The 237,551-nt window shown below is 41.2% G+C and overlaps 19 protein-coding genes and 1 long non-coding RNA gene across 36 annotated transcripts; 11 read left to right on the forward strand and 9 right to left on the reverse strand.

The window, feature by feature from the left end:
• Positions 1–5,066: 5,066 nt before the first annotated feature.
• Positions 5,067–19,449, reverse strand: clic4 (chloride intracellular channel 4). The gene is made up of 6 exons (XM_058090467.1): positions 19,081–19,449; positions 10,664–10,773; positions 9,061–9,186; positions 8,835–8,941; positions 7,730–7,911; positions 5,067–6,438 (listed from the first exon to the last, which is right to left on the reverse strand). The coding sequence occupies exons 1-6, from the start codon at positions 19,147–19,149 to the stop codon at positions 6,274–6,276; spliced, it is 759 nt and encodes a 252-aa protein (XP_057946450.1). The 5' UTR covers positions 19,150–19,449; the 3' UTR covers positions 5,067–6,273.
• A 791-nt stretch (positions 19,450–20,240) lies between these two features.
• On the reverse strand, positions 20,241–30,929 carry srrm1 (serine/arginine repetitive matrix 1). 6 transcript variants are annotated; one of them, XM_058090458.1, is made up of 17 exons: positions 30,782–30,929; positions 29,918–30,007; positions 29,179–29,301; positions 26,710–26,880; positions 26,440–26,528; positions 25,274–25,519; positions 24,976–25,152; positions 24,774–24,893; positions 24,404–24,612; positions 24,198–24,275; positions 23,992–24,078; positions 23,731–23,866; positions 23,140–23,226; positions 22,303–22,770; positions 22,013–22,199; positions 21,110–21,283; positions 20,241–20,970 (listed from the first exon to the last, which is right to left on the reverse strand). In XM_058090458.1, exons 1-17 carry the CDS (start codon positions 30,800–30,802, stop codon positions 20,860–20,862), a joined length of 2,574 nt encoding a protein of 857 aa, XP_057946441.1. In that variant the 5' UTR covers positions 30,803–30,929; the 3' UTR covers positions 20,241–20,859. The 6 variants fall into 6 exon arrangements, with proteins under 6 accessions (XP_057946441.1, XP_057946447.1, XP_057946445.1 ...); XM_058090461.1 differs by having other exon boundaries at positions 20,848–20,970; positions 21,139–21,283; XM_058090459.1 differs by having other exon boundaries at positions 20,853–20,970; positions 21,124–21,283.
• A 1,096-nt stretch (positions 30,930–32,025) lies between these two features.
• tdh2 (L-threonine dehydrogenase 2) lies at positions 32,026–34,904 on the reverse strand. 2 transcript variants are annotated; one of them, XM_058090465.1, is made up of 8 exons: positions 34,423–34,904; positions 34,148–34,190; positions 34,000–34,070; positions 33,752–33,901; positions 33,262–33,434; positions 33,089–33,179; positions 32,741–33,010; positions 32,026–32,666 (listed from the first exon to the last, which is right to left on the reverse strand). In XM_058090465.1, the coding sequence occupies exons 1-8, from the start codon at positions 34,607–34,609 to the stop codon at positions 32,533–32,535; spliced, it is 1,119 nt and encodes a 372-aa protein (XP_057946448.1). In that variant the 5' UTR covers positions 34,610–34,904; the 3' UTR covers positions 32,026–32,532. The 2 variants fall into 2 exon arrangements, with proteins under 2 accessions (XP_057946448.1, XP_057946449.1); XM_058090466.1 differs by lacking the exons at positions 34,000–34,070; positions 34,148–34,190.
• Positions 34,905–35,632: 728 nt separating this feature from the next.
• Positions 35,633–41,769, reverse strand: zgc:154055 (uncharacterized protein LOC556036 homolog). 2 transcript variants are annotated; one of them, XM_058090478.1, is made up of 11 exons: positions 41,503–41,769; positions 41,306–41,362; positions 40,917–41,025; positions 40,721–40,846; positions 40,059–40,232; positions 39,758–39,975; positions 38,964–39,125; positions 38,717–38,858; positions 37,246–37,466; positions 36,539–36,690; positions 35,633–35,862 (listed from the first exon to the last, which is right to left on the reverse strand). In XM_058090478.1, the coding sequence occupies exons 1-11, from the start codon at positions 41,685–41,687 to the stop codon at positions 35,762–35,764; spliced, it is 1,647 nt and encodes a 548-aa protein (XP_057946461.1). In that variant the 5' UTR covers positions 41,688–41,769; the 3' UTR covers positions 35,633–35,761. The 2 variants fall into 2 exon arrangements, with proteins under 2 accessions (XP_057946461.1, XP_057946462.1); XM_058090479.1 differs by lacking the exon at positions 41,306–41,362.
• On the forward strand, positions 35,641–41,700 carry LOC131140735 (uncharacterized). Its single transcript, XR_009132455.1, has 3 exons — positions 35,641–36,160; positions 39,778–39,851; positions 41,516–41,700. It is a non-coding gene; the product is annotated as an uncharacterized LOC131140735 (long non-coding RNA).
• Positions 41,770–43,181: 1,412 nt separating the features above from the next.
• On the forward strand, positions 43,182–46,444 carry fam167b (family with sequence similarity 167 member B). Its single transcript, XM_058090581.1, has 2 exons — positions 43,182–43,720; positions 44,620–46,444. Exons 1-2 carry the CDS (start codon positions 43,457–43,459, stop codon positions 44,881–44,883), a joined length of 528 nt encoding a protein of 175 aa, XP_057946564.1. The 5' UTR covers positions 43,182–43,456; the 3' UTR covers positions 44,884–46,444.
• Positions 46,445–48,539: 2,095 nt separating this feature from the next.
• lck (LCK proto-oncogene, Src family tyrosine kinase) lies at positions 48,540–59,569 on the forward strand. The gene is made up of 13 exons (XM_058090242.1): positions 48,540–48,685; positions 49,507–49,619; positions 49,773–49,821; positions 50,401–50,491; positions 50,920–51,018; positions 51,115–51,218; positions 51,824–51,973; positions 52,049–52,201; positions 54,339–54,518; positions 57,177–57,253; positions 58,731–58,884; positions 58,958–59,089; positions 59,217–59,569. Exons 2-13 carry the CDS (start codon positions 49,512–49,514, stop codon positions 59,411–59,413), a joined length of 1,494 nt encoding a protein of 497 aa, XP_057946225.1. The 5' UTR covers positions 48,540–48,685; positions 49,507–49,511; the 3' UTR covers positions 59,414–59,569.
• A 426-nt stretch (positions 59,570–59,995) lies between these two features.
• Positions 59,996–65,029, forward strand: LOC131140172 (histone deacetylase 1). Of its 2 annotated transcripts, none has more exons than XM_058090352.1 (14): positions 59,996–60,162; positions 60,805–60,917; positions 60,997–61,114; positions 61,188–61,262; positions 61,350–61,488; positions 61,755–61,896; positions 61,970–62,062; positions 62,132–62,240; positions 62,314–62,454; positions 62,770–62,878; positions 63,035–63,165; positions 63,286–63,456; positions 64,425–64,476; positions 64,547–65,029. In XM_058090352.1, the coding sequence occupies exons 1-14, from the start codon at positions 60,114–60,116 to the stop codon at positions 64,572–64,574; spliced, it is 1,470 nt and encodes a 489-aa protein (XP_057946335.1). In that variant the 5' UTR covers positions 59,996–60,113; the 3' UTR covers positions 64,575–65,029. The 2 variants fall into 2 exon arrangements, with proteins under 2 accessions (XP_057946335.1, XP_057946336.1); XM_058090353.1 differs by having other exon boundaries at positions 63,286–63,438.
• On the reverse strand, positions 64,168–68,466 carry tmem54a (transmembrane protein 54a). Its single transcript, XM_058090355.1, has 6 exons — positions 68,270–68,466; positions 66,754–66,950; positions 66,577–66,636; positions 66,095–66,289; positions 65,882–66,019; positions 64,168–65,585 (listed from the first exon to the last, which is right to left on the reverse strand). Exons 1-6 carry the CDS (start codon positions 68,283–68,285, stop codon positions 65,451–65,453), a joined length of 741 nt encoding a protein of 246 aa, XP_057946338.1. The 5' UTR covers positions 68,286–68,466; the 3' UTR covers positions 64,168–65,450.
• A 1,057-nt stretch (positions 68,467–69,523) lies between these two features.
• On the forward strand, positions 69,524–72,130 carry LOC131140173 (tubulin beta-4B chain-like). Its single transcript, XM_058090354.1, has 5 exons — positions 69,524–69,680; positions 70,578–70,686; positions 70,779–70,889; positions 70,954–71,198; positions 71,264–72,130. The coding sequence occupies exons 1-5, from the start codon at positions 69,624–69,626 to the stop codon at positions 72,071–72,073; spliced, it is 1,332 nt and encodes a 443-aa protein (XP_057946337.1). The 5' UTR covers positions 69,524–69,623; the 3' UTR covers positions 72,074–72,130.
• Positions 72,131–73,333: 1,203 nt separating this feature from the next.
• Positions 73,334–75,960, forward strand: zpcx (zona pellucida protein C). The gene is made up of 9 exons (XM_058091133.1): positions 73,334–73,782; positions 73,861–73,973; positions 74,053–74,129; positions 74,198–74,369; positions 74,429–74,534; positions 74,609–74,694; positions 74,793–74,878; positions 74,949–75,528; positions 75,896–75,960. Exons 1-9 carry the CDS (start codon positions 73,381–73,383, stop codon positions 75,915–75,917), a joined length of 1,644 nt encoding a protein of 547 aa, XP_057947116.1. The 5' UTR covers positions 73,334–73,380; the 3' UTR covers positions 75,918–75,960.
• Positions 75,961–76,149: 189 nt separating this feature from the next.
• pabpc4 (poly(A) binding protein, cytoplasmic 4 (inducible form)) lies at positions 76,150–86,204 on the forward strand. Its single transcript, XM_058091131.1, has 16 exons — positions 76,150–76,458; positions 76,531–76,738; positions 80,404–80,597; positions 81,217–81,332; positions 82,106–82,245; positions 82,779–82,873; positions 82,955–83,092; positions 83,206–83,301; positions 83,375–83,644; positions 84,700–84,790; positions 84,869–84,961; positions 85,080–85,210; positions 85,287–85,377; positions 85,462–85,592; positions 85,683–85,801; positions 85,891–86,204. The coding sequence occupies exons 2-15, from the start codon at positions 76,546–76,548 to the stop codon at positions 85,782–85,784; spliced, it is 1,881 nt and encodes a 626-aa protein (XP_057947114.1). The 5' UTR covers positions 76,150–76,458; positions 76,531–76,545; the 3' UTR covers positions 85,785–85,801; positions 85,891–86,204.
• Positions 86,205–86,792: 588 nt separating this feature from the next.
• ppie (peptidylprolyl isomerase E (cyclophilin E)) lies at positions 86,793–89,941 on the forward strand. The gene is made up of 10 exons (XM_058090337.1): positions 86,793–86,847; positions 87,106–87,204; positions 87,288–87,331; positions 87,657–87,683; positions 87,777–87,858; positions 87,956–88,056; positions 88,713–88,836; positions 89,197–89,382; positions 89,473–89,615; positions 89,731–89,941. Exons 1-10 carry the CDS (start codon positions 86,817–86,819, stop codon positions 89,797–89,799), a joined length of 906 nt encoding a protein of 301 aa, XP_057946320.1. The 5' UTR covers positions 86,793–86,816; the 3' UTR covers positions 89,800–89,941.
• A 2,696-nt stretch (positions 89,942–92,637) lies between these two features.
• On the forward strand, positions 92,638–95,307 carry gjb10 (gap junction protein beta 10). Of its 2 annotated transcripts, none has more exons than XM_058090370.1 (2): positions 92,638–92,874; positions 93,289–95,307. In XM_058090370.1, the coding sequence occupies exon 2, from the start codon at positions 93,321–93,323 to the stop codon at positions 94,104–94,106; it is 786 nt and encodes a 261-aa protein (XP_057946353.1). In that variant the 5' UTR covers positions 92,638–92,874; positions 93,289–93,320; the 3' UTR covers positions 94,107–95,307. The 2 variants fall into 2 exon arrangements, with proteins under 2 accessions (XP_057946353.1, XP_057946352.1); XM_058090369.1 differs by having other exon boundaries at positions 92,644–92,874; positions 93,274–95,305.
• A 3,489-nt stretch (positions 95,308–98,796) lies between these two features.
• gjb3 (gap junction protein beta 3) lies at positions 98,797–102,520 on the forward strand. The gene is made up of 3 exons (XM_058090387.1): positions 98,797–98,860; positions 99,969–100,066; positions 100,805–102,520. Exon 3 carries the CDS (start codon positions 100,843–100,845, stop codon positions 101,707–101,709), a length of 867 nt encoding a protein of 288 aa, XP_057946370.1. The 5' UTR covers positions 98,797–98,860; positions 99,969–100,066; positions 100,805–100,842; the 3' UTR covers positions 101,710–102,520.
• A 1,090-nt stretch (positions 102,521–103,610) lies between these two features.
• hmgcl (3-hydroxy-3-methylglutaryl-CoA lyase) lies at positions 103,611–107,063 on the reverse strand. The gene is made up of 9 exons (XM_058090536.1): positions 106,917–107,063; positions 106,723–106,806; positions 106,516–106,623; positions 106,310–106,405; positions 106,087–106,235; positions 105,956–106,019; positions 105,637–105,825; positions 104,958–105,083; positions 103,611–104,203 (listed from the first exon to the last, which is right to left on the reverse strand). Exons 1-9 carry the CDS (start codon positions 107,004–107,006, stop codon positions 104,102–104,104), a joined length of 1,008 nt encoding a protein of 335 aa, XP_057946519.1. The 5' UTR covers positions 107,007–107,063; the 3' UTR covers positions 103,611–104,101.
• Positions 107,064–107,268: 205 nt separating this feature from the next.
• On the reverse strand, positions 107,269–112,925 carry zbtb8a (zinc finger and BTB domain containing 8A). Of its 2 annotated transcripts, none has more exons than XM_058091258.1 (4): positions 112,668–112,925; positions 110,312–111,180; positions 110,069–110,238; positions 107,269–108,877 (listed from the first exon to the last, which is right to left on the reverse strand). In XM_058091258.1, the coding sequence occupies exons 1-4, from the start codon at positions 112,730–112,732 to the stop codon at positions 108,563–108,565; spliced, it is 1,419 nt and encodes a 472-aa protein (XP_057947241.1). In that variant the 5' UTR covers positions 112,733–112,925; the 3' UTR covers positions 107,269–108,562. The 2 variants fall into 2 exon arrangements, with proteins under 2 accessions (XP_057947241.1, XP_057947242.1); XM_058091259.1 differs by lacking the exon at positions 112,668–112,925 and adding an exon at positions 112,449–112,650.
• An 831-nt stretch (positions 112,926–113,756) lies between these two features.
• gale (UDP-galactose-4-epimerase) lies at positions 113,757–119,563 on the reverse strand. Its single transcript, XM_058091260.1, has 11 exons — positions 119,404–119,563; positions 118,219–118,343; positions 118,018–118,133; positions 116,802–116,915; positions 116,482–116,658; positions 116,285–116,398; positions 115,110–115,176; positions 114,957–115,042; positions 114,420–114,497; positions 114,197–114,311; positions 113,757–114,108 (listed from the first exon to the last, which is right to left on the reverse strand). Exons 2-11 carry the CDS (start codon positions 118,337–118,339, stop codon positions 114,047–114,049), a joined length of 1,050 nt encoding a protein of 349 aa, XP_057947243.1. The 5' UTR covers positions 118,340–118,343; positions 119,404–119,563; the 3' UTR covers positions 113,757–114,046.
• A 13,638-nt stretch (positions 119,564–133,201) lies between these two features.
• On the forward strand, positions 133,202–135,762 carry insm1b (insulinoma-associated 1b). Its single transcript, XM_058089894.1, has one exon. It carries the CDS (start codon positions 133,488–133,490, stop codon positions 134,907–134,909), a length of 1,422 nt encoding a protein of 473 aa, XP_057945877.1. The 5' UTR covers positions 133,202–133,487; the 3' UTR covers positions 134,910–135,762.
• Positions 135,763–136,467: 705 nt separating this feature from the next.
• ralgapa2 (Ral GTPase activating protein catalytic subunit alpha 2) lies at positions 136,468–224,315 on the reverse strand. 7 transcript variants are annotated; one of them, XM_058089886.1, is made up of 43 exons: positions 223,780–224,315; positions 212,560–212,670; positions 212,350–212,399; positions 207,240–207,297; positions 205,974–206,017; positions 205,637–205,817; positions 205,434–205,549; positions 204,986–205,124; positions 203,941–204,149; positions 203,556–203,801; positions 203,205–203,387; positions 202,927–203,061; positions 202,692–202,840; positions 202,497–202,608; positions 201,428–201,665; positions 200,355–200,534; positions 196,644–196,790; positions 196,199–196,315; positions 195,608–195,693; positions 195,339–195,429; positions 194,842–195,015; positions 194,362–194,538; positions 193,601–193,794; positions 193,412–193,510; positions 192,644–192,799; positions 188,643–188,771; positions 188,204–188,332; positions 187,969–188,027; positions 187,725–187,833; positions 185,458–185,568; positions 185,246–185,314; positions 184,851–184,988; positions 182,382–182,559; positions 179,886–180,714; positions 179,220–179,291; positions 177,580–177,703; positions 177,068–177,223; positions 173,307–173,465; positions 170,920–171,047; positions 146,394–146,515; positions 143,741–143,800; positions 136,623–139,277; positions 136,468–136,542 (listed from the first exon to the last, which is right to left on the reverse strand). In XM_058089886.1, exons 1-42 carry the CDS (start codon positions 223,883–223,885, stop codon positions 139,102–139,104), a joined length of 6,246 nt encoding a protein of 2,081 aa, XP_057945869.1. In that variant the 5' UTR covers positions 223,886–224,315; the 3' UTR covers positions 136,468–136,542; positions 136,623–139,101. The 7 variants fall into 7 exon arrangements, with proteins under 7 accessions (XP_057945869.1, XP_057945874.1, XP_057945870.1 ...); XM_058089890.1 differs by lacking the exon at positions 136,468–136,542 and adding an exon at positions 142,940–142,981 and having other exon boundaries at positions 139,130–139,277; XM_058089889.1 differs by lacking the exon at positions 136,468–136,542 and having other exon boundaries at positions 139,127–142,981.
• Between the last annotated feature and the right edge of the window lie 13,236 nt (positions 224,316–237,551).

The raw sequence follows: 237,551 nt of genomic DNA on the forward strand, positions 1-237,551 counted from the left end.
TTATAAGGGTGAAGTTTCATAACCTTACCACATGCAATTACATGAACCATTGCCGGAAAGATTGTTTGATCAAATGAATAATAGCAATACAGAGATAAAATAACACATTTATAGTGAAATTCTGTACACATTTAACGCCATTGCTTCCAAATTTTTTACATCAAGGGCTGCATATTGAAAAATCTCACTTAATATTACACACTTTATATTATAATTTTGTTATAAGCCTAAAAAAAAAATATTTTATTTGTACAATGTACAATAAAATATGAGCAATAAAAAATTAACATACTTTGGTTGAACAGAATATAATTTTACAGTAATCAAAGTATTTCTTATTGCTCATAAATCCTACCCATTGCCAGAAAGATTGTTTGATCAAATGAATAATGGCAATACAGAGATAAAATAACACATTTAGCGTCAAATTCTGTACACATTTAACGCCATTGCTTCCAAACTTTTTACGTCAAGGGCTGCATATTGAAAAATCTCACTTAATATTACATACTTTATATTATAATTTTGCTATAAGCCTAAAAAAAATTAATTTTATTTGTACAATGTACAATAAAATATGAGCAAAAAAATTTAACATACTTTGGTTGAACAGAATATAATCACAGTATTTCTTATTGCACATAAATCCTACATGACACTTACAAAAGGAAAACTGCACTTTTGGGATGGCCGTGTCTTCCAGCACGATACATGTGCTCCAGTTGTCGGGTAAAAAAAAAAAAACACTGACAGCAAACAAGCATCTTGTTGAGTCTCTGTATCGAAATTGAGAGCAAGGTATCCACTCTTCCTTCCGTGACTGCACACAAGCGGCTAGCGAGGCGTTGCGTTAATCCGCCAGATAAATACAATTTTTCATGTTGGCTGCGACAATAAGAATATTGCTGTTTGTTTGTTTCTTTCAAGTTTTTCCAGATTACGGAGTTACCACAGCACATCTTTTTGAATCGTATACTGATTTTCAGCTTGAGCCCTTCCTGACGAATACCGATGATGCTTACTAGTAAAGATTTGAACCCGAGGCATCCACTCCAAAATCCAGAATGCTAACCACCACACCATGGCAAGCTCAATAAAAATATTGCTGTAGCTTGGTTAATATACAAGTCCGTTATTTAAATAGGACACTGTTAGCATTTTTTAAATTTTGCATCAAAATGGGTATCTCCCATGGTGTCCGTTGTTAGCTAGCTCAAACTAAGTATTTTTCTCCCGTTGCACAAACAAGGGATTGTGAATGATGGGCAAAATTAAAAAAAAAATGCAGTTTTCCTTTAACAAACAAACTCACAGAGGGTATTTGTGAGTACTAAAATTGCTTGCATTTGCCAATAATATTTGACATCTTATATTCTGGACAGTATCCTTTTACAAGGTTCTCCATTAGTGCCTCACATAAATGTGTGTATTATATCTAATAACTATAATAATGAGCTTTTTTTCAATGAACTGAACCTATAAAAGCACACAAGGCATATACCAGCCTTGACACCAGATGCTCAAATACTGACATTAACTGCATTTGAAACCCATTTTGAAAAACCCAAATATATAAGAATATTCTCCAGTTTCATGCTTTCCACCAATGTGCCACTGTCAATTACTCTAAGCATCCTGATATGTCATGCCGAACTATCAAAGGCTTATTTATGACTTATATATGCCCACCAGACAAAACCCCTCTGTGGCAGCCAGAAAAGACATTAAGATTGATGGGTCAATGACAGCTTGTATGATTTTAAAGCATTTGGCAAGAAAAACACACCTTTGCTGCAGGATCAACATGGCCTAAGCACCCTTCTAAGCAGTTACAGATGAAGGGTTGTGGAAGCCGATGCCAATATAGCTTCTGACAGAAAGCCAACGTTTCTGTAGGGCCAAATAAAGGACACGGTGTATATTATATTGTGTGTGGCACCTGAATTATAAAAGGTATCGACCAACAACACACAACAAGGTTCTGTGTGTGTCTGACTGGCATCCCCTGTCACAATAATTTATATTATCCATCTATTTTCGATACTGCTTGTCTTTTGTTTTTAATGTGAGGACCTGGAAAAAATGGCTCCGAACACTGGGAGAATATTGAACAATTTACACTACAAAAATATTTACAAAAATCTACAAAAATATCAGTACATTGCAAACGGTGATACCATATAGATCCACAAATGCACATCGTTGAACTTTTTTCACACATTGCAGATCCAGTACCCACCTGGGATATCAGTGTGTACCCTTGAGCAAGCTACTTCACCAGTGTAAATATTTAGCCAGCTGTATAAATGGGTGTTGTGTAAAACGGGCAAAGTGAGAAAACCAGTAAAGAAATAGTTAATGAACAGAAAATACTCCAATTCGAATTGTCTTGGGGATTTAAACATCTTTGTTATGTACACTTTATATACATCATGTGTATATTATCATCTTAACAAGGGAAATGTGACAATATACAGTAATTGTACATAAAATCTGTTTTATCTTATTTCTGGTATGTCTAAACTTTTTATATTGTTACTTTTGTAACATTTATTTAAAGGGGACTGACCTAGTATGCTTATTTTTCAGCCCTTTGTATTGATCTGTGGACTCCTATAGAGCAGCTATACATAAAAAATCACACAGAAAGCTTTCTAGATCTTACAGAATGTGCACCCATTCCAGCTGTATTTCCTTGGATTTCCTTGTTTTAATTCATTCCATCCACTGCCCGCCTCCAGGCACACCCACTATGCTGTGATTGGTCATACTGCCAAGAGTTCTGGAATACTGCTCAACCCCACTGTCTAATTTTGTTACCAGTTACTGGTAGCTCATGAGATACTGGAGAAACCTGACTTACTGGGGTTGAACTCAGAGTGGTAACGTAGGTCTGTGTTTATGAAGTGCAGACAATCTTGGCACAACATCAGTAGTGGAAATGAACACGTTTTTGCAGGCCTACCCATGTTTTAAGAAATTTGGGTGGTGAAGGCTATTGGGCAATTCGCAACTGCAGACATCCATGAACTTGTATGCACGTATGCACACTCTATAATGCTACTACACAAACAACCGCTTTCTTACATATAATAAACAGTGTTAGGACACTGATTGTAATGCCACACAGACAATCTCTTCCTTACACAAAATAAACAGGAGACTGATAAATTGTTGCTTACAGCCTGCCTAAAGTTGGAAAGGCAGCAACAGTTTGATGGTAGATCAGCTTTGCCAAAACATGTCCAATATTTTTCTCTTCACCTGGAATCTGCAACTCCAACCGCTTCTATAGGTAAGTTAAGATATCCTTCAAACAGGAACAAATATTTCCTGGAAGCTCCGAGCTAACAGTGTAAAATCAGGGCAGTGAAACAGTGCAGCAGAGTGGGAGAGGGTAAACATACAGCTTGTATCCAGGAACGCCCATATAAGGAAGTCCGGTTCACTGTGAAGTCACAGGGAGCCAGTGTTAGAAAAAATGACTCAGAGCCATCCCAAACTTCTTTCAAGGCTCACTTCCAAATGCGCAAACCTCATTATCTTAAACTTTGGGATAGTTTTACACAATAATAGAACACTCAGAAAAGTGGAAAAGGCATAATAAACAAGTCAAAGCTTTTTTAAAATCAATTATTAGTATCAACATGTCAGCCCTTTCTCTTTTCTCTGTGCTGTGTTTTCCCAATTTTTGCAGGGTTTTGTTTCTGTCTCTACAATCTAATAAAAAATAAAAAACAGCAGGCCACAAATGGCCCTCGCTTTGTCGCCCTCTCATGGTGGGTGATGATGGAGCATTCCACATGTACGCGCAAGCTTTCTTTACACAAGTACTCCTAAGCATTGACACTGACCCTGCTTGTATTGAGTGTGTGATCTGAATGACAGACAACCTTGTTGTGTCTCCTCCTTGCACACCCCCAGACACGAAGGCCCAGTTTTGTCTGGGTGAAGTTCCTCCATTTGAATTAGAGGTAGGGCCTGTCTTCTGTAAAGAGGGGGAGGTTGGAACATGAAACGTGAATCATCTGGAGAGCATCCAACAACTACACGCCCCCACATTCAAGCTACAAAAAAAAAGACTTGTTTGGTCTCCACAACTGTCTGAATGTTGGTGGAACACATGGTGGAAAGTGTTTCTTCAGGGGGAGCTCACAGTCCTCAACATATGATGTGACGTCAGAAATACAAATACATGCAGGCCGCACAGCTTGGAGACCTGGGTTCGATTCCCTGCTCAGGCATCTCTGTGTGGAGTTTGCATGTTCTCCCTATGTGTGCCACTACATATTCCAAAATCAAGTTAATTGGCGACTCCAAATTGTCCATAGGTATGAATGTGAGCGTGGTGTGAATGGTAAGACAGCTGGGATAGGCTTCAGCATGCCTGCGACCCTCGTGAGGATAAGCAATGTGACCATTATTCCTATTAACATTATGCCGAAGAACTACTTTATTGGTGTAGTGACACCTCGCCACACAAGACCGACAGGAAGTTCTGGTCATGCACACATTGACCAAAGTACAGCAAAACACCTTATCATGAATGTACCTGTACTACATGGTCACAACATGTATGTAAAACCATAAAAACTGATGTAGCAGACCTTGTAAGCACAATAAGTATGTCCCTTTACATGCTTTGGTTGGCAGATCTCCTGACTGTATGGCCTTGGTATAACATTCATTTTCTACCGCTTATCCTCAAGAGGGTCGCTGGGATGCTGGAGCCTATCCCAGCTATCTTCAGGCGAGAGGCGGGGTACACCCTGGACTGGTCGCCAGCCAATCACAGGGCACATATAGACAAACAACCATTCACACTCCATTCATACCTATGGACAATTTGGAGTCACCAATTAACCTAGCATGTTTTTGGAATGTGGGAGGAAACCGGAGTACCCGGAGAAAACCCACGCATGCACAGGGAGAACATGCAAATTCCACACAGAGATGGCAGAGGTTGGAATCGAACTCAGGTCTCCTCGCTGTGTGGCCTGCACGCTAACCACTCGAACACCGTGCAGCCTGGTATAACATTGAAAACAAATTAAAACACATGAGAATTCCAGTAAGAAGTTTATTTCAATTTGGTTTTTGAAAACAATAAAAATAACAGCAGACCTTGAATATTATCTTAGGTAACAATGGCAAACGGATGCATTGAAACAATCCTGTAAAGACAAGTAAGGCAAAGAGGAGAAAAGCTCATGGAAAATTTTCAACTGAGCGGCCAAGAAATGACCCCATGTCCTCAAACCGTGACCATGAAATGTATAAAATTTGCACAATCAAATCAGAGCAATCAACACATATTTACAATTCCTTTTATCAATTGTGTCTGATAACAAAAACTGTGAATGCTAAAGCACTTTTTGAGCTACTGTAATCAAGAACATACATTAACTACTCTAAGAATAATCAGTCAACTGGTGATTTGTTTTCATACTATTCTGCTTGATCCCATTTGCGTCTTAAATATTTTCAGTGTCACCTGTATTAGCACATAATTGCAGCTTGTCTTTCCATTCATTTTTTTATTTTTTATTTTTACATCAGGAGTCATGTTTCCACAGTGAGACCAGAATAAATGTGCCTCTTTGCTACTCCAGCTGGACACTTTAGCTTCAAGAAGCTAAAAAGTGTTCTGTTTGGTGGACATATTCTTTCTATGGCAATATGGTGAAATCATACAAGGCAACAGTGGACAACCATTTGTAAGCTACATTTGATGAACATGTGAGGGAACTCAGGTTCTGCAGTACCTACACATCTGAGCTACAATAACTTTTCCCCTTTTCGAATACCAGGTAGCTTTACCTGGAATTACAGATTTAGATCAGTTAGATCACAGATTTGGATGAGTTTTTGTTAAAAAAAAAAAAAAAGACACTTCACAAGCCAAAAGAGCAGAAACTGCTTCTCAGCATTCATTTTTATAACCATTTTACAATCAAAGAGCAGTTCATGGCCTTGTCCCTCCTGACACAGGAAAGGACACGTATCAGGGAAAGAAAGAAATACCGATTTGGATACAAAGGGTCTGGCTGCTTTCACTGTGCCTCGCAATTCATCAGCAATCCAAAATGAAAGCTATTAATGTTGAATAAAATGTTGCTGAATGCACTGGACATGTTTATGTAATCAAATATGAGTTAGGAAAGTAAGAAAAATATGCACTTTGTCTTTCTCATGTGTAAGCACTTCAAGTCCATGTGCTGCAGAGTAGGTGTGTAGCGGTACCAGTGGTCAGGGAGTTCAGGACAGGTTATCTTATTTGACGAGCCTCTTAGCTACATCCGCGTATGCGATCTCGATCTCCCTGTCGCCGGGACAGGTGTTGGTGAACTCTTCCCGTGTGTAGGCATTGTTCAGGTACTTCCAGATAGCGGTCATCTCCTTGGGGATGTCAAAGCCTCTGTACTTCTTTGCCACCACCTAAAAGGTACAGTGTCATGTAAATTATAGTAAAAAAAAATACAAGTGGTCTCAAGCACTATAATGTTTTTGATGTCTCCTACAATCAAAAACATGGAATAAATTAAGTGTCAAGGTGTTATGGGCATATTCTATTCCACATTCATTGCTATTGGTTTTAGCTAAATTCAACCAATATTACAGTGGAACCTCTTTTCATCATGTATCTGGTCCAAAACGTCTGACGAAAAGTTCTGGCACTTTGGGTTACAGATTCCTGTAACACCCAGAAATACACAGTGCCCTTGAATGCCTCATCAGTATGCAATGTTAAATTGTTACTTAACAGTCGTTGATTGTTCTGTGTTTGTTCTATGAACAAATGACACACATACAAAGCTGATGAAAGGATTCCCTAGCTGAAATATGTCCTCTAAGAGAACCTTTACCACTATCCATTCTTCACAGGACAGTCAAATTTATAGATGCTTTGTTTAAATAATAATAATAATAATAATAATACATTTTATTAGTATAGCGCTTTTCAAAATACTCAAAGACACTTCACAGAAGAATGGAGTTGAATAAAAGCAAGTAAACAGAGTAGAAGACCACCAAAATACAACATTCATTCGTTAATACACAGTTAAACCATGAGAAAAAGCGGGGCGGGGCACAGCAGTCAGATATAAAAAGGCACTCACTTCCGCGTACTAATAATTTGTTAGGTGCACTGTGTGCGAAAACAGACATATTTAGCAATGTTTTTCTTCAAAACTAAATTGAAAACAGAGGTTCCTCTGTACAACACAGATCTGTTGAGGTTATGATTTCATTCGTAGTAGGTAGTAATCCAAATATTCTAAATTAGTTACAGCATCAGTTACAGACTCAAGAATGTTTTATATTAAAAAAATAGTCATCAATAGTATTTAGTGCAATGTTTTCAAAGTTTACCGCAAACATTTTACATATACAAGTATGTTATGTTTTACAGTAATCATATCAGGGTCACTAAAAAGTGTGTGCACCCTAAATGTACAATGTACATACATAAATATAGAAAATATTTATAAAAGGAAGTAGAGACCTTTGAGCTTTGTCATTTTAAAAGCAAATAAAACCCCATAAAGGCTCCTTTAGATCCAACAGTGCAAAATGTAAATACTTGCAACTTTTCAACTGGTCTTAAATGTTGAATGTTGATCAAGCGTGTATACAGCAATATCACATGCAATAACAGAAATCAGGTAAAGGCAGCCAACTTGGCTAAATTCAACTACCAACTATTTCATGCTGCTGGTACACTTACTTTGACGATATGCAGCTTGGGAAGCAAATTGCAGTCGGCCAGGGTCATTTCCTCCCCATCCAAGAACTTGCGAGTGGAAACCTTGACATCCTCAATGCTGTTATGATCGATCTCGTCTGGCAAAGGTGAGCGGAGATACTCATCCAGTTTCTGCAGAGTCTTCAGCAAACCTCTCTCCAGAGCTAAACAAAACCACAAATACTTCATGCTTCAGCAGGGCCTCCACAGTGTAAATACCATGTCCCAACACATGGGGGCAGTATTTCATCAACATGCATTGTGGAATTTTTTTTTTTTTTTTAAATGGAGATAGATGATTTTTTTTGTACTGTGTGCCTCTTTAATGTTTGATAGCAGTAACACTTTTTTCTTCGGTTCAGACATAGTTCTGGGTATATGTTTAACAGTGAGGTTTTGTCCTCAGTCTGTATATATTCATTCATCTTGGGGTTGGTTATTAACAAGTCATGGTATTGTTGAAAAATATGTCATGAATGTCTGTGTTCCAACTGTTTCACAGGGCACTTATCAACGCTGCATAGCATACAGCCCCATGCTATTTACACAGTCCTGCCTTTCAAATTGCTCAATATTTTCCCAGGGCGGCGAATAGCCAACTAATGTCACAAGATCATGCCATTCTGTGATTACGGTTAACATCCGTTACAGCACGTGAACGCAAATATTATTGAAAATACAGCTCCTGTGGGGGTGAACTGGTAGATAAGCCCGAAGGATGCAACTATCATCATTAGTTCATGCCTAGTAGAGCTGCTCTTTTGTTTGTTCCACAGTGCCCTAGCAGGTGAGGAGCCTAAGGACACTGGGAGGCAGCAGAACAAAAGCTCTGTGTTTTTGATTCATGCCTGAAAGCAACCAATCAGGACTGGGCAAGCAACGTTGCTAGGTAACCTGAAGAATCTCTAAGATTGGTGGATGGGTTTCTGGCAATCTGTACATCACATTATGTGTATGTACATGTAGAGCCGCCATTGTGATATGCTGCATAGTACCCAAGTTAGTTACCCAACCCATTAGTCAGTATTACACAGTGTTAATCAGTAATTCCTGGTACACGTTTGGATGTATCAGAGGGGATGCCTACCTTCATTTGCATCTGGTTTTGAGTTCTTAATGAAGGCTGAAAACTTAGCAAAGATGTCCATACCAGCTGTGTTTGACTCAGGGTGTCTCGCACCAAGTTTAATGTACCTGCAGGAGAAATTATACAAAAAGAAATTCATATTTACAATGTGTTTTGCAACAGTTTGCATTGTGAGCACATACAAGATCATGGCACACTGCTATTACAAAGGTGAGAGAATGCTCACTTGGGCGGGCAGAGGACATCCTCAAGAAACTCCTCAATCTTGTTGACATCTGTTTTCACCTCGCCATTGAAGGTGACGAAGGGAGGGTGTGTGCCTGGGGCGAGGTCCTGCAGATCCGCGGGCTTCCTGCAGGACACAGAGGGAAGATTTTCAGTGAGGTGAAGATTACAAGGCCAAGTTTGCCATACCACACTGAGCACTGCTGTGCTATAAAATTGTTGCATCCTCAGCAAGTGTGTCTTATCTGTGGAATTTAAGCCTGCATTTGCATTTCAAACCAGATGCCTCTTTTGGCAAAAGACAGACACAAACAGTCATGAACATGTGTGGAGTAATTAGTGTGTACACAGACGCTTTATTTCTCTTTTGTATTTGACTATTGAAAGGGCCAAGAGCTGGAGAAGAGCTGTGTTTTGTGACTTTATGAAGCATGCAGAGTCTGCCAAGTTTTGGGACAAGGCATCCAAGGGCGCAAAAACAGGAAATAACATAAATCCTTAGGCATGCAAAAAGGAAGTGGCACCCTCGGCCAATGATATCACTGAGCAGTGGTAAGAACTGAAGCAGCCACTGAATCGCAGGATCTCATTACTGTAATGAAACATTTGACCCGGAAAAGGAGGTCAACTCATGAGGGTCAATGGTTTCGACTTGTACCTGTGACATTTCCTCCTTCGGACGCAACAATGTGATGCTCTTTAAAATGAATGCAGTGGCAAGAACAATTACATATGCTGCTGAGTAGGCGGACATCCTCCATCGCCTTTTAGAGGATTTTCTTCAGCTGTTTTAGGTCACACACCCTTTGGCACTGTATGTTAGGCAAGCTATTTGAAGGTATGGCAAAGTCAATGCAAATTGCTAGGCAAATATTCTACCTTTTATTACAAGACAATTTATCATGTGTATTTGGCCAGGAAGCTGTGGCATAGAGGGGGTGAGCAGCTGCCACAAGCTTTGATATTAAATGGAGGGAATCCTGAATGAGAGTCAAATCGACACATTCAGGGACATCGGTAGAGAACAGATGTCAAAAAGACCATGGCTGTAAATAGTCTGGCGCTTGGATGCCCTGGCTTGGCAAGTAGGAATGAATTCCAACAACATTTTAGATGTATCACACTGAGGAAGATGGTGTGGGTTTAGTAAAGATTATCTGGAGCTGGAATCTTGTTTTCTTGCAACTGGGAGGAAATGCAGTGAAAATTGCAGAGCATCAACCATATTTGGATCTCTGTGATGATAAATGACATGTTGTCCAGCAAAGCAGGCAGGATGTGTGTGGAGTCTGTAGCCTCTGAAGAGCCTAGTTGTTTGGTTTACTCAAATTTTGTTCAGCCTGGGAAAGGGTCATGGGAAAACCAAATAACAGTGGGAGGCAGTGAGCATGTCAGGGGTGTGGTATATCAAAGTGTTACAGGAAAAGCTATATGTGACCAAATAATAAATCAAAACCCTTGATATTATAATAACCAATGCTTTTTTTTTAAAGTACACCCTTAACAGGGAAGCCTACTAAATGTGACATTTGCAAGTGTAGGGCAACCTCACTACCAAAACAAGTCAGTTGAGATATCTGAGGAGCAGAGTAGGACAAGTATACCTCTTGAGGTCTACTGTGGTAACGTTGAAAACGACGCCTTTAAGCCACAGGATCATGAAGAGCCTCTGGGAGAAAGGACAGTTCCCGATGCTCTCGCCATCGCTTCCTGCCTATAATAGATACAAGCACAAATTTAAGAACAGGAATGTTGTATCACATCGTCAGAATAAAAGCGATACATTAAGCGATATATACAGATGACACCATTTGCAACCATGTACTGTAATTCTAATAATTCTCAAATGTCTCAAAAAATGCACCGTGAAACATCACCATGTGTTCATATCTGTGTTGCACAAACATTATGGTCCATTTGTTGGCATTGTACATGGTCAGGGAGCCCTTTACTAACAAAGACTTTAACACACATGACTGGCTGCACTAAAAAGACTGGGGGGCCGATGGCCTTCTCTAATGCTCCAGCACACTATCTCTCCATTTATCTGTAGAACAACTTTGCAGAGTAATAGGAAACCTCTGAAGTGACTTAGCCATGCTGTCTTCTTCTTTCCTCTAATTTGAGACTGCACAAACACAAGAACGTACAGTGGTGGTGGGAATGAGATTAATTCAAGTGGTGTGGACCCGCTTAATAATGACAAAGCTGACTGTTCGGTGGTAGACCAAAAACAACACAATTTTGTCAACACGTGTTTTCTGGAATAACATCTCAACATTTTTTTCCACTACATATAGCTTCAAGACCAGTACCAGTAACTTTTTTTTATCTTGAATACACCTGGAGGTAAGAACTCCAAGTTGGATTTGACAAACTGTCCTTGTAGATTTGTCCTTACCAAATATCATGACATCACGACTATTAACAAAAATAAATAAAATGGAGGTACCTCAGTACAAGTACAAATAGTGGACCCAAGGGGTTTAAACTTGCCAACAAAATCTGGTATCTTCAGCAATGGTAGAGGTCTGGTCATCGTTTCTTAATAATAATCGCAATAATTCGCGTGCACTTCTTGTAATCACCTCAGATGTGCAGAGACAATGCATAAAAGTAAGGTTGATTTCTACTTGAGAACAACAACAACTGTATGAATTTTAAAAGTGGATTGTCATGAGCGTTCTTCAATGGAAGACTTTGTTTTGGTGTTCTGGATCAGTACAGCAGCTCCTTGCTGTTGTGCACAGGCCGGCTGCTGTTGTCCTCTGTGTAACACCCTGTGGGATGACTCTCTTTCATCTGCTGGCCTCTATTGTACGCCGCCTGTCCCTCTGCATCTACCCACCCACAATCACTTTTGAATTCAATATAAAAGACGTGCATCAGTGCCTCTGTTCGGCAAACTGATGAATGAAATCATAGATGCACCTTGTTTTATACAAGTGGACTTTCATTACCCGGACCCGAGTCCATTTCAGTCACAGCACCACAAATATACAGATTCAGGTCAAGAACAAGGGTGGCAATGCGGTAGAATAACTGTTACCATGACAATGGCCAAGCACATGAGTGGCAGGGAGAGATCCAGTGTGATGGACCAACTCACAGGCAACGATTACTTCATTCTTCAAATGAAAACACACAATGTGATTTACAAATCAGGACAAGAATGTATTACATCCAAGACAAAGACACTGGCCATTGTCCACATCTCTAGAACCCTGTTATCATAGCCGCGGCAGTGCTTTCCTCTTATAAAGACTCCAGAGTAGAGTGCAGTGTTCTGCCAAAGACAATGATAGCAGGGATTTGATACAGAGTGAGAGACACAAATTGTAGGAAATGAGGACACCATTAGGGATGGTAGGTAGTGTTATTTGACAGGAGGGAGAACCAGCAGTAATAAATGCTTGAAATGGGAGGGAGAAGGGGAAAAAAAGACGTTTGCCATGCTGCTCAGTTTTTCCTCCTCCTCTTCCTCCATTCCATCCCTATCCTTATCCTTATCCTGGGCCCCTCTGAGTCAGAGGGCGGGGCGTGTTGGACACTGGAGGAGTGGAGGGAGAAACTATTCCAGAAATGTCACTTCGTCCCGCCAGAAAGTGTGCTTTGTTTACTTGAAATTATGTGACGATGCTAGTGGTCGAGTTAAACTTGACAAGCTGTGCTTCTGTTAAGAATAATCTGACGATTTACTGTATAGACCACCTTCAACGTCATTTAACTAACAGTAGAATTAATTCTAGAAGATTTTTGTAAATATGTTAAATAGTATAAAAAAAATAAAACATCTTTGTTCATCTTTCCCAGCGAGAGCACCACTATAAATAGTACGGTAGTCAGCAAAGGGCTCCTACCGAACATTCTACACAGAAACAACACAAAGCAGTTTTTGTGTGTACTTTTAGGTACATCACCAGTTCACAACTAACAGGAATGGGCTTGGGGGTTGCGGGGTAGTTGACGCCCCAATAAAACACGGGGGGGGGGTAAGGCAAAAAAGTTACATGGAACAAGTTAAACACTTGTACAGAATGACGCACATTTTTCCAAGTAAAATCAACATCCACAGAAACAGTTAGTAGTGGCCACGCTGTTGCCTGATATGTCACAGACAATGACTCGCATATTGCAGACGGTTACATCATCTTTGACAGAGTTGACCCCCTGATGTGAATATGAAACTTCCAGGCAACAGGACAGCTGACTAGAACAAGCTCAAAAGGATAGCCCTTAAGTCAACATGGTTTGTTTGTTTAATGTCAAATGACATATAACTAACTGCACAGTGGAGGGTGTGACTCATGCTGAGGTTGACGTTAGCTTGGCGCTACCAGTACAATGATATTACATTGGGAAAACAGTCTTGTGTGTCTGATATCATCTCTTATTTCTATCATCAGATACATTTCATATTAAAGTGGCCATTTCAAAGATAAACAATAATGCAAACGCTCTATCTAAGCACTGATGATGATGATGATGATGTTTGGCTTTGCAGAACATGACCTACCACTGGAGATGATGTGCATGTTTAAGAGAACAAAAGGCATCTGTCTTCTTCACAAGTACAGACCTATAACATTTTTCGAGGTGGCACTTAAAATGCTGTCTTGCTCCACCTGCTTCCTCAGCTGTTGGGTTATTTATGGACACAACAAATATAGAAGTGCAACATTATGTTTTATAGGTTAAATTTTAAAATAATAATACAACTTGAAGCTATATTTTTTTCCAGACTGGTGATGGTAGGAGGCAGCAGGGAGGGGATAAATGAATCCTGCTCAGCCCAAGCAAGGTCCACTCAGTCAGAGCTCACAGCCTAATTTTAGTAACTTGGCGGCCCGTGCGCACCTCTCCCCAACTCACTTTATATTCTAAAATTGGGTGGGCTCCTCTGCAAGTTCAGGCCACATTTTGACCGAATAAGGAGCTGAGGACGAATGAGCTCAACAGCTTTCCCCTCTAGGCCCTGACACACAGCAGGGATTTTCATTTGGGACGAGTGCAGCTATGGCAACCACATGGCCCAACTTGCTGCACAGGCATGCAGACTGGTATAGTATTAGGCCTTTGACAGTAGCCGGACACAGAAAGTGAATGTTTATATGGGTGAATGAACTAGGCAGTTATTTTTAAATGGAAATAACTTTTATAACTTAATAAATAACTTAATATTTTTAAGTATACAGATAAAATCAAGACATACTTGTTTAATAAGTAGATAATGTTCTAGAAGAAGCCATATTTAATGCATGACATGATGCCTGAGCACATTTCATTGGGTAGAAATGTATGAAAACAGACATATTTCAATACCAAACTTCATTTTTGCATTCAGAATTTTATTAAAATGTCTGTATTCAATAATCTGTGATAAGTAGACAACTACAATAACAGTGTTCAATGTCGGAAAAGTATTCAAACTAATTACAGATTATTAGTGGTTAAGGAGGCCGATAACCAATATCTGGAGCAGATATTCATTTGCAGTGAAAATGTAAAAATGTGGAAAAATACAAATTAAACTTGGTTTTAACTGCCTAAGGCATATTTCAAAAGCATCTCTTAGAAGTTGATAAAAAGCTCCCTGATATGTTTCCACAGTAAATATTTACATAGAACATTTATAGTTTTCAGTTCAAACACAACAAAAAGTACATGGCGTTATTAACAAGCTCAGCAGCCACTCTTGTAAAGTTATCTTAAATCTTCTACAATAGCTTCCAGAATTTTTTTTTTTAGCCTTCATCTTATCGTACTTCCTTGCAACAAAACAAGACTGAAGGGGGAGGGAGAGAAAGACAGAGGCGTGGCTGTTTCCAAGCCAAAATAACCCAGTTTTAAAAGTGATTTCCTCATATCGGCCAGTCAGATTTAATAAATATCAGCTCAGCCATTAAATTAATAAGCCCCTGTGGAGTACCATAACTACAAAAGCTAAAGAAGATGTCATTTAAACACACATTAAATGTTACTGACCACATATAAGAGCCATGCAAAGTTACAAAAAAAGAGAGTTGCACTTTTTCCAAACTTAACTACTGTAATTAATTATTGAATTCATTGAAATGTGCCTGTATTATCTATGAGTAACCAGCAGTGGATGGAATGGGTGATGACTATACTTGGTCTCTAAGCCCTACTATGGCCAGAGAGGAGTACAAATACAATTCAGATCATTCCAGATTGCGGCAGGCCCATCATATCCCATAACAAGGCTCTGACTCAGCATGACCTCACTCAGTGGAAACCTCTAGACATCCACTCAGACACAGGACTACGGTGCTAGTGCACATAAACAAAAGGAAACTATCGACTTGGAGTGGAAAACTGAGAATGGATTCTAAGTCATTTAAGATCAGTATAAAAATTATGACAAGAAATGATCACGTTCACACTTTAGAGCTGTTGCCAGTATCTTATGTTACACACTCATTAACTTCAAAGCCAGATAAGTATGGCAGCCACAACACACAGGTTGCACAGGATATGCAGTACCATCATAGACCATTACTGGCGTATAAACATTTGACAGCGCTGTTTTTTTATAACGTGCCAGGGTTTCAGAGACAACAAAGGCCATGATAAAGTATATTGACCATTGAGGTTTAGTGAACAGGAATTAGAAGTCATCTTATCCTCACTGTTCTGGTAAAACACTTTTCTTTACATTCTGTTTGCATTAAGGCTCCTCTAAGATGAATAACAAAGCTGAAATACAAGCAGACTGGATTGTGTTGCAAATGATTGAGTTACAGGTACTGTATTATGCTCATGCGTGGGGTCATACATACACAGCAATGTTGATGGGGACTCACTACACTGAAAACCTAAGACCAACAAGTGCTAAATAGAGTGGGTCCCTGGGAAATTCAATGGGTCACTAATGGGAGAAACATTTATTTGTATTTCTTATATTATTTTTAGATTGTAGTGTCCTTTGATGATGGTATGGCATGGTATATTTTTCTAATAAACAGATGTATCAATGTCAAAAATTTACAGATACAATACCAAACACAGGCAATGTTGACGTACTGTCGCTAGGATGAGCAGTAGTACTGTAGCAGACAATACACCACTTCCCGTGCGAGCTCACCGCACAATGACACAGCAGTCCAGGCACAGTGAGGGGGAACTACCACTGTAGCTACAGAACCAAATATCCAACGTCAAACGTGAAACTAATTTTATCACGGTACACTGCGGATACGTCTGTATGGTGGTGTTGCGTTTTCTTCTTCCTGAGAGTTGCTGGAGTCGAGTGTCCACCAGCTTTGAGCCGCATTATCACACCGACTATGAGTGTGTGGTCCAGAGTTACAAACGTTATACCGCACCCGGATCAGCCCAATCTCGCGGGGAAAGACGATTTTATCCCATCAGACATTGCCCATCCTGATCATCCTCTTGGTGACCAGGTACTGCATAATTTCTTTCAGGTATATTCCAAGCTTTCATCTCCATGGTACCCATGAGACATACACAACCACGAAGAGGCATTATGCCATTAGACATAAAGGCACCTCAAAGATGTTTCGTGGCTTTCACTATTCACTTGGATTAGTGACATTGTAACATGGCCAAAACATGAAAGCAATCAGAGAAGAAACTATTCTTCATAAAGACCGACCAAGGATGTAGTGTTTTCATAAGTCCAAAGGATTTCTCCTTACCACCCCATGACATGGCCTCATTGAGTGTAAAGCGGAAGTGTATAAAAATAGGCTGCCACCAATATCTAATCCGCTATGCTTGGATGAGGCCAAGGGTCGATCCTCAGTCTTTCTTAAATAACTCACACAGTATTTTACAACCAGACACAATAAACACCAACATCTTAGGAGTACCAACACTTAGGAGTTCCCATAGCAACTTTTGACAATCATTGCAACAAACACTGCAGGGAGCGACTTTTAATTTTTAAGTTAAGCTCTCTCTAAAGCAACTTGTGTTTGACTTGCAGTATTTGTGTGCTTTGATTTGTGGCAGTACACAGGCCGATATAGCAGTGTTGTATGAAGAGTACGGTTGGTTATCAGCTCCAAGCATGCCACACTGCCCCCATGGCAACCTGCATGACTACAATCATCACTGTGTCTAACACAGCACATTAAGACCAGCGGCGTCAATAATAGATGTGGACATGCCAGACACTCGTGCAAAATACAAAGAATAAAAAAAACACATGAGACTATCAAACTTATGCAATATGTGCAATTACAAGCCACTTTTTCCAAACCAATCCAATTTGATATTTGGTGCTTATAACAGCTACAGATCCTATCAAATACACCATAGACTCACAAGCATTACATTTATATGTAATTTAACATTAATACTTGTAGGACAGATTAAGCCATTCGATTTTCACCTACACACATTTGAGTTCAGAAAAAATGTCTTCGATGTTGTGTCAATTATCTAGTCAAAACATTGAGTTTATTATCCAAGGCTGTCATCCTATTAACAACCAAGTAGGATCTGCTTTTGTTTCCACCTCCTTTGTTGTGTCTTCAAAACAGAGTCTATGAAGGACGCAGTTCTTGAAAATACCCAATCGGGCTGGGCATCGAGTCTCAAGCATCAAGGGGAACCTGGACTTATATCTCCCTACTCCCGGGATCATTCAGTATTTCCATTGCAAGATTCTATGCACACTTCGCCAACCAGAATAAATAGCCGCAAACACCAACCAACAAGAAGCAGCTAAAAATGTGGCTCAATTTCATAAAAAGGAACAGTCGGTTCAGTACATTATCATGCAAAGGAGGGTGCAACCTGATTAAATGTTGGAAGTCAAACAATAAAGTACGTCTGTCTAATGCCAGTGTAAACCAGGGTTTATCCTACTGATGAGGAAGGACGAGAGATACTGCTTGGCACATTTTTTTCCATTGGCAATACATTGATAAGCATTGCAATTAAACGTACTGGTTACACTAAATGGTGCTCCGTTTGCACCACATAGGAGGAAAAAGAAACTTGTTCGTAGTCCAAAGAAGGAGTGGCAGAAGGAAGGGGTTGGCCGTTGACGCAACCTCTCATAAACGGTCATAGAAATGTTCTGGACTCTAGAAAAAGGGGCCCCTACACACTCATCCCAAACAAAAAACTGCACTGCACGTCAGCAGCAGTTGGAAGGAGAATGTTCCTATTTGAATCAGCGGTGTACTGCCCCTCTCGCTCAAAAGACAGCTGGGATAGGCTCCAGCACCCAAGTGAGAATATGCGGCATAGAAAATAAATGGATGGATGAATGAATCCAGGAAAAATGGTAAACTCACAGAGACCAGCTAATGTAAATAAGGTATCATTGTATATAGCACTACAGCACTCCTGCCTCTGGTGTGCCAAACACCCCCCCCACTCCCCCTTTCCCGCCCTGCTTAAGAAAGAGTCAAAGGCCTTGGGGTTTGAGTCTGCCTTTAACAATGCCAATCAAAAGTCCACATTAAAGAGACGATGTTCCTCATATAGAGAAATTATCATACAAGTTGTTCTTGGCAACAGAACAATACACAATGCAGATATTCTCTATGCAAAAGCACTGTCATGTCAATGACATTCAGACCACGGTTTATTTTTCACATACACAGTACAATGAAATTCTTTGCGTTCCACAATGAATGTCAGTAACACATAAAGGAATAAAGAGAGGGGGCAACTATGTACCGTGCTTTCAAAATAACCCTCAAAATTTTACATATATAATGGTACACACAGTATAACTAAAAGAAGTGACTGCCCCTTTCCTACAAGGCGATGGGAGAGGTGCATCCGCCCTGCCTGTGTCATGCAGAGGTAATGTACGGAGCTCCAACTGCTAGGAGGCTCCGCTATGTAGACAATAGCACATGAACTCAAAGGCTAAAAGGGACATGTTCGCTATGCTTAATGGTCTTAGCCCAACACGTGGCAAAAGCTAACGTTCCCTTCATCCTCAAAGCAAAACGAAGCATACAGTTCCGCGGTTATTTCATTATCAGTCTAATAAAAATATAATAAAACTTACCTTCACAAACAGCTCAATAACAGGCTCCTTATCCGCCTTTACGCCGTTCTGCGGTACCGACAGTGACATGGCGACCGCTACTTTCTTGTAACTTTAGCTAGCAAATACTACTTTTCGTCTTGGACTACCACACCCGACTCAGCTCGGTCCTCTTCTCCACCAACACCCCTCTTTTTTCCCCCCGCACTGAGGTCCACGTTACGCTTTGTCTGCCCTGAAAGAGTCCGGACTGGCCGCTGGAGGTACAATGCCAACAAGGAGATAGTCCCAACGTCGCCGTAACTTAAAGCGATGATGTCACAGGCGCGCAAGTCTTGCTCATTAAGCAAAGACAAGCTGAGAAGTGGATTTTTTTATGTAGTGACGTCGTCAGCAGCGCTAAAATACAAAAAAATGTAGTGGGAGGGTTTGAGGAGTCTCCTTGATGGGAGGGACATAATATGGGAGGAGGAAAGGATACCCACCGAGAAACACTGGAAAAATGTACTGCACTCAGTGACGTGCATTCAGAGGAGGTAATTGAGGCAGAGCCACAATCATGATGAAATAAAATACAAAACAAATAACTATCGTTAAGATGTGTCAATTTAACTGTTTAAAATCGCCCGTGTAATGTCTTTAATGTATTTATCAGGACATTCAATCGGTACCGCAGTACCGGTCAGCATTGAGCATATTTTTATGCCCTGCTGAATAAATGAATTTGTCTTATCATATAGTCACTCACCAGGTGGTCACACTTCTGCAGAACTTCTCATGTAAAAGGCAGCATGTACGTCATATACAAATAAAAGGTAACAACACGCCCTCCAGTTACTAAAAGAAGACTGAGAAATATTTGATGACTTTTAAACAAAAGTGAGTACTTTTATCCTTTTAACAAAAAAAAAACACGACTTATCACGTCACTGTTATTGTCCTCATCCCGCCCCCCAACTTTTCAGGAGGTAGTTTTAGTAACCATTAATACCAGTAATATTTCCATTATTTAATGAAATTCCTGTTTCGGTGTTCTTTTATTCAATTATTGCATTTGTGCTGGCTTGATCGAATGTCCTATTAGTATTTACAAGTGTCTCTTGTTACCCATTAAACGCTTTTGAGTGTTACCCCTCGTACAAATGGAAATGGTATTTGATAGAGCATTAAAAGAACAGAAATCCTATAAAAGGTTTTAATTCTGAAAGGATGACAACACAACTCAGGGTACTAAATACAAAACAAATCATTCTCACATGAATTAGCTTGGCTCAAGGACGTGAAAAATGTATCAGTTGAGATGGCTAAATTCAAGGATCCTCTTTAAAACAAACCAAAAAACAGCTGGTTAAACCATTGTGCACTGCTATAACAACCAGACTGTGACTGCTCAGGATGTACGTGTAACTGTGTATATTGTGAGTGTAGTTTTCCTCTATATGCCATAGCCAGTGGTTCATGCACATCAGAAACAGTCACTGCACATGCAATCACTTCAGGAGAATCTACTTTGGGTTCTGGGGAGGGGAGGAAATGATACCTGTGCATCTCTGCCATCAGTATACATCATTCCCATGCTAATCAATGTAGTAGTTATAGACAACACACTTTTTACAGTTTAGATAACAGGCTGACAAATCACGCTCAAAAGGAACACCTCAAAATGTACCAAATCTGTATAAAGAAAACAAATGACTGCAGAACTGACAGTTTGTACATTCTAAAGCTGAATCAGGTTGATCACAAACATGAAGGTTACACAGAAACTTTTTTTCGGGGGGGGGGGGGGGGGGGGGGGTATTAGGACATTTGTGATGGAGACACCTGGGCCTTTCGCATAGAACGCAGCGCTTTCTCTCGCAGGTGTTTCTCAAGGTCATCCAAGCTGTCATCTACTTCACTCTCTGATTCCTGAAAAAGGACACCATTTCATTTTTACTAAAGACATAATCTTGTTTTCAAACAATACACCCATTACTGTCATATTACACAGTATACTGAACAGGAATTAGAAACCCTAGGGCGCTTAGGAGAACATAACAGACATAACCTTTCGTGATTCACCATCTTCATCCCCACCCTGGTTCTGCTGGCTGTCTCCAGTCCCTGCGTTGCCGCTCTTCTCCTTCTTATGCTTCTTGTGCTTCTTATGCTTCTTGTCTTTTTTATGCTTCTTCTCCTTCTTCTTCTTCTTTTTCTTTGCGCTGCCATCAACATCTGAATTCTGCAAAACATTTTAAAATGTAATTAAAACAAACTCCAAAAATTAAGACAGTATGGTCTGAAGGAAGAGAGTAGTAATAAAACAACAACATCTAACAATTACCTGCATTGCCTAAATATTTAAGTTATATTGGAAAACATCACACAATGACATTCTCGACTTGTTCAGTTATGTGTATGTAGATAAACTGGAGAATTTTAGGCTATGTCCATGAGAATCTTAGGCCATGTTCACATGAATATGGATCGAAAAAACACACACATCGGTTTTTGTCTTTATTTGATGATTCAGCTCAAGTCCCACAGATTGCAGTCATCCCATTACAACCACTCGTCTACTGTTCGGCTACAAAGATTCTAATGAAACAATGAAAGCAGCTTCTCTATGTTCTCTCTATGCTTCTAAATATGTCGTAAGTACATTCTAATGAAATATTTTCAGCTATCACTGTGGTCCACGTACTGAAAGACATGATAGAGCAACTCATTAAGCAAATGTGAACTACAGTGGACAGACGTTTTTTCCCCCCACACTAGAATGGTGTAATCATGTGTTTTTAAATATCTGTATTAGTGTAGACATGGCCTAATAGTGATGTGAGGGGTGAAAGCATGGAGTAGGAAATTCAGCGTGTGTAAAAATGTTAAAACTGATTTTCCTGCATAGTATTCAGAAAAAGCAATGGTAAGTTAAAATAATTAAATGAATAACCATTAACATAAAGCCAACCTTGCTAGGTGACCGGCTGCCAGAACCACTGCTGGCCTTCTTGGCTGGTGGCGGGGACACACTGGCAGAGCGAGATGGTGACGGGGAGGCGGACGCAAGTGCTGGGCGTTTCACAGCTGCTGGCTGAGGGGAAAGGGATCGAGACCTGGAGGAAACCCTTCTCAAAGGCTGGGCACTCGGTGAAGGTCTGTGGTAGAGCAAAGGTGGTGATAATGGGCCATTTATAAAGACACAAGTACAATCAAATCATGTTCCTGTACCAAAAAAATGCCACAAGCCACGTGACGTACCTCTGGTTGTTGCGTGGCTCTGGGGTACGTGAAACTCGTCTGATAGGCTTTTCATTGTGTGATGGTGAGTGTCTTCGCTGGTTGGAGGTTTCAAAACGTCGCACAGGACTGTTGGAACCTCTGATAGCACGGCTGCGGCTTGCAGGGGAAGTGGAGCGATGGCTTGAAGCTGCTGCTGGAGGCGATCGTGCGTCCCTACTTGGCCGACCGGAAGCTGCCATGGGGCTTCTTCTCTGTCTAGGGGGGGAAGAAGAGGAGGGAGGTGTGCGCCTCCGCTGAGCAGGAGAGCCTCTACGTTTTGGGGATCTAGAAGTGCGCCGTTTCCCTCCCGGTGAAGCACGCCTTGTGGGAGAGCTAGATAATTTCCTCTTCTGAGTCGGAACAGGTGAAGAGCTGTAACGACGCTGGATTGGAGGTGAATAACGTCTGTTGGAAGGAGATCGTCTACGGGGAGGTGGGGAAGGAGACCTGTAAAGCACCACAAGTCATTTAGGCTTTAAAAATGTGCTGAAAACGATGGGACTCGCAATGTCCAGTGAAGTTGTGAAGTCACAATTTTTTAACACAAGCACTTGCACAAATGTACAAAGAAGTTAGACATGTGCTAATAAGGCTGATGCAGTTGACACATCGGTATACCTGCCACAAAATAAGGATACACTTGTGTGTTCTAAAAATACTACTGTTTAGTTTTATAAATATATAAATATTTATAAATTATTTTTTAAATTAATTTATGTATATATTAAAAAAACACACCACTTGACATTTGGCTTTTGTTTTTGGTCCATATCGCCCAGCCCTAACTCAGATACTATACTAAGAACACTTCAATACCTTCGTCTCGGAGAAGGCGATCTGCGACGCCTTGGGGGAGTTGGAGAACGGCGTCTGCGTGCACCAGGAGATGGTGATCGCCTTTTCCTGAAAGAGATCATCATAATCATGACCACCAAGCAGTCAATGTAATTTTCTGCAATGGTTGTCCAACTTTTTACAGTCATATACCCCTTCACACATTTGACCTGAAGCTCTATACTATATATACACTCTTTAAAATATCAAAATTAAAATAGAAAGTTTGCCAATAATGACAAAGCATCTAAATTATGAAAATACATACGATAAATGCCTGATTTTCAGTAGGTATCCTCCAATCATAGTGACAGGTTTCACTGCTGCGCCGTGCAGGGATTGAAACACGTATATAAAATGAAATCCTCAAGATTTAAAACACTCTTAATGCAAAAAATAATCAAACTGTGCAACTTTGCCTATATGACGCACACAGAGCAATGACCAACTTAATGGTCAATTTCCTTTCTGCTACGTTCTCCTTGCACCGTGAGGCATTCAGACCTCCTTGGGGGTTTGCGTACCATATTTTGGGAACCTAAGATTTTCTGCATATAATAATATTATACTGACCTAGGAGAGGCATCTCTGGGTCGCCTACGCATGGAAGGTGTGTGGCTACGTCTCTTCCGAACATCCCCATTTCTTGCACCTGGTCCTGCCTTTGGCCTCTTAGATATTTCATCTTCTGAGGAGGAGGATCCTGAATCTGAAACCAACACAATTTATTTTAGAGCAGCACTTAAAGCCTTCATAAAGCAATCGGTGAATGTCTTGGAAAGACTTGTTACGCTATGTGAAGGGGAAAAGATCACAGATAAAAATGCATACAACCTGAAGATGACTCCCGATTTTGTCTGCGATATTGTCGTCTCTGTTGCACTGAATCTGCTGCTGTGCCTTTCTCAAGTTTATCCTCATCTGAAATATTTCATTTTGAAAGGGCCAATATCAGCTACAATGGAACTTAGTTTGCAGAAAACCAGCTTAATGAGAACATACTGGGTCATTGTGTTTTATTTTTTTCTAAAAGCACCTACCTGATTCGGACCCAGAGTGCCTGGTTTTAATGTTATCCGAAGGTGAATCACCCCTTGCACCAGCTTTTCTCTTAAAACCTAAAAAGCAAAATTAGATAATGGATTAGGCGATGCAAAGTCATGGCTGTATGTACCTTAAAATTATGCAACGGTAAATAAATCATCCCATTTAGGACAAAAACAGACACAAATGTAGAGGCCTTTACCAGATGATCTGGGAGGAGATGCTGAACCTCTTCCCCTTCTCGCCCGTGGTGATGGCGATCGCCTGTCTTTCCTGGGGGGGCTAATGGAGGCATCAATAATGTGGGGGGGTTTTCGCAGGGGTGAGTTGGATATTCTTTTCATTAGTTTTTTGGGTGAGTGAGAGCGTGAGGAGCTACTGCCATATGATGAAGCAGAGCGAGAGCGCCTCCTGTGGGACACAAATGAAAAAACATTCATTTAAATTAAAAATTACAAAGTACAAGTACAGGTATGGTGGAAACAATCGTGGCCCAGTAGAAACATAAAAGTTTTGGCAATGAATTAGAAAGGCATACCCAAACCCCAAATAAAGTCTGAGAAAGCACCAACCTGCGGACAGGAGAACGCCTGTGTCTGTTTCTGGAGCTGGTAGGGCCCCTTCTGGGTGGGCTTCTTCGACGTGGAGACAATCTCCTTCTGGGACTCTGCCTTCTACGTGGAGAGTAGGATCTTAAAAAAAAAACAGGAATATTAGGAACCTTTAAAGCAAGTATTGAATGAACTCAAACCAGCAACAAATGTGAGAAATAACCTTGAACGAGAGCGTCGTTTGCGATAGTGGGAATGAGAACGGGAGCGGCGGTGAGGTCTTTCCTTTCTACTGTCTTTCTCCCTATCCCTGGACCTTTCCTCTTTCTTATTTATCTCATGTGACGACTCTTTGTCTTCAGTCACAGAGTCTGCTTTCACAACCTCCATAACAGTTTCACTGGAGGTCAAGAAAAGGAATATTAGCTTTAAAGGAACCTTGAATTAGTTCAAATGTAGATGATACAAAGTGTACTCAACTATACTAACTTCGACTAACTTCTAACAAGTAAAACAGAGACCTTGTGGAAGATGCCTCTTGGATGACTGGTTCTGGCATGGATCTTCCTGATGTATCAGGCTCCATAGACTTCTCTACAGGTTTTGTGGGCAGCTGCATCAAGGGTGGAGGAGGTGAGTTTCCACCAGCTGGACTAGCTTTGCGCCTTGGGGACCGTGAAGGACTACGCTTCCTTTCCCGCCTCACTGGTGACCTGCGCCGCGGAGATGGTGACCTTCGTCGTGGCGATGGTGATCTCGTCTTCCGTCTGGACAGAAAAAAGGAGAAAGCTGTGATTCCTGCACATATCCAAGCTTCAGTCAGAGATCATCCCCAATATGAACTGCAGTGTTTCCCACAAATCAGCTGGTTAATTGTAGCAGTGTGTTCTGGGGTTGGGGGTGTGTGTTAAGCTGGCATCTTTTGCATAATTGACCATTTGTGTACTCATTATGTTATGTTTTCAAAACCTTTTAAACAACAAAACATGAAGTGCTTAAAAAGGCATACATTTAACTACAAAGGCTAAAGAGAGGAAATGGCCCATAGGAAATGACAGGAGATGTCAAAAGTTTGGGATCATTTGAAACTACCTAGTGTAATGTTTCACTGTCAAATGCAGCTGGCATTAACAGTTGCATAACAGAACTAAACTGATGCTTCAGCACATTACCAAAAGCACCCTGCATGTCTACACACCAGAACTAAAAACAGAGTAAAAGTAACTCAGAAATGTTTCTTACATTTCCTATTATTGGTGCTCTCACATCACAAGTAGGGTTTCAGTGTTGATGTGTATTTATAAAGAACAAAGAATTAAAGTTATGGCAAGCAGAAAAAAAACTATTTCCTTTAACTATGCAATGAGGTTAAAAAGCAGTGGTCCTCAAAAGATGGCCAGGAGGCCACATCCGGCCTGTCAAAGCTTTTCATGTGGCCCGCTAATGACCCAAATAATGTAAACCCTTCAGTCTAACCAGAGAGGTGCTCCTTCATGCAGTACTCAGTGTTGACAATTAATTTGTTGACTACAGCTGAAGCATTTGTAATTATGCAGTTATGATGCCATCTAATGGATGGTGGTCTAACTACATTCCATTCAGTTTATAAGTATGTGTGGCAGCTTTTATTTGTGAAAAGGGTCCACCACAAATAATGGAATGAATGGGAAAACCTGGACTGCATTACCTTCTTGGGCTCTTTGACTGAGCCCTCTCTCGTGAATCCTTTTTGTCGTCCTCCAGTTTCTTCAAAGATGCAAGCTTCTCCTGTTCAATCTGTAGGAAGAGCCCAACACAAGCCTCACTAACAATACAGCATCTTTCGCAAATTACTAAAATTAATAACAAGATGGTTACTGACTGTGCACTGCCTAAGTGAGGTTATTTACTCATAAATTATACTGTATATGTCAATTAACATAAAATAAAAAGGTTCATAATTGGGAGTACATCCCACCTGTCGCTGTTTGATTTCCTCTTTCTTCTGTTCCAAAAATGGAGTTGGGATGCCAGCAATGTTCTCCTGGGCACTCAGCAACAGGGGCCAGAGGTCTTTCATAAACTCTCTGGCATTTTTCCCATTCAGGAAACCCGTCAAGTTAATCTGCATCATCTTGCTATCCGGGTGCTGCAAAACACACCAAGTACGGAAGAGAAGAAAAAGCATTTTGCTTTTGAAATAATGGAACAAATAACATCACAAAGAGGTAGAATCCATCTTTCTACCTTCTATTTCTCAAAAATATACCTGAGATTTTCATTAACTGTACAAAAAAATAATTTGCTAATACTTAAAGTATCTTAATCCCAGGGTACACTGGGGGAAAATGTGATTCTATCTGAAATCCAACTCTTAAATTTGATAATGTGAGATAACTCAAGAGAGAGAGTTCTAACAGATCAAAACTTGCATGCACTATTGCTGTCAATGCAAATTTTAGTTGTTGCTCCTCAAATATATACACTATTAGTTACTATGAATCAGATCTTGTGTTTAAAATGTCCTCAACGATATCCCCTCGACTTAAATCTGTATCCCTTCCCATCCCATATTCCCTTGTACAGTCTCCCCATAGTCTACCTCAGGAGTTTAATAAATATCCACAATACAGAGTGCATTAAAACCCAACACTTTAAGCACAGTTCCGGTGTCTTCAGTGAGTCCCGTGGGATCAGTGGGCATGGAGCTCCCTTGGCTTGCTTCCGCCTCACTACAGCTTGAGACTCAACCACCTTGAGCTTAATGTTATATCATTTATCTAAATTGCAAGAGACGAACAAGCAATAATGAGTACAGAGTAACACAAAAAGGTGTTATTCAACACATGAATGTCAATTCAATAATCAGTCTTACTATTATCAGAAGTGCTATTTAACTTAGCTTAAACAATCATACCTACCCATGAAATATGTAAACAGATGCACATGTGGTTATTTGTTTTATAGAAAATTCAAGACTAACTAGAAGGCCTCTGACAATACTGACTTCCACCAAGATTAATTACATGTTAATGCGGCTTGCCTATCAACACTGATGCTTATTACCATTTCAAAAGGGAATTCATTGTATATTATAGTATTCTGAGATTACAGTGGAACCTTGGTTAGCATCATGAATTCATTCCAAGGGCCAAAACAAAAGGATGTTGACGGAAACAAATTTTCCTATAAGAAATTATGTCAATCCCACTATGCCATTCCAAAAAAAAAAAATCAGAGTCAACCCCTGACAACAAAGGATGTTTTGTCGTAAAATAAAAAAAACAGTGTGAGTCACACAGCATATTAATATGACGAGACACGTACTACATTATAAGCTAACTGGAGAATGCATGCAAACAGAGGCAAAATCTTGGTGTAACCGAAAAACATGCTAACTGAGGTTCCACTGTACATTAAAAAAAATTGTACTTGGGGGAAAAAAATTCTCAGACAAGTCAAAATTAAAAAAAAAAAAAAAAAGGAGATTGATTATTTATGAGGATTTGTGAACATTACTAAGCTATGGGATGTTTAATGTCTTAATATCCACTAGGCATGTTCATTATATACGAGGGTGTGGTCACAAACCCATTTGTATCACAACCAGGTGAAAAACACCCGATATTACAAAAAATTTGAAATTAGTTGAAAAGCTTCTGTGTTAATGCAATTATTTAAAAAAATGTTACTATTAAAGTAGATCTACTGCAGTCACAATGTACAAATGAAGAACTCAGACACTGGGTGCCGTATTATTATACTGTACATTCTATGCTTAGTTATCAGCCATTTGTAAATGATTACTAACTAAGGGTATATCAGATGGGTTTTCTGGAAAAAAACTGCCTCTTTTGAAGACAAAAAGCACACAGGATTGAGTTTTACAAAGTAAAAAAAAAGGATTTTAAAAATCTGCAAACTTGCAGGGTTGTGAATGCTGAATTGTAAATATGCGGGGATCTACTGTACTTTAAAGAAATATGCAAATTCCCCCCTATATACCTACATCTTCAGCCGCATTTAAAGGGATCTGGACATTTTAATGATGCCCTGTAAATATCTCAAAAGGACATTATTATAGCATTTTTTAGGTGTGTCTATCACTGGCATGATATTAATGATCCCTACATATAACTCACCTCAAAACACACACTGCATCATGAAGGGAGAGTTGGGCTCAGTGACTTTGGGCTCAGGAGAGAGCTAATTAGGTGTTGGTGCTATACTTCTGATGCAAGGTATAACATCCATATTGGTTCAGGCCTTTTAAATCATAAATCACATCATCATTAGAAGTATGCTGAATAAAGGCACTTTTTCACATAACAGCAAAACATTGTTGTTATCATCACACCAATGGCTATTTTAACCACTCATTTTGATTAAGGTGAGCACTTCCCTCAGTTGACAAAAAGTGACAAGTAACCACAATTAAAAGCAATACCTTATCTTCAAGCTGGTTAAATATGAACTCTATGACGACATCATCCTCGAACCCCAAAATCTCCGTCACTCGTTGGGTAATCCAGGGCTTTATGACTTCCAGGTTCACTTTGGTCATATCCACCTATGAATCGGTTAAGATAAGCAAATTAAAAACTGAAGTACAAAACAATATTGAAGTACAACAAAATGTATTCTTGTAGAATTACAGCTGTTTTTCCATTTCTGATGGGATTTTTTTCCACCAACTATTTCAACTTTCTTCTTGTGCATTCTCTTTTCTTAATTATGGCTTTATTCCCATAATATTTAGACTTTATTCTTGTTACATTACAACTTTTGACACAACCTAATTTTGCCCAAATGTTATTCTGTTCATTCTTCACAACATTTACATAAACAATGTCTTTTCCGTTAATATTTCAAATTATGCTACTAAAATTAAATTTTTCCCCAATATTATATTGTTCTCATAAATTTAAAAAATGTTTCTTTTAATATTGTGATTTTATGTGTGGAAATCATTTCCATTTTTTTTCCTTGTAAAATTTACAATCAGTTATCCTTACAATGTACTGTAATCCAATAAATAAAAACAGCCCGCCCATAAATGGCTCCTTTGCTGCACTTTTGACACCCTGCTCTAATACTGTAGCATTAAAAAAACACACACACACACAATGCTATACCACAAAACATACACTTGGGCTAAATGTTGATCAAACGTGGATTTTGTGTACCTTTTTGTCGAGACATTCTGCAAATTTCAGCTGCTTCAGTAGCTTCTTGTGCTTGTTGCTAAACCGGTTGTCTTGCTCCGCGCTAGTGCCCTGTAGAAATACATGAATGAACACATGTCATCTGATCTAAAAGCATGGCAATATGACAACACATGCAAAGGCCGTATATGTCGCCCATCAGACTGTTTCTGTTTGGGTGAAAATAACTATTCTGGGAAAATACCATTACTGCAATTGTATATTTAATGTATTGCTTAATGACTGAGCAGAGCGGCTCGAGGAATCGGGTTATTTCAAGCAATAAATGTAACATATGACATTGATAGCGTCAAGCTAACTTTGGCTAAATAAACAGCTTGTGTAATCCTGTACAGACAAAATCAACAATATAGCAATTGGCATTAAAATATGTTCAATAACAGATTTTACATGTTTTACGATGGACATTAATACTACTTGTATGTGACCCAACATTAGCAATGGAAGCAAGGCGCTCACGAAGGAGGAAACGACGAACCAGCCGGTCGCCATCTTTATTAGCAAAGGCTAGCCGTTTACGTTAGCCAGTTAGCAAAGTTGGACGTCACTTTCAATTCAATTGTCAGGCGAGACTAACTTTAAACTGAATTCACGGTCATAATACGACCTTACAAGTTGTGCTATAGTGGTTAACCTCCGGTCAAAAGACAATTTGTGGCCAAGGCAATGTTGCCTCTCACCAGTTGATAGTCGGAGCCCTACACCGCAACGTTTGTGAGTCGTTCGCGACCAACACGATATGCAGATACCGAATGAACGCACAGAGCAAAATATAGATCTACAGCAACATAGTTCTTAAAACAACGAAAATGTAAAACAACTTACGCGGAAGAAACCCGCGTCCATCTTTGATGAATATGAGAGGATCGAAGGCCGCTGCTGAGTGAGACGTCTTCGGTGCTGTGGCAGCCTCGTGAAGAATGCGCCTCTATCGGAAGCACCGGGAACTACAACCACTGGAGCAGCTTAACTTTGGAAAGCCCACAGTTTACCCTTTCATGCCTTTGCCCTAAACACGACGTGTATTCTTCTTCTTTTTGTTTTATGGCAGGTGGCACCCAACGTAAAAGGTGGACGTGTGTCCTTTCAACAACAAACAACATATGTTTGCCTTCAGTCAAATTGACATTTGATCCTTGTTTATGATAATAATCATAACAATACATTTACATTACACTTAAACACAGGAAATAAACTTAAATGGCAAAATGTGAACACATAAAATCTTCAGCATCAACATGGAGAAGGACAGTAATGTTCATTAAGGTGGAGCAAGGTGTTGCTAACCAATATTGATAAAATAAAATAAATAATATTTGTGAATCAGCTAGGAGACCCGGGTTCAATTCCACCCTCGGCCATCTCTGTGTGCATGTTCTTCCCGTGCATGCGTGGGTTTTCTCCGGGTACTCCGGTTTCCTCCCACATTCCAAAAACATGCTAGGTTAATTGGCGACTCCAAATTGTCCATAGGTATGAATGTGAGTGTGAATGGTTGTTTGTCTATATGTGCCCTGTGATTGGCTGGCGACCAGTCCAGGGTGTACCCCGCCTCTCGCCCGAAGACAGCTGGGATAGGCTCCAGCACCCCCGCAACCCTTGTGAGGAAAAAGCGGTAGAAAATGAATGATTGAATGAAAAAGAATTAAAGTAAGAATTGCAAAATTTTCAAATTTCCCAGTAAAATAAAGAATAAAACCTAGATGGGGCTGCCGTAAATGTCTGCTTGTGCAAGTACAAATACACAAAGTCATAATACAACAGTAAAATCATACATAGCAATACGGAGTACATTTATTTTTTATATGAAGTTTTTATATGAAGGTCTGATTTAAAGCACACAGCATTTAATATATATTTTTCAAAGTAATTACAGAAGGTTTTAATTGTCAACTGGTTTTCACTCATTACCAAAACCACACTATTGGCAAAGAGATTGGGAAAAAAATCTCTGTTAGATGTTATGGTATAGGTAGAGAAGTGTGAACAATATTTAATGTTCGTTTTATTGTGTGAATGCTGAGAGTCAACCATTCACAATTTTATTCTATGACAAAAAACACAAAATGTTATAATGGGCAAAAAAGCATTGTTTATGGTATTGTATGCTTAATCACAGACAAGATGATAGAAAATGAATGATCTGGCAATGGCGGAATCTTGTGTTCACGTTCTCCATTAACTTCTTACTTCAGCTTGGTGACAGCACCTCTCAGCATGCAGACAATATTTTGCGAGAAATTGCAATTACTAGTTTATAAAAAGGTCAGAACACGTCATCACAATCGTCAATGAATGTTACATTTTAACAGCCTGAGCTTCTCGAGTTAAAAATAATGTTGTTTTTTTTAATCCATACCAATTTTCAGTTACAACGACAAATAAAACAACACAGATGAGTATGTAACAGGACAGTATGTACTTCCTGAAAAACAGTCCTAATGTGCCCGTGTGTGTGCAAATGTATCATATTGTCCATTTTACAGAGTTCTGCATGATAATTCAGGATGAAACCAACAGTAGTGTAATGGCAGAAGGTTGAGAAAAAATTTAGTTAGTCCATAGAGCAGATATTGCTAGCTGACTGGTGAACACTTTTCTGGAATGGAGTGCAGCATATCTGAAACCAGCTCCTCAAGCCCAAACGCTGGCGCCCAGCCCCAATCTCTCCTGGCGTTGGTGTCATCAAACCTCACTGGCCAGCTGTCTGCTGCAGAGATGCAAACATAATGACAGAGTCAATGATGTTCAACCTTATATATATACAATATAACAGAGTCATACCAATGGTCTGACGAACAGCGTCTGGGTTGTAGGTGACCTTGAGATGAGGGAGATGCTTGCGGATTTCTTGGGCCACTTCCTCTGGAGTGAAGCTCATGGCAGCGATGTTGTAAGTGCGCAGGGACAGCTGACACTCGGGAGCCTGCATAAACTCTATAGTGGCACGGTGGCAGTCAGAAATGTGCATCATGGGAAGACGAGTGTCGGGGCGCAGGTAGCACTCATGGTGACCCTTGCTGAGGGCATCATGGAAGATCTGAACAGCATAGTCTGTGAATAAAGAGGTTCCGAATGCTTACTCCTTAACACCTGACATGATAGGACAGTATACAGTAAATTCAGATATACCTGTTGTACCTCCCCCAGGATGTGTGTTGAAAGATATCACTCCTGGGTAACGCAAGCAGCGGAAGTCCAGTCCATATTTATGATGGAGGTACTAAAAGAAGTGTATTGATGTGTTATTCTGTGTCAAACGTTGATGTGGATGTTGAATTAAAGGGTCTTTGAAATTGATCCACCTCCCCCATTAGTTCGCCATGAACTTTAGACACCCCGTAGATGGTTCGTGGTCTTTGGACGCACAGGTCAGGCACAGGGTCACGAGGAGAAGAAGGACCAAATGCTCCAATGGTGCTGGGCACAAAGAGTCGCAGACAGTTCTCCAGAGCCAAGTCCAGCACATTATGAAGACCTTGGTAGACAACAGAAAATCAGAGCTACATGGTGGCATTTCCTTGTTCCTCAGTGCCATGCCATGTCTCCCTACTGTGTGTGATTGTGTGATTGTGTGTGTGGGTCTAGTATGGAGGGTGGGAAGGAGGGGCTTTCTTTTGTTTCTTTGTTTTTTCCTTTTAATTGTGGAAATTGTTTTAATTCTGTAAAGCACTTTGTGTTGCATGTCTTTGCAGGAAAAGTGCTATACAAATAAAGTTGATTTGATTTGATTTTGATTTGAAAATAAAAAGCATTCGAAGTGTGACTGATGTAAGCGTGTCTTTTACAGCTGACCTGTAATGTTGATTTTGCGTGCCAAAGCCACATTAGCCTCCCCGACAGCACTCAGCAGGGCACTGTAGTGGACCAGCCAAGTGATGTGGTTATTTACAATTAGTTCTCTGAGATGTTTGTAGTCCAACACATCAGCATATACAAATGGACCTGATGGAGAAAGAAAACAAGGAGGCCTGTCATAATTTATGATTAAATGTGCTAGCAAGAATACTGAATAGAAGTTGTGCAAGTTAAACAGAATATACCACTCTTAAAAACATGGGGTGGGGGCTTCTTTATATCTGACAGGATTACGTTCTCTGTTCCATACTGTTTCCTGGCCAACAATTAAAGCATAGAGTCATCAGATTTTCAGGCATTTTACATAGTAAATTAATTATGAATATAGCTCACCTGAGTAACTGTGCTAGCCCCACACCTAACTGTCCGAGCCCACCTGTATGAAATGTATAACATGTAAATTATAAAATTGCATGGAGTTTTACATAGAAGACAAAATTAGTGTTGTTGTTGTTGATACTTTGTATTCTTACTACACAGGAAAATTATTGTTCCAAATTGTAATCCACAATTACAACAGTTAATAGAAGAAGAGCCAATCTAAGCAAACTTTTTATTGTAAAATATCTATCCCTAATTATTGGCTGCAAGAGAAAGAGATGTCTCACCAGTAATGAGGACACGGGGGTTTTCCTGGGCTTGTGTTGGATTACAAGTCTCATTCCTATTCCACCTGCTTGTGTTTCCATGTATGAAGCCAAAGCTGCGACAGGACAAATTCTGAACCCAGTTGAGAAAACCTCGGCAAGACATACCCAGACCAGCCAAAGCACAGGCTCGTACACCAGATTGCATAGCCGGTAGCTGTCCTTAAAAAATAAACTGAACTTGGAGCATGCTGACAGCACGAAAACTGTATCGGTCGTGTTCAGAAGGAACACTGTATAAAAGTTGTGTTGAATTTCATTAAGCGCACACCCAAACTGAGCTAAAACAGTTGGTACATCCACAAAAAAGATTGAGTAAAGTTTAAACAAGTATTCTAAAATGCAAAGTAGCCCACCCGGCCGGTCACCCGTAAAGCAGCGCCAGTTGTAGAAAGAAGCTTTGTGGTTCTTGTCTACATTTCACATTCACTTGCACTTGTGCCCCTTGCCTAAACAGGATAATGCTGACATGCTGTGTACAGGGATTTGTATTGTGAACAGTGTTTAGCTGAGCTTAACAGGACTGGGGGGTGTGTCCATGATGCTGCCTTTACTGATAATGTGCTGTATATTCAACAGCAGGGAAGTTTACAAAGGTAAGCAACCGATTTGGAAGGATAATAACCATGAAAAAAAATCTACTAACATTATGCACATGGGGATTTACATTGTGAAACCGATTTCTTCTGCTCACTTTTTCCTCAAATGCATACCAACATATGACAGATTGAAGAATCGTGGTGTTCGTGAATGATTTTTATTATTAGTTATTTTCTCCCTTGGCCACAAATCCCAAATCCATCATTAGTTTTTTAAATAATTGTAGACTTTATACTCAAAAAAGTGTACATTTGTACCTGTCACTGAGATGATGTTGACTATATTGTGTACTACTTTTAGTATATACATTTTATATTAATATTATTAATTATAATATATATATATATCAATAGTATATATATAATTTAATATTATATAATAATGTATATAATATAATAATTATATTAATTAGCTTCAGTCATTAAATAAGCTTCAGTCTTATAATTATTAAATTATAATATTAATTAATAATATTTATAAATGTTAATTTTACTCCAGATGTAACAACACAGTTATGAACAAAAATATTATTTTTTATTTCAGTGTCAACAGTAACTGAGTCTTACATTTACACTAAAAAACACTGTCCAGCCAATGTTAATGAGGACTGATGTAGGAATCAAAATTGGAACGTCAAGGTATACATTGTATCATTCCTTCTTATAAATACATCTGTTGTGTCTTTGTTGATGAACGGTCATTAGCTGAGTGGTGTCTTCCCCCACTCATTGACCATGTTCCTTATTTCCTCCTGGACATCTTCTAAGTGACGGGTCTGTTGGGTCCACCTCAGAAAAAAGCCTGTAAAAAGCCACAAACTCAAGGGGATATAGAATAATTTAAAAAGAAACATAGGGTATGAACTAGTACTGAACTACTGAAATGCAAAACTTTGTTTTTCACCCGATGTTAGCAGGGAACTTCATGGTTCATGGAGGATGATGTAAGACATTATGATGGATGGATGAAATTGTACAATTATTGATTTGTGGAAACAATGGCTTGTTTTGTTTTCAGAGAGCTACTTGCTAGTTTCCCTCACCAGACCTGACAACACTGATGCATCATCATCATCAAACAAGTTGCGGTATTTTCACAGGTTAGTGTGTAATTATGTACAATTACGTAATTATTATTACCATACAAGCATAAGCATATCAAATAAAACAAAACGTAGGTTAGTGATATGTGTATATGAGTCTATGTTACGTTTCATCAATGTATTTTCAGTCTGATTTTCTCTTATTATGTCTACTCCGCTTGGTAATGTGAGTGTAAGAGCCACTATAAGCGTGTTATTTCATTTCTAAAGAGCTTACAAAACGTATAATTACAGTAATAATGCAGAATAGAATTGATGGGGCAAGCAAATATGCAAATACACAGATGCTCAGTGGGGCCAAGAAAGGGAGGGAAAACTGGGCCCAGCACGGCAGAAATAGCGCAGTCATAAATTCATGTGTGAACCAAAGCTCACCTCTCCATAGCTGTAAGGACTGTGGGTGAATTGAGGGCCAAATAGCCAACTTGGTGTGCTCATACAGTGGGTTGGTGTACTGCTCTCTCTCCTTTGGCTTCAACAGGGCCCGAAACAAACAGTGAGTTTTGTTCTTCACTTCTAGTGCACAGCTGAGCAGACAGGACAAATGTCATAGAATTAGATGTCAGGTTTCATTCTGAACAACACAGGGAAAATTAAGACACTTACAGCATCCTGGGATGAGATACAGCATGTTGCTAAAATGTCAGTGTCCTAAATGTGTTTAGCCAAAACAGTGTTTTTCAATGTATGGCTCCAAGAACTGCAGTTCCCATGATGCTTAGAGTAGTCAAACAGACAGTATCACACATGTCCGCAATATCACAATTCTTATGCAGCAATCGTGTTTGATCTGACAAATCTTAAGTAAGTTTGATCAAGTGTAGAATTACTACAACTTCTGCTTGAAGTTGATTTTGAATTTCGGTGAAAAAAACGTCTCACAGTAGCTAACGAGTGATGCAAGGTTTAAAGTGTCTCTCTGTATTTTTCTCCTTAAATTTGGTGGGTGCGACTTCTATTAAGGTATGTTCAATAGTTTCGAATACAGTAGTTTTTATATGACATCCCATCCTAATTTCTTTCCATGACTGTAAGTACAACATGATGTTTACCATCAATTCAAGAATCAAGGCAAGACTGACCGTTCCGTATCACTGTTACAGAGGAAGGTGCCGTAATTAGAGGCATAAGCTTCAGTCGCCAGCCTCAGTAGCAGCGCCTCCGAAAAGCCGAGTGCAAGGGGAAACTGGCACCATAGCTGCCACACACAGTCCAAGAGCAAAAGGAAGATTGGGGACTCTTGTTGGAGACGAGCATGGGAAAAGGCTGAGTGGGCGCATCGCTGTTGAAATGGGTGTCCTGCCTAAAGGGAATACATACAGTATATATTCATATGCAAAATATACAATACATATACTGTATCCATTCATCTCTTCCCATTGTCCATTGCAGGGTCATATATGCAAAGACAACCAGGACACCTATTAACATATTATTAACATACACTTGTCGTACCCACAAATTATTTACATGAGCAAAGGCAAAATACATAAATTACACACTCAATTACCTATGCACTCGTTGCTCACATACTGCTTACAGTCGTCCCTCGCTATACCGCGGTTAGAATCTCTCCCATTCACACTACATGGAGACTGGCTATCAAGCCGATATGCTACAGCTGAGAAGGACATGCCATCCACTCCCTCTGTGTGGAAGTGGTAAGTTTTTGGCTTCTTTTTTCCCCCACTCCCAATAAGTATATTGCAGAGGCAAACTAATTTGGTAGCTTGCTCTGCTAGATGTGGCTGTCTGTTATGTCAGTGTAAAAGTGGTTACTGGGTTGTTATTATATGTCTACAGGGCCCTTATAATATTTAAACCCATATTTAAATAGTCATAAATATGTTTTCTGTGCTCTTTTGTTTATTAATATTGAATCCTACTTTGCGGAAATTCACATATTGAGGTCTGGAACCAATTGACCGTGATGAACGAGGCAGGACTGTATAATATTAAACACTCCTGATGAAAATATTAAGACCAGTTGAAAGATTGTAAGAATATACATTTTCACAGTTGGATCTTAAGAAGAAAAAATGTAACCTTGACTGTACTGGTGACTTCTAACGTTACTGACATGACGAGGAGATCCCAACTGAGATGTTTTCCCACACAGCACAGAGGAGGGGGCGCCAACATGATCTGGGGAGGTTTTTTCTTCAATGGAACAATGGCGATTCAGGTTGTGCAGGAGCACAATAAGTGACTTAAGTTTGTTAAGATCCAAGAGTACAAAATATAAATTCTTGCAATTTTTCAGCAATCTTGATCAGGAATATATACATGTGGTAAAAGAGTGTAAGTATAAATACTGTTGAATCAATGTATTATATGTTTCCTATTAGTTTCCTCTGTGGCCGATCACTGGGAGGTAATCTTTAATTGCTTTATCAACATGCAGACAGAAAGGTGTAATTCCTAATCAGTGCTTTAGTAATGTAACACAAATTGTTGTTCAATAAAACTAGGCTTCAGTGTCTACCATGACCCTGAACACAACATGTAGTACAGAACATGAATGGTTGATTTCTGACCAATCCTTGCATGCACCTGTACAAACTCCCTCTCTAGAAGACCCAGGAAGCCCTCAAGTGTACGACAACTTGGGTCCATGATGATTTGTGCAAGAGTGCTGATAAGAAGAGTGCAGTCTATCCCGTCAGAGCCGTGAACCAGAACAGAGTGACCATCCCTGGGCCAAACACAAAAACAGAAAACAGTAGGCCATACTATACTAGTGAGGATACACGTGGACTGTATATGCATGTGGTAAACACCGCATGGAACAAATGCCTACCTCTCCACACACTCTGCCAGCAGGCCAGCAGTTGACAGAGCAGTCTGGACGTGAGACAACCACTTGGAATTTTCTAGCTTACTGAGCCAGCGGTCCATATTATGGGACTTGTCAGCACAGGCCTCCACCAGCTTGATTAGACTCTCTTGGAGTGTTTTCCCCCTATACAAACACAATTAGTTACATGTGTATATTCAGATGGTTCAAGGAAGCTTGGAAATCATGACACTGTGAAGATACTTCTTTCTCTTCGGGCTTTTCCCTTCAGGGGTCACCACAGCAAATCAATCTCCTCCATCCAACCCTGTCTTCTGCATCTGTCTCTCTCACACCAACTACCCTCATGTCTTCCTTCACTACATCCATTAACCTCCTCTTTGGTCTTCCTCTACGCTTCCTACCTGGCAGCTCTAAACGCAGCATCCTTCTACCAATATATTCACTATCTCGCCTCTGGACATGTCTGAACCATCTCAGTCTGGCCTCTCTGACTTTATCTCCAAGGCCTCTAACATGTAATGTCACTCTGATGTACTCGTTCCTGATCTTATCTATCCTGGTCACTCCCAATGAGAACCTCAGCATCCTCATCTCTGCTACCTCCAGTTCTGCTTCCTGTATTTTCCTCAGTGGCACTGTCTCTAGGCCAAACCATATGGCTGGTCTCACAACAGTTTTGTATACCTTTCATTTCATTTTATCTGAAGCTCTTCTGTCTGAAACTTTTCTATTAAATATGCAACTCAAACTCATGACACTGTGAAGACAGGCATCTGTTTTTTTCTTATACACACCTTTCCATTTGTCTGTGCAGTCTCTTCCAGCTGCTGTAACATGATTTGGATTCAAACCCGCCACCCATCATGCGGGCCTGCTGTGCCTGCTGAGGTGAGCGTGTGTCAATAATGTAACCTTTGTCTGAGCCCTCAATCACACACCGCAGGAGCAGTTCATCTTCCTTGCAACGCTTCCGATTGGCTCCCGCCAGCGGCTGCCCACTGCGCAGGATTACCTGAGAAGAGATTTTTGTTTTTATTCAAACACAATAAAGCTAAAAAAAGTGTAGAGAATTAAGGGAGGACCCCAAGGCCTCACCATGCCATTTTTCCTGTGGTAGTAGCAGAGGACAGGGAAGCGTCCACCCTGCCTGAATTTGGCCACCTTTTTTAGCGTGTCATCACTGATTGCCGTAGGCACAATGACAGCGGGGGGGTAAGATGGACATATGGAGTAGTCTTGGTTCACAGTGCTCAGTCTCCACCTCTCATGCTGCAAATGGGACAGGGTGCCATCAAAGCATATCAACTCAAATAACAGCGGGAAATGTTTACAAATAGAGCATAGTGACATTACATAGCATCTAATCAGTTTGCTGTGATGTCATATTAGTACTACATACCACCTCTAGGCTTCAGCTTCTGTGATATGCTGTCACACATACAACATATTACTTTTCTTTTTTTTTAATATGCTATTGTTGTATAGCTGAAGAGAGGAAATAAGCTGTACATGTGTGGTGTTTACATGCAGTAAGAGTCAATGCATCTTTGCAGATTTAGACCAAATTATGATGCACAGTACATTGGGATGTTGACTTTTAACACTGTCAGGATTGCACAACTGTAATCTTTGGAACAAGGGATATCCTGAATCTTGACCCACCACACAGCACTTTTTCCCTGGCACATTCCTGTCATGTGATTGTTGGCACACAATTGGGAAAAAAGTTGTGTTGTGTTGTGTATTTTCTATCTTACAAGCTCCTTTGTTTCTGTGTAATGCTTCTCAGGGTTTGAGAGGCCCCACTGGTCCCATGGGATGGCATTGGATGGTCTATAAAAGAAAGGGTACATCTCCACCACACAGTCCAGACAGGACAGGGTCTGGAGAAAGCAAAAATGAAAGTTATGAAAGCTGCTTGGATAGTCGTTTCATGTCAGTGATGTATCATACCTCGATAGATTGTGCGATGTTGAGACACTGTTCCATGCCTGGGATGTCAAACTGGAGCACACACAGATCTTTACACTTGATGACGATGGTCCCTGAAGATCCAGAAACCCTTAAAAACACAGCAAACAATTGCAACAATACTCCTTTTAGATGGCCCATGCTTTGGCCTGGGCAGTGCAGAAACGTGGGCTTGCACAATGTTGTTAAATGGGACTTCCTTTTTGTTGTAAAAACTGTAAGTTTTTAAGCTGCAGATGACATGAAAAAGCTGTTAGTAGTAGCGAGCCACACACACAACTGTGAGGGAGAACAGCAGCAACAACAACATATTTCCTGTCGGCTGTAGGTGCAACACTTTGCTGACATTGCAACACAAATGATCCTCCAACCTTTCGCTGCGGCCCGTGTTAGAAAAGAGGCCGAAGTAGCTCAAAAGGTTTTCCACACTGCTTAAAAGACATTTGAGGTGTTATTAGATATCAAACAGTTGTGAGTGACACATAAGTAGATCATGCTCTACCATGCTGGGGGGATAAATGTCATGCTTGTCTATTACATGCTTACATACTCACTCAAATGTCCTCACCTTTTTTCAATAGCATCAATGTTTCTGAGGAGCACCAGAAGTTGCCGAGGGCTGTCCTCCTGCCGGTCCGAGAAGAGCAGGTGGTGGCCGGTGACACACAGGGTGCCTCTGCTAGGTGGGTGCAGAGGCTGCTGGAGCACAACATCTTCTACATTGGCAGTCTTGATATGCTCAGAAAACTCCATTCACCCCAAATCAAGCACTAGCAAGCTTTGCTAGTGACTTGCAATCACTTCCTTGCCTGCATGAAAATGAAAGCAAACTCCCTCACTGTTACTCCTCCTCTCCTTCCTTCTACTGGCCCGGCTTCAGCTGCATGAAAAGAAGTGGGTGCTTCCCTCCGCTTCCCCCCGAGCATAGGCCCTAACATGCATTACATGTTCTTAATACTGTTGCAAGCCGTTGCTTGCTCAGGCGGCAACAATTATAAGTGCACATCTTCTTTTCTTTCTCTTTCGTTCTTTCTGTTTTCTTGTCTGAAGAGCTTGATGTTCAGATCTGTTAGACACGAGTCACTTGTCTTGTGCAAGTGTAACCATATCATGTTCCTTATTGTAATTTTGTTAAGTATGTTCAAAATGAACTAAACCATTAGCACTTATTCACATCTATTTATGAATGCAAGTGCTGGTACTATATATCTACTTTTTGTACTGTAAAGGAACATCACAATACATTTGAATATTGTGCAAAAGGTTCATTTCAGAATCTAAGTTGTGAATGTGAGGGTCAATGGTTGTTGTTGTCTATATGTGTCCTGCGATTTGCTACCGGCCAGTCCAGTAACCCGCCTTTTGCCTGAAGTCAGTTGGGATAGGCTCCAGCATACCCACGCCCCCTGTGCAGACAAAAGGATGGATGGAGTTCAGACTAACAGATGGATGTGAAGCTACTTTTACATTTCTTCTTAATTTATATATATTTTTTTAGTATTTAACTTTACTTTCTGTCTACATTTTTTTTCAGAATATTTTGAATTTATTGTTGTCATATTGTAACTTTTACCGAACCTGTTTTTTCATTTTATTTTAAATTGCATTTTTGTTTGAGTTGTTTCTCATAATATTATGATGTTTTAAATGATTTTTTCCAAACAGTATTTTAGTCTTTAATATTTCAACTTTCTGCTATTTTTTGCCTGAATGCTATGATTTTAATATTCAAATATTTGGTGTTATTTTTGTAAAATTATTGCTCTTTTTTTTCAATTTTTGCAGTATTTTTCGTTTTCTTGTTTAATTGCATTTTTTTACAATGGTGAGAGACGATTAAAAAAAACAGGCCATAAGTGGCATCATGGCCGCACTTTGGACACCATAGAATTAAAGGCTTAGGAAGTTTGCTCACCAGTAGTTTACAATATGTTTAAACATTTTGATACTGAATTTTATTAGCTGTAATCAATGTACACTGTAAGCATCAAAAATATTTTAAAAAAAAATACGTTTTTGAAATACTTGCGTAATGAATCTATGAATTACTAAATGAACTTTTCAAAGATATTTTAATTCATTAACATGTACTTGTACACAAGAAAATGAAGTTATGACTGAATCATGCGAGGACAAGGTGTAATGTAACAAATAACCACGAGATGGCGGCATGGTAAAATTAAGTTGAAAAGCTATCTCCGGCTGAGTCTAATTTTAACAACATAGTATCCATTTCTTTTCTGTTCATTCGTTATGACAACTGATGAAAGAAAACACAGTGGAACATCACAAAGCATGTGAGCTGAAATAAATGTAGTGTGTGCGGCAGTACAACGTAATAGTTTATGGAGGAGTGGTAATATATGTTCCTGTTTGTTAAACTTCCACACACAAGGATCCTTATGGCAAGTGGGATGGGCGGCCATTGCTTCTAACCGCCTATAAAAAGGAGTTTCGGACCTGTGGCGCTTAAAAAGGCAGGTCCACGGCAACAATTTTACACTGAGATCATCTCTGCTCATATGGAGTTACAACATTCAGGAGGCGAGGGAGACACGGGAGGTCTGGACAAGGTGAAGGCGCTGACGGAGAAGCTGAAGTTAGAGACTCGCAGACCATCCTATCTGGAGTGGCAGGAGCGGCTCCAGAGTGGACCGTGGAAGGGCAAACACCCACCCGAGTCTGACAACCAAACTGCGTTAAAACACAGCAATCCACAAGTGATCCCAAACATCTGTGGCTTTGACACTCTTGATGACGCCTTGCAGTTTCTCAGGAAAGAATTGGTGAGTCCGACAGAACTTTAGCTAATTAAGCTAGGTGGTGTGTGATACTGCAAACGTTGGTATTGATTTGATATAAATGACACATATGACACATATTTTGGGTAAATTTAAAAAAACGATTAATTATTTTTATTACATACACTTGTGATGTCTTTCAAATGCTGCCTTCAAAGCCCTCCTGTGTTCTATAGCTGTAGTTCCAATGTAACAATACGAAAAACAACACAAAAACACAGATATTCATGAAAATAAACATAGAAGAGAACCGTCAAATATCATATACTGATACTGAAATCCAATCTCTTTTAGCTCTAGCTGGCAGTGGAGAATGACTTTATAACAGCTTCCTTTTCAAGATATGTGTGTTTTAATATAGCCATTGTCTGTTTACTGTTTGATTCTTGATCATGCACTTCCTTATTTGTATATCATTAGGGTACATTTGCTTTACTTTCCCCCTCAATAAAGTATCAAAGTATTCTGATCCTTATTTTCATCTTCAAATACAGTATTTCTGATTCAGTGGATCTCTTGAGATTGTGCAAGTGTACATAATGAAGTGTATCCTAAGTGTAAATAATGTAACATGGTCGAGTGTGTTTGGGTTCTGTTTACTTTACTTCTGTCTACCACTTTTTCTATGAAAAAGCCTATCTGGCTAGGGTAACAAGCGGATGCTGGAGCCTATCCCAGCTGACTTAGGGCGAGAGGCGTGGTACCCCCTGGACGATCATTCACACGCCATACCTATGGACAATTTAGAGTCGTCAATTAATCCATGACTGACATCATGTTGTCCAGCTACACTCAAGTGTTTTCTCTCAGCCTGAAACCTTGATGCTCTACATACTTTGGTGAAAGTTGATACTGTAACGGCTCACTTTTTCTCTCTCCTTAAGAGGGAAATGCAAGTTCAGGACAACCATCTGGCTCGTCAGCTGATCCGCCTTCGTGGGGAGATCCACAAGCTGAAAGTGGAGCAGGTGTGTGAGCGCCACAAGGAGATGCTAGACAATGCAACATACGAGCTGGAGGAGTGTGACGAGGAGTCCGATTTGCTGTGTGACATCCCCATGAAGGCCACCTTCGCTCTGTCCACACCACTGAAACACCTGGGCCTCACCAAGATGAACATCAACTCCAGACGTTTCTCACTATGTTAAAGTTTTTTGTTCCATTTCATACCACCAAATGTTGAGTCCATATTTACTCTTTGGGAGGTCTAAACTGTGTCAACAAAGGGAAGCATGGGTGCAAGCTATTTGCAAAATACACAATGGCGTGTCATCCATGGAAAGTACACACCAGCATGCAAAAGCTAGCACAGATGCACCACTACATGAGGTACATTTGCAAAGCAAGGGATGTATCAGACATTATATTCCTCATGCTGTGACCAGCGAATGAATACATGTACTCTTTTGTCTAGTTGAATTTAAAATGGAGGTGCTAGTACGATCATTTTGAGTACCATTTATTTGCTCATAAATTACACTAAATGTTTTATGTGAGCTTTTGGCCACATTCCCACATTAATGTGTTTCACTCATGTCACTTAGCAGCATTTTGACACCTCTTTACCAACCCAAAGCAACCATGTCCTCCCCACCACAGTGATCACAGACAGGAGGCGGGTCTTATTGTGTTTTTTCCATGACAACACACACACACACACACATACACACTGCTAAGTGCCTATTTTAAGCTTTGTGTCTGCAAAGAGAACAAAATATGTTCCTTATCTTTGCCACAAATGACCAATAGCTTTAATGAAGTGAAGAGTTACATATTTTCTTGTGAGGCAATGCATGGTTGTTCATACAAAAGGATCTAAATTGCAAATAAGGATGTACATTTTAATTGCAAGTCAATATTAAAGACACCAAAACAGATTTTAAAAGTCTGCATGTTTTATTATGCTCTCATTTGACCTTTTGATACAATAGAGATCACTATGAATGTGGTTAAAATTTTATCAGGCGTAAAATAATGGCAATACTGGTATTTTACTATTTGTTTGGCATTGTTGCCAGGCAACCACTTTGAACTAAAGCACTTATCCGGTTAGCTTGGCTTGCTGGCTGCTGTCAGTACTTGCCACTCGTTTATTTGAAAGAATCTGTCAAGTTCAAGTCTGTTCTGATCATCTGTTTCTGAAATGTAGACAGGAAAAGCACCAAAATAGTTTAAAACTCAAAAGTATCAACAGCAGACCGAACTAAAACAAACATTGTGGTTGTGCCCTTTTCTCGGGACAAATATTCCCACAGACACACGCCAACATCTTGTAGAAAATCATCCCAGTGGAGTGGAAGCTTATCTGGTCTGAAAGGGGAACTGTGACCTACTACTTTTGTCCATACACTGTATCATGTACCCATGCTTTTGAAGTCACTCGACACCATCCCAGTGTAACATCCCAACATGTGAAGAGTAGAAGTACAGATATTGCTACACACAATTATTGGTACAAGAAATCTTGGCAGAGTGTAGTCTCTGTGTGAAAGAGAGCACGACTCTAGGACTGTTGCCAACGTGGCATACATCAGGACATGGATGACCTCGTGTGTGCCTTGGAACCTCTACAGTGGAAATGAATATCATATAGAAAATGGATAGAGGTCGCGGTATTGTACCCTGTGGCTTTGTTTGTCATTGAGTTTCTTTACAATAAAGTGCTGCTTACTTAGGTTTCTCTCGCCACTCTGCTCTGCCCTGCAGCTTGTTTCCCTTGACATTTTCCCCACATCTTTTCCACATTGTTATTATAAGAGCGGAGGCTGACACTGGACTGGAAATAAAGCATGTCACAGATAAACATATCAGGACACTTGATTTAATCTAGAAACACATTTCAAAGACGTCACTGAAGTAAACGCTGCTTTAAAAGGTTTATACAAGCGTCAGTGTGTCATATGAACGTGTCTGCACCTGCTTAGTCAACATGGGAGGTGAAAAAGACAGGAAACATTACGCATAATGATATAATCATAGTGTCTTACTTTAACTGGAGAATAGAATGATTTCCTGTAATATTTCCAAGCATCAGTGCTGATGAGGAAAATGGGAATACCCTTCAAGTGGGATGTTTTTCATTCGATGTACCAGATGACCAACTCATCTCATACGTACACCACACACTTCATTTGGAACGCCTGTAAAAAGGTCAAGAAATCCCATAACACAGCATTGCTCTGTTTTTAGTGGTATTGTGGTGTATAATGTAATATACAAAAGAAATTATTACTTACTTTCAGTATGTAAAATCTGTAGTACCTTTGACACTGCAAGTTGGAGTGGTATTTTTATGTCGCTGTTCTGTATAAATGGGTGGATCGACCCAAATACAGCGGAACCTTGGTTAGCGTTCACCCTGGTTAGCGTGTTTTCGGTTAACATATAAAAATTACAGCACAACTTTGCATCACTTTACATTCTCCAGTTAGTGTATAATAATCTGCGCATTTTGTTGTGTTGTTAATACACTGCATGAGTTCAGCTGTGTTCTTAATGTTTTTTTTTAAATCACAAAGCGTTCTTGACAGCATCCTTGTTGTTTACATGCATTTATTGTTAGCATGGAAACAGGAACTGGAAGTCAGCTACGTTGCCCTTTTATGACATAATCAGCGGCTGACTCTCAAGCGCATTATTTTATAGTGCATAAAACTATTCCCAATGCAAAAGATGACAAATGAAAGGGATACATTAACATTTAAGCTTTAAAAATATTTTTAATAATTAATTAAAAAATTAAAATATTTTTTTAATTTTAATTTTAATTTTAATTTTAATTTTAATTTTAATTTTAATTTTAATTTTAATTTTAATTTTAATTTTAATTTTAATTTTAATTTTAATTTTAATTTTAATTTTAATTTTAATTTTAATTTTAATTGCCTATGCCTATGCCTATGCCTATGCCTATGCCTATGCCTATGCCTATGCCTATGCCTATGCCTATGCCTATGCCTATGCCTATGCCTATGCCTAAGCATATATACTTATGCTTTTGTGCTTAATTTAGGTTTAAAAATGCAGAATTTGCCACAATATGCATATTTTTCTATTGACAATAGCAGTACTCAACAAGAAAACAGCATGATTTAAGTTTAAATCTCTAAAAGGAGCCAGTTCACCACTATTTTGGGTCCATTTGTTCTTTGTGTGGTGTAATACGTGCAAACAAGCAATATTCAGACATTAGGATAATTCAGTAAATAAAATACACATTCTACACTGTCTGTTCTAAGGCAGTCCTTCATGCACACACTTCAGAAGACTTCCTGTCATGTTTGGACTCACTTCCTATCTGTGCATGCAGTGTTCAGCATCTCACCACAAGAATAAAGATGTGGTCCACAGTGGAAAGGTTTTTCGAAAGATACCTCACCTCTTCAACCTGACACCATAGTTTGCATTTTGTGACAGATGAGTAGTGTCTGGTAAATTATATCAATGGAAGAAAAATGTAAACTAATAGACCACATGACAGTCAGTGAAAGACAATTCTAAAGCTCTCTGCATGTAAGTCAACGGTTGGTGCCAAGACTGTTATGTATAGAATAAAAACTGGAACTGGATTGTGTACTGGAACAATCATGTCTTAGGAAAAGTGTTGTCCTAACCCCTTCACCACGAGCCAAACGCTTCTCCAGCTACAATGCTTGCACACTAAGCACCTGTTAAATGCTTGCAGAGCAACCCTCATCCTCTCAACGACAGGAAGCTCTCCTCCGCTTCTTCAAAGTGTGTTCCTTTGTGTGCGTGTCTGTGTGTGTGTACAGACACACACCGACACTCAAGAAATGAGTTAGTTCAAACAAGACAGGCGGATGATGATATCTTTACTGCACAAGTGATGAAAAGTGATTACTAGATAGCTGCTTTTATTGAAAATACCTATGGCGGAACCTAAATTCTGATACTGTTGGGTCTGTGAAGTCAAGTTTTATAGCAAAAGAGGTGAGTAGAGCATTGTGATCATCAATATAAAAAACATTACACATAAACGTATGTTTGGATATGATTTTAATTACAAATGATATTTGGATTGATAATTTCATAATAGACAAATTCTATATACAATGTATGAGAGAGCTACATATGTATATACAGCCTATTTTGAGAATTTTACAGAAAGAAACTAATATTTACAGGTGGAGATATGATCTTTGTGAAAAAAGCCAACAATGTTTATCATATAGAATTATAATAATTCAGAATCATTGTTTTATTTATCATCAACAATGATTACACAGTTTTCAGCATCTTTCTGGGTACTGAACGAATCTGTCAGTTGTTGAAAAATAGACATAAAAATACAAATCCTTCTTTGGTCAGTACTGTCTATGCATGAAAAATATCAAAGAATAACAATTTGTGGGGTTTATTTTGGAAAAGCTTAATCTGCAGGTCATAAGAAGAGGAGTCCCTCAGTGGAAAATGCTGACTTTGTTTGCAAAAGCAACATTTTCCACTGAGAGCATAAGGAAGAAAGTCAAGAATTTTGTGTTCCTTGGAGTCTTGGTCCGCATGATTTTTTTTCCCATGACTCTGAGACTTTGGGGGAGATAGATTCTACATTTATCCCACTGACCTGGTTCTTTTCCAATGTGAACCATGTGATGTTGAAAGAACATTTTGGTTTCATCTGTGGTAGTTTTGTGTTTCTTGTGTCCTCAATGCAAATCTCTGAAATTCAATGTTTAGAATTTTATATAATCATTCATACTAACCATTATGAATTGTTATATATAGCATGACAAAGTGAAGTTATCTTGCAGAAAAGATGGGATGCAACTGCAGTTCAGATTACTCGGACACTGAATGGATCGAGAATTTGGATGTCATTTGTGAGCACTGTAACTGTCCCATACCTCCACGATCGTGCAACCCAGTAAGTGCAAGTTTACACTACAGCATTAACTTCCTGTACTATAGTTGTTACATCAATGTGTATTATAGGGAACTACAAAATGTTGCTGTATGATACAAAGTAAAATTCCCACAATTTATTTCATGTTACCTTTATCCTGTCATCTATAAACAGGATATAGATCAACTGATTCCCACTTCACCACCTTCATCTCCTCTACAAGGTACAGTAGTTTTCTTCTGTTTGTGTAACAGTACACTACAGTTCAGTATGTGCCTTGGTCTTTCAGGTCACAGGTCAGTTCATTTTTAGTCCAGTAAAAAATAAAAATGCAAATCAAACTGCCTAGCATTGATCATGTTTTCACACGTTGTATGACGTGTGAAAACATGAATGCACCATAGTCGTCCTGAGATGCAAAGGTGTGTTGCAGTAGCTAGCACTAACCTGACAACTGGGTTGATCATCTTAGATTATCATTCACTAGTGGTGTGTACCCATACATTTGGTACTTGAAATACGTAGAAGCATAACCTAAACCTGCATTGTGAACTAGTTGAACAATGGCAATTGTCACTTTTATTGTAAATGTTGATCCAAAATTGGAGAAGAACATCACTTTTAGGCATTTGCTGGTTGTCCCGGCAAAGGTCTAACACAAAATGAATTATTTGTGTAGAATAATCATGAAAAGACGAATTATATGAATTAAAGATCAGTCTACTCAGAATTGTCGTTTGACATTCATCAGCAAAAATATAAACTTCATTGTCAAAAACCTCTGCCGGCCATCCATTTGCAGAGAACCTGGCGGTGGCCTGCTACAGCTATGAACCCACACATGATGGTGACCTGGGGTTTGAGAAGGGAGAAAAACTCAAGATAATTAACAGGTGAGCTTTGACCTCAACATTTTGTTTTATTTACCTGGGTTCACGGGGTACACCCTGGACTGGTTGCCAGCCAATCACAGGGCACATATAGACAAACAACCATTCACACTCACATTCATACCTATGGACAATTTGGAGTCGCAAATTAACCTAGCATGTTTTTGGAATATGGGAGGAAACCGGAGTATCCGGACAAAACCCATGCATGCACGGGGAGAACATGCAAACTCCACTCAGGTCTCAGGAATTGAACTCAGGTCTCCTAGCTGTGTGGCCTGCGCGCTAACCATTCGTTAATTGGATTTACATTATTTCCTATGGTCATTTTTTGGAACAAATTGATAACAAAAAACAATGTACCTTGTAGCATGCACAGTACATTACCAAGGGTAACTATTTCATGGTATAACTTTGTTTTTGACATCCAGGGATGATCCAGAGTGGTATATGGCAGAATCTCTTACCACAGGACAGCGGGGCTTCATCCCACACAACTTTGTTGCAATGAACACAGTGGAGACTGAACCGTACGTCACACATGGCGATAAAGTGATACCACAGTACCGGTTCACCAGCCTGAAAGCATCGTTAAGCACCGTTCAGCTGCTTTTTGCATATTGCAGGTGGTTCTTTAAGAACATTTCTCGAAACGACGCCATGAGACTCCTGCTTGCTCCCGGGAACACAAAAGGCTCTTTCCTTATTCGTGACAGTGAAACAACCCCAGGTGACAGATGCATGCCATCACTACACAACAGTAATATGTACTGTACTCTGCAAAAACCATAGCCACCTTGGTTTATTTTTTAATGACTGAATGACATCTTAACAAGCTATTACATTTTGGTTGATAAGGGTGTGTGTGTGTTCGATATTTCCAATCATGGTTATCATTACCATGATTTTTTACCATGATTTTTCAGAATAATGGACATTAATTATACAATAATTCATACAGTGGATATGTAGTGCAGCAGCACAAAAAGCATATTTTATTGCCTTAGCCCAGGCTCAATTCCTGGAGTTCTCCTTTTGCAGCAGCAGGAGTAGACCAAACACTTATAGAGCAAAACCTATGGAAATTGTAAAATCCAATTTACCAAAATGAACTCGAATGGCACACAGCACCGTACAGTACAGATATAAGCTATGGTTGAACTGTTGAAAAAAGTGAAAAAAGAACGGTGGTGTGTTTGTGTTTGGCTTTCCAACCACATTGCAACAGGTGTCAGTTTCTGCAGTGAGCAGCGTGTGTTTTGACAAGAACGAGGCAAAAGATGGAGATCTAAACCATCCAAACTACACTATTTTTGCACTTTTTTGTTGTTTCAGGGTCATACTCCTTATCAGTCAGGGACTTGGACCAAAGCACCGGTGATGGAGTGAAGCACTACAGGATCCGAAACCTAGATCGTGGTGGCTTCTACATCACCACCAAGTTATCTTTTAATTCACTGAAGGAGCTTGTCCAGCACCATTCACGTATGTTTATCCAGCACCCATTGACACATGCCGTGTATATCTTCGGGTTCTTCTAATTCACTTTTCATCACCCAGGTGATGCGGATGGTTTGTGTACCAAGTTGGTGAAGCCTTGCCAGTCAAGAGCACCTCAGAAACCTTGGTGGCAAGATGAGTGGGAGATCCCTCGAGAGTCCTTGAAATTGGTGAAAAAGCTTGGTGCAGGCCAATTTGGAGACGTCTGGATGGGTAAGAGAGACCTTTATGTCTGGACGTATTGCTGTTTATGTGGAAAACACATCAATGCCAGCACTCCAACTTGTATTTTGTAATATACCGATTATTATTATCCTTCTTCTATACGCAGTGGCCACTTTGATACATTTCTTACATTGAATATTCTAAAAGCAATCCAATGTGGGTCAGTTTATGATGTTATTTATTCATTCATTTTCTACCGCTTTTTCCTGGAGCCTATCCCAGCTGTCTTGGGGTGAGAGGCGGGGTACACCCTGGACTGGTCGCCAGCCAATCACAGGGCACATATAGACAAACAACCATTCACACTCACATTCATACCTATGGACAATTTGGAGTGGCCAATTAACCTAGCATGTTTTTGGAATGTGGGAGGAAACCGGAGTACCCGGAGAAAACCCATGCATGCACGGGGAGAACATGCACACAGAGATGGCCGAGGGTGGAATTGATGATTTTATTTGAACAAAATTTAGCTTTGTGTTTCAGATGGCCAAACAAATTAGTCTAAGATTTAATAACACAGTACAGACCAAAAGCAACCCCATGCTCCCAACCCCATTCATAAGGCAAGAAACTCCACTAGGCAACATCTATGAAGTGAAAACAATCAAGATATTCTTAAGTGTGGGCAAGCTTGACCCTGAGGATCAGGCAAGGGATTCCCCTGTCATGCAGCATAACTAAAACTCTATGAATCTACCTTTCCATGGAACTTCTGCAGTTGAGGAATTCTTAGTTAACAGTAGATGCATTGTTCAAGTTCACCCAGAGGCCAAGTAGTTGTTTAAATGGGTAAAAGTTATATAATCTGAGTCACGACCCCTGTATCATTAATTGGAGGCATAGTTCCTTTCTTTTTAAAAACGCCCTCATACCAGCTGTGATGAACTATTGCCACAGTGTGTGTGGAAAACATGACCAACACTTGAACTTGTCCGCATATCGCAGTCACTTCATACTACAGTGGAATCCTTAAGATTCAACACAAGCTGATCAATTTTATTACATATAATATTTCTCTCCCGAACAAGAAATTGAACTGGTAACATAATAGCTTCTTCATATATGTCATTGGTTACCCCGGAAAGTAAATATTGCGTAACCTTTTTTCAAAAACAATTAAATAAGAATTTGGGTTTAGCTTTGTAGTTTCTCAGAGAGATGTTTTATGAGAATAGAGGCTGAGGGCTGAGCTCGTGACTAGCAATTCTCTAGCAAACCACTAGGGGACAGTGTTTTCCCGAGAGTCAGCATGCACTATTTAGCTTTCAGTGCAGCTACTGGTCATTTTGGCTTTGTGGCTCCCCCGGTACCCATCTATCCTTTTGGGGAGTGGTGTCTCGCTGTTTTTGGGGGCTGGGTCTTGGAGGGTCTTGGTTGTGACCACCCTTGTGGGGCCGGTGGTTCTCTGGTGGTGGAGGCCTTGCTGCCTGTTACATGTACACACATACACATACATATATGCATGTATACAGTATATACATGCAGACATGCAGCAGCCTCAGTAGGGAAGCCCAGACTTCCCGGGCCCCGGCCACCTCCTCCATCTCCACTGGTAGGACACCAAGGCATTCCCAGGCCAGCTGTGAGACATAATCCCTCCAGCGTGTCCTAGGTCTGCCCCAGGGCCTTTTCCAGGCTGGGCATGCCCAGAAAACCTCACCAGGGAGGCGTCCAGGAGGGGTCCGGACTAGATGCCCGAGCCACCTCAACTGGCTGCTCTCAATGTGAAGGAGAGGAGGCTTTACTCTGAATCCCTCCCGGATGACTGAGCTCCTCACCCTATCTCTTAGGGTGAGTCCAGCTACCCTGCGGAAGAAACTAATATCAGCCGCTTGTATCTGCGATCTCGTTCTTTCGGTCACGACTCAAAGCTCATGACCATAAGTGAGTGTGGGAACATAAATTGATTGAGAGATTTGGCTTCCAGATCAGCTCTGTTTTCACCATAATGGTCCAGTACAGCAATCCCGATCCAATATGTTTTCTCAATTTTGAACACCTGAGTGCACCACAACTTTAAATCTTGACTTGCTTGTCAGGTTTTTAGACAACAGGTTCAGCGAGAGTGTCATGTACAATAATGTAAATGTAGTATATCTTCCTGTTGTTTCTCCATTTTCAGGTGTCTACAATAATGACAGAAATGTTGCCGTTAAGGTTCTGAAGATCGGCACAATGTCAGCAGAAGCTTTTCTGGCAGAAGCCAACATGATGAAAAACCTACTACATCCTCGCCTTGTGCGCCTCTTTGCTGTGGTTAGCCAGGAGCCCATCTTTATTGTCACAGAGTACATGGAAAACGGTACGTATGAGACTTATGTATGAGACTTTATGAGACATCTGCCAGTAAGAGGCCTCAACAGATAAAATGAATCAGAATTTAGTCGATGGTTAAATCCAGAAAACGACATTGGCGCAAGCACAAAGACAGTGTTATGTCAGCCATGTTCAGGATCAAACATGTCAGTTTGGTTTCAGTCTCTGGTTTGGAGGACACATGCTTGAACAACACCCGGACTGCCCCTGGTGTTTTATCTTTTTCATGAGTCATATTGTAGAGTACATTTCATGTGTTCTCCTCTAAAGTGAGTCAGTGAATTTTGTAGACCTTTTCAACAGCCAACCACAACTACCCACCATGTTACCGTATACAGCACATGGTGGAGCACAGTCAGCCAAATACAGACAAACTACCGTAAACAAGAAAGCACTCAGTAAATCACACCTCCTCCAAGGCCAAACAGTCTTATTCATATTTTTCAGACTTGCTTGGCTGACAAATCATGTCAGCAAGTGTAGCTTGCTGAATCTGGTTGGTTACTCAATGCAAGTGAAGTGTAACAGCAAAAAGTGAAAACACAGTTTTGTGCCAGCAACTTTATTTGGATCATCACCAAAATTAATTTCCTGGCATGTGTACCTTCAGAACGCTTCATGAAAAACGGGTGGGTGAAGTTTGACTGATTTTGCATGCTCCTGCAGATGTTGTAACATTACTGGTGTTTACTAATCAAAGGGAAGTCCCTCTGGTCTAACTGGGGGGGTGGGTGGATAGTGGTGGGTGTTAGAGATGGAGAAGGTGATTCAGCAAGTTATTGTTCTCTTGATGATGATGATGATGATGATGATGATGGCTGGCTCCTCTCCAGAAACAGTAGCGCTCACATGCATCCGCAGGGACTAACACGCATTTAAGAGCACATGCACTGACACATGTCGTCCAATTCTGGCCAGCCCAGTTACTGGAGTAAACAACAATGGCAGTTTGTACCGTATCTTGCCACTTGATCTTCCTTTCATTTTCTTTTTAACAATAACAATAGGGATGTGAACAATGAGTAAACACACAAGTGATAAAAACATTGGCTAAGTAAGGTTTAAGGTCAATCTCCAGAGGTTGAATATTTCTTGTCACACACAAAACAATGCCAAAATTAACCGTGGTGTTGTCATAAACCACCTCAGTTTTACATCTCGACTGAATGGAGTTCCTTTGTAAAAGTCCAGTATAAGTGGCCTGTAAAAACCACCAGCAGCGGCTCTACATGAGCGTCTCTCTTTGTCTGCCATCCACGTGAAGACAGGAAACAATTGCTGCCTCTGTTGTCAAGAGAAAGGATGGCTCGGAGTTCCCGTCTTTTCAGTTTGTGCCTTTCTTTCCCATCGACGACAACAAAGATGGAAAAATAACAAGCGTGTCGTCAGAGCCTCCTTGTGTGACCTTGACAAAGAGCATTCATTTGGGCTCTGCGACTTCAAAAGCAATCGAGGCAAAGGGCAGCAGAGCCTCTTCTTTCCTGGCGGAGACATTCCTTTTTTTAACTGCTTCCTTTTGGGTTGATGTGGCTAGCTGGCATGCAGAGGTATTGTTCTGCTCTAATCATACCACCCCCAAAAAAATCTCAGGAAGTGCAGTCGACTGTCAGACTTAGCATCAACTTGACTGATGCTACATGTACTTCCTGCCACTGTTATGTTCCCAGATATGAACTGCTATTGTGGTCCAAGTACATCTGCTTACGTACGTATATGCCTGCATGCTATTGCATTATGAGGAAATTGTCAGCATTGTTTTTAACAAACTAATATTATTAACCTGACATTAACACATTTTATACACACATCATTGCAAAGTAAAATTAGTAAAAGTAAACACCTCAGTCAAAGCCACTTACAGTGTTGTGAAAAAGTGTTACATTGTTTAGATCATCAAACAAATTTAAATGCTAGCCAATGCACACAAAATAATCCAGAAAAGGTCACAAAGCAATTTCTAAAGCTTTGGGACTTCAGCTAACCATAGTGAGAGGCATTATGACCCCAACATCTTGATGATCCCCAAGACCTTTGGAAAAATAGTGTGTGGTTGACGAGACAAAAGTTGAACTTTTTGGAAGGTGTGTGTCCCATTACATCTGGTGTAAAAAAATAACGCATTATAAGTGCATTATAATATTGGTAAAATATAGTGGTGATAGTGTGATGGTCTGGAGCTGTTTTGCTGCTTCAGGACCTGGAAGACTTGCTGTGAGAAAGGAAACAATGAATTCATCTGTATGTGACCTCAAGCTGAGACTAACTTGGGTTCTGCATCAGGACAATGATCCAAAACATGTCTACCTCTGAATGGCTGAAGAAAAACAAAAGGAGGACTAGTGGCCTAGTCAAATGTACAGTCTTTGAGATGCTGTGACACCTTAAAAATGCGGTTCATGCTGGAAAACCCCCTAATGTGGCTGAATGACAACAATTCTGCAAAGATGAGTGGGCCAAAATTCCTCCACAGCGCTGTAAGAGTCTCATTGGAAGTTGTTGCTGCTCAGGGCGGCCCAACAAAAGTCATTATAGTTTATACTGACTGTATATATAATCCGCATCATTACCTCCATTTAATGAAAACAAAATAGATTATGTTCTAAGAGCAGTCTTAATGACTCTATTTACTGTATGTTGTTGACAGGAAGCCTGCTGGATTACCTAAAAACAACACCGGGGAGTCACTTGTCAGTGAAAGCATTGATAGACATGGCATCTCAGGTAAGGCAGCTCAGGGTCACTATTTTATTTATTCTTTCACTTTCTGTCAGCAAGAACCTAACAGAGGTCAGCCACTATAGCAACGAGGCATAAACTACTGATGGGAAACCTGATTAATCTTACTTAGGGACTCAACTCAAGTTCTTTTGAGTCACCCAGAAGAGCGAATCAAGTAGTGTTCCCTCGCTACTTCACAGTTCACCTTTCATGAATTTGCATGGATTGTGATCTGCGTCCTTGTGGTGTATTAGAGTGATCTATCGGTGTTCTGTTGTATGTCTCTTGTTATTGCAATTTTACGGGGTGTGGACACAGAGGCCCTCAGTTTCCTAACTACGGTGCCAACCACTGAAGTCTTCAAACAGACTGGTGCACATGTCAAGTTTCTGACAAGTCCTGCTGGGCCAATGGCACCTATGACATACATTCTTTACAGGTCTGAAATGTGCACCTCAGACCAAGTCAACAAAATTCTTGAAATCCCATCATTGTTTATTTTCCAGGAAGCTCATACCTCAATTTTATCAAAAAAAAGGGGTCAGTTATATAAAAAAGCAGTTGTGACAAGAATTAGGCTATATCGCTGGTATGCTTTGGTAACTGGGTAAAGGTTAAAGGGAGGGCTAAACTAGGAAAAGGCAAAGGTGGTGTTCATCGGCCACATTTGTGTACCTGGGTGGAGAACATGGGTGGAGATGAGAGATGCTGTCAAGTCTGGATGAAAAATTGCCCGAAGGAAGTGTTACCTCCCTGACTTAGGAGATTTCTGTTCAGGCGTCCAAAACATACACTGCACAAATAGTTCTACACACACACACACACAAACATTCATGCTGAATAAATGCCGCAAAAAGCTAAACCTGCAAAAATATATTGTGTAATGAGCTCCAATATAATGACTGTAAACAAGCACACTATTACTTTCTGTAAATAATTATTAAATTGATATAAATGATGGTACTTTCAACAATAAACGTTGGCTTAGTATTTTGCACAAAAAAAACTTTCTTCCACGTATTATAGTCTACATCCTGCAGATGCTGACCTTAATGCAAATTGTATTAGCATCGTTTATTACTATTTGACAAGCATGCAGGTCACTCCGTTTTTCTTATCAAATGATTTATAGCAGCAGATCAAAGTTTATACAGTCTTAAATTAATTCAATGAATTGCTTATTAACTATTTCAATGGAACCACAAATTATACGATTAGAGAAGTATTTAATTTACAACATATTTATCACAGTTGTAGTTTTCAGTGGTGTAAAGTTGCACAGCGCTGTAAAATATATATAATGTATATTTCATGTAGCTATAACTAAAACAACTTGAAATTATTAGAAATGATTAGAAATCCATCTCAGTATGACACTTTCATAAGGTGTGCAGCTGTACCTAATGAGAAGTCCATTGGGCTTATACAGTATATACATAGTCGATCCCGGTAGACACTGGTGGTTTGTCTCCCCCTGCAGGTGGCAGACGGCATGGCGTACATTGAGCAGAAAAATTACATTCACAGAGACCTGCGTGCTGCCAACATCTTGGTGTCCCATGAACTCATATGCAAGGTGGCAGACTTTGGACTTGCGAGAATCATTGAGGACAACGAATATACAGCCAGAGAGGGTAACAACAAACCCTTATTCACCAAGATGCTATTTATGAGTGTTTATGAGTTATATTGTTCATATGTGAATAGGTGCAAAGTTTCCCATCAAGTGGACGGCCCCAGAAGCTATTAATTATGGGAAATTTTCCATAAAGTCTGATGTGTGGTCATTTGGGATCCTTCTGACAGAAATAGTGACATATGGACGTATACCATACCCTGGTAAGCATTCATAACATTTGCATCTTACATTTTTATTGGGGTGGCCAAGGTGAGACCACCATTGGCCACTGATGATCATGAAAATGATGTAACTTTAATACTTAAGACCACTTCTGTCCTTGTTCAGGTATGTCCAACCCTGAGGTGATCCTGAACCTGGAGCAGGGCTACAGAATGCCAAAGCCAGAAAAATGTTCAGATGGACTTTATAATATCATGTGCCTCTGCTGGAGGGAAAACCCAGAAAATAGGCCCACATTTGAGTACCTGAGGAGTGTTCTGGAGGACTTCTTCATTGCCACAGAGCATCAGTACCAAGCATAGCCTTGACTGCTCAGAAGGACTTAGTGGATGTGGTTGCAGGGTGGGCTCTTGTCATGAGTCAGCTGTGTTTCATCAGTGTTCTTTCATGCTTTACTTTTTTATTATTAAAATGTGTTACCTTGTTTGTACAGTAAAAAAACTATACCTTTCAAAGATAACCACCATTATGTATCAAAATAATGTGTCTAGTCATATACTGAAATATACTGATTGTATTCACCCTGACTGTTTTTTTTTGTTTGTTTATTTTAAAACTAATTTTTACTGTACTATTTGACTATTTCAAGTAATACAAATACATGGCATACAAATTGTTCATTTATTTTAGTGCAAAATATTCTGTCACCATTACACCACATTAGAGCAAACATCAGTCTAACATTTACAGTCTATACTGTAAATTGTGTTTTTAAAAAAACTCTCTTGCAAAAAGTATTGTTCTTTTATTTTAATAGTGTATGTTTGGGGTTTATGTTTAATATATATTACACTGTTGCAGACATTGCACATTTTCCTGGGTGATTTCCTTTGTGCAAAAATCAGCGACGAAGAAGAAAGTGGCAACTGAAATCGCTGCCCCCTGGTGGAGGCTGTCAGGGTTGCAGCCAGTCCATTTGAACGCCATACAAAATTGCGGTCCGCCTCTCGTCACTGTAGTCTCCCGCGGGTGAGCAGTGAAAACCAACCAAAAAGGACTAAAATGGCGCTTAGTCAAGGAACAAAGAAAAAAGTTTGCTACTACTATGACGGTGAGTTCCATGGTGTGCGTGTATTTTGAGCAATAGTTGCAGCAATTTACCAAATCCGCCGTATGTCGCCAACAAAGGTTTCATTAATTTCTCCAGTCGCTAATCACGCACGCTAGCTAGCGTAGCTAGCTTAAAGCTACAGCTGCTACTATTGTGCCTGGATGCACAACACAACACTTACCCTAGTGGTAGTAATGTAGCCTTTATAAATATAATGGCACTGTATGCATCATAGGCGTCTGTCGAGTATATTTTATCTTTTCTACCAATGAACTTTACTGCTTGCGCGCTAACAACGACGATATGGGTCATTGTCAACACAATTAACCTGTAGCTAGCATTAAAATCGCACATCATTGCACCTCGAGCTAGCAAGCAGTGAACCACATTTCTAATCTAAATGAAAGGCTACTTGCACAAATTTGATTCTCTCTTCAGCACTATTATACGGAATATTGTTCCATAATCGACGAGATTCGTTCTTATGAAGTATTTTTAAATGTGAAACTACAGAAGCGAGTTGCGTGGATTTCCTCATTTTCGTCGACACGCGTCACTGCTGTGCACGGGAATGTGATTGTTTGCCGTGTCTACTTTACGATGATGTTTTAATCGAGATTATTTTGACTGTTCTCATTTCAGGCGATGTTGGAAATTATTACTATGGCCAGGGTCATCCCATGAAGCCCCACCGCATTCGCATGACTCACAACTTGTTGCTCAACTATGGCCTCTACAGAAAGATGGAGATATATGTATGTTGTTTGCGGTAACTATGTTGCAATTTTTTTGGACTTGCAAGGGTTGAGAGCTAATCGTATTCTTACATTGCAGCGTCCACACAAAGCCAGTGGTGAGGAGATGACCAAGTACCACAGTGATGACTACATCAAATTTCTGCGCTCCATCCGTCCAGACAACATGTCAGAGTACAGCAAACAAATGCAGCGCTGTAAGTTGAGTCGCACATTCTATGTAGATATATCAAGTTTCTGAGTGATTGCTCATTCGTTGCCTTTTTTCAGTCAATGTAGGAGAAGATTGTCCGGTGTTTGACGGTTTATTTGAGTTCTGCCAGCTCTCAGGGGGAGGCTCTGTCGGTAAGATGTAATGCCCCACTGGACGGCAACAGTTATTAACCTTGGTGGAACCAGGTTGCAAATTTTCATCTTCTGCCTCTGCTTCAGCCGGAGCCGTGAAGCTGAACAAACAGCAGACGGACATAGCAATCAACTGGGCAGGGGGCCTGCATCACGCCAAAAAGTCTGAGGCCTCCGGATTTTGCTACGTCAATGACATTGTGCTGGCCATACTGGAATTACTGAAGTGAGCACACAGGTTTACATACTTACAGCAATCCCTCGTTTATCACGGTTAATTCACAATAAGCAAATTTACACAAAGTAGGATTCAGTATTAATAAACACAATATTTGTGTAGTCAGAGCATAGAAAACCTGTTTATGACTGTCTCAATATGATTTTTGCTGCACATTTAGTCCCCCCATTTAAGTGTGTTTGCCAACCACACATGTAAGTTAATAGCTTCATACCGTATGTCCATCTGAAGTAAAACCTGCTGTATTTCATCAGGTACCACCAGAGAGTACTATACATAGACATTGACATCCATCATGGAGATGGTGTGGAGGAAGCATTCTACACCACGGACCGTGTCATGACTGTGTCTTTCCACAAGTATGGAGAGTACTTCCCTGGCACTGGAGACCTGAGAGTATGTGCCGGACAAGTACAATTCACTAGTGTCTAAATTGCCGTGTAGTGACCCTTTCACCCCCTTTCTGCAGGACATTGGGGCTGGGAAGGGCAAATATTATGCTGTGAATTACCCACTGCGAGACGGAATTGATGATGAGTCTTATGAAGCCATATTCAAGCCTGTGAGTAAATTTAAAACAGATATTTGATTGAAAGAAGCCTTTTTGAGCAAGGGGTATTGTCACATGCAGATCATGGCTAAGGTGATGGAGATGTATCAGCCCAGTGCGGTGGTTCTGCAGTGTGGAGCGGACTCTCTGTCGGGGGATAGACTGGGCTGCTTCAACCTCACTATTAAAGGTACCTGAAACATTTATCTTATGCGAGGCTTTAATGATCAGTTTTATCTAACAGCCCTGTGATGTTTGCTCAGGCCATGCCAAGTGTGTGGAGTACATGAAAAGCTTCAACCTGCCCCTGCTGATGCTGGGAGGAGGCGGCTACACTATCCGAAATGTAGCACGCTGCTGGACGTACGAGACTGCCGTCGCACTCGATACATCCATCCCTAATGGTGAATCTTTTGTTTAGGTGTTGTTTTCTTGTTATGTATGATTTTAAATGTCAAGCACAGAGCCACTGATCACCAGTTAAGTTTATTAGGTGTATAGGTGGTTCTCAGGTTACAAACAAGTTACATTCGAGACTGATGCCGGTCGAGTGTACCTAAATTAACTCCTAAGTCACTCACACTGTACACAAAATACATGAATACTTTATAAAACAGTAATTAGAAGTATTAAAAATCATGAACAAAAGTATTTTTTACTGCCTCATACATAAAATGCATATGCTGATAAGTATTTTGTGTGGTTTTGCATCCATTTAGAACTCCCATACAATGACTACTTCGAGTACTTTGGACCAGACTTCAAGCTGCACATCAGCCCATCCAATATGACCAACCAGAACACCAATGACTACCTGGAGAAGATTAAGTATGTTTGCATCCTTTCTTAGTAAAAATAGCTATTTTTGTTTGTTGTGTAACATTTTTATTTCATGTTTCTCTTTTTTTTTTTATATATGAAAAACTACAGTGAGAGCGAGGTTGTACAAAATGTTGAACTTGTGATGCGTGTTGTACTTTTTAGGCAGCGTTTGTTTGAGAACCTGCGCATGCTGCCCCATGCTCCAGGGGTACAGATGCAGGCCATTCCAGAAGATGCCGTACAGGAGGACAGTGGAGATGAGGAGGAGGAGGACGCCAACAAACGCATCTCCAGTAAGAACCTTTCAGTCTTGATTGACATAACCAAAACTGAACATGAATCCATTCAGCTATTTATCATTTGTTAGATATGTCAAGATTTTTTTTAAAAAGCACCGCCTTGTTCATATTCAGTTCGTGCTCATGACAAGAGGATAGCTTGTGAGGAGGAGTTCTCCGACTCCGAGGACGAAGGTGAAGGAGGCCGCCGAAACACAGCCAACTTCAAGAAGGCCAAGCGAGCTAAGACTGAGGGAGAGAAAGAGGCTGAAGAAAAGGAGAAGAAAGGTGAGGAGGAAACAAAAGGTATTTATTCATTTTTTTGTTTTCGTTCTCATCTCACTCATTCAGCTGGCTTGTGTTTTGTCTCATTTGATGCTTCAGTTCAAACTCTCACTGGTCACTCACCTCTTCTCACGTTAAACGCTGCTGCAACTGCTGTTTTCTTACTTTCTGCTAAACACTTTGATGCTGCTCAGTAGCTGTTACATCCAACTTATAAGGCATTGTGTGATTTCCAAATGTCTTTGAACATGGCTTGTGTCCTGACCGTGGGTGTGGATGTGGGAGGAGGAAGGTGGTTCCTTGCAGAGAGGACAACTCAGTTTGCTGGTGGTGTTTTGCCGTGGTTTGGTCAACAGCAGCCTATTTTTGCAATAGCGTGTCCACATAAAACAGACAAGACACAACCAACGTAATGCAAAATATTAAGCAACTATTATGTGTATGTGAGCTCTAACCATGTGCTTCCCAGCCATTTGCAAAAACATAACTTCTCAGACACCGAAATTGAAGTAGAGAAGTATAAACAATCAACTGACAAACATCACAAACGCTCTACTGCAAATTGAGCCACTAACTCATCTGCTCTGAGGGAAGGGGTGGCGTCTTGTTTGATGGCCAAGTTGTGAAGCACGTAGCAAGAGGATATGGCCTGCGCTGGACAGGCCAAAATAGTTGTCAATTGGATAACCAATTAATCTTTGCAACTCTGCAGCCATTATTCATCTTTGAAATAACATCACGTCTTATCATATTTTACTTATTTTATTCATGTTTTGCTTACAATGAGTGAAATACAGTTTGGTGCTTGTGTTACCTTAGAGTGTCCACATGTACAGTCGATGAAATCCGTATTTTAAAACACTTTCAGAGCTGAAGTGCACCTGTACAGTCACATCAGTAAATACGTTCCCTTTGGAAAATGTCTCAAGTATGAGCACAGCATTTGTTGTCACTGCTTTAAATGGCTTAGTTGCAAATCTGGTTCACAGAAGTGAAAGAAGAAGAGAAGGCCCCAGAGGAGGAGAAAATGGACACATCAAAGTGAGAAAAACACACTTGACATCCATGTTGTTCAAGCAATAGTTAATCATGCCACATACTGCTCCTTTAGGCCGAAAGAGGAGTCGAAGACACCTTAAGGTCGTCTGCACCTAATGATGCCAATGCTGGGCAGAAACGATCTTAAAGCAAGATTCTTTTATTTTGCGAATTTGGGGGGGGGCTCTATGGTATAGGATATGAAATGGGACAGGAAACATTTCTTTCTTAGGACACCTTTCCAATATTACTGTTTATGGACTGAAGTCAGAATAAATGTTTTGAGTATTGTTTTTTTTTCTTCTTTTTTTTTGTAAACTGCTCATCCTCACCCAAATTTTTTATGCTTCACTGTTTGCATTTCCTATGTCAGGCAACTGTTAAAATGGCTTAGCACATGTATGGTTTTATATCTGACAGATTTAATTTATTTAAATCAGATTCTTTTGGCTACCCCTTTGTTTTGTTTTTTTTATATATATCATTTTCTTTCAGTCCCACTGTCCCGTGCCTCTGCGTTCATGCATGTTTGTATAATAGATACTTTTCTATAATACTTCTGTGTCAGTGGTCTTCTCTGCTTGAGTGTCCTTGAGTAGTTTTTAGTAGTTTCAGATGTTAGCACTATTTAGTTATTCTAAATAGCAGATTTTAGCTATAATTCCATGGACTTCAAATACTTTCACTTGTAAGGAGAACCTTTCTAAATAAATATGCTTTAAATTTCATTTAAATCACAAACCTTTAATACCAATAAAATACCTACAAAGGTAATATAGCATTGTTCTGTAAGTGGAAAATGTGACTGCTGTATTAACAATTTTAATACACAATCTGATCAGTATATAAAATGGCAATGCTTAAACAAGTCTTTTTTTTTTTTTGCATATGTAGGAAAATAAGACTTTGCATTTGGTGGCTCAAGTCCTAGATTTAAAAAGTCCAGTTTCCAACCTATCTCATTAGGTTTAACATGCTCATAGCCAGTGGCTCTGCTCCGGTACAGCGCTGCTGTCCAGTAGCTCATCCTGCTCTGCGGCTTCAGTGTCGAGTTCGGTCAGCTGCTCTGATGGAGGCGATTTGGGAATTTCAACAGCCCTCTGGATGCGGACCTGAAACACGATAAAAGTCATAAACACACTTTTAGACAATTTAACAAAATGACAACCTAAGTTTGAGGTGACACAAACTAAAAACCCAATTATTTGTGAACTATTGTTCCTGAAATCATGAAACATATTTAGTATATTAATATTGCGTCAAGTGACATTTGTGTTACAACATGCAAAGTCATTTATCAGAGCCTGCATTGGCACCTAAAGATTTTGGAAAAACTACACTATTATAGGTTATGGCAGGTACGTAAATAGTGCAGTTCTGTGGTGATGGCGGTGAGCAAGAAGCTTACCCTCTTTGCCAGAGTGGGCCTTCGCCTGCATGGACAAAGATAGAGGAACGATGTACAGGCAGCGAAGCAGCGGAATGAAAACACCATTTCCACCACGGACATCAAGATGAGTGGCACCCACAGAATAATTGTGGTGCTCTGATAGGGGAAAATAAGATTATGTATAATTGATCAACCAACATTTTTTTTTTTTAGACCTACTGATGTACTCACATAGATGCGGGTGGGGTCAAAGGGGCATTCATAGGTTATACTGGAAGATCCAAGATCACCCTTGAGAAGAGTGCAATGTGTCAGCAGGATCCGTCCTTTATGAATAATAGCGGTGACCACGGAAGCCAGCAGCCCCAAGGTGGAGGCGACAGCCAAGAGCCCTGCCACGAAGCTGAACACCAGCAGGACCCACTTCTGCAGCCACAGCACAACAGTGTAATCAATATCAGGCAGAATTTTGCATGTTTTAAAGTGGCTTGACTGTAGGAGGCAGACTATTAATTATTAAATATAATATGCATAATGTATTTTACACAAATCCTTTTTTAAATGGAAAAAATTAAGAGATTGACCATCCCCAATGACGTTGGAGGTTGTTCTGTATGATCCGCTCTATTTTGTTACACACAAGGCAAGTTCAGATAGGAGCATGCAAATAACAGATATAAAGGCTTTTCAAATGTGAGATAAACATGGCTCACCAGGATCCTGTTTTTCTTGTTTTTGGAAAGGACAATGGCAATTATTCCACCTATAATTCCCTGAGGAACAGAAGGCACACTTACAGTATTTACTTTTAACCATTCAGGAATAACAGTTGCTTATTAAAAGATGAACTAGCACATAATTAATACATGAATGAAGCCATGGTATCTTACCATTAGTCCGGCCACAATGGCAATGACATTAGAGATGGCATACACCATGATGCGGGCCTCGGTGTGCACGTTAATGTGCCTGAGCACAGCACCGTGCACCAGCGCCCCGAGGAGGAAATTGACATGGCCCACCAGCACCAGCCCCAAGCCCATCTTCATCAGGGTTTTGTTGTCTTTGAGGCTGGCGCAGCACACTCCTGCAGAAACAATAGAAACTATTAAGTAAGGGTGTCACAAGAAAACTTTGGTGGTACCAGGCCTGGGGTGATAAATAAATTAATCACACAATAAATGTTGTGGTTCATGGTTTCAACAGTTCTACCAGAAAGGGGCTACATCCATTAAAACGCAACACCTCTGAGCATATGTTTATAAAATGATGGAGCATCTATAATCTGCAAAATATTACATTTTTTTCCATTTCCTACCACAGATGACATGTAACCCCCACCCCCCCACCCCCCTCTTTCAACAAAGCGAACAAAAGGTTTGGGTGTGGTGTTCTACTCTACATCTTCACTGAGGGGTCAGGTTGTGCTTTTTACCTGCTGCTTGTTCAACTATGCCGACATACTGACAGTGTTTGGGGTCATAACATTATTAGTGTATTGTTTGTGGCTATTTACATTTACATGTAAAAAAAAAAAACAAAAACTGCAAGCCAGAACATTAGGTACACCTGTGTCATCTAAAGAGATCTAATCCAAGAGCTGTACTTAAAATTGCAGTTGTGGTAAAATGATTTTTGTAGAAAAAAATATGTATAACACATATATACACACGGTATATGTATTTTCTAAATATAATACTAAATGAAGCATTTTTCATCATAAAATGGCAAAATTAATTAAATTACAAATTGGGACATACAGTACTGTACACCGACCACTAGGTGTCAGTCGGTGAAACACACAAGCACCAGACTTGATCAGCGGACAAATAAGCTTTTATTGCAGGTTAGAATTATCTCAAAACAGATACATTAGTAATAGCATAATAATTATCACAATAATAACAGCCTACGGTTGCAGTCGTAATCCAGCGACAGATCAAGTCTGACGTCACTTCCTGTCCACGCCTGTCCACCTGGCTTTGGAAGGTCGTGAACATTGTTTTGTATGCTCTAACTAAGAAAATATAATCCTACTTTACCGGAATTCACTTATCACGCCTGGGTCTGGAACCAACGAACCATAAATGTCAAATATTCCAGTACCTTCTCATACTACTTTGAGAAGCAGTGCTCTAGTTACTACATTCACATTTGACTGTTTAGAGTTATGTGACCAACCTTATACTTTATCATACGCTTTTGGGAGAGCGTGCTTCCCTTATAATTTCATTGAAAACTGAATTAATTCTATAAAAAAACATGATGATGTACAACACATCAGTTAATATATGTGCCTCTTAGTAAACAACCCAGATGTCTCATGGTCTAGCACCGTACGTGGAGACCACGCCTAAAGTTTACGAGCACGTCGCTGCCATTTCAAGTGAAACAAAGCAAACATACCCATGTTCACCATCATTGACGTCCTCTTCTCTTATGTCATTTCACACTACAAGTCTCTCTGCTAGCATTTATGAGAACATTTAAACAACAATTCGCATATGCGGGCGACGAGTTCCCTTCAACTGTCGCTCACCTGTGGCGCTTCAACCACAGACACCCCCTACTTCCGTACCTGAACGGAAGACCCGCCCCTTTGCACGTTCACATGACAATTACTACACTTTGGGGGGCAAAATATCAGCTTTAGTAACACCTAAAACCGAACAGTGAATAGTTTATAACGTATTCTATAGTGAGTGGCATTTATTTTATTTGAGGGACACGTGCACGCGCACGTGCTTTAGAGGTATGGCAAGTCTGGAGGGACAAAACAGTTAATTTTGACACAGTGACGATATAAACTGATAAAACAAAAAAATATTTGACTTGTTTTGCAGTCTTTGTTACATAATATTTAAAGCTGTACACATAAGATACTTATATGCACATAAGATACTTATATTGTACTGTTTTTTCTTGAATAAAAACATTGAGTGCACTTCAATACCACGGCAAAATACAACCACAATAAATAACATATACACCTCTCTGACCAGAAATATATTATTTGACTATTTGCTCATTTATTTGTTATATTTAGGGATATGTTGTGTCTTATTTGTAACATTGTTCTGTCAGTTGTTGCATCCTTGTCCCCTCTGTGTGTTGCACCGCCCTCCAGAACAAATTCCTTGTATCGTTTGAACTATATCTGGTAATAAACCAGATTTTCTGATTCTCACTCATTCTTTTATTTGTACAATGTATTGCAGCATCATGCTGCAACTAATGGGAATCCAAATAAACTGTAAGCAGTATGTAAAAGCATTTAGTATGCTTGTAGTAAAAAAAAAAAAAAACATTAATGCAGGTGATTCAATAGTTTCACATTGTTTTTTTAATCATCTAAAAATCGAAAACAATATAAATGAGGTACGTATATGTAACAAGTATTATGTAATGACGTTATTACATCATATATAATGATCTAACTGATGTTACGTGAAAAACACGTCTAATAGCATGATCTAATGTTTATGTTTTCATGTATGAAAAAACCTATTGGTTTTGTAAAGCTTTAATTTGCAAGAATGTCCTCTGACAGACGCTGGTAAGAAGGTTGACGTGCAGGCGTCACCAGCGTACACGTGCCGACGTACTGTGACCGTGCAACTCTGTGACAGAGAAGAGGAGCCCTGTGGTGCGCCACCACTCGCCTCGAGGTACTAGACAGCTCTAGTACCGTCAAATACCTCAAGTAGAAAGAAGACTTCAAAAGTTCCCTAGTATCTTCTATTGTTCCATCCTATCCACGATGAGGGAAATCGTTCACATCCAGGCTGGCCAGTGTGGAAACCAGATTGGTGCCAAGGTAAGTCAGTTCATAATTTATGTATTTGCAATTGCAACTACTCAAACATACATCGATTTTAATCACATACTGTTAAATATTAAGGCATGAAGAAAGATCCCATGGACAAAATTGAGATGTAATCAGCCCTATTTATTATCAAGTCATTTTGGACAATTCTATGTTTTCAACTTGGAGAAAACATTTAGTGGAATATTTTTTGTTCCAGTGTCTAAAGGCATGGTTCAACATCAGTGCCTATCAATTAATTTGTTTCCCTTGTTTATTTTCTATTTATTCACTATACACCAGGGGTCTCAAACTCAATTTGCTTGGGGGCCACTGGAGCTCGGGTCTAGGTGAGACTGGGCCCATCAGGTTTTCAAAAAAAAAAAAAACCCAAAGCATTTGTTAAAAACAAAAAAATAAAAAAAAACTTTGCTTTGGTTCCAATTTTCTACAAGAAAAGCTCTGATAAAACATTCCACTCTTTTCAAATATCTTACTTTTTTTTTTCTACACAAAATAAGATGAAAAATAAATCAATCAAACAAATCAAGAATAAAGAAAATCGATCAATCAGTAATAAATATAATAATAATAATAAATAATAATAAAATAATAAAATAATAAAAACTTAAGAAACCACATAGTTGGTGGGTAGACAAATTATTTTTTTCAGATTAAAATGAACAAAGCATTATTAGAGCCCTGTAGACATGACAAAACACGACTATAGTCACATTTATACTCTTTTTATTTACAACATATTGCGCAACTGCAGGGTCTTGAGACACATGCTAACTCGCAAGCTAGAGAGCTAGCGACCTAAACGGTAGCCTTCAAGTTATTTCCTGGGTTCTGCTAACCTGTACCTAAAAAAGTACTCTGGTAACAGCTTCCTTTTGAATTTTGCAGTTCTGGGAAGTGATCAGTGACGAGCACGGTATTGACCCTACTGGGACCTACCATGGAGACAGTGACCTACAGCTGGACAGGATCAACGTTTACTATAATGAAGCCACAGGTTCATGCTTAGGACACATTCATGCCTATTGATCAAGTTCATCAATTCCTGTCTATTTCTGACTTGGATCGTTGTCAATCTTCTGCTTGAAGGAGGTAAATATGTGCCCCGAGCTGTTCTTGTGGACTTGGAACCAGGCACAATGGACTCTGTGAGATCCGGGCCTTTTGGGCAGATATTTCGGCCTGACAATTTTGTGTTTGGTGAGTAAAGTGTGCTAAAGTTTGTCAGACTTGATTAAAATAAGTATCGCTTCTTCCTGTGTAGGTCAGAGCGGTGCTGGTAACAACTGGGCCAAGGGTCATTACACTGAGGGAGCTGAGGTGGTCGACTCGGTCCTGGATGTTGTTCGCAAAGAATCTGAAAACTGTGACTGTCTGCAAGGCTACCAGCTTACTCATGCTCTAGGTGGAGGAACCGGATCGGGCATGGGAACGCTGCTCATCAGCAAGATTCGCGAGGAGTATCCCGATCGTATCATGAATACGTTCAGCGTGGTGCCTTCACCCAAGGTGAGCATTTTTGTAGTACGGCACGTGTGTGAAGATGAGAGGCTGAGTATGTTGTGTTTCTTCAGGTATCTGACACAGTTGTAGAGCCCTACAACGCCACTCTGTCCATCCACCAGCTTGTTGAGAACACAGATGAAACCTACTGCATCGATAACGAGGCTCTCTATGACATATGTTTCCGCACACTGAAACTGACCACGCCCACCTACGGAGACCTCAACCACCTTGTGTCCTCCACCATGAGTGGTGTCACGACCTGTCTGCGCTTCCCCGGCCAGCTCAACGCTGACCTCCGTAAACTGGCAGTCAACATGGTGCCTTTCCCTCGTTTGCACTTCTTCATGCCGGGCTTTGCCCCCTTAACCAGCAGGGGGAGCCAGCAATACAGAGCCCTAACCGTTCCTGAACTCACCCAGCAAGCTTTCGACGCAAAAAACATGATGGCGGCGTGTGACCCGCGTCAAGGCCGCTACCTGACCGTGGCCACTGTGTTCCGTGGGCGTATGTCCATGAAAGAGGTGGACGAGCAGATGCTCAATGTCCAGAACAAGAACAGCAGCTACTTTGTTGAATGGATCCCCAACAACGTGAAGACCGCCGTTTGTGATATTCCACCCCGTGGACTGAAAATGGCAGTCACCTTCATCGGCAACACCACGGCCATCCAGGACATGTTCAAGCGTATCTCCGAGCAGTTCACAGCCATGCTGCGTCGTAAGGCCTTCCTGCACTGGTACACAGGTGAAGGTATGGATGAGATGGAGTTCACTGAAGCTGAGAGCAACATGAATGATCTAGTGTCCGAGTACCAGCAGTACCAGGATGCCACCGCTGAGGATGAAGGGGAAGGCGAGGAGGAGCCTGAAGAAGATTAAAGCTTACAGATCATTTTTATTTTTTAAAAAAAGATTTTATATGTAGAGCTTTCAATAAATGGGAATCCTGTTCACATATTGTCATCAGTGTCTTCATGCAGCACTTTTCAAAATTTGGCAGGGAAGTTCCAAGCCATTCATTTAAATTCTGTTGCAACATACTCCACAAACATGGTGGGGATGCTGAATTGCCATGGCTGTGTTGGTAGTTGGAAACTTTAGAACGAGGGGGGCAAATCCGGCCTGCAAGATGTGTCCATTAAACAGTTTTAATGAGACAAACTTATGGTTTAAGTGGCTTTAGACAGGAAAATTTGCATCTCCACTGCTCCATGTATAGCACTGTTTAGAGTAAAATAAAAGATCAAATATAAAAACTCAAAAAGATATGTATATATATTTTTGAGTTTTTATATTTTCTATAAAATTACATAATATACACATTTTCTACCGCTTTTTCCTCAAGGGTCGCGAGGGGTGCTGGAGCCTATCCCAGCTGTCTTCGGTACACCCTGGACTGGTCGCCAGCCAATCACAGGGCACATATAGACAAACAACCATTCACACTCACATTCATACCTATGGACAATTTGGAGTCGCCAATTAACCTAGCATGTTTTTGGAATGTGGGAGGAAACCAGAGTACTCGACGAAAACCCACGCATGCACAGGGAGAACATGCAAACTCCACACAGAGATGGCCGAGGGTGGAATTGAGCCCTGGTCTCCTAGCTGTGAGGTCTGCGCGCTAACCACTAGATGGCCGTGCCGCCGTATTGAATATATAAATATATAATATATATATATCATTTATATATATTATATTTGTATTTTATATATATATATCTTTTTGAGTTTTATCTTATATAAGAAAGTTATATGTTTTTGAGTTTTTATATTTTATCTTATATATATATATATATATATTCATAGATGCCATATATACTATTATTATATATATAGTCAGACGCCATATATACTATATATATATGTGTGTGTGTGTGTGTGTGTGTGGTTATATAATGTTGGCCATATATATATATGTTGGCTATATATATATATATATATATATATATATATGGTTCATGTGGTGAGCCAAACAACTTCCTCATCCCTAATGCCAAATGAAACACAAGCACAAGAACAAGTCCACATATACTGTATAAATTGTTAACGTTCATGAATTGTCATCTTGAACGCCACGCTTCTGCTTGCCATGAGTTGATTGGCAGCACCTGTTGCAGCTTATTAATGACACATGGCTTTCACACAATCTTTAGAGTGGTGGATCCATTTTGAGCTTTGCAATGGAGGTTCTGAAGTTACTTTTGTGTGTATTAGTTAGTCATCTCTTTTGGATTCATTCGACTGAAGCTGTATTTTCACAGCATGTGCCTGGATTTTTTCAAAACATACTGCCTTCTCCGTTTAAAATAAGCAATAATTTTAACCCGTTTGATACCATCTTCAGCTCCTTGAGGGCCCCGGAATTTGACGTATTTGCTGAGTTGTCTTCTATGATGGAGGTTCCTGATGTGCAAGTTTATTGTGATGAAAGTGAACTAATACTGCTGGTGGACAAAAGAATGGGTGATGTCACTCTCAAAAGAGAAGAGATCCAGTTGGGTGATGGCTGCTACAGCAATAGCGAGCTACCAAACCAAATGATGTTCACTTACAGCTTTGATCAATGTGGAACAAGTCATGAAGTGTGTTAACCAAATTCTCATTGTCTTTGCTGATTTATATGATATGAATGTGTTTTCTGAATCTATATTGTCTGACAGATTCGAAATGGCTTGGATGTGCTCTCCAATGCTCTCCACTTTAGTCGTAGAGAGCCAGTCTTGAACAAGAAGCTGACACCTTCTACTGTGCATGTCTCCTGCATTCCAAATGGGTATGTGTATATCATATTCCAAAACAATGTTCCAATACCCTTGGGGTCACTGCAAAGCCTTGGGTAACTGACTTTTTAGGTTAAAAGATCCAAACCTGCCAACCTCTGCAGTACGCCCTGATTACGGAAGACGTTTCAGTATACGGGCTATGACTTGTAAGTATAGGAAAACTGAATACGTTATTAGTGTGAATGCCGCAGCACTCTCAATGTTGATCTTACAGCCTCGTGGACAAGACCAATGGAATCCAGCGTCTACACTCGGGGCGACATAATCAATATGGAGGTGTCTGCTAAAATCAGTCCTCACCAACGTCTCTTCATCCAGTCATGCTTTGCCTCCTCTTCTCCGGAGCCTCACACTAAACCTCGCTATGCTTTTGTAATGAATAAAGGGTAAGTAGCCATTAAATGGTATAGTATATGTGGATGTAAACTTATATGAATCCTTGCAGGTGCACGGCCCTTCTTGCTTCATCTTATCCTGCTGTAAAATTTATTGACTCTCAGTATTCAGATGTGGTGAAGTTTGCACTGAACACTACTTATCTCATTTCAGAGGTGAGTTTGCTCCAAATTTTTTCACTGTTTATCACTCAACGATGTAACACGGCCCCCGTCTTCTCGCTTTGAAGATGTACATCCACTGCACTGTGATCATCTCAAACCAGGAGATAACCAGTGGCTCTAAGTCCTGCAACTTTGACTTGGTCAACTCCAGGTATTTTGTAAATTGCCACATGCGGTGCAGAGCCCTATACCCAAAGTGTCGTTCTTGGTGAGATTTTATCATTTAAATACAATTTGTATTCATTTCAGGTGGGAGGAACTGAGTGGAAATGTGGATGTGTGCAATTGCTGTAGTTCAAAGTGTAAAGGCCTGTCAGTCAAGCACCTTCCTCAAGGTCTGTTATGTCTAAAAAACACAACTGAACTGCATCAATAGTCATAAATCAATCAAACTTGTCCCAACAGATGCAAAGGCTGTTGTCACAACTGGTCCATTCTACATTGTGGAGATGAACCAAAGACTGGAACCCGAATGGAACTCCATGCAGTCAGATTCTGCAGCACCGGAAAAAATAAACTCTGAATCCCAGTGGTCCTCTCCATCACAGAGCGTCGTGGTTGTGAAGCAGGACCCAATCGGCAGTCTGACACTTGTTTTACCTGCACAGATGGAGGACACCGAGCATGGTGACTATGCCGCTTCACTGAATGAACTCCAGTCTTCCAGCCAGAAGCAAGAGACTAACCCGAGCAATGTGAAAGGTCAAAGTGCAAACTGGCCCTCACACAGACCTCTGCTGCCTGAGAGGACAAAAGACTGGAATCATCACAACCATACTGTGAAACGCCATAAGAGAACCAACCACGTGCTGCCAATAATCCACTCAAAAATCCAACTGTCCAAAAGCCCAGATGGCTCCCACACTCTGAGTTATGAAGAAGAGGTGGCAGCACAAGATGGAGGTGAAACCAAAAGACCTGCAGAAGCTGAGAGTAAATGGAGGCCACGACGCAAGGGACTGTCCATTTTTCTGGATTTGTTGAGGTAACTACACGGTGCACACTGCATGTGCTTGTTCCTATTTCTTTTTTTTTTTACTGTATATAATGTCCACATTAGGTAGACTTCTGATGGCGAAGGCAAGCCAACATTATGTGAAAGTACAACTATTGTAGCTACTGTAAAACTGTAATTTCCAATAAACTGGGGGGTGGAGCAAAATGTTGAAATGTTGAAAAAAGCTGAAATGTTGATACTAGCCTCTTTGATACTATCAAAGTGGCCCCTGCATCCTTTGATATTTCAGTATGTCCCCTACTGTATGTTTTGAGCATTGAAGTCTAATTCAGTTTGCGGTGTACCTAATAATTTGGCTGCTAAGTGATTTCCTTTTTTTTTCTTCCATTCTCAGGAGGATGAATGACGTGGAGTAACTTCAAAGAGAATATATTACAATAAACTTTACTCTATACCATGTACCTTATCTTTTTTTTTGAATACACTGTATTTGTCTGTTCCTACTTCATTCCTGAATGTTAAAAAGCACTTGTCAGTGCGCCACATTGACCTCTAGATGTCGCTGTCGTAAGCCGAACCGTTTGGTTGGGACGCTGTTTCTTTTAGAATGCGCATGCGCAGAGGCATGTTTCTCCTAAGTTTGACCCTGTCACATTTCCTCCACGCGCAGCAGAGGGTGTATAAAGTGGCCACGCTTACCCAATGCAGTCTCTTTCTACAGCCATCAAACCACCGTGAGTGTTCAACTCACTGTTCTCGAAAAACTTAAAAATACATAAAAAATATAAAACATTAGAAAACCTTCATAAAAAGAAACGAAGTGTTACAATTAAGCCGATATAAGCGAAAAAAAAATAGCAAAATTGTAAGGAAAAAGAGACCGACAGTCTTTGGAAAAAAAAGAAGAAATACTTTTTTTCTGGTTGACATTTTTTTTGTGGCAGCACGTCTTCGTAGGTGAGTGGACACGGCGAGTTTTGGATCAGAACCGCTTCTCCATTTCAACCTATTGATAGAAAATTCGCTTAGTTTGCCGCCTGAGATATGAACACTGCAGCGGGGAGTTATCCCATGGCTTCTCTCTACGTTGGCGACCTGCACCCAGACATCACGGAGGCCATGTTGTATGAGAAATTCAGCCCAGCTGGACCGGTGTTGTCCATTCGGGTCTGCCGGGACATGATCACCCGTCGGTCCTTGGGATACGCTTATGTCAACTTCTCACAGCCAGCGGACGGTAAGAAGGATTTATTTGCATCATTCATGCCGTCAAGGTTTTAATACCTATCTATAACTATATGTACATATAGATATCTTATTTTAGCTGATGACGGAATCAATCAAAGCAGGGTCTCCAAATTGACCTTATGTATTCTCATTAAATATGATTTAACATTAAAATGACAATTTGCCTTGTTAGCTATAACACAAAACTTGGTTAAATATGGTTACATACATAGTATATTTGACCTACATTGCATTTGTGTGTAAAGTGCAATTTCAAGACTATCAAAGAAAGGGGGGCTTTTTTTTGTATGTGGCCCCAGTTGGACACCCCCTAAAAGACAAGTTTACCAAGACTTTGATCCTTTGGTCTTGTTCTATATTGGCTCATTTTTGACCCATACATGGGAACAACACATGTTCCCATTCCTGTGCAGCGTAATCTATGGGACGCTTCCAGCTGTTGAGAAACTATGACTCCTATGAAACTATAGAGATATGTCTAATATATTTTAGAAAAGTTTGACAGTTATGGCTATATGCAAGAAACATTGAGTGTTTACATTGTGTGTATGGCCTTTTCACCCTCTTTGTATCAGGCTTGCACCTGTCCCAACAGGTGGACAAGAGGGACCAAAAGTCAGTGAGTGACGTGATGGCTTCCAGAAGTTTTGGTGTCGCTGGTTTAAGTGTAAGAAGACACATGGATGAGATGACACAATTTGTTGTTAGAAGTGGTGGTGGGGGGTGCTTAAGGGAGTGAATGACACTGCTGTGTTTAAAGTACAACTTGGCTTACAACCACTACTTTTAACATGACTTGTCAAGTGGCTTTAGTGGAAGGTTTTGGTGTTGTGTAAGGAGTGGGTTTGATTTTTTTTTTTGGAGGGGGGGGATCAAGGCTGGAAGTGCTCACGAGACCTGGTGTTGCTCATCCGAGCATTCTTGTTGACTGTGTCTCTCTCCATCAATGGTAGAGAATTCTCCACTCACACTCCATGCCAGCACATACCTCTCAGGACCCCTCTCTAAATATAGAACATCTCTCTGAGCTGCCGAAAACCTGCCTGCGCTTTAACGACTTCTTGGAAATGACAAGACAGAAACGGGACAGAGGTTGATATTTCTGTTAGATTTTTAGTTTATTTGGCCAGTTTTTAATTGCATGGGCTTTTTAAAAGCTTTTATCTCTAAGTACTCCAGGTTACACACACTATTTTCCCTTTTAAAGCCAAGATCGAAGCATCAGAGGTCGCGTCTGACTGTGATCACAAACCTCTGAGCACACTGCTTGTGAAGTACAATTGCGAGCCAAACTGCTGATGCCAGCAGACGCAAGGCAGCTCTGTTTTGTTTACCAGACACTTTTTTTTTTGCAGGGGAGCCTGGCCTCCGAAAGTGTGTGTGTGAGACCAAACAAAAGCATGTTAGGCCCATACAACCACATAGACATTGGAACCTCTCCTATCTATCTTTGGCCTCACATACTGAGTAGAACCTCAGTGAATTGTTGCAGTTTAAGATGGGTGTTGAACGTAAGCAGATGTCTTCACACCACAGTTATCAGGGGGCCCTGTGTACTGTGCCACTGTGGGATGTGTCCAACAGCATGTGTTGAGGCAGGGAGGAGGCCCGTGTGTTCCCTGCTTGCCCACAACAGCTGCCACCCCCCCACACACTTGTCACAGCTGCTCGTGTCTACCACGTGGTCCACTACTGTTTCCTCTGTGTTGGTTATTATAGACGATATTAACAGCGGTCGAGCGTTAAAGGAAAACTTGACTTTTTTAAATAAAATTTTGCCCATCATCCACATTATCTGACCCATGAGCACACATCTTTCACTTTTCCGTGCATTAAAAGAGAGAAAAACAATCAGCACGAGGGAGCTAACGTTGCATGTCATGGTACACAAAATTTGACTATAAAGCCCTCCCTAAATTTTGTTTTACATACATGCTATGCAGTACATGTGATACCTACAGTCATTTTTAACATTACCGTAACTTATTTCCTGGGCACATTGATTTCACATCTAGTGCTACGCCCGTCAACAACAGCAATGCCGTGGACTACTTTTGGAGAAATGAGGATCCAGAGCCTTACCTTTTTGCCCTTGAATATAGGGAAGACGAACTACTGCCAGTAACAAAAGAAAGTCATCACACCGGTATGACTTGGTGGCTTCCCAAGGCATGCCAACAGAAATCTGCTGCAAAAGTTGCATACAGTGTTACCACGGATAGAAAGTCTTTGTGTGCCTGGCGAGGAGGACACTGCTCCAAAAGAGATTGCATCATAACGAACGAAGAATTGTTAGCGCTAACAAACCCTGCAGTGATTGAAGCTTTTTTCCACATACCCACAATTAACTGTAAAAGACGACCTTTCGGTAGTGGCATGAGGAACTACATCACTATGCCAGAAAAATAGTTCTTTGTGTTAGCTGCTACAATAGCAATGTCGCTGTAATTTGGTTTATGTACAGGGTATTTAAGTAAATAGAACATTGCTGGCGTTTTTTTAGGGCTTTAAAGTCAAAATAGGTGTGTCCTGTTAAACATGCATTAGTCCCCACATGCTAGCTGAGTAGAGTAGATTGACTTGAAACAGCACCCTCTGCTGGATTTAGTCACGTCACTGCAGCTCTTTTCCTCCTGCAGATAGCACCGTCAAGCCACTTTTTTCATTCATTCATTCATTTTCTACCGCTTTTCCTCACGAGGGTCGCGGGGGGTGCTGGAGCCTATCCCAGCTGTCTTCGGGCGTGAGGCGGGGTACACCCTGGACTGGTCGCCAGCCAATCACAGGGCACATATAGACAAACAACCATTCACACTCACATTCATACCTATGGACAATTTGGAGTCGCCAATTAACCTAGCGTGTTTTTGGAATGTGGGAGGAAACCGGAGTACCCGGAGAAAACCCACGCATGCACAGGGAGAACATGCAAACTCCACACAGGAGTGGCGGAGGGTGGAATTGAACCCTGGTCTCCTAGCTGTGGTCTCCTAACCACTAGACCACCGTGCCGCCCCAGCCACTTTTTTATTTAACTTAAAATGCTAATTTATGCTGAATGGTCAATGCCAAAGTGCCAATAGGTGGTGATTTCCTGTCTGTTTGCAACTAGTATACCCCTCAGCTTTATTTGCAATGGAACGTCTTCACAATCAATGGAACGCCTTCACAATAATCTACATGCCATATAAAATAAAATGCATACAGTACAAACTTTCAGTCCAGACCCTGAAAAATGGGTTTAAAAAATCTATTAATGTCTAATTAAGTGTTGCAGTTGATGGAGAAGTTCTGAACTTCTGTTTCAATGCTTTTGTTGCTCCCAAGGGGAGAAAAAGTGCAACAAGGATACCTTGCAAAAACACGTCTTTAGCCAGCAAACTAGTTGAAACTGACTCCACTATGCTGGTCTGTCGACTCCATTGCTTGAGGTGTACCAGACCACATAAAAATTCCACATGAGCGACAGTAGTCTTAAGAAACAGGAGGTTGGCTAATCTCTTTATGTCCAACCCTTCTTGACATAGTATTTTCTCTGTAGTAGTATTTGGTCTGATGTGAACGTGTTAACACACAATATTAAATGCACCAACATGTGACCTCCTATAAACAAGCCTTCTTATCTCACCTGTGTGCCTCTCTTTCCCCAACTAGCTGAGCGAGCCTTGGACACCATGAACTTTGACGTAGTGAAAGGAAAGCCAATCAGAATCATGTGGTCCCAAAGAGATCCCTCCCTCAGGAAGTCCGGAGTGGGCAACGTCTTCATCAAGAACCTTGACAAGTCCATTGATAACAAAGCCCTATATGACACATTCTCTGCCTTTGGAAACATCCTCTCCTGCAAGGTATTGTTACCACAAATAAATACATAGACAGATACCGACTGAATCAACAAGTGTGTAGATACACATCAAATGTGTAAAGTTGAATTATGTTGAGTTGAAGTGTACTTATGTAAAAATAAGTAAAAATACATTGCAATAGATTATCCATCCATCCATTTTCTATGCTGCTTATCCTCATTAAGGTCACAGAGGTATGCTGGAGGATATCCCAGCTGACTTTCAAGTGGTCGCCAGCCAATTGCGGGGCACATATTGACTGTGGGAGGAAACCGGAGTACCGGGATAAATGCACACACAGAGAGAACATGCAAACTCCACACAGAGATGCCCAAGCCGAGATTCGAAACCAGTCCTTCCTGATCTCCTGACTGTGTGTCCAACATGCTAACCACTTGCCCACTGTGTGGCCCTACAGTAGATTAGTTTTGAATAGATGCTACCTGTTGTGATTGGTTATGATGGTTTTATGCGACAACTATTAAGTAATCAAATGTGGAATTACTACAGTTTGCTTGGACACAGAGGCAGCTGTTCAGCACGTATTCTCAGTCATAGCACCCAACCTGACTCTACTTGTATAAACTACACTATACTATGTGATAATCCTTTTATCCTCCAGGTTGTGTGTGATGAAAATGGCTCCAAGGGCTACGCCTTTGTCCACTTTGAGACCCAGGATGCCGCTGACCGAGCCATTGAGAAGATGAACGGCATGCTACTGAATGACCGCAAGGTGTGAGTGTCTCATCATTGTATTACCTTTCATTTGGTCTGCTACATAAGAAAATGTTGTGTCAGGCATCAGAGTGTTACTTGCCAATCTCAACTTTCCTGTTGTTCACCTGTTGAGTGAATTGATATTTTTTCAGTTGGTGAATAATACAACTAATAAGCCCTTCTTCCGCTTTTGTCAGTGTGAAGATAACCCCTGAAGTGATGAAATAACCAATTAAAACGCTTGTCTATTTCCCAGAAACATTTCCTGCAGCCTCATTCGTGCAATCTCTGGTCACCCGTCTAAGCGTGTTTGTGTGTATGACCGGGCTTGTGTGTGTTAGTGATGGATCGAATGCAGGAATGCCATACTGGATGGCACAATGGGAAAGGTCATCATAGCAAGGTATATATAAGATCATTTGGTCCTCCTCAGCTTTCCTTTGTATTGTGCGACACCGTTCCTCCACCCTTCTCCATCCACTTCCTTATCATCCTCCTCATTTCAGACCAAGGTGGTGCTAATGGTTATCACTGTGGCGTGTCAAGCATGTGAGCATACCTGCCTGCCTGTGGTGATCTTAACATCATATTTAATGTATATTTCTTCATTGTTTGCCCCAGCAGCGTTGACGAAATATAACTGTGTTTTGTGAATAGCAAATCCTCTCTAGCTAGTGTGGACAATGTGGATCTTCAACAGAGATAAAGTGTTATATTCTGGTTGGATTTCCCAGATCAAACAGGGCTGTTTTAAAAGAGTGTGTGTGTTGTCGCTCTTTCTCCATTTTCAGGTTTGTGGGTCGCTTCAAATCTCGCAAGGAACGGGAGGCTGAGCTTGGTGCCAAAGCTAAGGAGTTCACCAATGTCTACATCAAGAACTTTGGGGATGATATGGATGATGAGCGTCTTAAGGAGCTTTTTGACAAATACGGTAAGTTGTATTTACTTGGCCAAAAAATCATCCAGACTCAACTAGTTTGCTGGCATGGGAACGCCTCAGCGTCCTCCAGGTGGAACTGGAAGGACCAGGAAATCTGGACTTCCCTACTGAGACTGCTGCCACCTGCAACCCGCATGCGGAAGAAAATGAATGAATGGATGGAAGTTGTGCATTAATGTGGCATTTTGTGCCAATGCACAACATTTTCAGTCACAAACTGTGTGGCAAGTGCGTAACTTATGTGTAAACAGTATGCAAATTTGCCATCAGACTTCTAAATTGAGGCAGACAACGGGACACTAAAAGTTGTTCACTAAACACTTCCAATTATGTTTTTATTTTATGGACTTTGCTTTAACAGTCATGCTGGATCTAAAAAAGGGCCTTCCTCAAACATTGCCCTGATTGCTTTACTTAATGTTATATTTATGTAGAAAACATTAGAACCTTTTTTAGCTATTAAATCTTATTTATTCATTCATTTATTCATTCACTGTACCCTCCTACTTTTCATTTGTCTCTAGGCAAAACACTTAGTGTGAAGGTGATGATGGACCCCACAGGCAAATCCAGAGGCTTTGGATTTGTCAGTTATGAGAAGCATGAGGACGCTAACAAGGTATTTTTATAGGTATCATGCAAATGTGTCAAACATCTGTCATGGTCCTGTTCCCGCTGATGATAATACCTTAATCTTCAGGCTGTAGAGGACATGAATGGCACAGAACTCAACGGCAAGACTGTGTTTGTGGGACGCGCTCAGAAAAAAATGGAACGGCAGGCAGAGCTGAAGCGCAAGTTTGAGCTGCTAAAACAGGAAAGGATCAGCCGCTATCAGGTCTGCAGGAATCATTAATACAGTGTTTTTTTAGTTTGGGAACCACTGCATTAATACAACAAGCTTGAGTCTGTTCATAAACCAGTCTGCTTGAGATCATGTATTCTTTTTAGGGTGTTAATCTTTACATCAAGAATCTCGATGACACCATCGATGATGAAAAACTGCGCAAAGAATTCACTCCATTTGGGTCCATTACAAGTGCCAAGGTGATTTTAAATATGACAAGGAAACATCACTGCTCTGGAGTTGTTGTAAAAGTTAACCCCACTGTCTTGTCAGGTGATGCTGGAGGAGGGTCGCTCCAAGGGCTTTGGCTTTGTTTGCTTTTCTTCCCCGGAGGAGGCCACCAAAGCCGTGACTGAGATGAACGGACGCATTGTTGGTTCCAAACCACTCTATGTGGCCCTCGCTCAGCGCAAAGAGGAGCGCAAAGCCCATCTCACCAACCAGTACATGCAACGCATCGCTGGAATGAGGGCCATGCCAGCCAACGCCATCATTAACCAGTTCCAGCCCACGAGTGGCTACTTCATGCCAGCTGTGCCGCAGGTATGAGCACTGAAGCCAAAATATGGATGTTTTTGTTTACATGTATCCCTCTCAAAGACGCATGGGTTTAAAGTTGTTCATCTACAGCAGAGTTCACCTACCCGTCAGTCGCGACTCACTAGTCAATCTTTGGGACATTGTCGGTCGACACTGTAATCAACTGCAATCAAAAAAGCATGTTTTTGTCAGTGTGAGAGGTCTCACTTCCTCACATTTTGTATTTGTTGAACCTTTGAGGTTGTAATTGCGGATCGAATCATTTACTACAGAGATTTACCCTACTCTTTATAGATAAAAGCTTATTTCTGTCTGTGACTAATGTGATTAATTCTGAGTTAACTGTGGACAAAAGGTGAATAATCACAACAAAATATATTAATCGATTGACAGCCCATATTATATTACATTACATTCATTACGTTACATTATAATATGTTATATATATTGTGGTTAGCACGCAGACCTCACAGCTAGGAGACCCTGGTTCAATTCCACCCTCGGGCATGTCTGTGTGGAGTTTGCATGTTCTCCCTGTGCATGCGTGGGTTTTCTCTGGGTACTCTGGTTTCCTCCCACATTCCAAAAACATACTAGGTTAATTGGCGACTCCAAATTGTCCATAGGTATGAATGTGAGTGTGAATGGTTGTTTGTCTATATGTGCCCTGTGACTGGCTGGCGACCAGTCCAGGGTGTACCCTGCCTCTTGCCCGAAGACAGCTGGGATAGGCTCCAGCACCCCCTGTGACCTGAGGATAAGTGGTGGACAATGAATTAATATTATATTTATATGATATTTTTGTATTAGAATTCAAACAGTATATTCTGTTTCTTTGGTTTCCTGACTTGGTTTTCCTGTCACCAGTGTTGCAGTTATTTTCAGCAGTGTGACTTTGATTCCCTGCCCCCAATTTAAACTGCAGACTGACACACTTAGCAACATGATGAGCAAATGGGACATAAAAAGGGTTGTGTCATTAATGGACTTAATTAATGAAATTATCATCTTTTACAGTTGTCATTCTACTGCAAGCTTTTCTTTCTTTTGCTCCTCAGGCCCAGAATAGAACAACGTACTATGCACCCAATCAACTGGCCCAAATGCGACCCAACCCTAGGTGGCAACAACAAGGTGGTAGAGGTCAAGGTGTGCATGCAGTACCAGAGTTTTAGCAATTTAAGTGTGCTGTACACAACATTTTAGATACGCTTCTGTCATTTCTAGGTGGTTTCCAGGGGATGCCCAGCTCGCTCCGTCAACCGGGTCCTCGTGCCAACCTGAGGCACATGTCTCCAAGCAGCACACAGGGCCCACGAGGTGGGTTCTCTCTGATCCTGGAATTATCATAGGAGTACATGTATGAACTTAATCGCGGCTGATGAAGGTGAGCAAGATATTTGTTATTGAACTTTTTTCTCTATCTGTGGTGGGGAAGGTGCAGGCCAGGGCATTGCTCCTCGCCCGTCAATGGGGGTACCAGGCCCCCGTGCCATGCCGCCTTACAAATATGCCACCGGTGTGCGCAACCCTAATCCTCCAGTGGTGCAGCCTATTGCCTTACAGCAGGTATAATCAGAAGTACAAAAAAAATAAAATATCATTGTTTATTGTCATTTTATGTCACTTCCATGTTTCCTTGTAGACTCAGCCAGCTGTGCATGTTCAGGGCCAAGAGCCACTCACAGCTTCCATGTTGGCTTCTGCACCACCACAGGAGCAGAAGCAGATGCTGGGTACAAACTAGCCTCAATGAAACAACTATGGTTTCCATATTCAGTCTAGATTTTTCTCCTTTATCATTTCATTGTTCTGTACAGGGGAACGTCTATTCCCGCTGATCCAGGCCATGCATGCCAACCTTGCAGGAAAGATCACCGGCATGCTGCTCGAGATCGACAACTCAGAACTGTTGCATATGCTGGAGTCTCATGAATCATTGCGTTCAAAGGTACGTCATTTCCTGTATCTTCGCCGTTGTTTTTTTTTTTCTTTTCTTTTGTTGTTAGAAGGCAGTGGTCTATCGTTTTGTCCTGTGCAGGTGGAAGAAGCTGTTGCAGTGCTGCAAGCCCACCAAGCAAAAAAGGATGCAACTCAGAAAGTGGGCAGCATGGTTAATACTGGTGCTGCTGCCACTTCCTGAATACTGAATTCAAACTGGTATGATAGAACACGATATGTACTCACCAACACGACTATATACAGTACATCACAAAATATCAAAAGAATTGTGTTCCTGTGTATTCCAGGCTGGACGACCCAGCCAAGATCTGGAAAGACATGCTACACTGACACCAAGAAAGTTCTGCACAGTTGTGCAAAAAAATAAATGGATAAAAAGAGGAAAAAATATATTTGAAAACATACTTGAATATTTCAGGAGAAAGTGAAAGGTAATTATTTTCTAACTAATAAACTGCATATCAAACACAATGCAGACCTCAAGGAAAATGACTCTCTTTTATTTCTTTGCTTGAAAGTGTATTGTTTAATTTTAACTGACAAATTCCTGTAGGCCTTTGGCTTTGTAGCATTCTCAATAAAGAAATGATATCAACGAAAAGCATCCTGCATTGTTTGTGTTCATTGTCCCTCAGATCTACTTTGTAAGCTTATGAATGTTAAAATCTATTTCTGTAATGTGACGTCATAGAACGTTATTTGTGTTATGTCCAGACATTTCTAGGATGGCATATTGATTTGCAAGACGTATTCACCCGATTTCTATTTTCAAAACTGATTAATTGTAGTACATTTATTGTCCTACCACGACATTTACTGTCCATTGACCCATTCCACAGTTAGAAGCAGTTATTTTATCACTGTGCATGTGATATTAGTACAAAAGCATCTAACATAACTACAATATCTTCGTATGGAGAGAATAGATAAATGGAAGAACACATGATTCCTTCATGTATTCTTCGTCTTCTGGCTTACTAAAGCTATTGGCAACAATTGAAGCATGTATTTAATAGAAGCCTATTCTTGATTTAACCGATTGATGGGTGGCGACTGTGTAACTGATTTTTCCAGCCGACATCTACATTTGGCGTAGGTGAAATATTCCATTTTAATCGATAGATGGCGCTCGAGAGCAAGCAGAAGCAAGAGGCGGGCTTTGGTTCCGCTGTACCAATCAGAGCGCGGGTTAAAGTTGAAAGGTCATTTAATCATGGCGGCAAGCAAGCGAGTGTTGTATGTTGGTGAGTTTTTTTTTTTTGCTAGATACATAGCTACAAATATAAAGTCGGCGTTTGTATCGTTTATCGAATATACAAAAAAATCTAGTCGATTTAAATTAGCCGGTTGAACACGAAGTGTTGCGAACTTCGTGCAGTTAAAATGCGTCTGAGGTTGTGTGATAAATGTAGTCATTGAAAGCGATAATCAGTCTCATACACCAAAAAGCCTGTCTTGAATGCTTGTGTGCTGTACTACGTCGTTAATTATTTTGATTCTAGGTGGGTTGGCAGAGGAAGTGGACGAGAAAGTGTTGCATGCTGCTTTTATCCCGTTTGGAGATATCACAGACATTCAAATACCACTCGACTATGAGACAGGTACAGTCGACAGTCTCTGTGCGTTCGTTGACATTACAATTGCAAGTTATATGTTAAAGTTGTGGCATTTGCTCAATTTTCAGAAAAGCACAGAGGATTTGCATTTGTTGAATTTGAGTTGGCAGAGGTAAGTTGGATTGTACAGGCTGCTCTATATTTGATGTTTTTCAAATATCACTGACCTCATTTTAAGTGCTTAATGTAGCTCAAACATATGAAGTTATATAATGTTTGACATGAAGGTCTCCACCATGAAAGGGACCTATTATGCTAATAATAATAGGTCCCCTTCCACTGACACTGGCAATGTTATGCCATGGTGACCCACAGGGGCAATGTCCAAATGTGCCAAACAAAGAAATGATCCAAAAACACACAAATGTCATAAAACAAACTGCAACACAAAAATGCTGCAAATAAACAAATTGAAAATCTTTTTTGTACTTTTGTAGGATGCTGCAGCGGCTATTGATAACATGGTATGTTGGGCTGTATATATGTGTGAAGAAAGACCAGGTCAGCATGTGCTGCTTCTGTGTTGATGTTCTGTTGTTGTTCCTCACCTGTATCAGAATGAATCTGAGCTTTTTGGAAGGACTGTCCGTGTCAACATTGCCAAGCCAATGAGAATCAAAGAAGGATCCTCTCGACCAGGTGACTGAGTAAAGCCCAATTTAAAAGCCCAAATTTTTTGTGGCATGAGATTGAGGTTCTTCCATTCAGATTTTTAATCTTTTTTTTCCCTTCTCAGTGTGGTCGGATGATGACTGGTTGAAGAAGTTCTCAGGGAAAACTGCAGAAGAAGTCGAGGGGGAGGCTACAGGAGCAACAGCTAAAACTGTTGCACAAGAGGTGATTATAGCTTTTATTTTTTAATTGTGCCACTAATTGTCCAATCAGGTTAGATTTAAGGATTCTCCGATCTGGATTTTATGCGCATATTTCGATACTAATCATCTATGAGTGAGATCAGCCGATGCCGGTACCGATCACATGGATTAACTATAGATTCTTTAATTTATTTATGATGAGGGGATTGAAAAGTTATAAAGCTGACCCCGATCATAGTATCACCATCATAAAGCTGGACACACTGTTTATGTTCATTCAACGATGACGCACAAATAGTGTTTTGACGATGAGACATAATTAGCATAATAACAAGAGAGGAAAATTGTTCAGCACACTTCAAAAAGTTAATTGTACCCGTGATAGAACGTGATATCCACTTCCCCGTGGGACAAAACCAATCTCCAAACTATCTGCATTTCTTGTTTGTTTTAAAAACATAATGTTACTGTACTAGTCACATGCGGAAGTTAGCAGCCTTACATGACCCAGCACACATGTAGTGTTTGTTGCCACACGCCGATCGTTTTTTGTGATTGGTTCTGAAAGGCATTTATCAGCATAAGTTGTTCCTTGTTTTTTAAGGATTTAGGTCGATACTAATCAGTGGCCGATCAATTGAAGCATCCCACTTGGGTACAATTTTCTTGTTTCTGCAGGCTGAGCCTCCTGCGAAAAAGGGCAGAGTCAATCCACAGGTCTACATGGACATCAAGATTGGCAACAAGCCTGCGGGGAGACTTCGCTTCCTCCTTCGGGCTGACATCGTTCCCATGACAGCAGGTCTGTAGACTGCTCTGATGATGTACATGTAATACTGAACCTCTAAAGTTGAGCACCCTGGAAGTTTTCAGAAACACTCACCTTAGGGAACATTTCAAGAATTAACTCAAAGTGTGCTTTGCCTTTTTTGCGGTGTTTGGATATCAATTATGGCAGAGGATGAAACCAAAGAGGTACACGTCTCTGTCCTGGATGCTTAGTACAATACGATTACACCAATAACATTGACCCCATCCCTTCACTGCTTCCCCTTTCCCTAAAAATAAGCAATACATCCACCACATTGGCTTGTCTTTGGCAGGTGGTTTGACAGTTGGTTTGAGTCACAAGTTAGTTTGAGTTGGTTGTTTTATTTTGCAGAAAACTTCCGCTGCTTATGCACCCATGAAAAAGGATTTGGCTACAAAGGGAGTAGCTTTCATCGCATCATCCCACAGTTCATGTGCCAAGGCGGTGACTTCACCAACCACAACGGCACTGGTGGCAAGTCCATTTACGGTCGGAAGTTTGATGATGAAAACTTTATCCTCAAACACACTGCTCCAGGTGAAGAGCTCTCCTTACATTGTGGAGTCTAGAAGTCGTCTGGTTTGTATTTACTGGCACCATGCTAAACTTTGCCTCTGGTGATCTTAGGGCAACTCTCCATGGCCAACTCGGGGTCAAACACCAACGGTTCCCAGTTCTTCATCACCAATGACAAAACAGACTGGCTGGACGGCAAACACGTGGTGTTTGGAGAACTGGTGGAGGGGATGGATGTGCTTCGAGCGATGGAGGTGAAGATTGCATTACTTTTTTGGGGGGGGCAGCAAAGAATGCAACATCAATCTGAATTTGTTTTTTTTTTTTCTCCTGCTGATATATATATTTCCTGTCATTTTTATTGCACAGGCTCAAGGATCAAAAGATGGGAAGACAAAGCAGAAAGTGATGATCTCTGACTGTGGAGAACTTGTTTAAATGCTATACATTTGAATGAATTTTGTGTCCGTATGTCTTGAGAGAATATTCATCCTTTTACTTCACTTTCACTTTGAAACAAAATCATTTGCAATGTAAATAACTTTCTTTCTTTTTTAATAAACTACAACAGTTGGACAGACAGTGTCTAGATTTAAGTAGTTAGAGAGGCACAAACCACTTACATTAGCAACATCCTAAGGCAAATACAGATTATTTTATCTGTCATTGGTACTAAACACATGTTATTGTATGTTATGTTATGTTGTTAATGTTGTATGTTTTGTTATTTTAGATTATTTTATCTGTCTAAATTGGGGAGTCCCTAAAACGAATGACGAATGACGGCGAAGGACAGACGGTGTCATTCCTGCATGCCACCACAAGGGGGAGTCCCTAAAACGAATGAGGAAGGACGGAGAATGACGAATGACAGGAGGGCGAAGGACAGACGGTGTCATTCCTGCATGCCACCCACAAGGATGGCGAATGACACACTTCTGATACGGAATGAAACACGTTTAAACAGAACAAAGCACTCATCCAGTATCATTCCTTGATCTAAATGACAACTATGGTGATCGGCACATTTTTAATACGGAATAATACAAATTTACAGAGATACAATTCTCTCTCATTCCTGAATCACAGTGAAACACTAGATCGTTATCCTGCTTCCCACCTACAAATATGGGGAATGACACACTTGTAATCTGGAATGACACATCTACAAAAAATAAAGCCTGCGTTCAGTGTCATTCCTTAATCTAATTGAAAAGTATGGGGAATGACAGATTTCTGATATAGAATGACACACATTTACAAAGAACAAAGGCCGCAAACCGTGTCATTCCTTGACCTAATAAGTATGGCGACTGAAAGGCTTTAATGTACACTTACACATATTTACATAGAAGTCAGTTACCATTCCTTCTCAAAACTATATTACAGTACATTAAAGGCCTGTCATTCGCCGTCTTTCACGGATTGAGGAATGAGAAGGAATGGTAATCGGATTACTTTTGTAATTTTTTTTGTAATTTTTTTCAATTTTTCTTGTTTTTCATTTTTTCTTGTTTTTCAGGAAAAATGAGAAAAAAAGAGAAAAAATGAAAAACAAGATTTTTTTTTTAAAAATACAAAAACAATTACAAAAGTAATCTGATTACAAAAGTAATCTGATTACTATTGTAATCTCATTACAAGTATTCAGATTGCTTTTGTAATCTGATTTTGAAATTTTTTTTGTAATTTTTTTCAATTTTTCTTGTTTTTCATTTTTTCTCTTTTTCTCATTTTTCCCATTTTTGTCTCATTTTTGTGAAATTTGAAAAATGACATGACTGAAAAAAATGAGAAAAAAGACAAAAAGGGGAAAAATAAGAAAAAGAGAAAAAATGAAAAACAAGAAAAATTGAAAAAAATTGAAAAAAATTAAAAAAAATTAAAAAAAAATTAAAAAAAAATTAAAAAAAAATTAAAAAAAATTACAAAAGTAATCCGATTACAAAAGTTATCCGATTACTTTTGTAATCAGATTACTTTTGTAATCCTTAATTACGAAAGCAATCCGATTACAAAAGTAATCCAATTACTATTGTAATCGGATTACTTTTGTAATCAAATTACTTTTGTAATTTTTTTGTAATTTTTTGTAATTTTTTTGTAATTTTTTGTAATTTTTTAAAATGTTTCTTGTTTTTCATTTTTTGTCTTTTTTTCTCGTTTTTCCTGAAAAACAAGAAAAAATGAAAAACAAGAAAAATTGAAAAAAATTACAAAAAAAATTACAAAAGTAATCCGTTTACAAAAGTAATCCGATTACAAAAGTAATCCGATTACCATTCTTTCTCATTCCTCAATCCGTGAAAGACGGTGAATGACAGGCCTTTAATGTACTGTAATATAGTTTTGAGTCATTCTATATCAAAAATCTGTCATTCCCCATACTTTTCAATTAGATTAAGGAATGACACTGAACACAGGCTTTATTTTTTGTAGATGTGTCATTCCAGATTACAAGTGTGTCATTCCCCATATTTGTAGGTGGGAAGCAGGATAACGATCTTGTGTTTCACTGTGATTCAGGAATGAGAGAGAATTGTATCTCTGTAAATTTGTATTATTCCGTATTAAAAATGTGCCGATCACCATAGTTGTCATTTAGATCAAGGAATGACACTGGATGAGTGCTTTGTTCTGTTTAAACGTGTTTCATTCCGTATCAGAAGTGTGTCATTCGCCATCCTTGTGGGTGGCATGCAGGAATGACACCGTCTGTCCTTCGCCCTCCTGTCATTCGTCATTCTCCGTCCTTCCTCATTCGTTTTAGGGACTCCCCCTTGTGGTGGCATGCAGGAATGACACCGTCTGTCCTTCGCCCTCCTGTCATTCGCTGTCATTCGTTATTCGTTTTAGGGACTCCCTCTAAATTGGTACTAAACACATGTACAGACTACACAGTGGGGATCACCTGAAAGCTTTAGCTTGCTAGCAGGCACACCTTCAACACAATCACTCGGATTCTCTTCATTTTATGAAAAATATGTGAGGCACAAGCTATGCACTTGTCAAAATTTCAACATTAGCCATAAAAAGTTCTTCATATTGAACAAATTGATAAGCGTTAATAAGCGTTTATATACCAAAGTCCGCCACTAGGTGGAGCAACTGCACTATACTAGTCCCATCATCAGCTTGTGTATTGGAATGTTACGTGTTACAATATGTGAGATATAGTCTGTAGCCGTCCATTTTGTAGTTCTTTTATTCCCGTACTGTATGTTTTGTTTGCAGCGTAGACACGTCTGTGAGGGATATTTAAAAAAAACAAAAAAATCGAGCCATACCATTGAGAACTTTCTGGTAAAACATAAAAAAACGTACTCGTTTAGAATACGCTATATCTCGCGGCATGATTGCACGAGGACACCTGTGCGGGTCGCTTGTTGCAAAGACATGGCAGACTCCGACAGCTCCACCCTCCACTCGTCTGTCCTGTTGACAAACCCACTCACATTCTCATCGGTGAGCTTCATCGGAGTGCCGAACCTCCGCAACTACACCTACAACACTGTAAGTACTATAAACGTCTTTTAATGCTACATTGTGTTGTGTTTTTTGACGATTTTTAAAAACTTTCTACTCGTCATGTTAAGCGCTCATGTTGAAAAGATAGTTGACGAGTTAACTATGGTTCCCTGAACGCAACACAAATGACATAGAAATACAAGATACGTATTTCCATTGGGATATTCAAACAGATCCGTTTTTTTAAATTGGTTGTTTTGAACTGCTTTACACAAGACTCGGGTTTTATTTCACTTTACATTTGTCTAGAAACGTATACAAAATAACTGTACTGCATTGCCAAAACACAGATACAGTAGCCACTATTTGCATCAGTAAAGTGGTTTATGTTACTGTGAGCTGAATAAAAAACTTCCTCTATGCTCTTTTTATTTCAATATTTAGAATTTTCACCAACAGGAAGCCACAGAAGCAAGCGATAGTGGTTCGACATGAACTGGGCTTTCCTCCAGGGCCTCCTCAGCGGGGTGAACAAGTACTCCACCGCCTTTGGGCGAGTTTGGCTCTCCATTGTCTTCGTCTTCAGGGTGCTGGTGTTCGTGGTGGCGGCTGAGAAAGTGTGGGGCGACGAACAGAGGGACTTCAAATGCAACACGGCTCAACCGGGTTGTCACAACGTATGCTACGACCACTTCTTCCCCGTGTCCCATGTGAGGCTGTGGGCCCTGCAGCTCATTTTCGTCACCTGCCCTTCCTTCCTGGTGGTGATGCACGTGGCCTACAGGGAGGACCGGGAGCGAAAAAACCGCCTCAAGTTCGGCGAGAACTGCCACCGCCTCTATGAGAACACCGGCAAGAAGCGCGGTGGCCTGTGGTGGACGTACGTCCTCACTTTGGTCTTTAAAGTCAGCGTGGACACCACCTTTGTTTACCTTCTGTACCACATCTACGAGGGCTACGACTTCCCCTTACTCATCAAGTGCGAACAGAAGCCGTGTCCTAACAAGGTGGACTGCTTCATCGCCAGGCCCACCGAGAAGAAAATCTTCACCATCTTCATGGTGGTCACCAGCTTGTTGTGTATCTTCCTTTCCATTTTGGAGATCATCTACCTGGTGGGTAAACGCTGCCGTGAGGTGTTCAAGCCCAACCATCACTCCCACCACATTGTCACCGCCAGTGGAGGCAACTTCATGGACTCCAACGCTCTTAACGCTCTCGCAGAAAAGAACACCCCCCGAACGCCTGCCCCTGCGTACAGCGTAGCTGTATCTTGAGATGTTTTTTTTGAGACTTTTCTTATAGACGTCAGGGAATGATCTGCAATGAATTACTGTCTTACAAATGGAGGTTCTGCATGACAAGACGCCTCCATCTTGTCCTGCTATGGCGCATGGCGAGGACACAAAGAAAAGGGCAAGTTAGTGCAGCGTTGAGATCATTACATGAGTCAGCCCGTGGTTTGGATACACTCTCCAACACACACACACACATATGTACATTCTAAAACGCTCAAAAGTTTTGGGACACTACTCTTAAGACCCCCCAACACCAGATAAATGCAAGGACATTTGGCGTCAAAACAAAGTTATGGCGAGTGAGGCTGTGAATGTTCTGAACTCCTATTTCCATGCCGAGTTGTGCCACAGCGAGCGACCAAAGAATGTGACGTAGTGACTCCAACTCCATCAAACCATTTTGGGATTATAGTTTATACACAAGTATTCCCAGAATAATGTGTGCTTTTTTCCATCCCCCCCCCCCTTTTTATGTCATGGCCATGTGTTTCCAATACTAGTGTTTTTTTTGTTGTAATTTATCACCATTTTGCTATGAAAGATACCATGTTTACATTGTTAAGATGTATATATTTTCATTAAATACACTTGTTTTCCACTTCTTGAGCTGTGGAGACTTCCGTCTTTCCACGCTGCCATGTTGCTAGGAGCGACGCCGTGGTTGTTTGTGTTGTTTGGTACTTCGGGGAGGAAAAGAAGGAGGAGCCACCTCCTCGCTCTTCGTTTTTTTTTCATCCCCAGTGACGTGCAGGGCCCACCCTGGGCAGGAATCCATTGGTCGTGCGGCCTCTGTATAGATGATTCTTTTATTTGCACTGGAAAGTTTGTTCAGGCTGAGAATAAAAGTAGAGGTTAGATGACCAGAATGCCTTGCTGATAGGAGGGTGTTTCTCAGGAGAAGCGTGACTCGGAACTTCATAAGTTCTACTTCTGGAAGTACTTTTCCCTGCGTACAAAGGTCCAATAGCCACATTTTCACATAAAATGTCTTGTTACCTTATGGGCTAACGCTGAATCATGAAAGGGCGATACTGCAAAGATCTGATACCACAAGTCAATACAGTACTGCAGATACTGATACTATTCAAGACTATTGAATGATTTAGTGAACTTTATTTCCATTTTTTTATCATGCAAATAAAAAATATGTATAGCAACGGAATATTTGGGCTTGTCCAGTAAGCAGAGGGATCACGGTTCGAATCCCACGTCACTGCTGTTGTGTCCTTGGGCAAAAAACACTTGATCCACATTACTGACCAACATGATGGCGGCCCACTGCTTACTAAATTTCACCATATTTGTTTTTTTTCTTTATGAGTCAATCATTTAACGGTACAAAGATGAAACTGGTGAGTTTTCAACACATCCAAAATAAGGGTACATTTCCTTCCTCTGACAACACCAACCGTGTGTTGTGACGCAGTGGCGCATGTCGGATCCTGTGGAAACTCGCTGGAAGAAGCTGAGCAAAGGTGGTACATTCCTCCAGGTGTGTCCCAACAGGACTGACTGGACCAGTTTGTTGTTTTTTTTTATCTGGAGCCAAAAAGTGACTGTTTCACCCCTCCCCCTCTCTATATTGTCTAATCCTCCATTTAGAATGAATAAATTCACGTGCTCGAGCATGTCTGTGGATTTCTGACGATATTGTGTGAGTTTTTGCTGACTGCTGCAAGACTTTGAGAGGGGGCGTTTGACTGCGCTACTCCTAACCGAGGGCCATACACCGGAAAATGAAAGGGTGCAAGGGAGGGGTGCAATTATTTTGGAAAGCAACACAAGACAAAAATGTTTTGTGGTTAAGATGGAAAAGTAATATATCTTTTCACCCAAGCCAAAATTAAAAAATAAAAAAAATATATATAATATATACATAATATAATATATGATTTTATATATATATTAATAAAAACTTTGGACTTTATTCTCATAAAATTATGGGTGTTATTTTTTTACATCTTATCATTTGCATCATCATCTTATCATTCTTCTTTTAACATTATGACTTTATTTTTTATTTTATTTCCATAATATGATAACTTTTTCCCAAATCTAATTTTCCAGTAATTATAACTTTCTTAAAATATTATGACTTCTAAAAAATATATTTTTTTCCTAAATATCTCAACTTTATCCTATCAATATGACCTTATTTTTCCTCATAATGTTCCATCCATTTTCTGTACCGTTCATCCTCATTCGGGTCGTGGGGGTATGCTGGAGCCTATCCCAGAAGACTTCGGGCGATTCCCTGGACTGGTCGCTGGCCAATTATCCTCATAATGTTACAACGTTATTCTCATACCACATTTTATTTTAATATTGTGACTTTATTCTTGTAAAATGACTTGTAAAATGCCACACAACCATTGAAGATAGTTTATTTTTTCACCAGGAAGTTGTGTGCCACACTTGAGAAGGACGAGACAAGGATGTAAAAAGATTTTCAGTGCTATCTTCATCATCAGGTTTCCTGTTTTTAAAAACAATGGGATGAAAAAGAGGCATTGTTACAGTTCACACATTCTATGAAAAGTCTTTCCTCATCTTGCTTTGAATTTGTGGGCTTGTTTGAGAGCGTTGTTGGCTGAGATAATCTTTTGATGTGCTTGACTGGACTTGACGCTCCAAATAAAAAAAATACCATGGTAATCACATCTGAAAACAAGCTCCAGGATGCAAGTGTCGGCATGCTGGCTTCATCAAGCTGCTACAGTATTGGACTTTTTTGCCTCTCAGCATGTGCAGTCTCAACCTTGTCTGTAAACACCATTGGTTCATGTCTTGTCAGGGGCCAGCGTTATTTGCAAAATATGACTCGTTTTTGTTCAAAAAATTATTTTTACTTATCTGAAAATAGACATCCTCATTCACCCTAAATTTGTAACAAGGTATAAATATGTGATAATACAGATAAAATATACAGCATACATGTACTGTACTTTATGTTGTAATGATTGACAGCTAGGCTACACGGTGGTCAAGTGGTTAGCACACAGACCTCACAGGTAGGAGACCCGAGTTCAATTCCACCCTCGGCCATCTCTAGGTTAATTGGCAACTCCAAATTGTTCATAGGTATGAATGTGAGTGTGAATGGTTGTTTGTCTATATGTGCCCTGTGATTGGCTGGCGACCAGTCCAGGGTGTACTCCGCCTCTCACCCCCAAAGACAGCTGGGATAGGTTCCAGCACCCCCCTCCCACCCCGCGACCCTCATGAGGATACGTGGTGAATGAATGAATGATTGAGAGCTAATGTTTTTTTGTCGAGTGATGAGCTGTCACACTTTGTTCGACAGTCCTTGAACGCACCGTAGTTGCTGTGAGATGCAACACCATTTTCGAGATCTAATAATTACAAGAATCAGTGTTATAGGAAATGTTGATCTGAAATGAAAGGAGAGCGAGCAGGAGGGTTTAATCCTTGATTGTTTTTTTTTTTTTACCATTGATCTACTGTAGGATGTATATAAAAGAGGTGTGTTCAAACTTTTGATTGTTTCTTATTTTGCCTGAAAAACACCACCACAATGGATATAAAATAAATCAGTCAACATATGACTCTCAGCTTTATTAAAATATGTTTTTTTCACAAACATATGAAATGTATCATTTAATAATGACCTTTTAACACCCTGTAGTCGGTTGAATGAGAAAACCTTGCAATAGGACTTCCTCTCTGTGCCTCAAGCTACTCTCTAAACTTGTACAACTCCCAGGAGTATTTACTTTATTCCAAAGTAACGTTGTACCTTTCCCAAAGGTGAAAATGTACAGGCATGTTCCCACAATGAGTGAAGATTCAATAATGATCCCAGTCATATTAAATGGCAATTTACAGCAAAATATAATAATGATAATAGTGATGGGTGTACGTCATTCTTACAACTTCCCCAGTTCAACTGTCCAATGAGTGCTCACAACTCACGTGCGCACACTGATTTCAGCAGTAGTGCCAAGCTGACGGACGAGTTCTGGCATTTTGTTTCCTCTCCGGGATGCCGAGGGCATAGAAGAGTGAGTCGGCTGCATCTGCTGTTCAGAAGGCAGCGGATGCGGCTGGAGGGGCCCAGCAGAGACGGCCAAACCTGCTTTTCATTCAGGTTTTCAATCAATAATGTGAGAAGATTAGAAACATGCATTGTGAAATATTATTAATACATTCAGTTGAAGTAACATCACATGATTACAGTATCACACTTCAAGTATCCGGAACCAAAACAACAGATTACTAATGATACTAATGTTCATAATTGACCTTTAACATCGGGTTATTCATGACCGACATACACTGAAGTGACCAATTAGGACCAATCAGCATTAATAACCAGTTTTGGGGGCTCCTTGAAATCTCTGGGTGCTAAAGGTAAGCCCGCCCCTGCTTGCAGTAATACATTTTGTGTCCAATGGGTGTATATTGATCACCATACAATGGCTGTTTTGCAATACAAATAAAATAGCGTGATGATATGGTATCATCATGAGTTTTTCGGCTGAAATGACGCACGCCCAGACATTCACCAGGAACACAATATGTTGAAATGTTGGTTCATGCATGTATTGAGTGGAGGGTGTGTCTGTCTCACCATCTATGAGGCATGTGGAAACAAGTTGGAACAAAAGAACACTTTGGTTCCTGGTAACAGGGAGCACAAAACATTACTTACAAAGCATAGTCACTGGGCAAACGCGCTAGGCGTACCTTGAAAAGACACGCAAGAAGGAAAGGTGAGTTTAGGTACTGACTTGGAATAGTTTTACACAGTTTTGATTCTTTTCAAGCATTGGAAGTGTGACTTGTCATGTAAAAAAGGTTTGTGTGAGACGGTTGGAGTGGGCGGTCGATACGGACATCGATAGTATTGATACCAACGACAGATCGCTCCAACCGTGGTATCCATATTTTCTATTGACAAAAAGTGTTGACATTCTTTTGCAGCGACAATTGTACATAATAAAAGGGAATAATGAATTAGTTAGATGATTTTGTTTTATATTTATATATTGTTAAATAAAAATACAGTCTTCCTTTGCCACTTTGTGGTTCAAGGCTTCACTTTACCATGATTTTTCTATAACATTTAATGATCACTGTTTTATGATTGGCTATGGCTTATTGTTTGTGAAATAATATGCACTTTTTTATTTTTAGATATTATTGCTCTAAATTAATCATTTGGTAAAAATTGATAAATTAAAAAAAATATATAAATCCATTATAAGGCATTCAGAAGCCTTCACAAACTGGCCACTAGGTGTCAGTAATGTTCCTCTGGGTGCTAGGTGCTAGCATGCTAATTGCTAGCACATGTTAGAATTTTGGCTATTTTACTCCTGTTTAAAGGCCTGATAGTCGTCATGACGTAGGAATGCTGTCTCTGCACTTTTGCTAACAGTTAGCATGCTAACATTTTAGCTGTATTCCTCACGTCTAAAGACTAATACATACATGGCATGATGCAGGGATAATGTAGGACCACCTTGACGCTTTCGCTATAGAGCGCCATCTCGCTAGATGCTAGCATGCTAACAGTTAGCATGTTAGGTTTTTTTTGCTAAATTCCTCATGAAATGTACGCAAGGCATTGCTCGGCGGCCTGAGGTTCAGCAGGAATTTTGTAGTTCTTATTATAATCATGACAAAATAATCATGGCAAAAAAAATGGTATTAGTATTTACTTGGTATCGGTTCGATACCACAATTACCAGTATCGACCACTCCTGGCATGAGACATGCAAAGAAGGGAGGAACGTCTGCTCTTTTTCTTGTTGGATTCTAACCACACCCCCCCCCCCCCCCCCAACACACACATCCACATTTCTCAAGCCTTTTTAGCGGCTCCGAAGGATTTCCAAAAAGAATGACGGGATGATCGGACCCCGGTCGTCATCTTGAGTTAAAATGGACCAACACTTTTAGTTTCCTTTTTCTTGGTAAGATGAGAACCTCAATCTCCTCTGGTGCGTTTGGGTGCAGTTTGTAAATTCAACTTTCGGCTAAGTGGAAACCTTCTCAAACGTAATATGTCACTTTCAGTCATGTTTATACTTATTTATATGATTGAAGTCGTGAAGTGGAATCGAACACGTCAAGAACGGTGATAGATAAGCTTGTGTGTAAATGGGGTGTTTTCTATGGCGTCCTCTTCTTTTTAGTCGAATCTACTGTTTGGTGGCAAAATATGACGAAATGTACTTACTGTATACAATTATTGGTTACATATGAACTATGAGTGTAAGTTCATATTTTTCAGCATGAAAAGTATCAATTATACAAAATAGTGTATATCTATAAACAAATAACATAGATGAGCATGAAATTAATTATGTACATAAATAGTATGGAGTAAACCCTGATAGTTTTACATATATGAATCAAATCTACCATTAAATGTACCTTATGTTATGCTAACAAGAACTCTTTGTTATGCAAAAGTAGATGTTTTACTAGTTTTACTAGTGGAAAATCACAGACAAATGGCAAAATGTACTTTATGTAGTATGGTGTACTTTAATGTGGCAACAAAAGACAATCCATGGGGTCAAATGATAGAATATCATCAGTCTGGGTTCTACTAGTCTGGCCTTGTTGTGTTGATGTATGGTAAATGTGAGAATTATGACAACATCTGGATCAAATTTGAAAAACATGTCCTCTCCTTTCATTTTAAGCCTTAAAAGAAGCCATCTGACCTCCGCCAGTCACAGACATGGACTGGAAGACCTTCCAAGCCCTCCTAAGCGGGGTCAACAAGTACTCCACAGCCTTTGGCCGAGTATGGCTCTCTGTGGTGTTCGTCTTCAGGGTGATGGTGTACGTGGTTGCGGCGGAGCGTGTGTGGGGCGACGAGCAGAAGGACTTTGACTGCAACACCAAGCAGCCCGGCTGCGCCAACGTCTGCTACGACCATTTCTTCCCCATCTCGCACATTCGTCTGTGGGCCCTTCAGCTCATCTTCATCACCTGCCCGTCCTTCATGGTGGTGATGCACGTTGCCTACCGTGAAGACCGTGAACGCAAACACCAAGCGAAGCACGGCGAGAGCGCTAAGCTATATAACAACACGGGAAAGAAGCACGGCGGCTTGTGGTGGACGTACCTCATCAGTCTTTTTGTCAAGACGGGTATCGAAGCCACCTTCCTCTACATCCTCCACTACATCTACGATAGCTTTTACCTCCCCAGGCTGGTTAAGTGCAAGGTGTTTCCTTGCCCCAACATAGTGGACTGCTACATCGGCCACCCCACTGAGAAGAAAGTCTTCACCTACTTCATGGTGGGGGCCTCTGCACTCTGCATCGTGCTCAACATCTGCGAGATCATTTACCTCATCGCTAAGCGAATTGTAAGAAGTGCAAACAAACACATCCGTCGCAGCCAGAGGAACCTTGCGCCGCCAGATGACAGACACAAGGACAAAACCTTCAACAACTGCGTCCAGCCTCCTTCCAAGATGGACCTCAAGGATAAGCCTCCGTCGTTCAAATCGGCAAACAAACCAGACTACAGGCTTTCCAAGCTGAAGCTCGAGGAGAAGATTCGGGCCTCAGCTCCAGATTTGACTCTTCCTTACTGAGCCAAACCAAAGGAGATCTGAAGATGAAAAACCATGAGCAGTGCTTTGGACTATGACTCATTCGGTACACACATTCACAACTACGAGCCAATCCGTAGTGCGTGTGGAAAGTTGAGTCACTGAGTGCCACCGTGTCCACACCTCAAGACTCGTGAACTTTGCAAGTCATCATCTTCAATACACATCGGCTACAGCAAGTTGATATCTTCTACTGTAACGTGGGATTCTTCTGGAACACAATGGTCTCCGTGGCTTTTCAGTGCCGCTCACTCACACATTCTTGCATTGTTCTTGCTGTTTATTGTGAGGCGACACATTGTGATAAGACAGGGAGGTATGACAGGTGTATTCAGCTGTACATTTCATCAAGCTTTTCTACTTCATTTTGAAACATTCCCATGTTGATGTGACGATGACGCCTTCAAGCAGGGCCCAGCTTACTGAAGAGTGGTAATGATTCTGGAATGTGGACACACAACTATGGCGATGAACTGTCCTTAAAAGTATGCCAACTGGCCCCAAACTTGTTTTTCAGTGTTTTTTTTTTTTACCATGACTGGACCTATACAGGTGACAAAGTACATCGCCTGCCTCTTATTGTGCATAAGTTGTCATTAGTGTTTCAGCTTTTTTGTACACAACCTCGACTCCTTCCGAGACCGCTGTTGATTTAAAATCAGGAAAACGGAGTGCTGCTGTTCAGTGCTGAGTGGGATAACGCTGCAGGGATAATGGACTGATATCAGTGTCCCCTTAGAATTGTACTATATGTATTTTGTCACTTGTTTATTTTTTATACATATTAAATTTATTGAACTAATGTCTCTGGTCTAGTTACAGACATCACATTATGACACTTCACACTCCTCCCGCAACCTGATGAATTATTTTGGACATTTTTAGCAGTACATATGTCCCAGTTCCACAGTAAGAATCTCAGTCTGCCTGTCAGACAGGTTCCTATGAGGCGTGGCAGGAAAAAGGAAAACTGTTTACTCACAATCACTTCCTTAACAAACTGTAGAAATCAATTGGAATTGCAAACAGGAAAGAAGCCATTGAAATTGTGAACTATGGCGAGGCTAATATGAATGTGAATTTAGTAACATGGAAGTGGTAGTGTGTATGGCTTGAAACTGCACATTAAGTGTTTAACGCACACTATAGACCTTGCAATCCAACATACCTCGGAGTTCCCAGCGTCAGTGAATGACGTGTTTTTTCTGTCGTCAAATGTTCCAGTGGGGACAGCTGTCAACAAGCAGAAGCTGTAGTAATTCTATGTTTGATCAAAGTTGCTTAAGATTTGTCTGATCAAAACATGTACATGTTTGGATTGAGTGCCAACTTGACAATCACTAATTAACTTCATAAATTTAGACACTGTTGCTTTATTTAGCGAGGAGAGGAACGAATCAAAAGTGAAAGTCTGGAAGTGTTTCTTGCTTGGAATATCCGTGACCGCATTTCTGATTATACGCAAGTATCGTCCTTCCTGGCAAAACCAAGACAGACTGGCTTGCAGATGCGTGGGTGTCCAAAAAGTAGCACACGGGCCATTTGTGGAACATGGCTCACTGAAGGAATAAAATAAACAAAGAACCCAGAAAAAGTATAAAAACAGACGGAAAAGCCATAATGTAACTAGAAATAGAACCAGAAAGCTAAACTGCTTATAGTAATAACTAATATAACAGCATGAGAAAATGTCATAAATACCAATTCCACAACTTTATAGAGTGAAAGATGATATATTAAAGAAAATCTTGCATTATTATATTTATTGTTAGAATATAATATTTATGTGGTCTGAAAAATGTTGACAATAATGTTGTTTAGCTTAAAAAAATTTCAAAAAACACCTACATTGTTTTGTGACTTGGTTAAATAAATAACCCATTCATATTTTGTCGTAATTTTCCTAAAATTAATCTTAAAATCTCTTCTTGTCTCATTCTTGTGGACCTAATCACATGCACCATCTGGTCTTGTCTTGTGACACCCTTATTAAAGTCTTTATTTCAATTATGTACAACATTATATACAGTATATGGATGGCGTTTAAAAAAAGAAATATACAGAGCGCTTTAAAACTAACTAGCCAGCTGAACTAACAGAAAATATCGTAATTACTGCACACAAAAGGATCATCAAACAACACTTGTGTCTTTTCACATTTAGCTGGCGTGCCTATAAAGTCACGTTAGTAGCAAGACGACCACAGAAGAAAGCCTGTACTCTCTTTAAGGCACTGTTCCATCTACACCATCATACAGTACACTGGCAACTTGGAAGTAGTAACCGATGTGTGTGACCAGGAAGAAAAGAACATCTGATGGTTTCTGGTTGGACTGTGCTCATTAGGTGCCTCACGGTTTGGTTCGGTTCTTTCCTACAGTTTGCAGGTGGCCTGTGCCACTTTAGAACCGGTCTTCCTGTTGAGGCTTCGACAGATGAAAGTTCCTGCATCCATTAATTTGGAGAGGTCCACTCCCTTGGAAGAAGCACATACTTTAAAGTTAAAATAATACAATTATCGAATCAAATGTGTTTTATACAATTCAATCATGATATCTGTCCATCTGTTTTCTATACCGTGAATCCTCATTAGAGTCATAGGTGAGCTGGAGTCTATCCAAACAGGGATTCAAACCCTCCCACATTCCAAAAATAACCATGTTAGGTTAATTGGAGACTCTAAATTAGGTCATGCTTCTTTTGCCTGCCACCTACTTTTAAAATAAGTCCCAAAGATCTACCTCCTACTATACACATTGAAATATATATATATATAGTAGTTTATGTATACATGTATTTATGTATGCTGTACATGAAACTCAGGGGTGCTTTTTCAGCATCCTTATACTAAATACTATACTTTACTACACAGCGAATCAGGAGGGACGTCTGAATGATGTCATAATGACATTTATGCAATTGACGTAATGGTCACCGCTGCTCCAAATTGTCCATAGGTATGAATATGAGTGTAAATGGTTGTTTGTCTATATGTGCCCTGTGATTGGCTGACCAACAGTCCAGAGTCTCTCATTCAAGGTCAGCTGAGATAGGTTCCAGCATACCCCTGTGAGCCCAGTGAGCATAAGCGGCATATAAAATGAATGAATGTAAAATGATTGCTGACTTTTCCAAAGACCCACAAAGCACATTAGGACGTGCCTGGCTTTCTGAGTCAACAACCAGAGGAAACTGCTGCACTATGATATCAACAAAGTGGGCCTGCTTACAGTTTGAATTCCAAGTCCATGAAGCATGTAGACAACATCCTCAGTTGCAACATTCCCCGAAGCTCCTTGTGCATACGGGCAACCTCCCAGTCCAGCTATTGAAGAGTCCACCACACTGACTCCCATCTGTAAACAAAATGAAACTAAATAATAAAGATAATCATATTACTAATACATGCATTTTTATATTTGCAAAGGCTGCATTTTGAAAGAGCTCATTTGGAATGTACAGGTGTACCCATGTTCGTTCATTCATTCATTCATTCATTCATTTTCTACCGCTTTTTCCTCACGAGGGTCGCGGGGGGTGCTGGAGCCTATCCCAGCTGTCTTCGGGCGAGAGGCGGGGTACACCCTGGACTGGTCGCCAGCCAATCACAGGGCACATATAGGCAAACAACCATTCACACTCAACCCACATTCATACCTATGGACAATTTGGAGCCGCCAATTAAACTAGCATGTTTTTGGAATGTGGGAGGAAACCGGAGTACCCGGAGAAAACCCACGCATGCACGGGGAGAACAAACTCCACACAGAGGGTGGCCGAGGGTGGAATTGAACCCTGGTCTCCTAGCTGTGAGGTCTGCGCGCTAACCACTCGACCGCCGTGTCACCTGTATCCATGTTATATGAACATATATTGAGATGTTCCATTTCCAGTGTAAGTAACACAGACCTGCAAGGCTATAAGGATATTAGCCAGGGCCTGGCCGTACGTGTCATGGCAGTGCACCGCCAGGGCATCAACTGGCACTTCTCGGCTCACCGCCTCCAGCATTTCCTGCATGCTACCTGGATTGCCAACACCGATCGTGTCGCCGAGGGAAATCTCATAGCAGCCCATGGAGTACAAACACTTGGCCACCTGAACAGAGAATATGGCTGGATGTAATAATGTAATGTGGCATCACATCTAATACTATATAAATATGCAATTTAAAAGAAAACATGAATATTTTAATTAAATGTTGGCAGGTCTGCCTGAAAGTACTCACATGTGCAACTTTGGCTGGTGCGACCTTGCCTTCATACGGGCAGCCAAGAACGCAGGACACGTAGCTATAGGGTGAAAAAAAAGCATGTGTGTTCATAAAGAAAATATGTCAATATCACAAAATCATCTTACCCTCTTACTGGCACTCCTGCCTCTTTAGCAGCTTCCATGACTTCACCAAAGCGCTGCAAACTCTCATCCACTGAGCAGTTGATGTTCTTTTTACTGAACAGCTCCGATGCAGCACCAAATATGGCGACCTCCGAGGCTCCTGCCTTCACCTGCATGACGCCAGAACGTGGAAAGATCATTATAACATAAAAGGAGGTGATCTGGACTAAAGTTTGATACCCACAGCAGCCTGGAAACCCTTGAGGTTGGGGGTGAGGACGGGGTAAGACACGCCAGGTTTCCTACAAATCCCCTTCATTACCTCCACCTGGTCTGCCATCTTGAATGGAGAAAACATCAACACAGAAACCAATTATGCTCACTTTCATGGGTGGGATTATTGCAGTGGTACTATTTTGCATGTCAATCACAGAGCGAGAAGATACTCACCTGTGGAACCCACTTGGGTGATACAAAGCTGGTGGCTTCTACAACTGACAGCCCAGACTCTGACAACAAATCTATCAAATGGATTTTTGTCTCTGTTGGGACGATAGTCTAACAAGGATAATGTGAAATAAGATTGAAGTGGATGAAAACCCCTTACAAGAACATTACACCCACTTTGAAACATGACAAAAATGCATTATAAGGTACCTTTTCATTCTGAAGACCATCTCTGGGTCCAACCTCCACAATTTTCACTTTCTGCGGGAGCGTCTGACCTGCTCTGGCACCAGCCTACACACACAATACTTTAGGTTAAGGCTAGCAACGATTGACTTTGCTCACTGAACGTGATTTATTTAACTTGGCGGAAGTTAAGTAATGCCAAAAAGTCAATTTCAAACCTTTGCTGCACAGCTCAATGACAAGTATTGCTGTCCCATTGCTGCCGAGCCAAAAGCATTTTTGTTGACAAATCGTAACACGGCCGCCATGTTGGCTCAGGGTCGTGTCTGACGTCACTACCTCTTCGTCTCCGGTTCCGATCAACGAAATGAGTGGCGAACGACGCCATCTAGCGGTCAATACATTGACATTGTCTACACTTCCGCACTCTATCACAATGTGTAGATTACTACGTATGCTATCGCGTTAACTCTGTAATAATTTTGTTTAGAATAGGCCAATAAAAACACAATTATTCAGGATGACACTGCTACTCATTGAAGTCTAAAAAAATAGCTTTAATGTGTTCAAAGGTAAAAAAAAAGATAAATAAATTATAATTGGCTGTACATCATAGTGCATATTTAAGTGAACAAAATGAGCAAGACATGGGTAGAAAATGAAAATCATTGAGTCCTCCATTATTCATTCCTTCTTATTTTGTCTTGCTCAAGTGCCAACCTTTACCAAAGCTGACTGTGTTGAAAAGTCATTATATAAACTCATGTCATATTATAACACTTATACAAAGCAAAGAAAACACTTAGGATGCATGCTTTGGATACTGCATATGCGTGATAAGACTTAACAAAGGAGCTTGTCACAAAAGTACAAAACAATCTCTTTTAAATAGTGATCAGCCAGTTATTAAGCTTACAGGGTAATAAGATAGTAAATCCATACTGTATAATAAAGGTATATACACTGACAGTCAATAGAAACTTTGAAACTTCTCAAGGTTCCTTGTTTTCCCCCAAATAGGGTTTTGAGATTTTCCCTGCCCGGATGGGGGTTCAGATCCGGGGATGGCGTCGATTGTTGTCAGCCTTTAAAGCCCTTTGAGACTCTTTTGTGATAAATAAACCTAACTTGAGTCATTTTTTTTTTGAGTCATATTGGCATCGAGAAACAAAAATCTAATGTTTCAAGAATGATTTCAATACAAAAAATTGAAAAGAAAATGGCAGCTGCCAAACAAAAAGTCAGAACAGTCAATACAGCGTTGGCCGTTGATCCGGTTGTTGTTCCTGCCGGGTGTTTTCCCGTGCAGGAACAACCTGTCCCGCAGCCATCCTTGTCGGGAATTGTCACTCTCTCTCACCATGGACGCGGTCTAGCGTCAACAGAACCTGTCGTGTTATGGCGTTCGTGCCAGGTTTTGTTCGTGGGTTGGGAACAGCCCGTATGCCGGGCTATGTCACTGTAGCTCAAACTGTCCTCCATTGTAGCAGTTCACGGAGACATTCATGTGATAGCTGTTCACTGCACTAACAATACTGGCCTTTATATAGGCCTCCAAAACCAATCCTCAAATAATGCAGACTTAATGTGTATTTTGGTGCAGTTCTGCAATATTAAATCGACTACCCGAGCACTAAGTCAAGAATAAATCCACAAAGTAGTATTACAACCCTCCTACAAGTAGAAATATGCATACATTTCTACCTCAACGCTTCTATTGACTGTCAGTATATTTAAGGGATGACATATTTAACGCATACATTCTCAGGTATGGCTTGAACATGCTCACCCACAGTCAATATTTGCACATGCCTCTGCGCACACACACTCCAAAGCAAACACACACACACACTTTGGTCCAATATCACTGCAGCTCCTCATCGCTGTCATCCACTTGTTGAATGATGAGGTCAGCCCCCGAGTCCTCTGCCAGGTCGTCGTCATCTGTAGCCATCCAGGCCCTGTTACTCTCCTCCTCCTCACCGTCCACGCCCAACAACAGAGCCGGCTCCTCGTTGGTTCCTTCCAGAGTGTCCATGGGCATACTGTCGCAGCCTACTTCCTGGATGCATGTGGAGCACATGCGGAAGCGTCTTGTACCCTCACACACCACGTGCCCCGTCTCTTCCGTCACCGGACACTTACACTTTCTGCACACCAGCTTCCTGGCTTGATGAATCTGGTAATAAGATGTGAGGAATCAGATCTATTGATCATGAATGTATATATACAGTACATGTTGAGGAAGCTGAGTTCCTTTGGAGTGAACCTTCTGACCTTCTATTATGCTTTTATTGAGAACATTTTGACCTTTTCATTCATTTCATGGTTTAATTCACTGCATCTACAAGACCGGACTCGTTTAACCAGTATTTCAAAAGTTTGTTCCAAAATCATTGGCCATCCTGTGAAGAGCTCTTTCTATTACACTGTGATCAACAAATAACCCGGACTGCATACAGGATTCTACAGGACCCATCCCACGCGCTACACCCCGTGTTTGAGTGGCTTCCATCGGGTCGGAGACTAAGATGCCCACGATGTAGAACACAAAGGAGGAGGGCTTCCTTTGTCTCTACAGCCGTCCGGCTTCTGAACTTGGACCCCCTCCCTATCCAGATTTCGCACAACCTCCCTTTAGCTTGCTATACTTTTTTAAAGTTATTTAATTACGGGCGGCACGGCGGTCTAGTGGTTTGCACGCAGACCTCACAGCTAGGAGACCAGGGCTCAATTCCACCCTCGGCTATCTCTGTGTGGAGTTTGCATGTTCTCCTCGTGCATGCGTGGGTTTTCTCCGGGTACTCCGGTTTCCTCCCACATTCCAAAAACATGCTAGGTTAATTGGCGACTCCATAGGTATGAATGTGAGTATGAATGGTTGCTTGTCTATATGTGCCTTGTGATTGGCTGGCGACTAGTCCAGGGTGTACCCCGCCTCACGCCCGAAGATAGCTGGGATAGGCTCCGTGACCCTCGTGAGGAAAAGCGGTAGAAAATGAATGAATGAAATTATTTAATTACTATTTATTCTCTTAGGTACATGTGTGTTCAGTATAGTCTGCTCTTGTCTGCTTTCTACATTTTTATTCCATATGCTGCTCTCTGTGTCCTTTAAATTGCCACTCGGGGATAAATAAAGTGTTTTTGAACTTTGAACTTGAATACAAACATATGGACAAATGTGATGACTAGGTTTACCTTAGGCACCCAAATGACTAAATATGCCCCTTTAGTCCATTATTAATGACGTCTTATGCTTCTTATAAAGGGACCAATTCCAAATTGTGATGCATTTTTGCTACTGTAGCTGCTCCAATTCCTTTGTCCATATCGTGTACATACAAACATTATAACAATTCATACATACTGTCTCAAAGTGGCTGCGTAGGTGCTCCAGGCGTGTGAAGCGCTTATTGCAGGCCTGGCAGGGATACGGCCTCTCGCCCGTGTGACAGCGCAAGTGACGCTTCAGGTCCGCCTTCCTCTTCACCGTGTGTGTGCAGAAGGGGCATTTGAAGCGCATGATGGGGTTGGACTCTGTAAAGAAAAAGGAAGTGGAAGTGTTAGTCAGTCCCTGGTATGGTTTGTTTATTTCTATGTATCTGCTCACCTTTGTTAAAGTGTCCAATAACACCCACAATCGGTGGTAAATTGTTATAAAGCTCCTCTGCCTTCTCTGCCTTTTGTGTTCTCGCCTCCTGGATGTCCAGGTCTTCATTCTGGTTGGAGCGGTTGCTGTTGGCCGCCTTTCTTTTACTCGCACCTCTGGAACGCCGCCGCTCAGACACTGGCAATGTGTACAACGGGTCCTGTGGGTCCTCTATGTCTGTGTTGAGCTCATTGGCAGGACTGCTGGGGTTAGTCTTCAATGCTGAAATGTCTTGCTCCAAGTCCTTCCCCATGTAGCTAGACTGGGATCTGGAGCTATCCCTGGTCCAAAGTGCTGGCGGTGGACTGACAGAACGTGAGTCTGCATGCTGCTGCTGTTGCTGCTCTCCGGTCTCCTCTCCAGCTCCGCTGGTAAAGCTGCAGGTCTCCGACAAGCTGTGGCAGCGATCGCTGTCCTCATCTTTTGCACTGATGTCTAGAGAGGATTTTATGAAATTCTTGCAGTAGTTGATGACATTGTTCATCTGCAGGTAACTGGCTGCGGACATCACCTCAATCACGTTGTGACTGGAGAGGTCCAGCTGGCCTGAGTAAATGAAATCCAGGATGACAGTGAACGTCTCAGGGCTGAAGACGTCAAACGTGGCGTTCACAGAGTCCGACATGCCGTCGGAGCCCTGGGAGAGCAGCATACGGAAGTAGCCGCTGCTGGCGAACAGGACGTTGCGGTGGGCCCTGAAGAGGTGGCCCTCCACCAGCACATTGCAGTCACAGAAGAGCTCCTGACGCCTCTGTTGGTTGAGCTGCTTCAGTAGGCTGGTCTGGTGAGCCACTGTGATGTCGGCCGTGTTGAACCATCTCTGAGGCTGCCTGCAGGACACAAAAAAATGCATAACAATTTCAGCCTCATTAATTCTCCGTCTCATTAATCATTCAACAAGCCAATGACTTCATGTGTATGCATCTTGTACACTTTTATGGCGCCAGAGCCTTCTTTTTCCACATAATCTGGGAAAACTCTGCTGAAACAGTAGAACTCGTTCTACTCCAAAAAAATAAAATAAAATAATTCAAAGTCAAAAACAGGAATTTGCATTCAAAAACAAGGATGCTGAAAATATAGTACAACTATCACCTTTTCAGTGTCAATGCCAAATTATGAATTTGTGTACTACATTGACTGGATGGATAGTGCTATTGTGACGGTCATTGGTAAGTTCCTGGTAATGGACTGTTGCTCTTTCAAGGTGTGAACCAGCCACTTGCCCCACATCAGCTGGAATAGGCTCCAGCTGGATGGTGCGTGCAATTTGTACTGATACTTATAGACATGAGAGGGGCAAAATATCAGAAATACAACTCAGTATGTCATCAAGATTTATATTTATATTATATATCGCCTCATAGGTTGAATATTTAAATGTATATGTGAACGCTAAACGTTTTAATTCAAGTATGCCACTAAAAAAATAAGTATAATTTTACCTTACTGTTGTCCACACTCACAAAGCTGCCCAAGCTCCGCCTACTATAGCTAATCCTCCACTACTATTGGCTCCAATGGCCGTCAATCACAAGCCGTCATCAACAGGGCTACACCCGACACACCAGGCAAGGAGCTTCGGGTGACAAATCCGTGTATTCACCCTTATTGGAGATGCGAAACACATTGAAAATCCAATGCTTCAAACACACAAGACTCTAATATGATAGAATGAAATATTATGACCAGTCATCTTAAAATAAACCACATTCATATATATATATATATATACTGTATGTATATATATTATTTTACAGTAACCTATTTTCCCATCCTCATGTCGACTTCGACGCGCATTCATTTATAATGATGCGATAAAGTCTGACAGACCGGTATAACCACCCGCCCGCATAGCACCACGGCGTCCCGAATAGCTAAATAAATGTAAAATGTATATTTCTAATCCCGGTTCAACGGCAGAGCGCCGTAGGAGCACGGCAGTCCTGTGAGGGTAAAGCGGGCAGCGGCGTACCAGAGCAGCCCTGTGTCCTGGAGCGACGCCCACTTCAGGCTCCGGCCAGCACACAATGGAAAAAAGACATTTCCGAACACATTCTAGTGATACCTAATGGAGAAATATTCGCCGTACACGCACCTAAAGGTTAGACGTGGCGAAACACCCGTTTTTTTATCCAAGTGGATCCCCCCTCCCCTCCACAGTCACACTTCTCGCTGGAGGTCCGGAGCACAACGAGCAGCGGGGAGGATTTTCTTCTCTTGCCCGAACGCATCGACTCTCTCCCGGCACGAGGAATCGCCAGGACCCGCTTACGCCCCTCGCCTAATCCCCGCGACAAAACCCATCCATACTCACTGGTGGTTGGATTCACCCGACGCCCGATAGAGCCGATTCGTCCCCACATCCGTCACCATGTCCATTTTTTAATTTCCTGTTTTTTTTCTTGCCTTTTCCTCTCGTCCAGGGTCCACAGTCAGCCACTTCCTGCTCAGCCCTAAAGACCGAAACCCGGCGAGAGAGACGGAGTGCTGTGCTGACGTGGGTGTTTTATTAACTGGGTGCCCGAGGGTGCAAACAGCCATTTAAAGCCCCAGCGCCCCGCTTAGGTTCTTGCAGATGAATGCTTTTTAATAATGTCTTCAAACTTTTGTTTATGTCTTGAATGACTTTTAACATAATTGCGATAGTCATTAAAACCATAGATTTCTTAAATCTGCTGTAGTGATCCTCAACAGAAAAAACTCCAACTACAAAACACATTCATTTTAACCAAAGTGATGATTTTTCTTTATAGTGGCCTTTAAATACAACTCAATCATACCAAATATTTGAAATAAAAAAAATCATGAAAAAAACCCTGCCGCTAATATTAACTTGACATAATATTCACTCACATAATCTCTCAAAAACAGTTGAGTTTTGTTCTTAGAATATGTTGCAAATTGATTTTTATCAGTGGAAATTGGACCTTATATCCACAGTAACATACAGTAATAAAGATGACATATATTAATTGAATGAAACAGTAATAAAAAATAATGAATGTTATTGTTGATTTCACACACAGATCCTTTAACATGTTCAAGGATACCATCTTCAAGCAGCTTGGACATGCCTTGCGGCCATTTTCCCCCCTTTCAGAGCATGTTTATGATGTGTGGTTTCACTTCCACGGTGGTGGCTTTCCTTTTCTTTGGCACACTACCCTCAGGAGACTGACTTGTGCTTGGGAGACATGATAAAGGGTGGGAGGTGGGCGGCTGAGAGTGTGGTTAATGTCATTCCTTAGTGTGCATGCAACTAGCTCTCGGATGACTCTTGTATTTACAAACCAAGCTGCTTGCACGGAAACTAAGTTTTAAGGTAATTTGCGTCATAACGACAAAAGTTGTAAACCCAGGACTGCATTCCTGGACAGAGTAAATCAGAATATAAACCATTTCAAAAGTTTATAGTCATTTAATTATTAATCATAATCATAATCATAGAGATGTGTCAGTGTAGTATATTTTTATATTTTGCTATTAACATAATTTTTGTTGATTTAGTTAAAATAAATGTTTCTGTTCTACTACCTCATGCAAGGTATTTCAGACAAATTTCAGACACCCACTGATAACACCCGCTAGTAAACAAATATGGATCATTGCCCCATAAAGTATTTAAAAAGTCAAGTATAAAGCATTTCCCTTAATGATTTTTTTCATGTTCCAATGAATGCTTTGACCGTGGTGTCAGGAAGCCCCCTTGGAAAATCCGTTAGGATTCATCGACTGCCAGCGCCACAGATCCTCACCTACATGCAAACAGGTACAAAATAATATCAATAAGTGTTCTACTTTTGAAAATCTACCTTTTTGCAGTAAGAGGGTATGATCAATTACACATTCTTTCCAGTTCAAAGTTAGCCTTCCAACCAAGCTCCTTCTCAGCCAGGCGAGGGTCAGCGTAGCACGATGCTACGTCTCCTTCTCTACGTTCTACAATCTTGTAGGGAACCTACGGAGAGACCAGATGTCACCTTCAACTCACGGAACCCCCATGGAGTGTAGTATCCGCTGGAGGTCAATTAATCAATCAGGTAGTCAATCAAATGTGGTGACTTACTTCCTTCCCTGATGCCTTCTTCATAGCATTTACCATCTGGAGGACGGAGTAGCCTACTCCTGTTCCTAGGTTGTAAACCTGTACATACAAAAATAGCCATGAATACACATTCACCAGCATGCCTGCACAATCCAATCAAATCCGAGTATAGACGGTGTGCCCTATCAAAGACAATGGTCATTTGATGTACAATATCTAATGTAACATGTTTTTATTTCCCATAAAGCGCTACAGAATTTGTCAACCCTTGAAATGACAAAGTTATCTATAAATCTATTTAGAACTGTGCATTACTGCCATCTATAGGATAAAAGTGGAACAAGCAGTTAAAATGTACACCTGATCAAATTAATATCCCTCAGCGTCAGTTATTTACATTAGATACAAATACACAATGTACCCCACCTCTCGCCCGAGGTCAGCTGGGATAGACTCCAGCATACCCCCGCTACCACAGTGAGGATAAAGGGTATAGATGGATAAATGGATGGATGGACAATATTTCATCTCATTTAATACTAATTTTCATTGTGTTACCTTGCACCCACAGTTGTCTTTCAGCTTCTTCAATGCTGCAATGTGTCCCTTTGCCAAATCGACAACATGAGTGTAATCTCGCACACCTTGCAGAAAAAGATTTATTAGAGATAAAAAATATTTCTAGCAAAACCTACACCCCCCCTCCATTACCTGTCCCATCCAGTGTGTCGTAGTCATTCCCAAATACACTGAGGTACTGCCTTCTCCCAACAGCAACCTACAAGAAAGACATTTAGCAATGAGAAACCATGCATCCTTTTCTGCAACGACCATAAATGCTTGAGAAAGTGGAAAGAAAGAAAAACATTGCTCTCTTTAGTCACAGTCATTTATTAAACAGGACTTATTATGCTATTTTTTCAGGCCTTTGTATTGAGTTGTGGACTTGTATGGAACAGCTACACACAATAACCCGCAATGAAACATTTGTAGATCTTCCATAATCTGCACCTATTCCAGCTGTTTTAAATTTATTCCAACCATGGTCCAGGCACATCCACGCCATTGTGATTGGTCACACTTCCAAGCGTTTCTGAGGACTTCTGGACTACTGCCGAACCCCAATTTCTAATTTTGTCGGAATAGAAGTTGATAACAAAATGAATAAACCCTTTGGAGAGCTAATTAAAAAGTGGTTAGACGCTACTGGCTGGAGACCCCTGACTTACCGTGTATAAATGTGGGTCCATGGGTTAATAAGTTAATAAGTTTCAGAGAACTCTGAAACTGAGCCTTCAGAGCCATTCCTCACTTCTTTCACAGCTCACTTTCAAATGCTAACCTCATTATCAGAAACTTTGGCATCGACTAACACGGGAATACAACATTTTAACATTTTTAGGTCCGAAGAAAAAAGCATAATCTGTCCCTTTTAAGTATAATGCACAACACACAGAAACCCCAGAACCAATGTTGTAATAGCAGTAAGGTGTAAACTGCTGAGCCAGCATTAATAGCGCTGATAGGTTCATTGTAAATAACAGTGCAGCAAGTGTAAAAAGCATGAGTTTCACAGCTGAATCATGTACATGCAGGAGGTACAGTCATAGAAAAACAATTTGACCAGCCTTGTTTCTCCAGTTTTTCCTTCATTTAAATGCCTGGTAAGACTAAAGGTACATTTTTTTAGTCTTATGAGCTATTTTTTGTTATCATGATTATACGTGTCCAAAAATGTACCTTTAGTTGTATCAGGCATTAAAATGAACGGTAGGTTAATGCCACCATTTTTTGACCAGATGCTAATGAGTGACCACAGCAGTTTATTTCCTTTTCTACACCAAAGTTAAGCAGACAACAGAGGCTAAATAATTGTGTTCATGCACCTGAGCGACATATGGCAATAGGTTGTTGGGAATACCCTGAGGATCTTCTCCAATGAGACCAGAGGAATGAGCACCGATGGGGTTGAAATATCGCAGCAACACGGAATTCCAGTCCTGCTCACATAGCAAACAGTAAAACACACTCTATAGGGTATTGGTATGTAAATCAGAGTGCCTCTCCTCAGACACGTCAGTACCTTCTCAGCCTTGCAATGGTCCTTGATTATCTCCTCTATGAAGTACTTGGTCTTTCCATAGGGGTTGGTGCAGCCCCCTACAGGGTGCTGCTCATCGATGGGCAGACGCTCGGGGTCGCCGTAAACTGTGGCCGAGCTGCTGAAAACCAGATTGCGCACCCCGTGAGCCTGCATCACCTGCGGCACATGAAGTTGCATACAATCATTGCACACAGAAAGTACTGCTAGAGCTGATTTGAACACAACATGAACAGACATGAGCAAACATAAATACAGATTGGTAGAAACTGGAATCACAATTTAGTTGGGTTGTAACTGACCTCCAGCAGATTCATAGTGGTGGTGAGGTTGACCCTGTAGTAGCGTAATGGCTGCTTCACAGATTCTCCAACAGCCTTGAGGCCAGCAAAATGCATCACGGCACTGAAAGAATGCTGCAAGTCACATGAGATTGAGATGGTAAAATGATAAATGAAATGTTGATCAGTCCAGATATGTGTGTGTGTATTATGTGCATAGACACACATAAATTCTTCTTTTTTTTTTACTGACAAAATGTTTTTTTATGTGAGACCAAGTTTAATTACTGTGCATTAAAACCACAGATAATACATCTTGAAGGAAAACTGTACTTTCTTGGAATTTTGCCCATCATTACACACACATTTATTTCCCTTTCCATTGTGTGTTCCACCGAGAGAAAAGGAGTTAGTATGAGCTGGCTAACAATGCACATCATGAGAGCTACTATCCCTATTTTGACGCTAAAGCCCTAACAAAAGACACCAACAGTGCCCATTTACATAGTTACAGCGATATCGTTATTGTAGCAGCTAACACGAAAAACAACATACCTGGCGGAGTAACATGATACTTCACTAGCCGCTTGTCTTAGCGTCAAAGAGTAAATATCTAGCTCTCAATTTTGCAACCAAGACCCAACAAGATGCTCGTTTGCCGTCAGCATTTCCTACCTGAGGACTGGAGCACACGTCATGTGCTGGAAGACACAGCCATGCCAATGAGAGCGGTCATTTTAAGTGTTATTGTTGTTTCTATGCTGCTGTGGTGGACGGAAGTAGCGTAAGCTCCTGATCTAGTATGTGAAATCAATTTGCCAAGGAAAGAAGTTTCGGTGAGGTTTGAAAACATCAAAACACAACAAGATACTGTAAGTATTACATGTTTTCAATGATAACAGCATGTAGTATATCAAACGATACAATGTTGTTAGAGTTTTTTTTTTTGAGAGGGCGTGCGTCATAGTTATATTGGTGCCTCCCAATGATGTGCATTGCTAGCTAGCTCATACTAACTCGTTTTCTTTTGTTAGAATGCACAGAAAAGGGAAAGATACATGCGTTCATGTGGATGAAGTGCAGTTTTCCTTTAAAATTAGCAAATTAATTTTCCAATCTGAAAGTTTGACTTGCTAAAATGCTTGAAACAAGAAAAATAATTCTTTTTGCAAATGTAATTTTCTTCTGCATTACAAGTTACGGAATAATTAGACAAATAGTACATGAACAGGCAGACCTTTTTAAAAATCGCATCCAAGGCGGCCCTGTCCAGTAGGTCAAGTTCATGGAACTCAATGTTGGTATCCAGAATTTTTTCAATCCTGCGTATACTCTCTGGCACACCCCCTTGTCCTTCATCCAAAAACACACACACACACAGATTGTTAAAGGATATGAGCATGTTGGCTGTAAACGAAACACATCTTAAGCATCTTACCTCTGATAGCATTGCTGAAGTTATCAACCACAATGGGTTTGTAGCCTGCTTCAATCAGTTCCAGCACACAATGACTACCAACGTAGCCTCCTCCACCTGTGACCAGCACCTTGTCTGCCATTTTTCTGCACATGTAAAATGCAACATAAACATCTACAATGCTCCACTAGATGTTTGCACAAGTGATCTCAGGGTGTACTCTGAAGCAGCTCCGGGAAACCAGGACATGTGTTCAAGCACAAGGTGTCTGTATGATCTTTAGGAGTGATGCAACATGTCCATTGTAAAAGATAAAGTTGATGGTTACAGCCACAAGGGCCATAAGCATAATTAGGGCATAATACAGTAAACCTGCCTGACAACTGTACAAATCAGATCATGAAAATACGCGGAAGGAGGAAGTGATGCAAATCTCGGGTATTTTCCATTTTACCAGAAAGTGTTCTTTATCGGAATGGCAGAAATGTGGGCTGAACTTCTTGCCACTGAAGTCACAGAAGAAGAAAACTCAAAGAGCAGCGCAAGGGAGGAGCAGAAAGATGCACCACCACAGTAAAAATCAAGTGTGGACCCACTTTTGCTACTATATTGTTAGGTGAGACAAAGCTGGGTAAGGACTTTGTAGTATGTAAGATGTGTCTCACAAATATATGGCATATGACCGGGACAACAAAAAGTTAAATAAATGCATTCTGAAATACAGGACAACATTTTGTTTTACTTGAAATAATCTATGAAAATAAATGATACAAAGGAGTACTTTCTCATTTTGTAAAAGTAGCTCTCATCCTGAGATTTAGTTTTTATTTCTTAGACATGTTTAGGTCTACCTGATTTTTCTATTTAAATGCTAAGTAGTTCTTCTTCTGTTTCTACTTAATACATTTGACACTATTTACAGTTATGTTGCACTAAAATAGTATTGCTGTTTTTGCATGGTAGCTGTTTGTACCCAGGAAAATATAAATTCTGATTTATTTTTTTTATCCGTTTGTTTTTGTTTCACCCTTTCGCTTCCTCGAGATCGTATTACTATTACTATTATCTCAAGCCATGTATCGCAAATCTTATAGTATCGTGAGGTACCTTCAGATTCCCAGCCCTGATACCATTCAAACTTCCTAAACAAATTGTCAATGACACAATGTCCTCCTATTTAATGGGGCATATGCGAAAAACACTTACCAAATTTCGTGGCGAGTCTCTAAGTGATGTGAAGATCGAGTGAGGCAGAAATGAAGGTTTAGTGACCTGTTCATCCAGTATAAGACAGTAGGTCCCTTTTATCAGAGCATGACTTTACTTCCTGTTCGACGTTGACCGGTCCTTCGACCGGAGTTATGATACAATTTTAATCCGGTTTCCTGTTAATGTAATTTCAAAATAATATAACGCATTATTTAGAATTCAAACGAGATAGTGTAAAGATGGTTTAACATTGCTATGCGATATAAATAGAATGTTTACTTTTGTTTTATTATATTTTTTGAATGACTTAAACAATTGTTCAACTCTCAATTGCGTCAGGGTATTTGAAAACATATTATTTTGAAAGCAAATGGAAAAAACGGAAGTACTAAGCGGTCCTTTCCCAAGAGGGCGTGCACCACATGCCTGTGACGTACGACACGTTGGCAAATGAAGTCACGCCCCCGGCCCTTCACACAGTGAGGTGCTTGTTCAACAGGCTTACCTTAGGGTGTGGAAGCCTCCATAGATGTGATTGAGGAGATGAAAAAGTGCCACGTTTTCACGTACGGGGAAAAAGGTGAGACATGCAAAACTAGTTCTGGCAGTAAAGCTACTAAAGCACACACATATATACTATATATATATATATATATATATATATATATATATATATATATAAATTTCCCCACTGAGGGACGAATAAAGGCATATCTTATTCTTAATATATACATATATTTACACACATACACACACACACACACACACATATATATATATATATATATATATATATATATATATTCATATATATGCACACACACACACACACATACATATATATATCGAGTGGTTAGCGTGCTGACCTCACAGCTAGGAGACCCGAGTTCAATTCCACCCTTGGTCATCTCTGTGTGGAGTTTGCATGTTCTTCCCGTGCATGCATGGGTTTTCTCCCCCCACATTCCAAAAACATGCTAGGTTAATTGCCGACTCCAAATTGTCCATAGGTATGAATGTGAGTGTGAATGGTTGTTTGCCTATATGTGCCCTGTGATTGGCTGGCGACCAGTCCAGGGTGTGCCCCGCCTCTCGCCCGAAGACAGCTGGGATGGGGTCCGGCACCCCCTGCGACCCTTGTGAGGATAAGCGGTAGAAAATGAATGAATGAATGAATTTTTCCTCATAAGTGTACGACTTTCTCTCTGAGATTAATTAAGTATCTATCTATCTTATTATTACATGCTTTCCCCGTAAAATGTCATATATTTTAATACTCCGTCGTGACAGGCATGACCTGAGATACCTATGAAAAGGGGGTACTTATATGACCTACTCGGTTAGCCTATGGTACATTGTGGCCTTTAAATCCATGAGCATGATGTTCACTGCATCTTGCCTCTTGATTGTTGTTGTCATGTGTCTCCACCCTTAATGGCAACATGTAATAATTTGATGGAGTCACCATTAAAAGCATAAGGTGCTTTGATTCACTGATGAAAAAAAAACCAAACAAAGGTAATGGATGGAGTGAGAAAGGGTGTGACCATCAGCGGGGTCCCCATCTGATTCTCTTCATCTCTCTCCACCAGAGTGCCAGTTAATCCTCCCCTCATCCACCCTGACTCCCAGCAGGACGCGGCGGCCCCTACTGAATGGTGAGCTGCATTAACGCCAAGAACTTTCCCCTCGTGTTGGTCTGTTAGTCAAAGCTGATTGGAGATTACAAGCCTGCGGTGACAACACAGCCCCTCCATCTTATCTCACATCACTTTCAAACACTGTCTCCACTTTTCCTCTTCATCACTCTTAATCCCCACTCCACGGCCTTTTCAATGTCATCAACTTTCACTTGGTGCTACACTTCTGCCCTTTTCGCCCTTCTTGGGAGACTGAATGACATGAAAGAAGAATCAGAGATGGAGAAGATGGGGGGGGGGGGGGGCACCCGCCCCAATGATGTCATGGGGGCATTTGTCCTCCTGATGTGGAGGCTTCCCTTCCTCTGCTAATTACCTTGTACAAACTCCAATCTGATACAGCGGATATGAGGCCCCAAACACAATTATTGTGGGCTAACAAAGAGATATTGAGATTCAGGGAAGGGGAGCGAGGCTGCAACTAAGAAGGTATGGTCAGCATGCACCTTTGTACAGTACATACACACATACATGGCATGCACACACACACAAACACACCCACACATGCATCAATACAACCACTTGTCCTTCTCCTCCATTCCCTCAGATAGGCTAATGTTATTACTGTGGTAATTATGCTCATTAGTGCCAGCAGCTGTAGCAAGCCCTCTGCTTGCTGTTCACAGTCCACCCCTACCCTATCTGCCCTGTTTCTGCCCCCCCTTTTGTCTTACTCACATCTCATTTTTAGACGCGCTAGATTGCAGCAGAAACAAAAAAAGACGTCATTAATTAGCTTCATAGTAATGTTAGCTGATATGCTAGATAGCCTTTCATTGACTATATGGCTGATGATATTTAAGCAGGAAATTAGTTTAAATATTAAAACACGCCATAGAATCTAACAATTAAAGACATTTGTTGTGTATGAACGTTTCTTATACTTCACTTCAATACTGTATTGCAGTTTGTATTATTCGATTTAGTGCTATCAGAGGTGGTGAACACCAGGTGGCACTGTTGTGTCAAACAACTGCCACTGTCACAGTCATTTTACCTTGGCGAGTTTATAACCTTTAAAGCTATTCTCTCCTATTTCATTTCAAGCACCCCCCCCCCCCGTCCCTAGATGCGGATTCACAATGTAATTAAACTATCAAGGCTAAAATGATAAATAAAGATATATGTCTGTTTGTTTTATTGATTACAGCTTAGAGTGCCACATGAAATGTCCCCCTTCATGCATATTAGCAGAGAAAGTAGGAGACCAACAAGGCGTTTTTACACGATGCGTGTGGCTAGATTGCTTTTTGTTTTATTGCCAGGGGCTGTTGCAGCCAGTAGGTAACCCTGTGCAAAGCAAAGCCCGGCATCAGGCGCTAAATGTCATGCATAGTCTGCTTTTATTGGCTGATATGGCCTGTTGTACCCTTCTTCTTTTCCTGGAAGCTATTGTTAAAGAGGTGGTTGTTAATGCGGCTGACCAGATGGGCTCCTTCTCCCCTGCAGGTCTGACTGAGGGTGTTTACCATCCACTGGGCTGTGGATAACAGGTGAGACCGCTGCAGGCCGCTCAACCAATCAGAGCACAGCAGATATCTGCGCTCTGCCTGTAAACCTTTATTTGGCATTTAGGGGCCGTGAGGGAGCGGGTTGGATAATAACAGTGAATCAAAGTGAATGTGCTTTTATAGGCTGGTGATGTGGTTATCTGAGATGGACACGCCAGCTACGTCACTAAGCGCCCTGGAACACCACTCACCAGCATCCATCACTAATTTCCAGCTAACTTTAGTTACATTAAGCTGAATTAGGTTTCCGTGGGCGAGATTTGACATTTTCCAGACATGCACGCCAATCTTCTGTGTAACAAAATGTTTCCAGCATCATCTACGCAAACACTGAACATTCCTTTCCTTTTCCAGTGCAGGCCATGTGGAATTACTGCAATTTGGTATCATGGCAACTGTAAAGGTAAAGACCTGGGATGGTCGGAGAGTGGTCTTTTAAAGCTCGGAATCAATCTACCTTAATGGATGACCTGAGTCCAACATGTGTGTATGGATTAGTTGGACTGGGGCACCTGTCCCTGTTATGTCAACAGCAGATCAGGTTTCTGACCACACATTCACCTGGCTGACACAACTTCCTGTCACCGACAATGTGCTGGCCTGCATGAATACACAACATGAATGCTGCTTTCATAACTTATTTGTGACAACTGGAGCGTTCCCTTACAGGTATTTATATAAAAGGCGCAGCTCCGAATCAATTTTTTTTGTAAATAATGCATAATTTCAAGACAACTGTGAAAACAGTTTTTGGTTCTAGCATGTGTCCAGTGCACAAAACAGCTCCGATGAACTTGGTGTGAAAAAGAACTTGATCCACTAGAATGGAATTGTGAGATCAGCCCAGTGGTACGCCACTGACCTCTGACCCCGATCCATTTTCTATAGGGTCACAAATATACTGGAGCCTATCCCAGCTGTCTTTAGGCGTCCTGGACCGGTCGCCAGCCAATCACAGGGCACATATAGACAACCACTCACATTCATACATGGACAATTTGGAGTCACTAATTAACCATAGCATTCATTTTTTGGAGAAAACATCCAGATCTTCCCGCTCTCCTGACATGCTACCCACTCATCCACCGTGCAGCCCCTGCCACAAACACGCAGTAATTCATGTGACCCAATACTTTTGGCCATACATAATGTTTGAGGCAATACACAGTAAAAAAAAAACAAAAAAAACAACAACACTCTCTGGGGCATTCTAGTTATGTTTGCAGAACAGCACAATGATAAGGAGATGAAACTATGTCGAGAATCACTCCAAGCGGTGCAATGATGACATCTGGAAGCCATTTTAGCTCCTGCAGATAAGCAATTTTTCTCTGGTATTAACACAAATGAATTGTAAGGTTGCACATTTTGGTGGGTTATTATATTTGGGTTATGGGAACAGCTGACGGGATCATCATATCAACACGATATTCTTATGAGGGATTTAGTCACCTCTGTAGCGATGGAAAAATACCATTAGAACAGGTTGAAAATTAAACACACTAATTATTTCATGGAATTCAAGCGGTTCCACCATACGCTCGGGTTTAACCATTAACTGATGTTCAAACAAACACATCAGGCCTGCATGTCGGTGCTGTGTTTTTATTCATGTGGAAATGAATAAAAGTATGCATATTCAACGGTATGAATATTGTACCATTTGGATGCACAACTTTGAGATGATATTCCATGATCTGCTCAGGTTTGGATCAACTTCTAATTACAGCAAATTCAGGCATGCACATTTCATCGACTCTAACCCCGCCCTCTCTCTGCTCTTCTGTATATATGTTTATGTATATATATGTTGCCATTCTGCCGCCTTATATTCACTGTCAACTCCTTTTTCTCTGTGATAATAAAACGATTAGCTAGCAGCGGTTATGCTAACCACAAAGGTGGCCGGGTGATGGATGGGTAAAGAGATAGACTCAGGCTGTCGGTTGGGGGAGCTTTGACACTTTGTCTTGTGATCTAAGCACCCCACCATGTCCAGCCCCCCACTTTCCAGCACCAGCTGCCTCTGACCCCTCATCATAGTCTTGCCTCTGCGTGCCATGTGCTGGGAGTCAAAGGGGTCCCACCTATTGCTCATCAGAATAGAAGTCCACCATCTCTTGGTGCTCGTGCACTAAATCACAATCAGTCATTGGGCAGACAGAGATGGATTGGGACGGCCACGACCCTGTACCTTTGCAGGGAGGCCCCTGCCATCTAGGGGGGTGCTGTCATGGACAAATAATAGAAGTGGATTTAAAGGGAGTGGGCAGGTCAAGTCTGCTGCCCCTGGAAGGAAGTTATGACAAAGCAATGGAGGGAAATTCTTTTCTCTTTAGGAACAACGCTCACAAAGCATGTGACAGACGGACGTGTGTTAGAGTTTGCTTTAATGCCCAAGGGACAAGCACCTAATAAAATAATATCATTTTGATCAAATATAAATATCATAAGATGAAATACTTTGAGTGACCTTAACTTTATATGCTAGGACTACGCTAAAAAGCCATAGCATTTCAGTATGTGGAATCAAACTATGGAATGGATTGAGTAAGACAATGCACAAAAAAACCAATGCACAATGATGAGCCAATTCAAGAAACAATACAAGTTGTACATGTACAAGTACATGTTCGCTAAGTACAAAAATGAAGAGTCTTGAACCAGTCATGATGTGCTATAAATATAACTATATTGACACTTACTATGGTACCCATTATGTCATTGTATGGTCATATCACCTTGTACTTCAGTACCTGACAAAAAAACAAAAAAAAAGTTAAACTATATTTGGAAAGCAGGAAGTGAACAAATGTAACAAACAGTTACTGATTGTAAAAGTACCAGATGGAGGGGTAGGATTTAAAGTGTTGCTTCTTCCCACTCCTTTTGGACATGTGGAACTATGAACTGATTATGTGATGCACTCAATTGTAATCTGATGCATGTTAAATTAAAATTAAAATTAAAATTAAAATTAAAATTAAAATTAAAATTAAAATTAAAATTAAAATTAAAATTAAAATTAAAATTAAAATTAAAATTAAAATTAAAATTAAAATTAAAATTAAAATTAAAATTAAAATTTTTAAAATTAAACCATTACCATTACCAAATTAACCAAATATTACCAGGCATCTTCCGCAACAGGAAGGTAAGCAGCAAGTGAGATTAGAATGTCTATTCTATACCACCTTTGACAACGATGACAATTTAAACCTGTGACCTTCTTCTCAAGTGCGTTTGATTTATTTCTGCCCAAAACCAAAAAAGCTTCCATCCTTTCCCAACCAACAAGTCTACCTTTTACTCCTTTATACTCCATAATAACACCATCTTGACATTCTGCCTCACACAATCAACAGAACAGTTGGATTATTCTGTCTTTTCCCACCACAGACCAAGTGATTGCATCCATCGCATGGTGACCATGATGATCCAGACATTCAAAAGTCTCCACGATGCCACAACATGATGATGATGATGATTGGTGAGAGATCTTATTTTGCATTCATCACCAAGGGCTGAGGAAGTATCATTCACATGTAGATGTGTCCTTGTGGAAGTGCCTCGACTATACAATTTCCATTTAGATCAGGTGTAAACACAAATAAAGAAAGGACATTGGGTTCTTCATTTGATTAACTAATCATAGTCTTTGTAATTCCCCTCTGAGACCTTGAAGGGCAGCAGTGGGCTGCACACCTTGATTAGCTTATGCATGATTGCTGCTGCTACGGTGCAAATCAGTTCAAGTAACTCAACTCCATGCACTACACTGCACACAGCGGCTGTGATTAAACAGGCGATTAAGACGGAGAGAGAGAGACTGAAGATTTCTTTCCCTTTAATCCCTTTTCCCGCATTGTGTGCATGGACAGTCACGGTGCACTCCCTGATCAGCAATAAGGCAACAATTGGAGTGGGAGGTGACTCGGGTCTTTAAGGCTCCCTGGAGAAGTCAATGGAGGTTATTTGTGATTAGCTCAAATTTAAAGGTGCATTCTGTTCTTATTGCCTCTTGCTGGACCAGGGAATTCATCATTGGATGCTTAGAGGAAAAAAACAAAAAAAACCACACACACATCATCAGATTTGTAGTATAGTTAGAAGCAAAGCAATAAGAAGAGGCCTTCCCATGTGTCCAAAACCCAAAACACTCCTGACTCACTACTGCAGCTTGAGAAGTGCTTTAACCCTGTGGCCACTCCTTTGCTGCCCCTCTTCATGTCGTCTAACGGTGTGCGTATCATCTGAAGGCTGCATTGAAACTCAACACAGACCCTCTCCATGACTGATCTCTTTTGATAGAGCTCATTATGCAAACTGCTCCCAACTCCTGCCGCATAATTAGTGCTTAATTAATTTGAGTGAAATCTTTCATCTGTCTGTGTCCGGCCAGCTCCTTCCTTCCATTTACAACATGATATTAATTTCAGAGGGGGGGGGGGGGGGGACTGCAGCCAAGTTGATGAAAAGGCTGATATAATTAATCAAGTGCTGTATCTTTTCCTTTCATTTTTGAAGGAATAGTAATAAGTGCGATGAGCAGAGGCTGATTAACCTTATTATGCTCCTCTAATTAGGGTGATCATTTAATAATCAAGGAAACAGCACAATTATATGGGAAAGCAAATTATGCTGTCTAATGAGGAGTGTTCCCTTTCGGGGAGGGCCTTGTTTGGAAAAAGGGGCATCCTTAAAAAAATAAATAAAGGTCATATAAAAGATTGGCTTAATGTGTTTAAAATTATGTTAATGTTTAATGTTATGTTTAATGTTTAAGGATATTCAAATGCTTGAGCTCCAAAGAGAGGTTTACCTGTCCCATAGCTATTTTCTTAACACAAAAACCAAAGTCATACCATTGGAAAAGGAACAAAATACTACTTAATCTGACATACTTACTTACAGTTTGAGAGTTGGATTCGCAGGTTGGATCCTTTCAGGCTGTCAAGGTCCTATGTGTTTCAAAGTCTGCGGGCGCTGCAGGTTCAGGACCATGGACAGCAGTCTGACATGCTAGAAAACAGGAAGCACATTTGACCAACAGTTTATCTTACATCTTATCTTATCTTACAATATCTTACAGTATCCAATGCAGGACAGCGAAGCTTTCTCAGAAGCACCGACCTACTTTTACACCTTAATTTGTAGTATTTGTTCCATGAAAGTGTATTAAAACATCTATTACTGTATCTTATTGTGTAGTATATCTCTTGGCTGCACTGCTTTAAGTAGTGAATGTTTGATTTTTGTTTTGGTCCAATCAGATTTAGTCTTCTGTTTGTTGTCATACCAACATAATCTGCCAAGTGCCTTCAGAGTAAAAAGTCACGACATGATGTCACTTCAATTATTAGCAATGGGGGTGTTTCTTGAACCAATCAGATTTCAGATTTGTCTCACAGGGCCAGCCTTTGGGCATACAGTAATGTCAGACATTTTGTCCTGTGATTGATTGATCAGTGCCAAACAAAGCGATGTTCGACAAGGAGAGGGTGGTGGTAATGGACACCAAACGTTGCTTCCCAACCGCCACTAAACAATAGAATACAAAGAGTCTGTAGAGATATGCAGACATTAACGCTCACAATGGCTGACAAAGGAGGAGATGACTTGACTTGGTGTAGCACATTCTTCCATTTATCCATTTTCTATGCTGCTTATGGAGCCTATCCCAGCTGACTTCGGGCGAGAGGCGGGGTACACCCTGGACTGGTCGAAACTAGCAAGCTTGTCTCAGTCAGGGAAAGGGTTTGTTTGTCCAACTATAGCTTTACAGCCTAATACATTTCCTTGTCATGTTATTAGATAAATATTGGTTATAATGTAGAGTTGTTTTGAGACAACGTATTGTAAGGGTTAAGTGGGTTTCTTGCTTTAGTAATAATGTTATGCATCCCCAGTTTTGTAATGCCACGGATTAATATAGTAATATTTTTCTCTTTTTGTCCTGGAAGAAAAAAACAGCTAGTGTGTAATTGAAAAAGCCAATAAGTAAAAGGCATGGTCCATTTAGTGGGGCGCAGTCCATCCTTCATGCTTCTGGATGATACATCTGCTGTCCGAACTTTCATCAAGATAATGGTGACCTTATATTTGGAGTCTCTGAACATTGGTCCTTATGTCATTTTTCTTATGCACAAACCATTATCAATATCATCGTTCCATTAAATGTATGCCAAATATCTCCAGTACATACCGTGCCTTTTCTTTGTATCTGATGGGGACGTGTATGTGTGTGTGTGTGTGTGTGTGTGTGTGTGTGTGTGTGTGTGCATGAGTGTCTACATGCATGTACCTCAATTTACTGCTCTTCACCCCCATAGTGCACCTGCGCCTCCAAGAACTCTTATGAAGTAATTGAATGAGCTGGACCGGGGGGGAACCTGTGGCAGCGAATGCAGCGCCTGCTGGCCTTATTATCTATAATACGGCCTCCGAGCGCCCCGTGCCTCCTCATCTGCTCATGAATACAGAAATGAATGTGATGGACGTCAGAGGTGAACACAGGAGGGAGGGAAAAAGAGGGCAGAGTGGTTTTAATCAGCTCCCAGATAGAACAATCACTTTATCCACCTCGGCAGCTCAGAGGTGAATTAGTGTTTAACATTCCATGGCATGCTTTCTAGCAGGGGACCCCGCCCCAAACAACCAATGGACTGTGAAGATTATCAAGAGACACTCTGATGTTTTTGATGAGGATATTAGAGCTAAATGTGCCCCTGGGACTCCAGTTACTGATATGTAGGAAGACTTTTTGTTTAATAATAGGGTCTCCGGAAGAGAAGCAAATGTGACATTTAGATGCATTAGTTGTCCCTTTAAAGCTTTTGCTCATACGGTGTTCTATCCATGCTAAAATCATTGTCAGCAATGCTTAGCTATATTTGTCACGGATCTGAGGGCACAATCCCTTACTAAACCTCTGACATCTTTTGAGAACTGCCAAAGACTTTACACTTATATAGGTCACAACATTATAGGTATACTGGAAAACTGTATCAAAAATTGTGCTTTTCCATGATAATAATGCTTCTTAATTGACTCAATCTTAATCTAACAATATGTTTATTATTGTAGTTGTAGTGTATAGCTAGGACTTTTTTTTTTATACTTCCAGCAGTTTCCAATACTTTGACTCATTCTTATTGTAAACATCTGTGAGATTAGACAAAATTGAGCAGATTTTATAACAATAATCATGAGATTGTATAAGACATACTATATTATATAATAATATAAACAATATTTTCCAAAACGACTTGTGGATCATCAAAATGTTTCCTGGCAAAATTGAGACAAGCCTTATTGTTGTTTTTGTTCAGCAGTCTTTTGTGACCTCTTTGATGACTTGTCGCTGCACACTGGTTGGCCACTCTTGAGAAACACTGTTCCATGTTTTTGCCATTTGTGGATAAAGGCTCTCACTGTGGTTTGCTGGTGTCCCAAAGATATAGAAATGTTTTTTTAACCTTTACCAGACTGACAGAGGGGGCAATCACTTTTTCACACATAGGGCCATGTAGGTTAGGATTTTTTTTCCCAATTCTTTTAAAAACCACAGGCTGGTGGTTAGCACGCAGGCCACAAAGCGAGTTTGATTCCACCCTTGGGCATCTCTGTGTGGAGTTTGCATGTTCTCCCCGTGCATGTGTGGGTTTTCTACGGGTACTCCGGTTTCCTCCCACATTCCAAAAACATGCTAGGTTAATTGGCGACTCCAAATTGTCCATAGGTATGAATGTGAGTGTGAATGGTTGTTTGTCTATATGTGCCCTGTGATTGGCTGGCGACCAGTCCAGGGTGAACCCCGCCTCTTGCCCCAAACTATTGAGAATCACTAGTGGGTGATCAAAGGACAGAGATCATCTTGCAATCTTTTGGCTTTTGTCAGGAACAAATGTTTTCACAGGTGAACATGCGTCCCAATACAACATGTTCATAAAATAACTATAAAACACAGAAATATTAAGCCAGCCCTATCTGCCAGTCTGAACTAAAGGAGCAAAATAAAAGAAAAGACATTAAGAGTACCATCAAGCCTTGCTAAACCAATCAGTTGGTTACTTTTTGTCACTTTTGTTGATGCCTCACACTCTCAGCCTGAGGACAGAGGCTGAAAGTGAAGCTGTGCCGTGTCCACAGCCCGCGTGATTAAATCTGGGTCCCTCGCTGGCTCTCTCCATGAAAAGGAGCAGCAAGAACAAGACCTCTGCTAATCCATTACAGTAATTGATTGACAATGCATTGAAGACTGCCATGTAGGGAGCACCAGTTAGAGCCCTGTCCTATTGCACTTTCAATTTGACTTGGCCCATCATTCATTTGGAGGCATCTGCGGTGGGAATAAAAGCTAAAAAAAAAAAATCTCTCCAGGAAACAAACTGTAAGTAAATTAGATTTAAGTAGCCACAACATTATGACCACTTGCACAATCGAATGAGACCCAGTACAAGAGCTGTATCAAACACTCATCCTTTCTGATGAATCTGTGATTGTATGCAGTAGTGTCGAAATGCATATACAGAGAGCTATCTGCTGTAGATAAATGCATATAGTAGATAGGCCTCTTGTTATTATGTAGTATAGTTCTACAACATAAGTAAATCAGGTTGAATTTTGTATGTCAGGTCATCCAAACTTTGTCCAACGAGGACTACATACAGAAAAACTGAAGAATATAGCCACCTCATACAAACATGCATGCCAAAACCAATCCAATACACTTCTAAACAAAACTTTGATATCTTAAATTTGTGTTGTATGTGACAAACCCAAAGTGTGTCCTATTTCATAATGTATTGCAATCATAACACAATTTAAATTTGACCAAAGGGGGCAAACACTCCAAACACAGAAATGATCCAAAATCAAAAACACGCAAACACCGTAAAACAGATTCAACTGGATCATTTTTGTGTTTGGAGCGTTTAAATATTGCTTCGTGTTTGCCAGGTCACAGCTATGTGATCCAAATGGCCCTCGGGCTGCACTTTGGTCACCAGTGGTATAAAGTTATTGGTTCATGTATTTTGTTGATTCAGCTTCTACAAGGTGTAACAATCTGACTCCATTTACTAACCTTTTACAAATGTTTACTCAGCGCACATTAAAACGTTGCTTTAAAAATTTAAAAGGTGTACCTTGCTTAATCCAAAAATTAAAGTGAACTCAGCCGAGAGGCAAAAAAAAAAGGAGGAAAATGACAACAGGCTTGTGAGAGGGCTGCTAGCCGGCAGCTGTATGCTAATTAGGCGCCTATGCTTACTAGCAGGGCAGCACGCGCCACTGAGCAAACACATGGCATGCGCACTACGAGCTGAGGCCTCACGAGCATGGCGAAAGAGGAACTCGTTAAAATACCATCAAAGTCTCAACAATGCAATAAAACAATGACTCTATCTGAAATAAAAGCTTATGAATGAAAATGGGACCAAATTACATGAAATAATAGTGGTCAAGACGTAAAATATTAGCAGTGAAAAGAAAGAAAAGGGTTTAAAAATGAAATAAATTTAATTTGATTAAAAGACTGTCAAATCTAAACCATGTCAATAAAGTAAGTCTAAGTGTAAGTTAACAGCAATCGAAGCAAAATAACAGTGTGTGCCACAGGCAGGTGTCTCACACACACACACACACACACACACACACACAAGCACACACGCATAGGGGCCCATTGAGAGGAAGGCGCACAGGCCCCAGGCTCAGCTCCGATTGTGTAATTATTTGACTTGGTCATACTGCAGCTTTATGCAAATGAGGGGAACAATGTACGACGATGGAGATTAATTCCTCCCCGGTCTGCCGACTGAAAGGGAAAAAGAAAGCATTCTGCCAAGTGGCGTACTGCAGCCTACATTTAGCATTTATGTGGAAAAAATAAAAAATAAAATCGAGATTTTTTTTTTGCGATGTCAGACATCATGCATTTAAAATTAGATTCAACTAATAGTGTCACGTTTAGAAAACCGATGACTTAACTCTAATTTAACTTCTATTTTCTTCTTCTCATGTCCATCTTTGTGTGGAACTGTCACACCGTGGACCAGATTGCAAAGTGCACTCCAAAAAAAAAGTCAAGGATATCTAAAGATGGGCAGACGTCACTATTGTGCACAAAGACCAGAGGGTCTTCTTATTACTTATGTATGCAGCGAGATGTCTGATTTATAGGTGGGGTTAAACTACCGAGAAAGACACGTGTCCTAAAAAAAAAGAGCACCCCGACAACAACAAAAAAAGGCCTATAAAAGTAGTCAGTGATGCTGGCGTGCACTGTGCGTAAAGGTCGTGCGTAACTGGACGGATGCAATAATGTAGCAAGTGTGTTTTTTACGTGCATATGGATAGTCTCAACCTATGTTGTAATGTTGGAGATCCCCCCCCCTCCTCTCCACAGCCAAAATGAGAGCCACAAAGCCACGGCACGTGTGCATTTGTATAGGGAGCTATCAGACCGTAAAAAGAGGAGGGGTCCCGGCGTGTGCCTGTGTGTCTGGGAGGGGCAGGGCGCACACATTAATGCAATAAACCGCCATTGCATCTGCTGAGCTATCTGCACATCCTCCAACGAAATCCACCAAAGCAGGCTGGGGGCCCTCCCACACGCCACTCCACTGGGATGATGGCGGCATCTGATTGGCCGGGGATGCTGCAACTGGGGGGGCGAGAACAATGGCATTATTCCGGCATAAAAAGAGTGGAGCTATGCCTTGGAGACGAAAACAGCATCAGAAGGGTCCATATAGTGGGGAGGTAAAGTCCCACCAGCGTCAGGTGTTGCCATATTTCCAACCACCCTGGATACTCGAGTCTCCATCCTCATCCTCCTCCAAGTGCCTTCCCGCCGCTCCCAGCCAAGATGCCCAAAGGGTTCCTGGTAAAAAGAAACAAAAAGTGCGCACATGTTTCCTACAGGACTCGGCCGGACGAGGATGACCTCCAGGAGCCCACCCCCACCCAAGCTGCCTTCCCGGGTCAGACCCAGCCCTCCCTGCCGATGTGCGCGTCATCCAGCCCGCATCTCCCCGCAGCATCCCCGGATCTCACAGCTGCCGACGCACCGGTGCCAAAAATGGAGAAGCCGGCCCAGTTCGGCAACCCCGAGACGACGTGCCAAGCTCTGTACAGCCCGACCCGGCCCATCAGCAAGGAGCACGACAGGGGATATTTCGAGCGAAGTTTCAATCTGGGCTCGCCCATTTCTGCTGAGTCATTCCCTACACCTGCTTCTCTGTCCGGCCTGGACCACCTCCTCTACGCCCCGGTCGACTTGAAGATCGGCACCAGCAACAGCAGCCGTAGCGGAACCACCAGTAGCACTAGCACCAGCAGCAGTAGCAGCGCTCTACCGGCCCCGAGCAACCGTGCCGCCGGCACCAAAAGACCCGCAGCGGACGGCACGGAGCGCAAACCCAAAGTCGCCACCAAGAAACCCAAAGCCATTAGGAAACTCAACTTTGAAGACGAAGTGACCACCTCTCCGGTGCTGGGGCTCAAAATCAAAGAGGGTCCGGTGGAGGTGAAGCCCAGGCCCCAAACCTCTGGAGCCAACAAACCTTTGGGGGAGTTCGTGTGTCAGCTCTGCAAGGAGGCGTACGCGGATCCCTTCTCCCTGGCCCAGCACAAGTGCTCCCGCATCGTCCGGGTCGAGTACCGGTGCCCCGAGTGTGACAAGATGTTCAGCTGCCCCGCCAACCTCGCCTCGCACCGCCGCTGGCACAAGCCCAGGAGCAGCGTTGCCCAAGCGGTGCCGTCCGCCTCGGCGCAGGGCATCAAACCCATGGGGGTCAAATCAGCCTCAGAAGAAGCCAAAGACGCCAGTGACAGAGACACCCCCAGCCCAGGTCTGTCCGAGTCCGGTTCCGATGACGGCTCGTATGACTGCCACTTCTGCGGGAAGAGGTTTAAGCGCCAGGCATACCTAAGAAAACACATCATGGGACACCAGGTCCTGCAAAAGAAAGTTCTGGAGGAGAACCGCGCAGTCGAGCAGGTTCCGCTACCTTCATCCTCCTCCGCAGAGGACGCCTCAAACCAAAGCCCCCTCAATCTGAGCCCCGTGGACCGCCTGCTCTGTCCCGTCTGCGGGGAGAGTTTCACCAGCAGGGCCGGTCAGGAGCGACACCTCCGGCTCATGCATTCGTCCCAAACGTACCCCTGCAAGTACTGCCCCGCCACGCTGTACAGCTCACCGGGACTGACCAGACACATAAACAAGTGCCACCCCTCGGAGAACCGCCAGGTGATCCTGCTCCAAATGCCGGTGAGGCCCGCCTGCTGAACACAGAACTTGTGCCTTTGACTGGGAGGAAGAAACAGAAACAAAAACAAAAAAAAAAGAAAACATTTTTGGGTTTTAACAAAAAGTTTGTAAGTTGTGAGTGGTGTTTTCCCCCCTTCATGCCAATCAGTGATTGTTAAGTGCTTCTCTTACTATTTAAACTAAACATCTCAGACTATTTTGAGATGTTCTTTTGTCAAAATGAGTTGATGGAGAAGCTTAGTTTGACTGTTATAAAGGGTATTTTTCTAGGACAGCACATGTACTCAATGATAGCTTCTAGACCTAAGAAATGTTCAGAAATCTTGTTTTTTTTATTTAAAAAAATATCACTGTAGCTTTTGTTTGAGAAAGACGAACGGATTTGTCTCAAGTGTGACTGAAGGATTGTCTGTTAAGTAGAACCACAAATGCCTTTAGTGTAGTCCGAAATAGCCTCCATAATCATCCAAATCCTGCTGTACACCTGCCTTAAAGAGTCAACATAGTTTTCTTTTCAATGCTGGCACATATTATTATTATTATTATTACAATTGAAGATTGTTGCAATATTTTTTTTGTCATCATATGTTTATTTATTTATTTATTCTAATTATTTTATGTAACTTATTGTGTTTGTTGTGATTTTTTGTCGTATAGCCAAATTTCTTCTTCTTTTTTTTTGCTTTTTGTTTTGAAATTGTCCAATTTATGAGTTGTGATAAGTGTCGTGGTCGGGTTTTAATCATCAATCTCCACAGCTCTTGTAAAAAAAAATTAAAAAAAAGAAGAAACGCAAAGCTCTTAACTTAGATGCAATCTTTTTTAAGGACGTTATTTTTCCTAAATGTTGGCTTTTATAGCGCTTTGATTGTATGTGTATATTGTTGTTGTCTATTGAAAAAAATAATAATAAAAATATTTTCAAAATGAAACCCCCCCCTCTCTCTCAAGGTGTTTTCACTTTTAAGCAATATTAACAAAAAACAACCAAACCCATTCATATTTGGGGTGACATAATACTGCAAGTGCATCCCAATAAATGTGAATATCTTTAAGTTCATTTACTTCATTCAGAAAGTGAAACTTCTACAGTATTCTATAGAGTTTGGAGTATTTCCAGAATGGATTTCAAAATAATTTTGCTTATATCTCACAGGTATTAAAACCCAAATTAATTATCTCATAAAACTAAAAAACACACACTCACACTCTAATCAGCAATGAACTGTACAAACTTCCTGACCATTTAATTAGTCTCTTAGTCTGTACAATACAACAGTAAAACAGGAAGTGTAATTATAATCAAGCAAGTCACTTAAAAAAAATACTGTAATAATGTAATGACACAAAAGTGAATAGAAATTATGGAGCCCCCCCCTCTCCCCCTATACACACAAAAAAATCACTGATTCCCTCACTGGGACCCCTGGCACTAAATTGCAGCTGTAGTGGCCCAATATGTGCTGCAGCACTTAGGGGCTCATCATAAATATCCCCCTTAATACAATGTCAGGACAGGACATGACAGGAGGACAGAGAGTTGTTGCATTCAAACTCACCTCTAGAGCAGTAAAACATCTGTCTGCTTTGGAAACGTCATGCAGCTCACTTTCTGGCAGCTAATTTGAGGAGGGTTGGGGGGTCAAGTGACCTGTAAGTAAGTAGAGTAAGTAGACTTGCGAGTGAGATACTGTGGATTCTAACATTTGCTCCTATAGTTGTGATTAATACCTGTTCATTGCCTCGGGAGGGTGATGCTGTGTCCCATCTAAAATGACTCTTTAGGATAAACACCAATGCATCAAGTAGGGGGAGATGGTGTGAAAATAGACCTCATCCAGAATATAATGATGGAGAAAGACTCACAGGGTCCAGGACATGGAGCCCTACAGCTCTTATCAAGGAGTGAAAATGAGGTAACATTAGGGTGCTTTCTCACACTCAGTTTTAGGGCTCAAATTACGGTCAAGTGCCTTTCTGGCGTCTTATGTGGAAAAAGGCAAGGCACTGCACCCGAAGGTGCTACAGCCACTGCACCTGCACCTCCCAGTCAGGCTCCATTATGCAGGACCTCCTCTAAACGGGGCTGAGCAGCAGGGGAGACAGATGGGAGGAGGGTCAGGTTACCCCTGCTGCTCGTTGCAAGGCCTGGTCCGGGTCAGAAAGCTCACGGTGACAGCTTACAACACATAGGCACACAAAATCAGAGGTTACACAAAATGTCATACTGCCAGACATCAAATTTTCAAATTGAATTTAATGAAATGTTCCAATGTTCACATTTCTAATAAAGATAGCAGGGCATTAAAAACAATCTGATATGTTGACGCGATGCTGAAATCATCAACTTTTTTTTTTTTTAAAAACCCCAATGTGCTCTTATATAAAAAGATATTACAGGCATTCATATATATTAAAGTTCAAATTTGACACCATGTACAAGGAATGCTAAAAAGAGAACCAGGAGGAGGAGAAAAGGAGAAAAACTAAGTCACTTTCATCACAAAAGACAACCGTTTCCATCTTGGTCCACCCGCCATGACTAGTGCACAAACATCATCACTGAACTGCAATCTTTAGATGGTTATTTCAAGTGGAATAAAAACCTTTAATGTGACCGAGATCCATCGCATTGATTGATACATTCTTCCAAACAGAACAAGCACAAACATCTCTCCAGCTTTGTGTTTGTATCCCACATGAGCAAACATAACAGCTGAGATGTGCAAGGAGGAGGAGTGGAAAAGTAAGGCATATTAATGTGACCAGGTGGGGATAAGGTTGCAAGTCCTTAGAGGGTACCTGTGTATGTGGGGAAACACCTGGCTGCCATGGCAACCTGAGCAGCTTGGAAGAGGTGAGAGTGCCAGCCGGGGGCCCGTTGCTAGGAGGGCTGGGAGTGTTCACCTCAGGCATGCCAAGCCAAACTCAACCTGGCGAAGACATAGGGGGCAAAGGCGATCATGGGAAGGAGGAGGAGGAGACGCACTTGATTCCATTCATAGGTAAAGACAAGAGGGGAGAGCACCTATAATTAAGAGAAGCCGCCATTGGAAATCCATCTGCTGTTGTTTTTGTTGGGGGTCACAGGGGAAGGAATCACACTCATGACAAAAGGGCGTCCGTGTTTTGTCTCACACGGAGGACAGACATTACACAGGCACTGGGAGAAAATGAGAGAGAAAAAAATCACACACACACACGCGCACACACACACAAAGACAAACAATCATCAGTGCATGGCGTAAAGATTCACCTGAGGCTCTTGCGGTAGTTTTACAATACACAGGATCACATTAGACAACACAACAACAAAATAATTCATCAAATAGGACTCTCTATTTACAATAAAGAAACAACAGTGAAAATACATTTTAACGCAATATGCATACAACATTCATTGCTAGTTGATCAAAAGGGACATAAAATGTTCGAAGAAAGAAACAAACAAAAAAAAAAAATCAATGGCCGGAATGTTGGAATGTCGATGTCAGAGGACAGGGAAACTAATCGAGGAGGAAAGAGACAGGAGGGACTTATTCAATTACCGGACACGAGCCTATGTTAACAACATCACAATGCAATTACAAACGCAGTCTTTTCTCATTCCAGCAGAGATGCATAAATCAAATCACGACACAATCTATTTGAATCCGTTTAAAAAAGGAAAATTACAGTGATTAAAAAAAAAAAAACGGAATCCCAACAACTTTCAGTTCCGCTCAAGTTAGAAAGATGTCAGTGATTGTCCACTCTGTACTTGTTGGCAGATGGTGCTGAGGGGCCCACTTTGCTCAAGTGGCACCTTCAACACAAATGCAAAAATAAAAGTGGGGGTAGGAGAAAAAAAAAAAAAAGGCCTGATCTATGGCATCAGTGCTGTGTTACATTAAGAGTCGCAATAAAGGAATGAAAGGAAAAGCAGTCTCCCATTTCCAAAGAAAGTGTTCTTCCTCTAACGCATTAGAGGAGACAAGTAAAAAAAATGACACTTCTCACATTTCTTAGAGACACCACAGTCAAAGTGGCTGAACACATGGCTCATGTTCATCTTAAGGAGGAAATGTCCCAACCAACTGACTGATTGCCACTTAAATTAAAGATTGCATTGCCCTCCAGTTTTGCATGACACGAGACAAAAAAACCCAAAACAAGCTACTACGGTTCTTGCAGTCGTGGCTCTTGAAGAATGACATTTCTGCATATGAAATTAGTTGGACGACTTGCTTATCGCGCTCGCTGATCGCCGGAGCTTTCCAGAAACTCTGTTCTTTGCAGCACGAGGCATGGTGGGAGAAACCTGGTCAACAGGGTCTGTCAACGCTGCAGCAGTGGTGGACGAGGAGGAGGCGGAGACTTCAGTGTTTGTGCTGCTGGAGAGGGAACCTGCAGATGACATGTTTGTAAAGTAGAGAGACAATTAAAAGTAAGTTGATGATTGGAGAAAGAGTGGGGTCAAACAGGGCACCGGGCGTGTGATTGGTCAACTGATCTCTGAGGACTTTTTTCATGCATGCAGCTGCTCCCCCAAACCAAGATGTCCCACTTGAGCCACCATTCACTGCTAAAACCTTTGTTTCCTGTCATTAGGATGAAGCAAATATAGTGGAACCTCTGAGGTCAGACAGTCTCTTCCAGGACACTGGAAACCTTGTTTGTTTTCATGTTACAATAATAACGTAAATAAAAAATAATCTGTGACTGGATTAAACCCTCATCATTATAAAACCAATATTCACTGTGTAGACCAATGCTACTCAAATAGTGAGAAGCAATGTGAACCACTGGTTTAAATCATTTAAGTGGAATCTGAAATTAATAAAACACGATAATTTCATGTTACTTTCACTTTTTTAGTCTTCATCCCCTCTCTTAATCCTGAGACTGGTCCTCTTGGAATGAAAAACGTGCAAGGGATTAATCCTTTGATGCTCACAGAATTGGACTCTTAAGGCTAGGTCACAAACGATCGTACGGGTTCCTACAGCCGGTCTATGTGCAAAAGAATGCATGGATGGCGCACGCGTGACGTGCTGATTTTTGAGTACTTCAATACAAAGGGCCGAAAAGGAAGCAGCGGATCGTGCAGGGCATTATATCCCTACTCTTCCTGCTTTGTGTACATAAACACATGCACTAGTTGTTTGTTCTTGCCTAATAATAGTGATGTGGCTAAGTTTAGTTACTAATATTAGCTCACTGAATACATCGCCTTTCATAAGCACACAACAATTGCTTTTATGTATGCACATGCGCTATGGACTTGTGCGTGTACTGATGGGTTGCAACCACGTGATGGGTTGAAATAATTTCAACTTGACCACTGGTCAGCTACACCAGCTGCGCGGACGTTGGACTTTAGATGATATTAATGTTAAGGCCAAATCCAAATGTACTAGCCAAAGGTGATGTAGTGGGTGCATACCCCAAAGGGGACCAAATACACATTGTGGGTGTCTGCATAATTTCAAGATTTTTTTTTTTTTTTTTTTTTTTAAAGGCCAGCATTGTTAGTCCAGTGAACGGCATCCTGCCACATTTATGATATGAGCAACAGTGATATAGCCAGGCGTATGGGCTTTTACCAACCCACAATCAGAAACCAGCATGAACTCCATAACACGACAGGCTTAGCTGACGACAGACCGCGCCCAGGGCGAGAAAGAGTGGCAACTCCCGACCAGGATCGCTACATCCGGTTGCAACATCTGCGGGTCCGGTTTAGCCGAACTCAATGGAGGCACATCATTTCATTATATCTTGTTTTAAGGCTATGAAAAACAATGTTGGACTTACTCATGCATGGGTAAGATGTTGATGCATGTGTGAGACGATTGTTTGCGGGAGTTGGTTTCTGTGTTGTCAAGCCAAATATAAGTAAATCTATGCTGTCGGCATCTGCGGTTTTGCTCGATGTTTAGTCTGATTTTTCAGTTCCTTATTGCCCAGCACTATTTTCCATAGGTTTTACATTTTGCAGATGGCAAGGAAATGTTTGGCCTCCATGTCTAAGATCAATGTTCACTTGCTTCATTGCTAGCTTTTTTTCTGCCATCATGTAAACCGGGTTTATTGTTGTTTGTTGTGACGCAATATTCAAACTTTGTTTTTTTTTGGTTGTTTCAAGAATTTTTTCCCATCATGATGGACTATGTTAGACTATCCGTATTTGGATGCATGAAATGCCGGATTTTCTCTACGGTTTTATTGTCTATGACTATGTTTGTTTGACCCCCATTTTCATGCAGTTTAACCTTCAATTGTGAAAAATATATAATTTTTTTTCAAATTTTCAACCAAATGTAATCTGGAGAGAGTTAGTTGCAGTCCCTTTAAACATTTGATGCTTTGTGATTTTTTTGTGAAATGTATTCGGTTAAATGAAATTAAATTGGTTAAATTGTAGCACCTCAGGAGACATTGGACTTTAGAGGTTCCACTGTAAAACATTGTCAAAATGTCATGCTGTTTTCATATGCTGATTAAAGGCAATGCTTGTTAAAGAAGAAAGGGAATAAACCTTTGTTGCACCAGATAAAGAAAAAAAAAAAGCTTGTAATGCTTTGAATGGAAATAAAATGATATATTAAGCTCTTGTTGTGAACCTTGGGTGCTCTTCTTTTGTCAAATATTGTTTTGTTTCCAAAAGGCTGCACATTTACAATTATGGAATAGGCAGGGAGGTGGGCATGAAATGTGGGCGAGGACAATCAAATGTTGTGAGCGCCGCCATGACTTCCTTAGTTGGTCTGCGGCCCCCACCCTTGCCCGCCTCTGCCCCATGATGTCAGTTTAAACAACTTCTCGGCTTTGTCGGGATAGCATCTGGTCGCCTATTTTCTTTCCCTATCCTTTTATTTGCTGCCATTTTTCGCAAGGCATCTCGAGTTGCAGCGGTTAAAAAGGAACGGCAGATGGCTGGAGTAACAGACACTCAGCAGCACAGTGGACACCGGTAGCATCCAGGGGCCGGGCTTTGGATGAAACCCTGGGTGTGGGCATTGTAAACGACCAAAAGGGGAGGAGTGTGTAAAAGAAAAGGGGGGGGTCTAAACATTCCCAAATCTGCATATGAATATGAAAAACAGGGACGGGTTGGGCTAAAATTGGGAGATGGTCTTATGTACAGCTCATATCCTGCATTCCTGTATTCTTCTTCTACTAATTCCAACAGTAAACACTCATTACATGGTAAAATTGAATCTGCCACCAAGGCAAATGATAGACAGGAAGAAGCCTCATTTGTTCGTGATTGCGGTGCAGTTCACCCACTCAGGCTTCCCTATCCATTTAGCGGCCCATTAAAACATGCTGCTTCAACCAGTCAGCACTCACAATGTGCTGCTTAATGACTGTGGTTGCTTGTGTAATCTTCTGCAAGCATGAATTTTCACGGTGAAAAATTTTCCAATGAGTCACTATTATCGTCATTTAGATGCAGCATTTCCACCTCGAGTTCTGCCCCTGCCCTGACTGTTTGTTTCAGGTGGAAACAGCGAAGAGATGGCACAGAGGGGATGCAGCCAAAACAAAAGAGTCTTGAAGTGTCCCCGCTGTCCCACTGGTACCCTCCGTGGCAGTTCAAACAAGGCTTCACATGACAAAAATGTCTTCCAGTGCGGCAGGTGTTGGTCTCAGAATCTGCCTCAGGCAAACAGGCACACACTCCAACAGGAGGAAAAAGCAGGGGGGGAGGGTAGGCGAGTTGAAAAGAAAAGAGGAAAGTGTTTGTTAGGGAAAGAGATAAAAGGTGCTCCGCATGCAGAAGCAAGGGCCAGAAGTGTAGCCGTATTGTACATGCTGCTACTTAGTCAGGTGCTAATTGTCGCCACCGCTCTCAATTACCAGCCTGGCCTCGACAGGAGGACACCCACTGAATAAACAGCCTGGTTTCGCTGTACCCCCGTCCCCTTGTCAGTGTGATCAGTAAATAAAGATTGGTTAGTAGTGAATGGAAAAAAAAAGGGAGCGGGAGGGTGTAACAGCCAGGATGCATGGCGGATGTAGGGTAGTTGGGCCACTGGACCTGTTCTGACCCAGGTGCTTACCTTCATCATATACAGTATTTTGGACCGTTAAGATATTTTAATCTAAAAGGGAAAAAGAGTAGAGGATCATGTGAGACAGTAGTGGACAGACACACAACACCACACTGCAGTGAACACAACACAGCGCTTGCTGAAGTTACGTCCGGGTTAGTTGTCACTGGAAGGTTTCAGCTTCGTCACAGATACTTTCAATTCCATTAAGGTCTGATGTCAACCTGATGAATTGTGCCTTTTACAGAACCTCAAATGTGAGGCAATTTTGAAACCCAAAACATTAATGGTGGGAAGTTTACATGGCAATAACAGGCTGAGAAACTCTTAGCAGCAGTGCTACATTTTAGGATGGTTTAAGTGTCAGGGCACATAAGGCCCAGCTGCTCTTCACCTGGAGATTATTTAACTGGTGAATGGAAAACAACACAATGAGGTTTAATACACGGGAGTGTTGATGGATCAACTCATGCAGGAGGACATGATGCTGCTTTGAAGTTCCAAAGTGAGGACAAGGAGGAGCGTGGAGGTTAATGACTGATGGAAAAGGAGTCAGGAGTGTGGAAGGAGAGTTGAAACTCCCTGCAGTAAAACAGGGAATCACTGCAGGGCCACTTAGCACATAGCATGCAGCATATGTACGTCCTTAGGTGGAACCCTGGTAGGGTCTGACGCTAAAGCATGCTGTGCCCCCAGGTAGCTATTAATGGTGGTGGTAGGGCTTGTGGGCGACCTAAATGAACAAACAAATGCTGTGGGCTGCGGCCGGGCGTCATGCCGAGTGAGGAGGAAGCAAAGCAAGTGTCTTACAGTCCATTTTGGCCCAGGGGTATTCCATGTCCCAAACCATCCCCGGCCAACGCCTGCACGCTGTCATGAAGCATGGATGACATGTTAGTGGCAGCAATGGGAAGCAGAGCAGCACGCAGGGACACACACACACACACACACACACACACACACACACACAAATAAGACTGTCAGACACACACAGGACAATTTTTAGACATTTGATACATTTGATGGGCAGCATCAGCCAGCCGTCACTGCCACATTGAAGCAACATGCTTGGTGAGACGTGAAGTATAAAAGATTATACAGTATATTATGAAACATTTTACTGGCCACTGTATGCAGCAGGGTCCCCGAGCTGCTGACGGGGTGCCAACATTTGAATGTACTGCAAGTATTATTATATCCTGCCGCTTCTTGCAGGTATAAAACACACACTTGGACGAGTTATGGTTGTTGTCAGCTAAAGAGAGAGATTTGGCATAGTCTAGATCAGGGGTCTCAAATACACGGCCCGCGGGCCAAATGTGGCCCGCAGGACACTAGTTTCAGGCCCCCGCCTTGATATGAAAGTTTAATGTTAGTGCGGCCCGCGCAAGTTTGATATGGATGCTGTATGGTATCATGTAGCCAGAAAAAATTATTACGTTTGATTAATGTTCATGTTAAAGGTTAAATAACTGTTAATAGTTATCCTCCCTATCCGTGTGGAAGTGGTAAGTTTTTGGCTATTTAAGTTTAAAGGAAATAACTTGAAGGCTACCGTTTAGGTCGCTAGCTCTCTAGTTTGCGAGTTAGCATGTGTCTCAAGAACCAGAAAAATAAAAATTAAGATATTTGAGAACAGTGGAATGTTTTATCAGAGCTTTTATTGTTGAAAATCGGAACCAAAGCACTGAAAAAGTTTGTATATTTTTCTGTTTTTAATAAATGCGGCCCAGCCTTGCCCAGACCCTAGCTCCAGTGGCCCCCAGGTAAATTGAGTTTGAGACCCCTGGTCTAGATACTAACATTAGCTATCATTGAGTGTATAATCCATTATTTATTATTATTTTTTCACTTTTGAACCAGGAGTGAATTGAATACAGTCCCTTCAAATGCACCAAAAAATAATCCAATTTATCCTAATTAATGACATCTTCATTTCTTGATATAAGCATGAAAATTGTAATTCCTTCAAAGGGACAAAAGCTAGAGGGAATCATTACAAGTTCCTAGATTCCTCAAAACGTTAGGAGTCATTTTCAAGGTTTCTGTCTGTCATGGTTAGGTACTGCAATTGTGGCGCTAGTACTTCTTCCAGCTCAGCCAATAGCTCATCTGTGCCTGTGCATGAGCTGCGAGTGACCGACAGCCATTAATGTCATTCCCCCTTTTCAGGCTGAACGACATCTCATTCAGTTTAACTCATTATTGCAAAGTACATTGATATTTTATGTACAATCTGTTCTCTGAAACCATTATTATCAAGATACGCAACAACCGGTGGTGGTGTTCTTTTATTTTTGAGTGTGAAAAATGGTAATTTAGAGCCAAGGGGGGATAGCACCTTTAAGTCAAACAATGTAAGGATCAATTTCCCGAAATCATTATCTTGATTAGTTTAGTTGGAGGAGAAATTACAAAGTCGTTCCCTGCCATTTGTGGAAAATGGGACATATTGTTGGTGTTATTGTCTATAGTCATGTGAAATATAAATTACTGTCCTGAACAAGTTTCTGCAGCACTGAAGGTGACACAGCAACCTTCATTATGTATTGGCCTCTCACATTAGATACAGCATCAGCCCCCTACTGTTAATCATGTTAACCCCCCCAAAGCAATAGTTAAAACTGTCCACAACTTCTATTACGAGACATCTGCATCTCCCTGTCTCCCTCTATTACAGTTCTTTAATCAAGTTAGGTGAGGACAATGAACGAAACGACTCGAGGCAAAGCTTGAGGAGATTTTCTATGCAGTGTTGTGACACATTTGACCACTTCTCTCCTGGTTACATTTGTTTTAAATACCACAGCCGCTGTATCTCAATTTTTAGTTTTATTTACAGATTTGAAAATAATAGTGTCAATACCGCGCTATTGTACACTTCTCTCCATCCAGAAAGTGCATTGAGAACCAGTGAAGGAGAAAAGTGCAATCCTGTATTGATTTTGGTGAGGCTGTGGATCGATCAGCACCGGTACAAGTAGGAAGAACAAGATAAGGCACGCTTTGGATTCTATTCATCATGGAGTGATAAGAGTCCTGTGCTGACATCTGCGAGCTGCTGTTTGCTGGATGGAACTCGTAAGTGGCGGTGAATGATCTCATGGTGATGCGCGCGCGCACACACACACACACACACACACACGTGCACTCACACATACAGAAACATACTGAGAGCCATTTAACAAGGCTGCCTATATTCATGGGAAAGACACAAAGTGGCCTCAGGAGGGTGTTCGAAGTCAGTAGAGAGCGAAGCCTTTTGTTTGACATTCAACAGTAAAAGTGGAAGAAGAAAAGCAAATGCAGAGAGAAGATGCGGATAAGTGTGATGCACCTGGTGTGATCGATTAAGACGAGGGATAAGAAATGACGACAAAAAAATGACCAAAAAGACAAAAAGCTATTGATGGGGGGGGGGGGGGGGGATATCATGAGGTGTGCATTGCAGGTCATTTCTCACCTGTCCCACTCGTTGGATAGCCAGGCGAGGGAGAGAACACCTGTGAGGCAAAATCTTCAAATGTCATGACCTCTCTGTGATTCTGGACAATGGCTTCCAAGTAGAGCGCCCTTTCTTCATAGCTGGTTAATGCGCGTTAAGGGATATAACAATATAGAGCACACAAACAGCAACATTGTCAAAGTCAAGCCAAAGGTTCAATTCCTCTTATCAAAATGCTAAAGAATATTAAACTAAAAAATAAATACATTCCAGAACTTTAGGGCTATCCGTAAAATGCCTAGCATAGCTTGAAAACCTTTTTATGACTTTCTAAATACCGTTAACATTATTTTAGCCCTCTAGGCATGAAGTAAAACCCCTATAATCACCATTACACTCCTATTTTTTTTTACGCCACATTGTGCAGGCTATAGGATCGCTTGAGGGACATAGAGACGGCCGTTGCTAGCATAACGAGCTACCAAGCTAGGAGGACAAAGCAAGAAGCCAAAAACTTACCACTTCCACACGGAATGAGAGGATAGCTTTTTTCCTCTCTATCATGTCATGGCCGACTACATGCAGTGAAAAGGTAATGCAATATAACTCATCAATGTAACATAATCCTGACACCGAGTGACCAGAATACTCGATATAACTTGTATTTCAATATTTTTTGACTAATAACTCATAGTCAACCACAAAACAGTAATCATTCAGTAATTATTAAAAACTGCGAAGCAGCGAGGGATGACTGTAGGTATATTTTGATATATATTGTATATTTTAAGGACCAGTGAAGAAATGTAGAAAAGTGCAATTTATAATCCGGCAAATATGATCGTACTCACGTTGCTATAGTGTATATAATAGTGTAATTTGATGAAACTAGCAGCAATATTGGTGTTAGCTTAGTACAATTTCTTTCAAAATTCTCATGAGTAAATGATTCAGTTGTAGCTTCATCAGGCAGAGTAAAGTCACACACCAGAATCAAATATGGACCCATGCCTTATTGCCACAAAATGCGAGGACTGCCTCTAAAATTGTAGTCAAAAAAGAAAAAGAAAAAAGAAAGAGTAGATCACAGTTAGGCGTGATGCCCTAAACAATCTCCTCTCCCCCTCTCTAATAGAACTCCTGCTGTAGGCAACATGTCTACAACCACAGTCCCCGATACGCTGCCCGCCACTTCTGTCGCATCAGGGGGAAAATTGAAGCCATTTGAAATTCAGAGTGACAAGCAGCAACTGGAGCCCGGGCAGCCGGCATGCAGGATGGATGGCTGGAATGGAAATGGGAGAGGAAGGTCCAAATAAATAAATAGGGCTGCGAAATGACTGCGGGTGACGGTGGAAAACATTCTGACAGCCATTATCATGTCATTATGGAAGATGTAGCGTGCCAAGTCTGTTGTGGAATGGAGGCAGGAGCTAGCGGAAGGAAACTATTGAAGTAAAAAGGTCTCTGTGATGGCACGATGATAGCGAAGCGAACACATTCAGGATGTAACCATGCGCGTGGAACAAAAACTCTTGATTATCGTCACTGCAGTCTGTCTGTCCCCATTGACGACCCATTACAATCACATTCTTTGTGGAAAAACACACAAACATTTCAACAACCCTCCCCCTCATCCCATTATACCAGCCCAGCGTGGAGCAGTGCAGGGCAGCAACTAACGCCAAGGACGGACCAGGTTGAGCTGAGATAGGTTGGACTGGGCTAAGAAGATTCGGCCTGGGTTAGATAGATAGGACGAGACAGTGGCTGGGCAGGAGGCCTGCTGCGGGCACATGCCGCCACAGCGGGGGCCAAGGTAGCCATGACCAATGGCTTTGAGGGAACCATGGTGAAGTGGGGTTGACGGGCAGCTGAGCCGGGACACTCCAACGGGTATCATGGCCAAGCTGCTCACAGGGACGGACAGAGAGTAGAGGAAGACAAAGGCATGGGTAAAAGAAAGTTAGTTTCTAGATCTAGCTGCTGCTGAGTAAAAAAATAATTTATAATCCAGAATATTTATAAATTGTATAATTATATGTGCATTCAAGCCATGAATAACATAATTAACACTCTTTCAGTCATAGCCAAACATGTCACTGATTTCTGTCACTAGCTGGAAACAGTGTTGGACAAAGAGTGGGCATCCCAGGCTCTGCTGCCATGGTAACCTGGGTCACAGCTCTGTGTGGCGGGTCATTTGGAGGGCTTTACTGATGATTTAAAGAAAGAAATTATGTTTGTAAAAGTGTGCACAATGTGTCCAGTTAGGCGATAAGTGGAAGACAAATACGCATGAAGGAAGGAGTAAATGAAAAGAAATGAGACAAGTTTGAATGAAGCGAACGAATGAAGGGGAAGAAAGATGAGGAGCAAGACAGAGAACCTCAGCACAGCGTGGGTCAACAGAGCCATATGGCCGTCCATTATCAGAGATGCAGATGACTGCAGGCCTGTTATTGAGATTCCTAAAGCAAATATTGACTCCAGCTGGAGCAGACGCTTTTTTCTGACTCTGACACACGCCTCTTTTGCAATACTTCCTTCCGCTGCCCTCTATGAAAGTTAAGACAAATGGATTGGATTAGATGAGAAAAACTTCTACGTATAAAATGAGACGAGATTGTCGAGAATTATCAGACAGGCGAGGGAGAGAAACACATAGCGAGGGAGAGTGACAAATAAAAGCTGCTTTTATTGAACATGAGAGCCATAATCAGCTCACTTAAGTAAATGTACAACGCTATCTGTGAAAAAAAAAATTGCAGCACAGACATCAGATCTGATGCATAGTAGGAGGTAATCTTGCCTTCGTGTGCTGCCTGATCTTTCTGTTTGTCTGTAATTACTAAGCCAGGAGTACAGCTTGTTCCCCTGCATATGCACAGCCACTGCTGTGTCCATGCAGTAACTTCATCAAGGCGCACATCCAGAACAACAATATAACAATTCCATCCATATAATAATCCCACCAAAGTCAGTCAATTATTCCATTGGGGGGAAAAAAAGCTGACCTCTTACTGCAACTGTAGTGTCATACAAAATATAACATACAGTAGCAACTTGGTTAGAGTACGCCCTGGTTAACATTGCCTTGGTTTGTGTACATTTTGCAGTTAGCATATAATATTGCATGTGTCTTGTCATGCTACAGTAAACCTCGGATATATCGGACTCGGATATATCGGAAATTCGCTCACAACGGACAGATAAAAAAGAACCAATTTTTCTGTAATGCATTTCCAATAAAAATTCATTGCATATATCGGATTTTTTTATAACGGATTTCGCCTATTTCAGACAAAATCTCCAGTCCCGTTCCAACGCATTTCCATTAAATTTCCCTCGCATATATCGGATGGCCGCATCGTGGCGCTCCGATTCGCCGAATCGTGACAGGCAGCTATACGACGTCATTTGCAGCGTTTGCAGCATTGCCTGCGCGTCCAGGTACATTGGAAACATAGTCAAGTCTTAGTCATAGTCTTTTTATAACGGATAAAATCCGATTTACGCATACACCGGATATAAATCCGATATATGCGTAAAACGGACATTTTCCGGTATACGCATATAACAGATTTAGCTTATATCGGACAAAACCAGTGGGAACAATTGAATCCGATATATCCGAGGTTTACTGTATTACTAAACCGGGAGTCAACCTGTCTATGATGTCATCAGTGGTTGACTTTTTCTTTGGTAACTAACACAGTTACGCTACAAGTTTACAAAATGTTAACACAAAATATTTGTTTCTAATTTTTTAATTATAGTTTCACATACATAAACAATTGTAAATGCATACAAATTACCAAAAAAGGATAAACATACATTTAAGGTTAGTTTTACTTTCATTGAAGGCGTTATTGTTGCCAAAGACAAGACATGAGATCAATACGGGCACCTTTGTGTTTTAGTTATTTCTTGAATTCTTGAAAATCAAATGCTGGCGTTTGCTTTTCTCTTGATCACCGCTGAAAAATAACCCAAAATGGAGCCAAAGAAAGTTGAGGAGACTGAATTTAAGAAATAACTCATGGCATGTCCGTGGTGATCTCACTGCTACATCGTCAACAATCATTATATTTTATGAGAAATTTTAACAGGCTGACCCATCATTGTGTCCCGTTCCTATCAATTAGGCTGGTGTTATCCGTTATTCTAGAGACTGAGACTGGTAACTTTTAATTTATACATCCATTCTTGGACTGCTCCCTCCCCACCTTTGTGCCCAGAGCTTGTACTGTACTGGGAAAAAAGGCTTTTTTATTTGCAGCACTAACGAACAAAACTGGTATTACTTAATACATTCATGGCTCTTTTAACTGAAGTCGAAAGGAAGTCTTTTACCTGCAATTATTTAGTTAACCTTGAAAGTGTTCATCTTGCTGCCACATAGTGTCTTTGGGAACAGTCACGTCTGTTCACTTTGCGGTTTTATTCACCATTTGTATGTCTCTATAATTGCTTTATGCATGTAAAAGTATCATTGTGTAACTAGAAAAAATTGTTTTTGAGAGACAACCACATCACAGCCATTTTGTTAGCAAGCAAAATATGCTAACACATTTGCATATTAACAACATAGTTGGGACTCCTGCAGTGTATTTAATAACACAACAAGACGCACAACATATTGTATGCTAACTGGAAAATGTCTGCAAGCCAAGACAAAATTTTGGCATGAATTTTGAACGGACCAAAACACACGCTAACTGGGGCATAATTGGCATGTTCCGTTGCCTTTTTGTGTTGTAGACCATGTAGTCTAGTCTACTAGAGGGTTTGTGCATATAGTAATTCACCCCTGAACTATTAAAGTTGAAGGTGTTGCCACCCGAACAGTTCAGGAAATAGGAAGAACCACTTTGTTGCCTTTTTTGGGCTCTCCTTTCGCTGCAGTTACAAGTGTGAGTTCATGTTGAACAAGAAAAAAATTTGCTCCTGCATTCGACACTCAGACTCCCGTTCTTCAGCGCTTCAACCGTAAGTTTTAGCATTCGCCTTAGAATAAATTATGTATGTGTTAAGTACAAAAATAGACCACGTAATTGAGACTGCGCCTAATCAGGTAAAAATTTGAAACCTGTGATTAATCTGACATAACATTTAAATAATTTGATAGCCCTAATTTAATATTTTGTGAGGAAAGTTCAACCCCCCGTCCTTGTATTTTGTTTGATGATTTATGGCCGGGACTGTATGCATGCTAAAACATACTATACACGATCATAACAGTCATTTATGCACTAACACACTGCATGCAGCTTAAATGGAAGAAAACAGTGCTGCTTGTGGATGAATTACCACCACCAGAGAATCACAGTATGGTAAATTATATCTTCTCTGGGACATGGGGCAACATACGTGAGCATGCATATGCATCTATGGTATGTGCATGTATGTTTACATATGCATGTGTACTGCCCAGATGGCAGGAGGACAGCTTTCAGGGAACGCAGGGGTCAAGAATCTTTGTGCATCAAAGCCAAGGTCAGGTCAGCTGCAGTGGCCCATGTTCAAGGTGAATGAAGCCCTCAGATGGTTCTTCAATAGCAGACTGCTCTATTTCTGCTGGACCCCATCAGACAAACAACACCAAGCTTCTTCACCATCGCCCTCCACCCAGAGGGACCTGTGTCCTGAAAACGCCTTTCCACTGGGATCCATTTTTGGATAGTCCAACACACCCAATGCTGTCACCTTGTACACATGCTCACACAGCCGTTTGTGCATAAGCAGGCACACGCAAGCACACACACTCACACGCACCAGCACACGATTCTCCCAAAAGCCCAAGTTGACCTCTGATCTGGTGTCTCCCTGGAGGGCTTCCAAACCATCCAGTCTCAGTCGTTCTTTGTGCTCTCTGCTAACAGAAGGCCTCATGCAGCCTTTAATGTATTCTAATATAATTCTATAGTCATTTTTTTTATATAAATACAGAAAAAGTTCAATATTATTCAATCTTCCGTGCAATCAAGCTGCACTTAAAGTAGTCTCTCTGCAGCTGTTTTAGCACCATTCGCGCTTCCATCTCACGTTCCCCATGATGACAAACAGTAAACGTGGTTGATGGTGTCTTTATACAGCAACCTTTATACAGTATTTTTCATTGGTCACTATTGGTCACTATGCAGTCTCTCCTCCGCTGCATCTCCACAGGGATGTGCGCTCGTTCGTCATAGCGAAGAGGTGCTCAAAGCTAATAGCTGCTCCCGAGTGTAAACAATAGAGCAATAGGCATCCATAGCTGCACACTTACCGAAAGGGGTCGGTGTGGCACAAAAAAAACAATAAGAAAGTACAAATAAAGCTCTATTCAACAAAAAAAAAGCAGCAGAAGATACGGAGCTGCTGCAACTAGCTTGCACTCGTGAAATGTGATCTTGAAACGAGACCACATCAAATCCAGTCTATATCGATATGAACGATATGCTTGATTTTGATATTGTGCCTAAAAGAAATATCGATTTTTAAAAAAATATCGGAATATCCAGTGTCTCCTCATCCAACCACCAGAGGCATTCAGTGCTAGACCCAAGCCTACACAAATGGTCACAAGTCATTGGCAAGAGAAGTGACACTGTGAAACTATGAGACAAAGCACTATGGAGAAACTTGAGGACATTTTCAGGATTTCAGACGTCTGATCAAAAGTCTCCATATAAAGTCATAACAAGAAAACAGAGTTTCCCTTTGGAACACAAACATGAACTCTCTCCCCAAAAAAGACTGTCTGCCATTAATGTCGTCAAACTGCTACTGCACTGCTCTGGCGTGCACAGAACAACCAAGGTTAATCCTGTTTGTCAAAGCTCTTGCAGTAAAAGGGGCTATTGTGGTGAAGAGACACAGTTTAGAGATGAGGTGGAGTGTGTGCCTCTAGGTGCTTGACCCCCCCTTTCTCTCTCAGCTCCACATCTGCCCATTAACCTGGGCCAATCAGCTTGACCTTCAAGAGGAGAGGAACTCATGAGTAGCTTGCAGTGCCATTGACTTCAGCAGTCAAATAATTGGCCTCCTATGAGAAAGAGACTGGGATGTTCAGGAGCGGTGAGCTATCAGGCGAAAGCAGGGTAAAAAAATACATATTTTTTGGGTGTTTTTTTGCCGAAAGGCATGGACGCCCTACAACCTTGGAACTGCATGGCGAACATGAACAACATGGGACTTGTTACCAAATAAAGTACACACCACCTGGATATATTCAGCACAGGAAGTGTAAACAACAGACAAGAATGACAGTAAAATATTTGGTGAAACAAGAACGCTACCTGATAAATGAATCATGAATGATTATTATAATGAGCACTGAGGAAGGTGCTCAAAAGTGCTGAACGAATCATCAGGGGCGACCATGTGCACAAGACAAACAGATTTGTCCGCATACTGGTGACAACAAAGGTAGAAAAATTACCCGTACAAAGAACATGCACTGGAAAGGAAGTTGGAGGAACACAACTACCAAAAAAAAAAAGGTGGACGAAAGGAAAATCACAAAGAGCAGGCAAGAAAAGGGGCAAAACGAAGCAGGTGTTGATTGAAGAGAGGCCAGGCGGTGAGTGTCGCCGGTACCTGTTGTCACAGCGAGGACTGAAGGTGTGAAGCTCGTCCCAGCAAAGGCCCTCCGAGGTGTGAGGTGATTATGGTGAAAGCGGGGAAGGACACAGACATTTGGACAGAGAAACATTGGGAGAAAGAAAGGATGCGGGGAATAATGGCAGAGTGGGAAGGAAAAACATATTGAGATGGAAAAAGGGAGACCCAGAATTACAGAAAAGGCCATTGGGATGATAGAATGAGGTGTGTTGTGCATGTGTGTATCTCACTGCCTTTTATATATAACAGCCACTCAAAACCATGGTGTCTCATTAAACAGCTTTTTACTGTCACTGCACTACCAAGATAGAAAATGTCCTAATGTGTTGAAGTTGATTAGCAGAGGTGTTTTGTGGCCATTTTGTGCATGTGCAAGAACATAAGCATGGACGCTTTCTGTGATTTTTTAAACAAGTTGGCTAATTAGAAGCAGGTCCAGGAAACTGGAGCTGAAGAGGCCCAAAGGAGTTGGGTCAAAAAGGGATCCTGGGTTAATTACACCTCTTGAGGGGTGAGCTTCACCAGGCAAGAGCTTCTACGCTCCAACCTCCACACCTCTGTACCGTCCATCTGGCATTCAGACAGTGGGATGGGGAGTTATGGCTGTGACATCACTCCTAACCTGTGACATCATCACTGCCCATCAGTTATTTCACAAAGCCTTGCCACAGCTACAGAGAAAATCTGATGTCTGCGAGCTGGCACGGATGGGTTATTTACGAGCGGGCCAGATGAAGTGGTCACCGCTTCTCTCAAGCACACCAAGTCTCTGGCAGCCCACCATTTCACCGGGGAACAATAAAAATCGATTTTTGCTGCACAACAAATCATAAGACAACAAAGTAAATGTTGACCCTTGATGGAAGTTGACGAAAAAAAAGGGAAGAATTACACCTCTTGGAGTAAGTCACCGTGGGCAACAAAATTAGTGTAACGTGATTTGATGAGCACAACATGACAGCCATCAAAGCCTACTGAGCTTGTGTATTTACATGAGATGTGTTCGTAATCAATCTCCTTTTCAAAAGGATCCTGGTCTCCATTGATGAGTACTAACACAACAGCCTTAGATGTGCAATACAAGGGATAGACATGATTAATGAAACACAGGCCCATTATAGTCCTACAGCCACATAGACTGCCATCATGCTTTAACAGAAAGTCATAATAAGATGAGCTACAAAAGGCTGATAGGGATGAAGATTAACAGATACAGTTTTGTGACTGGCTGGGTGTGAGTTCTCTATGAAGGTGTCCTTTGTCAGTGATGATGACCAGAGGGACATGAATCAGTGGATACATTATTAGGTCACGACAAAGGTAGTCCTAATATAATTTATCCGAGGTGAACATGCAACCTTGTTTTTGCCTCACTTCCTGATATTTGAATTGTTTAGAATCAACACAGGATGCTGGAGCATCTATCTGATCTCAATTTGAACTTTTAATAAAATGTCAAAGATGAATCAGGGAAGGGTAAGCTGGTATAAATTGAAGTCCTAGCTACCTGCTTTTACTGCAAAAAGCATACAGCAGTATATAAAGCACCTGAAAAGTTTGACAAACTGGTAAAAGTGAAAGTACTCTTTTTATTTACAACATATTGCGCAATTGCAGGGTCTTGAGACACATGCTAACTCGCAAACTAGAGAGCTAGCGACCTAAACGGTAGCCTTCAAGTTATTTCCTTTAAACTTAAACAGCCAAAAACTTACCACTTCCACACGGATAGGGAGGATAGCTATTAACAGTTATTTAACCTTTAACATGAACATTAATCAAACGTAATACTTTGTTCTGGGTACATGATACCATACAGCATCCATTTCAAACTTGCGCGGACCGCACTAACATTAAACTTTCACATCAAGGCGGGGGCCTCAAACTAGTGTCCTGCGGCCCGTGGGTCGCGTGTTTGAGACCCCTGGTTTAGTTGTTTTAAAGAGTGGAGCCACAACATGTCAACCATGTCTTTTTGGTCAGGATAGACAGAGTAATTCACGTTTGTGTTGAAAAGGAAATACATATTTTGACATTAGTCAGCTAAAAGGAGTCAAAAACTGTATTCCGTGGTGATTTCACACCTTTAGACCGCCTAAATAAAAAAATGTGTGCTGTATCCGAGGTGAAAGGTATTGTGCACCAAAAAAAATCTGGAGTAACATTTACTTTAAAAAAAATTCTTAGTTTTAATACATGGCTAACTAAAGTAACATTTACTGTGACAAGTGTTTTTTTTCCCAGGAGATGACTCCAAACTCCTTTACCTATATATTACATTGCCTCAACATTCAGTGGCAATAACAGTACCTTAATTTATTTGACACTTTGACAAGACACTTAAATTCCACAAGCAGTATAAAACTGTGGGTCATGCCGAATAGCTGAGATTTTAACCCTGCAATATCACAGTTCCGACAAACACTGATAAAATATTCAGACAAAAAAAAAAGGACAAGGGCTTCTGCAATTTTAATGATGCTTTTGGCATGTGCAAGTGAATAAGCACGATGCATTAACAGCAGGCATATCTGTCTGCCTTCCAGCCAATACATACTGCAGATCTTGTCTCTCCGTTGCCCTTACTATGAAAGGTTCATCAGGCCAATTAGGCTTCTTGGCCTTATGCAAAGCACCAGGCATTTAGTGGGAATGCTAATGATTAGTCCTAGGTTACATATGATCACAGCTGAGCTGAATGCGTAGGGAGTTTTAGTTACCGGGGGAGAGGATAGTTTTAATTTAGAATTCTGGACATTACAGTGACAAATGTACTCATATATGAAAGTCGAGTATTGTGGTAAGGGACGATCAGACACTGTGTTGGTAGTATTTTGTCAAAATGTTAAAATTAAAATTAATTCAACACAAAATTTGCAGTATTATGAATAATTCTAGAACTACTGCTATTATTCCATGTAGGACTACAATGATTTACTCCAATCTTTTCAAAATCACAACACAGGCATATAGCAATGTTCTTCTTGAGTTAACATGTTGACAAAAATGGGGGACCAGCTTCCTTTCTGCTATTATTGTCACGGATAAGGAGATGCTTGTATTTGTACACACATAAGCATGCACACTAAGAGAAATCTCAACACAAATCCTTGGGCGAAAGAAAGAAAATGGAGTTGTGTGTTGGCAACAGCTTTTCCTAATCCTCGCCCCTGGGCTATATTGTGCAGTCAAGCAGGCTATTACATGGCAACAATTAGGGGGGCTGGAGCCCAACACCTGGTCGTCTCCTATTCTGGCCCTTCAGTGGCAGCTGACTGTACAGTCTCACAGCCAGGTGGCCCTCCTTCAATGACATTAGCTAGTCACTCCAGGGTTAATCAGGAGCCTGCTATCATCCAGCGGGCACATACACAGTCCCATTCAAACTGGGGGCTTTTATAGGGAAGAGGGATAATGTTGGCCACGTTGTTATAAAAACTTCTTCTGCTGAAGATCTCCCACAATCAGCCTAGGGACTTGAAATTACCCAGTGGGAGGGGTTTGGGCCCCTTGAAAACGAAGAATAAGTTGCATGCCCTGCCTTGATTGGCTCACGCAAAGATTGTGGCACGTCAACTGTGCATCCTGCACATGACAATAGACCTTTTCATTGGGTTGACAAAAACAGATGGGGTGGGAAGTGCAATACATCCATACAGACGAGTGATGATGCAGGGGGAGGAAAAGTGAATCTGGTTCAAGTCGGCAGATATAAAAACAAGTGGTTGTAGCTGGGGCGCATCCCTGCTATATCAGTCCACACAAAGCCTGTTCCAAAGAACCCTAGTTTGGTGAATTGAAGATAAATAATGCTAATTTACATACGAAAAGCTATATATTTGTATCCAAATCAGCTAGCATCTCATCAATAGTAATTATAGGTTATACACAACTAATGAAGACGTGTACGCTCTATTAACAAGAGGTACAGAGGGTGGTTGTCTATATAAACATACAATGACATAAATATACAGTAGAGAACTGCATATTTGAAATTCAGTGGGGGAAATTTGGGGGAAAAATCTGTCATTTTGGACTTTTAATCTGCATAATTAGACCCGTATTTAGTTGAAAACCAATCTCAATTACACTAGCTCAACGTGATAATTTATAAGCTTGAGTTGCCGGACATTGTTCTTGTTTGAGGAAGTCTTCCATTTGCACAAATACATAATGTAACTGTACCACACAGATGATGCAGGTATTGAAAAAATGCTTACATGCTAATATACAAAAATGCAAATCAATACCAGCATTCATAACTCACAAGGCATGCTGCAAAGTCCATGCACACACTTCCATAACAGGAAGTTACCTGGTATGCCTTGCGGGTTATAAATACTTGTTTTGTTTTGCCTGTATATTAGCGTGAATGCGTTTATTTCGACATCTGCATAATGAGTGAATTATGAATGCATTATAGTGTGTGTTACAAATGCATTACTTGTCGTCTTAGTTTTGGTTGCACAGTGAGTGAGGTAAAGGCTACAACATGTCAAGACTGAGCAAATTGATGTTATGTACAGTGGTGCATAGACATAGCAGTGTATGTCAGCCTGGAGTTGTCAAAAACATAATTTTTTTATGGTTGTCACTCCTGGTTTTTCACCATTTGCAGGTATTTGCTATATATATATATATCTATATATGTATATATAGTATTCTCCAAAACAATGAGTAAAAAGCAGCCTAGATCACACAAATGCAAAACATTTCTTGCTACAAAACAGAGGGGCTTATTACATCTTAAAATTGATGCCTATCTATCGGTGTTGTGCTTGCTTCCACAACCCACAACATCTTCTCATTACGTGACATCAATCCCAATTGCCTGCTGCAGTGGCAAGACAACAAGATTTGGTCAATATTTCTCAGCACTGCTCCTTCAAATCACCACTTGAAAATGAAATAGACTATCATCAATATTAACACATCAAAGGGAGGTTTTTCCGTATGAAGAGGCCCCTAATGCACAGCAATACATAAATATTTTGTTTTAGTTATTGCTTTGTTTTCCCTGCTTTGACAGTCAATGCAGAAAATTCCATTTTGTGCAGAAATGCAAATGCTACAAGGCACGAGGACACTATCTGTATAAGAGAACAATTGCCTGAGGCCAGCGGAGGAGCAGACACTGCCTTTGAACCTTTCAAAGAGGCATTAATGTGCAACTTATAAATAATCAACTAATTCCTCCTTAAAACAGCCAATTAAGTCTGCGCCATTAAAAGCGATGCAGCCTTGGGTTAAGAAAAAAAAAAACCCAGCAATCCCATCAAGCCACAAAAAGTGAATTTCATTTTAATCGCCATTTCTGGACAAAGAACCCCAATAATGTCACAAGGTAACCTCCTCCAGAGTTCCAAAATCCCAAGGCCACATCAGAGACCAAAGGATTCCAGTGCAGAATGATGACTGACATTTCACTGACATTTCCCAGCAGCATTCAACGTAGCTCTGTCTCAAGACAGCGTCAGAAATATCTATGGATGTGCTGAATGTGACACCAACGTTTGGGGATGTGGGTTCTTTCAGGGGACGGGACTCAGCTCGGCGGTCGGTGATGAGGAGGCTGGACCCCGCGAGATTGAATGGTAATCACTGGAGCACAGATAATGGATGATTGAAGGCTCTTTCTGCGCCTCTGTTGGATTTCAATATCAGAGAGGCCCTAGAATTGGGATTCTTATCAGGGGCGGTGTGTCAAACAAAGGGGAGCTGAGTGTGAAATATGGGGTCCAAAACAGGCACACGACCATGGCGATTAGCACAAGGATAAAAAAGGCAGCCCAAACAAAAGGGGGCAGCTTTAGCGGGACAAAAGGCTGTCCGCTGCCTTGTAACAAGAGACACTGAAGGGAAAAGGGGACATAAAGGGCGGGAGTGTGTACTTTGGTGGTAAAATAAGGACAAGACAAGAGTTTGTTGAGATGGCTGGAAGCAGGGGCTGAATGGTGTCAGAGCCAATGTTTAAAAAGTGTTCCAGACTCCCCTGCTTCTGAGGCGGAATAAAGGACCAGCAGGAATGAAATGCAATACACCCCACCTCAAAGCCATTCATACCCATCCAAATAAACACACAGGACCATTCACGTGCACACAAGCACGGAAACCTATACACAGGCACAAGGGCTTCCATGTCTTTGCTAAGCTCATCACACACACACACACACACACACACACACACACACACACACACACACACACACAAAAAACAACAACAAAATGATTCCCATTTATCCTTGAATTTCAAGTGCTACTGCTTGCCAGGGAGGCTCATTAACCCTCCCTTCACGAGCCCTAAGACAAAAGAGAGAAAAACAAAACATAACTAATCAATGAGAATGCACCCTCCAAGTATTGTGCGAGTGTGACAGTGTGTGAGTGGAGGGGTGGCGTTGGTGGGGTTAACCTGAGAGGGTTAACAGCTTTTGCTTTAGTGTAGCGTTGGCTGGCTATGGGGCGGAGAAAGAAAGTTCATTAATTAAACAGGACTAGGGGACCAGATGGAATGGCTAGCTGGATGCTAATCACTTAAAGCAGACAGACAGGTTCTAACACCCGTGTATGGAGTACCACAACACCAGAAGTACAGTGAGGACATTATAGGGTCACCCTAGACAAGCTGTTGACGTATTAGGGTTATTTAAGAAGAAGCACAATTTTTGTTATTTAGAGGCACTGTTGTTTTTTTACATTATGAATGACATTTTATAATGGCATTTTATTATGTGGCTACATGGCGACTAAGTGGTTAGCGCGCAGGCCTCACAGCTAGGAGACCTGTGTTCAATTCCACCCTCGCCCATCTCCGTGTGAAGTTTGCATGTTCTCCCAGTGCATGCGTGGTTTCTCCGGGAAATCCGGTTTCCTCCCACATTCCAAAAACATGCTAGGTTAATTGCAGACTCCAAATTGTCCATAGGTATGAATGTGAGTGTGAATGGTTGTTTGTCTATATGTGCCTTGTGATTGGCTGGCTACCAGTCCAGTGTACCCCGCCTCTCGCCCGAAGACAGCTGGGATAGGCTCCAGCAACCCCGCGACCCTCGTGAGGGTCCCAACGTTTTCCGTATTTATAGAGGTTGGCGTGAGAGAAAATCTTCTGTGCACTTGGGCTGATGGAAATAACAATTTTTGACCCGCTGGATGAATAAGGGCTGATTTGGAAACTGTGTATGATCTTCCATTGAAAAACCTACTTGCAACAGTGCAATGTCTTGTGTCTGGATCATTCCAGTGCACCATCACAGTTAGTGGTGGTGTAATAACGAGCTATGTGCCCTTGTTGAGTTGTGTGTCCCTTAGTGCAATATTGCAAAAACACGCATGGATGTCCAAAGTGTGGCACAGGGGAATATAGCTCATTGCAGAAATAAAATCAACAGAAAGTGTGGAGCAAAAAGGCACAATGTAACTAGAAAAAGCTAAAATGGCGATACTAATAACGAATAAAGGTTTGTCAATGAATACAAGTATAATTTATTATTATTTTTTAAAAATTATAAATAAAGGAAAGCTGGAAAGTCCTAATGCAAATAGACAAGTAGACAAAAGAAATACAGTGAGCTGTATTGTCATTACTATGATCATATATTATCTGTTTGTTGGGTTTAAAAAATGTTGACATTAATATCTTTGAGCATCAATTAGTGGGACAATGACATATTAAAACGCACCTGCATTGCTTTGTGACTTGATTAGGTATAAAAGTTTGTTTGTCCAGTGTACTTTTTCAAGTAAATGGACGTGGACCCAATCTGGGGTATCGTCTCGTCTCCTTGGTTGGTCGTGACACCCCTACTAAGTAGATAACGCTATACTGTATAAGTACATTTTCAACATGTTCACATGAATATCACAAACTAATTAAAACTGCAAGCAGTGATGAGCGGGCTCGAGCACCCCGACGCGGTCGGGGGTACGCGCGGGTCGGGGGCACGCGCGGGTCGGGGGCGCGCGCGTGTCCGGACGGGCGCGCGGACGCGCTGTACGAAAAACCGCGGCGATGGGATAAGCGGTAAGGGAGTTACGGCACTTGCAATTTTCCGCCCGGAGGGGGCGACGCCGGCGGCGAGGCTGGTGCGCGGTCACGTCCCGTCCGGCGCCCCGAACCGCCATAAAAAAATTTGCGACGATCGGACCATGCGGTAGGTACTTGCGGCGGATATACGTTTCCGCCTGTGGGTGGCGCTATACAGTCTATGCGCCCACACGGTAACGGACCGGAGGGTACCCCGAACCACCAGAAAAAATTAGGTGCCGATCCGACTGTGCAGAAGGAAGTTACGGCTGATATACATTTCCACCAGTTGGTGGCGCTATAGCGTATGTACACACACTGTCATAGACCAAAGGGTAACCCGAACCACCAGAAAAAAATTCGGGCAGATCCGACCATGTGGGAGGAAGTTACGGCAGATATACATTTCCACCAGTTGGTGGCGCTATAGAGACTATGGACACGCAGATTCAAAGAGTGGAGGGTGACCCGACCGACCAAAAAATATTTAGAGACGATCCAACCATGTGGAAGGAAGTTACGGCTATATACATTTCCACCAGTTGGTGGCGCTATAGAGTCTATGTATACACACAGTCATAGACCAGAGGGTACCCCGAACCACCAGAAAAAATTTGGGACCGATCCGACCATGTGGAAGGAAGTTACAGCTGATATACATATCCTCCAGTTGGAGGCGCTATAGCGTATGTACACACACTGTCATAGACCAGAGGGTACCCCGAACCACCAGAAAAAAATTCGGGCAGATCCGACCATGCGTGAGGAAGTTACAGCAGATATACATTTCCACCAGTTGGTGGCGCTGTGTTTTGAACATGGGTTCTGGAGCGTTAGGTGCGTCCTGTCATGATAGACTTCTCCACCGAAAATCATAGTGATACGTGCAACGGGTGGCGAGGGATAATGATTTGAAACTTCTAGGTGGCGCTAGTGTGTCAATTTAGATTGGTGTCACATGGGAGCACCACCAGGGCGCTCAGGCCTGGATTCTGACCTTACGTGTAAGATTTCAGCAGCCTGTGACCTTCTGCGGGCGAAATATGAGCCTTCGATGGTAAATGGCGAAGGCTGACCATTCGCCGTGGCCACGCCCACCACATGTGCTTTACACACATCACAGTCCATCAACTGACATCATCAGTCTGTCAGTCAAACTGTGTATTGACTTTGATGTACATTGCTTCAAGGCAAGGCCAGACACCAGGCAGGGCCAGATAAGGTAAAAGTTAAGGTTAAAGTAAAAGTTTGGTGGCGTGCCACGCCCACATCCTAAGTAGCAGCCCAAAATCCTTCGCAATTTAACGTGGGCCATCCGTCTAGTGTCCGTTGATGCTACAACGGACTCATTCGGTCAAACCCCCTAGGAGGAGTTTGTCGAGATACGACCCCTACATCCTCCCCCAAATGGCCGCCGCCACCTAAAATGGCCGACTTCCTGTTGGTTTTAGAACATGGGTTCTTGAGACTTTTTTGTGCGTCCTGTCACGAGTGATGTCTCCTCCGAAAATCATGCCCATACGTGCAACAGGAGGCGAGGGATAATTATTTTAAAACTTGTAGGTGGCGCTAGTGAGTCAATTTGGCTTGGTTTCAAATGGGGGCCCCACCAGGGCCCTCAGGCCTGGAATCTGCCCCCCCTTATGAGTTTTCAAGCACATGCGACCTTCTGCGGGCGAATGATGACCCTTTCTTTGTAAACGGCGAGGCCTGAGCATTCGCCGCCAGGCCACGCCCACCACGTGCGCTTTTCCTGCATCATGGTCCATCAACAGGCTTCACCAGGCTGTCAGGCAGTGACCTTGTGACCTCGGTGTTCATCTGATGAATCTCCTGCCAGAAAAGGCCTCATGTAGATCACACGCCTTTAGCCTGTCGCCAATAGGTGGCGCTGCGACGAAATCAGGAAGTGACCTACGGGGACCTTCGGGGCGGGGCCATGATCACATGTACCAAGTATGATGAAGATCTGACCATGTGGAGGCAAGTTATTCACGTCTACAGTTACGCTCAGCGTGCAAGGCCCGGGCAGATGAAAAAGGGCAAAATTTGGGGGCGTGCCACGCCCACATCGTATGGAATATCCCAAAATCCTTCGCAATTTAACGTCGGCCATCCGTCTAGTGTCCGTTGATGCAACAACGGACTCATTCGGTCAAACCCCCTAGGAGGAGTTCGTCGAGATACGACCCCAACTTCTGGCCCGAAAAAGGCCGGCGCCATCCAAAATGGCCGACTTCCTGTTCGTTTTCCAATATGGGTTCTTGAGACTTTTTGGTCCGTCCTGTCACGATAGACGTCTCCACAAAGTTTCGTGACGATAGGTGAAACTGGTGTCGGGGGCCAATTTTTTCAAAAATAAAAGGTGGCGCTAGAGAGTCAATTTTGGAACATTGTTTTCGGGACCCCCACCAGATCGCAATTTTCGGCAGACCTGACGCGCTTGCAAAATTTGGTGAGTTTTCGGGCATGTTCAGGCCCTCAAAATGGCCGTCGAATCGGCAGAATAATAATAATAATAATAATAATAATAAACATTACGATTACAATAGGGCTTTCGCACTGGTCAGTGCTCGAGCCCTAATAAATCGTAAATGTTATCGTTGTTATAGGTTGTAGAGTAATACAGTATATTTACACATCACTATGTTGTGCATAACATGTACATATATTAAATTATGCAATACACTAATACAGCATTATTATGATGACGCAATGTCTCTGCTGGAGTTCACCAGTGTGTTTGTTTGCCTCCTCCATCAAGACATCGAACTCCATGGCTTCAACGCCAACATAACATTACTTAATATTAAAAAAAAGAGTGACGCACAACTTTATTCTGACCAACAACCTGAGCTTGAGCTTGTCATGGTACACAAGAGAATCCCACACAAAACTGGCAGTGTTGCTGGTTTTCACTTTGCAGTGGACAGACAGATGTCAGACATGAATGGATAACAGACGGACACAGGAGGGGCAGTGGGATGGGGGGCGTGGGGGGGTTTGGAAGGAGCGGTCAAGTTTAAAAATATACAGAGCACCATATTATTTATGTTATATGAGGCTATGCAGTATTTGTTTATGTTATTTGTATATGGACTATATTCAGGAATGACAATATTGTATTGGGGTGGGGGGTGGCTACGACTAAATGCAAAGGCAATTTCCATTCATGAATTCATTCCAGAAGGTCTGACTCTCCCCTAAACAGACCCTAACTGAATCAATTTCCCCCATGACAAATAATGTCAATCCAATTAATTATTTACAGAAAGCCAAAAATGTTAACATAGAACACATTTTATAGTTTTAAACTAAATTATAGTTTAACATTTCTCACCTAAATACTGTAATCCAAAATTGAGACAAAGAAAGCTGCGAGTCCCAGCTAAAGAATATTAGAAACATTATTGAATTTAAGAAATAACTCCAAAACAGGAAGATGGTGCCCGTGGGGTGTCTTGCTGCCTGCCAGATCGTGTCTTTGGGAAGAGTAGCCTTAAGTAGGTAAAAATAACCTTAAATGTTGATTTAGTCCTTAACATTTTTAAATGTATATGTATTTAAGATAATTTTCTGTTTGTAAGACTATACTTACAAAGATTTACTATAATTACAGATTTTTGGGAGTCAAGAACTTGACAGTACACTAACCTGAAAATGCACACAAATAGAGGAAAAGTTATGATGTAAATTTTCAAAGTCAACAAAAAAAAACTTGCTAATTGTGGTGAGCGCTGACTGAGGTTCCACTGTACATATGCACCAACGTTCACAACAGTTTGACACCAGTCATGTGCATGCTGGAGCACAGACTGGGTTGTGGGTTCCTGCTGTTGCCCCTTCTGGCTCCATGCCTGCATTACCTGTGTTTAAAGGGGGTGGCCCCGTGAAGCGAGTTGGGCTTGGCCCTCTGGGCTTTCAGGGTGTGGGTCCCATACGCCCTGTCTTATGGGCTTGAAAGCAAGGGGAGGAGGAACTGGTGTGTGTGTGTGTGTATGTAAGAGGGGGGTGTTTAGGATAAAAATGAGTAATGCTATGAGTCATTCTGCATTAGCAGCAGGGGAGAGAGACAGAAAGAGGAGGGAGTAGATGGGAGGGGGCGTGGAGTGAGAATACTTTTGCATGTTGTATGACGCTAGACGCCATATGCCATCCGAGCTGGGCTGCCCCCTGAGTCAGGGCTCTTGGTTTGACGGGCCTGGGCTTGAGTCCCTACACACACACACACACGCACACACACCATACTACCCCCCTGCACTGCCAAAGCTTGCCCATTTTACACAAACTAACACCCTCCTCCCTATTGGCCTTCCAAGGTTCGAGCAATGAACTAAGCAATCGCGTTGGTTGTGCATGGTTGCGTTGTGTATTTGTGTGAGTGTTTGGGGTGGGGTGGGGTACTCAGTGATCTGAACACATCGGACATTGTCGTGAGTCTCGGCAAGAACAGCTGGTCAGCTGGAGAGAAGGGTGAAAGGGGGGAAGGGAAAAGGAGGGGGGAAACTGGGCGGCAGTGCGCTACACTGATAATGGGATTAGGTTAAAACATTCAGTGGGGGAAAAGATGCCCCCCCCCTTACCCTCCTTACACCTTCTCTCGGTAGCTACCCAAATACCGCATAAACTTTCAACCGCTCTATCAAAGCCGAGGACAGCCCCCATTACAATAAAACCATGCTGACCAAAAGTAAAGGAAAGAACACATATGACCTCTGACCATAACCTACCAACCTTGAACACATTTTGCATACATATTCAGGAGGTTTAAATGTCTTCTGTCTATATTAGGACTGCTTTTAATAAACAGGAAGTTCACTTGTTATACACACATCAATTCAGACCATTGAGTGGGCCCGGCTTATAATAGACCAGTGCTTGGCATCTCACTGTGCCCACTGGAGCACTGCTTACTCCTCAGTGATATAAACTGCCTTGTATTATCTATGAGACTGCATACAGTTATAGCACAACAGCTGGCAAATTAGACCTATCAACGGTGCTTAATAATTCATGTGAGACAACACTAACATGACAGATCCTATTCATGACACCCTATCAGCCGTACAATCCCACTTTCATCTGCGGTAGGTGAGGAATCATGACAGTAGACAAAAGGAAAAAGCTTGAAATAGACAAAGGTGCCAAAAGAGAGAGAGAGAGAGGAAACAGGACAATGAGTTGCTCAGAAGGAGTGTGAAAATATGTCAGTCAATGCCGTTGACTGTAATAATTATGACAGTGTCTGGGGGGGTGGTGCATTAGCAGCCTACAAAGGACTGCAAGCAGGGGATCATATCATCACTACACATCCATTGATATTATGTACATCTTTTCTGAGCATTCTGTGAGGGGCCTGTGAGGCATCATGGCAGACTTCAGCAGCTTTTCACTAAAAAGACCAAAACCTGCCTCTAATCTTTCTACAACTACGAACACACACACACACACACACAAATACACACCCACGCACTCAAAAAAAAAAAAAAAAAAAGCCTGGCTCGCATGACTGGCGAAGGGCAGAAACAGATTATGGTTATTGATCGGTGCCTGGAGATGGATCTGTGCATGTGTATGTGTTTGTGTGTGTCACAGCAGAGGATGGGGGCTAAGGACAGTGTGCAAAAACTATTGATTCTGTCCAAAGAGAGACTATGTCTCAGAATCAAGGTCAGCTCAGTACTGTCTCACCTATTAGAAACTTGCAGCCTCTTGAATACACACACACTCAACGACAGTTTTTTACCCTCAACAATATCAAATTGAGTTTTGAAAAGTGCTTATCGAAGAAAGAAATGAATCTGAACTTTGAGATGAAGCCATTATTCTCGAGTGACAGTGGTGTCACTGCCACAGTATGTGGCAGCAGACAAGGCTGGGTTGAGGTGATCCACTCAAACGCTCGGTCAAGCTAATACGGTGGCACATACATAGGATTCGTTTTTTAAGGAAAATTATTGCTAAAACTACATCTTGGACATTGTATGACCAAACCGTGTGCCTAATGAAGTAGTCAGCGGAATTGAGCGCCCAAACAAAACATCCACATGTAGGTGACTCAGTCTTGGTGAAGAATGGATAGTGGTTCTTTTAGAGTTAGGACACTATAGACAGATTCCGGCCAGGGAATCCTTTAATGCTCTTTATTATGTCTTTATTATTATTAACAGTGAAAAATGTAAGTCCTTACATTTCTCCAACTGATTTTAAGATTTAAGATACCGGGGTGTATGTATTTTGCTCTGTTTAATTCTCTGTTAAATGTTTGGTTTTGGTAATATTTTGGGTGTCTGGAATAGATTTACATAATTTCCTATTGGAAAAATGTATTCAGTTTTTGTACAGTTCAGTTTTTGTTGAGATTCTACCATGTCTTTTTTGTATGCCACACCATTAAAAAGAGACTTCAAATGACATTCACTTATACTTTGTTGCTGATAAAATGATGGAAATTGTGGTTCAATAAAAGCAAACATTTGTGGTCACAAGCATTTAAAAAGCAACTGTAAAGGAAAGACCAGACAGACAATATACACAAACACACCCAAAACCCTGGCCAGCTGCATTTTCCATCAGCCATCTAAATAATAGATGATACATACTGAGTTGTCTGTGAGAGCCTTGTTATAAGATGTCTATAATTGCGCCTTGACAGACAACATTGACGTAAATTCCTACTGACAATGAGCACTGCTATGAAAACTAGTTAAACTGCACAGATTCCTAAAATCACAGAACAGATGAGATAAGAAGGGATAGGGAGAAAGGGACATGTAGAACATTTGAAAAGCCTCGTATGGCCTCTGTTTCTGTATTTTCCGAAAAATGTTGCCCGTGGTCATTTTTTTTTTTTCTGTATCAAATCCTATTAGTCTGTGAGATCTGAGTGTTGCAGCAGACTGTTGGGAGTCCTCTCTAGCCTTGACAGAGTGCGAGAGAGGGGGGCCACAGCGTCATACTGGCCTTTTATCAGAATACACGGGGGTCATATAGCTTTTCTTAGAAGAAATATTCAACTAATTACCTAGGAGAGTGGCCTCACAGGCAGAGAGCAGGCTGTGGAGTGTTTAAAGCATTGTGTTGTGGTAAACTAAGAATGGGGATTTAGCCGAAAAAAGGCTTGCATCATTGCTCGAACATGAACAAGATAAAAGAGCTACATTTCCAAAAGAAGACAGAAATTTGAACACTGGTGCAGGAAAAGCCGGTAGAGTGAAACTGCAAATGTAATGACGGAAGCATAAAGTAAATAGATAATATGCAACCACTGAAGCCTTGGCTTTATTACACATGCCTATGCTGTACATTGACATCACCAAATCAAAGCAGCCATTCACTTCCCTTCTCCTCAGACAAACAGACGGACATGCAGATACTGGCAGCGTGTTTAGTGTGCCTGGCATATTCATTCAGCACATCTCTTGGAAGGGGTGATGGCTGGCAGGCTATCAGTGCCAGAACTCCAGAGGCTTATCTCCCTTCATAGATCATGACGTTCTGCTGCCTGCTTCCCTGCTAAGGAATGCCAGGTAAGGCTTCCGTGGTCCATCAAAGGCCCCCTGCACTCCCCGGAGGCTGACAGAGGCAAGCAAGATTGTAGCTGGCTCCTCCCATTCGCACTGAGAGTCACACAGGGCTAATTCTCTTGGCGTCGGGTAACAGACATCTGTCACTCAGGATGCCCCCGGGGACACAGAGACAAGGCCTGATAGAGAAAATTGAGGGATCAGGGGATGCTAGATGCAAAAACAGACACATACTAGCTACATATGTGCCACTTTTTAATTTATATAAAAGGTAAACAATGATCCACAAAGTAAAAACAATACATACTACTCTTTCACCCGAAATACCTCGGGGAAGGTTTCTATAGCAACCGCCAGAGGGGTAGCGGGGCTCTGGTGAGGCGGTGCTGTACATGCTGTCCGAGAAGGAGTGGGGTGTTATGAGAGATCAGGTTTCCCCCTCAAGGGGCCATCCTGTCCCTCTTACACCCCCCCCCCCCCAATCTCCCTCCCAAATCCAGTGCTGCTGGTATTCACATGCTAATTTGTCTCCATTGGTGATTACACTGCTTTTAAACCAACTGACAACTACAGCTGGAGTCAGGCTCTTAACGGCACACTGTTGGGGGGGGATAGGTGGAAGGATGAGGTGTGTGTGTGTGTGTGTGTGTGTGAGCATGTGCCAAATTTGTTGATGTGGCTCTTATTTGGGCTCTCCTTGTGCTCCATAAAATGGTAGTAATAGATGATGACACATTATCAGTGCTCCTGCCGTAAACAGCTTCATACAACCTCCCATGCTGCTCCAGGCTGTGCAACAGCCCCGGCTTAATAGCTGTATGCAAATCAACCAGCCAATAAAGATCCATGTCAGCACTCTGCTGTGTACATTGGCTGACATGACAAGCCCGCCACATGTCTCTGCGCATTTACCCAAAACAGGATGTTGGTTTTGCTGAAGTTCTGCAATGTTATAAATCCAGCAGTCAAAAAATATTTAAATATATCAAAGGCTAAAATAAGTGCAGATTATTGGGTAATTATTACCGTATTTTCCGCACACTTAAAATACTTTAATTTTCTCAAAAATCACTGTGTTGCAAAATGTGTAAAAATGTTGTTGTGTTACTCTAGTAGGTGCTCCGCTTCATTGACAGTCTGACCTTTTCCCGCTGACACAGAGAAGAGAAGTAACAGAGAAGTAATGCGTACGCTGGCAGCAATAAACCAATCAGAGAACATGACATAATGTACAGTATAGTATGTACAGTATGTATGCTTAATGTCTGCCACGTCTTTGTGGCTGCAGAACTACATTCCGCTCATCTCTCTGCTACTGTGAAAAAACAAGTGAAGCATGTATGTATGTATGTGTGTATGTATGTATGTAATACAAAGAAAAGGATACAAACTCTGGTAGAGTGTCAGTCGGGACTTGACAGCTCTGCTGGCATTGATACAAGTGTCCCGCACTAAACTTGGCAGTAGCTTCCCATTGATGATGGCACCATTAAATAGAGGCCCAAAGAAGGGAACCTGAAAATGTAAGAGTGAAACAAATGTAACAATACAGACACCACGTATTTTAACATGCATGCTCACTGAGCTTTATTTTGTCGATAATCTGGCCTGAATCTAAAAATAAGAGAGGCTGATTAAAAATTGTGCTCCGACCGTTTTTCCATCTGTTTAAGGCAATGGTTCAACAGTTAACTGGATGTTACCCAACTTTGCATGACAACGGCACATATTGAATGAGAATCAATGTATGGCAAATGAAATTAAAATGACAATCAATACTTAACAATGCCCTCATATTGAGCTACCAAACAAATACAAAGCAACAATAATTATTTCAGCGGCAGTGTGTGAGTGTGTGTGGGCACACGTGTCTGTTCATGCGGGCCCTTAATCACTGAGGCCCAATGGTCATTGACCTGGAAGGTGACGGGAATGTCAAAGTCTCTCCAAAAGGTCCTTCTGTTTTCAACTTGGTCATTTAAGGGGGATAATAGCAAGTCAAATTATACAACAAAGGGGATTTAAAGCTTATTATTATTAACTTAGTTGCCATAAAATTGCGGCGATAGATGAAATAGTACCATAAAATGTGGCTTTTAATTTGAAATTTGAAAGAGGCAAAGTGCTTTTTTAGTAATTTTTAACTGTGGGTCATAGAAGGTTATGAAGTTAAGTGGGCAAGAAGAGAAGGTGAAACGTCGGAGTCAGAACCGGCATAACTTGGTGGTGTAAATAAGGAGCTTGTCTGCTGTGCTGAAGGGCACAGTGTTACCACCAATGGAAATGCTTTTGTGTATCTAGCGAGGAGGACACTGCTCCAGGAGACTATATCACAATGAAGGAAAAATCGTTTGTGCTAACAAATGCTGCAGTGGAAGAATATGTCTTCCACCTACCTAAAATCAACTGTAAACAATGCCCCAGGTCATCTGGACCAGACGGACAACTGTCCATCCAGTAAGTCACCATGATATTGATTCTAATACATGGGGCACATAGTGTTTGATATCATAGCCACTGTATAAACATAGTTGATCTAGGCCACGGGTGTCCAAACTTTTTCCAGTGAGGGTCACATCGTGGAAAAATGAAAGGATGCATGGGCCACTTGGATATTTGTAAAGCACCATAAGTAGGTATGCTAGGAAGTTACACCTGTAAACATGTCAAGAAAAAATCTCAGCTTTGCGAGGTTGGGGAAAAAGTCTATTAATAGTATAATAAATACTTAGAATTCCCCCCCAAGGTAGTTTCCCAAAAATGACTACTTTGACTTAAAAATAATTTTCCTTTAATATTTCAACTCTATGGTACTAATATGACATTATTTTTTTGCATATATTGCAAATGTATTGTCGTGAAATTACGCCTTCTTTCTTGTTAGAATACGCTTTTCTTTTCTTCTTCTACTCTTTTTTCACATTTTTTTTACATTTCTGATGATATTTTTTCTTTTAATTTTCCAACTCATGATCTTATTGAGAATTCTTACTTTATAATTGTGATCCTAAAATGACAAGATTGTGCATATACATTTATTATAGGTAACAAATGTTTTTTGTGTTGCATGTACTTATTTGTAAGGTATCTGGAAGCTATTGATATATGTACATAGAGAAGGGTTACATGGCCTACAAGAGAAATACATTATTTGAATGTCTTTGTTGTTTGTATGTATGTAGAATGCTAGATATGAGAGCATTGAGTGATCCACAGAAAATGTTACTATCCACAAGAAGGCTCGTCTACATCCAGTGAAGTACTATGGAGTATCTGAAGATGAAAGCCTGCCAGCGAGGGAAAGTAACCATTTCTGAGAGCACATACCCACAGTGTGGGTAATAATGCACTGAGAGTGCAGAAGCTAAGAGCCTTCAGACACGTATTGCAACAGGAGAAAGAACATCTAAGACTAATTGAAACGACCAGGAAACATTGGGTTACTAATGTGTAGAAGCTAGAAATTAATGTTATGAATATAGGCATTACATATTTTTGTTTACTGTCATCTTTAAAAAAAACAGCAATTAGTTTAAAGAATCATAATAAAAACAATCTTTTATTTACAGCATGACTACACAGTAAGTTTTTTGGTTACAAAATCACACCCATAAATTACAGTATTGTACTTTATACGTATGTATTACTGCACGTGTAATAGGAGGCTTATGTTTTACCCACATGTGTTATTCTGTTATCATGTACATGGTGCTTCCCTGGTGTCCTTTGTGTGTATTATTCACAAAACAGATGACAAATCCAATTGTCTCTCACCTGTGGTTTCTTCATGATCTGGATGAAATACATGTGGTTCTTCATCGGGTAGATGACAATCAGCACGTCTCCAAAGTCTGTTGGGATGATGCCACGCCGGTAGTCCCTGGTGTGCTCTGACCACACAATGTGCACTTCGTCATTTCCAAGGTGACGCAGCTGCCAAAACAGCAAAATCAGACTGATCAAGAGATTGGCGAATGCATGCTGTTTTCTTCCAATGGTGATGATGACAAGAACACAAATGCTAGAAGATTAGGGCAAGTGATTGACTTCAGCCTGTCAATGTTGGTGGTTGGTTGGCGTCATCCCCAGAAGCCCCAGAAGTAAACAGAATTGTAGGAGTGATGGGAGCCCACATTTTACACTCAACCGGCAGTTATTTGTTGTTTGATCGGGATCAGGAAGATTTTTGCCTTTTTTCATTGAGGTCGGAGATCGGAAAATGAACCCACCCCATCTTTACGGTAGCTGCCATAAAGTACTTTGCTTTTGTGTCAGGCCAGAAAGTAAACATAACCATGTCAGCCGTGTGTAAGCACTTCAACATTCATTTTCTACCACTTATCCGCCCGCTTGAGGGTCACAGGCGTGCTGGAGCCTATCCCAGCTGTGTTCGGGCGAGAGGCGGGGTACACGCTGGACTGGTCGCCAGCCAATCACAGGACACATACAGACAAACAACCATTCACACCACACTCACAATTAACCTAGCATGCATGTTTTTGGAATGTGGCAGAAAACCGGAGTACCCGGAGAAAACCCTGCCGTGCAGCCCCGCTTCAACATTGTAGATGAAAAGAGTCTTACAGCCAGTTGCAATGTCTGCAAGAATGACAATTTCAAGGGGTGGAATTAGCAGCGATGCGTTCAAGACCGTGAATCTGACCTTTCATTGTCTGTAAGGGTTTTATGTCATGCGATATGCAACAATACTAGCAAATTATCGATTTTATGAGAATAGCTTCACTTTACTTTAGTGATTAGCTTAAAACATTTTAGGTCAATAGTCTATATTAAAAGCATGAAAGTATCAGATTGGGACTCAAAATCGTATCCAAAAAATCATGTCGGAGACCAACAATGCTGATTGAGACATCCCTACTTGTAATATATTTTTTTCTATATCATTATGTGAAAACACATAATGCGGCTGCATGGCGGCAGGCCTCACAGCTAGGAGACCCCAGTGCGATTCCACCCTTGGGCATCTCTGTGTGGCGTTTGCATGTTCTCCACGTGCATGTGTCGGTTTTCTCTGGGGACTCTGGTTCCCTCCCACATTCCAAAAACATGGCGACTCCAAATTGTCCATAGGTATGAATGTGAGTGTGAATGGTTGTTTTTCTATATGTGCCCTGTGATTGGCTGGCGACCAGTCCAGGGTGTACCCCACCTTTCGCCCGAAGACAGCTGGGATAGGCTCCAGCACCCCCGAGACCCTTGTTAGGATAAGAGGTAGAAAATGAATGAATGAACACATAATCAGACACAAGGTCAGCTATGATGTTAAATAAATGCAGTAAATACATTTTGAAAACAATAATTTCAACAGTGGTCTTGGTTTAGATTTGACCCCTTTTATGGTGTTCTCAACATGCATTCAAATTGAAAAGCAAAAATGCACAAAATTGAGCATTTTAAAACCAATAATTCAAACCCAATTAACTTCCCCCATCAGAGATTAAATTGCTTCCTATTTCCACTCTATTCACAAACACAAATGAAAGCAGGCAGGACAAGAGGGTACACTTAAAGAACAGGAAATTGACTGATGCTACTTTGAAACAGGTAAACAGCTTTACCTAAAGTTGAATCAACACGGTTACATTATATTCTCTGACAAGTGTAGCTGACATATTAGCAGAAATCAAGACTCTGCTCAGTAGAAAACATCTGCCAATGTACTGTGGGCTTAATGAGCCATTAGAAAACATGCCCTCGCCACCAAAAATGCAATTAGTGCATTCTATTATAAGCCCTTAATTATGGTAATTCTGTGATCTTAAACAAACACACGGCATGCTGATTACTGCTCACCAGTTCAGTTGGTCTATCCAAGGACCGGCAGGTACAAACCAACTCAGTAACTGGGACAATTTCACAGAAATGTTGAATATGCATTTGGAGGTGAGAATTAATGCTGCGATGTTAATTTAGGTTAAGATATTAGCATTCGGATGAGCTAAATCACAACTTTAATGAGGATGCTTATGCTCCAATCAATCAGCTCCAGCACTTATTACTCCCTTGTTAATCACATCCAAATGTCTTTCTTTTTTTTTTTATTTAATACATTTGATTCAAGGCAAACGATGATGTCCAATTAGTAGTCTTTGACCTCCCACCCAACCGGTGGGCCTCAAACACAAGGATATAGCAGATGAGAGGACCTCAGAACACTGGGGGCTACTCATAAAAACAACCTTTGGTGCACCATTGAAGCTGCTATGCCTGGGGGCAAATTAAATAGCTTGGGCTATCTTCTTCTCTCTCATACACACCCACACATGCATGCACAGACACACACACACACACACGGCCTGACCCCTAACTCTGCATGTCGCTTCTATAACTGCATTACTGAGGCCAGCTGCTACTGCTGCAGCTTGCACCGCACTACAACACACAATTGGATTGAGGAATTTGTTGGGTTTTTTTTCATTTTTGTTTTTTTCCTCCCTGGTCTTCTTCAAACAGGCAGCATGGCACCAAGACATCCATTTCTCTACACAGCTAACCCCACAGTATATCTCTATGGCCACAGGCAGTAAAGTGGGTGACTGCTGGACTAAAAGTGTTATTTTTAAATTGACATGGAAAACAACCTACTCGGAAAGAGATGAAGCCAATTCCTCATTCCAATTCTTATATCATCTTCACTTCCCACCGTCATCATCCCATTCCAGGAATCTGTGTGTGTGGCCAGCTAACCAATATCTATATAGCCCGTGGCCGAAAGGTGAGCATACGCAATTACAGAAGTTCCTATTGTGAAATGGTTGTAGAGTGACAGCAAACTGCATTCTGCCGCCCCCCCCCCCCCCTTTTCTTTCTGAGAGATAGATTTTTACTTGGGTGATATTTTGCAGATCATAAGTATAAACTTGCCATTTTACGTGTTTTATTGTGACGCAGGGTCTGTAGAGGACTGGAGTGAGGTTGAGGCCTTATGAATTTCCCCTCTCAGCAGGGCACTGCATGAGAAGATTGGCAGCATGGGCAGGGGCCTTTGCGGCTCATTTCTTTGCACTAACTGCTACTTGTGTACTACAGTCTTGAATCCTACTGCAGAACTCAATCGATCGCTCCTGTGGCGGCAGCAGGAATTGGATAAAAGGATCCTGCCGGCATCCGGCCGGCGCCTGCTCTCGCAGGGAGAGCTAATGGCTGAATCCAGGCCCTGGTCACAGCACACAGGGAGGGGGGCAGAGGATAGCAGAATCATTGTCATTACCACAGTGGTAAATGCCCCCCTGTTCACTCGCACGCCCGCCACTCTCTACTCGTCATGCCTGCCTGCCAGGGTCAGTAATCAATGGTCGCATTCTGGAGTCACACCTCCTGATCACAGCTTAACACCAATCTGAAGGATATCAAAAAATACTATTCTGGGCAAGCGCAACAGTGTAGCCATTTCTCTGCATCAGACATGCATAGTCTTCATTTCCTCACTCCAGGGATGCCAAGTAAAACTACATGCATCCTAATTAGAATGGGAAAATATGACTGACATGCATCAGTTTTTAAGTGTTAGTTACCTTTTTGGTGAGGCAGTCATCAGAATCCGATGGCATACGCGTAGAGACGTGGAAGATGGCTTCCACGGTGGAGGTAGCATAGTACGGAGCAGTTAGACCTGTGCTGCCATTTCGCTGGAGGCCGCCCATGAAGCCACAGTGTGTGGCTAGGTTCACCTGAAACACATGAAAATAGCGGCCCACATCTATACGTGTTTTTCATGTGCAAAAATAAATAAATGCATTCAGTTCTAAGTGACAGACAAGTTAGCAACTCCTGTAAAGTCGGGATTGAATACTGGGCAATAAACAACTGAATATAAACTGCCGCACCAGCTAACTTTTTTTCCCCAAGAACTGCGGCAATTCAAGCAGTCCAAGCAGAAGATGAAGCAAGTCTAATTTTGATCAAACTTACTTAACATTTGTCAGAACAAAACACGATTGCTGCGGCCACTTCACTACATGAAATCACGACTTCCTGATAATGGAGTAGTTGTGCAGTTTGAAGTGTGTTAAAAAAATGACTGTACCTCCCAGCCGAGCCCGGATACAAAGTCTTCATAAGCCTTGCTGCCGGCACTGTTGGACAGGATGGAGCACTTGTCTTCTTGGCCCTCGCCAATGTAGAAAACAGCGATCTTGTGCGTCTCTCGACTACAGAGGAAGAAACCACAAAGCAGTATCATTGACTACAATGTAGAGTAGTCAGGGTGCAGCTGGTAAACATTTATTGTCCCCTAAAAATAATGCAAGGTGGCCATTAATATCTCAACCGCTGACAACAAAAGTGAGTACACACATAAGTGAAAATGTCCAAATTGTGGCTTTTTAGTGTTACAAGGTATCAGGTGTGAATGGGGATCAAGTGTGTTAAATTTGGTGTTATCCCTCTCACACTCTGTCATACTGGTCAGTGGAAGCTCAACGTGGCACCTTATGGAAAAGACGTGAACTACTACTCTACATCAGTGCTTTTCAAACACTGGGGCGGGCCCCACAGTGGGTACTTTCAATGTTACTGCAGACTTCCCAACATGCAATTTGGACCTTGACCTACAGTCTTTGGTGCCATTTTGACGTGGCAAGTCTAGTTTGACTGGCAAATGTTATTTAAACTTTACGGTACTGGGTGGTCAGCTCAGGAAATCCACTGACCAATTGCATGTGAGTGAAGCCATTCAACGTGACGGCTACTCAGCCAATCAAATCTGTGCACTGGCACATTCCAACTCTAGATACGACAGAGATCCATATACATATAAATATAAAGACATGGACAAAAACAACAGTGAGATGAAACAGTAAGACGAAAAGTGAGATGAGTGAACGTTACGGTGAAAGAAGAGACATATGTCCCCCACTGGTCCCTTGCTTGCTACGCCAGCCCTCCCTCACTCACTCTGGCGACAGGCAGTGTTAGAGGAGTAAGAGGTCAGCGAGAGTGAGCCGGAAACAACAATAAAATACACATGGCACTCTAAGAAGAGGAAAGTGAACAGTGCTTTCAACCTTGAATGGACAGACGTCATCTTCCCTCTGGAAGCACAAAACCAGTTACACGCTCAGAGACTGTGACAAACAGTGGCAATGTGAAACTATGAGACAACGTTTTTGACCAAACACACAAACTCAAGTTTGAACTCAGGTCACAGAAAGGTATGAATGCTGCTGGCATTGCTACACAGGTTGAAGAGGATAGGGATCAGCCTCATATTTGCATCAAACTGATCGGCATGGCTAGAAATATCATGCACAAGAAAGCCTGCAAACAGTTTTCCAAAGACATGAGACCAAGATAAACTTATTTGGTTCAGATGGTGTCAAGCGTAATCGGCAGCTGCAAGAGTGCTGCCAGAAATGGGGAGCTACGGTTCTTTGAGAGATCCATGAATACTCATACTGAAGCAGAGCATGATCTCAGTCCCTTTGGAATCCGGGCAGCAGCGCATTAATCCAACATGACACGACCCCAAACAATCCTCCACCACAACCGCTGCCTTGCTAAAGAAGCTGAAGGTAAAAGTGATGGATCTAAACCTTACCGGTCATCTGTAGGGCTTGCATTTGTCATTTATTTTTTACTTTTGTGAGGTGTATTTGTTTCATCTGGTTGTGAAGAAACGATACAGCAGCCATATATAATATACAAATATAATTTCAAAAGCATTACCACTGTCTGGAATCCAAGTTCTTAAGTTCCCTCAACAGTTTGGAGTTCTTCTTCAGCAAATGGAAACTTTTCCTGGTTGACAAAAAGGACCAAATAAGTCATCTCATATTAAGTCTCTGAGTGAAGAGTACTACAATTGCTAAACCATATTATATACAGTATAAGCACATTGTCAACACAAGCGTTCACATTTCTGTTTGGCTGTTAAGATTAATGTAAAAAAGGCACAGGTGCAAAGTACAATCTCCCCCAAGCTGTGTGCATGCTGTGCCATCACCATTAAGAGGTGTAAGGTTTTTAATTTACTGGTGGCACTGCAAAAAGGTGGCAGTGCAATGTAGACCTTAGTGAAAACAGCTGGGCACTTTTACCCTGTGGAGGGAAGATTAAGGCACTCAATTTAGTGCTTTTAACTAAGAGTCACTAACACATGTCACTGTGAGCCTGAAGGTGTCATAATTACAAATATGTGTGTACAAGAAAATACTGTTATTTCATGTTTGATTTATATTTAAAAAAATTCTGAGTGGTTAAATGTTGCCAGTAGATTATTATTAGAAAATTATTAGTACAGTAGTAGTTTACTTGATTAGTCATAACCTTGCCTTCTGCTTCATACATTCATGCAAGGTTCAACAGAACCAGTCAGGAAAAGTGGCAGCATACCTTCGTTCCCAAGAGTTCATGCCAAGGTCATTGAGCAGCAGCCGACAAAAATAAAAAGGTGCTTTGGGCTCCTGGTGCAAAGGTTCTCTCTGGCAGGCAGCGCGAAAGCTGACATCAGCGTCCCACCTCCTCACCTGCTCTTCCTCTTGCTGAGTCTGGCGAAGAATGGCACTAAGGATGGCGCTCTCTTGTTCCAAGTTCATGCCCGACGGTGACGGGGCTGGCTGATTTAGCTTGAGCTGAGACTGGGGCAGACATTCTGGGCTGGTCTGGCCAAGTTCCTCCAAAAGTTTATCGAGAACATCAACTTCCTCCACATCGCAGGAGTCAGAGGGGGCATCTGTGACAGTGGAATGATACTTGGACGGTCCTCTTGATGGAGAACTACAACTGTTATGTGGGGCAGTAGTGGTTGTCAAAGGTTTTTCATCTACTGAATTAAAAACTCCAATATGCTCAGAGTCTTCCTGAGTTGTAGAGAACAGAATTGACCCATCCCATGAGTATTTGCCTGAAATGTCACGGACAATGACGCGCACCTGGGATGACAGGTGAGGTGGGTGTCCGACAGGGGGGGTCTCAGCAGGGATCTGGAGGTAGGACACCAATGTGGTGTCATTGAAAACAAAGAGCTGCAGATTGGGGCTTTTGAAAACCTCTGAGGACAGCTCTGAGGACTCCACGTATGGATTGTCGTGATTTTCGCTCACTAGACTATGAAGGAGGGCAGGGCCTCCACTCAGCGGATGATGGCCCAAGTGATTCACCAGGTGTGTCATGACCATTCGTGCCGTCAAGGGAATCAGCTCCATGCTTCGGCGACGCTTTTCTGGCAAAAGAATGTGGGCAGTAAGAAAAATATACAACACATGCGTTTGAGAGCATCACAAAAATACCAATCAAGAGCGAGACTATGATATATAGTATAATCCTGACTTGACATATTTAAAAAAAAAAACAGATTTGTGTGTAGACATGCAATTTTTTTTTTTTACACACGGCAACATCTCAATTATGATTACTAATAAGAGTGCTTTATTCATTTCTCACAATAGCTTAGCCAGCACGACTCTAAGTAGGTAGCATCTAATCATAGGAGACAACTCTGAAAAGCCCATTGAGTCTTCTTATAATGGACAAGTGTTTAGACTGGCCGCACGCTAATGAGAACCTCCATCTTCACAAGCTACTGAATGGGTCCCGACTCTGTGAATTGCATTTATGTAAATGCATGGGTTTTTAAGCTCAAGTGAAAAGCATGCTGGGCTTCATTATACGATGTACGAAAAACAAGAAGATGCACTCTTGCATTGTGACAGTGCTATCAATACCATCATCCCCCATCAAAGTGGGAAAAGCTCTTTAGAAAGCAGGCCAAGCTGCATTAGAAATATGCAGGCCCTTTGATGTGACTTGATCAATATGAGGTGGGGGCTTGAATATAACTAGGCCGGCACTCTTTGGTTTGCCCTTTTGATAGTGTTTTGTTATTTCCACTATGTGCAGCTGTTCACCACAAAGAAACAATGACCTGGAAATTCGGAAGCAGACCATACTTTCCATATTCTGTCATTGTTTCAGTGAAAATGTTGCATGAATTTGGATTCAAGATTCTTTTTCAAAGTTGAGGACATGAGAGTTGGAGAGAACGACAAAAACAGTGCCTAATGGAATCACAAGGTCACAAAAAATAGGAAAAATATGAGATTTCTATCTAAACCCCATAATGGCTCTTCTTTCTAAGGGTGAACACTAATGTGAACATTCCATTCCCTGATGGCTGATTTTCTTTTCATACTTTTAATAGGATATTGACATTGGCCATCTCTAAAGCGGATGGACTACTTAGAATTAAGTCTTCCAGCAAACTCCAATTTTTGGAAAGATGATAAGAGTAGTTTGGCATGACGCTGAAGAGACAGGAGCTTAAATCATATGCCAACATGGGATGTGTTTTAATGACCACATAAAACTCAAATATCAGTCAGGCTAGCAAGAACCTCCACTGATGCTGAACTGTTAAAATTAGTGAGAAGAAATTATGGAGTGTTGTGTTTGTATTTGTCCATTTGTCTGCTCATCAGCTTGTTTTCCAGGTTCCTGAAGGACGATGAACAGATGATCCATCCATCCATTTTCTATGCCGCTTATCCTCACTAGGGCAGCGGGTATGCTGGAGCCTATCCCAGCTGTCAATGCGCGAGAGGGGAGGTACACCCTGGACTGGTCGATGAACATATGAGAGATACGATTATGATTCTGGAGGGTGGCTTCATTTGCTGCCAATAAAAGAAGAAAGACAACGCTATAATGCTAAAGCTACTTAGCATTGAGAGAAGTCTCTACTTCCGGATCGATTTCGGGATCCAACACATGGCTGTGTGTTAAAAGCATACATTTTAAAAAGATAAATGGCAGAATTCTGTGATTTTTCTTTGGTTTGGTGGTATAGTTGCGTCATAAGTGTGGACCTTGTAAACTTGTCATGCTCTTTACCCTCTGCTACGGTGAGCAAGCTGCCAAAGTCTGTGGTGGTTGGCTGGGAAGGTGGCGGCTCAAAGCTCTTAACCTGTCCCAACATGAGGTCGTAGTCAGTGGACAAGTCTGCCAGGCTGAGGAGGTAGTGGCTTTGCTGCGTGTGGAGCGTTGAGCCTGACACACAGCAGTGCAGCATCTGAAGAAAAAGTAAAAAGAGGACAACACTTGATTGTGTCCAGATATTGTGCGCCTGCCTTTGTATGTAGTCTCTCGTTCACCAGTAAGAGACGCTTGGATGGCAAAATTGTATCAGTGATGTGCAAAGACACTGCCTGATTAGATATGACGGTGCCTGGCAAAGATGATGTGCAATGACAGTTCTGCAGGCCTGTTTAAGGCTGACATGATTCAGCATTAAGAGCAGTATTAAGACCTCTGAAAAGCTGCCAGTGAAATCAGCGAAAATGAAATTTGTTAATTGGTAACACCAAAATAACATTAAAAAATACCTGCAGATTTTCACCCAAACTGAAATTATTAAAAAGACCTACAATAAAGTAAACACACTTGCTAACACTCGTTAGCAGAAACACACTGTGTAGATTTAGGAGAAAGAGGAGCATAAGAGGAGCAAAGGAGTGTTTTTATTGCTTCTAATCCATCTCTCCTGTGTTGCAAGAATGTATCGATCTACATAACAGATGGCAGAGCATCCGTTGGCAGGGCCAGATAAGGCGCGCTGGGGCAGTCGATTACAGCCATTGGACAGGTTTATGCTGTTTGATTTAATTAAGACTTTTTTTTCCTCGTGTTTAACTCCACACCGCCACATGCATCCTCCAAACACACCTGTATTTTATCTGATGCGAGTAACAGGAAAGATCATATGCCTAATGTATGTAAATGAGGGGCCCGCTCGGTCACAGTAGAGCAACTTGGGTAAAGCCATGTAAAGGCTTATCCCTTTCAGTGCGCACTTGGCGGAGAGACGCACAGAGAAGGCAGACTGGGCCCGTCATCTGAAACAGTATTGTGTGAGGCAATGCAGACAGTATGTGGATGAATCTCCCATGCAGACCTTTGAGTACATGGGGGAGGGACAGGCGGCTTTATGGTGAAAAGACCTGAACCAAACAGCTGCTACACCAAAGCCCCCAAAGAGCTTCTCTCTGAGGAGAGGTGGAGGGAAAGAAAGGGAGGGGGGAAAACCCACGGCTGAGCTTGACAACTAAGTGACTACACTTTGCATAGCAACAGTTCGTGGAGGGTAACACGGAGACAAATGAGCACAGTGTTGTTAAGCAGGGTACAAATGTACCACACTACACGATGGGAAGGATTGAATTATATTCAGATTGACCCCTTAACTTTCCCTAAGCACCAACTTATACATGTCTGAACATAACTGTCCCACATAAAACCTTACTGTAGGTGATATCCGCACATTCCCTTCTCTCAAGTTTACCCTTATGAGGCGGATCAATTTAAATTTGGACAGATGTACAACTCACACGCCCGCACGGAGGGGTGGTGCAGCTGACTGTTGAGGCAGGAACAGGCAGCAGATGGAGAAGCTTGACTAGAGAACTCCAGTAAGCCAAAGAGGTCTAGTGTAATGTTGCTTTTGCAACTAATCCGCATTCTGTTATGCATCACAAATACACTCTCAAAGCCAGAATGAATAGGACAACAAACCTTTGTGCTTATATGTATTGTGCTGATATTTGATTGTTTGGTTTGAAAAAGCTTGTAAATTGGAAATTGTGATAAAAAGGAAGGTCAACAACAGAGGACAAACAGACAGGCCACTGCCTTGACATTGACGTATTTTGGTCAGTAATGGAATAAACAGGGAGGTTTTTCTCTGTTAGAAAAAACATTCTTTGTGTGGAATAATTAGCAGTCACCCTCTGTCAATGGAAATATACAGATTTTCAACTTGATATTACATTAATACTGTATTGTCATTCCTTGCTTGATGTATTATTTCCAATGAAACCCACAGGGGCCTTTTTTTGTGCGGTGACAACCAATCATGCCTAATTGTCTTTGGTTTTATAGCAGCTGCAGTCGCTCGCATATTAAGACATATTCCATTCAAATCTGCAGGACAAGCGTTGATGGCCTGAGCTTATCAAGTGGACAATGAGTTCTGTTTGAATAATTGGACCATTTCTTATCAGCGCTGACATCCTTACAAAGATCTACCGTTGACCGCATCTGCCCAGACAGGAGGGAATGAATAATACGTCATTCATTTTAGCCGGAAGCCTGCTCGGCATCCTCAGGGTCAGAGAACAAAAAAAATAAGAAGAATGAGAGGGAAGTAGAAAACAATTGTATTGTTAAATGAGCCATAGCCACAAGGTCTCAGTGTGGAAGTGGTTTCTATGTGAGTTGTCAGAGTTGAAGCTTGCACAGACCCAAGATAACAGTAGTAACATCTAAGTGTTGTTCAACTCCCAAGTTGCCAGCGATGGCACCCACCCTGTATATGTAGTCCAGTAGTGGGGCTCTGTGGGATGTGTTGTCCTCCAGCACAGACATGGTAATAGGTTCCAACAGCAGATTCAAGGGAACAGCCATGCACCAGTCCAATAGACAAAGCAGCAGGGACACCATCAACTGAGGATGTTTGGAAGACATTTTTAGAAGGGGGTCAGATACAAAACAGAAAACATTAAAAACACAATAAAAGTAACATCCAACAAAAGTGTTCCAGAAAAGCAAATGGGTTAGGGAATGGTCAAAGGAAACAAAAAGGGTAGAGAAGAAAACATCAATCACAACAGTGAAAACATTCCTCCATAAATGCACCATTCCAACATGATAGAGCAAGGTCCTTCAGATCTCAGCCATTTCATGTCCTTTCCAACATGTACCTTTTTGTCCGCTTCCACTGTTGAGTGCTCTGCGCTTGGCAACAAAAAGGCTATTGTGGCCACAAATATCTGCCAGGGGACAAAACATGGACAAAAATGACTCATTGGGCTCAAATACCATGTTGAGGCAAAAAAAAAAACAACAACATTTTTTAAAATCCATATTCTAGTATGCCTCTAACAACACATAGGGTAGTGGATGCGTATCTTACTTCAATTATTTTCTTAGGCAGAGTGGGATCCAAATTCTGAAGAGGCTGCCAGTGAGAGATGAGCAACTGAAACACGTCAGAGGCGACCTGAGCCACTGCTTTGTTTCCGAACTGCATAAAGCATGAAAAGTATGGTTAGAAATGGGGTTTGGTGTACAATAAGAAGTCAAGAGAGTAAATAATATAGCAATAGTTACAGTATAACAATTTATCACACAATTTAATACAAGTCATTTTGTAGTGTAATAACCTTGCATTTCTCATTCAAATGATCAATTTTCATCTGTCCATTTTGTATACCGCTTATGCTCACAAGGGTCGCGGGTATGCAGGAGCCTATCCCAGCTGTCTTCGGGCAAGAGGCGGGTTACAGCCTGGACTGGTCGCCAGCCAATCACAGGGCACATATAGACAAACAACCATTCACACTCTCATTCATATCGATGGATAATTTGGAGTTGCCAATTAACCTAGCATGTTTTTGGAATGTGGGAGTACCCAGGTCTCCTGGCTGTGTGGGTGTTTTAAAACATTTTTGTGATAACCAATTTCTACCATGGTTAAATGCGGTCAAGAATGTCTGCTGCTCCAAGCGGAGTCTGAGCTGAGAAATTGTCATTGGTGCTCCCAATTGCCAGTCTGCCAACTGGCAAGCACTAATGAGCGTTTGAATGAGTTTTTAAACATATAATCGTGCTCTTGATTTGACACAGCACATTAGACCAAGGAGTGTTGGCCTACATTATTAGACTTTGATGAATTTGTGTTCTAAATATGTCAATTCTAAGAGAAATAATTTAAAAGAAAGACACACACACACTGACTTGAGACCACCTTCTGCACAAGCTCACTTGAATCTTGTTTTTCACAATGCGATAGATAATCAGCATACATTCATTTCCACTTCTATGCCTCATTTTCAAGAATTGGACTGTTGACAATTTCTGCCAAAATGTGGATTTCTTCAGTGATTTGAAATTCTTTGGAGAGAAATAGAATTTCCTATTTCTTCCAGTTGAATGCCTCTCAACATGTAACAAGGGGAGACAATGTGGTGAGTGCAGAAATGGCCAAACACAAAAAGAGGCCCTGAGAGTTCAGCACCTGCTTTTAGAAAAGAGACTGTCAGTGCCACTCTTCAACCCCCCTCTCCCCCTCTGCAACATACTCTTACCCAGCCTATACCCTCTATTTTGGGGCTGGCGGAGTCTGTGTGTCAAGTTGTACAGGGGAGTGATTACTGCTCCATTAGAGAGGGGTGGGGGGGTTGCTCGAGCAGGAAGCTGGGAGATGTAGCTGCTTAAATTGGCCCACATCTACTGAGCGAGAGCAGCCTGGAAATTACGCCACCACCCAAGTCCGTTTCCATAAGAAAAAAAAAAAAAAAAAGCAGCCTTCAGGTTTTCCACATCTCTCTACTCAGAGGAATTAGAGGGCTCTTCCAAAATACCCCCATGAGTCACATTAATGCAGTAGTTTTATCCTAATTTCCTTTATAAACCTTGTTAACTATTCTACAGTAAACATCATTTCTGTAAAAGCTAATCATTGTCGTGCTCAGGGTATGTCGGTATTCTATTCAATTACAGACACTGTGACCAGCTGATTTATTCCATCAAGTAAATACTTTGAAAGTGCTTTTTTTCTTGCCATAGTTGGAATGGTCACCATGTGTCATTGTGTTCATAAACATACGGAGACACATGTTGGCCACCTCTGCTTTTCAGTGTTTCTTTACGGGAAGATGCAAAAACAGGGTGATGATTATTTAATTTTTAGTCAAGTTCCTTACCTGAAGTACAGTTTTAATAGTTGCAGCTTGCAGAACCATACTCATCTCGACTCATCAACGGCAGCACATTGCTTTAATCTTATGTACTCCTCTTTGTGCATTAAAGGTGTGCATCCCACCTCCATGTCAGGGCTAAGATGTGGGGGTCCGAATCACCTTCACAGATCGGCAACACAGACAGGCTATAATCCCTGCCATATTTACTCTGTCGACAAATGCCCCGCCTTTTCATCCACTTTTAGGCAGACTGTCCCTCATTTGAAATATGTACCGTGTGGGAAATGGGACATTAGTAGTAGGGAGGGCATTTTACCAGTTGAGACACACACACACATGCACACAGTGCAAAATGTATCAAAAAACAGCTGGTCCGTAAGGTGGATTGCCTCATGCAGATGTACGGCTTTACCGTTGCATCCCCAACGAACACACACGTAGTACAGTAAAGTCCCGGTGCATGGGGTTGTTCACTGACCTTCAGTGTTACTCCCAGGACATTGATGGCATCTTTCACCTGGTCATGGATTTTTTCTTGCATCAGTTCCTCACACACCCACAAGCCCAGACTGCACACAGCAATACACCTGGAGTGCATAAAACAGATCTGATTTAGACAGAATGGCTTCACAAATGAGCTTTTAGCTGCCTTGCAGATCATTGTCACTTCACTACTGTACTACTAACAAATACAATGTTATTTCATCAATGTAATAGCATACCTAGCCCCTTCACAGTGTTCCTTTGTTGCAGCCTCAAGAAGGATGTTGACAAGATAATCCTGCAGTGCAAATACACGTTATTAAATGGCAGCCCATTCCTTCCACGTACACATACCGTGGTTTCCCAGCTACATGTCCTATAAAATGCATCCCGGGATTGAAGTCATCCACGGTCTTAAAACATTTTATAGTAATGAAGAAGACAGAATTCCCCTTTGATGTTTCACCCTCTCACCTTGATATCCTCATTTCCTATAACAATGTCATCAGAGCCAGCGACACTCCGCAGGACTGGAATGTGGACATAAAGGTTGGGGAAACATACTAAAGAGCCGAGAATTGTTTGAGCCTCCATCCTGGGAGCCTAGGAAGGGGAAAATATAATATCACAAATAGCTTTGGAATTCATCAATATTTTTTTAATAGCACTACAGTATGTCCATCAATGCACTGCTTGTATGAAAGACACACATATACGGAAAGTATTGACAGGACTTACACACACCGCTTGTGAAAGTGCAATTCCACATATATTGTGAAAACAATGTTGTGCTTAATTTTATATATTTCCGACAACACTTCTAACAGAAGATGTTGATCAGTGTATATCTGAGAGTATACTTTGCAACTTTTGACAAGGAAAATACCAAACAACAAAAACAGCCTGCATGTACCTCTGAAGAGTCACAGCTGAGGACACGGGCAGAAGCAGTGATGAAATCTCCAACCAGCATAGTGAAGCCCGGCAGACCGAGGAAGAAGAATCGTGGAGAGCAGGAACGGATGATGGTGTTTAATACATCCTGGTGCATACATAAACAACAAATTTGTAATACAGTATGCTGTATATCCATGATGGTGCAGTACAGTGCAATTAATAACATAATAAATAAGAATAACAACAACAGAAATAAACACGCTCTGTGCATTTGGCAGCAACATAGGCTTTTTCCTGGAGTACGAGGCATGGCACAGAGAAAGCTTTTTTCCCCGTCTGCCAACAGGTAGACTAAGCAGTTTAAGCGTGGCGAGGAGAGTAAGGCCCTCAACGGGACACTAAAGCAGCAACAGAAAAAAGGAGGCTGCAGATGGATTGCTCATCGAGAAAAAGAGGAAAACAAAAGACCATCACCTTTGTGAATCGCATGTATACACACACATACGCACACACTCACATAGGCAAACCTGTAATTAAAGTAGCAGACAATGTATTGTTTTGCTGAGGTGCAGGCAGCTCAGTAGCAGATGGGTCTCCTTTCACTGGCATATGCTAAGTAGGTTGTACAAACTGCTTAAGAATGCAGCTGGGTGTTCAAATGGCAGCAGGAATGTCAAATAAAGCAGCAAAAGACTGGACATATTTTTTATTATCTTGGAATACAACAGCAACACTGGCCATTGCAGAAAAACACATGCACTGCGTATGGCTATGCAGCAAGTGTTCTCTCAGTCTTATCTTACACTGGCTCATGCATATGTGTACACAGGCAATGTCCAGCCTGGAAACATCTGCCTTCTTGGCCATAAACCTGTGCAAATCCCACAGTTCAAACATCGGGCTGTTTCTGCAGGGGCACCTTAGCATACATAAAAACATAAAATTTTCCCCTTGCTCTGTCCGTGGTACCATACTGCCTTTCTATCGTCGACCATAAACCCAAGCTCGGACAATCACAGAGATGCTGAAAAAAAAAAGAATAAACACACAAAAGGTAATATGCTGGAAGAGGATCCAACAGGATGCACTGCCTGTGGAAAATTGATGGAAGGAGCTTGAGGGCCCATTTTACCCTCATTTTGTTGGTAATTGACCTCTGAAACATAATGTGCAGTGCAGTCACAGGTAATTAGCAAACAACAAACTGTTGCTTGATTGCTTGAAATGAGCATTTTGGAGGAAGCCACAAATGTAGAATGCAAAGTGTCTTTTATTGCGCAAATTTAAAGAGCGTATAGAAATGGGAACGGAGGCCCATGTGTGGCTGTGTCTTGGCAGAAGGAATGCTCCCTCCCTACATCAACAAAAGAACACTAATGTATCTCTGAATAGAGACACCTTTTAATTTGACCTCATTTCACGTAAAGCACACCCTGTCCACCAGCCGGCCTCTGGGGTGACAGGGTGCACTCCGACATTACGTTGCGTTGTAAAGTACACAAATATTTTTCTTGCGTGTTATTCGCTAAACATGGAGGTTTCCCGTTTACTATGAAAAAGAATACAACTAATGATGACAATGAATGAGTGTGCTGATAAACGTGTTTGCATCATTGTAAATTGTAAATTTTCCGACCCTTTGTATTGAGTTGTGGACTCCTATAGAGCAGCTACACATAATAACCAGCACAGAAAACCTTTTCGATTTTGCAGAATCTGCACCTATTCCAGCTGAATTTATGTATTATTGGGCTTATTGTGTTTAGGAGCTCCTGGCAGCTCATGAGCTACTGGCTGTGGAGACCCCTGACTTATAGTGTATGAACTCAGAGTGGTAACGTAGCACCGCTAGTGAGGTAGCGCTCAGGGGAAGCTGAACGTGTGGCAACCTCTCCTGTATGAGGAATAGCGCTCATTGTCGGACACATTTCGGAACTCAGAAGCCGGACGGAGGGTACCGCATGGACGCAAAGTGTGTCCAAAATTAATGCTTCTGGCTCCAGCAACATTTTGGCGGATATTTCACATGTTAAATGCTGTTGACAGATGAAAATATCTTTCTCTTGCTGGGAATGACCAACTACAATAACTTCTGCCTGAGCAGAAGTAAAGCAGAAGTAAGGAAGGAAAGCTTGGGGAAGGGCGGAGCGTTTATATATAGGGAAATCCGCTCCTCTGTGATGTCACAAAGGGGCAAAACTATAGTTATTCTTCCTCTGACCACTGCATGTGCTCACCGGTAAAAAAAAAAAAGATACACCAAGTGGAAGACCAGCGACTTTTGCTCTGTCTAATGTGTTGCAGAACAGACAATGACCTCCTGGATGGATTACTGCTGTCATGGCATTGTCATGTCTTTATGAGAGCAGAACAGGACAGACTATAAGGACAATAGCTCTGACCTTGTCCCTCTTGTCAGTTGCAGTGACAATCCAATCCCTCCAAGGGAACCGTCATTTTGCTTTAAGCTTATCTGAATTTAATGGTAAGGACTTATACAGGGATTCCCCCTCAATTGTCTACAGAGCATGGGTGATTATGTCATCTCCTTTTTCTATGCAAAAGTTAAAAGATGAATTCAGACGATATCTTTAATTATTTAAATACACTAACACAATCACATAATACAACTTGAGTTGTGACTTTCAAAGGCAAATTGGAATCAATGCACCAAAAAGTATAGATTTACAGTATATACATCCAATATATGATTTTTCTCCTTTTTGGGTGGAGTAGAGCAGCTTAGAAGAGGAGAGGAGGGAGGAGGGGTGAATAAGAGCCACTTTCTTATGTTAAGCAGGCGTGCGGCTGTCCTCTATTGTGTGACGTGAGGACTCTTTTCTCTGGCCAATTTGAGCATGCTTCAGTGGCCAGCCTGGCTCTGGCCCCCTGACGCATTATACAGAGCTGCAACAAAAGCGGGAGAATGTTGCCTTGTCCCTCAGTGTGCCCCCCTCATTGCTCCACTCTAGACTGCGATCCCCTGGCTCTCCTCCCGCTCCTTTACAGACTTACACACACACACACGTACAAACAGGAAGGCCAGCCCACTCTGGGCCCCTGGCCGACTTGTCAGTCTAACGGAGCGCGACAGACGTCAATCCTTAATTAATCACGAATACACGGCAGGGGCTCAAAACATTATTTAACGATATTGAAAACATTCTAATAAGCTTGTCGCACTGCCAAGGCGCAATAGAAACCCAGCCAGGAGGGCAGATCCACACGCACACACATACTTGTATCCAAAATACCCCCCTACCCAGACTTTTATCCTATTCTTTGTCTTTTTTTGTGGTGGTAGGACTCCATTCATCTTCACTCAGCATCGTCTGGAAGGAATGGCGTTAGGCCAGATTTAAATATGAAGACAGGACGAAAAGACCCGGAAGATGCCAAAACATGAACATTCTTCAACATCCTAACTGACACTAAAAGAAAGATGGGCTTGTGTGCTTATGATATATATATGTCCTCAAGCGCATCTTAAATATGGACAAAAATATTGGGACACCTTGCTATTACACTTAAAGGGGGAAAATATAGTGTAATTCTTTACAAAACCTCGTAATTGTGTATTTGTGGACATTAGGGCTATGAAAGATAAACTAATGCGACCAGATATCCTGTTTGACAAACGAGCAATAAGGTTGCAACGGTAGAAGCCTCCTGTTTAAGAAAATTTGCCAAAATGTATTTTTTCCCCGTTTTATTAAAATAGAAAATAACCGGTCTAATTTACTGTTTGGTAAACAACAAACCACAGCACATATAACTATGGCAATACCAAGCTTTGCTGCTTCCTACTCCTGTTGGACATGTGGAACTATGAATTGAATTATGTGATGTATTCCATTGTAACTTGCATGTATGTTCAAATAAAATCAAACCTTCACCATTACCAATAATGGCATCTCTCAAGTATTTGTTTTCTGAAAACCAAAATACAACACTCCTGGTGCAAAGTATAGCGATTAACTACATTCTTATTACAGTGGTGCCATCTGCTGGTCATACCTGATCATCACTAGTGAAGCCCTTGTGCAAGATATGATAGAGGTGCACCAGAAAGTCGCTGTTGGGGAGGACATCCTGGTGCCTGGTCATCATTTCACAGATCAACTTGTAGGCCTGCAGTTTGCCTGCTTTGTATTCTGCTGGGAGCATGGTGGCCTGTGTGGGAGAGACAGGGAATAACGAAAGGATTAAAGAATATAACACTTTGATATGGTTATGGTATATGGGTCATACACACTAAATACATTTATTCAATCATTAGTGGGCTAGTGGCGATATGCATTTTGGGCGAGAGGTGAGTACACCCTGGATTGGTTGCCAGCCAATCGTAGAATGGCACACAATGTGGGAGGAAACCGGAGTAGCCGGAGAAAACCCACGCACGCAAGGGGAGAACAATCAAATACCACACGGACATGCCCTACGGAGATTCAAACACAGATCTTACAGTACATACAATTAACCTTAAAATAGATTATCCGGTCATAAAAAGTACGATAAGTCGATTTACTCTGAGTTGTTCAAGAAACATTTTTTTCCTCCCAATCAATTCTCATTATATTGGATTTCAGAGAGCATGTTAATGTGCATTTATATGCATGGAAATGCTTAATTTAGGCAAAAGATATGTAATATTAGCTGAATTGTGCATGTTTTGACTATTAATAAGCTGTATTCAACCACCAAACAGCATGATTAATATATTTAAAACCGTGATCAGTGAAGCTGCGAAATGGGATGACTGTATACAATATGTGTTGTTTATACCCTGAAGAGCCATGAGGCGAGCATACGGAGGGGAGGGATGAAAGCAGGCTGGGGAGGAGAAGACTGGTTGTCCACACTGATTCCAAGGTTGTCCCGGATCTGTGAGAACATATTTAACATTGCAGAGGTGAAACAAGCAGCACAATTTTCCATGAAATGTTGTACATGACAGAATGTGTTTCCCTGTACCTTGGCGAGTTTTTGCCAGAGCTCATACAAATAGGAAAAGATCCTGGCATGGATTTTGGGACATCGGATGTTGTTGACATCTCCAAGGATACCTAAAATCCTCCTCCACAGGACGAAGGCTGAATCAGCATGCCATCCTGTCAGGGTCCCTCCAGCAATTATGCTGACATCATCAGCCAGGCATTCACTACTGTCTACATTGTCAAAGAAAAGAAGGGAAGCGGGAAAGAAAAGTTTGGATTTAACAATTGGTAGCAACCGTACAGTATATGTAGTTGTGAGTGTCAGAGAATGAGCCAAAAGGTTTATCAATGAGATGTGGGATTCAGTCAACAAGTGAGGAAGGGCTTTTTAGAGAAGCAGTTCTCTTAAGTTCGCCATTTCACCACTAGTTGATTCAATACTTGTCCACAGAAGTGCTTAGCTGTGAGAGGCTTTAGTAAAACACACATGGTGGCATGCAGCAGCAAAATGAGTTGTGTTGGATTTGTAGGAGGACAGCACCCCTTAGTGGTCAACAGAGGCGTGAAAAAGGAAAAGGGATTAGGTGATTGGAGCATGACATTGATTATGTGAGTGTAGCGCATCTCAGGAGACACCGCAGTAGTTTATGCAGAGTGATTAACCCAAGCCATACAGAGATTAGTTCTTTCAGTCAATGAATGAGGAAAATGTGCAATGTAAAGACGAGAAGTCAAGGTGATGTTTAACAACGGAGAGAATGGAGGACTGAGTGATGAGTAGAAGCTATGGAGAAATACCCAAGTGGTGTGGCATATGTAAGACAGACTGATGCATGTTGTCGTCCAGGGGGCAATCCTGCGGGCACTCAGTGTGCACCACGAGGGCTGGGGAAGCGGGGGGGTTCTGAGGATAGTGGTAGTGGTTGAGGTGTTCGGGTGGGGGTGTAGAGTAGGGAGGGAGCGCACACTCAGGACCTATGAACAAGGGATAGGTATAAAATTGGGGTTGTGGGGAAGGGAACAGAGTGACAAAGACAGAACTTTTTGATGATCACAACAAAAAACAAGACAAAAAAAAAAATCACGCACAAGAGTGTCTGTAGGTGTGTGTGAGCATGTGTTTTACGGATGGGGCGGGGGGTGCTCAATGAGCAAAATGCAGTTTTTCCTTGCAAAACCCAGTTCTAACAGGGCAACTGTACTGCATCCACCCTGTGAGAAAATCATCTGTAATAGTTGTAGAAGTTGTGTCAGTGTGCCCCCTTTTTCATTCTTCACCTGCTAGAGCTTCATGGTGGCTAAGCAGCAGACTCCCCTGGCTCTGCGGGTCAGCAATCACATCCATATGGGTTGATTGGGTGGACTGACTATCAGCCTCCTCCTCAAAGGCCTGCCAGGTAACCTCTGCTTCGTTGAGGTAGCCGTTGGATGTTTCGCTACTTATACTCTCGCCTGGGAAGGACAGTCTGCATGAGTTATGCTTGAAATTGATTAATTCAGTTAACAGTTAATCTACAGATATACACTATAGGTATACACTATATAAGCAAAAGCATCCAGACACACTTCTTTAGTCATTAATCAATCGAGAGTTGCACAAGACTCCCCTAGTCTTAATTTTTTTATCTTGTCAAGAGCAAGAGGTTACAGACAATTCCATACTTCCATTTTTGTGGGAACAGTTTCGAGAAGGTCCATAAAGACATTAATTTGTTGTTGAGGGTGGTGACCAGATACTTTTACAGATGGAAAACACATAGAGACTTCATTCTGACTTTTCTCTCGGAGCTTTGCCCTTGTGTACTGCTGGTAACCATCAGAATTATCTTCTGTCTCAGCTGGACTGCTGCTTCGCCGGATCAGGATCTATGAACAGAAGATAAATAATATACATTCATGTTTACTAATTATTTTTTCGTCGAACATTATGTAAGACCCTCCACCCAAGTGAGGACAAGCAGTATACAAAATGGATATGGATTGCATTATAGTCTATATTGTCTATAGTCTACTATAACACTAAAACACAGGACATGCCACTCACCATTGGGGGCTCACTGTTGTCTCTTCTGTCTTCAGAGGTTCTGCTATCAGAACCACAGGATGTAGGGGAGTGCTCTCTCTTTTGGGCTGTAGAGTGGAACGGGGGAGATGTTAAACAGATAGTAACAAGATAAAATACAGATCGGTGTACTTTTTTTTTCTTTCATATATCATTGTATGGAAACTAAACATCACACTTTCCAGTGTAATGTAACAAAGAGATGGCCGAGGGTGGAATCGAACTCGGGTCGCCTAGCTGTGTGGCCTGCGTGCTAACCACTCGCCCTGCAGCTCAGAAGCTTTTATTTAAAGTTCAAGTGCACTCAAAACGTGCTCACTATAGTGTTCAATCATCACCACATCATTGAAAATATGTACAAAGATAACCGCACAATGTTAAAAGTGGCAAATAAAACCACCAGTAGCAAATAAAACCAAAGTAATATCACCAAGACGGTCAATTATGGACCAGTATTGCCCATTAATTAATTAATTTTTAAACCATGGAATTTTCATTTCACCTATTTCAAAATATACATATAATAGAATATATAATAATGTACATAGACAAACAAATATATGTATTTGGTACCTTGCAATGTGTCAGAGAGTTGCTGGGTTATGTCTGAGGTGCTGCTGCTGCGTGGGAGTGGGCTATCTCCTCCTCCTAGCTCCTCCCCGCATTCTGAAAGCTGACACTCCTCTACATCTGATGAGCAGAGCAGAAGACAGCATGTAAATGAGGGAAATGCAACATGATGAAACAATATGTACAACAATCATTACTTGGCAAAGCAATGAGCAAAATTAGGGCATGCACACATGCAGTGGGAATGTACACGTCTCATTCCAAGTTATTTCCACAAGGTTCAGCTCACAGGAAGGTCTGTGGAAAAGTTAAAAACTCTCTGCACCAAGTAGTGGCACAGTCGGGAAAAAAAGATGGTTTATGATGGGACAGCGACAAGTGGATGAAAAAAGTAAAAGGTGGATGTCACAAACACACCGACACATTCAGCTCCCAGAATGCACTTTACCTGAGAGTCTGTGAGAGCAAGCAGAGTTACCAGAAGAGACACCAGGCAAGAAAGAGCTCACAGTGTGGAGCAGCATAGGAACGCTTTTAGTAGTGGGAATTGCCTCGCATAGGTGAACACAGTTGCTGATGGACTGGCTTCGCTTAGCTTCCATCAGAGAAAGAGGGCAGAAAAGGAAGGAATAAAAGAGAGCAAAGATAGTATTCAATAATAACGGAGTACCGTATACAGAAAAAGACTTAATTGACATGTTTAATTAATTTGTTGAGAGAAATGGGCAATGTACTGTACTTGTGAATGCAAAGACCAAATTTAAACCAGGATGGGGAAAAAGTAAAATATGCACCAGAAGGACAAGCGTCATCATAATAAGTAAGTCATCATAATATTGATTCTGAAACATAGTGCTATGTACTTAGTCGATCTAGCTGTATACACAGAAAACATAAAATGTTTGTATCGTTCTTCTTTCCCAGTCAGTACAGCCTGAAGTCCTGTCGCATTCTATTGAAGTAGGCTGTGTGAGTGACACTAAGCCAGAAAAGTAGTTCCTCGGCGTTAGCTCCTGCAATAACAACGCCCTTATAGCTTGGTTAATATGAAAGTCACAGAGTGTAAACGGAGCGCTGTTGGTGGTTTTTGGATGTTCCGAAGCCCATTATCTGTATTATTAGTGAAAAACTGCCAGCATGAGGCAGCTATCTTGAACACACAGAAATGGGAAAGACGTATATTATTCTCTCACATTCCTTATGTGGGCAAAATTCCTTTAAAAACTTTAAAAATGTTATTTGACCCAAGGAAAATGATTGCTGGTCAATGCTGTCACCACTGTCACCTCATACACAGGGATATGTACATGACCGTCACGTGTTACACATATACAAAAGTGGTCTCAGAGAAGCAATCAACAATTTGGAGTCATTGTGTGGTTACAATATGATATACATATAGATAAACATAAATTATAGCTAATGTATGTAGCTAAACTTTGCCAAATCCCTATTATCCGCTCACAAGAAACATAATGTGTATGTGTTGTTCCATAGGCCAATTTCGGAGCAGGAAGAGGGTGGGTTTATTATGCATGTAGCACATTTGGAAATAGGGTTTAATAGGTCAAGCAGGATTTACGATTTATGGTTGTTGGTTGTATTCATTCTGAAAAGGCTGCCCAATTGGTGCTTTGATTAATTACAATTGGAGACAAATTTGCTAAAGTCCAAACTGAGTTGGCTCAACAACAACTTGATGAAATATCCTCTCTTTATGAAGACCAGCACCAAACATTAAGAGTTTGGATTTGCATGAGCAAGTGCAGCCAAGTTTTGACAGTTGTCAATGATGAGGTAGTGCCCTTGGATGTGGATGGTACTTCAGGCTTAATGTCAAAGTGAGCAATGAAAAGGGAGTCTTCTATTCTACGCTTTCAGTGCACTTTAATTATGCCATTCAGTGGGAGATACATTGTGTCTGCTACAGCGTGCCACTGTTTCCAATTCATGCATGTTAATGAGCATTAATTACACTCTTAATGAAACTATCAAAAAGTGTGGTGCAATTAATGTGCGGACCTTCTCTGGAGGAGTAGGAAGAAGAGCTGTCGGTCCTTTGAAGATCAATGGGAGAGAAATCCAATTAGGCCCAAAGAAAGGAAAGGGAATTTGAAGCGGTTGTGTTTAATGTCTAACAGTGCGTGTGCACAGATGCAGACTAACTGCACCGGGGTACACTGCCCATTAGGACACACAGATGTGTCAGTGTGCACACAAACACACACACACACAACCTATTTTGGTCTTCCTTCTTCAGGTTCAAATGCTGTTCCTTGTTGAACAAGCTTGTCATTTCAGAGCATTAAGGGTAATTGTGAAAAGGAAAAAGGATTGGCTGTCTTTTATCTTCCACAATGAGATTCAGTCTAGACCAAAAATTCATACAAGCGAGACAGGCTTTTTAGCCAGTTACTCTTCTACCACCGCCTCAACTTATAATTAGCCTGCCACATCTCCATCAGATAAGGGTCGTTTGCTGTGTCTGGACTGAGCTAGTGACAATGGGCGTTCTAAGCCGGCCTTTGACATACTGTCAAGACATGGAAATAGAGTCAAGGGCACAATGGGGGCCATCTGCTGGAGCTCTCTGTCAGTGGTGTTTGGCCTTTCAGTGGCACCTGGGCTGGTGTATACATGGACCTGTCACGTGGATCTCAATGTAGTCAATGCATTGGAGAGCAACAGAAGCTTAGTGTCATCAGCTTATTACGTAAAGGCAGAAAGAATAGAAAATATACACGTAAAAGATCTATTATAAGGACTCATGCGGTGTGATTTAGAAGGTTTACCCACTTACATGCACAGTCCATAATTTCTACAGTAGATTCATTTGAACAGAAAGAGACATAATATGAACAAAAAGTCCAGAATATATATTTGATTGAGTGAAATACAGGTGGTCCTGGGCTTTACGAGCGTTTCGTATTTACATAGGTGCTCCCATACATTAATTAAAAAGTTCATTTGGTCCATAAACACTGCACTCAACCAGTTTCAGAATGCAAAGCTAATTAATACACGCTGCAAGGATGTAGTGTGCACTCATTTTGAGCACAGCGGATGAATACGGTGTGAGTCTCATTCGAAGCTACTGTACACGAGGGATGAATAACTTTGCTTATTAATTAACTTTTTGCATTTCATGAATGTCTTCCAAGCATAAGGCATAAGGCTCTTCTGGTAGAAATAAGCCATGGAAAAACAAAAGCCATCATCTTAGAAGTGAAAATTAACATCATACCTCTGACGGCGGTGAAACACTCACCAATGAAATGTTTGATTATCACAACCATCATTAAGGATAAAGATCGTAGCCTTCAGCATGTTAAAGCATCTACTCCTATGAAAGCGACAGTAATAAGCAACGTATTGGACTTGATTAGTTCTCATGCCAATTCTAATTTCTCCTGACAAAAAGCAACTGAGTAAAAAGGTAAGGAGTTGTCCTTTTTAGAAAATGATGTAGTGTTGTGTTTAATTCTTATAGTTCATCTTTTTATTAGGGCTGTCAAATGATTATAAAAAAAAACAAATTAATCACTGTTTTCAAATTACTTAATCACGATTCATTGCAATTAATCTAAATATGCCCATTTTGACTGTACTTTTTTGAACAGAAAGATAAATGATAGGACAGGATTTTATATATATATATATAAATATAATTATTTATATGTAAAAAGAACTTCAAATGAGCTGAAAATTTCAAGCAAGCTGGCAAAAGATTTAAGAAAAAACTAAATATAAGATGACCTCTTTCCATTCAACATTTTGCCCTATAAAAATAAATGACTTTATTTATTTGTCGAAAAAAGAACATCCAGGTTTACATAATTGCTATGAATTAATCTTGTATTTGTAAAATTTGAGATTGTGATGCCCTATTGTCTCATCCAATATCCTTGCAGAAACGCATATTGGAATATTTGGAGGAGACATAACAAATGAAACTATTTGTAGGAGTAAAGTGACATGGTATCAAATAATTTCCGTCACTGCCTACATATAATAAAATAATAATCGTAGCTTAATTAATATTGCTGTGAAATGGGAGATAAAAAAACACCTTTAATAATTGTAATACCCTGCTTTGATTTAAGTGGAGAATACAAATACCTATACAATAGTAGCATCTTGTCATAGCGTGTATCCTTACCAGAAGCCTTCTGTCGGACAATGTTGCGAGCTTTCTCCACACCAGGAGCACCAGATGTGGTCGCAGAGCGAATCCTCATTGGTTCCTGAACTCCTGGCCCGCTCACGTCCCCTTGGTTTCTCCAACTTAATGAGAAGGAACGTGCCACTGCTGCTGCCTTCTGAGAGTCCGGTGTCACTCCTGCCATGGAGAGCACAACATGCTTTTGTTTAAAAAAAAAACATTCCCCCTGTGCATGTGTTGGTTTTCTCCCACATTTAAAACCATTAGATTAATTGGTGACTCCAAATTGTCCATAGGTATGAATGTGAATGGCTATTGTCTATATGTGCCATATTGTCTATATGTCTATATGTATTAGGTCTTTGTTAGAAACATGCATTTCTGCATCATGCTGCATTTGTAGCATCAACCATTTTCATCATCCATTATGAAGAAGTAGTAGTGGCGAGTCCTCATGTCCATCACTTAGGACGATGGAAAATGTGTGGTTTTGAGTGGTCTTTATTGATTGCAAACTTGTTCTTAAAAACATCCACACTATTTCTACCCTCAAAAACACCAAAAGTGGAGCAATTAAAAAAAATAGAAATGAATTGACTAATATAATAACTACTTTGGCAAGACAAATTTTAAACTGCACTGAACAAACCAAAAATGGGTCACACATGGATACAAGTAGACGTTAAAGCTGCCTGTTAAAGGTCTAACTTTAGCACCCCCATGTGGTTGGAATAGTATGCTTTCTTGATCCAACACAGGGTTCAAACCCAACATGTCCGATGATGCATGTGTGTTGCTACATTCACATCCACCTGACTGATTGACCTTCTAATCATCATTGAGTTGCATTATTTGTTCGTACTATGGTTGACATGTTTTGGACACAAAGCTGATGAGGGCCTGCATGCACGTCTTATCTCTCAGAAAACACTGTTGGTGGCAAATCGGAGCAAGGTTATGTTTGAAGCTAAAAGATGCATGTACTGCATGGTCGAACTCGGCTTAATGTTATCAGACTACACAAAATAAGCAGAGCATTTTTTTTTTTTTGTATCAGATGGCCTCCTCACCACGTGCTCTCTGCTTCTTCTCCTTCTGTTCACTGAGTTTGTCCAGTGGTAGATTAGCCATGTCCAGGCCATAAACAGAGCGGGCCAGCACGGCTGTCAGGGAGTCCATGATGCTGGCCCACTCTGTCACCAGCTCCTCCCAGTGAGTCAGGGATGACAACACTGTTAGCAGCTCATCCCACAGCTCCCGTGAGATGTATACGCAGAGGTTGGCTCGCACCCATGCCACAATGATGGTCTGAATGAAAAACAAGGATAAAAGATGAACGGGTACACTTTTAACATTGGTGTTTATGACAGTCGTCATAACAACTAGTTTCTTCTTTCATTTACAATGGCATTTCAACAATAACCCTCCGGCCTCATATCAATTCCTCAGACAGCGAGCTTCTGCCGCCCTGTAATTTCAAACACTTAGTCCTCTGTTTAATTACAGTCGTCCCTGGTTTATAGCAGTTAATTAGTTCCAGACACGACCGCGATATCGGATTCAATGTTAATGAATTTAATATTTGCATAGTTAAAGCATAGAAAACCTGTTTTCAAAACCTGACTTTTTAAATATAGTTTTTAACATTATTAGAGCCCTGCAAACATAAACTTTTACACTCCTATTATTCATTGTTTAAATCCCACAGCGCAACTGCAGGGACTCGAGACAGCTGCCAGCTAGCAAGCTAGCGAGCTAACAAGGTAGCCAGCTAACCTTAAAGATATTTTTGGTTCTTTAACTTCAGAACCAAAAAAAAATACCACTTCCACACGGAATTGGAGGATAACTTTTTTCGCTCTGTCATGTCGGACATAAAATGACTGACTTACAGAAAGTCAGGTAATGTTTATCAATGTTTTGTGACACTATTGTAGCCTAGTGACCACAATACCACATATCACTTGTATTTCAATATTTTTTTTTTACTAATAAAAGATCATAGTCTACCAAGATTCAACAATCATTATTTAAATAATCTCTTAAAATCACAAAATAACGCGGGAGCGATATCTGAGCTGCTGTGTCTGAGCTGTTGTGTGATATAAGAAATGTTATACTCCCCAAGTGCAGACATACCCGAAAAAGTATAGATGCCAAACTTTCAGCAAAGATGTCTTTTCTTTGGTTTTCTGAAGGCCTCTTCATCACAGCTTCAGTGATTCTCAGTAGTACCTGCAACATCTGCTCCCTGCAGACAATGAAAAAGAAGAAAGTTTGGAGTGAGAGAAAACACACCTTGGAGCGCCAGGTTGAGAAAACAATGCCACTGACCATGTCTGTGAGTTCATTGTGTGCTCCATGATCATGTGCCGGTAGATGCTGAGCACACACTTGCAGACCTCAACTTGATTTTCCAAAAGCTTGGGTACATCCTGGCATGGCTCCAGGAGGAACACATTTGAAGAGTTGGTCAGGAACACCTACACAAGTATGAGTGCAGATATAACGAATATGATTATTGCTGCCCATATGATGTAAAACATACTTCAGAATATATGAGACACACCTGTAGTGTGGGCTGTATGCCTGCTTTGATGTCCCTGTTTTGCTGCTCAGTGAGTAAGCCTCGACTAATGGCACTGCTGAAAGAGTAAGTCCTCCCCCAGCTTGACGACCGCTTGTGGCCGTGACTCTCCAATTTCTGTTCAATGACAAGGCCACTCAAATATGGAGATGGGGCTCACTCAAGATATTACATAATAATAATACATAATATGTTAAAGTTTAATAATTACAACATTGTGTATGATTATCAAAACAAAGGGAATCTATGTCCATCAGTACCTGTGCTTGCATGTTGTTATTCTCTGCATTAATGATCTGTTCCGTGCTGTCATCCACTTCATCCTCCTGTATAATTTTGTCAGGCTCTGTCATAAAGCTGGGCTTCTCCTGCAGTATCCATGTTCGGTACACTTTGATCACCTTCCTGGTTGCTGATGCCTCACAGGATGGTAACAAAAAAGCCTTGGGAGGGAAGAACACAATTTGTTACATATTACACAGGAAAATATGTTCCTACGAGGGATCTTTGCAAGAAACGGCCAGCAGAGGGCAATAGAAACCGTGTAATCTCATGATAGCACATCACGAGACAATAAGTCATAGTCTTCATTAAAAATCCCATCAACCTACCTGGTGGAAGACCTCGTTAACAAAATTCACATTGTCTCTGGTAGATAGTAGGATGGCATGCACCATGTCATAGACGTAGCGGTGCTCCTCCTCGATGCTACATAAACTGGAATCACTGGCCCGTCGGTCTGACAGTGTGCTGCTATTGGAGTGGCTCTTCTCCGGCTCCCCTGCAGGTCCATTTGTATCGCCGTCTAAAATCTTCTCCTTTTCCTTCTCCTGGCTGATACTGCCTGCAGTGACAGTCTGGACACACCGAACATGTTCAGATACACCATATAATACATCTATTGAATCACGCTCATCCGTATAAGCCACCCATAATTCATTAATTCTCATCATTAAATGTAGAACCGACCATATTGTTCAGTTTCATAGTGCCCACCTGGATGAGTTTGGGAAGGACTTCAGTGCCATTCTTGGTGCTTTGAGCTGCCAAAGCACTGCTGACATACTTCTTCTTCAGGAAGAAGGTGACTAGCCAAGTGATGAAGGCCACACGGGGTGCCAGGTACTGGTCCCTGGTGCAGAAGGTGCTCTCGTTGTTCCTTGTCACTGGTACATACAAGGGTTTTGGTCTATGATGTGGGAGGTCTGATATGGGAAGCAAAAGTGGAAGATAGTTGGAAAGTTAATGATGGGGGAAAAACAGGGAGCATGTTAAGTGTAAAGGTTAGACAAAAGAACATGATTGAGTTTCCTATCCATCCATCCATCCATTTTCTATGCCACTTACGTATGCTGGAGCCTATCCCAGCTGTCTTAGGGCGAGAAGCAGGGTACATCCTGGACTGATTGCCAGCCAATCACAGGGCACATATAGACAAACAACCATTCACACTCACATTCATACCTATGGACAATTTGGAGTCGCTAATTAACCTAACATACATGTTTTGGGAATTTTTGGAATGTGGGAGGAAACCGGAGTACCCGGAGAAAACCCATGCATGAGGATAATGTGCAAACTCCACAAAGAAATGCCCAAGCAGAGAATCGAACCAAGGTCTTCCTGATCTCCTGACTGTGTGGCCTGTGTTTACTATTTACACCTTATTGTTTCTTATGATAAAATGACCCCATATGCAAAAGGGGACATGGCATGGAGTTTTAAGACCAATTGGGCTTTTTAGTACATCATTAGATCACTAAAATGTATGAGACCACCCCTTGACTCCCGGAGGTTTGTGGAACACAAGCAGGGGGATGAGCCGTGTCCAGAGTTAGTGCATAAGAAGAGATCTCATCCAAGCGTGGAAGCAATGTGCAATCACAATAACACAATCACAATAATTTTTGGAATGTGGGAAAACTGGAGTGACCATAAAAAACGAGAACCTCAAACCAACCGATAAAGAAAATTTATCAAGCATCGTTATAGAAAACAAGGACATATTTTACGTACTGTATTGAACTGCACACCACCTTACCTAATAAAGGCTTGTAGAGATTTGTGAGCTTGGTAAATGAGGGGAATAGATGTGGAAGGTAGTACTTCTTGAATAGGCTGAAGAGAAACCTGAAGCCTGTCTCCTGGTTCTCTTTGTTCTTCCACTCTAAACTGGATGCCTGACAGGTAGACAGAAACAAAGACTGACAAGGTCAGGCTGATAGTTCATTGTTTGCAGCACAACAATTGAAGGCAGTATAAAAAAAGTCTACAAAAGGAACATGGTATGAACACAAGTCTCTATCTCTTTTCTGTGCGTTATAAGGTATAAAACACCTAAAGAGAGTCAGTCAAGGTTAACTTTAACATTTTTAGCTGTTTTGATATCTTGAGAAAGTAAAGAAAAAAGACAGTGTTTCAGTGTGTCTCACATATTGCGGATGATGGCCAACAGTTTTAATAAACTGCAGTTTTCCTTGAACAATTACCTGGATAACCATGAACTTGAGCAGGGTTTCAAGGATGTAACAAGTCTGGTCATCTGCTACCCTTTCACCGACCACAGCAGGAACAAGTGGGGTGATCTCTTCAGGCACCACCTTGGCTGCTCACATTCACATGAAGAATCACATCATCACCGCTGAGTGCTGAAGTTTACAACAAGAACCTCACATGTATTTTCTCAGCTCACCATCGGGAGGGTTAGAGAAGGGGTTGTATATGATGGTGTCAAGGGTGCAAGGCCCTCTGGATGAGGGCACTGCAGGGAAACCTGGCACTAGACAGGCAAATATAAGAAACTGCTCCTCAGCACAGTTGTCTCTCAGCGCCTGCAGCCATAGCAGGAAGAGACGGATCCCCTCGCATCGGATCTAAAGTAGGAAGGGGATAGGGCGATTAGTGTGGATAGGCAAAGTTTTATGCAAAAGAGAAACCAGAGCAAGTTTTACATACTATAAGAGGCCAGATGGTAATGCCCATGTACAGTATTGATGAAATACTTGTATTTGAATGAAAACAACAGTTACCTTGAATGAATTTCCAGTGTGTAGAAGCTTTTTCAGAATAGAACCTGAAAAAAAGACAAATGATTATTGTTAAGATGTTTGTCAACAAACCTCCCTACAACACTGATGCTTACAGACACAACCACAAAACACACTACAAAGAGGGCAGGGGGGAGTGTCGTCTTCATAGAGGCAAATTGCCCTTGATGGGTGGCCTAAGACAGAATGGTGGGCGAGGGGGGGCAAGACGTCACATTTTCTGATGAAAATTAACATCAGTTGGCAGTGGCATACATTCATCGCAGCAATCTGCCCTAATCAAATGAGCTAGCTGTCTGATAAATGTCTTGGGTGGTGTGTGTGTGTGTGAAGTTATGGACACTCTTGCATACACCCTGGCATGTCTAAGGAGGAATGACAGGCTGTCAACAAATTTGGACTGTGAAATTAGATTCAGGTTCAGGAAAACATTTTTTAAGGTTGCTGTCAACATTTATTGGAATAAAGCTTCAGTTGAAAGATGGACTACAACTTAGACTGGTTGGCAGTCAATCACAAGGCCGTTTTTCTTGGTCTGTTTATTTAGACTACAGATACACACATATAAAAATGCTGTTGTGATGTTTGGAGTGTCCGTGAATAAATGTTAAAGCAGTGGCCGTCTCGTGTCCCTGCTGTGACCCCGTAACCTGCACATAATAGTTGCACAATGTAGTGTAAACAAAGAATACTAGGAGTGTAAAGATGACTGTAGGGGTGATATTTCATGTCTACAGGGCAATAATAATGGTAATTAAAGGTACATTGAAGCAGGTTTTCTCTGCTCTAACTACAAAAACATTCCATTTATTAATATTGTCTTCTACTTTGTGGAAATTCACTTCATGTGGTCGGGTTTGAAAGCAATAAATGTGGGACGACGACACATTCATGCTTTAAGTTGTTTCAGAGAATGTTACAGGTGCATGAAATATTGTCTTTCAAAACTAAAGACAGAAGGGATGTTGAAGGGCCAATCATGAGCCATCACTGTTAAGACACTGAGGCTGACAAACAACCGTTGTAATTGGGGTTATCACATCTTGAAAGGACTTTCCATTCAACGCGGGAGTGAAATCATGCCATCACAACTCGATTACTTATTTGCATTTCAAATGAATCGCTAAGCAGCATTTCTCATTTATATTCCATTCTAAGACTAATTATTTTCTCTTTGTTGTGGAAAGCGAAGGCATCGCTAAATGTCATGGAAGCATAGCGATGAAAAAGAAAGTTTACAATACGTACCGATACTGTGAAATTGCCACCGGTTGTAGATTTTCTCCGGCAGAAGTTGCAGAATTTTCTGAGGAAAACATAAAAAAATAAAAAACAACAAACATCATCTTTGCTCCATACCAGACACTGTATCTAACATACCATACTAATGAAGTATTTATCTAATTTATTTAATGACCAATGAGCAGCATTGTGTATCATTTTTTGCCCAAAGTGGCACACATACATGAACCATGTCCGTGCAGTTTCCCTGCATTCCCCTCAATGTCATCCACATTGACCACAGAAGACGACTGAGAAATGTCATCACCTCACCTCTGACCGCTTTAGAACTCAATTAAGAGTGTCCTAACCTTTCAGCAGCCTGTCATTATTCTTGAATGCAGCAGCAGGTTAACTGGCCTCTCTTGGGAGATGAGAAAAAAATGGCTGGGTGATGGAGGAGGTGAGCGTGCTTACGCACACAGTTGGGTAATAGTCATTGCTATGTGAACAACTGATGTGGCAGCGGATCACTACTAATCAAATCCAAATCAGTGAACCAGGAAGACTTCATGATTCTAATACCGAGGTCAAGTCAGGCATGAAAAACTTGTCAGACACCATTAGCGAGAAAATGAAGCATACCCACCAATAGAGCTTAAAATTGTATCTTGGTGAGGTTGATATAGTTAAATAACATATAAGACAGTAACTCCAATTACAATATGACATTAGATTAGAGGTGGGGTCAACTTGACTGTCATTGTGCAAGATACATGTAGCAAATATAGGAACATCTACAGGTATAATTCAAGGTGTAATGTATGTACATGACCACCCTAGTGGTGTAATGCTACTGCCTTTTGTACCAATGATTTGACTCCGCCCCAACACCAGCCACTAGAGATGTCCAGTCCCAGTCTCAAGCCTGGCTAAATGGCAGAGATTGCATCGGGGGCATGTAAAAAAAGCAAGTACAGTAAATAACTGTAGACCATATCAGCATATTTAAAGTTAATTGAGTGGCAAGATGTGGCATGCAATACTTACTAAAGGATTTGAAGTGCAAATTAGAGATAAAAAAGTGTGAATATACAGTTTACATTGCAAAATGTGGATCATAAACTCCAAAATACAGGTGCCAGATTCAGCAGATTAAGTAGAGCCTCAGAAAGAAGCTCTGTGGGAGCCTGCTAGTGCAGAAGCAGAAGATTCCATAAGCCTGCTGGATGGTAGACGAGTGAAAAGTCCATGATTACTTTGCCCAAACAGCTTTTGTAGCAAATGTCATAAATGGAGGGTAACTGGTAGCTGAATGCTATGATATTACATTATTGTTACTACAGCTTGCTTTGCAGTGGTCAATCATTAAATGTGTTTCAGCTTCCTTCTCCTCTCATCCAACATCTTTAGTGTTCCCTTTTTGTCCTATGGGCTAAATCCCTTTAATTATCAGTGGCAGCAGAGATGCTGAAAGACGTGTGTGGCTGCGCCTCACTATTGATCCTGCTTGGGATTAGAGAAACTCCGTACAGGCTCAGCGTTAGCCTCACTCAGTCAGTCTCCTTGGGGTGGCGGGCATATTATCCTAGACCGTAACACAGCAGGGTAGCCCGGTTAAGCCTTCCCCAGTGGGGACGTGTGTGCATGTGCTTGCAGACACAATAACACCACCCCTCTCTCTCTTACAGAACACCCGGTAAAGGAGAGGGGGCATGAGATGGAGAAGCTCGCTCAGAAAGACTCCCCGTGGAGCCGGAATGGTAGTCGCAACAATGAGGAATTTACTGGCTGATATAAGGCAAAAGCAGACTCTGCCGCGGTGAAGGTTGGTGGAGTTATACTCTAATCTGCAGCTATATGCCGGCATAAAGATGGGAGCATTACTGCGCTGCCACCACAGCCTTAGTACATTTACATGATCCGCACTTAGGTTTCTAGCTGCAGGGTCTGAACATGGTGCGGAATACACATCTCCCAGAGGTGGTCCACAAGGGCTTTATGACAAACAAGAAGGACCCTCAGAACAGTTTCCCTCATTAACACTTGTCTGACTTTTCAAAGAATGAATCATGAAAACATAATAAATATTGACAATGAAAACTATAAACTTATTAAAAAAACAGTGTAAAACCTTCCCATAGAAAGTATCCACATGCTAGATATGTTGAATTTTACCATCTTGGCTTCATATTACACAACATAACATAGTTCCAGTTATTGTCTGAAATCATGTCTTTGGAAATTGCGCAAAGCTTCTGGCATATGACCGCATTACTTGTGCACCATTGAATAATGGGTAAAATAATCTTTAGTATGGGTGTATTCTCTTGTTTCGCCAATAGGTGGCAGCAGCGCAGCACAGCACAAACAGGTTCCCATGCACATGTTCCCTGTGTTGACCTGTCATCAGCTTCTCATTTGAGCAGCAGATCATACCATCACTAATACTGCATTTGCGTCATTTGCTGCAATAGATATTAGCGTACATTTCGGTTAGAGTCAGACCTTCTGGAATTCATTAATGACGCTATAACCGAGGTTACATTGTAATTAATTTTCCCATTTCTATATATAAATAACATCATTATTTTCAAAGAACACATTGCTAAGTGCCTCACCGCTAAGTTGGGCTTCATATACTCTTACTGATCAATAAAGGCTTATTGGTGGTTAGCCAATCTAGACAGGTGATTTTGCAAAGAGGCTGACATAGGAAATTCAGAATGCTGAGTCAAATCCGGATAACAGAGAGGGGTATGGTAAGGTTATATCCTGTTAAGAAAATAAACGGAAATGGATATGGGCAAACTTCCCTGAGTTTTTATTTTTTTATTTGTGTGTGTCTGCATGATTCCTAACTTGTCCCACAACCTTTCAGGCAGTCAGCAGATAAGGTCACGTACAGGCATATGGGAGTATAAACACACTGGAGTCTCTCAAGTTTGGAGACCTGAATCGACTGACTGAGAGACTCAGTCTTGTGACTGCAAAAACAGCTGACTGTCTGGGGGGTGGGGGGGTGGGAAAGTTATTTCATTCTGCATTGCAACACGTTTTTGACTTGCATATATCTATTTGCAACATTTTAAACTGTCACACAAGCGTAAAATGTGCTGTAAAATATTAACTCAATACAAACAACCTTTGATAACAACGCCTGAAGTGGCTAGCTTTCGTTAGGATTACACCGCATAATGGACTTCATAGTCAATCACTGCTCATTCTACTTTACCTTCTTCTCTGTCAACTCACGGATATGCGTTACATCATCCACCGCTGGCATAGCATGGAAATGCTCAGTTACACACCTACTGATCATTTCCCTGTTACACAAGCACTCTGCTGTATTGGACCACTGTGACAGCTCAGATCAAAAAACTATTATATATAAGAAGTATATATATAAGAAGTCAAAATGTCTTTTCTCCAACAAAACCACAAGCCAAGGGTCCAAGAGGCTGGAGGCCCCTCAGGTATGTTTGATTGTTTACCATTATTTACCACATAATAATGGATGTAAGGATGTATTAGGATTAATACTATTCTAGACAAAACTGTACCATAGACATAACACACAGGAATATAAACTTTTTATAAATCCAAGTGACAGCTTTGATCAGATGGTTTCCAACATAAACACATACTCTGGTTTCTGTCCGTCAGTTGCGGTGAAGCACTACAAGCTGCCAAGGGAACATGACAAGAAATCCTCGGAAAGTGGATGGCAATGTTTCGGTCGTGGCTGTGGGGGTTGGTTGCAGGAGATTCAGGACAATGGCCTGCCTCCCTTTAGACACCAATCACACAAACAAGCTCATCCATGGGGGCAATCCTTTCCCCTAACAGCCATACCAAGAAAGGGGTCACATACTTCATAATGACAGCAAAGTAAACCTTGCATAGCTACTGAAAGCAAAGGCACTGTGTGAAGAAGTGCTGTTTCCAGTCTGAGCCAGGTTTTGCACAGAATGTTAGTAACCTAATACTAATAAATACTCAGGGGAAGGCTTTAAACATATGGCACCTCATGGCTCACACAGCCAATACAGACCAACTTCTACAGTACATATATGTGGATCGTGGTTCCATTGATATGTGAGCTACAAATTATTTTACATCATGTAATCTAATGTGGTGTAATGGGAGTGTACAGAATATTACAGATCTGTCCCATACACATGGCTCAATGCTTATCTTCTCAGTACACTCGTAAAATGCACATGGCGACACAGACAGGGGCTAAAAGGGGACAAGTGAGGGTTAAGCTATGTTCAATATTAGTTCTTTTTGAAAAGATGACGGCATACATATGCAGGAGGCGAGAATCCAGGCTTTAGTTAGAGGGTCAGTTCGTGTACGAGCACGGAGCGTCAGCAATATTATCTTGTTGCGGTGGCAGGAACAGTGAAGGACAATATGGAAAGTTTGGTTTCTGGACAAGTCATAGCAATATAGTTACACAATGCATATGATGTTGGTTCCTCCGAAGGTGTACTACTAAAATAAACTCTGATAGCACAAACCCTGGTGTGCACCAAACGTATCCCTTGAAGAAGTGGGTCTCACTATTGATGAAACCTGCTCGGATGACAGACGAAAACATCCTCTAAAACAACCTATACAAGTCCAGCTGCGATTCAATGCCCTGAAAATATAATGACCTGGATGAATGACAATGTTTAAAGGCAACCTAGCAGGCAGCTTTTTTGTTTGGAAATGTGAGTTTCATCACACAATGCGTCACAAACACGGTGAAGCATACGTCTCACAGGAGTGAAGACACAAGGCGATGCATATTGTATAACAATAACAATTGAATTGTATCCGATTTATGCGCTGCCACCCTTATGGCTGTGCCCTAAGCTAATGTAACTGGAGAGTTGAGTGTTTGTGTTGGAAACTGGAGCTGTCGTTGCAATCAGACGGAAAAAAACAAGGTGGAGGACTTTAAACTGCATGTGCAACATTAGACTGCTCAGGAAAATAGGGGGAGGGGCCATCACTTCATCTAGAGAATGATTGAGCTGAGGCCCCCTCCCCCATAACGCCGTCAGGTGATATCTTGACTGTTTCAGGTAAATTGAGGATCAGAGAGGAAGAAGTATCTTTAGAAAATAAAAAGAAGGCAACTTACTTCAAAAATAAAGAGGACGGAGTCCAGCTCCTCCCGTTGAGATTTGATCCCTGTGAAAAAACAAGGAAGATAATTCAGTCGTTCAACGCGTCATAGAGTGATCAGTTTTATGGACATTTCTGATAGCTGTGAAAAATTGTAACAGTAAGCATTTGTGATTTATAGTGAACTTTTGTCCAATGTGGAGGTGAGTACAAATGTTGAACTTACCTTTTTGTTTTAAGTTGCTTTCCAGTGTAGTGAAATTTTCATACAGGATAAAATAAATCTGTGAACAGTTGCTCTCGAAGAAGGGCTTCAGCTCACTCTTGTCAATGATATCTGGAAAACACAGGCGAGAATCTTAAATGCTGGTGATGCTGAACTGCTGATGTAAAATACTGTAGTTAAGTATTGTTGTTATTTTATGAGCATGTTTATAAGCACAGTATTTCTTGTTTTTTGACACTGGCAGGCTGTAGGCCACTGTTGTTGTTTGAATGTATAGTTATATATTTAGTATAGTATAGTTCTGTATATTTTGTGAACAACAGTATGATGTTGGTTATGTGACATTGAGCTGCATTTACCCAGACCCCCACTATGCATGAATACACTTATATTCCGCTAATGGGTTTTTTGATTCCGGTTTTCTTAGGTTGTCATTATTGCATCAATGCTTGAACTTAAGGCTACCTCATAAAGAGGAATCCTCTGCCAGGCTAAGATCAATAGTAGGTTACAAAGCAAAACCTTATCATTTCCATGTACAGTAATCCCTTGTTTATCGCAGTTAACTGGTTCCAGACCGGCCCTGATAAGTGAATTTCCATGAAGTAGGATGCTTAATTTAGAATAAAATAAGAAAAAATACTAATAGTAACTATGTCCTGAATACATGTGATTTGAGACTGTATTTGAAAAGAGGGAAAAAATGAAATTAAGTCGATGTGATGATGCGGGCGGCTGAACCGTGGACCATTTGAAGCTTATGGAGGGATTTATGAGGTAGGCTGACAAGGAGAGAGTTGCAATAATCAATACTGGAGGTAAACAGACTGTGGACAAGAATAGAGGTAATATGGGGGTTGAGGGAAGGGCGGAGGTGATTGATGTTGCAGAGATGGAAATATGCAGACCGGTAACATTATTGATTGATTGGCATGATAACAAGCCATCGAGGATGACACCCAGACTCTTAACGTGAGGGGAGGGGGATGACACCTAACCTACAGTGTTAGATAAGACACCAGTTTCCTTCAGTGCTTTGTCAAACACAAGAGAGCACTGCAGATATTGTGCAGGAAAATAAACCTAGCAAAATATAGGATAATGAGCAAAGCTATCATTAGTCTTTACTTCAATAGTTAAAGGACTGTTATGTATCTGACAAACCTTTAAGCTTAACTGACTAAACAATGTACTGTAATCACTAATGTGCTGATGATAGTGACAACTTAATGAAGCAGAGGCCTGGCATCTAAAACGTCAAAAGACACCAGCCATGGTAAGTATGCCTTGGATGACTACAGTACTCTTGATTGTGATGCATTTCCTCTTAATTGTCAAGGAAACAAAGTAGCCCCACCCCTTTTTCCCACCCCTGTGTGAAAAGACCAGCTGGAAAATGATAACATTGGGCCAAGAGTGTATTTATTTCAGCTATTCAATGGTTAAACTAAGTATAATACAATTCAGTCTGTCGTTTACACCGTTCTGTACCAATGTCACAAAAATACGGCAAGATTAATTCATGATTAATTGTGTCGTGAAGCAAATGAGGAGAAAGAGTGTACAGTATGTGCAGAAAAATATAACAATTAATCAGCCAGTAAAAACAATGATTTAGCTCACAGAAACCACAGCTTTTACTTAAGTTGTTGAGAAAAAAGAAACAAAACTAGACGTATTCTCACAAAATTAACACATTTTAAAAACAAGTAGTCCATTTTGTGTACAAAGAGGTATTATCTTAAATTTCTGATTAATAATTAGTAGCTTTCTGTTGCTTGCCCATCTAATAAACTGCTTTTAAACCTGATTTGCCAGGTAAGCACAAGCAGAATGCACACTGGGTGTTCACACTGAGCTTGTTTGCAAAGTGGGTGAAGGTCATCTAACGAGCTGAAACAGCCAACGATATATTTACACAATGAAAACCAGGCTACCATGTCTAAATAAGCACATTTCATGTCCAAACCATATTAAACTAGAGTATATGGGATGCACACAATGCGTGACCTTTACAACACCTGCATTATTAATATGCCATGTCATGCTCAGTCTTAAGAGCCGCAGAGAATACCCTCATTAGCATTAGCCCTGAGCTAGCTGAGTTTGCAGGTGCTCTATACTGGTGCCAAAATGGAGATGAGGAGAAAGCAGAGGAATTCTTCCAGGCCAATATATGCTTAAATCTAGACACAGAAGAGTCTTTTTAGACTCCGGTCAGAGAAGTGCATTGAGCTTGGAAATAAAAAAAGCCTACTACACCACTGATGGGAGAGATTGCTTCAGAGTGCTTCTGCAATTACATTTTTGTCATGCACACACATGGCTCATCTTCATCGGTCATTATTGAAGTTATGTAACATGTCATATACCTTTGAATAACGCTTACAATCCTGTCTGAACAACATCTGCAGAAGTGCATTCCCAATAAACAAACATAAATCTTAAATTGACATGGCAGCAGTCTTGTGATGCACAGAACACGCAACAGTGTGTTGTCCTCACATTCATCACAAATCTCTTGGCACGAATTTGCATCAAAACAAATCAGAGAGATGAAATCATTAGGAAAATGAGTTTGCGGAATACCATTTCATTCCAAAGCTAGTGTGCCAAAGACTAGTTTCCCACAGGGCTGTAATCTATCAGTGGCATTGGTTCCAGGGGGGAAGTTCTATATATGGGCAATCTATTTGGTGGTCCAAACACATTATATACTTTATAAACACTATAACAACACACACAAAGAAGAAAATTTCATTTTGTGGAAAAGTAGAAAAATGATGCATCAAGTATATAGTTTTATGGACAATAGAATTTAAGTGGCAAGGCCACACATACTCAATAAACATTTAAACCAGACACTCACCACCAACAGGCTGTTGGCTATTGCAGCCAATGACTTTTTGCATTCCTGTGGGAGTGTGAAAATGTGTTAAATAGTGGTGGACGGTTCAGCAAGCTGTAGCTTTGCAAAAATCCTTCTTTAAATGCACAGTGAGGTTGGTCATATTAAACTTCCTTGGTTCTGTGCCCCCACGGGAAACCTGTGCATGACAACTGTTGATTCTTTACATCCCATGTGTCAAACTCGTGCCATAAAGGGCAGAGACACTGCAGGTTTTCTTTCAAGCCCATCACTAAAGCAGGTGATTTTAACGATTAACACCATTTCAATTTGAGGGAAGGAGCTTATCAATTAAATCACCTGCAGGAAATAATAGTATAGTTGGAGAGAAAACTTGCTGTGTCTTGGCTCTCTGTGGCATCAGTTTGAAACACCTGCATATGATCAAATATCATAACTTAGTATTATACCAGATTTTTATTTGGCTTCTATTCGACCACTAAAAGTATCATACAAAGTAAATCCACTACAACAAAGCCAGGTTGTGCGCTCACACTGTAAAAAGCCTGACAGGTAAACACAGTGGAACCAGATAAACTGGTTTTGTTGTGGTGCATTAATTGAGCAGCTCTATTCCACCAAAGGGAATTCATCTATTTATGCTCTTCAGAACATTCATTGTTCAAAACAGCATTTTTTTTTAACACCATGTGATTTTGCTCAAATTCAAAATGTGGCTTTTGCACAACACATGACAGTAGAACACCTAAGGCTGCATTCTACAATGTAGTTTTCAAGAAAATGCACAATATGCTGTTGTTTTATAGAGACACCTCAAAAGCGTGTGTCACTAAATCAGCTAGATTTGGTATTGATCTAATACCAAGTCAATATAGGGCCAGTATTGCAGGTACGAATATTTAAAAATGAAGGTGGATAAATCATCATGTCGGGGCAGGGGCAGTAACTGGGACTTGATGATTGTACAACACATATTGCCTAGCACAAATGGAACTGGGCGGAAATTGAATCTATAAATATATACAGCATTATATTAATATATCAAAATAACACTCTCCATTTGTGGAACATTGAACACCAAACAATTTTTCTGAATTTGTCTAATCTAACTATCTAACTAGAAAAATATAAAAATAGAAAACAATAGTGTACCAGTCTTGACTCCTCACCCCTCTGAGGTTTGAGTGAGTCTATTATTATGCAAATGAGCTGATGCTGTCATCTGGCAACATTGGTGGCCAGTGAGTGTTGGCAATGCATTTAGTTTCTGAACATAATACATATATATGAATACATATTACAAATTAAGAGGTTAGCTTTCAAGTTTTAAAATAACATTTTCTGTCTGTGTATTATTTAATATGTGGGACAACATACAAAAAAAATAATTATAACTGGGACAGTTATAATATTTATTTAGTGTTCCTCTATGCAACAATGTGCACCAAAGGTGAGGCCTTGATCAATTTTAACAGATTTGTCAGTATTTAAAGATTCAGCTTTAGAAACTCATATTTTATGCATATTGGTAATATCATGCAAATATCAGCAAAAACACTGCTCCAGCACTTTAATTTCATAGCATGGATACCCCATGTGACCACAATAACAGTGCTAACAAAGTAGGAAGGAGTAGGGCCGACATCCGTAACAATACCCCTCTGCAAAGTCCAAAAAATACATTGCAGCCCAGTGCAAAATCTATGATGCACTTTTGACACTCCAAAACAAGTAACATGTATGATTCATGCGGTCATCGAATCGGATTGATATCAGTATGGCTGCGATATCGGTATTGTATCGTAAGTGGAAACAGTTCCACTGAGACACCCTAACTTCACTATGATTAGTCATCCAATGCTTTTTCTATACATTATCTTTTTAATGTTATTTTTATTACATTAACTACACTATAACTTTACCGCCTCTATTCTGCTGAGCAACAAAAAATCCTTAAGAGATGATATTATGCCGGCATTGTTGGCCTAAAAGATAATAAGAGGTGGAAGTTATTCTCAAGTCTATATTGAGAGTTTCACAAAAGGGCAGAATGAGAAGTCGAGTGATCTCAGCCTTCACTTGAGCCACACAGAGGACCACCTTGAGAGCCCCTCCACCGCTGTGCTCATCGATTCACCTTCTTGTGATTTCCTCTCATAAAAGAACGCATGCTCAGTTGACCCTGGCTCCTAACAACCCTCACACATTTCAAGTAACACTATAATGGCACTATTAAACTTTAGATGATTGAAGAGCAACCTTGGAAAACATTACCTTGAGCGACAGACTCTCATTTTCAGAAAAACACATTCACGGCGTTACCCACAATGTGTACTCATTCCATGTTCCTCCTGTTTCTGTCTAGAATTGAATAACCTTGCAGACAAAAAGAAATTACTGGAAATTATTCCAAAACGTGCATATTTTGACAGCGACTTTTAAAAGCAGTGTGAATTTACAGTACTGACAAATCATAATACAGTCGTCCCTCACTATATTGCAGTTAGAATATCACTCCTCCTTATCACTCAAACGTAATTACAAAATGATTGCTGTTTTGTGGTTTACTATGGCACTTAATGATTCATCTTGCTAGAGCCTCCATGCCACATGCTACCAATTCTCCATATTTACCTGCTGTTGGTCATTCCCTGTGCCATGCAGTCCGACCTATTTTGTGCAGTTTGTGTTTATTATTATTTTCCCATCATTTTCAAGCCTGTTTGCTTGCCTGGCACAGTTGTTTTTTGCTCTTGTGCATTTATGGACCTCTATTAAAGACAGTTTGCAATCATCTCTTTCGCCTCGGCATCCTGATGATTTCCAGTTCCATTATTTCCTGTCTTCTTCCAATGTGTCAATCACTATAAACTTGCTGTGTATTCGCACTATGATAATTATTGGGAAAGTGACTCAATAATATCCGATTGTTGAATTACTCTGATTCCATGACTTAGTTGGCTTTTATCTGTCACTCACTTGTAGCTCGGACCGAGTGATCTCCCAGTGGTGAGAACCAGTTGCAGAATGGATATTCGAATACCATGATTAAACTTAGATAAACACTTCTCTTCTGCACACTCAACATGCTGATGAGACTAGGTAGGACTAGTGTGCCACATGAAGCAACAAAAAAACTTGAGAAATATCCATGATCCCAATCCCTCTGACTCTTTGTTGCTTGCACTGAGACAAGCAGTGAGTTTTTTTTTTTTTTTTTTGCTGGCCTGCTGTAATTAACAACCTCAGCCAAATCCAGCCAGGCATGACCAACAAATTAACATGCAGCCGCTTTCACACTGTCCCACAGATCTGCTCAGTGAGCAGAAAACCAATATGGGGCCACTCCACTCTGAAAATAGGCAAAATCTAGGCCTGCTTTTTAAAATACTTTAACAATAAAACTATGCCTTTAACAAACAATTTCATAAAAAGTACCTGAAAAAATGATGTCCAGCTTACTATGTTGAATGTTATTGACATATTGACACATTATTCAACACATTGAATTGAGAAAACTGAAACCGATGGAGACTCCGAATTCAGAAATTGACTAACATCTCAGGAAGAATATGCTTCAAAAGACCTTTTAAATATGCTTAGTATTATTAGAGCCCTCAAAACATGAAATAACACTCAAATAGTCATCCTATTATCTAATATAGTAGACATAATACTATAGAAAATATGACACCGTAGACCGTATTTCTAACATACATCTTGTGGTACAACCGTTACTGACACCTAGTCACTAGTTTAGTATGCTGTTTGCAACTCACGATGCGCTTCAATGGCTTTATGAATGAGCAGAGAACACATATGCAGTGAACATTCACACGGGAGCTGCTGTCAGCCACAACTCACGGCTGTATCTGCTCTCTCCACACTGCTAACCAAAGACGTTGGTGCTAAGAATCTGCTAACACAGCTGTCAACTCTAGCTAGCTGACGTATTGACTGTAATATATAACAACATTATTGACATGTTCCATGTATTTTTCATGTAAAGAGAATAATCTGGAGGGGTGTTAGTAGGGCTGGGCGAAATATCAATGAGTATAAAAATAAAATATCAATATTTCTTTTAAGCACGTTATCAAAAACAAGCATACCGTTATAAATATAGACTGGATTTAATGTGGGGGTTTCATGTTGCAAGACGATGCTACCTGAATGGAAGCTAGTTACAGCAACTCTATTTTCCACTGCGTTTTTGGTGTATTCTTACTTTCTTATTGCAATAAAGAGAGCAAGTGTGCAGCTCTTGTTACGATTGTAGCAGGTGGAAAAAAATATCGGGATATACCGTATTTTCTGGACTATAAGTCGCTCTGGAGTATAAGTCACACAATGCCAAAAATGCATACTTAAGTAGAAAAAAAACATACATAAGTCGCAATGGGGTATAAGTCACCTTTTTTTGCAGATAATTTATTTTACAAACTACTTGACCAAAACAGACATTACCTCCTCATGGAAGGCAAGTTCTAACAATAAAAGAATAGAGAACAAGCTAAATAGGTGTAAGATATGCTAACACAATTATTATTATTCAGCTACACAAAAAATAAACATAAACAGAAAAGGTGTCCAGTGATGATGTAACAAACAGTTTTTTCATTTATAAGTCGCTCTGGAGTATAAGTCACAGGAACAGCCAACTTATGAAAAAAGTGCTACTTATAATCTGGAAAATACAGTATTGTAAATCATATATTGATTTTCAACCAAAATATATTGGAATATGAGTTTTTGTCCAAATTAGCTGTTTTCCTCTTAGTCCGTGTTCGTCAGCATCCCTCATCAATGCTTCCTGCCCACACAGGAACCAGCAGTACCAGGAGGAAATCCTTCCTTTGCTGAAAGCACGGTGGAATCAGGGAAGGTTGGCCGGGGAGTGGCGGGACAACAACATATAAATTCAACTGCTGGATAAACAAACTGTATTTATCTTTAACTGCACATGTAGGAAAGAAAAACTCAGAGGACACTCTGTGTCTGTCTTTGGCTTTGACCTCCAGTTCTACCTCTTTGGGTTTCAACTCCACTTGACATTGAACTGGTGTATCATGGCACAGGAAACTCAACTCTGCTCCAGTATTTCAGCACAAAAATGTAGGCCAACATTAAACGGCATTGACTGCCACAGTGGTGCAATGGTGCATTTGTACAAAAAATCAATGTTAAACCTACTTGCAAATAGGTCAAAGTCAGGACATGTCTAATTATAGATGCCTACTAGCAAAAAATGTGAATTGTGACTTTCTTTCTTAAAATTGAGATGTGATTATCTGGGATTACTTTTTACCACACACACACACACAATGTTAAGGGCCATGAGCTTCAGTTTTAAAGGGGACTTATTATGCTTTTTCCACTTTTCTGACCTATAAATGTTGTTGCAATGTTGTATTCTCGTGTTAAATGATGCCAAAGCATCAGATAATGAGGTGTACACATTTGGAAGTGAATCCTGACTGATCCTAGTTTTCGATCGGTTTTATAGAATTTTAGTTCTACTGTTCTACTGATGCCAATGTGATCCAGACTTCCTTAAATGGGCTGCAGATCGCCTGCACTCAGTAAACGTGGACCTTGAACGTGTGACCAATTAAACAGACCCTTTGGGTCGGAAGCAGGAAGTCCATTGAAACACCGCAGGAAGAGGTGCAGAGTTGGGAAGATCTAGAAAGTTTTCTGTGTGAGATATCATGTGTAGCTGCTCTATGGGAGTCCACAACTCAATACAAAGCACTGAAAATGAGCTCAATACAAACAGTCCCCTTGAAAGAAATTAAGGAAATTTAGAAATTAGATCCCATGTTAGTTTGAATCGTGTTCACAATTTATTTTTCATTTTTTGTGCAGGCCTAATGCGTACTTATACATGTGGTCACTGTTGAACTTACCAAGAAACCAAGCATAAGTGCATAGATTGTATACAACAAATAAAATCAGATATACAGTATTTCCAGAAAACCTAAAAATAGAAGGTGCAGTACTTGTGCATCGGGGGTCATGGGAGGACAGAGCATCAAACTAGCAACCTTCAGAGACATCCACTCTATCACCTATCACCCATCGAAACGCATTCACATACATAAAACATAAAAACAAGTTCATATGTATTTCTATACATATTTGTCTTTTTGTTTTCTTTTTTTTTTTTTTGCTCACTTGTCTCTCCCACAGCGCCCAAAAAAATTACATGCCCATGCTTCATGGCCAATTATGCAAATTAGACAATGTGGCAAACACTGCACACTGTCATTGAGAGGGAATTGAAACCCACTCAGTGAGAATCAACCAAAAGACCAGGGTTGTCCAAACTTTTTCCACAGATGACAGCAACTGAAGAATCAAAAGGTGCTTGAGGCCACTTATATATTAGATATTTTTATAGTTTGTTTCGTAAAAAGGCTAAAATATATGCAGCTATTTTAAGACAAATGTTATTAGTTATCGGTTAAAAACATTTCAGGTTTTTCTCTTCACATTCTGCCTTTTTACTCAGTATTTTCCAATTTTTTATGGAGTTGAACACCCCTTGCATTAGACTAGACAATGCTGCACATTGCAAAGTGTTTTGATTACTTAACATGTCAACATTTATATCGCTGGATATAGTTTATAATCCTGTTTTTGCACTTTATCTGCTCCTGTGTGCTATGGACTAGTCTTGTGTGCTCTCCTACTTTTCCTGCACTAAACCTGAAATTTCCGCTTGCATATCTTATCTTATTGAGCTACATGCATACAGACAAAACATTAAACATTGCTCTTAGCATAATGCAGTAGTTATAAAAAAACTACAGCCACAATAAACGCTTCACTTAAATCCCTGAAAGTGTCAATCAAAAATTACCGTAATTATGAAAAGGGAAGCAGAAATTATGATTGTATTGGATCTTTTTGGATCGTGTGGTTGGACCTGACGTTGTGGCTATTGAGTGTATAGCTCCTGAGCTCCTTCAGCGATAGACTGAGCGATAGACCCCAAGTGTGTGAAGGAGCGATATCGCAAGTCCTTTCTTCCAGTAGCTGTCAGACTGTACAACCAGCACTGCTCCCAATAGACTTCCACACCACTATGTACATCTGTGCAATACTTGTTTTTATATTCACTATAGTTACTCCAGACTCCATTCACTGTGCAATATCTGATCAAGCTCCACGTGCAATATATTGAGTTCTAAGTGAAGTATTTCTATCATGCCTAATATTAACTCACTAGCAAGATCTCATAGTGTATAGACTGGTCATATATTTCATCTCATTTCATATTATCTGCAAACTGTATTTGTACATAACGGTGGGTAAAATTGTTGATTTGGTAATACTTGGGTTGTTTATTTTTTTATATTGTGTATTTTGTACTGCTTAGCTTGATGTACTTGATTCTGTACTCTTGCTGCTGTGCAATGCAAATTTCCCCACTGAGGGACAAATAAAGGCATATCTTATCTTATATGTCACTTCCCGGTCAGATGACGTATACAGTATTTAACAAAATCAAAAAAAAATATATCCACAGGGTAGCAATTTGATGTCAGCCGCTCCAGGTGATGAAAGTGATGTATAATTATTGGTCATGTAATATAAGTTTTGAGTGAATACCTCCATTTGCTTGTGCAATTAGTGGGAAATTGGTATATTTGGTTTGGAATATAACATAAGACAAAAAAAAAGAATGGGAAATGGTTGTGAAATAAAATATATTTGTTTTAATTGTGTAAAGTATAGCTCGTGCAGTGATAAGGTTTTTAAAAAAATATATATATATAATATATATAATCAAAAAGGTTTGGATTTATAATCGATAGGAAATGAAATCAGCCTAAGTAAAATACTAAAGCTGCATTAATAAATAGGTAAACAGGTAGTGGTGTGAAAATCTGACATAAATGTGTCAATCATAAATTAATGCAGAATGCAAATTAACAATAAAAATGTTAATAAGGAATTGAGCTGTATTGATGCTTGAGTAAAGACAAAGGACTGGATGAAAACAATGCTTTGGTAGGCAGCTGATGCACTAAAGAGGCAGTTAGCATTACCAGGCTAGTTAGCAAACACAAGAGCTAGCTTAAGGTAGCGAGCCTCCACGTTGTCACAATGCCTAGTTGTTACGTCAAGCAATATGCAAAGAAACGCATGCGGTGCGGCGAACACGCCGAAGTCCGAGTTGAGCCGTTTTGCCAATGAACGGAACCTGTCTGCAGGCTTAGTCAAGCCCGTACAGTGACATCCAGCCGACCTGTGTGACGATAGTCGGCTGGGTGCCCGCTAGCTAGCTTGTCTAGCTTAGCTTCAGTGATGCAGCATCAACAGCACAGTGTCATTTCACTCACCTAACAGCGAGCGCAGGTGCTTCAGCCGAGTCACAACATCCTTCTTTGGGTCCAAAACTTTCTGTGTAGATTTCTTGACGTCTCCATGACCCCTTCGTGTGAACATTACGCTGTATAATGTAACCGTGGACGCCGATCACCTGTGTTTTTTACCATACGCCAAGGCTCCAGTGTGACTGTCACTTCCCTCACCACCACCACTCGATGCTTGCTCGGTAAACATTCGCCCCACCGCCGCCAGTGTTTTTTTTTCTTTTTTTGAGCGAGTGTAAACACGGAAGCGCGTCTTGACAGCAAGGAGTGGTCTGGCTGTATGGGGTCTGCCTCCGGATCAAACCTCACATTTCAACTTGCTCTGTGCTGTGGGGACTTTTTCATTTCACCCTTTGTTTACACCTGATACAATAGGAGTCTACTTTCCAGCGAGCGTTTACATTGTCAAAAATGTATTAATTATGCCTGGCGTCTTCTTAATCTCGATACGATGCCGTACACTAACATGCTTTAAACCGCTTAAAGTAACATTTAAATTAGTTTGAAGTGATAGGTATGTTCATGTATATTTCTGATAGAACAAACAAAAGATATTTCATTGTTAGAAATTAACGACATGTGGCTGTCATAACTCCAAAGCGCCCTCTGGTGTCTCGGAATAAAAAGTCACTGAAGCCTGAAGCATTTTTTTGTCCCGGAAGTGACGCACTTTCGACGTTCCCGACTGTGTTGACGTATATAAAACGTGTTAATATCATAATAATAATGTATTTATTGTAATGCCTGATTTAAAAATATTTCTGTCATGGGAGTATATATCCCAATATAATATTTATAATAAAAAAGCTAATGGTTGAATTTATTTGAACATGCATACACGTTACATTGGAATACATTGCATAATACATCACTAAAGAAGCAGACGTATAAAAACAAGTGAACAATGTGTCAATATATATATGTGTTATGTAAATGCATTTTTTCAAAAAGTACATCTTTTAGGAAGTGAAACCGTCATTGTAGACTAATGTATGCAAATACAAAGCACACCCTGAATACAAATTATGTCTCTCTTCACCTCCAGTTCTTCATTAATATAAAGTATTAAATCATGCATGATGGTTGACTTGGTTTCTTTCCCCCGTTCACCTCTGTTCAATGTTAAATGAGTTCCAAAGTTAAAAATCCCAAAGCATCAAACATCAACACTGAGCATCATGTACATGTTTTATGAGAGGCTATAACAATTCAAGGGACCTCTCCAGCAGTAATAAGGCTGATTTAAGGCTGTATTAAATTAAATGTTATTTAACTTAAGTCAAATAATTACTATAATAATGAACAATATGCAATTGTGACACATATACATGACTGAAACCCTTTGCAATCTCATTTCTATCCAATTTATTTGCCTTGTTTTTGCATTAATTGTGTTATGGCGGACAAATGCACTCAGTAACAGATAATATGGAATTATTCAAAATGTCAGAATTCTGAGATTCTGTGTCATCTGTTATCTGCAAAAATGTAATTTTGACAGATAACTGAATAGCAGAAGAAATATTGAAATACTATTACAATCAATGCACCATGCTCTTCCATCATTTGCCAGGAGAGGGCGCCGGAATCATTTTGAATGCCAATATTAAAACCAAACTACACGCTGAGTTACTGTATATTCCAATGAAATATTTCATATTATTCTACTCAATGCGGTACTCGTAAGGAACTTGATCTTATCCCTGCACACTTTGGGTCCCAGTCAATAACGGGATTCGAACCCAAGTCTGTTCCCACGCAGGCGCAGTGATTATAGCATGTTGGGATCAACCAGTGACTGCAATAATAACCTTTCGTGGAAACAAATCAAAACACCGAGTTGTTCAGCAGACCACTGCTAAATATTTCACCCTAACAATATCGCTGAAGTGATTGTGTCTGGTTTTTCAAGGTTCTTCAACATATCGATCTTTGAAGAACAGGAAATGAACAACACAGAGGAGCGAAGGAGCTAAAAAGAAGACCGAAACCCGCCTTTGCCCTGTAGTTTGGTGCGCCACTCATTATCTGAAGTGGGCCATTCCGAGAAAGGAGTAATCACCGCTGTAATCACCGCTCAGTCTTGGCAAACCTGCCCCGTTGTTCAAGTGCGGTTTATTGCTCATTATCTGAGATAACATGGACCATTGATGATCTATCAACAACAACAGTGAGACTGAATGTTTTCTTCCTCCCATAGAGCCCTGCACCTGCAAGTATTGAGCTCATTTTATTTTCAAAATCACACACCAAGGCTATTATTATGCATTGTCTTCTATAAAGCCAGACACAGATCCCTTAAAGATAGTTTAGTTGGGTATTTTATGTGTAAGACTTGTTTTCATCCAGTGCTACAGGGGCCTGTGACCAAAGGGTGGCACTGCAGCCTCATAAATGGAGACTCCTCTGAGGGCCACTGTCTTGTCACCTCTAAATTGTTCCTACAAAGAGCTTGGTAATACTTGACTTTTCTCCTTATGTGGTTATGGATTTCCTTTTTTACACAATTAAGTGCCATTAAAAGCTAATGTACCCAGTTAAACCATAATAAGGCAGTGGGGTGGATGGTGGCATATTTTCCTATTCACAGTGACGATTTCCACTCTAAGACACCTTATGAACATTTTTGATTATTTTATTGGATAAAAATTGATTTAAAAAATATTAGCAACAGCTGTTTCACTCATGGTAGAAGCTTTATATAAATTAAACCAAATCATATGTACTAACATATCAATAAGGTATGGGATTCTTTATAAATTCACTTTGTAAATCCAAAAAATATAAATATAAATATAATGGATTTGTCACAAAAAATATTATTATTTTGTCACACTGTTTCACATAATTGTAGTTTATTGAGTAAGCACAAACCGAATTACGTTTTTTGTATATAAAAATAGGCTATGTGGAATGATTTAAAAAGTAATACTAATTCCGTCAGCACTCCCTTTTTTTAAATAAATATTAATATAATATAATATAATATAAATATAATGTAATGCAATGTAATTTAATATATCATATGAGACAACGTAATATCAGATGCTATTCGACCGGCTGCCACCAGGGGTCGTCATAGTGCCCCCTGCTGTCCAAGTTATTTAAAATGCGTTAGGTTCATTGCATAAAATCGTTTAATATATTTTTTTCTGCTTTTTTTTTCAAAATCTCTACTATAATATAGTTATTCATTCTCATTACCAATTCTATAGATGACGCCGTGTATTAAAAGTATCCATGCGATTGCTCAGGCTGGTGTTTGTAATGCACACAATGTTTTGGAGCACATCTCCATAGAGGTTAATGAGGGGGCACTCTGAAGTAATTAAAACAAGAGCGTTATAAGGCAACTGTTTCGCATAAGGTACTTGTTGCAAAATATGCTATACTTAATTAAAAGTCTTTGCTTCCAGCATTTTGTATCTCGCCAGGTAATCTGCTGTGAAATTAATAAGGACGGAGAATTAAATCGCTAATGTTGGCAAAGAAAGGCTATTTTTCTCTGCAATATGCATGACAGGGGTCTCCATTTGGAATGTGAGATCCATATTAAGCTGGAAAAAAAAAATAGTTCTTCTGGTTCTCGCCGTAATCTGATTCCAATTTCACTTGGGATGCCGCACTGTCTCGACAAGCCAGGGGGACGTTTAATTGAAATGCTTGTGCGTTTTAATTGGATTCTGTTAAGATGTGAAATTACCTCCTGAATTACAGTCATCCGCCTTTAAAAGCTGATACCGACTGGTTACTAGCGGTGATCAGTTAAGGAGCTGAAATAATGCCTCCATTCAAGGCTTCGGTGAATTTAAAGACCGAGGCCTTGTATTTCAAAGACTAGTAAAAGGAATTGTTTTTAACAGTAGAGCACTTTTGGACCCGATGCAATACTTAAGCATTCCTTTGCAGCAAGATTCAAGGTGGCACATTGTAATTCTCTTTATCAAACCGTCAATCTCCAACACCGTGAACTCATCATAGACACTACTCATTATCACCCCTCCCACATTAAAATGCGCGACTATCCCCGGCGAATCCTTCAGCCGTCAGATATCCATTCCAAAGCAACACGGCAGTCATGATATCATAGTTAAGTTGAGGGTGTTAACATCAGACACTGACAAGTTCACTCCATGTGTAGGTGGCACACAGCTAAGCTTCCTTCACCTCCTCGAGGTTTGTGCTCTCCTAACCTCTACATTGAAATTTGTGTATTCTCCCATTCGAGGGCCAGTGTCACCCCACTGTGCAAAAAAAAAAAAAAAAAAAAAAAAACATTCCTACTCTCCCACTGCCGCCTCATCCACCTACATCCGTGACCCCGTCCGATAAGCTTGGAGTTCATCCCTTTCACTGATTAGTTTGCCGGCAGATTGAATGCCCGTGTGTCACTCTGTTGGCTCTACCTGTGTGTAGCTGGTTCAGCGGGTGGCTGCTACACTGTCCACCATGACACTGAAATCATCATTTATTCTCCGCTTGCCCAGCAAAAGCTGAATTTATGGCAAGTAGATGCCATCTTTGGGTAGTTTATATTCCAGAAAAATGCAGGTGCTGAGATGCAATGCTAATATAATACTACACACATAACCTGCTCAATTTATTCTATTGGATTTATACTCCTGCCAGGTCATTAATAAGTTCTCTGGTGAAATTCACTGTCCTCCTGTATAAAGTGTGTGTATATGTGTGCATTCGCATGTTTTTATTTGTTGCCTTGTGTGTTATTTATGGCACAAACTGGAGCCACAGGACTGTGAAATAATAAGCACAAGAGGGATTTCACGCCTTTTTCCTTGCTGGAAAGATATGTTTTCTCACAGTCTCCCCCCAACAAACTTTGTTTACTTCCATGCCTGCAACAGCCTATATATTTCCTGCAAAGCGCCATACAATTAAAAGGTGCCATTACGTATGGGTTCCCACGGGTATAGTGCATTCAGGTTTACTTATGTTACACCTCTGGCCTTTTTATCGTGGTTATCAATGGCAAGCTGTGCATCATTAGAAAAAGACAAACAGCCTTGTTTCTTTCTGGGGGGGGGCAGGCAGAAAATCAATGCTCAGTTTCCCATGAGCACCTAATTAGCCGGACACTTGTGAGCTGTTAAAACACAGGCAAGATCTCTTTGTCCGCCGGGTCGATAGGATGAAATGCACGAGAGACACCTTCATTGCAGATAAAGTGTCAGAGAGGTGAGGAGTAAACACACAAGTGACACTTATGGTCTAGCACGTCTCACACCTACTATATGCTTTGGTAGAGCTGGGATTTCAACTTGGGTTGACTCGCAGACATCTGACACCGAGGGCAAGGAAATGGGCTTTCTTATCTCGTGTAAATGCCTCCAATGATTTTTGATACACAGTCCACCGATAGCTTTGTTGCTTATGTGATTTTTTTTTTTTTTTGCACAGAGAATTTCTTTCACGTCCACAGTTAAAAGGTTCCAAAAGTCGTCCACTTTGGAGTTCAGTAATAGCATAATGGCAGAAATAACACAAACATAACTAATGCATGTGTGCGTTATGTGGAGCGTGGCTTGCAATGTTTGTAGGATATTTAACTTGCATTCAAAGAAAGCTGTACCTAACCGAGGCACACAGTACCGTTAATATGTCAACAGCAGTGCTCAGTTCCAATGCCGTATACATCTCCAATCTACACACAGTCTCTCGGTCCTCTCCACACCCACGCAACACTTCCTTATTCTCCTCCATTCATACTCATGCATTCACAGAAATTCAAAAACACAAGCATATGTTAAAATGGCAAAAATAGTAACGCAATAATTACTTTCTCTGGTATAGCCAATTACATTTATGAGGGAATAATCCTGTTACATGGCTGCACGGTGGACAAGTGGTTAGCGCAGGCCACACAGCTAGGAGACCCAGGTTTGATTCCCCCCTTGGGAAATTCAAAAACATGCCAGGTTAATTGTTGACTCCAAATTGTCCATAGGTATGAATGTGAGTGTGAATGGTTGTTTGTCTATATGTGCCCTGTGATTGGCTGGCCACCAGTCTACAGTGTACCCCGCCTCTTGCACGAAGACAGCTGGGATAGGCTCCAGCATGCCCGCGACCCTTATGAGGATAAGCAATACAGAAAATGAATGAATAATCCTGTTACTAATTCAATTACGCATTTAGGAAAGTAAATGATACTTATAAGTCTGAACAACAATTTTGCAGGCTGTTGTTGTTTGTTTATGTTCTGTTAGCATGTTAAACAAGTGGAGTTTATATGCATTGTTATCATACTTTATAGTTGCATTGAAAAAGCATTCAGTGAAAAAGCATTGTACTGATACTGACCAATACTTGCTTCATAATGCTGATTAGCGCCACCCTTGATCAGAACACACCTATGATTTCGTCCAACTTTGGACGTTCCATTTCTATTTTTGGATTTCTCTTAGTAAGAGAGAGTGTAAATGCAGTCATTATTGATGACAAGAAAGGTAAATATAGGTATTTAAGTGTAAAGGACCCTGTACAAAAAGGTCCAGACGTGATTCAAGCTGGCATCGTCTCATGGAACAAGTGTTGAATATGTATTTATAACTTGAGTGCCATGCGCAAGGCATTCTTCTAAAATGGTTCTGACTCAATTGGTCTCTCAGCGGAAACATTCAATAAAAAAGAGAAGAGGTGGAAAGGAAAAAAAAAACACCATAAAAATGTCGAATCCTATTCTGTAACCTGTCAGAGTGACACTCGCCAACTTCCACTATAGACAAGGTGGCAGTACAGACGCAGATAGACAGCAGGGAATAAAAGGGCCTTCTCATGGCAAACTTTCTGCAAATGTCAGCCTTTCAAGCTGTTGAGAAGACCTATTTCATATCTATTACAGCAGGCATTCTGTGTCCGATATTTCCGATTTCAGCCCTGCAAATCCTCTGCCAATCTTCTGCCCTTAAGAATCTCTGCCAGACCTGATGCATTATTCCTCCTACCTCTTCTCTCTCTCCCCCCTTTTTTTGATGTGACAGAACAAACCGCGACCTATTAGGATTAAGGCTTTGAAAAGATCTTTGAAGCCGTTCAAGGTTCCTTTAAACTGGGGAATGACAATATAAGCTGTGCGGCAGCAGATGCCAAATGGAGTGATTGCTAGTGCTCCTCTGGGAGGTCTGCTGTCACAAAACGTCCAGACATACAAACACTCACTACTGTGCATCCACCCTTCACCAAAATGCTAAAGTTGTTTTTAACAGCGACCAGTCCAGGGTGTACCCCGCCTCTCGCCCGAAGACAACGGGGATAGGCTCCAGCATACCCGCGACCACTGTGTTTGTTCCATCAAGCATTGAGATCTTGCAGTTGTTCGTCGGTTCTTGAACACACCATAAGTACTGTGAGATGTGCTAGCCTGTGGCTCCATCATACTTATACATGTTTTAATTTAACATCCATCCATCTATTTTCTATGCTGCTTTATCATCATTAGGGTTTCGGGTATGCTGGAGCCTATCCCAGCTGACTTTGCGGCGAGTGGCGGCGTACACCCTGGACTTTAACATTCAGTCATTTGTTCATTTTTTATATGGCTTATCCTCACGAGGGTCGCAGGAATGCTGGAGCCTATCCCAGCTGTCTTTGGGCGAGAGGCGGGATACACCCTGGACTTTAACATTCATTCATTTTTTATACCGCTTATTCTCACTAGGGTCGCATGAATGCTGGAGCCTATCCCAGCTGACTTGGGGCGAGAGGCGGGGTACACCCTGGACCTTAACATTCATTCATTTTCTATACCGCTTATCCACACTAGGGTTGCAGGAATGCTGGAGCCTATCCCAGCTGACTTTGGGGTGAGAGGCAGTGTACACCCTGGACTTTAACCTTCATTCATTCGTTTTCTATACCGCTTATCCACACTAGGGTTGCATGAATGCTGGAGCCTATCCCAGATGACTTGGGGCGAGAGGCGGGGTACACCCTGGACCTTAACATTCATTCATTTTCTATACCGCTTATCCACACTAGGGTCGCAGGAATGCTGGAGCCTATCCCAGCTGACTTTGGGGCGAGTGGCGGTGTACACCATCGACTTTAACATTCATTAATTTGTTCGTTTTCTAAACCGCTTATCCACACTAGGGCCGCGGGAATGCTGGAGCCTATCCCAGCTGTCTTTGGGCGCGAGGCGGGGTACACCCTGGACTTTAACATTCATTCATTTTCTATACCGCTTATTCTCACTAGGGTCGCATGGATGCTGGAGCCTATCCCAGCTGACTTTGAGGCAAGAGGCAGGGTACACCCTGGACTTTAACCTTCATTCATTCGTTTGTTTTCCATACCGCTTATTCTCACTAGGGTCACAGGAGTGCTGGAGCCTATCCCAGCTGACTTTGGGGCGAGAGGCGGGATACACCCTGGACTTTAACATTCATTCATTCATTCATTCATTTTGTATACGGCTTATTCTCACTAGGGTTGCAGGAATGCTGGTGCCTATCCCAGCTGACTTTGGGGCGAGATGCGGGGTACACCCTGGACTGGTCGCCAGCCAATCACAGGGCACATATAGACAAACAACCATTCACACTCACATTCATACCTATGGACAATTTGGAGTCGCCAATTAACCTAGCATAACCGTGCAAGACTTTAACATGCGTTTTAATAATTTTACAAAGCATTTTTAGGGCTTAAACGTTGATTGTGCGTTTGGAAAATAGCTTGATAGCTTCCATCGCTAGTGGACAATGGCGATGGAACAGATCTAATAACTACCAAGGGTTTGTTAGCCCTTTATTGACTTGGCTTCATTAGCTTCTAATTACGTCTTTGTGGATGAACGAATGTGGAACAAAGTAGTACATTACAACATGCGAAGCGAGGAGCCAAGGAGCATCCTTACTGCTACTTTAAGTGTCTCTCTGTTTCCAGTTGCACAGTCGCATCAGGAGCATCACCAGAAAGCTGAAATGTGAAGGACGGGCATAAACACGGAATGATGTGCGCTCGCATGAAAGAGAGCGCTGTCATCACCCACTTTTGTGCTTAACGATGTCTGTGTCATGGAGTGCATGCCAATGTCTCTCTAAAACACAATGATACGCTGCGGGAGCGGTTTATCCGAAAATTAAATGAGTTCAAGGTTTCTCGCTTTGCGGCATGACGATCCTCCAAAGAATTTTCATTTTATCTTTGTACAACTCGTCACCATTGACAGCACATCTGATGATAGTGGAATGATGGAATTTGGCAGTGATGCAGAGGAGAGCAAATGAAGTAGAAATGGCATTGTGAACGTCGCGTATACACTTTGCTTCAGTCACACAGACGTGTCAGAGTGCAAATATCATTACTATGCATTGCCCGCAATCAAAAAAGAATTTAGCTTACTTTTATCTATCATCAGTTTGAATATCGCTTATCGCGGCTGCCTCGCCTCCCCGAGGTAAGAAAGGACACACGCAAGAGATATCAAATATTCAAAATGGGTGATTCCTGGAGAGATTTATCATAGTAAATTGCACAGGCGATCCTATTTAGATATTCAGCGCCTGTTTTGCGTGGTGTCTGGGTGGGGGGGAATGGGGGTTTAACGTGCCCCGGTGTGAGATGTCACTGAGAGACAGTCACTACAGATAGCCGCCGTGGGGTGAAACGAAGCCACAGGGCACTCAGGGTGAGGCTTCTCATTACACAGGCAAGAGAGACAAGTTCTCAGGGAGCTGCCACCATAGAGCACATATTGATCTGCCATTGCATCTTATCTTTAAGACTCTAGATTAAAATGCTCAACATTGGCTCTCCCTGCCACACTGAAAGCCTTTCTATATCCACGAGTGGAGGAGCCCTAATCTCCCCATGAAGTAGTAGAAGCCTATCACTGAGGGAAACATATGCTTCTCTATATTGGGAGTACAACATGACAATTCATTTAAATACGTTTTTTACATCTTTTTAGCTACTAGTGGTGTGATGATAGCGTTCAACTGCTTTGGTTAATTAGTTTAGGGCGACACAATTTTGATGACCAAAAACCAGGACGGCTGCACGGCAGACGAGTGGTTAGCGCGCAGGCCTTACAGCTAGGAGACCCGGGTTCAATTCCACCCTCTCTGTGTGGAGTTTGCATGTTCCCCCGGTGCATGCGTGGGGTTTCTCCGGGTACTCCGGTTTCCTCCCACATTCCAAAAACATGCTAGGTTAATTGGCCACTCCAAATTGTCCATAGGTATGAATGTGAGTGTGAATGGTTGTTTGTCTATATGTGCCCTGTGATTGGCTGGCGACCAGTCCAGGGTGTACCCCGCCTCTCGCATGAAGACAGTTGGGATAGGCTCCAGCACCCCCGTGACCCTAGTGAGGAAACGCAATAGAAAATGAATGAATGAATGTATATTAAATCAAACATTATTTTTAATTAATCTTGTGATTAATCACGATTAAAACATTTCCTCCCACATTCCAAAAACATGCTAGGTTAATTGGCGACTCCAAATTGTCCGTAGGTATGAATGTGAGTGTGAATGGTTGTTTGTCTATATGTGCCCTGTGATTGGCTGGCGACCAGTCCAGGGTGTACCCTGCCTCTCGCCCGAAGACAGCTGGGATAGGCTCCAGCACCCCGCGACCCTTGTGAGGATAAGCGGTAGAAAATGAATGAATGAATGAAACAGGAAGCCTCCCCCCCAACCCTTGTCTAGCACAGTCTTGTCAAACGACACATTGAGAGGAGGGGTGGCACCTGTTGGGGGCATCCTAGTGTAGCAAGTCCAGGATGATATTGAACGTGGCTTTGTGGGTGTCAGTCCAAAACAAAGCTGTCAGCCGGGGGGTTCATTCATCTTTGATGTTCATTGATGAGGGAAACCGTTGGGCCTCAACAGGACATTGTTTCCTTTGAGTGGTGCCCATTGATTACCAGAAAGCCACGTTTGTTTTTGGTCTCTGACGGGGCGGAGCTCACTTTAAAAGGGTTAATGGTCCATTTAACCGGGTTCAAAAACACTGTGCTTCGGGAGCCACGCTTTCACCATTTGGCTTGGGGAAGTCTTCCGGTTACGAAACGACCTACGAAAAATAATAGAATACTGTGTGACTGGCATGCATGTATTGTGTGTAGTCCAATTCTGTACTCGCAGTACCAGGTTTGCACCGCTGGGCCGTAATTGGAACGCCAATATAAATGAAATCTTCAAGATGGAACACTCTTAATGCACAAAGTAACCATTCAGGCTCACTCGGAATTTAGAGTGTTAGGTACTAATTGTTGTTTATTCATTATTACACAAGATGTGATGTGATATTACGTTGAGAGAAGTATTAGTAGAGGTCGGTATTGATAAGGGTATTGGAATATCGGATATTGATATTTGATATTGATTGATATTGAGCCACAGCCCAGGCATACTCATGGAGCCGGTGCCACACCCAAATTTCAGCTTTGTGTTGAACATCACATTGATCTGTATTAGTATATTTGGTTCCATTCATCATTTCAAGGATTGTTTTGACCCAAAAAAAAAACACAACTTCTACTTCTGTGTTTTCCTCTCTTCAGGCTTGGTGACCCGCCCACGCCCCAACACTACCAGCACTTTCTTTGCCCCCCCCAAAAAACCAGAATAGCCTTCATAAAGTGCTATTGTTCGGCTAATCATATCCTCTCCAAGAACTGCATGATGTGACAAGATAAGATATGGACTATTAATGCTCTATCACTTCATCTCAAATTATGAAAATGTGTGAATGCGTGGGGGGGGGGGGTAGTGCTTCCATTTTGTGTATCGCCTTGAAAAGAAAACAGTAATGCTCTTTGTTATCTGCCGCCAATCCTATCAGAATCAGGTTAATTTCGTGGCAAAGATTTCAAAACGTTTTCCTATCGTCTCATCTGTTCATGTCTTTGAGTGCTCTCTGTTTGTAAGGTGTTGAAATTAAATATCATGTCAGATAACGCATCTTACTGATGCATGATCTTGGATAATACGAGCAGAGATGTAAATTAAATTAAACTCTAAATTGCAATGAGTGCACTCTACCGGGAGAATGAAAATCCTTCCAACGTCGTCGATTTGCTTGACCTTATATTCCTCAATGGGCAGTACTGATGCATGGTTAATTATTGTATGCTCAATAATGGCCATCACAGCATACGTATATATATAAATATATATATATATATATATATATATATATAGTTATTATGAATATGTGTCTCTGTCAAGTGCCGGTCAATATTGTGACCAATCAAGGTCTTTCACCAGTTAACTAAGGGTCTGTTTACACAGGGGTCTCAAACTCAGTTTACTTGGGGGCCACTGGAGCTCGGGTCTGGGTGAGACTGGGCCGCATCAGGTTTTCCAAAAAAACACAAAACGCATTTATTAAAAACAAAAAAAATTAAAAAAACTTCTCTTTGGTTCCGATTTTCTACAAGAAAAGCTCTGATAAAACATTCCACTGTTCTCAAATATCTTACTTTTTATTTTTCTTCACTAAATAAGAAAAATAAATAAACAAATCAAGAATAAAGAAAATCAATCAATCAGTAATAAATAAATAAATATAATAATAATAATAAAACGGCAAATAATAAAAACTTGAGAAACCACATATAGTTGGTGGGTAGACAAATTATTTTTTTCAGATTAAAATTAACAAAGCATTATTAGAGCCCTGTAGACATGACAAAACACGACTATAGTCACATTTATACTCTTTTTATTTACAACATATTGCGCAACTGCAGGGTCTTGAGACACATGCTAACTCGCAAACTAGAGAGCTAGCGACCTAAACGGTAGCCTTCAAGTTATTTCCTTTAAACTTAAATAGCCATAAAAACTTACCACTTCCACACAGATAGCAAGGATAACTATTAACAGTTATTTAACCTTTAACATGAACATTAATCAAACGTAATAATTTTTTTCTGGGTACATGATACCATACAGCATCCATATCAAACTTGCGTGGGCCGCACTAAGATTAAACTTTCATATCAAGGCGGGGGCCTCAAACTAGTGTCCTGCGGGCCACATTTGGCCTGCGGGCCGCATGTTTGAGACCCCTGGTTTACACCTTTTTAAAGTGGCAGAAGTAAAACCTCTCCTAAGTTGTCTTTCTTTTTCCGTCCTGATTGTTTCCCAGCTTGATTCTTAAATGATAGGCTCATATAGTATGTCTCGGATTTTGTTTATGTTGCACCCGCGTTGCTCAGCTGCCTCTTTAAGTGCGAGGAGATATGCAAGAGCAATCATATATTGCTATGGCTTGTGAATCAGAGAGGCAGTTTTTCACTCCTCATTTGTGGTTCAATTGCCAGAGTGTGTATTGCCTGTTTTGGCGGAAAGAAAATAGATGGCTTTGTCACTCAGTATGCATAAACTGCTCATCTGTTTGTTGTACACTGTCAACCCAAATGATAGCAATTCCATTGTGTCATGAGAAAGCTGCTGAATAGTCGTCTTCATGAAAGGGATAGTTTGTCCATTCTTCAGACGTTATCTGGAAGTTTCATTCTGAAACCCCCTTGACGTGTTTTGAACAAATATTATCGTAGGAGACCGTGTTCGCTCTTATTCAGTACAGGTAATTATGAGCAGCTCCTTGAACATTAATGGCACGGCGCAGGAAACACAAAACAAAATGACAAGCCGACGACGTATACGCAGGGCAACTGCATCTACATTGTTCCACACTTGAACCAAGCGTATATTTCTATCACTCCGCCAGAGAATAACATCCTGTTTTGCGCAGAGGAG

Source organism: Doryrhamphus excisus, chromosome 13, assembly GCF_030265055.1.
Source record: "Doryrhamphus excisus isolate RoL2022-K1 chromosome 13, RoL_Dexc_1.0, whole genome shotgun sequence".
Classification (NCBI taxonomy): Eukaryota; Metazoa; Chordata; class Actinopteri; order Syngnathiformes; family Syngnathidae; genus Doryrhamphus; species Doryrhamphus excisus.

Coding starts and splice junctions, on each gene's coding strand:
- zgc:154055 (XM_058090478.1), bottom strand. CDS start 41,687: ATGGAGTTTTCTGAGCATATCAAGACTGCCAATGTAGAAGATGTTGTG. Junction 41,026..41,305: donor AACACGGGCCGCAGCGAAAG/GTTGGAGGATCA, acceptor TGTGTTTTTAAG/GGTTTCTGGATCTTCAGGGA. Junction 35,863..36,538: donor GTCCTTACAGCTATGGAGAG/GTGAGCTTTGGT, acceptor GGCTTTTTACAG/GCTTTTTTCTGAGGTGGACC.
- insm1b (XM_058089894.1), top strand. CDS start 133,488: ATGCCCAAAGGGTTCCTGGTAAAAAGAAACAAAAAGTGCGCACATGTT.
- srrm1 (XM_058090458.1), bottom strand. CDS start 30,802: ATGGACGCGGGTTTCTTCCGC. Junction 24,276..24,403: donor ATCTCCTCCCAGATCATCTG/GTAAAGGCCTCT, acceptor TTTGCTTTTTAG/GTTTTAAGAGAAAAGCTGGT. Junction 22,771..23,139: donor TCGCCTTCTCCGAGACGAAG/GTATTGAAGTGT, acceptor GGTGCTTTACAG/GTCTCCTTCCCCACCTCCCC.
- gjb10 (XM_058090370.1), top strand. CDS start 93,321: ATGAACTGGGCTTTCCTCCAGGGCCTCCTCAGCGGGGTGAACAAGTAC.
- ralgapa2 (XM_058089886.1), bottom strand. CDS start 223,885: ATGTTCACACGAAGGGGTCATGGAGACGTCAAGAAATCTACACAGAAA. Junction 187,834..187,968: donor GAACACTGTGAAGGGGCTAG/GTATGCTATTAC, acceptor TATGCACTCCAG/GTGTATTGCTGTGTGCAGTC. Junction 180,715..182,381: donor CTTGCTCACCGTAGCAGAGG/GTAAAGAGCATG, acceptor TTCTTTTGCCAG/AAAAGCGTCGCCGAAGCATG.
- fam167b (XM_058090581.1), top strand. CDS start 43,457: ATGGAGTTACAACATTCAGGAGGCGAGGGAGACACGGGAGGTCTGGAC. Junction 43,721..44,619: donor AGTTTCTCAGGAAAGAATTG/GTGAGTCCGACA, acceptor TCTCTCCTTAAG/AGGGAAATGCAAGTTCAGGA.
- zbtb8a (XM_058091258.1), bottom strand. CDS start 112,732: ATGGACATGGTGACGGATGTGGGGACGAATCGGCTCTATCGGGCGTCG. Junction 111,181..112,667: donor TCGGGTGAATCCAACCACCA/GTGAGTATGGAT, acceptor TGTGTCCTGCAG/GCAGCCTCAGAGATGGTTCA. Junction 110,239..110,311: donor TATTGGACACTTTAACAAAG/GTGAGCAGATAC, acceptor TTTTCTTTACAG/AGTCCAACCCCATCATGCGC.
- ppie (XM_058090337.1), top strand. CDS start 86,817: ATGGCGGCAAGCAAGCGAGTGTTGTATGTTG. Junction 87,205..87,287: donor ACCACTCGACTATGAGACAG/GTACAGTCGACA, acceptor CTCAATTTTCAG/AAAAGCACAGAGGATTTGCA. Junction 88,837..89,196: donor CATCGTTCCCATGACAGCAG/GTCTGTAGACTG, acceptor TTTATTTTGCAG/AAAACTTCCGCTGCTTATGC.
- lck (XM_058090242.1), top strand. CDS start 49,512: ATGGGATGCAACTGCAGTTCAGATTACTCGGACACTGAATGGATCGAG. Junction 52,202..54,338: donor ATTTGGAGACGTCTGGATGG/GTAAGAGAGACC, acceptor CTCCATTTTCAG/GTGTCTACAATAATGACAGA. Junction 57,254..58,730: donor TGATAGACATGGCATCTCAG/GTAAGGCAGCTC, acceptor CTCCCCCTGCAG/GTGGCAGACGGCATGGCGTA.
- clic4 (XM_058090467.1), bottom strand. CDS start 19,149: ATGTCACTGTCGGTACCGCAGAACGGCGTAAAGGCGGATAAGGAGCCT. Junction 10,774..19,080: donor TTATTGAGCTGTTTGTGAAG/GTAAGTTTTATT, acceptor TATCTATTATAG/GCAGGAAGCGATGGCGAGAG. Junction 7,912..8,834: donor AAAACCAGATGCAAATGAAG/GTAGGCATCCCC, acceptor GGTTTTGTTTAG/CTCTGGAGAGAGGTTTGCTG.
- tmem54a (XM_058090355.1), bottom strand. Junction 66,637..66,753: donor CCATTGTGGCCGGACTAATG/GTAAGATACCAT, acceptor TCTGTTCCTCAG/GGAATTATAGGTGGAATAAT. Junction 65,586..65,881: donor GGCCCACTCTGGCAAAGAGG/GTAAGCTTCTTG, acceptor ATCGTGTTTCAG/GTCCGCATCCAGAGGGCTGT.
- LOC131140173 (XM_058090354.1), top strand. CDS start 69,624: ATGAGGGAAATCGTTCACATCCAGGCTGGCCAGTGTGGAAACCAGATT. Junction 70,890..70,953: donor GCCTGACAATTTTGTGTTTG/GTGAGTAAAGTG, acceptor CTTCCTGTGTAG/GTCAGAGCGGTGCTGGTAAC. Junction 71,199..71,263: donor GCGTGGTGCCTTCACCCAAG/GTGAGCATTTTT, acceptor GTGTTTCTTCAG/GTATCTGACACAGTTGTAGA.
- tdh2 (XM_058090465.1), bottom strand. CDS start 34,609: ATGCAATCTGGTGTACGAGCCTGTGCTTTGGCTGGTCTGGGTATGTCT. Junction 33,435..33,751: donor ACGCAAAATCAACATTACAG/GTCAGCTGTAAA, acceptor TTGTCTACCAAG/GTCTTCATAATGTGCTGGAC. Junction 33,180..33,261: donor ATGGCGAACTAATGGGGGAG/GTGGATCAATTT, acceptor CACTTCTTTTAG/TACCTCCATCATAAATATGG.
- gale (XM_058091260.1), bottom strand. CDS start 118,339: ATGGCAGACAAGGTGCTGGTCACAGGTGGAGGAGGCTACGTTGGTAGT. Junction 115,043..115,109: donor CGACACACTGGATGGGACAG/GTAATGGAGGGG, acceptor TTTTTCTGCAAG/GTGTGCGAGATTACACTCAT. Junction 114,312..114,419: donor AGAAGGCATCAGGGAAGGAA/GTAAGTCACCAC, acceptor GTCTCTCCGTAG/GTTCCCTACAAGATTGTAGA.
- pabpc4 (XM_058091131.1), top strand. CDS start 76,546: ATGAACACTGCAGCGGGGAGTTATCCCATGGCTTCTCTCTACGTTGGC. Junction 76,739..80,403: donor CTTCTCACAGCCAGCGGACG/GTAAGAAGGATT, acceptor TTCCCCAACTAG/CTGAGCGAGCCTTGGACACC. Junction 85,593..85,682: donor ATGAATCATTGCGTTCAAAG/GTACGTCATTTC, acceptor TGTCCTGTGCAG/GTGGAAGAAGCTGTTGCAGT.
- LOC131140172 (XM_058090352.1), top strand. CDS start 60,114: ATGGCGCTTAGTCAAGGAACAAAGAAAAAAGTTTGCTACTACTATGAC. Junction 60,918..60,996: donor ACAGAAAGATGGAGATATAT/GTATGTTGTTTG, acceptor CTTACATTGCAG/CGTCCACACAAAGCCAGTGG. Junction 61,489..61,754: donor GCCATACTGGAATTACTGAA/GTGAGCACACAG, acceptor GTATTTCATCAG/GTACCACCAGAGAGTACTAT.
- zpcx (XM_058091133.1), top strand. CDS start 73,381: ATGGAGGTTCTGAAGTTACTTTTGTGTGTATTAGTTAGTCATCTCTTT. Junction 74,130..74,197: donor CAGTATACGGGCTATGACTT/GTAAGTATAGGA, acceptor TTGATCTTACAG/CCTCGTGGACAAGACCAATG. Junction 74,370..74,428: donor GCTTTTGTAATGAATAAAGG/GTAAGTAGCCAT, acceptor GAATCCTTGCAG/GTGCACGGCCCTTCTTGCTT.
- hmgcl (XM_058090536.1), bottom strand. CDS start 107,006: ATGGCGGCCGTGTTACGATTTGTCAACAAAAATGCTTTTGGCTCGGCA. Junction 106,807..106,916: donor CATTGAGCTGTGCAGCAAAG/GTTTGAAATTGA, acceptor TTGTGTGTGTAG/GCTGGTGCCAGAGCAGGTCA. Junction 106,236..106,309: donor TCAAGGGTTTCCAGGCTGCT/GTGGGTATCAAA, acceptor GGCGTCATGCAG/GTGAAGGCAGGAGCCTCGGA.
- gjb3 (XM_058090387.1), top strand. CDS start 100,843: ATGGACTGGAAGACCTTCCAAGCCCTCCTAAGCGGGGTCAACAAGTAC.